General features: G+C 37.0%; 5 protein-coding genes across 11 annotated transcripts; 3 read left to right on the forward strand and 2 right to left on the reverse strand.

Moving 5' to 3' along the window:
- The first annotated feature begins 4,579 nt into the window (after nt 1-4,579).
- On the forward strand, nt 4,580-18,231 carry LOC109090187 (chondroitin sulfate proteoglycan 4-like). Its single transcript, XM_042756583.1, has 9 exons — nt 4,580-4,845; nt 6,104-8,539; nt 9,041-9,128; nt 9,495-9,671; nt 11,322-11,520; nt 12,109-12,240; nt 13,528-13,700; nt 14,061-14,244; nt 14,729-18,231. Exons 6-9 carry the CDS (start codon nt 12,114-12,116, stop codon nt 16,756-16,758), a joined length of 2,514 nt encoding a protein of 837 aa, XP_042612517.1. The 5' UTR covers nt 4,580-4,845; nt 6,104-8,539; nt 9,041-9,128; nt 9,495-9,671; nt 11,322-11,520; nt 12,109-12,113; the 3' UTR covers nt 16,759-18,231.
- A 12,645-nt stretch (nt 18,232-30,876) lies between these two features.
- Nucleotides 30,877-48,089, reverse strand: LOC109050102 (sorting nexin-18-like). The gene is made up of 2 exons (XM_042756584.1): nt 46,284-48,089; nt 30,877-32,495 (listed from the first exon to the last, which is right to left on the reverse strand). Exons 1-2 carry the CDS (start codon nt 47,743-47,745, stop codon nt 32,242-32,244), a joined length of 1,716 nt encoding a protein of 571 aa, XP_042612518.1. The 5' UTR covers nt 47,746-48,089; the 3' UTR covers nt 30,877-32,241.
- Nucleotides 48,090-48,820: 731 nt separating this feature from the next.
- On the forward strand, nt 48,821-170,669 carry LOC109104519 (ADP-ribosylation factor-like protein 15). Of its 6 annotated transcripts, XR_006160075.1 has the most exons (9): nt 48,821-48,897; nt 51,282-51,387; nt 88,398-88,542; nt 89,999-90,058; nt 101,410-101,475; nt 101,881-102,089; nt 104,927-105,049; nt 105,235-105,283; nt 106,099-107,522. XR_006160075.1 is itself a non-coding variant. In XM_042756586.1 (8 exons), the coding sequence occupies exons 1-8, from the start codon at nt 48,857-48,859 to the stop codon at nt 106,146-106,148; spliced, it is 726 nt and encodes a 241-aa protein (XP_042612520.1). In that variant the 5' UTR covers nt 48,821-48,856; the 3' UTR covers nt 106,149-107,522. The 6 variants fall into 6 exon arrangements, 5 of the variants coding, with proteins under 5 accessions (XP_042612520.1, XP_042612519.1, XP_042612521.1 ...); XM_042756586.1 differs by lacking the exon at nt 104,927-105,049; XM_042756585.1 differs by lacking the exons at nt 104,927-105,049; nt 105,235-105,283; nt 106,099-107,522 and adding an exon at nt 169,596-170,669.
- An 8,269-nt stretch (nt 170,670-178,938) lies between these two features.
- On the forward strand, nt 178,939-199,260 carry LOC109087118 (NADH dehydrogenase [ubiquinone] iron-sulfur protein 4, mitochondrial-like). Its single transcript, XM_042756593.1, has 5 exons — nt 178,939-179,095; nt 180,902-180,980; nt 198,454-198,626; nt 198,715-198,788; nt 199,068-199,260. The coding sequence occupies exons 1-5, from the start codon at nt 179,013-179,015 to the stop codon at nt 199,169-199,171; spliced, it is 513 nt and encodes a 170-aa protein (XP_042612527.1). The 5' UTR covers nt 178,939-179,012; the 3' UTR covers nt 199,172-199,260.
- Nucleotides 199,261-199,859: 599 nt separating this feature from the next.
- Nucleotides 199,860-206,132, reverse strand: LOC109087101 (follistatin-A-like). 2 transcript variants are annotated; one of them, XM_042756592.1, is made up of 6 exons: nt 205,935-206,132; nt 204,508-204,699; nt 204,039-204,257; nt 203,694-203,918; nt 203,123-203,353; nt 199,860-201,607 (listed from the first exon to the last, which is right to left on the reverse strand). In XM_042756592.1, the coding sequence occupies exons 1-6, from the start codon at nt 206,026-206,028 to the stop codon at nt 201,585-201,587; spliced, it is 984 nt and encodes a 327-aa protein (XP_042612526.1). In that variant the 5' UTR covers nt 206,029-206,132; the 3' UTR covers nt 199,860-201,584. The 2 variants fall into 2 exon arrangements, with proteins under 2 accessions (XP_042612526.1, XP_042612524.1); XM_042756590.1 differs by having other exon boundaries at nt 199,862-201,584.
- Nucleotides 206,133-288,358: the final 82,226 nt, after the last annotated feature.

Here is a 288,358-nt window from a genome sequence, read left to right on the forward strand (position 1 = left end):
CTGATATATTCTGCGTTGTATTTTATGCATATGATTATATCCTAAAGTTAATAATTGCTCCAAGTACAACATACGGTCTACTTTTATACGTGAACATGTCTGAGCTGTTTCTTTTACTGTCTATGGCTGTTCGTCGGGGTGAGGGCTAAAAATCTGAAGCAGGAGAAAGCTTGAGGAGGTGGAGTTTCTCCTCCACTGCGCTCTCTCTCTCTCTCTCTCTCTCTCTCTCTCTCTCTCTCTCTCTCTCTCTCTCTCTCTCTCCTACAAGTTTGTGGACAGATTTTAAAGTGAGGAAATTTGGAGCCATTAATTTGGTGACACAATGAATTAAAAACACACAGTTTCTTTATTTCAACCGGAATGAACACACTGCTTTGATGTTAAAATGAGGGCGACCCTTTTAAACGGACTACTCTTGCTCTTTGTCGCACTCGCACAAGGGGGTAAGTTGTTCAAATTGCTCAAATATGGCTGTCTGATGTAAATAATATAAAGAAGGACATTTCAGCTTTTACCTTGTGTCTACCTTTGATGGATTCAGCAAGGGCAAGCGAAGGATTTATGCTTTTCACCAAATATAACCAGACAGTATGGCAATGACTTCTTAACTAGCCCGTTTCTTATGGCTGCTGTCTGTGTAACGAAAATATAAATTATTGTCGTTTTAGCTGTTTGTGGAATAACTGACGTATATACAAACAAAGCTATTAAAATGTACGTTTACAGTTGGCTGTTCAATATCCAAATCATATTCATTGCCATTGTTGCATGTGTCTCTCAAATCATGAACCAAAACTGATGTGACAGCAGTCTGCACAGAATATAACATTCATGATTGCACAGATTTGTGGCTCTCAGAGATTATTCCCAGCTTGCCAAATGTCAGTGCTAGGCACAGAAAACAGACTTTTAGTTATTAATAACAATGAAATGCAGTGATTCACCAACATGCATTATGAAATTGTATTAGCCAGCATGTTTATTCAAGAGGTCAAGTTTATTAAAAAAGCTTTTGCTCTCCAGCATTATTCAAAGTTTAACGTCTAAGCAAATTCCTGTAATTACATGAACATTTGAATATTAATGTAATTTGCAATTGTGCTAAATTGTGTTTTATTGTTGCATCAGTTGCAGTTGTTCTGTGTTGAGCTTCACAATAGAAATTCCACTGAATTATCAAGATGTTTGACGTGGTGTTATTTTGGAGCACAGTGTCCAGACTTTAAAAAAATCTCGGGGATGTCAGATGTAGGACCTCTTTGTGTGATAAAAGAGACTAAATATAGCATGGCATTCTTGTTTTCTACTCTCTTACTGTCATTTCAGCTTTGGCCACAAAATTTGACCTAAATTTTTGGGATTTTTTATTTTATTGTATTCTTTTTTTTTTATATTTGTATGGAGAAGAAGGATACATAATTACTCATTGTTGCACAGTCAATGTTCAGTTGTCAGCCATGCAAAGTTCAGTGAATCACATTGCTTCACTGAACTGTACATGGTGCCTTGAGCATTGTAAACCAAACATTTAATATTCATTAAAACAGGAATTTTTTTTATTGCAACTTATAGCGTCACAAATGAATAATGGCACCACGGTGAACTTGCATAGTTTGACAGAATTACACTAAACATCAGTGTGTCATTTCAGTCCTAAAGTAGAAGTGTTCTGTGCCATACAAATTGAGGGTTTTGAACACGTTAGTGTAGATTAAAGGGTGATGTGGAGTGGCTGGGTTAGAAAACAGCTGCGTCCAGGCCTCCATCAATGGACAGCAGGGCTAAGACAATGTGGCCATGTCAGAGTCTTTTATGTTGAGAACAGGGTGCTGTCAGGGCAGAGCATGCCAGCACATGCACATGGGTATCACAGTGCTTCCCTGGCGCCATCCGGCTTGTCCTATAAAGTGTTGCTGCTTTTATTCATTCAGTCACTTTTATTTAATGTCTGTGTGAAAATCAAAATGAAATTTTATAGGGAAAGTTAACCCAGAAATGAAAAAACCGACTTCAGTTGCTCACCCTCGTGTTATTCCAAACCTGTACTTTCTTTCTTCTGTGTTACACAAAATAAGAAAAATATTTCAATGGACGAAAAAAAAAAAATCTTTGTGTTTCACATAAAAAAGAAAACCATACAGGTTTGGAATGAGTGAATAAATGAAAACTTATCCCTTTGAATAATAAAAATATTGTCCAAAAGTCATTATGAGTTGAATTGTGTAATTAAAAAGTGATGTAATTAACAAAAAGTTAAATTTGCAAAAACTCATTAATAGGGCTGGGCGATATGGCCTAAAAAAAAATCCCTGATTTTTTAACAAAAAATCCGATTTACGATTTAAACCGATTTTTTTTCCCCCTACTTAAAATCAATATTCAGATGACAAAGAAATTGTTCAAAACAAGTTTTAACTTTATTTTGTTTTGATTTTACCTTCTGGGATTTGATCTGGATTCCCCCTTCAGGTTAAATTGCAATCAGAAACAACAAGCCAAAAAGACAAGATGGCAGGTCCTGCCATTGTAAACCGTGAAAACGTTACATAAAATAAAATGTAACATAACATTCTTATCATACTGGATACAGTCTGTAAGACTGTCAAAGGTCTTTACTATTTATTTTTTTTTTTTCATGGGAGCTGCACTGATAGGGCAGAGTCAATCAGAGAGCCACTTTTACCGCAAAGTATCAAAAGCTAAATCTAGTCAGAAAAAGCATGTCTTTTTATCAATCTGTCATCCCTGATATGCAATGCAATGCGATACAAAAGGGGCTATCATTCTTTATCATTTACCAGTCAAATTTGTAACTGAGACAAGATGATTAAAAAAAAAAAAAAAAAAAAAAAGAAAAAAAAAACACCTTAATGCTGGAAAGATTATACTAGCCCATCATGCATCTAACCATCCATGTGCACACTCGGTGTTAAGAGCTGTTAAGATTAAAACTGCCAACTCCGCAGTGAGTCAGTGTGATGGACGTAGGACAGAGCAAGTGTAAATATATATTTCTAGTCTATATCTCCATCTTGTTGTAAATAGAGCAGACAGTGTCTAACTGTGTCTACACCGTTAGATAACAAGAATAACAACGGCAGCTAATTTCATGAAAATCAAATACACTTCTTCAGTTTTTGAATTTTAGGTAGGCTATGTTTTATGTTGTATCAAATGCTTAAGCCCATTCTGAACTACGGGAGCCTTGAGTGGAGCGCCGGCGGATGTTAAAAAGAAAACCGATTTTCATTCAAACAAATCGATGTAAACTACACATTCGAGTTAATCGATAAAATCGATTTATCGCCCAGCCCTACTCATTAACAATATGCACAGAAATTAAAGCGATGCTTTCACTGCTACACTGTAAAATTGCCAGGAATTTACAGGATTAAAGAGTATTTGTTTACAATAATTTACTGTAATCAGAAATTTTCTGTGAAATCAATACATGCTGGGTCATTATCTTACAAATTACTGTGAATGAACAGCAGAATGATGTTAAATCACAGTAATTTACTGCTCTTGTTTAAATGTGAATTTGCATTATAAAGTGGTCTTTAACTGTGCCACCTAGAGAAATTTAGTTGTTTACTGCTGTAATTGTTTTGAAGTCAACATAATAGTGGTTAGTGATTAGCATTTGTTTGGGATCTCAGACCTTGTATATTCATATTCAAATTTCTGACATGTAGAAGTGTGATAAATGAAAACATTTGTTAAAATTATGACAAGCTAGAAAATGAAATAAGCTAATTGCCTGACTTTAAGATAGTCAAACCATTCTTAGCATGAACATGAAGATTTTATTATAGCATTAAGCATGACAATTAATCAATAACTTATTTCATATTCAGAACTGTTTGTGGATGGATCTTTACAATAGTGAAGCAACTGCTGAGATACATCTTTGAAAGATGTGAAATCCATACTCAACATACAAAACCCAACAATGGTAACACTCAACAAATAAAAACAACACTTACTTATATAAAGCAACACAAACTGCTAAAGGTGAACCAAATACAAAATCAGTAGCACAAATAAAAACAATAATAAAAAAAAAAACTACATTCATGCTGCATTGCATGCTGAGTGCCTTCATAGTACATATGCACTGTAGAAACAGAGTATGATGCTGTTTGTTTACAAGAAATTTCCGAGAGCGCAGTTAGAAGTCCCGCTGTGAAATTACTGTGAAAGCAATGCTATTATTAACCTGGAATATATTGTAATTTCACACTAAAATTTTGGTAACACTTTACAATAAGGTTCCATTAGTTATTGTTAGTTCTTGTATTAGCAAACATGAACAAACAATGAATGAACAATACATTTATTACAGTATTTATTAATCTTTGTTAATGTTAGCTAATGAAAGTACAGTCATTGTTAGTTCATGTTAATTTAAAGTTCATTAACTAATGTTAACAAGCAGAACTTTTGATTTTAATAAATGCATTAGAAAATGTTGAAATTAACATTAACTACGATTATTAAATGCTGTAGAAGTATTGTTCATGCTTAGTTCATGTTAACTAATGTTAACTAATGAACCTTATTGTAAAGTGTTACCAAAATCTTTCACATTGTACAATTGACTTATGGAGCATTCCTTAATTAAAAAATAAATAAAAATAAAAATAAAAAAGCGTCATGGGTGATGTTTTCTTATGTGCAACTTCATTCTATGGTGATGGATTTGTGCAGTTAAAAGGGACAGAGATTTCTAGCCGTAACACACTGCACATTCGCTTCCGCACCTCCAGACTGAGCGGCCTGCTTTTCCTGGCTGCAGGGCAGAATGATTTCCTGCTGCTGGAGATGAATGCTGGCAGACTGCAGGTGAGTCATGTGTGGCTACTTCACCTCCGGCAATGTTTAGATCTACCACAATAAACCAATATGTGAAAACATGTCAATTCCATTTAGGCTCGAAAAGAATCAGATTGAAAGAAAAAAAGTGATAATGAAATTGTATTTCTAAAAGCTTTTTATCAAGTATGACAAGCATTTTGTGTTGAGACATAAACTCAACACATAGAATATCACCATCCTCTTCAGGTAAGGTATACATTTTGCATTAACTTTGGCTGACGAATGTGAGCTTAGTTGACATTGTGAGAAAAATGGATACTCCCAATATCCAGTTTGAAAACTTTGCATGAATTTCTGAAATGGATTTTGGTTTTTACATTTCACTCGGTGGCATTCACATAAGATTCCTTTTTTAGAGGATATCTTTGGGCTACAATAGAACAGACTGTGCTGAACATTGAGGACTGATTAGCTTGTAATTGAAAATATCTTTGAACTTTCACATTTATCTGAGGTCATTAAATTGTGCATTTTCTATCCTTTGGCTGTGACCCTCTCTGAATACATCACAGAATAAAATTGCTTTCAGTTGAGAAAAAGCTAGAAATATTCAGCAAGTTTTTCTTAGCTGTCTGATGTAAGGACAGTGACATTTTATGTTAAGAGTAAAATGTATTTGCTGTAGACAAATGCTACTGATTACACTTGTCTATTTTCAACATGGAATAGAATTTCATGAACATAGTGCTAGTTTTCATTTGTTAGTATAACTCAGGGGTTTTCAAACTTTATGATAATCTACTACTAAATATTGTAGAAACTTAATTTTCTGTAAAGTTGCTTTGCAACGATTTGTATCATGAAAAGCACTATATAAATAAACTTGATTTGAATTTAATTGAATTAAATAACCCACAAATATATCTTAGCTGCCTATTATATTTTTCTCCATTTACACTGTGAGAGAAAAAAAAAAATATTAATAGCATTATAACAACAACATTTTGTTTCCAAAATTAAATGATGTGCCATTATACGGTCACTGTATAAAAGCCAAAGCAAATTATAAAGATTATTTGGAAAAAAATTATTTTATTTTATTTACTGTTTACTTTAATGTTGGACTGTATGTATTAATCTAGCATAAACTGAATTTTTAAAAAGTATTTGGACCCCAGTTATGTCTAGAGAATTTATAAAAAAATATAAATCTGTGTGTTCTTTTGTATAGGATTGTGTAAGTAAAGTTGTTTTTGTTTTTTTCTATTGTTCCTGTCATTGACAGTTAAGGTTGGATCTGGGATCTGGAGAGCAGATCCTTCTCACAGACAGTGGAACCCAGCTGAATGATCTGGCCTGGCACACTGCAGAGCTTTTCCATGACATTTACAATGTCACACTGACTGTGGACAACCACTCCAAAACCAGCCTGTGAATGCCAGGCCCAGAGCAAGAGCTGCACATCAATAATGGTCTGTATGTTGGTGGTACGGGAGGTTTGGATCAGGCCTATCTGTCCAGAGATCTCAATGGCTTTCGTGGTTGCCTTGATGAAGTAATATTTAATCAGCACAACCTTCTTTCATCACTGAGGCCCTACTCAGGGTTCAAGAATGTCTATGAAGTTTCCCTAGGATGCAGCCCTCAGTTTTTTGCCAATGAGGATGACCTAATCAGTTTTTTCAGCTCACAGGCTTACATATCCCTTCCTCCTTGGACGGCACAACGTGAATGGACTTTTGAATGCTCAATCCACACATCAGCTGAAGAAGGGATCATCATGTTCAACTCAGCTCGACAGGGAGATTTTGTCGCACTGGAGATCCAGAAAGGTCTCCTTGCTGCAGTAATCGGTAAAGATGGAAGTAAGACAGAGCTACGTTCCCTCACCCTAATCAATGACAACAAATGGCACAACCTTAAGTTCCTTTTCACACCGAAAAACCTCCAACTTACGTTAGATGAAGAGACTGTAAAGTCCGTCACTTCCTCTAGATCAAAAACATTTCATCTGAAAGGTTCCTTTTTCCTTGGGGGAATAGATGACAGCACACGTTCTGAAGTCAGAAAGGTTGGCCTTTCCTCGGTATCAGGGAAACGTGTTAAAGGTGGCTCCTTTAAAGGATGCTTCAGAGATATTAAAATAAATAATGTCAAAATGGGTCTCCCCAGTGCTGTGGTAACCAAAGACATCTCTGTTGGCTGTGAACCTGAAAAGGAGCTGGATATAAGCAGCACAGTGAGCCCAACAACCCTTCCCATGACCTTTATTGACTCTGTCACTCAGCTGCCACCTACTGATGTTTCCACCCTAGCCAAAGGTCTTGTCAAGAAGTACAGACACAATTTTCTACAGCTTAGGAACCTTATTGTCCCAGAAGGTGGTCGGGCATCCTTGGATTCAAAGCATATTAAAGTAAACCTTGATTTCAAGAAGCTTCACATCTGTCAGTCTCAGATCATCTTTAGGATTGAAGAACAGCCGGTGTATGGTCACCTTAGGCTTGATGTAGACCAGGAGCAGGCTGAGCATACATTCAGCATGCTGGATTTGTGGCACAGCAGAGTGATGTACATCCATGGGGGATCTGAAGACCCACAGGACCTCTTCATGTTCTCTGTGTTCTCCAGTAGCAGAAAGGATATGCCAGGCTATCTAAAGGGACACAAGTTGTACCGGTTTAATATCACCGTTACACCAACCAATGACGCCCCTGAGTTGATTCTACCTGAGGGAAATCTGTTCACTCTTTTGAGCAACTACACAGTCCTCGTTTACTCTGTGTTAGGGAACCTTTATGCCGATGCAGGGTATTTGGAGAACGAAAACAATCCAGGTACGCCAGTAGCTTCTTTTTCCCATTCAGCTCTTGCAGATGATAAGATATATTATGTCCACACGGGTGTGAGGAACTCTAGGATTGTGGTGAGAGTCAGTGATGGAGAGAAGGTGAGCAACACTGTGGTTCTTAGAATCATGGCTGTGGGACTTGAGTATAAAATCAAAGTTTTTCATGTTGTTAGAAATGGAGAAAGATTACTTACACTTGATGACCTGTGCTACCATGATGCAGATTCAGACTTCAGTGATGGGCAGCTTGTCTACACACGGCGTGGTATCCCAATAGGGGATTTGGTTCTTGCAAATGACACTTCACAAATGCTGTACCAGTTTCACCAAGAAGACTTGGAACAGAAACAAGTGCTGTTCATTCACCGCGGGATGAATTCTGGGCGTTTTGTTCTCTTTGTGTCAGATGGCAAACACTATGTGTCCTCTCTGTTGGATATTAGCGCACAGGATGCTTATTTAAAAATTGGCAACAACACAGGCCTGTTGGTTCAGAAAGGGCAAGCCAAAACTCTTACTAATGCTAACTTTAGTGTAGAGACAAACCTTGACATCCGGAAAGACAATGAAATATTATTCACAATCCAAGATGCTCCAAAACATGGTAGGCTGTATTTAAAAGACAACAAGATTGAGTCATGCACCCAGCATGACCTGAGAAATGGCTACTTGTGTTATCATCATGACAACAGTAAGAATCCGGCTGATGTTTTTACACTCCTGGTGGAAGCAAAGGATCTTCGACTTGATGTTAAAATCCATGTGAAGGTGTACCTGGAAAGCCATCAAAGGCCACCCAATGTCATTCATAACAAAACCTTGCTGGTGGAGGAGGGAAAACCAGTCAAGATTGAGAGCAATAAACTCAAGGTAAATGTCTGTTATTGAGCTATTTTAGCATTATTTTGCTCCATCAAGGGATTTTGTTTTTTTGTTATACTGTAGATTCATGTCTTTTACAATTTACAGATTTTTTTGTCTTTGTTTTTAGCTCTTACAGGTATGTTGGTATAAACAGTGTTGGGGAAATTATTTTAAGACTGTAATTTACCAAACCACAAGCTATCATAATTTGAAGCAGTTAAACATAATAACCATCCGAACAAACTGATTCACTAGATAGAAGCACATTTTCCAGTGCTACATTATTGGACCATTTAGGATGAACTGATTGACTTGAATGAATCTGACTTTCTGAAGCTACGAGAGAAGCTACATTCAGAGTAGCATTCTAGAATACAATGCTAATGTGCTATTCCCAATAAAGCCAGAGAAGCTATTTTACCGCTGCTTGATGGGAAAACGTAGCTTGTGCTCCCCAGCACTGAATGTAAGATACAAAAATAAAATATTATGTCTGTTTCTTTTCAGGTGACTCACGAGGCTAGTTTACCCTCAGAAATAACCTTCACTGTCCAAGTTGCTCAATCTCATGGATATTTATGCTGTTTTATTGCGGGTAAAGATCAGTACCAAGGAACACAAGAGGACCCATTAGGGACCTTTTCCCAGCGGGATGTTAATGCTGGCATATATTTTGTGTATTGTTCGGGTATTTATGCAGATATATATATATATATCATATCATATATATATATATAAATATATATATATATATATCAGGCCTATATTGTGTATTGTTGTTTTATGCATATAATATATATTCTTTATTTTAAAAGAATATATACTTTGTTTTGTGTGTATATATATATATATATATATATATATATATATATATATATATATATATATATATATATATATATATACTATATACTATATATTGTGTATATTTTTTTTTTTATTTTTTTTTTTTACTTGGCAGGTAGAGAAAGAGTTTATTTATTATGTCCATGACAACACAGAGACCTTAGAGGACCACTTTACTGTCACAGCAAATGACACAGACCTGCGAAAACACAGTGCACCATGGACTGTTTATGTCCAGATCACATCCGTCAATGACGAGCCTCCAGCCATGACAGCCAACAGGGTTCTCAGGGTGAGATTACTATATATAAACTTGAGGTTCCAGTTTGAGAATGTTTTATGGAGTATGAGAACTCTGCGGAGATCTGGAAAAAAGATTTGTGTACAGTTTTAATATTTCATTTTCTGGGTTCTGACATTCCCTTTGGTGTCTATCAGTCACAGAAGAATAGAGACGAGTATACAGTTGTTTCTGAGACCCATAAAGCCAAGCTACTAGTCATAGACATGTAAATTATTGGCTTCAACTTTAAGAGAAGTCTAAGTCACAGATCACAGACCACCAGGGTAAGGTCAGAAGGGCTGCTCTGCATGCCTCAGAGATGTTTAATTATTGAAATGACACAATCTAAATGGTTTTACTTGTTGATCCCAATTACAAAGATTTCATAAATATTTCCAAGGCCCACAAGGTGGCTCACTACAACTTTTAAAATGCATGTTTGCTATTTTTTATTACAAATGTATATGTTTTTATAAAGTGTGATTTATTTATTTCAGTGCATTGTATTCAGTTGCTTGACAGTGGTTTAGAGAAATTAGATGTTAAGATATCAACAAGAAATTGCAAGCTGCATGTGTCTTTTCTCTAAACTTTTAACTGTGCAACGTTTGGCCCTCTAATGGTTAAAAATAGAACTGCGTGCATCTTGTGAAAGAACATTGTTTTGGTTGTGTTTCAGTGCTGCTGCTCTGCACAGATGAATGTGGTTCGAGGTACCGGTCAACACATTGATACAGAATATCTTATCAGAGCAGATGGGCAACTAAAAAAATTCTTGTTTGTCTTTACAATCAGAGTTTGTCAGAGCTTTTCACAATTCTCCCAGACAGAGGTATATTTTTCTGTGTGCAGATATGACTTAACACCCACAGACAAATGCTGTATGTATACAATTCCCCATGAAATATGTCCCGACATTTCTAAAATATAAATTATTATTATAGACTTATCAAAGTATATTTGGGTTAAGTAAAGGCATGATTTAGAAGAATATTTGCACCCTCTCATTAATAACAATATTGTTTTTTTTCTGCTGAAAGACTCTCTTGATTCCTCCTGATTCTTGATTAGTATTATTATTATTCCTCTTTATACAGTACAGTACACGTGTACATATACTGTATACAAACGTTGCATATATTTTTGGACCCAAAATATGTTGTAATCAGCTAGAGTCAGGATGTCTCCTTATCTTCTCTGTGTGTTTTGTACTATTCTTCGGTATCTGATTAGGAGATCAGCATTCAAATTAGTTGAATTAAGCTTGTTTTCCCCAGCTGTCACTTGATTTGAATAAAGGTGTGAAACTCAGAGCACAGAAGAGTTTCTCAGCAGAAATGTGTCATTCATGGGTTTTAGAATTGATGGCCTGGATTCACAAACTGGGTTTAGATTAAGCCAGGATTAGGCATTAGTTCAATTAGGACACTGCCTAAACGTGCCTTAGAAAAAACATTACTGGTGTGCATCTTGAGACAAATCAATAGTACTAACATGTTTTAAGATTTGTCAGTGCAAGTTTCTTTAGTCTGGGACTAGGCTTAAGCCTTGTCTGTGAAACCTTAATCAATTTTACCATTCAGGCTAAGCTGTCTGAATAAACTACAAACATTTCCAGCACTAATCTGTGCCTCTTTATTTGTGTGATTGTTTACTCAGGTGTGGGTGGACTCCATCACAGAGATCAGCCCAGAAGATCTGAAGGCAGAAGATGAGGACACACTTCCTGAGCAGCTGGAGTACATCATAACCCAACCCAGCAACGGTCACCTGGCTCTAAAGACTGCCCCCAACAGGCCTATCATGAACTTTACTCAAGCTTACATTGACCAGTAGCAACTGCTTTTCGTACATAGTGGTGAGATATCCCACACAACCTTCTTAATTTAAAAAAACAATCATCACATTATCAGACCATTTTCAGAGAAGCTGTGCAATAGTGTGTCCTGTTTAACCACTAGATGTCAGTGTTGTGCATTAAATCATAGCACACCACTGTTCCTCCTGTGCTTGTCTTTTTTAGCTGAAAATAGGCTTGCGTGTGATGTGGCACGGAATGATTCTTTTGTCATGCATTTTGGACGTGGTATACATCATCCAATGGATTCAGTTCTGAAAAATAAATCAAATTATTTAAGAAAGGAGTAAAGATTGAGTTTTAGCCTTTAATACTGTCATTATACCAATATATATATATATATATATATATATATATATATATATATATATATATAATATATATATAATAAATATATAAAACTTTGAAAACTGTGTCTTCATTATTTTTCTTTTATTTAATTGTTTTAGTACTTGCATTTATTTTTTGTGACATTTTTTATGTGAAGTAAGCTGTGTGTAACGTGAGATCACATTATAATGTTTCTCTGAGGTTGCGGTGCATTGTAAGCTAAATTCCTGGAAATGTTTGTTCTCTTTTACTTCTCAGGCCCCATGGCAGGAGGTTTCAACTTCCAAGTAAATGATGGTGTGAACTTTGCTCCCAGGCAGATATTCAGTATTACAGCTCGTGCCCTGGTTCTTAATCTAGAGAAGGCTGGACCTCTTAAGGTGTTTCCAGGTAACGCTGATTAACATGGGGTAAACTTCAGCAGTGATCTGGTATATTCTGTCACACACAGATTATCTATAAGGAAATGGTTGCTGTAATATCAAATATTAGATGATATAAAGTATTTAAAAAAAAAAATATCAGAGACAGCGCTTTAGATCTTAGAAAGTGTAAATTTTGTATGGAATCTTAGTTTGCTTAAGTTCCAATAAATATTGGGCTCTCCATCTCTTTTTATGGAGTTAAGAGAGAGTAACGTCATGTTACGGCAGTGAGGTCAGGATCTGGCTGGCTCGCATGCCAAGTCAGAGCACTAGATTGACACATCCTTTCCACTCTGTATAAAGTCAACAACTCTGTCTCCACCCACTCATAGCCAGTTAAGACCTCTTAAGTCTCTGAGCATCAACACAGTGTTTCATGGTTTCTTAATCTTAGAGCAACCGATCCATGGAATATCAAAATGACTTTAACTGTCGGGCTATAAATAGCCTTGGAAAACTGAACGAGTCACTACAGTCATTTGCTTAATTTTAGAAACACTTCGTCACATGTCACATTTAAAACCAGAGCTAGAAAAAATGCCATTGTCTGAGAAAACAACATCTGCTTTCAGTTTTATAAATGGCTATAGAAACACTGAACTAAAAGGTAACATCTGAAATAGTTTTGTCTGTTACGTTTCACAGAAGTGTGCTTAACTCTTTATTTGTTCATGGAGTTTGTTAGTCTATATTTCTCCTTTCCGTTTAATGTTACTTTCTAGTTTAGTTTAATATAACATCACATCCTGTCAAGCTATTCTTGTGGCATTTGTGCTGAGTGAGTAGCCAGGGCCTCTTTCAAATGGTCCGACACAACAGAAAACTATGAATACCGAAACTGTGACCTTCAGTTAAGGTTTTGAAATGAATCAAAAAAGATTATTTTAGCAAAATCCTTCCTGGCATATATCTTGTAGTTCTTCGAGTACAGTCACTCCAATGTGCTTGAACCTAAAAGTGATCTGAAACTGGATCCTGAAATGCTTGCCTTGCCTCAATCTTTCACTGTGTTTACATGTTTGAAGCAAATATAGCTTGCAAATTTCTTTTTGGTTGTAATTTCTGGTTCAGATGCACTTCTATTAAACCTCACCACAAAAAAGCTACACATTCACATTTCAAAGCACATGAGCTACAGTACTACTATACACCAGACAATGTGGTTTGGTTTATAGTCTGTACCAGACCAATGTGTTGTTTTGGCAGTTTTCAGAGCTATTCTTATGATATTGTCTTTTTTTTTTTCATCTAGGCTCATTGTCCTTGATTTCAAACAACATTCTTCAGGCTGTAACCAATGATGATACCGGCATCTCAAACAGAACCATATATTTTACTGTGATCAATCCCCCAAAAATTGGAAAATTGGTCAATTTGAAGGCAGACAAGACCACAACTGATATTTCATCCTTCACACAACAAATGGTGAGTGTTGCCAACCTCTTTTTCCCAAGTCAGTGCCATGCATATCAGAGTGCAGGGCAATGAATTATAAATTTACTTTAACTATGAGCATAATCTGAGAGCCTGTCATGTATGAAAGTTAAATGTAACATGTCCTAGTTAGCAGCCGCGAGAGGAATAGCTTCTAATACAATTTGGGCTGATAATTCAAACATGCAATGACACAATGATGATATGCAGAACGAGAGTAATAATAAGAATTAAATGTGTCATATCAAGAAATATATTTTTACAGTCATGTCCAAAACTTTTTTTTTTTTGCATGTTTTCTTTTTTTTATGTTTTATGTGTTAGTAACTCACGTAACTTGAATCATTACAGGTGGATGAGGGTGAAGTAGCGTATCAGCAAACTCATGGGACGTCTTTGGGATGGTCAGCACTAGACAAGTTCACATTTACTGTGTCCTCTCCATCTGCCACGCTTCAAACCCAGATGTTTGAAATTGACATTTCTTACGAAAATATCGGACCTGAACAAAGTTCTGTGCTCCTAAAAAATAAAGGTACAGTATGAAAATCTCACAAAACAATTAATATTACCTAGTACCTATTTAATAGTACCTATTAATATTATCCATTTACTGTCAATAATGTTGTATTATTTGATCAAAAATACAATAAAAACTAATATTGTGAAAAATTATTTAACAAATCTGATAACTGTTTCTAAGTAATTTTCAGCAGCCATTACTCCAGTCTTTAGTGTCACACGATCCCTAAAAAGTCATTGTTATATGCTGATTTGAATCTCAAGAAACATTTCTTATATTTTGTGGAAACCATGATACTTTTGTGTCAGGATTTTGAACAGTTGCATATGTAGCTGTAAATTATGTGTAATATAAGTAAAGGCTTTAAAATGTTAAGAATTTAAAAGGTTATATTGTAGAAGTATCCAAATGTACTCTAAATCTGCCATTCTGACTGAAATGTCATGGCTTTTGTCAAATAAAATTTATGGTGTTGTTTTTTTTTTTTTAAATGCAGGTGTGGCGGTAACTGAAGGAGATAAAGTGATAATTGACAAATCAATGCTGGATGCATCCAATCTCATGACGAAACAACCTGAATCCAAGTGCAGCTCTTATGAGGTTTGGTACCAGGTCACGTCTCTTCCAAAGCATGGTATCGTTGTTGGGGAACGAAATTTTACAAAAGAAAAGCCCAATTTCTCTCAGTTCATCCTTAACAAGTATGGAATCACATACCATCACGACAACTCTGAGACCACCCATGACCATTTTGATTTTGATGTGTATCTGAACCTAAAAAGCAAACCACCAACCCATCCCCTAGATACCTCAGAGGTTGTGTCAGAATCATTCAACATCACTATAATCCCCATAAATGATCAACCACCTGTTTTGAAGACCAAAGCTCCCAGCCTTAAAGTTGTTCAAGGAGACACCGTGGCTATCGGACCCAACATCTTAAGTGTGGTTGACCTGGACAGCCCAACAAGTGAAATCCGGTACACAGTGATTAGCAAACCTAGCAATGGTTTCCTAGCCATTTCAGAGTGCATGAACGAGTCAGTGGACTCCTTCTCCCAGACTCAAATCAATAATGGAGAGGTGTTCTTCATCCACGATGGCAGTCCTTCATCTGGAGCATTCTACTTCAGCTTCACCGATGGCCATCATCGTCCGTTATATAAACTCTTCAATCTGGAAGTGGTAGAGATCACTGTTTCACTGGCTAACAACACAGAGGTGCTACTGGACCAGGGGCACACTTTTGTAACTCTCACACGGTCACACCTGGCCGCAGTGACCAATGGTAAAAACACTACAGTGCACTATAAAATCACAGTACCGCCACAGTATGGTAAACTCTTACTAGACAATGAGGACGTCACTGTTTTCAGTCAAGATGATCTCCAGGAGGAAAAGGTAAGGTACCACATGGTCAACCTTGAGTCATCCCATGATAACTTTGAATTTGTGGCCTTCACAACAGAAGCAAACCTAACTAACCAAGTAGTTAACATCACTGTTAAACCCCTCATTAAGTACGCAGAAGGGGCAACATTTCCTAACCGAGTTCGAATGAAGCTGAAGTCACATTTGCTGAATGTGTCTGATCTTGCTTTGTTGAGTGATAGTGACCCGTCGTTTGAAATTACCTCACCTCCGGAGAATGGCAGGATTGTCTGGGCGACTGGGAGCAAGGGAAAGAAAGCAGAATCTGTGGGATCTTTCACTTTTAGTGAACTACAGCAGGAGATATTGGCCATTGAGGTGAAGGCCAACCTGACAGGCGTCCATGAAGTAAATGACTCTTTCAGATTTGTGCTTAAAGCCAATAACGTCCAACCTGCCAATGGGATTTTTGCTTTCAGCATTGTACCTCATGTTCCATCTTTGTCAACAGTGATCGCAATAACCACGATCAAACCTGTTTTTTATAACCAATCCGCTGCAGTGAGCTTGTTTCCATCTTCAACAGCTCCACCTGTGCAGCCAACACACCAGGTGACCAAATCTGGTTCAAGACTCAAAGGTCGCAACCATTGGGGTAATTCAAACAGCATTGATACGGATACTACTAGCCTAAAACCAACCCATGGGGTGGAGGAGATTTATCCCATAAATAATACCCCAGTAAAAGTAGGGTCAGTTTCCCAGATGGGCTCCTCCTCAAACTCAATGATCATCATTTTGCCTCTTCTTGCTCTTCTGCTTCTGGTCATCGTTGTGGTTGTGTTGGTGCTGCTCTTGAGACGGAACTGGAGGAAGAAACCGAAGCCTTTAAAGTGTACATCAGGTACTTCTGCTCATCCGGACAACCCATCCCATAAGGACCAGCCACAGTGGCCTGCAACCATCCCTGTCCTAACGGTCACTCCTCTGACCCCAAGAAACGTGGGAAGTTCAACCATAACCAGACTGCAAACCAGAAGTGAGAACACAACGTATGGCACATCTGTGTGCTCTTTTGGAGACCTGGAGCCTAAAGTTTCACAGCTTTGCAGGACCACCAACCCCACCTTGCGAAACAACCAGTACTGGGTATGACCTTTGATCTTCAGATTTGTCACTGTACTCTCTGATAATCAGACTGAAATGTGATCGAAACACTATGTTCAAGTTCTGTTGCCCCACATGTCTCAATTAACTGTGTTTGTCTGATGTTTCGCAAAAATTGTAATACTTTCCCATGAACCCAAATACTAGGGAAGAAAACATACATCTGAAGATTTGGGCATTACTTGCTAATTATGAAATGCTAGGAAGTTCATTATGTATTATAAAAAAACAGCATGTTTAGTCACAACGTAACTGAAGTACAGTAGTGACAGATCTTTTCTTTTGTTATTTTGATGTAGATTCAAATGAAATGGATTATCAAATGTAGGGCAGGGACTTGGTTCTATGCATTGGTTGCTGATTGGATGGAGGCAGATCTGAATGCATGCTTGCAGTTAAATATAAGAAGGGGGCGGTGTTTAAGTTGTTTAAATGATTGAAAAAGCCCAGCATATGTCACCAGAGAGAAGTCTGTCACCAGAAGATTGAGTTATGATATTTGGATTACAAATTACAAGCTCAAAGAAATGGTATGAATAGAATCATTCACAATGAAATCAATAACATGCATTAAGAAAACAGATGAATTTCCATTTCATGACGATTTTTTTTTTTTTTTTTTTTTGATCCTCTTTGGCAAGCTAAGTATTTGAGAATGTTCTGTTGTATTTTTTGGAGGAAGTTATTTTGTATTTTTGTGCATTTGCTAGATGCACAAAGTCATTTGTGAAGACACAAGTGATGCTGGGCATTTAAATTTTTGTGTCTACCTCAGACCAGACGGCCTCATAATAAGAAAATGACAATGTCAAAACAAAAAACAAGGTATTACACTGAAATAATTTCAATGGGATAACATTATGTGGTACTATGTTTTGTATACTGAAACTATTTAAAGCCGTAAAGATATTTATTTATGATTTTAGAGTTTCTAAAAATATTATAATTACATTTATTCCGGCACTGAGATGATCTATGTGTGGTGTGCACATTCAAACGGCACAAATATGTATATTTTGGGTACGTTTTACTTTCATGTATTACATATATGTGTGTGCTATAATTGAATGTTTATAAAAATGTTTTTGTACTCTCAAGAGCTTCCTCTTAGAAGTAATATAATACAGCTTTAAATGATGCAATGTGATGAAACTACTGGATTCTTGCCACTGATCTCTTTGTTGTAAATGAAACACTGTTGCCTGATTTGAATAGTATCCAAAATATGAACTAATTTCAGTATATTCAATTAATTGTAGCAGCTGTGGGCATATCGCTACATTTAGGAATAAGTATAGTTTTTCAATACGCTGTATGTAACATAGCATTTCTATAACATCCGTATTGTACAAAAATGTCAGTGTGGATTTTAAACAAGCTGAAACGAAATACATTGTATTTACAGTAGGTTCAGTTCTTCAGAAATATGTTTCTGTCATTGTATATTTTTATAGCCATTTGTCTGATAATAGTTCTGTTTGTCAATAAATGGAGCATGTTCTACAATCCAGCCTTCTTGACTTCTGACAGCTCTACTTGAGTAAGCAAAATGTGATCAAATTAAATAAATCTATATAGAGCTTATTTCACATGCAATTTCTTTGTTTAGATTGATGTTGTGGCTTTTTATCTAAGTATTTTTACTTTACCCAATCTAGAGCTTATCTCCTTTTAGATGGTAGTAAAAAATCACACAAAGATTAAAAACAGCAAGGTGCCTCTGAGGATGGAATTACTTCATTCCTCGTATTTAATTACTGTGATTTCAGTTAATAGGTGCTAAAACGGGCTTTTTTTAACTGTTTTCAACGTGAACACTGAAACCGCTTCAGTTAAGAACATCAGTCTCAGAACGAGTCACACTGATATGCATCAGAAAATGGCTGATAAGTCACCTTGGCAGTGGCTAATCTGCTCATTCTGTGATTTAATTACATCCATACAGTATAATGTCTGTGCATGAAAGGAAACAACACCTAAATCAACTTGAGAACTACTTTTCATTGTGTCGCTGAAAAGGTTTGACAGTACAATAGCTTTATAATTATGTAAAATTATGTCTTTATATATTGCATTTCAGTGATTGGGCAAAAAGAACAAAAGGCTATCCCTATTAATGAATCCCATTGTGTAGAAACACGTTATCTATTATCTGTAATGATTTTCCCTCCTTTTTCTATAGTAGTAGAGCTAATTGTTGTAAATGAGTCCAGATTACTGTAAGGAAAATGAGCTGGGCATGTTCGCACTTGGCTCTGGTGACTACATGACTCATCCTGAGGTATGATTTGTAAAGGAGAATCCCAAGAGATGGAAACATAATTAGTTTAAGCCCTTCAGATCACGAAGAGCTGCCTAGCAACAGAGGAATCGCTCTCCTGGATCCCTGAAGTCTAAATTAGATTTTATGTCATGCACGATGAATCATGCCAATGAGAGTGTTTAAGGGAAGTTGAGCCCAGCATCTAATTTGATCTATGCTAATGTATTTCCAAATGTTTCGATGTTAACGCACCTCTAGCAGAAATGCAGATTTAAAATGTACAGTCTAGGAAAATTTGGGGAACTCATTGATGACTCATCCTGCATTACGCAGATCGTTGTCAAATCTAATGTTCTCGAATGAGAGCTACTTGGCACTAAAACTAGTATGGTCTGGATTAGATTAGATTAGATTAGTCTTTGTTTTATTGTGATATTTTTTCTCTCTTCTCATGAATGCAATGTTATTTAGGGTTATTTTTATACTATTATACACTCTCAGAAAAAAAGGTACAAAAGCTGTCACTGGGGCGGTACCTTTTCAAAAGGCACACCTTTGTACCTAAACAGTCCTTGTTAGTACCTAAAAGGTACAAAAGTGTGCTTTTTGAAAATATTTAGAAGATCCTCTGAAAGTATTTACTTGACATCTCAGTGTCAGTCTGTCCATCAATTCTAAGAACATTAATTTCCTGGTTAACTGTGCAATATTACTCAGAGCATGTAGCAAAAATCTCCATGATTAGGGACTCCAGTTATGAGCAAACACTGAAAAACCTCAAATGTGATACAAGTAAGACTTTATTAACTACCAAAACACTTAAACTAGTCTAACATACACACACACACGCATACAGTGGGCATAGGAAAAAGGGTTAAAGCTTAAAGCAGTAAAGAGTAGAGAAATAAAAACATGAAGCTATGGTATCATTTGATATTCAGCAGATCTACAGCCTGGAGGAAACATCAGTTTCTTAGTTCAAACACACCTTTGTAAAGGGTGCAAATTATACTTAATGTATCAATTATAAAGATTAAGTTTGATACTTCTCACGTCACGCCTGTTTATAAGAGAGTCCTGATGCAATTTGGGGCTCTTGTAGTTTGTGTGTAATTTGTTGATGTTAAGTTTGAATTTTAAGTCAGAGGATCTTGATAAATGGAAAGTCAAGGCTGAAGGCCTTGCGCAGATTTAGGAGTTGCAGCAGAGCTTCTAGCTCACATCCTCATTTTCTTTCCATCCTTATCCACCGGATCTAACCGCAGACTGCCTGAGCTATGTGTTGGGGCCCACCGGGCACGCCTGCACCAGCTCAGGCTCTCCACACGGACACAGAAGACTTAGCAGAAGAAGAAGAACCTGGGTGGAACTGTGCGTGAGCCTTTTAAGGTCTGAGAAGATTCACGCTTCTCAGGATGGGCTTGTCCAATGAAAAAGGCTGAAATTCCAAGCAGGAGGTTGGAAATACTGGAAAGTTTTACGACCCTTTGTGTGAAAGCATGGTAATTTGCATATGTAACTGGATCAGAAGTTGATATACAAACTAGTAAAGATTCTTAGAACACCAATATGTTGCATAAGTATCAACATATAATATACACTCTCATTTAGATCATCAGAAGACAAATTCATAGATACTAAACATGGTAAGATTACATATACAGTAGGTAAGATTACATGGACAAGTGGTTCTATCATAAGCATGCAGGTTATGTGTGTTCATTCAAAGAGAGGTTTTTATGGGCATTATGATTTTAACAGTTTCTATAGAGCCAGCACTGTGTCCTCTGTAGGCCATATGGGTTGAGTTCTGCAGATGTCAGGTGGTCATTGTGCGGGTAAAGGCCATGACGCTTGGGTGGTGACTCACAATGTGATGCGGATTCCGGGAGGAGGGAAGGTTCTGGAATTGAAGCCTTCCTCCCTCGTGGCCTGTTCTGTCGTCTACCATAGACTCAGAGTTGGCTGCAGCAGACTTGTTGTAGTTTTTGAAATGCGCTTTGACAGTTTCAGACTTCTGGTACAGGATGTTTTGTGTCTCAAGGCTGGAGGTGATCCTGAGCAGATAGTCTGTCTTGTGTGGTCACATTGGGCAGAGTTCAAGCATAAAAATCCATGTTTTGCACGTGGGCAAGTATTGTGGTCCTCTGCAGTATTTAGGTTGCCAGTTTTATTGTCTCTGGACAGCTTGTTGGGGTCTGTGGGGCCACACGGTGTGTGTGTGTCTGCAGAGATCCTCTGAAAGGGTCCCTGCCACATCCCCCTGTGGTTGCTGGCTGGTGAAGTGTAAACAGTGGGTTCGGACTCTTGGCTGAGGGGGCCTGGGCCTGCTTGTCAGGGGAAATTCTGTGTTGTGTTTTCCCTGTCTGTTCAACTTGTGGTCTGCAAGCATATTTCAGTTAATTTGTGACACTGAATTCACCTTGGCTTCGTTTGGCTTTACCCGACTGGTGTTTGGACTTGTCTCGTTGCTGAGCAAGGACTTGGATTTCAGCTCGGGCTGCTTGCAGGTGGCATTCGCAGGCGTTGTTTTGGCTTGCCTGAATTAAACTTTTTCTTTCGGCAGCAGCAGAGGTTTTCAGGGAGCTGACTTGTGAAATGTCAAGCAGAAGGCTTTGGTTCCCCCCTTCGCAGCTGTGTACAGAGGTGAGGGGGCTTGCACTGCTGGCGATGTAATGTTCAGCAGGCTGTCTTTTACGTGAGTCCATGAGCAGTTGGCAGGACTGTTTCAGTTCTCTCTGAACCATGTCAAGCTCCTCTTTAATGTTGCAGAATGGCTGAGTCAGGGTTTGGACTCTGAGTTTGGGTTTGGCTCTGGCTGCATGCAGAGCTCTGGTGTCTCTCTCATTAAGTTCCACATACACTGTTTTTAACAGTGACTTTGTGTGAAACAGTTCTCTTTCCAAGTCCTGTCTGGTGGCTTTTTCCAGCTCTGCTTGGTGTCCAGCAGCTGTAAGAGCCTCCTGAAGACTGGCAATTTCCTTCTGTTGCACCATTTCTATAAGGTTCTTTGCATCTGTTCTGTGCCTTCTCTCACTGAGCGGGTGTCAGTTCCCTGTAGAACTCTGTGACTTGCAGTTTCAGCTCATTTACCTCCTGTCTGAGGCCCTTGAGGGTGCGGGCCATGGAGATGATGATGCTGGTCAGCTCCTGGTTGTTCAGGTTGGGTGTCAGGTGTCCACTTGTGTCACAGTCTCGCTGTTCCTTTCTCTGCCGTTGCAGGCCGCTGGCTGCTTTGGGCTGAAAGATGTCTATCACAGTGCTCTGCTGGGTTTCCAGGTGGTCCTGGCGAGCTGGCAGGGCTGGATATCTCTGAAATGCCTGCGACATACTGGCACACTTGTGGGAGCACCAGAGACAGAGGCAGAAGGCAAATGCAAGTACGTACAGAGGTGTAAAGCTATCTGTATGGGGAACGGCTGCGTAGGTCGTGTAAGGTGTGAATAGCTGGTGAGGGGCAGCTAGTGAGGTAGGGTGCTATGTTTCTGTGTTCGTGAACACAAAGAGAGAGTTTGAGTAACTTTGTTGATGGGTCTGTAAGCAGGAGTCAGCTGATGACCGGGCTATACGTGTGGTCAAACTATTACTCAAAGCTCTGATGGTTCACAGGTTTGGTCACTATGAATGTATCAAATAAAACAAAGCTGAAATAAAATCAGAAAAAGACAGAGGGAGAAGGAAGGGCTTTCCTTGTTTAGTTTAAGCTAGGAGATTTGACTAAGCAGTTGTCACCTGTTCAAAGGGATGCTGCAGCAGGGTCATAGACCTAGGGAGACTGTTAGCTAAGCAGGCACACATCGAACACCTCAAGGTATATACACATAAACAATAGGACGTGTTTCTAGTCTTCTCAGGGCCTGTAGCATAATGAATGGTAACTGTACCTTATGTGATAGCCTTGTGCTGAGAAGTAAAGAGGGGTAGAGCAGAGACAGGAATTAGGCTACTAATAACCTGTACGGCTCATTAAGGAAACGACAGTTGCTAGGACTGCTATAATTCTATATGAAGAGGGAAGATGGTGATGGTCAAACAAACTAAAATAAGGTAAAAATAAAACAAAAAGGTCCTAATAGTAAAAGTAAATAAACTAATTGATTTAATTAAATCTCAGATTTAATAAAAATACTAAACAAAGGTAAATTAATGAAAATAAAATCAAAGAGAGGCAGAATGAAGTCGAAATAGAAATAATACAAGTAAAACCACAGAATGTGGGGAGGGACCGACCTAACTGAATCCAAAGAGAAGGGAGAAGGGTCTGGCTGCAGACTTGCACTTGCACTCCCAGACTTGCACTCTCAGACACTTGTGCTTCCGCTAGTGACGTCACTTGCAGTCTTTATTTTTTTATTTTGTTCTATTTATTGATAACTTTTTGTTTGAATCTCTCAACATTTTACAACAGTAGCCAGGTGGTGAAGACAAGAAAAAAGAAACTAAATTACAATGTCATTTGCAATCGCAACTTGCAATCTCCGCTACCTGTGACGTCACTCGCAATCGACACAAATCGTACGTGTTGCCAATGGAGACAAGACGCTGTGGTGGTGATTAAACGATTAAAACTAAATTAGTAGGCCTACTACTATAACGTACAGCGTCCTGCAAGAAAAAGACAAGACCGGCAAATCCATGGCCACAGAACAGCAGAATATGAACACAATGCACAAAGTCTTTCGTTAAGCGTTTTCCTCCCGTAGAAAAAAACAAACATGTAATATGGCATAACGTATTAAGATACATTAAGTTCAATTAAAAGACCGAATTCGATATATAGTTATTATTTAATGCAAGCAGATGGCTATGAACACAATGCACAAACTTTGTCCTCCCATACAGCAAAACGCTTAATGTGGCCTAATAACAGACTCAGATGATAAAGACAATTCAGTAGGCCTAGCCTATATGTGTTGTTGTTGACTCAACGTATATACAGACCAGCAAATATGAACATGCATTATGTACATGCATTAAATGATTTTAAAAGGATCAACTCCGTACAGGCAAGCAGACGAGTACAGAACGCAGTGCGTTAAATTGTACATTAAACGTTTTCCTCCTATAGAAAATCATTATAAATAAAACACATAATGTAGCTTAATGGACAAAGACAGTGATTTAAACGAGTTGTAGACTGTTTATTCTATATGGAAAAATGCTTAACGCGAAACTTTGCGTGTTGCGTTTATTCTGGGCTCACCTGCTTGCCTGTACATATTAGTTATGTATTTTAATAATGTAGAGAAGCATATTGAGTTTGGCCTTTATCATCTTAGTCCATTATGTCACATTTTGCGGTATGTGAGGAAAATAATATATACATATTCATTATATTAATTAACTGTATATTTAATTTTATATTTTAATAGCATCTTAATACATTAAGCCATGTTAAGTGTTTATGTTTTTTCTACAGGAGAAAAACGCTTAGCGAGAGATTTTGCGCAAGCGTTCATATTCTGGTGTTCTGTGGCCACAGATTTGCTGGTCTTGTCTTTTTCTTGCAGGACCCTGTACGTTATCACCACCACAGCATCTTGTCTCCATTGGCAACATGCACAATTTGTGTCGATTGCAGGTGACGTCATAGGTAGTGGAGAGTGCAAGTAGCGATTGCAAGTGACATTGTAATTTTGTTTCTTTTTTCTTGTCTTCGCCACCTGGCTACTGTTATAAAATGTTGGGAAATTCAAACAAAAAGTAATAAAAAATTCAACAAAATAAAAAAATAAAGACTGCAAGTGATGTCACTAGCGGAAGTGCAAGTGTCTGAGAGTGCAAGTCTGAGAGTGCAAGTGCAAGTCTGCAGCCAGACCCTCTTGGGAGAAGGTGATAGCATAAACAGGAAGTGATACCAGGAGTGAGGAGGAGGAGAGAGAGAAAGAGAGGAGTGATTTGAAAGTAACACTTTACACTCACACCTATCTAAGTGTCAAGTCAGATGCTAACAGCTTGCAGTTGAGGTAAAGGGCTTAGCTTAGCTTGTATGGCTGCTAAAGAGTTAGCGTTGGCTACACGCAGTTCTTTGTTTACACAAAGGTCTGTGAAGTGGGTGCTGTTACCAGATTAATCCGGAAGAGTCTGCTCACACTTCCAGGATCATGTGTTGCTAGGAGAGCAATGAATGCTCACATCACAGGCCAAGCGGAGCAGCGATTGATCTATGCTGTGAGCATGAGCAGGAAACTCACATGTGGTCAGATGAGGTGTGCTCAGTCATTGACATAACATACAACTATTTTACAAACCAAAAAAGCACGTTCACGTCACAGGCAATTGTGAATTCATAGTTAGCTACCCTAGAATAACGCCATTAATTTGACATAAATATTTCAAATCAGTGGGTCAATATGAATACAATGATATGTAACACATAAAAAGGCCTTAAATCGGTGAAATCAGCAACAACAGTGCTGAAAGTGGGGATTTCTTCACCCAAGATCAGACTGATTTATTCTGGTACCATTTATATGGGCTGCTAATCTGAGATTTCTTTGTCAGAAAAGGCATACCCTCTACTAACAACAGAAATTAGGAAGAGAGGTTTTCTTATGAACTTATTAGAGAAGAGTCCCTTTTTATGGGCATTGTGTGTCTGTTTAAGAGAGACTTGAGTTAAGAGTTGCTTTGCCCGCATTCCTTTGAGCCATAAAAATAGTGTTATCAGATAGTTTGTCTTTGGTTGCTGTGGAACCAGAGGCCTGTTCTGCCTTTTTGAGGTGTTAGTTGCATTTTGGGGGAAGGGTCCATAGACCCTGAGGGGGCGTTAGATATTATTTGTTAAATATAACAAATAGTTGTGTGTCTGATTGGTCCAAATGCTACATGCTGTTTGGTTTCCAGTGTTCGGTCAATCAGTTAACACATGCACATGAAATTAACACCAATTCATAAAGTACAAAGGGGAAGCCAGATCTCCTGAATCATCTTAGTCTGAGTGGAGCATGTTCTAAACTCAGTTCTTGACAATCTAAACTAATTCTCAAACACACCCGAACAGGGCATTAGTAAACTGAGTCCATATGGATGTGAGATCTTACATTTGGAGATAGAATTTCACAGTTGTGGGTGAGGATATCAGGGTGTGTGTGTGTGTGTGTGTAATCAGGGTTCTTGGCCAGCAGCCAGAGAGGGGAGGAAGCAGTCAGCATTTTTCAGACATGAATGAAGCCCGGCTCGAGAGGGCTTCCTGTGTGGGGCTATAAAAACAACAAAGCAGTGAAGAATTCCCACTGCTCCTACATTCCAGACCTTTCTGCCAGGTCCAATCATCTTGTGAGGGACCTCTTCCTGTAATATAGGCAGAAACATATATTGATGCCTGAAGACTTTGTTATACTGTGAAGAAATATTATAAATATTATTTGGAAAATATGTATTTTTTAACACTGTTTTTCTACTATAAGAGTTTTTTTTTTTCAGCCACTATTAGAATAATGTTAGATGTGCAAACCTGAAGAGAAACAAAATTAGAAATGTCAAAAACATTTTTTTAATAGAAAATAAATAAATATTATTTCAGAGATCTGAGGAAAAAATAGTCTAAAAAATGTATTATGTATTTGAATTTTTTAGACCATTTTTTTTATTAGAACATTTGTGTAAACAACAACACAAATAAATAAATAAAAATAAATAAAAATTAAATTAAATTAAATTAAATTAAATAAACAAACCCTGGTAATGCAGTATGTTTCTAATTCACTTGAGAGTGGGCAGGTCTAGTTAATGGTCCATTGTGCACTGCCAGCATTACCTCATGAGATATCACTGCTTTTTATGCTTAAGGGCTGGTCACTGAAAAGTCAACACTGACTCAATTTTTGCTGCAAAGATACATTAACAAAGAGCTTGCTTGAATCATCTGTATTTTTAATAGATATTTTTGGTCTGAAATGGGAACTGATACTTATTCTTGGGTCTATATTAATGTACGGTGGAAGAGATAGCTCAATGCGCTGCAAATGAAAAAACATGCAAATTAAGAAAACATCAAAATCAATTCGACAACACACTCACTGCAAATGCTCACAACATAAGCAAATAAAGAAAGGCACTGCAAATAGGTAGGCTGACAGCATCAGAAATGTTTCAGGGAAATGCAAAGTGACGAACATGGCAGGGACATATATATCAATTGTTGCTATGAAAGGTGAGATATTTGTTTATTTTAACATGCTGATCATACGATTCCTTTTCTTCTTCTTTTTCTTTTTGAAATTATTAGCCTAAATAAGCTGACGAAATACACAATTACTGTAACTGAAAACAAGCTGGCTAACTTACTTTACAACTTCCCTTACAAAAATTAACCATATGGTTTTACTATTAAAATAAATTAATTAATAAATACATTATGTAGAAAGTAAATAAAAACCAAAAAATGGTTATTACAGTTAAACCATAACTACAAATTAACCATGGATTTACTACACTAACCATAGTTGGACCATGGTATTTGCATGGTAATCAATACAAACAAACAAATAACAACAAAAAACATGATTAATGTTTTGTTGGGGTAATTTTGGTATTGTTGGGGTCCTCCTGTTGTGGTCTGTATTTGCGTTTCTTTATTGTTTGTGTTGTGAGCATTTGCAGTGTGTTTTTGTATTTGACTGTGTTGCGAGATCAAACTGATGAAGAGGTTTTCTTAATTTGCTGGTGCTTTTTCTATTTGCATGTGTTTTCTGAAGTTGCAGCGCGTTGAGCTCTCTCTGCCACTGTATTTAATGGCATAAAGCTGTCAAAACAGAAGAATCATATGACCATACTGACAGAATTTATTTAAAACACACAGGAAGTAAACTAAACGCATTTAATAGATGTGTGATTCACAACACTGAGACAATATGATGAAAGTTCACATGCTACAACTCTGTCAGAGCCTTGTGACTCGCTTCAGCATTTTTCTTCATTTTTTGAGTGATAATGTTATTTTCTAATGAATCACAGGCAAAAATGCAGTTTTTAACAGCAGAAGTAACAAATTCCTCTTTGTCAGTGGTGAGAAATAAACAAGCAACACCTGCTCTTAAAGGGATATTTCACCCAAAAATAAAAATACTGCAATCACGTACTCACTTTCTTTCTTCAGTGGAATACACAATATGACCTGTGTGGGCTGAAATGAGTATGTTCCTGTGAATACTAGTTCCTCCTTGGAGGCAAAACAGCTCATTTTCTAATGACACAAAAATCTAATCAGACCATGAAATAGCTTGCTGGGAATTTCTATGGTCAAAACCAAGGATATGAACTCCAAACACTGGCATCTTCAGTCACACATGCAGCTGTCTGGTGTGGAGTGGTTTTCTGGGGTTTTCCAGTAATGTCCATCCTGTAGACCGTAAGAATGGTGTAGAGTCAACATGCCCTCAGAAGGTCAAGTGCACATCAAAGCCCTGTGATTGGAAACAGAAGCTCAGGCAGCAAGTTCCTGGCACTGCGCAGGTATGCTGGGAAATTGTAGCACTGCATGCAATTGACCAATAAATATTGCAGCATGTCAGTGAACTCATAAAGATCATCAGCACTTCTCAGAAAAGTCTATAGTGGAAAGGGCATGTTATTTTTCATTCATTTAATGACATGCAATACATTTGGAATTATTGTTGTTTTGTTTTTTTGACCAAGTCTAATCCAAAATGTATGAATAAAATGTAAAAGAATTTGAATTTTAAAGTATTTAGTTTAGTTTTATTTTGTTTTTCTGATTTCTGAAGGATCATGTGATACTGAAGACTGGAGTAATGGCTGCTGAAAATTCAGCTTTAGACAGGAATAAACTACATTGTAAATTATATTCTAATAGAAAATGCTTATTGTGAATAGTAATAATATTTCACATTATTACTGTTTTTACAGTATTGGTGGGAATAAGAGATGTCTTTCAAAAACATTAATATCAAACCCAAAGTATCTGAATGGTACAGTCTTTTTAATCTCACCTGAGTATATTGCTTTACATTATATTTTATATTTCTTTTCTTTAATTTTGTGCTCTGGCTGTATTTTCCTTTTAAGCCTGTATAAAAGCAATAAGTACTTTAAAAAAAAAAAAAAAACCTATGCAGTTGTTTTTCTGCAGTTCGGTCAACCTCTGAGCCATTATAAACACACTCATGTCCTCAAGGTAATATGATAAACATGTCAACCATGTAACAAGGAACAACAGTCACTGCATGTGTTTCTTAAATAGGGTCCAGGATCAGCAATATAAAAAGCCATTTGCAAGTTAGACATACTGAGTGAGCTGCTATGAGATATAAAGGCAAGCAGCACTGACTGTAATGTTTTTCAGTTATAAGGGAGGTTTTCAGATATGTTTTCATTCTGGCTTTTGGCATTCCTCAAGAGGGTGGAACTAAAATTGAGTTTGATACGTGAAAGAATCTCAGGACTTCATTTAATGGTTACAAACTGGCTGAAAACTGAAAACTCACTCATCACGAGCATTACGAATGACCCTATCACAGAGGTCCTAGAAAAAAAACAAAAAACAAACATTAGATTGAATTTAAAGTAAATGTAGAATTTTTGAAATCTACTCATACCATATATTGCTATACCAACCCTCCATCAGCGAACTTGTGTTGGTGCAGCTGCAAACATCTCTAATGCATTTCCCATGGAACCAGATAAAGCCAGCGTTTAGCATTCTGGCACCCACGGGGCTGCATGCCTTGTGGTGTAGCAAGTGTTCAATGTGTGCATATATTGTGACACTAGACGTGTGACCTGACTGGTGTGCACAACTTTAACAGCATAGTCACATTCGAGTGCAATTACACCGCAGACACGCTTACACCGAGCAAAGATGAGTGACAAAGCCTAAACAAGAAAAGAGTGAGACATTATTTGAAACTGTTTCTGAGTTTGGACCAGTAAGAAAATAATTAAAACCCATGGTAGAAAAAGGTAAAATCACATTAAATGACCTCACTGGAGATATTAGCAACTTCATCAACAGGTACTACCCTCCTAAGCGTCACACCATTGTGTTTGATAAGCTCAAAACACAGTATTATAAAATAAAGCAAAGCAGCACGTTTCATTTGTCTGGACTAGCTAAGTACTGATGTTTTGGAACAATGTGCTCATTTTATCAAAGAAATCTCAAAAACCTCCTGTAAAGTGAGGACTTTGAGACAGCATAAACCATAGCTGGCATTAGGAGGCTTCCTTGGCACACCTCCCAGAAACCCGTCCCGCTGAAATCGGAGTGCGCTTCAGTGTTTACTGCCAGTGCTGAGGAAAACGGCTGTGCCAGGGCCAACTAGAAAAGCAGGCAGGTCTGGCAAACAGACTGCGTTCCCACGGCTTGGCCTTGAAAAAGGCATTTGTCACTATTCACAGTTAATACTTCTCTCATTACCACACCACCAACAGAGGAATCCCTCTTAACTGACAGCAATCACCATATCTATTGTTACTGCAAGTAACAAATAGGTAGATGGTAAATAATGTCCATTATTTTATTTTTTTATTAAATTCTACATTACATTCTATTTTTAATAGACTTCCTATGTACCCAAAGTGTTAATGTTTTTTATATACATTTTATAAATTCAGCCTGTATAATCATAATATAAATACTAATATAAAAATATTAGAACATAAGAATTAAAAGAATAAGAACAAATATTAAAAAAAATATAGATATATTTTAATTATATACTTCAATGAATTACATTTTTAATTAATATTTTAACTATTTTTAAAAGTAGTCACTGCTTGAAAGTCCATGAAATGCCTTTATTCGATGAGTTTTGTAAAAAAAATAATAATGTAGAAATATTGTAACAGGTGTTTGATGTGGTAAACAGGATTAAAGGTGATCAGTGTTGAGAATGTCTTTTATTGCTGATGCAAATTAACAAATCACAAGTGTCTCTTATTATTATTATTATCATCATGTACTACGTGAAAACATCTTTTCAGTCAAACCTCACGATAGTGTTGACATAAACATCTGCATTCATTTTCATATTTTTCATGCATCAACACCAGTAAGATGATTCCTCCTTCCTTCGGCTCAACACCCATGTTTGCACTGAAACTGCGTCAATATTGGTAACATACACTGAATAAACCAGCAAAAGAACCAGAGAAAAAACTAAGGTAAAGAATGAAAAAGAAAACTGTTCTGTTATATATGTGTGGCTTGCTATGCCTACTTCGAAACACATACAATACAAAAATATATTCAACTAGCAGTTATGTAAACAATTTATTTGGAATTTTTAACATTTCAGGACATCTACAGTAGGTGTGGTTCGTCCTGCACAACGAGAAGTAAAAATCTGCAGTAGAAAATAAACTGGAGCACTTTGGGACCATTAGTTTTCAGTAATATGTCATTATTTGAAAAAATGGTAGGCTGAAGTGTCCAAAATGAACTCGTCTTGTTATCCTGAGAGTTGTGCTTCCTGTTTACATCATGTTTAAAAAATCTTTAGGTTCCTGCTCTATTGTCTCCAAGTGACGGCAGGTGATCTGACGGCGACTACTGTTTTCCCTCAAATGCACATTCTGTTTTGCACTGGAATCGAAATATCATAGCGAGGGAAGGGGAAATAAATCAGACGGGGTACCAAATTATAGGGCATCATGTCCAGCTACTCCCACGCTTCTCCAAACATGAGCCAGCTACTCCTTCACCTGCCATTTTAAGCAGGAGTGACATTTGTATGCTAATAAAATCCAATCCTATAAAACAAATCTCAGAATAAGAATAACATATAGTTCTTTTTAAGAAATTCTAAAAATACCAACGAGATGAGATTGAAAGGCACAACAGTGATGGCAGCGGCTCTAATAGATCTGTAAAGACCTAAGAACTGCTAAAAGGGTTCAAAGTGTTTAAAAGGTGGCAGTGAGGAGCCACACGAGCTCCTCGAGCCATATCAATATCTCATTTATCTGTGTGAAGAACACGTTTAAATTATATGACATTAGTAGCAGGATCGAAGACATTCCATGCTCTCTGTCTTCATCATCAGTTTCACAGAGGAAAACAGTCCAAACTAGACTACTACCTTTGTCACCTCACCATATACTTGCCCCAAAATCTTCAGTTCCTTATAACAGACATTCATTGTATGGGGATAGATTTCATAAATATTAGACTCTTGGTTTTGTTGTATATTGCTAAGGGCTGGCTAATTCTGGCCTGCTGTCGGTCCAATCTGAACAGTGTTCATTTAGGCATTGTCATACTTCTGCAGCGCCTCCTCCAGCTTGCCTGTGACCTTCTGGAAGAAGCCGATCTGCTGCTGTAGGTAATGTTGCATCTGGGACTTGAAGTCCTGCACTCGGGTCTGATGGAAGTGCTGGATCTCAGCCAGTGTGGCGAAAGAGATGATGTTGCAGCGTTCTCTGATCCCATCTGCCTGCTGGCTCTCCATCTTCCCTTCCTCTACGTGCTTCTGGCTCTCCTTCACCTTCGTCAGAGCTCCTGTGAAGAAAGCGGAACCAGGATGAGACTAAATATTGACTCCGATTCAGTCAAGAGGGAAGTTATGACAAATGGCTCAACAGGTTATACAGGTCTGTACTTCTGCCATGAATGTGGCTGATGCAAATCATGTTTTGTTAAGTGCAATATGGCATGACCAGGATGTCAACTTTAAGATATATATCAATTTTGTTGTAAAAACTGTTGGCATATTTGCTACACTTTAGCCCAAGGGATTTCAAAGTGTGGGGAAGTAAACGAGCTCATTAAGTTATGTGAAGAGAGCTACCTGAAAAAACGCAAAGCACTGTCTATTTCATTTCATATCTTTGTTCTATTATTTTTATTTTTCTTATTACTTGTTACTAGTTTCTTCTTTTTTTTTTTTTACTGATTGTTCACTTTAATAATTGCTTGGGAAATTAAGACACATTTTGATTTCACTTCAGCTGATGCTTCTGAATGTATGTTTGAAATGAATGCTGGTCTAATATCTTTTGTTCTAGATCTTTTGTCTACAAGAGGAAGTAAAGTGAATGAGTAATGTGAAATGTGTCAGCTGCAGCCAGCCCTGCCATCATTGCAAAAGAGCAGACTATGGAAGTTATCTAAAATGCAGTAAAATCACGTTTTCCAGTTCAGAATACAGCTTGACTGTACCAGATTGGTAACATTTGTGCATTATCAGCTGCCCTTGTCTAGTGGAAATGACTTAGAAGGGAAAGAAAAAACCACTTGTGAAAGTGCAGTCTAAATAAACAGAAGAAAACAGAGAAGTGTTTATCACTAGCGTATATAATAATGTACTATAAGCCAGTCATTATCGCAAATTAAACCCAGCTGGGGTGAGAAGGTCACTCTAAGGGTGTTTATTTTGCTATAATGACCATCTGATGGTACATTACCCCACTTAAATGGCTACTCTGTAATTAAAAAAATAAATTATATGAAAGGAAAGAGCTTGCAGAGTGATACAAGAGATGTGAAACTAGTTTGGCAATGGAGGTTGCAAATTTCATTTTACAAAAATGTTTTGTTACTATTAACTAATCACAATCTAGTATTACAGATAATATGCTAATGTACACATATAATAACTATATATGGCAAAATGCTCAAAACAACTGTTACAAAGACTATGGTACTGACCGTAATAAAACTTCTGATACTATAAGTGAATGTCAAAGACATCACTTGTCCCAGCCTAGTTCACATTACAATGACAGGAAATGAGAATGAACTATCAAGTGTCACACTTGACATAATAAAGAGTCATAGTCATCACACACAATCTCTCACCTTATAAGGAAAGAGAAGAATGCCTAACTGGAAGGAAGAAGCGATACTGGTTCTTTGAGTGTTGAAATGCTGGTGGGAATAACTGAGTATTGGTGAAATTCAATTGAGTAGACTGTCAGTGTACACTACTGTTCAGAAGTCTGGGGTCAGTAGGATAGTATAAAAAAAAAAAAAAAAAAAACACTTTCTGCAAGGATGATTTAAATTGATCAAAAGTGACAGGAAAGGCTTTTAAATTGAAACAAAAAATTCCTATTTGAAATAAATGCTAGGTTGCGCACACAGAATAACATAAGTAGACTATGAACAATTAATTTCTGCTTTGAACGATTACGTAATTGTGGCATCCGTAATTGTAATCGTGATTAGAAATTTGATTAATTGTGCAGCCCTAGTTAAGACCTTTATCATTTAGACAGGACAGTGGAGAAATGACAGGAAAGTACTGGGCAGAGAGAGGAGAGCGGGACCGGCATAGGACCTCGAAACGGGAATCGAACTCGGGTCGCCGTGAGTGCAGTTGCGCTGTATATGGTGCACTAACCTAGAGGCTATCGGCGCTGACCTCAAATTATATTCTTTTATGTTTCATAGTTTATGTTAGGCCACTATAGCCTAAATGTGTAATAAATTTTATGTTGAATCAAATAAAAAATGTCTTTCTAAAACTACCTTTGAAATGACAGCTTGTCTCATTTAACAAAATAATGGCTTTAAATGATCTTTTGGGGTATTTTCACAGACATTTAAGTTGCGATTAATTAGATTAATTAATCACCACATCATATTCTTAATTATGTTAAAAATGTTTATCGACTGATAGCTCTAATTTTAAAATATAGCCTATTCAAATAGATAACAGTTATTTTAAACTGTACAAATATTTCACAATATTACTAATTTCACTGTCTTTTTGATCCCAACATTTTGGTAAAGGTTAGATACTTCTTTCAAAACATAAAAACGATAGTGTGTATTGTGTTTGTCTTTGGGAATGGAGACATCCTGCCCCCCTCCCCCCCCACCCCACACTCAGGCAGGCAGTCAGTGTTCCTGGTTTACTCATGTCAGACATACTCTGTTTTTACTTGAGAAAGTGGCTCTGTGGTATAGATCAGGAGACTGACACATTTCATGTAGCAGTTTATTAATAAAAAAAAAATCTAAAAAAAAAGCAAAAACTAGAAGTGAAAATAACAAAAACAAAAATGTGAGTTTACAAATTAATGGAAAGTGAAACGAAACTATAAAAAGTGCATTATATTAGGAACAGTGCTTTCTTAGAAAGAGATGTCTAATCCAGTCAATGCAGCTGAATCATGAATGCTCAAAGTGACAGTCCTTACAATTTACTGCTAAATGTAGTAGCAATTGTTGTACATTTGACAAATAAAACTTGGAATGAGAACTTTGAAGGTAACTTGGTATTATGTTAAAGATGATTCAGTTTTGTGATGAAATTTCATGATATAATCATTCTCTTTGAAAGCGGTATATGTATCAGTGAAGTATTGAGCACAGATGGCCTGAGTTCCCCCCTCAGTGAGTAGAAACATGCAAGACATTCCCAAATGTCCCATCCCCCCAAACTCCACACATTCTGCCTTCTGGCAAAGAAGCCTTCACTTCAGTGTAACCTAGATCCCTGAAATTCCTTAAACACACACACACACACACACACACACACACACACACAAGCCCTATTCGGACGGGACTAGTTTTCCAGGGGGACGTTAGAGAAATTAGTTTTTCACAGACTTACTTTGCGATTTTAATCCTGTCCGAATCTGCCAAGTCTGTGTTTCTCTCACACAACTTCTGTAAGAATTCCAGAGCAAATTACCTACTGTTTTTCGGCAAACTCAGCAGTCCTCCAAGAAATCTAATCCAGTCCGAATGCTAATGTTTGTGAATGCCAATATTGTGTTATACAAACGCTTCACCTCATGTGCTTTTTGACCTACATGAACTACGGTATGCACACCAATCTGCATACTTTCATTTCATTTCAATATGGATAGTATCTGGTGAAACAATAAAAGATAAAATTAACAAATAGAGCCAAATCACAAAAATTGCAAAGAATGCACATTTTAACTTAAGTGTCACGTGTAAGATACCTACTAGATTTCGCTGTTCAAAAGAATGCACATTTTAACTTAAGTGTCACGTGTAAGATACCTACTAGATTTCGCGGGTTTTTAATAATAAATGAAAATTATATAAATAATAATACATCTTGCTGATATATATTCCTACATGATGCAGGTGCACAGCACATGAGCTTCTGTAATGCCCACATGTAGGGGACACAACTCCCACTTCTGTGATAAACACGGAGAGTTAATCCCATCCAGACACAACCAAAAAAACCGACCATGACGTCGAGTGATTACTGTAACTCACATGACTTGCGTACTCTGTACAACGTAACCTCCGGTTCCCTTAGAACCGGACAAATGCGTCGTAAGCCATTTAGACTAGACCCTATGGGCGGCCACGGCTCAGATTTCTGCAATAGACACTTTTTCAATCAGCAGTGTAACTGCACGACCCCTATCAAAACCAATTGGAGCGCGGAGTAGAGTGAGGCGAACTGTAACTCGTCATATCCATCTGGCGAGGGCACTAGAGCCTCGAGACCGAATGACCTTTGGTGCGGCCTCCGCCAAAAGGCACACTATAAAGTGCTGTTCACCCGACTGTCAAAATGAGGCGGAATGAGGGTCAATGTATAGGCGGCAAAGTACGCCCTGTTCCATATACACTCGGGCTGCGACGTAAGTTTAGAACTACGGGGACAATACAATCACACCGTGAGGAGGAGGACCGGGTAGCCCAGAGCACAGACAAGGGCTGGTCTGAATACGTACAGAGTGAAGACCAACCGGGGATTAGGGACATACCATCGTGCCATGGCAGTTCAGGTGCCAGGGGGCCTGAGAGTCGCCTAAACTAACAACCAAGGACCCAGAACAAGCAAAAACCGACATGACGGTGGGACTTACGACAGGAGTGCGTTTTGTACAGGTCTCAGTTGTACTGACAAATGTGGACGACGAGGCCCAGCGCCACTAGCAGAGTGGTTTTTTGCAATAGACAGAGAACACCAAGCCCGAGGAGGCAGTGTGGAAGCTAACCCCTATCGACATTGGGCGGTACGATAGACTTTAAGGGTGTACGGCCACTATCCATTAACCGTGGATAGGTCCCATGTGAGGTCATAGTGAAGGGGCGACGAGGGTCCAGCCTTCTGGACCCCTTCAGGCTAAAAGGGAACTTGTCGATGGTGCTCTAGCCTGTAATAGTTGACTCTTGCCTCTGGGACTGCCTGGCTGTCAGAGGCCATACATGAGAGCCCATGGCGATAGACCGGTGCCATATCATTTCGTTCGCTTGGTAGGAGGTTCTGTCTCAAGGGGACGGCCACTATGCATTACAGCTGCTTGGAGGTCCGAGGACATGGTATCTCCACAGATATGTCACAAGTGAATGGGGCATCCTCCCTGATTCATCTGATGACCTGGGGGACTGTGCACCAGGTGGTAAAAAAACCGACCATTTAAGGCAGTATGGGAGAGCATCCTTGTCGATGATTGGGCTCTGAGCCTGTAATATGGTCAAAGACGTCAAAATCCCGTTCTCTGGGAGGTCTGCTGGAGGTTGCTCCTGTACAACATGTCTGCCCCTGTGTTCAGAATGCCCTGCACATTTGCTGCCCTCAACGAGAGCAGGTGGTGTTGAGCCCACTCTAGGATGCTTTTCACTAGAGTGAATAGGGGTTTTGAGGAGAGCCCGCCTTGGCGATTTATGAAGGACACCACTGTCATGTTGTCCGATTGGACTAGGACGTGGTACCCTGCCAGGAGTGGTAAGAAAGCGTAGAGAGCTCGACATACAGCCAGCATTTCCAGGCAGTTGATATGGAGCTTGCTTTCTGCACTTGTCCAGATGCCAAAGGTCAGATGGCCTTCGCACAGGGCTCCCCAGCCCATCTTGGAAGCATCTGTGAAGATGATTTTCCACCTGCCAATTATCCCCACCGCTGCCCCCTGCTTGTACCAGCCGGGGTACGTCCAAGGGGCCAGGGTTGCACTGCACGCCTGGCTTACATTGATCATGTGGTGACCTTGCCGCCAGGGGATGGCCCGCCATACCTCGGCCCGCGTGGCGAGGGGTTGTATTGGTTCAGGCACTGAGTTGCTGTAAGGAACTGTGGTGCTCGTAAATAGTGGAAATTTGCTTTCTTTTCGAGTATGTTTGTGTTTTATTGAATCCGCTTTAACAGCAGCACGCTGCCAGGGCGCTATGCTGGGCTCTGTGCAGGCAACAAATACATCACTTCGAGCACCCGAAACAGAACGGGGGGACAAGAAGGCGAGACGAGGCAATTTGGAGGGTGTTCCCTCCGGAGCAGGACTTAGACTCCCCCTCTTCCTGACTGGTGCATCATGCTGACTTCTGAGGCGCAGAGTCCAGCACTATCTTGGGCCGGGGTCCGTGCCGCTTCGGAAGGGGGTAGCGCTTAGCAGATCGCGAGCGCTGTTGGGTTTCAGGCCGCGGCATGAGCTGGTTTTCTCGCAGCTTAGTTTTTCCAGGCTGCTGAGTCAGTGCTGGCTTGGGAGTGACTTTGTGAGCTCCTCATGGACCTCAGGGAAGAAGGGTGCAGCCCTCTGGGAGGGGCCTGGCGGCATCCTGGCAGGAACCACTCATCTAGTCAGCTGTGTGAGGGCTCCTCTGGTGCAGATGTGGGCCTATAGCCGACATGAGCTCGATCTCATCCTCTGGGATCCTCTGCCCCGCTGTTTCTTCCTCACAGACTCCTGGGAGGAGAGAAACGGGAGGGCGCGAGGGGCTGAGTCACTTTCTGAAAAGAAAGTTATCAGCAAACGCAGAGAGGCCAGGTTACAGCAGGATGAATTCTGATTGGCTGTCAGTGTTTTATTGTTCATCAGCTGGATAAAAATCATTTTGAAAGCAATCACAACGATATCGTTCCTGTGTATCGTTATTGTAATGGTGTGAACTATGCTATTTTTTAATATTGAGAGATTTTTTGAACTATATCTGTATCATTATCTTTATAGTTATCATGCTTGGTGTAAACGGGCCTTATGACGATCTCTTTCCTTCAGAATGGAAACGCTACAGTCTCTTTCAGCCATTAATTACATTGTAATGTGTTGTTTTTGCTGTGGACAAAGTTTGTCCCTTTTGACATTTTCTGACATGAAAGTTTTTTTAAATGCATTTATTTATTTATTTTTACTTTTAAATGCGACAATTGTGAGAAACTGGACACTTAAAATGTTACATTATTGACAATTAACATTGCTTAAAGTTGCAATGAAACAGAAGTAGAGACAGATTTTTCTTCTGTGTTGTGATTTACATCTGAGTAAAACACGTTATCGAAAAAGGAACAAAAAGGTAGGGAGGGGACTTCCTTCTATTCATCAGTTGTTTTGGGGATTTTAAGATGTGGGTGCTGCACTCAAAAATTAATGCAAGCTTGCAGTCGTTTGTATAGGAGAAGGGTTTAAGTGGACTAAATCAATGGAAAAGTCTGGCATTTGTTACCAGAGAAAAGTTTCACTAGAAGGTTGAGTTTAGGACATTTTCATTAAACATTACGAGCTCAAAATTGTTTTTGAAAATGAAAATAAAGTCAGTAAATAAACTGAAAAATGTCACTTTTTTTTTTAAATGTAATAATATAACAGTGTAAATAGGCTATAACAGAAACCATGTCACATTACACATGAGAAGGTATTCAGACTACACAAAGCCATGGAACTCTTAAAATCACAAACAACATAGCATCTCAAGACCATTTCCATAGCAGGAGTGGAGACCACTTAATCTGATATCTTACAGATTACACAACAAGCACACCTCAGTTAATATTAGTACTAAAAATAGGATACAGGTCTAAATCAAATACATTTTACATCATTCAAGCCACCAAAACATGTTCTTTGCCCTCAATTAAGGCTTCAGTTAAGCTACATTTATTGCCATCATGTATGAAAATGGCTTTTAGCAGGTGGAATATCAAACATAAGTGCTAACACAGGCCTGCAGCACAAACCAGATATTTGAAAATGGTCTGAGAGACACGTGGGAAGCTGTGCTTGACTGAGTTACCATAAAGCCTGCTGCTGCAGAACCACTTCAGGCATTACATAATATGTGCTATTACACAACACAGTCCTGCCGTTGAACTGGAACCAGAGAACAAGTCCTGTACTGATTCCCTGACCATATTACCCATATCTGAATCATGACATTCGACATGGGACTTTGGCCGGATGATAACACAGGTGGCGGATTATATATTCCAGCCTGACAAACCAAGATATTATTTGGCTTTTCAAACAAATGAGAAGGCAAAAGCAGCTCTCTGGCAAATGTGAGTAAGTGAAAGTCCAATTTGCTTCGGAATTGCACCATTAGATTCATGGGCATTAAGTCATCAGCTGTGAGTTACAAGACATTTGCCAGAATAGAGACCAATGAATTTTAGCTTTCAGTCCATTTCAGAAGCTGCTCTCTCTTCTGGTGGCTGAAACTTATAATAAATATTTCTTGAGCACCAAACCAGTATATTTGCGGCTGCTGAAAATTAAGTTTTGCCATTACAGTATTAAACTAGATAAAAAAGTTCGTCAAGACAAACTTTAAGTTGGCTTGAGAAAGCCTGAACAAAAAGTTTGAAAAATTTGGAAAGTTTAAAAAGTTTGAAAACTTTGAAAACTTTGAAAAGTTTGAAAAGTTTAAGAAGTTTAATAAAGCAAGTGACTAGCATGTCATTAACATGATTAGCAAAGTTAATAGCATGTTTCTAGCATGATAAGCTAGTTACTAGCATGTTGCTAGCATAATTAGCAAGTTACTAGCATGTCGCTAGCATGTTTCTAGCATGATTTAGCAAGTGACTAGCATGTCACTAGCATGTTTTTTAGCATGATTAGTGAGTGACTAGCATGTCGCTAGCATGTTTTCTAGCATGATTAGCAAATGACTAGCATGTCGCTAGCATGTTTTTAGCATGATTATCAAGTGACTAGCATGTCACTAGCATGTTTTTAGCATGATTATCAAGTGACTAGCATGTCAATAGCATGTTTTTAGCATGATTAGTGAGTGACTAGCATGTCGCTAGCATGTTTCTAGCATGATTAGCAAATGACTAGCATGTCGCTAGCATGTTTCTAGCATGATTAGAAAGTGACTAGCATGTCAATAGCATGATAAGCAAGTTACTAGCATGTCGCTAGCATATTTCTAGCATGATTAGCAAGTGACTAGCATGTTGGTAGCATGATAAGCAAGTTACTAGCATTTCGCTAGCATATTTCTAGCATGATTAGCAAGTGACTAGCATGTTACTAGCATGTCGTTAGCAGGTTTCTAGCTTGATTAGCGAGTGACTAGCAAGTCGCTAGCATGTGTTTAGTATGATTAGCATGTCGCTAGCATTGTTTTTAGCATTATTAGTGAGTGACTAGCATGTCGCTAGCATGATTAGCAAAGTTACTAGCATGTCGCTAGCATGTTTCTAGCACGATTAGCATGTCGCTAGCATGTTTTTTTAGCATGATTAGCGAGTGACTAGCATGTCGCTAGCATGTTTCTAGCATGATTAGCGAGTGACTAGCATGTTGCTAGCATGTTTTTAGCATTATTAGCTAGTGACTAGCATGTCGCTAGCATGTTTCTAGCACGATTAGCATGTCGCTAGCATGTTTCTAGCATGATTGCGAGGTGACTAGCATGTCACTAGCATGTTTCTAGCATGATTAGCAAGTGACTAGCATGTCGCTAGCATGTTTTTAGCATGATTTGCAAGTGACTAGCATGTCACTAGCACGATTAGCGAGTTACTAGCATGTCGCTAGCATGTTTCTAGCATGATTAGCGAGCATGGACTAGCATGCCACTAGCATGTTTTTTAGCATGATTAGTGAGTGACAAGCATGTCGTTAGCATGTTTCTAGCATGATTAGGAAGTTACTAGCATGATTAGCGAGTGACTAGCATGTCGCTAGCATGTTTCTAGCATGATTAGCAAGTGACTAGCATGTCGCTAGCATGTTTTTAGCATGATTAGCAAGTGACTAGCATGTCACTAGCATGTTCTTAGCATGATTAGCAAGTGACTAGCATGTCGCTAGCATGTTTCTAGCATGATTAGCAAAGTGACTAGCATGTCACTAGCACGATTAGCGAGTTACTAGCATGTCGCTAGCATGTTTCTAGCATGATTAGCGAGTGACTAGCATGTTACTAGCATGATTAGCAAGGTGACTAGCATGTCACTAGCATGTTTTTAGCATGCATGATTAGCATGTCGCTAGCATGTTTTTAGCATGATTAGTGAGTGACTAGCATGTCGCTAGCATGATTAGCAAATTACTAGCATGTCACTAGCATGTTTCTAGCATGTGACTAGCATGTTTTTAACATTATTAGCATGTTGCTAGGATAGATAGATAGATAGATAGATAGATAGATAGATAGATAGATAGATAGATTAGAAATATTACATAGATGAGTTTGAATGAGTTTAAATGGATTAGAAATAGTACATAGAAGCGAAGCTTGATTGAGTCTAATGGGCCTTCAGTTTGTTTAGATTTGAATTTTGACAGTTGGAGCTTGGCTTATCTGAACATTCCGTCAATGAAAGTCTATGGGATTTTTATGTTTTTTAATCTTCATTTTTTATGAAAACCGTAAGTCCAATCAGTTAGAAAAGATATAGCACACTAAGTCAGATCAGTCTGAAGAGCTGGGCTGAGTTTGGAGTCTGTAGAGTTAAAGCTCTAGGAGGAGTTAGAGTCAGAAATTTTAGTCTCAGAAAAAGAAGAAGAATAATATTAAGTTTAAATACAATTTCAGTAAGTTGGCTTTCTCAAGCCAACTTAATTACATTTTAAAATATATATATATAAAAAAAAAAAAAACAGTAAATTGTAAGAATTTCTCACTAAATTACTGTTTTATTGTGTCTTTGATTAAATAAATGCAGCCTTGGTGAGCATAAAAGACTTGTTTAAAAAACATTTTAGTTATGACAACTCTTAGGATAAATTGAAATATAGATTTATATTAATGTAAATAGAATGTGCATAGGTTTGGTCTTGGTGGACCTGCTGCTGCTGCTTCTAAATGCTCAGATAATAAAATTAAAAGTAATAAACATGCTGCTGCAAGAGAGAGAGGAAGATCCGCATAGCAGATCTAGGCAGGTGGTGCTGGGGAGGTGGTGGACTAATATGAAGACATGCATAGCACAAAGACACAGCATTGATTGAATACGTACTGATTACATAGGTAAACAGTAATGAGAGTATGTGAATCCAATTGGCTGGGAACATCGAATTAAACAAACCAATTAGAACTTGAACAGAGATTAATGGCTGAACTATTCATTTTTTGAATCATGCTCATTATGAATTTATGTAGTGTAAAAAAAGGTGTCCTTTGGTGTTCCACAAACAAAAAAGGGTGGGTAGATAATAACATCATTTTCAGTTTACAGAAAGTTATCTGAGAAATGTGTGACTCGATTGGACTGGTCAAATTAAACTTGTGAATAGGTGTTTCTTTCACATTGCTTCAGACAAACACCTACAATAATCATGCAACTTAATTATTAAAGATACAAATACTTTTGGAAGATACATTCAAAACTCACTTGTTTCTGAGTGGGAAAATGACCCTCAGATTGTGCATGAGCATGAGGCTTCTGTCTTACACTAAAACTATCTTTTAGCTTCAGTAGACACAGAAATACCGCACACTATAGCAAATATTGTGTTTCATGAAAGAGAGAAAACATAAGTTGAATTACACACACAAAAAAGAGTCTTTTCAGACATATACCCTCAAATGACTAGACATACTGCCAAAACACTGAACACTGGATATGTGTCAAACAGATAACAGGGTGTGGCTAGCCTTGCAGTGGGTGGTTGAGGGTCTATGCAATGCATAATGCTAACTTCCCACATCACATCTGAGTCATTATTTCCTTTCATTGTTAAAAGAACCACATATTTCACTGCACATCACTGAGAAGCAATGTAAAAAAGGATTTCATTTAATATCAATGTCAGTATGTTCCCTAATGGCTCTCTACCTTCAATTACCACAAATTAATACATGCTGTGCTCATGTTCATTTTATATATACACACACACACACACACACACACACACACACACACACACACACACACACACACACACATATATATATATATATATATATATATATATATATATATATATATATATATATATATATATATATATATATATATATAGACTGCCTTGTAATTTGATAATCTTACAAAAAAAAAAAAAAAAAACCAAAAGGATTATATTGGGTTACACAGATCAGAAGCCTTTATCTGTTGTATACTGAGGTATGATATAGTATAGTTGTTAGTAGTATTTTAAGCATTATTTTTGAGGGGCCATGAGATTTATTAAAAGGGTGACAGCATGTGAGTGGCTAAACAGATGGCAAATGACAATAAGATGAAAAACTGCAACAAATGCAGCTATAGAATTCAGAGCTAAAATGATCATTATTAATTCTGAAAGATAACTGAATGCCTATGGGGAGATAAGGCATGAAGTTATTATATGCCCCCACCCCCCTCACCCCCCACACACACTCCTGGAAGGGTTTGAATGACACAGAGGAGATGGAAAGTGGACAGGTTTGCTCGTAGTTTTCTACTTACTAACTCATGGTCTGGGAGATTGTTTCTTAAAGACCTGTAGATGTTTGCTCAAGCTAACTGTGAAATAGTGGGTAAAACCACAGATGCAATGGAGAAAAGGTGTAATTTCTCACAGCATACATCTATAATAAGGCTGTTTCTTCCATTCTAACATTATATGGTGACAATGACAATAAGAATTTGCTAAAAAGGTGTAAATGTAAATATTAATTTTATGAATTTGCTAAAAATACAATACACCTTTTGGCAAATGCCCATGTATAACTAGTGTCACAGACTGAGGCCTCTCTGCTGGAAGTACGACACAGCATTTCTATTTTTCCAAAGCATTGTGCAGTCACAGTAGGGTGACAGTGGGGTCTACAGCACCTGTCTGTACCGCATTAAACATCTGGTTTGCACATTTAACACTCATAAAAATAAATCTAGCTAAATTTAGACCACTTTTTAAAATTTAGTGAAAAACAAGATCAAAACATTCACTACATTCCCACAATGAGACAGACAAATCAGTGCATACCTTTACCCTGTAGCTCATAGACATCTCTGTGGGCTTTGACAAAGGCACACTATTTGTTCATTTTGTGGTTATGACAAGTTGCCACATAAACGTGGGCTGTTCAAACAGCTTGTAAAATTCAAGGTTTCCTATAATTTATTATTATTATAATTTTATAAGGTCTTATGGACCCCAAAACTTTTGAATGGTATATAGATTTTTTCCCCTTTATATATTCTTTTTTAGTAAGTTCATAATGAAGTCTTTCCTCTGGGCTCATAAGCTTGCGACATTAAATCTTTCTTATAATAGATATGGATTTTTGCTTGGCCGTTTCATTTAGTTTCACATCAAGTTGACTACTGCAGGATGTAACTGCAGAGAAACTGAAAGAAGACAATAAAAAACACTTTACAATCAATGCTGTTTAACATGAACATGGTCGTGATTAAAAAATGTATGTGATGTCATGCGTTTTGTGAAACCAACATTACAAGCTAGTGGCTCCATCTTAAAAATTACTGAGCCAAAAAAGAAAGTCTATCTAAAGAAAGTCTATCTAAATAATGATCTCAGACTGCATGTATGAACTCTAGCTCTGAGATGGTGAAGTCTCACATTTATCTGCAAATGTTAATGTAAGTGTCATAAATATTCAAGCAGTTAATCAAACACCCGAAGGTATGATTTTTACACATCCTGCACCCTCAGAGGGCCTCATTTGCATTCAGGAGCCTCATGATTTCAGATAAAAACGAAGCATTCCTCCATGTTTTGGTTTGAAATAAAATGCTCTTGGTTTTTAATACGATTAATACGATCAAGGACATTATAAATGGTTGGAAATGTGTCAAAATAACATCCATGCTCTAATCAATGCCATTCACTGAATGATTGCATGTGTACTGAAACTCCCCTGTCAACCTTCCATGAACAATGCAGTACATCAGTAGTTTCAGTCTTTGTCATTGTATGTGGCTAATTTACCAGCCACAGAAAAAACACAAAGCACGTCAGCAACAGCTCAGCCCATGTGACTCAGCAGGCAGTCGAAACCAGGCTGGCCAGTGAACTCATAAGAGGCACTTCAATGCAAACAAATCAGTCAAGCAAAGCAAACAATTCTGAAAGCAGGCTACCCTGTTCTCTTTCATACCCACTGATCTCAGGCTAAACACAGTTTCATGCATATTTCTATAATGATTATACAAATAAACAAGCAAATACGTACCTTTCTGTACATGGATGATATCAGGGTAGTTGGTAAGGTGTCCTTGGTACAGGGCTAACAAATCCATCAATAGGTCCACATCTTGTTTAGGCTGCTCCACAAAATAGTCTCCAATAGCTTCATAGGCTTCGGCCGTGTATGAAATCGCTTGATTCAAACCGACCGAGTACGACTGCTGGTCTATCTCGAACGCTTGACTTAGATACTTAAAAGACTGTCCCACTTTCTGATACTCTTTCTTAAACCCGGCTATCTGCTTCCTCGCGAACTCGTTGAGTGTGGCATTGACTTGGATTACGCTGTCGTCCATTTTCTTGGTGAAGGCCTTGAATCCGTCAATCCTGCTTTCAACGTCTTGCAGGTCAAGAGGGGCTGCTGGAGTACTGATGGTGAGGAAGAAGTTGGCACCGACCATCTCGTCCTTCTCGGCTTTCCTCTTCCCTTGCTTCCAAGACTTTTCATCTGTGCTGGAGCAGGTGAGGAAGTGCTGGAAAACATCACACCGGGCTAGTACAGGGTGGCTGGTCATATGATTCATCCACCATATCAGCCCTCTTCTCCTTTTTGAAATGAAGTCTTCTTCGAAGCGACCAGTGGCTTGTTTTTCAGGGATGTGTGGCACTGAAATGACAGGAAATTTCTCCACCAATCTGGCGTAGAGCCAATCGAAATGCTTATACCGTCTGTTGACCTGGTTCTGCGTGTGGGTCGGCGTTAGCTTGTAGGAAATGTAACTTTTCATGCCTTTGAATTTCGTCAGCTTGGTGGGGTCATCAATAGTGCAAGAGAACAGGTACGGGTTCTCCTGCCACTCCGGACCGTACTGACCCATCACCACGCAGATTTTATCCCCATCCTTCACAAAGCCGGACGCTTCCCCCAGCACGAACGCCTCACCTCCTGACTTCACAAAAGTGGAGAACCTGTTCAGATTTCTGCTGACTGTGGCTGAACTTTTGGCTTGCTGTGCACCTCTAGGCATGGAGGAGGTGGAGATGCTGTAGATAGAGGGTCCGTTTCCTTCATAATTCCGATACCCTCCACCAACGACCCCTGGTTCATCAGCTACAGACGAGTGATCGTCCCAGTCATCATCCCAGTCATCATCACTGGCTGGAGTCCCTGGATGTGGTTGTTGCTGCTGAGGTAGTGCAGGGTAGGCTGTGGAGCCAGATGCTGGTGCAGTGTTGTAACTCTCTTGAGTCTGATTTTTTAAGTCAAAACCACCAGTGGGAATGTTGGCATATCGAGAGTTGTGGTTAACAGACGAGACGGTATCATTTCCCAAAAACTCGACGTAGGACGCAGGCAAGAGCCCTCTCTCCCCTTTGCTGTTCGTCCCCTCCAGCCAGCCCTCAATGTTCTGCTCGCTGTACAGAGTTACAATCTCGTGCTCTTTCAACGATATCTCTCCTGGGTTTTCTGAATTAAAGTCATACAGAGCTCGCGCTCGCAAAGCCATTTCTCTAAGCTGCTATGAATTTAAAAGCATTAAAGTTTAGCGTATCAGCTAGCTAACTCCAAGCCAAACTCACTCACTCGCTCGCTGACCTGTAATACTGTCAACAACTTGCGCTTCTGCTGAGGGAACCTTGAACCTGCTATCTCCAGCGTCCTCTTCACAATGGTCATACGATAACCTGACAATCAATCAGCTGTCGTGCTTAAAAACCTCAGAATTGTGGTCATTTCTTCATCTGTGGAGTTTACCTTCCAGAGCACCGTTGTGCGTCCGTCCCACGCCGACAACAGCGTACACTCGCTCTCCTCCCCGAACAACAGCGGCAGCGCCGAGCTCAAGCAGCCGGTAGTCGAGGGCGGAGCTAGTTACCAAGCAGCAGGAATCAAATCTAACACCGGGAGGAGTGACTGATTTTCGAGAATCGGTTCTTTTGAACAGTTCTTTACAATGAACTGTTTTAGTGATTCATTTGCTACAAAACACGACATTACGGCACAATATTAAATTATACACATTAAATGTACTAAGCCACGTGTAGTCATATTGCTGTTCATTACACTTTCCCTCTATGCGTCCCAGTTCTCCTGCAATGATTCAGCTCAAAAAACATTATGTCACTTAAACATTTGTGATTTGCATTACTTTAAATAATACAAAACTTCATTTCTTGGATTAAATCGTTTTGCAAGTTATTAAAACCAGCTCTGTTTTGTATGTGAATTGACAAAATTGTCATACAATGAAGTTGTAAATGATGTTTCAAGTACATGTTTTAAATTCATAACATGTTTCTCAGATATTAATTTAACATCTTAATCCATTAGTCAAAACCTCCATTCACTCCAAATCAGACATTCCGACAAACAAAGTAAAAACATATTTTGTTTCATTTAATTTTTTCTGACTGAAAATGTTTATTATTTTTATTATTATTATTATTATTATTATAAATATTGTTATTTTTATTTTTTTATGTTTTTTTATTATTATTATCGATATTATTTTGTTCCAATTTATTTTTTAATGAAACCGAACACATTTCCCAGTAAACATTGCCATTTCCTGTTTAATTTACGCGCGCGCGCTTCTGTGAATGGAATTCATCTTCTGAATGTGGCGACCGTTGAGATTCTGCACGAGGGCGATGTTGTGGTAAGTTTTGTGGTCCATCAAACATTAGTAATCCTTCCCTAGTCTTTAATTTTATCTAAAGTACAAACATTAATGTGGTAAGTTAAAATGAAATGGCCAGGTAACGTAACACCTGCAGCTGTATTTGAAAAAGCGCGACTCAGTCATTTCATATCATTGAACATTTATTTTCATTAGCACAGCGCTCTGTATATTTTAAACAAAACATTTTAACAGTTTTATTAAAACTAACAGAAATGGAAATGCATTTTGTTTCTAATCTCTGCTTCAGATACTCGATATAGCCTAACGAATTGGTCTTTGCCAAAATAGATTCATTGAAAGATCCGATTCAAAAGTAGAATTAGTTCACGATTCGCATATCGGCTTTATAGATAAATCTCTTTCATATGCGACTTTTACGATTTTTGTCATCTACATTCATTTATATCTGTGCGATTAAAATGCAGTGTGACACAGACATGAAGCATCAAATCTTCTTTAATTAAAGAATAAATGTCCGCTGGTGAATGCTTTGTGTACTGAACAGGTTTAAAAAAATGCTTAATACATTATCGCTGCGTTATGGTAATGGCATGCTGACAAACTTGCTTGCACAATGACATAATGAGATGTCGTCATGAAGCTTAATCACATTCTGCAAGGGAACTGATATATACGTGATTTTAAATTCATTTAGGGTATATATGTACTGTAATGGAATGTATATATATATATATTATGACAGTAATGGAATTAATAATGTTACTGAAGATTTCCAATAAATGCAGTTCTTTTGAACTTCCTATTCATCAAAGAATCAGTTTTGACAAAAATAATAAGCAACACAGTGGTTTTCAGCATAATAATAACAACAACAATAATAATAATAAATGTTCTCAGAATGATCTCTGAAGGATTGTGTGACGCTGAAGACTGGAGTGATGACTTCTGAAAATTCAGCTTTGCCATCACAAGAGTGCACTGCGTTTTTTAATATATAATAAAATACTAGACATGTACTTTTAAAGGATAAAATGATATTGGTATTATTTTTAAGGCTAAAAGGATATTTAAAGGTTAAAGATATTAACATATGATTTTGGCATGTTGACAGAGCATACCTTAAAGTTTTTGTTCTGTGAAGTATGATGGTTAGCAAACAGATGTGAATGATAAATCAATGCTGCCACCTTGTGGATGTTTATTATGAGTACATATATGTGCTGTGTAATATATTGGTTATATAATAGATATGTGTTATTAGATGGTCCGGAATTTAGTTTTGAGGTTGGGTGGATAATTGGGTTGGATGGGATGCAGTTTGTTTATGTCTTTGTTTTTGTATGCTTGTTTTGGAGTGTACAAAACTTTGGTGTTGGTAAGATGTTTCAGCCTTTACTCCAGCCTTCAGTGTCAAATGATCCAAGTTTACACATTACGTTTGATCATTTAGCTTTTATCCAAAGCTTTAGAAATCATTCTAATATACTGATTTGATAATAAGAAATATTTTGTGCTATGGTTTTGAAATTTTTTTTTGTTTTTTATTTTTTTTGAGGAAATGATACGTTTTTCAGGGTTGTTTGAATGCAAAGTTCATATGAACAGCATTTATTTGAAATATATAAATTTGTATAATGTATAACACGCTTTTAAGTGCCCTTTTTGAAAAAAAGAACTAATTTCTTTAAAAGAATTCTTGCTGACGTGTTCTCAAATTGTTTGGAAGGTTGATCAATTAGATTCTGGTATAGGTAATTGAATTTTCATGTTAATGAAAAGACTAAAATCAATTTTGTGTTGAACATTTGAGACCTTAATAAACTGCATATTATTTCGACACACCAGCAGCATGCTGTGATAATGTTACCTTTCAACTTGTACTTTTCTAACTCTCTTTCTGAGTTTCTCACTGAGGAAGACACAATTATCACTATTATCATCATTGTGATCATTAGCACTTCCTTTGTTAGTAGAGGGAAGAGAGAACTGTTCACAGATCTTTACATTATTATATAGCGCATCAGAATATATAATGTGATTATTTCAGTCAAACCTCGGTACATTTCAGACAGTGGCTTTTTGATTTTTTGCAGTTATTCTATATAATTCATTGTGTGTAGGTTTGTAAAAGTAACTAATCCAATTAGCAGTTTTATTTTGCAATACGAGTCACTGAGCTGATAATCTCTTGAGACTGCGCTCTACTAATCTCCTTTCGTTGTTGTCTCTCTCTCTCTCCCCCTGAGTATTCACCCACCTCTAGCTCTTGTTTATTTATGAATGGGAATGAACTCCTCTTTTCACCATCCTTTCATTTGAAGAAGAACCATTGATTCTCTGTCTTCGTATAGTGTCTTTCTCTGTTCCCTCTTCAAAGCCATCCTCTTGTCCTCATCCAGTTACTCTAGCTCGGCTTGTTTGTTGTCTGGGGTAACGCTGTTGCTGGGGACGATGTCAGAACACATTCAGCTCTCAATAGCCCTGTGTAGGATTGGCTTTTACACGGTAAGCTGAGCAAACATTTCCATATTTTGTCGTATATTTTATGCATGCACTGGTTGGTGCCTTTTCTTTGATTTTAGTTATTTGGATGTTTGTCCAAACTTATTTTGGTGGAATTATGTTGTGTAATAATGCAACAGGCTACCTGAAGCTACAGGTGACCATACTCAACAAATTAAACAATGCAAACACAACAATAATTCTCGCATAGATTTGCATGTATGATAGCTGGAGTTATAATCTATGCCCAACAGTTTTCTTGAGCTGGTAGCGAAAATGATTAATCTGTGGTGAATATTAGTGTGTGTTTATCCCCAGGGAGCAGTGTGGCAGGTGTTTTCGGCAGTTAACCCTCAGGTTAACTTCTGTGCTTTATATAAGAAATCACAGTGGAACCTTATATGGTAGAAAAAAAACTAAATTCTAATCCTATTGTTACATGTTCTTTGTTATGGCTTGAAGTCTTTCAGCATTTATCTAGTCTTCCAGCTTGAGTTACGTCCTACTGAGATGTGCTCTTTTGTTCTGTTCTGTTTCACTATTAGAATAAAAGTAACTTCTGTTGGATTAAGTCTATTAAGCTTCCTGTCATTAACATGAAAGAATGTGGGAACAGGAATATTTATGTGATACCTGGCAGCAGCGATGGTACGTGGTGAATCTGCTTTGGTGAAGATGGTCACACCCTCACATAAATTCTGTATGTTATTGATATTATTCAATATCCTATCAGTTCGTTTGTTTCAATACACTACTGTTCAAAAGTTTAGATTCAGGAATTTGTTTTTGAAAATGCTTTACGTTTTAAAGGTGTTGTGAAATGGAGAATCAAAATGATATGATGATATTTAAGTTCGGGTTATTCTACAATTTAAATATATTGCAAGTTTCAGAACTCAAAACTAACTCCCCAGGTCAAATATGAATTATTCTTGTCTACCCTTCTGAAATGCCTGAATTTGAAATCGGGAGAACTGGGATGATTTCCCTTTGACACACCATTGTTGTGCATTTTCGTCATTTGAAATCAAGGAAGTGTGTTCTTAACAACTAAAGTAAAAGCAGATATTTTGAACAGAGTGGGTAATTAAACAGTTGCTGGTCACCCTTGACTTCCATAGTTTGGAAGAAAAAAAAAGTTTAGTTACCCACATTCTTCAAAATATCTTTTGTGTTCAGCAGAAGAAAGAAATTCATTGTAGATCTTAAATTCTCAATGCAGCCAGCACAATAAGAAGCTGAAAGCAACAGGTGTGTGGCCCAGTGTGGATGTGTTGTGTGCCTGTGAGGGTGCAGGTTTTATTGCATCTCATTAGTTTACTGTAGGGTCTTCAGTGATGCTGCAATGGAGGGGAAAGTCAAATACCTTCTATTTTGGTCCTGGTCTGAAATTGTGCCACGTGGCAAACGATTGTCAGGCCTCTCGCTCTAAACAGCCCACCCTTCCTCATTCCCAGTTTTGCATGTGTATATGTGTGTTTGGATGCTACTGCATGTGTGTTTACTCAGTTCTGATATGAGTCTGACATGCATTTATTCACACAAAACTGTTACTGACAGAACTTAACTGTTTTTTTCTTTTTCCTATTGTTCATGAGATGTTTGTTTTGTTTTTGTGTTAACTGTCTGTTTGTTCCATTTCATGTTGTCTTTGTGTTAATAGATTGACTGACAGTAACAATGTTTGCTTTCATTAGGTTTGCTGAGAAGGCTCTGAGAAGGTTGTTTGTAATGATTTCAGATTTTGAACTATCTCTTTGTAATTATTTTAGAGTTCAGTTCTTTGGATGATATGCTTGTAAAATCTCTAAAAACAGACTTTTATCAGAGGGAGCGTCCTGTAATTATATGTTAAAATTTACAGCATCTCTAAACATTGAATCTGAACTTAATCACAGTACAAACCAATTAGAATAATATAGGCATAATATCTAATGCCAGTCCCAGTGTTGTACAGTGATTGATTCAAAATGTGTATAAATGAACCTCAGATACTTTCTGTATGGGAACCACTTGGTGGTGCCATTTTATTAATGATGACTCAAAAAACATTGGACTTTTAAAACAGATGATTTGCAATCCTGATTCTAACTTAAGATTTTCACTAATCCTAACTTTTACTTTTCTGTTATGAAATAAAGCTCTGAAACTAAAGACTTGTTAAAGATAATTTTAATTTTATTTAGTCAAACATTTTGGTACCTTTCAGGGCTCCAGACTAACATTTGAGAGCACTGGCACCAGCGCTACTACGTTCTACAGATGGTGGCGCAAGGAGCAGATTTGGTAGCGCTGGGGGTGGTGTGTGGGGGTATTCAAAATAAAGATAATTTAATCATAAAATAACTATTGTTTTCCATTAATAAGTGCAGTTACTAATAATATTTCATGTTCATTTTTGTAGTGTTTAGAAACGAGTTTCTTAAAGTTGCTTTGTGTGTGAGAAATGAATCCCAGACATGTGGTTAAACTTTAAGAGCCAAACAAGATATTTCTGGAGTATTAAAGGGGTCATGAATTGAGAAATCAACTTTTACTTGAGCTTTTGATATATAAGAAGTCATCGTACTAAAACAATATAAGTTTCAGAACTGAAAAAGTTCTAGTTACTGAAATAAAAGCTTTTATTGACACCAGGCCAAGTTAACGCCAGATCCTGGAACGTGTCTATCTAGATAGGTTAAACACTGCCTCCACCGAATATTAACGCCTAAATCTGCAGCCCCGCCCACTGTTTTTCACATGACATTGTAGGGAAATAACACAAGTGGTGCTAAACCAGATCGAGCAACCAAGCAATTAACATTCTGCTGAGGATCGCAAAATACTGTGCAGTGCCTGGTTGTGGAAGAACTAGGTCTGGGCGATAAAACGCAGGGTTTTACAAGGTGCTTAAAGTACTTGAATTTGACTTTTTGAAATTTAAGTCCTGGAAAACTATTGACAACAGCCATATTTATGAAAAGGTACTTGAAAAGGCAGTATGTTTATGTTTTTAAAGGCAGTATATAAAAAAATTAGTGTTAATTTTTGTTTTCGATAAAAACAATTTCTCGCAAAATTAATAATGCAGCGCATCTTATATACAGGTCCTTCTCAATAAATTAGCATATTGTGAAAAAGTTCATTATTTTCCATAATGTAATGATAAAAAATTTAACTTTCATATATTTTAGATTCATTGCACACCAACTGAAATATTTCAGGTCTTTATTGTTTTAATACTGATGATTTTGGCATGCAGCTCATGAAAAACCAAAATTCCTATCTCAAAAAATTAGCATATCATGAAAAGGTTCTCTAAACGAGCTATTAACCTAATCATCTGAATCAACTAATTAACTCTAAACTAGAGCCCGACCGATATGGATTTTTGGGGGCCGATGCCGATGCCGATATTAACTCGAAAAGAGCCGATTTATAAGCCGATATTTTGATTTTGAAAATAAACTGGATATTAGACCCATTTCCTATAAACTACACTTACACAACATTCAATAGCAAAATATCTGCCTGTTCTATGTATGTGGGATTATGTTAAAAAAGCCTTAGATTACAGTCTCAATGACTAAACAATTGCACATCAAAAGTATATATTTTTTAATGATCAAAAGAACACTGCATTAGAGGAATCTTTGCAGAAGTAGTCCCACACTTTGCTGCTACAGCGTTCACCTTTTTCAGCCATCTGTAGGGCAGAAAGAGAGACAGAGAAAGAATTAGCATGTGTATTAATAATATCACCATGTATCATTACTCATGTCATCATTAGAATTATAATAATAATAAACAGGGATCTCCTACATAGGCAAAAATGAGAAATATAGTGAAATATATATATATATTTTTTTTATTTGTCAAGCAATAGGTATTACCTATTGCCTACTTATATTTAACTATATTATTACAACATTTTCCTGTTATGTCTGTAAAGCTGCTTTGAAACAATCTGTAAAAAAGAAGAAGAAAAAAAAGCGCTTGTTCAGCTCACATTTATTTACATGTCCCCTCTGGTTTAATCATTTCTGACGCACCTACCGTAGTTACTGTAACTACACTATATTTGCTCTCACAGACACATTCACAACGGACCCGTATATCTTCTCCTCTTCTCTTTGTGCAGTCTGAATCAAAACATCGTCATGTGCTGGCGAACGTAAAGTTAGCGTACTGTTACCGGAAGATTACGGAATCAATTCGAAGTTGAATGGTTAACGTTAGTGTCATGAACACACCGCTGTCAATTCTGAGAAGAACCACCTTCAAACAAGTTAATAGCAAGCATTTAAGGGTCCTGCTAAAAAGGAAGCTATGTTAGCGTTAGAATAACGTAACAGTTGTTGTTTTTTTCGAGGCACGCTGTACATAACTTCTAGTCATTGACTACACGCGCCCCCCTGCCACAGTTACGCGGTCATTATGTGGGAAACACTGCAGATATATTTAGAATAAGTTAAACGCTAACGTTATAGTTTGACCTCTTATTAACGTTCGCGCTCTTCCACTGATAAACATGGTATTAGCTTTGTGGCTAATCTAATACAGCAATGCATTAGCGGCTGTAAGTGATGGTACAGAATATTTAGAAGTGATAATGATAGGACCGTTAGCTAGAACTACTGTTTTTATATACAGTGTATGAACTAAATCTACAATCATTTCACATGACTAACGACAGACTCACCGTCAAAAGAGTACATCTCCGTGGCTTGGCTGATAGCTTTCTTCTGTAGTGGATTTCTGGCGCTGTTGTCAACTGGGGGAGTTGCAGAGCTCCCTCTGGTGGGCAAACTATGCAACACTCATAACATGAGTGAAGCATGAGACTGTTTCTCATGTTTCATCGGCCGTTATAAATGCCGATGCCGATTTAAATGCAATTAGCTCATATCGGCCGATAATATCGGCCGGCCGATATATCGGTCGGGCTCTACTCTAAACACCTGCAAAAGATTCCTGAGGCTTTTAAAAACTCCCAGCCTGGTTCATTACTCAAAACCGCAATCATGGGTAAGACTGCCGACCTGACTGCTGTCCAGAAGGCCATCATTGACACCCTCAAGCGAGAGGGTAAGACACAGAAAGAAATTTCTGAACGAATAGGCTGTTCCCAGAGTGCTGTATCAAGGCACCTCAGTGGGAAGTCTGTGGGAAGGAAAAAAGTGTGGCAAAAAACGCTGCACAACGAGAAGAGGTGACCGGACCCTGAGGAAGATTGTGGAGAAGGACCGATTCCAGACCTTGGGGGGACCTGCGGAAGCAGTGGACTGAGTCTGGAGTAGAAACATCCAGAGCCACCGTGCACAGGCGTGTGCTTTTGAACCAGAAACAGCGGCAGAAGCGCCTGACCTGGGCTACAGAGAAGCAGCACTGGACTGTTGCTCAGTGGTCCAAAGTACTGTTTTTCGGATGAAAGCAAATTTTGCATGTCATTCGGAAATCAAGGTGCCAGAGTCTGGAGGAAGACTGGGGAGAAGGAAATGCCAAAATGCCTGAAGTCCAGTGTCAAGTACCCACAGTCAGTGATGGTCTGGGGGTGCCATGTCAGCTGCTGGTGTTGGTCCACTGTGTTTTATCAAGGGCAGGGTCAACTGCAGCTAGCTATCAGGAGATTTTGGAGCACTTCATGCTTCCATCTGCTGAAAAGCTTTATGGAGATGAAGATTTCGTTTTTCAGCACGACCTGGCACCTGCTCACAGTCCAAAAACCACTGGTAAATGGTTTACTGACCATGGTATTACTGTGCTCAATTGGCCTGCCAACTCTCCTGACCTGAACCCCATAGAGAATCTGTGGGATATTGTGAAGAGAAAGTTGAGAGACGCAAGACCCAACACTCTGGATGAGCTTAAGGCCGCTATCGAAGCATCCTGGGCCTCCATAACACCTCAGCAGTGCCACAGGCTGATTGCCTCCATGCCACGCCGCATTGAAGCAGTCATTTCTGCAAAAGGATTCCCGACCAAGTATTGAGTGCATAACTGAACATAATTTGAAGGTTGACTTTTTTTGTATTAAAAACACTTTTCTTTTATTGGTCGGATGAAATATGCTTATTTTTGAGATAGGAATTTTGGGTTTTCATGAGCTGTATGCCAAAATCATCAGTATTAAAACAATAAAAGACCTGAAATATTTCAGTTGGTGTGCAATGAATCTAAAATATATGAAAGTTTAATTTTTATCATTACATTATGGAAAATAATGAACTTTTTCACAATATGCTAATTTTTTGAGAAGGACCTGTAATACAGAGCCGTTTCTCCTGGCTTTAAGCAGCGCACAAGATCGAGATCTCATGATATTGCTTCTTGAGGTGAAAATGGTCTCGTGATATCAGTAAAAAGTTTATTTTGTGGTGAAACCTTTGATAGTGTTTACATTATATTGTTCGGTCTTTTATTGCATGTGCTGTTTGTTTGGGTTCTTTGTGTTGCACTGTTATTATTTACAAGCTTGGAGTGCATCTCCATCTCAGCCGCTCGGGACACAATATACACTCTTCCTCTGCATATATGCTGTGAGTTTGGGTTGCTTACCGTTTATCTGGGAAAACAGTGTGTATTATCTCTCTAAATTTATAACGTAAATCATTTATAAAACTATGCAAACACAGGAGAGTACATCAGCATATTTCTATTAAGCCTTTGTGATTTGTTGTACATCGCGATTCCAAAATAAAAGTTCAAACCCTAACAGGCCTCGCTCTAAGTTTGCATGTGTATTTTTGAGACACACAACTATGACTGCTGCACTCGCGTCTCACAAGAGATGAACAGAAAGCCATGTAAAGTTAAAAGAGGTTTAACTTTTAGAAAACATGTCTTGAGAATTTGTGGGGGTTTTATTCCACTCTACTGCATCTCATATGTTTTTAAATGCAATCTTGTGATCGGCGCTTTGGCTATGCATAAATACATGATGCTGTTTTGTTCAAATTGTTTATGCAATTTACGAAATTATATTTGATTTATAAATATTAGTTTAGATCAGGGGTGTCAAACTCAATTCCTGGAGGGCTGGAGCCCTGTAGAGTTTAGATTCAACCCTAAGTAAACACACCTGATACAATTAATCAAGTCCTTCAGGCTCATTTGAAAACTACGTAGTATGTGTTTGAGCAGGGTTGGAACGAAACTCTGCAGGGCTCCGACCCTCCAGGAATTGAGTTTGACACCCCTGGTTTAGATGTTATGCACTTTTTTTGTAGACAGCGGTTATTTCATTGCATTGAATAAACAGTTTAATGAGGTGTATAATTTTGCTCATTGCGCCCCCCTGTGGCCTCAGGAGACAGGTCATATGTTTCTTTAACACTTATTTAATCTGCATATAAAATACAAAAAAGGAGATATTTGTTTCAAATTTTTTTTTGTTATTTTGTTTCACACTAAAATAAGTTGTTTGTCTTAATAAATTGGGTAAATTAAATATCCAGGGGTAAATAAAATTTTTTTTTCTACTACTGTTTAAGAAAGGTTATACTTTTTTTTTTTTTTATAATTATCGATACCGAACGATATGAAACATTACATTGTGATACATTTTTAAGCTATATCACCCAGCCCTAGGAAGAACACAGTCACAGCATAACCTTCTTTCGGATTCAAATTTTAGGAATGCGTAGTTGAACTTTATTTTTAATGAAATTCCAGCTTACGTGAGTAAAACATTGAGTGTTTGTTTGCTTCATTTCACTGCCGATTCCTTTGTAAACAAGACACAGGTCAACGCTGGATTTGCAGAGAGACTGAGATTAAAAAGCAATGCTGTCTATATTGGATCAGACAGGAATGGCGCAGTACACATATGTGAATAAAAAATATTTGTACTATGTGTCAATTGCTTTGTTCAAGGACTTGATATGTCCTGATCATGTGTACGTGTCTAACCGAAGTCACAGAAGGCTCCTCCAGCTATGAAAGATGTATCTTGTCAAACAGGCACACAGAAAGTTAGTTTACTATGCAAAACAGTTATCCAATCATAGCAGTGGGTGTTTAATTCCAAGTCTTCAATGCGGCACGCCCATAAAAACTGAGCGTTTCTCGAGCCGGCCTCATATTTTATATTTTTCATTTTTCATTTTCCCACTATTTATTTGATATGTGACAACACTGGTAATACCGATATCACCGGGGGTGTGGGGTTTGTTGGGGTTTTACCTCTTTTCCTTGCTTTCCTTCGCTTTAAATAGCTTGTAAATGCCCGTGCACATTTTCCTTTCACTTTTGAATTAGCAGTAATTTAGCGTCAATTGCTTGAATGGACAACAACAAGACAGTACAACGACAAACTCATGTATATTAAACATAGAACTTTTGTTAAATTAAACAGTTTAAATAAAGTAAAATATTGCCAAAAAGGCGCTTTTACATTTAGTTTCAAAACTAAATCTTCCGCCATGGTCTTGTTTGTCTCACCTCACTCTTCTTGTTGGTCAGCTCGACTCACTCTCCTCACGTGATAAATGAAATCTGACTCCTGCTGCTGATCTGTGATGTGACTGTTGTTCGGCATTGAGTAGCCTTGTTCAGTTTTTAATTGTAGTGTCTGTATTCCAGCTGAACTAAATGATTTTTATTACTATAAAAAAATCAAAAAGAAGAAAAAGTGGTGGTCGGATATAAGAGTGAATGATGAGAGAATTGTCACTATCCCTTTAACATTTCTTTTGTTTGTTAGATCAAAGATTAGGTTAAATTGGCTTTTTATGAGGTCTGGGAATATTCTTTCCAGCCACTTTTGATAAAACAGTCCAAATTGGCAGCACTGAATGCCGAACAATTACGAGTTCAATTAAGAGTCAAGATTGGAAAATTGTAGTTTTGACCCATTTAGATCTCCCCAGTAAATGCTCTGTATTATTTCGTACATCAGTGAAGTTTCACTTATTGAAATGCAGGCACTGCAATGCAGATGTGCCAAGCTGTGAGGGGGGAAAAGTCTTATAAAAGCTTGAAACTGATGATTGCAACATGATTGTTTTGTACCAGATACTAAAATGTAAAGTCTTTCAATATGCCGTTTCAGTGAGTCCAGTTGTTTCTTCAATCTGGCAGATTTTGTATGGCTTATGGTTGGTATTTTCCATTTCACTAAGAATAATTCCGTTTTTATTGAAGATGAATATTGTTTTGAAGGGAAGATGAGTTTCTCTGGAAATCGCGTTTTTGTCTAAAAATCAAGGGAAGTGTTATGGGAAGAAATCAGTTAGCATAAACACCTAATATTATTGTTGGATATTATTGTGCGTAATGGCTAGCCTGACTTGCATTATTTCCTGATCCCATTCCACAGGCTTCTCCCATCACTTCCTGTCCTCTCTCAACTAGCAGTGCCATTAAAAAATCAAACTGAACATCATCTTCAACAACAAAATCAGTGTTATTTTAGTATTATTTATATACTCTTAGTATTTATTAATATATTGAATTAGCTTTTATTTTAATAGATTCATTTTAGTTTGTTTTAGTAAATTTTATATGTATTTCAGTGCTTCAACTTCAACTTTTATTTTTATTTAGTTGCCAAGCCAACATTTCTATTTTTTTTGTAAGATTTACTCTTGGTTTATTTCAGCTTTAGTTTACTGAACGAAAAAAGTTTGTAGTTAAAGGAGCCGTATGTAGGATTGTGGCCTAAACTGGTACTGCAATCACTATAAAAATACTGTAGAGCAGTGTATCCCCTCCCCCTACCCCCGACTCGAGGTTGCCAGATGAGCTGCAGGATTCAGCAGAAACATAGGCTGCTTCAATGAGCTTCCAATGGCAAGTGACGAACAGACGTACACAGTAAGTTTTTTTTTTTTCTGTTAATTATGTTTATGCTTCATGAGAGATATTTTGATAAGTAATTATGTATTTAAAAAAATGTACTAATTGTCATTAGTTAAATATAATAGTAAAGATTTATGCTCGTATGTGACAGTATAATCGTAAAGATGTATGCTCGTATGTGACAGTATTATGTTTTTGATTTATTCGCGTATGTGACAGTATAATCGTAAAGATGTATGCTCGTATGTGACAGTATAATGGTAAAGATATATGCTCGTATGTGACAGTATAATCGTAAAGATGTATGCTCGTATGTGACAGTATAATCGTAAAGATTTATGCTCGTATGTGACAGTATAATCGTAAAGATTTTGTCATAAGTAGGCTAACAAATAACCAAAACATTTGCCACAGCAATTATAACGCGGGACAAATTCAATATCACCAATGGCTATCACAGGGTTGTGTTCAGTTCCATCAGAAAATATTGTTAGAGTAACTAAATTACATTAGCAATGGTCATACAGGTCAACTTGCAGCATGTGTAACTTAGTCCACGATATACGTGAAGAACAAATGATGAATGATTTTTACTGAGGTAACATTAGGCTACTGTCTCAATTACGTTTCAAATTGCCATAATGGGCGTGCTAATGTTGTTTTCCTCAGCGTCTCAGCATAATGACAGAGAAACGGGCTCCTGTAATGCATTGCTAATGTTAGCATACGTCCATGTGAGCTAACGTTATGTTACTTTGCACAAACATGCATAACTTTGTTCGATTGTCATGAATATATGAAATGTCCATTGACATCAAGTACAAGTTAGCCAAGCATAGATGAATCTTACCTGTCCAGGAGAAAATTAGCAACGTTGGCGTCTGTGTTCAAATTCTTCTCCGGTTTTCAGCCGTCTCCATCTTTCAAAAGCATCTCCAATACAAATTCTTGTTTTATTTCGGACTTTGTCACGACTAATTTCTGAATTATAACGAGGTCTTTTTGATTTAGTAACATTAGACATTTTTATCCGACTGGAGTTAGGGTAGGTTACAGCAAAGCTGGCAACACGGATCCCGAAACACTACTGACTTCGTGATCGGTAGATAGGTGGAGGGAGGCGCGTCAGGCCAAAACACAAAATGACAACATCAACATCAACATCAACAAGGGCTGCAAGTCCATTTTAAATGACAATATCCTGGCCGGACTACTGTTGTCAGTGATATAAGTATTTGAAATTAACATGATTTCTTAATGTCTAGTGACACATCAGGGCCATTTTATGATTAATTGAAATAGATTTCTTACATACAGCTCCTTTAACAATGGAACAACATGGAACACTATTAATTAACATGGAACAACGTTTATGTCTTAATCTACTTTAAGACACAAATCATATTTAGATTTAATAATTTATTCAACATTTTATCCTAAGCAACGTATGAATTAGGAACTACAAATGTCAAAATGGCTAAACCACTAGTTGCCTCCAACAGGATAGTAAAGCTGTTTCCCTCATCCCTCCAGCATGCATATAAACTAATTTATGAACCCCTTTTGAGTTTTATTATCGGTTGTATGTGTTAAGTGGCAGAATGACACTGCTGACCACTGAGTGGCAGAATGACCCTGCTGTAACATGGCCAATCTTTCTTTTTCAGGTCAGTACAGTTCAAAAAGTTATTAAATCAGGCCTAATATCTCCTGAGCACTGGTGTCAAAAGTATTCACATTCATTACTCAAGTAGAAGTATAGATATTAGGGTTTAAATATTAGGGTTACTTTTGTAGAAGTTGAAGTATCAACTCAAGCTTTTTACTCAAGTAAAAGTGTAAAAGTACTGGTTTCAAAACTACTTAAAGTATAAAGTTAATTGTAGTGTTAGTTAAAAAATTGTTATTAAGAACAAAAGCTTAGGTCGCGCCACAGGGGCCTATGGTGCACTACCCCACCTCTTCAAAAAAAAATTTTTCTAAAGGCCATAGGCCATAATGACTAAAATTTGGGATGCAGGCTACCTGTTTCAGCCGGATATATGCCCATTGAAAATGAACGCACTTTAGTACAATGCAAATACATTAAAGAACTAGAGCTATGATGACTAGTTGTCTATAAGTATTGTAATGGTGCAAAAAGTCAAACTTCAGAGGCATGTCATCAATAACCTTTAATGGAATGTAAATGTACATCCAAGCTTAGCTGCAGGAATCTGCGAGGGCAGTGGACAAGAAAATTGGTGTACCCAGGGCAGGCTTAGTCACAATTACCCTTGTATGGTTGTCTATATACAATAAACATTAGTGCTGTCAAAATGAATGATTAATCCAAGTGATTAATCAAACAATAAAAATGAAAAATAACTCATAATCCTAATACCTTCTTGATAGATAGCTTCCTGTATTCGCTACATACGTCTGTTATGTCCAGTGTTGTGGGGGGGGTGGGGTGGAAACGAGTTACAAAGTTGGTATAGCCTACTTATCACAACATTGTCAATCGCAAATTTATTCAAACGTCTCGCTACCGAACTACCTACAGTAGCTTAATTTTCAGAGGAAGAAGAGAAAGCACCCGTTTGATAAATGAGCCAGTAGTGAGAAATAATAACTTTTAAGAAATATATTTTTTGATAAACGAACCCAACACTGGCTATGTCCTTGCTGGAGTGTGATGTGATTTGTGTCATGTGCAGGTGCGATGGATCGCGTACAAACCAATAGGGTGTCGGAATGGTATATGTTTATACTTCCCCTCCAACCACAATCAAATTCACTTCATCCGGATGGCACGATTTATCTGGATAGGTTTTTTTTTTTTTTTTTTTTGAATGATGACCAGCAGGAATGAAAACCAGGCGAAATGAAATAGCAGTAATGAACCTATTTTTAAAATGTAAGGAGTAGAAAATAGAGATATTTGCCTGAAAATGTAAGGAGTAGAAGTAAAAAGTCGGCTGAAAAATAATTACTCCAGTAAAGTATAGATACCAAAAATTTCTACTTAAGTAAGGTACATCATACATAAGCAGATTTGAAATCTTCTGTTTGTGCCATGCACTGAAAACCTGTTCTTCATTCAAACTGGAGTGTTTGATTCCAGCTTGAATCCAGCTTGATTTCAAAATTTGTAGAGATGCACCAGTTGACCAGAGCCATTGAAAAACAGAGTTTTGACATGCTTTGATCTCGCCGTCACATGGTCACGTGGTTCATGGAGCTCTCAAAAGTTCCAAACAACTCTGTGCTGTCAGTCTGTTTGAATGGGTTTAAGCAGATAGACAGCAGTTTCACTATATTTGCAGCAATTTTTGGTAAATATTGACTAGGGATTTAACAATTCACTCAACTCACGATTCGATTCGATTTCTCGATTTTGGTTTCATGATTTGATTCGATTCATGATTTTTCTTTTTTTTTCTTTTTCTTTCTTTTTTTTTTTTTTACAAAATGAGATTTAAGACAAATTATAAATTAAATGTATCCTTTTATTACTGCATGGACAAAATGCTGCACGTTTCTTTGTGAAATTGAAATATAACACTATAATAATATACTTATATAGCACTTGCATAGTATTGCTCTTTTGTTAGTTTTGATTGCTTCTATTGTCCTTATTTGCTTTGGATAAAAGTGTCTGCTAAATAACAATTTAAATATGTAAATGTAAATAATAAAACTAAATTGAAATTTTAAAACAAGCCCCACAGCAAATAAATAAGCAACAAATAAAATAAATATTTTCATATAAACAAAATAAGGCTTTGACTGTGCTCTTTCCAAATAAAAATAGAGGCAAGCATTGCATTTTAAGCATGATCCAAAGAAAGTTGATGCACATGCAACATGAGCAGTTTGTTTGTAATCTAAATTAGATTGTATAATTTTGAAATTTGAAGCACAAACAGAATGGTTTGACTTCAGTTTTGTGAAACTATACATAAAAAAATCTGCATAAAACAGAAACAGTTGATGAGCTGAATGAGATGCAGATTCACTCTCTGTCAGCAGGTTGGTGCTTAAAGAGTTTCCTTGGTTTCCGCTGTAAACGAAGCAGCACTGTATGTAAAATGTAATCAACAGTCAGGGTGTGCTCACGCGCACACATTCAGTCTCTTAAAGGGTTAGTTCACCCAAAAATGAAAATTAGGCTGTGTTTTACTCACCCCCGTGGGATAGCTGTATATGACTTTCTTCTTTCAGACAAATCCAGTCTGAGTTATATTAAACATTTTCTTTGATCTTTCAAGGTGTTTAATGCCACTCAGCGGGTGTTGCATGCATCAGTCCAAAATAAGTTAAATAAAAAGTGCACATCCATAAAAAAAAAAAAGTCTCTCACACGGCTCCGGGGGGTGAACAAAGGCCTCCTGTGGTCAATCGATGCATTTTTGTAAGAAAAATATCCATATTTATATCCATATGTTGTAAACAGAAGCAGTTCGGGCGGATGATGTATGAGATCAGCTTTGCGTCTACGTTCTTTAATTTGCGCATTGTCAGTAAATCACCCGCAGAAATTTCCTCTCCCATTAGCACTTTTTTGGAATTGTGCTGTCACACTAATTTGCCCTGTGTAGTAAACCTGGCCCCCAGGAAGTGGAAATGGCAAAAGGGTGTAAAAAGGATGTAACATATTATAAGTGTTTAAAAAATGTGTTTAACTGTGAGTGGTGGGGGTGTACGTGTCTTTGCCACCTTTTTCACCCATGATGAGTTTGCATCCCTGCAAATGAAATAAACAGTGCTTAAGTTTTTCAGGTAGGCTTAGGCGGGACAGTACTATTTAGGAACAGAAATACTACAGAAATTGAATAAAGTAAACAAATGTACAGTAACACTAGATATTCTTCACTGTATAAAGAAATACAGCTTAATCATTACATTTAATTTTACAATCGTGATTCAGTCAAGAGCAGTGATTTACGTTTTTTCATTTGTTGTTTGATTAGCATTAGGCTAAGGACACAGCCCGTAGCAGGTAGGCTGCTGTGACTGTCACTTTAAGAGCTAATGCACTGTATTTATGTGACATGTTGACATAATTATGTGTATCTGGCCATTTAAGTGTCGTAAATTAAGTGATTTGAATTTTTGCATTAATATTGAGAGAGAGACACTAGCGCTTTGAAATGAACAAATATTAGATGTCTGCTGTTAAGGCTTGTCGTTACCATCACTGAAACAATGACAAAATTGGTTGTCATGCATTTTTGCCTAATTTGATTGTTTTGGTCCCTCAGATGAGTTCAGACCATCCGTGAGGAGGTTGGGGGGACTTGTGGGCATTCACCTTAGTGTTATCCAAGCCAGGGCTCCAAACAAAAAAATCGAGTAAGGAGCCATTGGCTCCTATAAGAAAAAAACTTAGGAGCCAAATAATTTTTTTAGGTGCCACAGAATAAACGTGTTTTATTTATTTTACGATTATTATTATTTATTTATTTACATTTTAATATTTCAATCATATGGTCATGTGTTTATGCCTCATCTTTTCTTGACTTTATCAGCATTTTAATCCATCTTGTAGATGACCTGGGAACTAAGGTTCACTTAAAGTGAACACATGAGACATTTCAGTAAGTTGTACTGTAGGCTCTCTTATAAAAATGTTCTTTTGATGTTAATTCATGTTCACTATGTACTATAGTAGTAAAGAGAAAGATTAAATGGGTTCACTTGCCCTTGAACTGAGGCGCTAAAGCGACCGCGCCTGCCCCATTAAGGAGCGCCAAAAACTGTAGCCTATTGTTTGAATTTCGTTATGAATTCAGAATAATTGGTACTTTTAAAGCTGGTACTTTTTATTAAAAAGTTACAAAGCACAGAGCTTTTTGCGATTACTGGACGGCAGTTGCACTTCAAAAAATGAAGTTCACGCACTAAAAGAACACAGACCAAGATCTTGTTTAGAAGAAGCCATATTAGTAATTATTATAAATGAGAATTGTTAACGATATTGTCAATATCCACACAGCTGACAGCTTTACCTGTTCTAGTTTGTTCAAGTTGTGCGCGAAATAAACGCTGTATTTTCTGCACTTTCCCTTCTTCCGTCTCCGTCATTTCTCTCTCGCTGCACAGCGGAGCTGCGTTTATCAGACTGTGTGCGTCAGCACTGATGTGCGGCAGAGAAGAGGACTGTCTGAAACTCTCTCTTTTTCCACTAAAACTTTGATGCGCATCGTCTCAGTTTAATACATGAACTTAACAAAAGATGTGATAGCAAAACAACTATGAAAAAAAGGCATTACATGCAATTTTTTTTAAGTTATAACATGTAAATATATACCCAGATAGCAATAACACTTGGTCTGATTCTGGCTGAAATGCATCTCTGTCGGTTCAGTCTCGGCATCGGTGAGAAGATAATGGGCCAGAGCCGCGCCGACTCTACAAAACACTTCTGGCTGACAGACGGCTTTTTCTCTATGGGCCGATCTCGGCTGAAAGCTGTTGTACACGCGGCAGGTCCACACTCGGTGTAGTTGTGTGTATTAACCTTCGGCCCGAGTTCGTTTTATCACAGACGGGGCGCTGCTAGAATGAAGCAAATCATCCGCCGAAGAAAACTTTTTTAGCGGTTAAATCCTGAGGAGCTTTTGCCAGTCACCAGTGGTGACCTCAGCAAAAACATCACTCGCAAATGAATATTTATGGTCGCAAATGCGACTGTTTTAGTCGCAGTTTGGAGCCCTGCAAGCACAGTGGTCTGAATGTTCAGATTGAAGCTCATCAGAATATGTGACCCTGGAGCACAAAACCAGTCTTAATTCGCTGGGGAATATTTTTAGCAATAGCCAAATATCATTGTATGGGTCAAAATGATTGATTTTTCTTTTATGCCAAAAATCATTAGGATATTAAGTAAAGAGGGTCGTCTTCTCATCTGGAGGGTCTTTGATGGAAAAAGGCTGTTTGGGCTTAGAGGCCACAATGGCTGCCCCCCAAGAGTCGATTTGGCATGAAAGATGGAAATGAGCACACTGAGTAGGAGTTGTATGGGAGATGTATGTTAAATATTTCAGAAATACAGTGTTTGGGGCCATTTTTTTTGGGGGGGGGGGGGTGGCAATGAATGGTGAAGGGATCTAGTCGGAACCAGCCAGCACATGAAGGGGTTATGGCCATTTGCATAATTAACTGTTGATGCAAACTTCTCATAATGAAGGCACATTCAAGTCGCTGACACCTGCACAAAGAAGTCCATGGAAATGAGCATGCTCTTGTGTCGCAGAGGTTAAAATATTAGGCCTGAAACTGTCAGGGGCTTTTGATTGGCTTTCAAAAGTATGGAAATGTTGTAAAGAAGTGGATGTGTCAATGGAGTTTGCAGTGTTACGAGAACGCTGCAGACCAACCTTTGGCCAGATGTGACTTTGGCACTCTGCACTGCAATAACAACCTTTATTTACACTAGATTTACACTGAAATCAAATCCCATTTCCTTTTGAAGCTACAGTAATTTGAAGATGGATATGAGTATTGCGTTTTAATATTAGATTAAGATTCAAGATGGTATCAGCTTCACTGAATGCATTTTCAAGATAATGTGTTCCTAGAGGCTCAAATATTTTCTTTCTTATTTTTCATTCAAATTGTAGGTCATCTGAGGAGAGACTGGGAAGGATTTGGCTTGCTGAACAATAGCAGTACTTCAAATAGGCAGTCCCTGAACAACACTGAACATTACGCAATACAGATTTTTTTTTTCTCAGAGTACACAAGAGTTTACTTAACACGGTTGATCTTTTATGGAGCACCATTTAATGCTTTGTTGGTGAAATGAATAATAGAAAATTATTGTTTTTAGTAGTGAATGCCATTAGTTGGTTTTAATGTATTTTTTAGTTCATATGTACAATGACAATAACACAATACAATAACAATACTAAATACCACTGCTAATCCATTAATTTTGTTGTCATTTTGGAAATTATATGACCTGGTAATTACACAGTCAGAAAAAAATTTGCACAACTTTACCTCTGGGGTACCGTAGCTTGTCTCTGTGGCAGTATCCGCAAAGGTATGCTTGCTGTAGTCGTGCTGGTTTTTGGGTTTTGTTTCTTGTTTAGGTTTTCTTGTCTTTTATTTTGTATTTTCTTGTCTTGGTTTCTGCCCTGTCATGTGTTTCCCTGACCCTGTCATGTGATCCTGCAGTTTGGTCCTATTGTTCATGCGTCTTGTTCTCATTAGGTGTGTTCGACTTCATGCAGTTCTGCGCAGACCGATCGGCGAGAGTAGCCTCTTGCAGTTGAGGGTGGAATTGAAAACGGAGACGTCAAGTCGGACACGTTCTGCTCCCGGTAGTGATGCTCTCACAGTGTTTGCATACTCCATCACAGATGAAGTGAATAAAATGCAATATTTGTCAAATACACAGACGTTTCAGTAACGTTCTCATGAGCAACAGAAACACTTTTTATATACTGCTTAATACAGCGCCATCTGTTCAAGAATAAAGTTCAACATAAACATATAATTTTTTAAATACCTATAAAGTCGGGGTATACATCTGTGTTTAAAAATGTGTTTTATATATATATCAGTGTTTTTTTAATAAACGTGACTCTATAACATTGGAACTACAGTAAAATAGCTTTTACTGTTCTTAAAACACAGATTTGTGAGCAGTATTGGAATTGAAGATATTAGAATAAACCCGAAACACACGTCATCGTTGTCAAGTGGTGATTTTGGCCAATCGTGAAACAGCTGTCGTCATCAGTGCTCCTGCAGTCACTCTGAAAAAGCTGCACCAGCAAGTCAGCCAGCTGTTCTCGAAATGCTCTCGCGGTTCTTTGATACCACATGTGACAGTGACATGGCATCGGTACTGAAGGGCTGGGTGATATGGGCAAAAATTCATATCTCAGTATTTATTGTCCGATTTGCCATATATTGTATATATCTCGGTATTTTCGTTTTTGTATTTGGAATTTAAAAAAATCTGTATTTAATATAATGAAAAAATGGAAATGTTTCCATGACTTTCTAACATTTACAGATGGAGAATATATCTGTGAAATCTAAGTTATGCATTCAGGAGGACAGCACATCTCAAACACATTAAACAGCGCAAGTAGCCTAGCTTCTCTGTCTGCGGTACATGCAGCCTTTCTGTAAGAGCAAATGACGGGCAGGGTATGTTGTGTTAATATGTGAAGCTTAAATTTATATTATGTATTAGAGATTATGTAAGGCCTTAATATGAAGCTTGTCATATGTTTAGAACATGTTGGATTATGCACTTTCTCCGCAGCAGCTCAGTCTGTGTCCTCAGCTATATCCGTCACCACTGATAAGCTACTACTAAATATTGTAGAAACTTAATTTTCTGTAAAGTTGCTTTGCAACAATATATGTATCGTAAAAAGCGCTATACAAATAAAAATAAACTTAAATTTTCAGATGTGCTCGTATCAAACTATTGTATCGATATAAAAGGTATTTCCTCATATCGAATCGCTTATAAAGAAAATATCGATATATCGTACAAACTCGATATCGCCCAGCCCTACGGTACCATCTCAAGTCAAACAAAATTTCTAAACATGATCCACTGCTTCAAGTTAGATTTTGAACGATCTGTGCAGCGGCATGTTAAGTCGAACACACCTAATGGTTCCTTTGTTGCATGTCACGTTCTTATTGGTTGGAGTGTGTCATATGACTCCATTGTTTGGTATAAATATAGCCCTCATGTTGCAATTGTCTCTTGTCTAGCTTTGTTCCCTGTATCTGCTGTTGGTGATTTTGTCCATGTTCTTGTTTTGCTTAGCCAAGTCAAGCCTTGTTTATTGTTTATCTGCTCACTTATGGATATCATAAAACTGCACTTGGGTTCCTTCAGCTTGCCATCAGTGGACATTCATTATAGAAAGCTTCACCAGCAATGAATCCAGCAACTTGTTTATTGCATCTTTGAGAAAGGCAACAGGGCCATTGAGGACTATGTGGCAGATATCTATGAACTATGTTATCAAGTACACTTCAATGACACTGCTTTCAAGGACATTTTATGTTTTGGCGTCTCAAAAGAAATTTCTCAGATAATACCACATCACACTCCTCACTGGACTCTGGCTAAATATATTGATTTTGCACTCCGGTTGAGTGGTTCCTCATTTACTGTAGGAATTGCGGATGAGGAACCCTGCAGTCCTTCAGTACCCACCACACCAGAGCATTTCCACGTCCGGACCATCACGTCACGCCTGCCAAGCCAGAGCGTAATCAATCACATAATGCCTTTGAGTTTATGAATGCAAAGGCCAGTCAGAGGCTGAAACACCAGTTTTGTTGTTCAGTCCGCGTGCTCGCTGACCGAATTCTGCTCTCAAACAAATTCCCAAGTGGTTTTTTTGTTTGGTGTATGTGCAATGTTAGTATAAGAGATAGCTTGACTGATTATAAGGGGAGTGTTTTTTTTTTAAGTGCATTAACTCACTCTAGACTGAAGTCAATGATGATGTTCTTTGAGGTGAATGTTCTTTGCTTGTTTTCTGTAGCTGCTATTTGAATAACTGAGGAAATTTAAGCATTGTAATTAGTAACTTACAATGTTTTTATTAAATTGTGATTGTTAAATACAAATTCAGTCATATTAAAAATAATTTATGACATGACATCCATAGCCCTATGAAATCAAAATTCTGTTTTTTCCATTTAAATTTTTCTGGATTCTCAAAAAGCATGTCTAATTAATTAAAATCATGAAACTTATACATTTTCACATCAGTTTATTAAAAGTTTAACAAAATATCATGTTTAGGGCTCTATGGAATGTTTTATTTTTTCTCACCATATTTTTTATTGGTACCAAATTCTGTGTTTTAGCATGTCTAATTATTTAAATGCATAAAACAACTTAAATTATTCTTTTTTTTCTTAAAGTAGCCTTATGAATGATTTTTTCCCTCAGAAATTCTGTTGTGTATTTACTTTTTTTCTGGTTATCAAATGATGGCATAAAAAATTAAGCAAACTTTATTTTTTTGGCAAACAAAGGGGATTTACTATTAAAATTAAAACATGGAAGAAATGTGTGATTATTCGTTTAAAAAATAATGTTTGTTTCATTTTAGTAGTAGTAGTAGGCCATGTACATTCTACTGGAAAATGTCTTCAAATCAAACCGGACTTTTATTTTGACGGGTTGCCTTGGATACCTTTACAGCCCTGTATATGTGATATGACGCTAGTTTTACTCAAATCAAACAGTCAAATGATCATGAAGTGATTCTCAGAGCATTTTTGGAGATGTTCATGTGTTTACCTCCTCATTTAGTGAGACGGCAGACGCTGAAATCACCGTGAGCGTCAGGTGTGCGCATTATGTGTAGTAGGCTACATGAAACCGCGTGTCTGTGCCATTCATTAACAGACACGCAGAACATGCAGGATTCATATTTAAAGAGGCTTTTGCGGCTTAATATTTACAGATACTAGTCCATATCGCGATGTGATTTAAGTTTAATGACTCATTCAAAATTTGACTTTTGATTCTGCGTTAAACTGTGAATTCCGTTTTTATCAAAAATTTCCGTCTGCATATCGCGGAAATCATAGGGCCCTAATCATCCATAGGCTATTTGACTAAAACGATATAATGTGTAGTTGATAGATTACATTAATATTAGGCTGCTTTTAGCCTTTACTCTTGAGTTGGTTCACTCTCTGGCTATGAAACTAAGTAAATAATTAAATAAATTAGCATGATGATATTGTGTAGTGGGTAACTCACAGGCTGACAATAGGACGATATGACCATGGAGCATATCGCCCAACACAAACACATAAATTGCATTTATGATGGATTTTTCCCACACTCACCAGAGTCCATAGATTTGTTTCCAATGAAAAATGAGCACATCTCAGATAAATAGGTGCTTTTTGAAAATGTCTGATTACTGATGTTAAAACAGGCAAGTACCCTCCCCCACAGCCCTGTTTTTGGGGTACCCCAACCCCCTTGGCCCTCAGACATTAGTTGCAGCGCATTCAAAAGGGGGCCCTCTGGCTTTGATCTTCTAGATCAGCGTTGAAAATGTCTTTTTGCTTACATTGTGTGGTGGAAACCAAAGTTTTCACTGCCTTTTGCTAATATGGCTGAGCTAATCACCCTTCCCAATTACAAAATTTATATTCTTCCCAAATGCCCAGCACCCTCTGTTCTACTCCCATTGCTCTCATCTCTCTCCTTGTCCCAACTGTGCATGAGTGTGGCCTTGAGTTGTGAAGAACATAAAAAAACATTCATCTGAACCACCTACTTCCCTTCTCTTTAATGTACATTTTTACCATACTTATGAAAGTGTTTACTTCTCCTTTGGTCAGGACAAAATGTTGATATATTTATTGGTTGTGATTACAACAGGGATTTTAAGAAAAATTAGGAGAAACGAGGAGACGTGGAGTACATTAACAAGGAGATTTTAATTAACTTAATGAAGGGGAGACACATCTTGTAGCACATCGACGTATAATACCTGACACTGGAGACAAGAAAACACAAGGCTTAAGAACAGGGGAACTAATGGGACACACCTGGGAACAAATGATCATAATGTGGAACACCTGGAACTAGCGTTGTCATGGTACCAAAATTTCAGTATTACTAAGCAGGGTTGAGCCTGGATGGGAGACCTCCTGGGAAAACTAGGTTGCTGCTGGAAGAGGTGTTAGTGAGGCCAACAGGGCGTGCTCACCCTGTGGTCTATGTGGGTCCTAACGGCCCAGTGTAGTGATGGGGACAATATACTGACAAAAAGCACTGTCTTGCGAATCAGACGTTAAACTGAGGTCCTGACTCTCTGTGGTCATTAAAAATCTCAGGATGTCCTTCGAAAAAGAGTAGGGGTGTAACCCCAGCATCCTGGCCAAATTTGCCCATTGGCCTCTGACCATCATGGCCTCCTAACATCCCCATATCTGCTGATTGGCTTCATCACTCTGTCTCCTCTCCACCAATAAGCTGGTGTGTGGTGGGCATTCTGGCGCAATATGGCTGCCGTCGCATCATCCAGGTTGATGCTGCACACTGGTGGTGGTTGAGGAGATTACCTCCTATGTAAAGCGCTTTGAGTGCCCAGAAAAGCACTATATAAATGTAAAGAATTATTATTGTTATTATTAAAAACATATTGTTCACTCACTGTAAAATGTTACTAGATCTAATTCATGTTAGTAAACATTAAGTCATTGTACAGTAAAGTCTATACAAGAGATAAAATTTGATTGTACTTTTATTTAATCCAAACTGTGTTCATATGTAATTTTAAAAGGCTTTAGATATTCAGCCAAGGATTACAACTAACTAACTAAAAAAAAAAAAACTTTTTCTGATGGACTGATATAACATAAACACTGTTAACCATACATTTGTACATTCTCTAACACGCATATTTTGGATACACAGTTCAGTTAAAAGCCTCTGGTGTGTAAAAATAGTATATACCCTTATGTCCTCCTATTTTTTTACAGAAATAAAAGTTATAGGAGCATTAAATAATTAACAAACAAACTTAATTTTAATGCTCATTATATTAGCGTTAGCCGCGCTTCAACATTCAAATTAAAATATGGAATAATATTCATAACAAAAGCTCTATATATTAGAAATGTAATTGAAACTCACCGGCTTGAACTTGATCTGGGTGTTTCGTTAGTTTAATGCGTTTCCTCTTAAGGTCGCAGCTACTTTTATGAACAGGTTGCGAGGCTTTCACAACAAAGCCCGCCAAATCCGGGGATAAAATACATGTGTTTTGGTGGGTTCCCCTGGTACAATTTGCATTCCAGGGGCTAAATATCATGTTATTGTGGTCGTTTTTCAAAAAAAAAAAAAACCCGCAGAAACAGTATTAAAGTAGCCCAATTCCGTGGGAAAACCATGGACTTGGCAACACTGGAAGAGTATAGCTTTTGGATAGCGCATCCAGGTTGACCGGGTACTTGGTACCACCGGTACTTAAGAAAATCTGGTACCGTAATGTTTTCATTTTTTTTGTACCGAATTGGTACCGAAATTTGGTTATAGCTTTTGTTTAGTACATGTTGTTTTGTTGATAGAACTAAATGGGGACAGGAACAGGAAAAATCTAATAAGGACATAATTATTGACATGGAGCACGTAGGGGAGGAAATCACAACACGAGACATGGAACAGAGTCTGACAATATGCACTCTATAAAGATATTGGTAGATGTTGACATGTTTCAGTGGGAGACTGTTAACAAACTGTGGGTTCACAATTATGAATATGGGACAACTGAAATAAACTTGTATTTTATATGTACAGTAAGCAGAATACTTGCAACATAAAGGGGGAAAAGTGGTGATAAGGTTAGAAAGCATAAAGCTCACGGTGTCAGAATGCCTGTCTGTTGGTCAAATCTGAAACGAGACCCAACCCATGACAACACCATTCAGATAGTCTGACGGCAGATAAAAGTAAACAGTAAATGATTTTCCAGTGATTTGTTACAAAGTGTGCATCAAGTATGCTAAACACAAAAGCTTTAATGTGTTTGTGATGTGCTAGAACAGATCAAAGTCCCTTTAAGGCAAGTCATTTCACTCAGCAGCCATCTTTGAAATGCTTCTCGGGCAGCTATTTCAGTCATGCAAGTACAGCTCCTAACTCTCAAATTCTCCAAAACTGTTCACCAAAATTATGATTAAATTTCTCCCATTCCTAAGTAATAGGACTTCACCGTCTTTGTATATCTAAAGTCTTTAAACAGACCTCACTGGTTCTCGCGCGTCACACATAAACATGTGAGCATCTTCTTTTCCTTTCAATAGCGGTTGATAATCCCACTTAAAGGCACGCACCACCACCTACTTCATTTCACTGGCATGACAGCTGATGTAAAATAAGGATTGGGATTAGGAGAGTCAATACCGATCAGTTCCCAGATAGCACAGGTACATCTGCAAGATGTCTATTAAAGATGGCTTCATCTGGAAAGCATCTGCTGTCTACAAACTTCTGATAGACGTCTTTAAGATGTCAGTTTTACATACATTCTAAATCATAAACATCTTAAAGACATCTTCTAAACGTCTAGTTGACATTTGATAGGAAACGTCCTGTAGACGTATTGCAGATGAGCAAATGCTCTAGACGTCATATAGAAGTCTCTGAGATGTATGCGTGCTATCAAGGTTAAAAAATTATCCTTGAGATCGGCTCGGAACATCTCTGATGAACAAATGACTCACATTTGTTTTGTAAACAGAAACTTAGATTTATTGAAAAGAGACACTCCAAAAAACATAATTCACTAATTGTTAAATTGGACATTTTTCATTTTCTCAGTGCACCAAGGAGAGCTAGAGTGGATGTCAGTGAATCTTGACTTAAATTGTGTTCTGTTGCTCTTAATACTGCACAAGTAATATGGACCACTTTTTCATACATTTATGATGCTTTCAGCTCATCCAGACATCACTTTCAAACCAAGCAGCTTTCTGTTGGTTAAAGGCACAATATGAAACTTTTCACCGCTTGAGGTCGCATTTTAAAAACAATAACAAAGGCGAAGCTTGATGATGCTATGAAGGACAGTGGAACGATGAGAGATGTAGTTTTATTCATATCTATGGTTTTCACCATCCAGAGACGTGTGGAATTCACAAATCATGTTCACTGATGTAATTATTTTTTTTATTACCGCTACCTTCCAAAGTTATTCAAACAGCAAAAAAAAAAAAAAAAAAAAAAAAAAAAAAATATATATATATATATATATATATATATATATATACACACACAGAGAAAGCAAGCAAAGAAAATTTACATTGTCAAGGAACAGTGCGAGTTTAAGATTAAGATGAATCTCTTACATCGCACGTACATCTGCACTTTGTTGTTTATGAGAGAATTTGTGAGAGAGTAGAATTCAGTCAGCGAGCGTGCGCACACATGAAAATGACTGTCATTGAAATGTATCACACTGCAAGTGGTTTGCAAGTGGTTTTTGGATATTTTGTTACGAAAAACATATTGTGCCTTTAACATGGCAAATCTGTTCAAACAGCTTGAACCTGCTGTGAAATTTGCTTGGGGAAATCTTTTGCCCTTGTAGAAATTCCTAGTCACATGGATCCTTGTTAAAATGAATGCAGACATACACTGAAAACTAGTAAATGTGACCACACCTTTACACAGAGGCAAGAAAATCATACAGGTTTGGAAACACATGAATGTAAATCATTTTTTTTTTTGGTTACACTTTCTATGAAGCCCATTTTTATAACACATTATAAGGGTATTCTTAAGGCATTATAATGAATGCATAATGCATTATAAAAAAATATAATGTTGTTTCATCAATAATCATAACAATTATAATACATTATACAACTTATTGTGGTTATAACTTTTATTAGTATGAATATTTATAACTCACAATAAACGCCATGTTAAATCCACTCAATTTATAATGAATTTTAACCCAAGTCTCATATCTTGACATTATTTATTTAAGTTCTGTACAGTATCTTACTATCTTACTGATATTACAATAAATATAGTTAAAATCAAATGTGCCTTATTACGCATTCATCTGATCAGTTATCTGATTTTATGGCTGTTTAAGGAAAAACATTTTTTTATAATTGTTGTTGTTATTTATAATTATTTTGTGTATTTGGTGTAATGAAATGTTTTTATGCGGTTTAAGGTTCAAAAAACACATTATTTTCCACATACTGTATATTATTGTTTCTCCTTTATGCCCCGCCTTATGAAACACGTCGATTTTTACAAAGCTCTTCGGTTTGATAAGCGAGGTGTGCTTTGATTGGCCAGCTATCCAGTGCATTGTGATTGGCCGAATACCTCAAGCGTGTGATGGAAATGTTACGCCCCTTAACTTATTGTGATGCCCTGTCCGGCCGGAGTGATGAGACATAAACATTAAAACCCATTATAAACATGATATAAACATGATTTCTAGTGTAAGTAGTTTTGCTTTCTCAACGAAACAGCGTCACTCACTGCGGCCTTGAGTGAGCGGAGGCCGGCTTGAGTGAGCAGAGGTGGGCGGCTTGAGAACAGCGCGGCCGGCGGATTCTACAAAGGAGTGTCAGGCGGGCTTGCGGTAACCACATGTGACGACCCCGGGCTGTATTTCCACAGCGACCAGCACGGATCAGCTTCAGGCATGACAAAGCAGATAATGTCCTTTTTTGGAAGGCCAAACAAAGTAGTTTCACTTTCACAACGATACACACAGCATCTATATGACATGGCGGCGGCAACAACAACAATATTACAATGAGAATAAAAGGTACGCCTTCGTTCTTTGCGTGAAAATCTGGGCAGCGTTATGCAAATCTTCCCACACAGTGACGTAGATATGTGGGGGCGTTAGAACGAGCCGTTTTAGGAGGGTGTGGTTGACTCTTAACTTTTATAAAGAATATCTCTTTGGATTTGAGACTTTAGTCTTTGCAACTTTACAGATCTTCTTTATTCACCAAGAGCTTGAGCAATTCTGTGCATGGTGATTATGATTCTAGCATAATTCTTACTAAATGATCTTGTCATGACAAACAACCTCTTTTAAATGAACTGTACATGTGCATTGGAAGGTGAGCAGGGGAATGTACTCATCACAAGTGCAAGGGCCCACTTTGATCACTGTGTGAACTGTGCCAATTGCCGCATTTTGCTATATCCAGATGGTCCTGGTGGGGGAACAAAACATTCCCCTTGCCATAGGATCTCTCAATAGGCTGTCTAGACCAGCCTGAGCCCAGACAGATACAGCCTCCCATCAAATTAGCGTTTGTCAGATTTATGGTAATGGTCCGCAACAGCCTTCCCGTTGGTGACATCAAGATTTACAGCTGTGTGCACCCCCCCACCCCCCTTTCCTTTCTGGGGGTTTGTCACCTCCCCACACATTGGCCTTATGCAGACATAGGGGGCTACAACCCAAATAAATGGCCCAGTAAAAGACAGCTTTCTGGTGAAGCCGAGCCACCCAAGGTTGGTCAGAACAATGGCTGCACAGGGTTTGATAATCCCCTGTGATGAGGCTGAAGTGTTTGTGGTGCATGTGAAGCGCAGCTGGGGGGCCTGTCGTGGGCCATGACAGTAGAGACTACCGCTCTATTGTCTGAGGGTTTCTCCTGTTTTGGATAAAGGGCCACAGGGGCTAAGTTGAAGGCTCGAAGGGGAACTGAAGACACCCATGTATGTAGGTTACTGGGGTTCATTCATGTGGCCAGCCACAAGTAACCTGATATCGGCAAGAGGATCACCTACTGGGAAATATTTTGCCCATCCTCAGTCCAAATTTTTTCCACGGCTGTTTTTAACCTCTGTCGGAAGGCTTGTGTTAGGCAAGGGCTTGACATTACTTATGGGATGTTTATTAGAGAAATAATTCTCGATCATCTCAATAATTACTTATCATGCAGCTCTAATAAAACCAGCTTTGTTTTTGTTTTTTTGTGATTGGTTGGGGTGATTATCTAACACATATACTTATTATATTCTTTCTTTTCAAATATGTGATTGTTTAGGAACATTAGGTTTTTTGTACAAAAAATGTGACGGTATAAGAAATGCACTTTGAGCAGAAAAAGTTCAGATTTTTTTTTTGTTTAGGAGAGAAAATTGATCTGGACACTGTGGACTCACAGTTATGCAGTTTCACGAAGCATGGTTTCAATGTGTGATAAGCCAAAGTGTATATATGTAGTTTACTAATTACGACAATATTGAGAAAGCGTCATACAAATCAATAATGAAAAATATATGTTCAGTTTGTGATGGATAGCAGTGGGGCTTGCCAGCCACAAGTAAATACAGTACATACAGTGGTAGCTAGGGGGAGCTGTAGCCCTATATACTAGACATCAGTGAAGTAGCTCTTGAAGTGTGAAGGATCTTTACTGGTTCAGATTGCAGGTATGAAAATACACATTGTCAGGCTAACATGTTTGTTGGAAGTGTATTATATGATGTTATTTTAATTTATGTTTTGTTTTTTTATTGGAAAGTGTGATGTGCAAAAAATGTACTTTTATGGGTGCAACAGCTTGTCACTGAGCAAGTACCCTTAAAGGGACAACTTTGTTCTGTCTCTACCCCTAAAAGTTGCATATTGGCATAAGGTACAAGTTCTCCTATTGACAAGCTTTTGTACCAATTTTTGCACATTCTTTTCTGAGACTTGGGGGAATATGTGTGTGCAAAGATTCCTGAGAAAAAAAGTGTTAAACTTTTGCCTATAAATGCTTCATTAAGGTTTTTTCAATGTAACACAGCTTTCAGGAAGAATGAAAGCTAACTGTTTTCATATTTTGGATACACTAAATACTTTAATGTTGGAAACATATTGTCAGGTTTTATTTTAAGTAGCACAGCGAACTTGAAACTCATTGAGTTTCAAATGTAGTTTCTTTCCAGATTTACGCAACGCTGTACTGTAGTAACCAGTCTGTGGTTGGTATGGCGACAGCATGTATTTAGCATGTATGGCATGCATTTTTTTTTTTTACCGCTCTCCATATGTGGCGCGCCACTTTACTGGCACAAACACCCACTCCATCACAATCTGTATAACCGCTCCCCCCAGCCCTACGCTTGCCAACCCTCCGTAAGCCACAAACATCAACGTGAAGAGAAAAAAGATGAATGAAGGTAGCCCCCCCCCCACCCACCACCACGACCACCATTACCCCAGAGTGCCATGGACTCTCACTATGAGCTGGAGTGTAGTCAGAACCGTGTTATGACTGGTGTGTGTTACACTGTTGCTCCATCTGGGCATCCATATAAAGCACTGTCAAATCAAAGGTCACCTCTGAGCCCTGCAGACAAGTGTTGCTAGCGGGTGTCTGGGCAGGGAAGGGTCGCCGGCTGGGATGATAGTGAGGTCTGTTTGGGAATGCCAGGCTCAAGATGGCGACGGCCCGCTCTGGTCTGCCTGGGATACTACCCTTGTGTCTGGTGTCGCTCTCGACTGCCCCTCCCCCGCTCGCAAGCTCATTGGCCCTTACTGTAGTCTGTTTTGGACACAGTAAAAACAAACCTTACTGACCCCAAAACACCCTGGAAAGGCATCAGCATTGTAATTACTGCAGGGAAAGCTACTGGTGTTGGCATAACTGCAGATTATGTGTACGTTTTAAAAATATTTGTGTACTATTTGATATCTGGGAGACCCCAAGACCCTTGTAATGACCGATTTACATTCTTTACATTTTTCGCTTTACATACATTTGATCTTATGAGAATTGATTATAAACCAATTTTTAACCTTGTAATTCAAAACTTTGTAATTTCATTCATTGTGGTCCAAATAAATGCAATAGGCTAAATGTTACTTGCTAAGATTTTCTGATTGGTTAACATATTGTGACAATACATTCATGCCAGTTGTTTAGTCAAAAAAACATGTAAAAATGTGAAGGGAAAATAATAACTTGTATGGAATCCCATTAAAAAGGATAATATAAAAGTTGTAATTGTGATGGTTGAAACATATAAAGTTGCAATTATTGGAAATAGTTACAGTTATGAGAAAGTCAGCTTTGAGATGCAAATTCACCATTACAAGAAAAGGTTATTTTTGAGAGATAAAGTCACAATTACAAGAATTAGTCACAATTACACGATATAGCAGCAGTAATGAGAAATAGTCAGCTTTGAGATATAAAGTTACAATTACAAGATATAGCAGTAATAATGAGAAATAAAGTCAGTAAACAAGTCAGTATCCAGACATTATGAGGGTTGTGCAGTTGATACTGCTTTGTAGTTGCCTTGTTATTCAACTTCATGCTATATTGCATTTAGCACATTTTGCTTAATAAGGCTGGTTTTGGATGGTGAAATATGATGTCCTGTAGTGAATGTGGACCTGTGCTAATTTTACTGCAATAATTTCCACTCCGCAGTGCTATTTTTATCAGATGTTGTTCATTATGGACTTGTTTTGGCATGACCTGAAGCTGTTTGGCTCTTTGCTATGATTGATTACAGCTACAGATTACAGATTACATTTTTATGTTTGTTGATCATTGCTGGCACAATTTTTGGCTAATAATTTTCCAATGTGCCATGAAATCTAGTGCAGTTAACTTCCACACCCTGGATTAATAGCAAGATGGAATACGCTGATTTGGAAAAGGGGGGCTTACTTGACTGTGCCATCTGAATGCAGAAGATGATCTATGTTTTTACTTCCAGAGACACACCCTCCTGATCAGTGAAAGATGAACCTGATGCATGTGGCTTTGGAAAGGGATTCATTTTGGCTCAGGTTTGTGCTGAATTCAGTACCTCAGCCCAAATGGCATTCTCCATTCACATATCACCGCAAAAGATGTGACCGTACTGCTGGTCAGCACTCCAAACAAAAAAATAGAGTAAGGAGGCATTGGCTCCTATAAGAAAAAAACGTAGGTGCCAAATTATTTTTTTTAGGTGCCACAGATAAACGTGTTTGATTTATTTATGTATGTATTTTTTTTTTTACATTTCAATCATACTGTCATGTGTTTATGTTTCATCTTTTCTTGACTTAATCAGCATTTTAATCCATCTTGTAGATGACCTGGGAACTAAGGTTCACTGAAAGTGGGACTTAAAGGTTCACTTAAGGTTCACTTAAAATGTCTTTTCCAACTTGAAATATACCATCTCAAAGAATTGTTCATTATCTGTACCAATATCATGGACCATAAGCATCACTTGGCCACTGAGTGTAGTTTGGGCTTCTCCTCAATGCATCCTGTAAATGTTGTCATACACTCTGAAAAATAAAGGTGCATCACGATGCCATAGAAGAACCTTTTTTTTGTCTAAATGGTTTCCTAAAGAACCTTTAACATCTGAAGAACCTTTACGTTTCACAAAAGGTTATTTGTGGCAAAAGAAGGTTCCTGTGAAGAACCTTTTAAGCACCTTTATTTTTAAGTGTATTTCTTTCACACTTTCAGTTTGTTTTTCTTAATTAGTAAAATGCAATTTTATGAGGAGTTGAGTCATGTAGACAACAGGTTAAGTAAAAATATTAAAATGCAATAGCGCATAAACATACAGTAGCACAATGCTCCTCTTTATAGTTATTTTTCTAGCTGATAAGCTTATGGACACCGAATGGTTATTCTGATGTAAATGTATATTAATGTTGTAAAGTTTACAAACTTTACACGTTTTCCACAGTTTAAAACACTGAATGAGCTTTTACATGATACATTTCAGTAAGTTGTACTGTAGACTCTCTTATAAAATAGCCTACCTATTGATGTTAATTCATGTTTATTATGTATACTATGTACTATAGTAGTAAATAGAAAGATTAAATGGGTAACTTGCAGCTTGAACTGGGACGCTAAAGCGATCGCGCCTTCCGCATTAAAGAGTGCCAAAAAAACTGTATTTATTGTTTGTATTTCATTATAAATTTTGAATAATTTTAAAGCTGATACTTTGTTTATTAAAAAGTAACAAAGCACAAAGCTTTACTGGACGGCAAGTGCACTTCAAATAATGACACATTAACAGAACACAGCATAGACCTAAGATCTTGTTAAGAAGAAGCAATATTATTAATGATTATAAACGAGAATTGTTAATGATATTGCCAATATCCACACAGCTGACAGCTTTACCTGTTGTAGTTTGTTCAAGTTGTGCATGAAATAGACGCTGCTTTTCTGCACTTTCAATTCTTACGTCTCCGTCATTTCGATCTCTTTCGCTCTGCACAACTGAGCAGCGTTTATCAGACTCTGTGTGTCAGCCCTGCTGTGCTGCAGAGATGAGGGCTGTTTGAAACTCTTTTTTCCACTAAAACTTTGATGTGCATCGTCTCAGTTTAATACCTGAGCATAGCAAATGATGCTATCGCAAAACAATCAGGAAAAAAAGGCATTACATGCAAATTTTTAAGTTATAACATGTAAATACATAGGCCCAGTCACCAGTGGCGACATCAGCAAAACCTTATTCGCAATTTAATATTTTTGGTCGCAAATGTGACTGTTTTAGTTGCAGTTTGGACCGCTGCTGGTAGTACACCCTCACCATTAACAAACAAGTCAGATGAATTTCATTCAGTCCAGAACTCACAGTGTTAGGAAATGTGAACCTTGTGTGGTCTACAGTTGTGCTATCGGCCAAGTCACTAGCTTTATGTAAAGAAGATTCATGTGAAAGTTCTTTCTGATACCAATAAGCAGATAATTATTTTCATGTATACTAATACTGCTAAAAGCCATACTGAAGTCCTATATATATACATTCTATTTTCTCTAAATAAAAATGTTATTTGCTATAAGTGAATTATAACATTATAATATACAGTATTAAAAATGTATATTTATTTAGATTTGATAGATTACAATGATTATTTATGCCTTAAACACACACACACACACACACATACACTGTATATAAATAAATAAATATAAATATACATAATATATAAAACATATAATATTTAAAATAAACTTTAAGTTACCATTGGATGATGGCAAGAGTAATTTAAATGTAAAAATAGGGGAAATGGAAAATCCACGATTCAGTATCCTCTGATGTATATCCAATAAATTTAATTAAATAAAAAAACTCTAATATCTGCCAATAACTGATGTAATAATGATATATTGTGTATCTTTGGAAAAGACCCAAATTTTAGCCCCCTCGTGCAGGTCATGAATCGCCATTAGTTATTTTATTAATTTATTATTGTTATTATTATTATTATTATAAGTTATTAATTAACAATGGAATTTTTTGTATTAATGGTATTTTTAGGTTTTTAACATTTATTGTGTTGTGGTATAAGAAAAATGTATATGAAGATTCTTTAAAAATTATTGTTATTTTGTATTCCATGTTCAAAATAACAATGTACATATTTGTAACGACATGAGGATGAGTAAATAAGAGAATTATAATTTTTTGAGGTGCAAGAATGCAGAAATCCTTTGAGTTGCCAAACAGTGTCACCGTCAAAGCCATGGCAATGGGCGTTGCATAGAGCTGCAGGTGGGGCAAACAGGATGGCATCACTGCCTGATGCTTCAATGGCAGACGTCTGTTCTGTCTTCACACTCTCAGAGGGCAAATGAGTGAAATGTGAGCCCTGTCTGTCTGCGTGGTGCTTCCCTTGGTTTCACCCCCTCATTTATTGGCTCTAAAAATACAAAGCTGTCATTTAAAATAGAGCAGACAAGTTAGCAACGGCTGGCCATTGCATGTCCAGGGGACAGACGGACCCTTTAGATCCCCCTCCCCCCAACCAACAGTATCTCTATACAGTATGTGTCTGTAAGGATTAAGCCTTTGGCCAATAACCCCACAGAGCGTTTGCTGTGGTCGCTGCTGTTCACTATGCTCCAGAGCGGTAGAATGCAGAGCATGTTACTTTTCTCATGATGGAAGTCAGACAACTGTTTTTCTCTATTGCATGGAGCAGACAGGGTCCCCTTCACTCAGCCGAGGGGTCCATTCAGTAGAATTTGGCAGGCGGGAGTTGTTTTTGCAGTGGCGCATTGTTCAGTGTTGCTTCCATAGGGCTGAAGATTCAATATTGTGGCAATGCTGAGTGGATTTGGCCCAGCTGTGTTCTCCTGTCTGCCATTCTGGATTCTAGTGCTGTCGTATCTTTGTTTTGGTGCCAGAGCTTGGAACTCAGCCAGGCCTTTTAATTACATCAGCCATTTGATGTCTTGACATCTTTTTTTAAATAGAAAGCTGCGTGGGATATGGGGACCTGAGAGGTTGTTTTTTTTTTGCATATACCTTTTAGCAAGACATTTCATCTAAAAATGCATCAGTGCCGTGTCACAGCTGTTGTCAGTCTGGAATATTTATACCTTCAAACATCTTCATTTACATAAAAAACAGTTCATCAGCTTTTACAACTGGCCCAACATCGGTGAGGTAATGTCTCGAGGCTCATGAACAATTAAAATGCGTCCAATATGACGAGAGCCAAAAGAATCAATCAAGAGTTAGCATTTCTCGACATATAGAAACCCTTTTTGGCAGGAGTGTCTGTTTCAACCTGCCTCACTGGCACAAGAAAAATCCTGACCAGTTGTTTTAAATGTGACTTCTCTTCTTGGACACCTGGGAAATCCTTCATTTTGCTCTCTTGCAACAACATGGGGCGCTGAAGTGTGTGACCCTGTGCTCCTGTGGGAGCCCTGATGGGCCGTGGGGTCAAAGCCCCAGGACATGCCTTTAGCAACTGATGTAAATTTATCATCCCATCTGAGCACTGTAAGTGAAGGTGGGGTGAATAGGGTAAATTCATCAGCCTCTTACAGAACCAGATGTCCAGGTTGCTGTGTGACAAAACAGAAGCATATGCAGCCGACCGACCATGTAGGGCGGCTTCTCTGTGGCTGTTCCTGTGAAGGGCCTGTGAAAGCCATTTAGGCTTTTAGTGATGGAAGAGCACCAGAGAAAATGACACATTTGTTTGCCTACAAGCCGATGTCCCTATTAGGATTCAGGAAGAATTACATAATATATGAGTGAGCTGTAACATTAGAAGATGGGGGTCTGTGGCAGAATTGCAAAAATGTTCAAAAAATACTGCTGTTATGGATTTTAAAATAAATTTACATGAATCTATTTTTTGATTATTCTGGATGTAACTTCTATTTCCTTCTATTTTTAATACTGTATCTCTCCAATTCAATACAATTTAAATGTATTTTAGAATTGGAAATGCATTTTATTGTCCATATGAAATGCAATACTTTGCCATTTGGATGTTTAAAAGAAATATGTGAACAAATTTAATAAATATGTTTACAACATAAATTTTAGCTTATATGTAAAATATGTTTTGGCCAGATATATTTTTACCCTTTGGGAATATAATTTTGCTTTATGAGAATGCATAACATTTACATTCAAATTCCAAATTCCATTTTTCTGAACTAGTTTTTGTCTATTTAGAAAGAAACTGCTCTTTATATAGAGACTACGACAAGTATGTTTCCATGTGGAATTAAAAAATCTAAAGGTGAAGGGCAGAATCAAGCTCTGCCTGGCCCAGACTAGTTCTGTCCTGCTAATAAAAGATATCTCTTTTTAGTTCTGTATACTGATCTCTCCACACCGGCTTTAACCGTCCCATTCACGGTTCACACTGCATTTGCCTCCTAATGTCTCCCAGCAGGCCTCCAGTCAAAGACAGTGATTCATAAAGTGACAGGTCTGTCTGCTGCCATGAGGACACAAGCTTTCAGAATCCTGCCTCTCTCTCTCTTTTCCACACTCTCCCCCTTAAACAGACACAGACTGCGTTAGACTGTCTGGTAACAGTCTATTTTACATGTTAGGGCAAGCAAATTCTACAATAAAGCCTGCCCTAATATTAAGCAATATGAAAGGAAGTCTCAGCCACATTAGTGCAGGAGAGGCAGTTAATCATCTAGTTTGTTTAGATGCACAATCTTGCACCAGTTATGCTTAATAACTCTCATACAACCTGTAAGGTCTAGTAAACTCTGTAAACATTATTCTTTTATCAGGCAAAGGTCATAAATGGTTTAAGCGAAACCCAATGTAAACACCACATGTAAACACCTTTTCCGTCATTCTGTTGGCTTTTTTAGTATGATCACCAGATGATTTCAAAAAGAAGTCTTTTTTTTTTTTTTTTCAATGTAATTCTCATATTTCATCTCAAGCATGTTATTCATCTATACTGTTATCTCCTTGTTTTTTTCTATTGGTAAAACAATAAAATCTGCAAAAAAAAAATAAAAAAAATCTTTTAGTAAAAAGTTTCCAATAAGGTTTTTAATGTGATCTTCATATGACAAAAAGTTACAAATCAGTTTTAATAAAAATGCACCCTTGGACATTAAATGGCCAAAGTTGAAGGAACACTCGTACGTAAACGTGGTCACTGAGAAAGCAACAGCTGTGTGGTGAGTTTCATGTCTCATTTTGTCAGTGAAGTCATTTCATTGTGAGTTCAGGAGTTCTCCTCCAGATGTGTTGCTTTCAAATCACTGCATTAGTTCATTGGCATCAGCAGACGTCTTTCTTTGGAACTTCATTAGCGTTTGTCAGCTCATGCTCCTCAGTTTATTTTCAGACTGTCTTCTTTGGCAAACATATGCTTAAATTGTTTGTTTTAGCCTTATCAGCATGCTTATCAGCACACCACTCACTGTCACTAACCATGTTTGTCTTCTCTGTTTTATTTTTTTATTATTAGTGTCTCCAGAAGTTGTGCTGTATGACCCCCCCTCCTCCTAGACCGGAGTATGATGTTGTGTGCATTGGACTGAGTGGAGCCGGCAAGACCAGTCTGTTATCTCGCTTGTGCAATGAGATCAGTGATGGCACAGTACCAACCTCAGGTAATATAACATTTCTCTGCAGCTTTGTACTGCAGCATTTTTAAGCCAACAAAACATGCTTTTCAAAAAAACTAAGTATGACAGACAAATCACATATTTAGCCCCTAAAAGACTTAGAATTTACAAGTAATACAAGCTCCAGCTCCTGTTTCTCAAACAAATGTGAAAAATCATTCCAAAAACTATTTTTGCAGTGAGTTTGCCTAAGCCTTCACATTTGTACTCAGTACATATATCATATCTCCAGCACTACACTTTTCCAGCGCTCTGGAACATCTCTCTTTATTGTCACCATGTGCTTTTCAACCTCTCTGAGTACTGAAAGCTGTGTAACGTTATTGCTGCAGGTTTCCTCAGAGCCTCCTTTTGAGCACCACACTACTTTACCAAAGAAAGACCATGCTTGCAGATGAGCTCCTTGTGTGTATATGTGTCTTTTTTTTTGAGAACATCTGGGTTTTGTCACATAGACTTTCTTCTTGTGACAAGAGTGTTGATTTCATTATAGCCATTGGCGACAGGCTGGTGTATCCATGAATATCTTCACCTCTCAAGATGGACGACATAACTTCCGTTTTTACCAACAGCACAAATGGTTCTTTTCACAAAAGAAGACACAATTGTGTCAGGCTTTCTTCGGCACATTTCAACAATCGGAGTGTGATGTATACAGCATACTAGACGATACACAAACCCAGAATGTACATCCAATGATGATCGCCCTTTGTCTTTGGAGTGAACACCTGTCTTAGGCTGTCTAGTGAAGCAGTAATTGCAAAAGCGAAGTGTTATTTGGCAGACTGTCATGGAAATATGGTTAGATTAAGTCGCTAGTCTGCAAAAACAGACCTAGATGGAGCTTCTCTCATGTTCATGACATTTTTTTTACTCACCTGTTGAGCATTTGATGAAACTTGCCTCATGAACATTAGCTTTAAATGAATGTGGGCTTTGGAGGATCAGTCTCACATGTTTTTTTTTTAGTTGCATTAATTAGTACCAAATGTCTGCCCTGTTTGCCTCTGTATGCACTGGTTAGAAACTAACACAATGGATGTAATGTCAAAGTAATTGTCTTCTGTGTTTAATGTCAGTCAGAAGCCTCATGCCCATTGCACAAGTGTAAAAAAGTGGATGTATCTTTTGATAATTAAACTGCATTATTATTGTAGGTTAAAAACTTGCTAAAAGCGCTGTAGCAAAAACCACCCATATACATGTCTAGATTTGGTCAGTCCCATCGCATGTTCCACAGATGTCATTATCAACGCAACCTCATGTCATTCAAAACTTAGATTCTTAGATTTTTTTATATATATATATATATATATATATATATATATATATATATATATATATATATAGTAATATAATTCATAATTTAATATATACTTCAAACATTGTCCTTTACCACAAAGTTTGTGAAATTTTAACATGAGCATGTTTTCTTTCACAGGTTTCAGCATCAAGGCAGTGCCATTCGAAAATGCAATACTGAATGTGAAGGAACTAGGAGGTAATAAGAACAGACTAAAAATCATCATCTCTTCTCCAAGCAGTAGAAAGAAGCCTGTTGCTGTGCTAATCCAGCGGTCTCTGGGACAGATCTCTTAGTTTAGCCACCTGAACTCTAAGAAGGGGTGCTTACCTCAGTGTCTCCTACTTCCCAGTAAAATTACAGCTGCACAGAGGGTTTAAAGAGTAAGACATTACAAGTCAGTCAAGTTTAGTAGGTGTTTGCTAAGCAAATAAATATTGTGTCTCTTTCAGCAGAAGGGCTTGCAAACAGGGGAAGATGGGAAATAATTTGATGCCTGTGATGCCACATATGTGCCTTCAATTTTCTGTTTGTGGCATTCATAGAATAAACAAATATGATTTGACCATCTAACATATTTTGTGATGACACAGCAAAATAATAATTTTCTTGATCAGTGTCTTGTCTAGTTTTACTAAAATGGCAAAAAATTAAGTTTTGAAATAAGTTTAGTTGCTTATTTTTACTTCAGCTTTAGCACCCTGACTTCTTTTTAGCATAAACGCCAACAAAATATATATTTATACTTTTAAAAAAAACTAGACAATTTTATTTGAAAAACAAGGTTCATTCAAACAAAACAACAACAAAAAAACACTTTCTTACCATATTTTTTATTTAAGTCAAACATCTAGTGTCTACCAAAGTGCTGTACATAAACAAATCATTTAGATACTATAAAGAAGTAAGAAAATAAAATAAAGACAAAAACAACAACAAATAACCAATAAAAAATATGGATCCTATACTGCAATCCTATACTAAAATATATACTAAAATGGATCCTAAACTGCACCAGTAACCAGTGAAGAGATGCGAGGATTGGTTAAGACCCATATAAAGTGCGTTGCAATAATCTAGTCTAGATGAGATTAATGCATGGATAAAAGTAATACAAAGAAAGTTTCTTGCATTTGCAATGCTTGCATTTCGAAGCATTAGATATCTTCGAGACATTTGAAAGGGTCAGAATAAGTGTTATCATAGCTAAGAGGGATGTAAATCTGGGTATCGTCAGCATAACAGTGATACAAAATAATATATTTCCTCATGATAGAACCCAAGGGGAGCATATACAAACCAAAAAAAATAGGTCCCAAAAGGGACCCCTGAGGTACCCCACATGATTGGTGCAGAGGAGGAGGACGAATTTCCAATCGTCACCTTTACTGATCTATCCAAATGGTATGAAAAGAACCAATCCAATGCTGTGCCCCTGATATCAACTTCATCCCTAAGATGTAGTAACATTGGCAGGTTTACCAGAGCAATGGGTCATTTGACACATTAAAATAAGTATTGGAATTTTATTAAATGCACAATACAAAATATTGTTCTGTCAGAATTACATAGCTGTCTCATCTGCATCTGTTACATATGATTGTGACAGAAAGTGGCTTAATTTAGGGTATTTCACCCCTTTTCACCTCGGTAGAAGACTGTAAACACATTATCATGCATATCAGACATTGTATTGGAGTTGATTTTTACCTTGTTGGTAATATGAATCGAATATTTAAATTATCAATCAAAATCTCAGCCTCTTTCAACCCCTCCATTTTACATATATATCTAATTATCCCTTTTAACCAAAAAAGTGCTGATTCTCATGCTGGTGTGTCGCCTAAATCTGAGCTGCTGTTTGTCGGGGGAACTGCAAACCCTAGACCACCACCTCATGTTTCACTTGTAACTGAAAGATGCTGTGACTGACTTCATAACCTGCCCATAAACAAACAGTACTGAGAATAGAGAACATATTTTAGCATCAAAATAAATGAAATTTAGTATTGTAACGAATAAAATCAGTTTATGTAACCACATTCTCAGTTGATTCGTCGGAGGGAGGGGGAGGGGTGTATAGTTTTAGCGGTCAGTGAAAATGACCCAACCACTAACCCAATGGCTGGGTAACACAAAAACTACTGAGCACTGGAAAAAACAATCCAACATATGGACCATCAGGCTCAACCTAGCAGTTGGGAAGAAAAAATAACCCAGCATTTTTTAGAGTGCAGGTACAATGTTGGAAGATGTTTGTTGTTGTAGGACTGCTAAATAGAAAGAAGTCTGTGGAGAGAGAAATAAATCAGAGCCTGACTCTTTTTATGAGAATGTTAGGGGAGCCGCTCTTTGAAGTGATTTATGTGTTTTGTGGGTCGCAGGGGACATTACAGGTGCACTCTGTATCATGACAAGTGGCCCTACCAGCGCAACAGAATCAAGAGCCCACTTAAAGCAAAACAACAGGGATAGAGAACACAGTAAACCAAAGGGAGGCCTGACTAAATCTGAAATGCATATGGAGGGACGTGAAATGAAGCCTCTCCAGTAGGTGAGGTCAGAGCCCCCAGGGATGTTTTAATGGATTGCGGCCTCCAGTGTTCTTTAAGATGAGGCTGATGTATCACCTGGAGCAGGACACATCTGCTCTGACTGAAAGTTTGCAGAGTACCTGAAAGGGAATGCAGCTGTAAAAGATGTGTTGTTCATGTGTTTTTATGCTGCCCCATTAACTGCCTTACTTTGGTCTTTGATGCATATAACCTACTGAGATGTATCCACTCTTGGTGAAACTATATTATTCTTCTGCTGTGCATCTAGATGAGTGGTTCTCAACCTTTTTGACTCGAAGACCCGAGATATTTCTGTTGTTTATTTTGAGACTTTTTTGGGAATACTGATGTATTTATCTAACCACAATCTATTTTATGATTCCAGGAGTCCTAATAATTGTTCTTCAATAAAAATAATATTTGCTGAAAGGAGAAATGAAATATAGTTTAAGTTTCTATCTTGATTTAATGTGTTTAAAAAATATATATATTTAGAGATAGATGTGTACCAATTAAATGTGCACATTTGGTTCAATGATAAATATGAATTTCCTTTTTTATTTTGAAATATAGACAATCATCTCTGCCCTTCTTGATGCACTTTCAGCACTTTAGCAACTCTAGTGACTAAGTGGCTACTTCAGCAACTTAAGGGCCCTGATAAAAGGTTATCTGCTGGTTACACTGGAAAATATGATGTAATATAAAATCTTTTTATAGATGTCTGGGTGATATTAAGAACATTTTAATTTGTGCTCATTTTCCTTATTTTTACATTTAGATGACCTTTGTTGTCAACTAACACTCATTTTAAGTTATCACTAATTTAATAATCTCACAGTGAATATCCATTTTCACACTGCACAATATAATGTTGTGACTCCTAAATTCACTTGTAGCTGATTTTGGATATCAGTTTGTGACTGTGTGTGTGCTCCACACAGAGATCTGATTTCACCATCATCTGTCTGGAATGACATGAAGAAACAGAAAAATCTGAGATAGACTAAATTTAGAAGAACTGTGGCAACATCTCCAAGATGCTTGAAAAAACCTTCTTGCACCTAAAAAACTATGCGCAAGTCTACCTAGGACAAAAGCTGGTCACCATACCACCAACCATATGTTGATTTAAATTAGTTATTAAAAGTTAATTGATAAATGCAAACTATTTATTACATTATTTTTGAAAGCATCCTCATTCCTCACTTTACAGCACTTTTACACAAGTGCCTAAAACATTTACAGTACCGTCACGGATTCTCCAGGCTCCAACGGCACTTCTTCACAGCCATTGTGCACTGTTGTCACAATAAAACCATCACTGTTGTCTCACTGAACTATCAGAGTCTGTGTTCCTTGACACACATTCCTTGAATATATATATATATATTCAAATAACTAAGCATTCATAAATATGCATTATGTTAGAGGAATTTTTAGGCTCAGGGAATTTCAGAATCATTTGTAGGCTACTCACATGTTCATTCTGTAGATTTCATTGTGTGTATATACTTTTTCAAAGTAAGCTAGGTGCAGTTGGTGGCTACTCCACTGTCCCTCCTTTCAACCAGTGCTTAAGAAAAGAGAAACATCCCATTGGGCCTGGCACAGACATTTACTCAACCTAAACTACATCTGCGAGGCTCACTTAGTAGTTACAGAGCGGAAAAGGCAGAGGAGGCTGACTCACTACTATGACTGCGTGTTTCCGCTGCTAAATTGAGTAATGCATTTTTAAACACCCTCTCCCATGTGTTCTCAAAGTTTACAGTTGTCAGTCGCTTCCCTTCTCTTTCCAGATCCGGGAAAACCATATTATAACTCTGTATCTGATGTGCAGGCTCTTGAAACTCCCTTAGTAAATGTTTCACTTCTTTCTCTTTTTTAAAATCTTTTATTTATAAAATTGTATAGTATTTCTCAAGCATCTGTGTTGTCATAAATCTACACTACTTTTCAAAAGTTTTGAGTTGGTTAGGGGTCTTTTTAATATTTTTGAAAGAAATCTGTTATGCTCACAAAAAGGCTCCATTTATTTGATCAAAAATGTAGTAAAACAGTAATATTGTGAAATATCATTACAGTCTAAAATAACTGTTTTTAGTATATTTTAATATATTTTATAATCTAATTATTCCTGTAATGACAAAGCTTAATTTTCTGCAGTCATTACTTCAGACTTCAGTGTCACATGATTCTTCAAAATTCATTCTAACATGCAGATTTGTTGCTCAAATAATGTTTCTTATTATCAATGTTAAAAATTATGCTCTACTTTTTTCTTGATTGCTTTTTGTTAGATGCATCAGTTTGCAAAAAAAACTTCTTTTTTTTCCCGGGCAAGGCCATTAGTATAAGTCTCAATTCAAATATGTAATTGTTTATTTACAGCTATTCATAGTTTTCACGTGACATCACACACTTACAGAAACGCCCACATGCAGGGCAAAACAAGGCTTTCCTCCGCTGACCGCCAGTTATTTTTACTAGGTTTTCATTAAAGGTATAGTTCACCCCAAAATGAAAATTTGATGTTTATCTTCTTACCCCCAGGGCATCCAAGATGTAGGTGACTTTGCTTCTACAGTAGAACACAAATCATGATTTTTAAATCCAACCGTTGCAGTCTATCAATCTAATAATGCATGACAATGGTAACAAAATCTATGAGAGTAAAAAAAAAAACATGCACAAACAAATCCAAATTAAACCCTGCGGCTTGTGACGATACACTGATGTGTTAAGACACAAAACGATCGGTCTGTGCAAGACACTGAACAGTATTTATATTGTTTTTTACCTCTGATTCATGCAATGTACGAACTGTTAGAACTCTTGTAAATGTGCGTTCACAAGAGTTCTAACAGTCTGGACATTGCGTGAATCATTTTCACTATATAAAAATGAAAAAGCCTCAAGCTTGCTGTGGTGTAAATGAAGATCCTTCCTAAACTATTACAAATGTATACTCAGCATTCACAGTTACAACTTAACTATGACCAATACCAATTTACTTCCTCCATAATTCTTTTTTCCCACTGGTTGAGTTTGTGTCCATCCCTTAAATACAATCACTTTGATACGACTTAAACGGCAGCATGAGAATGAACAAATCTCTAAAGATTGGTGCTGTATAAACTGTGGAATGACAGGATGGATGAATGTGAATGTGAGAAAGTTCTGAATGTGAACTGTGAGCATTTGCCATCGTGACATATCGGCAATTTGTCATACAGCTCGTGGCGTGAAGGCTGCCGTCCTGCTGCGGTTAACAAACTGCTTCCCTCATCCGTGAAATAATCCGCCCTGATGGGAAGAGGCAATCCGTGTCTGTTACCCTTTTGACACAAAGGCCCTGTGTGTGTTAGCAGTATGTCCGTTAGGTGTGAGGCATGACTGGCACAGTGAAGAGGCATCTGTTAATGAAGTCTGTGAATGTGCCCTCTCCAGTGACAATGACGTCAAAGGAGATTAGACGTGACTTTATGTGTGATGATAGCCCTTGCTGTGAATGTCAGACAATGTTATTCATTTCCTTACAACTTCATTTTTAGGCACAGACCAAACAGTGTCCTGATTGTTTTTGTTTTTTCTAAACTCTTAATGTCAAATGACTGAATCAGCATGCATATTTCTCTGTGTGAGTAGTTATAACAGCCATCTGTAATATCACCCTGGTTGTATCTTACAGTCAGGTGACCACTTAGATTCGGAAAACATGAATTTCCATACCATCTGGATTTAAAAACAAACAAACACAAAAAAAGTGTATTCATGTTTACTGTATTTATAAAAGAATGTTTCAAATAGTTTAAAATTTCTTTTCTAATTTGTTTATTGTATTTAAATAAAAAAAGTTTCAAATTCTTTCTAATTTTATTTATTTAACAAAAGTTGTCTTTGTTCTGCACATTTGGGAAAACAAATCACATGTACAATGGGATCCAAAAGTAATTTATTTAATTAGTTAATTAAAAAAGTTTGCTTTGAAACTTTCAGTTTAAGCTTTTAGTATTAATTCTGCTTTTATCTAATTCCTTCATCGAAACACAGATTTGATATTGACCGAAATTAACAGCTTATTCCTAATGCTTAATTTATGGTTTCCTCAAGAACATACTGTACCCAGATGTCAAAGTAATGATCTAGAACATTGTTGGGTGGAAGTGTCTGTAGTTTGAGTCAATATTTTTGTACTTTACAATGTTCTCTTGGATTTTACTCCTTCAGCTAATGTACTGTATGTGTGCTAATCTTATAAGCCATGAGCTACAATGTGATGCTGTATCATATACTATCTTGCCATTCTGCCAACTCTTATGTTAGTTTAAGGAGTTCATTCAGTTAATGGAAAACAAATGTCCTGCTCATCGGTGCTCTGTAACAGTCATCATTCATTTTATTTGTATACGCTTGAGAGGCTTCCCTAGTGTCTAAGTGTTGTGCACTAGCTCATAGTTGAAGTATTGAGAAGTATGATTCAAATGCAGAAATTTGATTTAGGGCTGTAATAAAGTACGTTGAGTCTTGTCTTTGTTCTGAACTTATGACTTTAAAAAAAGATCTATAAATATTTGCAGAAATATATATATATATATATAATGTCCTGCCAGAGTTGAGTTGCTCCTGCCAAACCAAACCAAATTAGTCCGTGTAGTCAGGGATTTTGCCCATTGTTCTTTAGTATTGAAGGTTATAACTTATGATTATAGTTAGCAATGACAAATGCTGTTATGTTTCCCCATGACTGCACTAATGCAACGCTAATGACTAAATGTGATATGTGCCGACTGTTTCTATTGTAATCCTGTTTCCGCAAAATTGCCTTTAATTTACGACACAAGCGATTTTGAGATTATAATGGTGATGACATCAGGGATGCTGATGTGTCTTGCATTTGCAGAGGGAACGTCAAACTCTGCAGGCTCTTGAACCAGCTGGACAGCAGATGATAAGTAGAGTTTATAAGGATCATAACTAAATAACTTTATATTAAAGATTCATATCTCAAAGTTGATCAATCTCTATAATAAGTACTCTGTGTGAAGTAGGCTTGGCTGTCTTATTCTTTCCTCCTGCAGAATCCTACCCTCCTTACATCAAAGCCATTTCATTGGCATTGAGGTTCTATTCGGTGCTTGATAAGTAATTGTATTTTATAAAAGTATGTATTTCTTTATCTTTGTAACAAAAAATATGTTAAATTAACTTATAGTGCTAACTGGTCAAAGCTCTCCTGATTAGCTAGAAAAATATTTCACAATAACACATTACATTTGTGATCAGGCATTGAGGAAAGGGGATAGGGTTCTCAAATGTGATTGGTCAAGCAGCTTTCTTTTTTTTGCTGGTATTTAGTCAGGGGAAGTTGTACTGTATTACTTTGCTTGTTCATGTTTTCTGTCTTTTCGGTGTTCCCGACCAGACCAGAAAATTCCTATCACTTTGCTACAGTCATAAATACGGTTCCAGTCTGAAACGTTTGCTGCTTTTATTTTTAAAACAATACAGTAAAAACAGTTATATTGTGAAGTATTATTACAATTTACAATAACTTTTTTCTTTTTTTAAAAAACCTTAATTTTCAGTAGTCATTATTTCAGTCCTCAATGTCACATGATCCTTCAGAAATCATTTGAATATGCTCCTTAGGTGCTTATTAACATTTATTATCAATGTTGAAAACAGAAACTGTGATAAAAAAAAATTTCAGGATTCTTTGAATTAAAGTAAAAAAAAAGGCAGCATTTATTTAAAATATAAATTTTTGTAACTTTGTTAGTAAGTCAATTTTGATCAACGTGCCCCTTTCTTAAAAAACTAAACAAAACAAAAATCTTACTGACCACAAACTTTTGAATGGCAATGTTAATGGCACACACATAATGCAGGAATGAAGTGTGGATTACATTAAACAGCGCCAAAGTATTTTACTCATTTATATTTAAAGAGAAAAGAAACCCAAGACCTGGTTATGCTTGGTTGTTTGTACTTTCTGCTGCCTGTGGTTAGATGGTTACCATGACCTGGATCTGAGCTGTGGAAAGGCATTTCAAGACCCACGCTGTCTGATGTGATCCAGGATGATGGACATTTAATGAGTTAAGATGAAACACTATGCCCTGGAGATGTGGCCAGACGAGCAGCCAAGACTCTCTTGGCAGGTCAAGATAACAGGTCCAAGGAAGAGTAGAATGTTTTTGCAAAATTTCATTTTTAGTCTCACATATGTCTTACATAACGGTGCCCTGCAACATCATGAGAATGTGCAGTACTCCATTATTCTGTCTGAACAAAACCAGAATGTGTTTTGAATGATGTCTTGGGATGGCGTACAGAAACATCAGTGACTTTCTGCCTATGTTTTTCCAGCAATTTAACATTTGACTTCCTGACAGGGCCACTGACCAACAGATGGCAGAAGATGTCAGTATGATGATAGATGGGTATGAGATGTGCTCCACTGATCACTGATGTAACCATACAGAATTTCCACAAGTTTTACATACCCCCTGATCCTTGTATGTTTATTATGCTTTTCGGCTAATTTGATTTTGCTTTAATCTAGCAGTAATAGTATAGTACAGCTTTGTTTAATGTTTTTCCATGTTTAAATCTATTCAGAAGAATTCAACTGATTTGCCCCAAAATTAGTGCAGAAATAAATAAAAAAATATCCTCTGATGCTGTCTGAGCCTGTAGACAACTGGCATTAAATTTCGCAGCTGCCACATTGGAGTCAGTTTGAGTTTACCTCCTAGCTGTTATTCTGAGTGTGTTAAGGGAAACAGTAAATGGTGTGGCTGGACTGTGGTGAAACATCTGGATGGTGAAAGTCTGAAATGAGGTTACAGGCTCTTCTGTACTTGACATACACTACTGTACCGATGTTTGAGGTCAGTGAGACTTTTTAATGTTTTTCTACGAAGTCTTTTTGTCTCACAAAGGCTGCATTCAGGGTTGCCACGTTTTCAAAAGAAAACCCACCCAGTCACAACTCAAAACTAGCCCAATCACATTTCGAGGGGGTCCCCAGTTAAAAATCGCTTTTCGAGGGGTAATATACACATTTCTTGGTAAATTTAGCTAAAATTCGCATTCCAGGGGATTAATACCACGTTATTGGATTGGCAACAAAGTTAAAGTAGCCAAATTCAACCGGAAAACCATGGACTTGGCAACAATGGCTGCACTGAATAGATCAAAAATACAGTATTACTGTAATATTGTAAAATGTAACAGTATTCTGTTTTAATATATTTTAAAATGCAGTGTATTACTGTGATGGCAAAGCTGAATTTCCTGCAGCCATTAAGTGTCACAAGATCCTTCAGAAATCATTCTAATATGCTGATTTAGAGCTCTAGAACATATATACATTATTATTATTATTGATATTGAAAACAGTTATGCTTAATTTTTTTTAAAGTGTGAAACATTTTTTCAAGATTCTGAACAAGATTAATTTTATGCATCCCTGCTGAATAAAAGTATTCATTTCTTAAAAAAGAAAAAAAAAACTTGCTCACCCCAAATGTTTAACAGTAGTGTAAATGAAGATGGGAGATTAGAGGATGACTCACTTTGTGATAACTTACACCTAAAGCGTGACCTACAGTCAGACGTCATTATCGCAAAATGAACCCTGATGGGATGATCAGATCATCCTGTACAGGTTTACATTTTGCAATGTTGATTGTCTGATTGCACAGTATCCCATTTATTACACTATTTGCCAAATAAATAAATGGACATTTAAATTGAATATATTTTATTATGTGAAAGTGAGAGGCTGTGGAGTGCTGCTTTGAACAGCTATGGAAATCGGTTGACTGGCAACAGTCAAAAACTGTTTAGCAGTTATTATACGTACATAAGCATTTGACCACAGAATGTCAAAATCTGAATGAATTGTTCCAGAGTGCCATGTAATAAAAACAACTACTGTGGCATGGTGAAGATATGCACATTATTTTATAGCATTAAAAAATAACCATATGTAGACTATAAACCATTAAAACATTTGCTAATCATTTGAACCAGCAACCAAGAGACTTGGTAGAAGCCCAAATACATTCTGAAAAGGCCTATACATTTACTCTTTGGAGAAACTAGCTGCTCAACCTGGTCTTTCTGTCTGTTGGTCTATTTCTAACTCCATTATGTCTCTTTGAAATAGATGTGGTTAAATTAAGCAGACATTTTTGTGATGTTGAGCATAACATGCCTCCAGAAACAAACAGGTTTGAACATGTTTGTCATGCTTGTGATGACAAAGATATGTCTTGAGAATTAATCATTAAGTGCCATTTTCTTTCATTATATAAATAAAAAAAAAAACACATTTCATTTCATTTAGTACATCTCTACTGTATTCATTTGCACATTTTATAAATTGTTTGCTGAATTACTATAATCTCTTTGCACAGACATGTGTGATGGCTGAACCAAATCCTTGCGATATTTGAACTAAACTGGCATCTCCGAACAGGCTGTTAGAAAACACTGAGCAAATGACCATACTGCCGTTTCACATCTCCCCAGGAGTCTTGTGTGCTGTTATTTTACACTAGTTTAGCCTGGCAAGTCAAACCAAATGCTTCTTTTCTGGCAAGTGTGATTTATTTCTTGCAGTTTCCGCAAAACAATTTTGTTTTGAGACTTGAAGACCATTTTTTCGACAAACTTGCGTCATCGTGATCTCACCGGATTTGTCAACAGTTACATGACTTGACTTGTGGTCTTATGATTATTGTGACAGAATAGTGCTTGATGATTTATTTCCTTTTTTCTTTCATAAACTAAGTAAGCACTCTAAAACCTAAGGGATTAATTTGAAAGATTTTAAAACTTATTTGAAATCAAGAGGAGCACTGTAACAGCATAATATGATATACATCATGGACTGAAGCTACAAGGAAAGATACTGTAAGGAAATGGGGACCATTTTATTACATGATCTGATCTATGACATCTCCTTGGAAATTTCAGATTTGTACAAGACTGAATCCATGAATGTGAACCTAACACCAGGATTGTGTGCCATTCAGAATTTAAGTAAGAATGCCTTTTAAACTCCAGTTCAATTCCTCAGTTTGAATTAAATTTAACCTCAGGTAGCAAACGGGAAAAAGCAAACTTTAGGTTTAAAAGCCACGAAGAGATAGGTAGGTAGGTAGGTAGGTACTGTAGATAGATAGATAGACCACCTATGGAAAAACTTATTTTTTCCCAGAATGCCTTACCTGTGTTGAATTTCATTGATTTACAGTTTCTTTGTTTCCTCTTCCTGCCAATTTGAATTTAAAAATTCAGTTCATCTTCCTGTTGGGTTTAGCTAATTCAATTAAAATTCACACTCATAAATGGAAAGGGGGCAAATATTTCACTTTTGATTTTTGCTTGCTTATGATCGTACATGAACGGTCACATAGTACATCATTACTGCTTCCCTCTCTGTAGGAGCTGAAACCATCAAGAAATACTGGAGCCGATATTATCAAGGTTCCCAAGGTGTGGTGTTTGTCCTCAACAGTGCTGCTTCAGATGAAGAGATGGAGGCGTCCCGGTCTGAGCTCCATTTGGCCATGCAGCATCCTCAGCTTTGCACCCTTCCTTTCCTCATTCTCGCCAACCACCAGGATTCACCAACTGCCCGCTCTGTATCAGAGGTATGGTAACTTTCCACACCAAATATAGCTCTATGTTAAGGGCCGACCGTCTTCTCTGTGATCTGCCGCTGTTGAGGGTTGCTGGCCTCTGTTTGTACACACTCTCTGAAGTGTTTGGACTGAGAGCTGGGTAGCGTGCTTTTTGGAGAGCGTCCTGTTGCCATGCAATAAGAGCTGTTGTTTATAGTCGGCCTTGGAAGATGAGCGACCAGGACTGGGATAGGATGTTGTGGGGAGCTCCCCCTCCCTACTGCATCCCAGAACCAAAGCTGACGATGTAAACATGCTGTGACGTGGGCTGGCTGACTAATAGTCTCTTTCCACACACTGAGAAAACCTGGTAGAGGTTGTTCTCCTCAGGAGGAAGTATGACTGAGCTGCAGGAGCCACTTGAAGTTTTCCAAGTATGTATTAAATCCAGACAAGGACAAAAGTATGACAGTCTGGTGCTGTAGTTATGCATCTGAGACAGGAAAATATCAATCTACGTACATACAGTACCATGTGTACAGAAGGTTACATATTTTGCAACATTAAATGTGACATCAGTTTCAGGTGGTCTAGGCTAGTAGGCTGAATTGTTGGAACAATAATTAATATTAATAGATAATAAATGATTACATATTTAAAATAAACAATAAAGACATTTTTGAATTGTGTCAGAAGTGGTTATCCACTAAAGTCCACAACAGTGGAAAAATTTATGGATTAGTTTTATTAATTTTGGTGATTTTTTTGATTATTTAAATAATTTTGTGGATGATTGTTGATGTTATGATATTTTATTCTACCAAATAAGTGCTTAAATCATGTGGAACAGAAAGAAAGAATGAAATGTATGGTTTGTCAAACGTTCCCGTTTTAAATGCTAAGGAAAGGCAAGGGATCGTCTTCTGCGCAGGACTCGCTGTTATCCAGCCCATTGTAAACAAGTGGGTGAAGATGGTATCTGGTTAGGAGTTCAAGCCTCTGATCAGATGTAGACCACAGATTGAAGCAAGTTAATCCCTCTGCTGCTGACTCCTCTTAGCCGGTCAGACTGAAGGGATGACCTTCATCCCAGCAGATTCCCATCATTTTTGTAAACCGAGTGCATTTTGTATGTTCTTGAAGGTGCAGACATTTTACATGAATCCTGCTTTTACCTTTTGGCTCCTCCAACAGGAGCTGTTGTGATGCAAATCACCAAATCGAATGGATGTCTGCTTCTGAATCTACAGATATATGATAAATGTGACTCACAATTGGAAAATTCAAGGCTGGAAAACAGATATTTATTTAGTCATTCACACTGCATATACAAGTGTAGCACAGGGGGCCGCAAGGGGGGGCTATTGTGTCTGCGGTAAAGTTACATAAAAAATCTAAATTGTCACCAAATCTGGCATTAATACAGTTTCAATATGCTTTCCAAAAACTGAAGTCATGAGACTAATCAAAAGTACTTTATTAAATTGATCAATTCCTTTCATGCTGGGTACATTTAATAGAAAGGTAATATTTTCCAGATAATGTTATACACATATTTATAATATTTCTATTTTTACAGTATAAATGGGTGTTTATGTGTATAAAATATAGCCACTCACAAAGACATCAAATTCGGGGTTCTGTGGCATCAAAATGCTAGCTTAACAGAAGCATAAATGCAAGAAGATTGTCGCTGACATTGAAATACATTGAAAGTACAGTGTAAACCTATTTATCATCACAATATAAGCCTTTATGAATGTAAAACGTCAAATGAAGTGATCTGTTGATCCATTAATTGTAAAAGACCCCCATGTCAGTCTTGATACAAATTCCACATGCAGAAACAGATCTAATCAGCACTGATTATACTGTAGCTACCTTGGGTTTGGGGTGTAGATTACTGTGTGGTAACTCACTCCTGATAACCGTTTATAATTTCTGGCTTTTGTCAGTGTCAAAGCAGGTCTGCTGTTGAAGTTGCGCTGCAGTTTTGCTTACAGTATATGCTGTTTATTCATGCTCTGTGAAACTGGCCTAAGTAAAGGGAAAAGCATTTAGTCATTTGGTTCCATGTGAAAGTGACACCTGCCTTCCTCCAGTGCGGTTGTGTTCGGTGTGGGATGTTTTGGCTAGCCACCTCCGCTCTCTACTTGTGTTTCACTGCTTTCTCGACTGAAGAGACATGCATTGTGGTTGTAGTGAGAACTCAATTGGCAATGAGAGAAGGAGCCTGCAAAGTATTTCAGACAAGTCTGTTGCCAACTCTTGACATGAGGAAATATGCTGGAGAGGTTTTCGAAAGTAGGTGCTGATGATGGAAACGAGTATCACATTATACTCAAGTGTGTGCATTGTTATGTGATGGACATTACAAGCATATCTGTGGGAATGCTTAGCATGCATTCGATTTTACAGACAACTACAAATGAAAAAACACAACTGACTTTCCCTATCAATTTGTATAGTCTATTAGACTATAGGTTTGTGTGCCAACCGGTCAGCAGATATCTGATATTGACCAACAGCCCGTGTGACGTACTGTGTGACTGCATGCTGCATGAAGAAAATCTTGTCCTATGTGGTGTTAACTTCACTCAGTTGGCGGTCAACCGAGAGACCACACAGACCCCTCTTTTGTTTAAGCTCATAAATGTGGTCAGTTCCATCTGATCAGCGTAAACCACATTACTGGGGAGTTTGCCATGTGTTGGTCTATTTTTAGAAGATGAAGTCACAGAGAGCGATTGACCTCTTTTAGTTGTTTGCAAACACTTCCAGAGCCACGTGAGTTTGGCTTAGAGAGGCAGTGAGCTCTGCCACAGGCCTTTTATTTAATCACAGTGTCATGTCTATTCTTGCTGTAGGCATACTGTGTGTCCTGTCACAGTGAGGGATCAAGTACCACACGTCGATCCTCACTTAACTCTGACATACTTGCCAATCGCATTGAATGGGATATGGCCTGACTTAGTTTTCATCTGTCCCAGGTTTGAATTGTCCACTCTTTTTTTTTTTACTTGTTTAGTTTTTTTTTTTTGTGTGTGTGTGTGTTATTGCAAATTAAGGAAAACAAAAGCTTGAAACACTGTAAATAAATAAATATATTTTAATTATTAATTTTAAAATTCAGAACTTTTTTTTATTTTAATTTATTTTTTCTCTCTTCCTTCAGAGAGTCCAGGACCTCACCAGCACCCCTCAGTTTGAACACTATATAGATGGTAAAGTCACCATACAAGTCAAAAATACAAAACTAAAACATGCTGTGTGCATGAGAGAGAGAGAGAGAGAGAGAGAAAGAGAGAGAGAGAGTATGGTTGACCCATCAAAGCAGAGAGGCGGAATAGTAGAGCAGGATATCCGAGACAGATTTGATCCCTGAGAGGGCCACTGGCATTTGTAGTCTCATTTCATACTTCCTTTTTCCTCACCTCTTTTTGCCCCGCACACTCCTTACATTTAGATGATTGTGCATTTAAATGTTTTATTTTGTATCTTGTTCCACACATTTCTGAGGCAGAAGCTCTTCATATTCTCTTGGAGTTTTTGAAATGCTTACCGGTACACTTAAACTTCATAATAAAAAGCTGCAGACAGTTGAATCTTCGTTCAAACAAACCTTTCAAACATTACATGCCATCATGAATAATCCAGATGTCTTGTAGAGGAGCTTTTGTGCAGAGCTTGCATGCTTAATATTAAATGAACGATACTAAATGTCTCAATTCGTTTACAAACAAATTGTTTGCTTAAAGGGATAGTTCACCCAAAAATAAAAATTACCCCATGATTTACTCCCCCTCAAGTCATCCTAGGTGTATATGAGTTAATTTTCCTTTTGAACTATCCCTTAAACTCTTAATGTGAGAACATGGTTAGATGAAGGTGGGCAAGCTAAGAACATTCCTCTCTGCGGATGAATTAAACTTTATAATTACTTTGTTATGCACCATGCCATATGATTGCATTTATAATCAAACCAAATTCTTCTCTCAGACCTATTCTGGGTTTTAAGATGTTCTCTGTTTTTGTGTAGCAGGTGGTGTTGTGAAACTGTGGTTAAAAGAACATGATCCAGACTCATGAGGTTTACTGCAAGGGCTCAGTCACCTTGCCCAGAGAGCTACAGAGACTAAACACCCTTCAAACTCTGAGTCATGATGTATAATCAGCAGGTCATCACTGCCCACTGAGCAGCTACACAACTGACTCTAATTCTTCTCTCAGAAGTGCCACTGCCATCTGTCATAACTAACCGGATTTGAGCTTTCATCACAAAGTCTAAAGCTAAAATTACCTTTGAACGTAGCTAACTGTGACGTTAACAACTCATTGCCATAGAAAAACTTTTTTGGACCGTGGTGAGTTGATTCACGTCACACTAAATGCTGTTTACAGACACACAGGACCTGTTTAATATTTGGAGCAGCAGTTAAGATGTTTTGTACATGGGACATATCAGTTTATAACACCTGAAATAATTTTTACTCTGAAATGTGACCGATATTATTTGTTTCTGATCAATAGTTTTAAAGATAAGTTGTGTATAGGATTTCCCAAGCAAGGCAGCAACAGCGGGAACATTCTTTGTTGTTGCAAGCTAGTTATTAGCACCGCCCGGTATCATTTTATGGCATAATGTTGGCGACGTCTTGTTTTTAGATTGCCACAGTGAACTTTAAAAGACTCATTGGACCTGTAAAGGCCTCACTAGGGCCCTGTATGTGACTTGTTTTCAGGAGGGAAATATTCATGGGATGGAATTCCTTGTTGACACCAACCTCCTGCTGTTGGGGCCCAAGGAGGAAGTGAGCAGAGAGAGGGGCGTCATATGTTGATATAACACCTCAACAAAGCAGGCTGTGTAGATGTTTTGCCCTGTTTCTTGTTTTATGAATGTTTCCTGCATGAATGCTCAAATGTTGGGCTGAAGAACCGATCTTAGGATAAAGAAGACATCATATTATCAACTGCGAGGAAATCAGTCATAGTTTCACATGCAGAAGTATTTTAGAGGTGCATTGCAGTTCTGATGGCATCATCCTGCAAGTTTCTAGATCTGTTTCAGATGATCTGATCTAGTGGTCGACCAGTATATTGGATGATATTTGGCTTTTTTATAATCTTCATTGCCCGAAATTGGTGGAAAATGGACTTTTATAATGAGAGTGCTGAAAATGTGCGCAGATGCACAGTTAATGATTAAACAAATAATTTAAACAGTATGTGAATCTGATCACAAGAAGTAAGGTGAGATAGACTGTTGTGTGCACCAGGTAAAAAAAACTGATGGTCGAAACCATATTTCCATATTTCTTATGGAGCAGTTATATCAGTGTGCAGACAATACGTTTGTTATTTGTTAGGTTATTTTTATAAGGCACATGAATATATAAATGCATTTTTAGTATACTTAGCACATAATAAATGTGTTTCAAGTACATTTTTGTATTTTTTTCAATAGGGTAGTAACATTCTTAATCAGATTTTGGTGGAAGATCTCTGGTTTTGTAAACATGATGTTTTGATTTTTCATGATTTTTTGGTTTAGTAAACATGATTGTTTTCAAAGCTTCCATCAGCTAGTTATTGTCTTTTAAAGAACTGCCAAAGTTTAAAACTTTTCCTACTGTACATCCAAATATATATTTGATACTATATGCTACTATATAGCATGCAAAATATAACCTGAGTAGTATGTTTGTATTTTCCATACGTCAAAATCTGCTAATAGGTAAAAACAGAGCAACAGTTTTAAGCAGTGATTTTTCATTATTATTTAAAACAGGATTTTTATTTTCATGGGTTTAAATGAAAGATTTTTATGTTATAAGAGACAATAAGAACACTCCTTTCCTGGAAGAAAATCAACATGATCAAAAGTTTGCTACAGCTGAATGTAACATTTTTGACAAGCCAAACATGCCAGTCTCTGAGTAGCATGTAATTTATTTAAGCCACAAAATAAACTCCAAAGTGTTTTATAATTACCCAAAAACTGAACATAGCTCCCCCTTATGCATGTTATTACATCCATCAAAAACTTTGCTGTCAGTTGGAATATTAGAACTAAAAACATCGACATAACACACTCATGGGCATCAATCATGGCAATCACTTGCCAGTTAAGAAATAAATAATTATTACCTAACAATCCATCTATTTTAAAATCCACATCATTTGAATATCCTGACATTGATGTCTGTCAAAAACTAACCTTCACAATTCACTACAAAAAAAGTATTTACAAGACGCAGAAGTCCAGGGAGTACACGCATTACCTGGAAAACTCACACTACCGGATGTTTTGACTACATAATTGCTTTCAGAGAAGAAGGAGAAAATAGCAGCCTGAGTGACTTCAACTTGCAATCTGTCATTGACCGTAACATACATAATACATAACGCAGGTGACTATAAATTTGTTCTTCACTCGCTGGAACTGAATCTGTATGATCAGAGAACACAGTGTGCTAAAGAAAATAAACACCAATCCAATTGAAAAACTTTACAGTGTTAAAGAACATCGTTAATCATGTGTTGGTTCCATGACGGAAACAGGAAGTTCTACATTATATTTTTATGGAATTTGAAGTATTGAGATACTGGCATTCCTGATTATGATATATATATATATATATATATATATATATATATATATATATATATATATATATATATATATATATATATATATATATATATATATATATATATATCAATCATCCTCTTCACATGAACAAATGCTTGGCCCGAGCTCAAGCTGAACGGCATGGACTGTACTGCGGACTATTTTTATTAACTGGTTTATCTAATCTAGTGTATTTATATGTTTGGTTGACTGTATTTTATTCTGATAATGAACAGGCTGCAACGTTTGCAATATCGTTTTGTTAATCTTTTAATTATTTAAAAGGTTAGTTCACCCAAAAATGGAAATTAGCCCATAAATTACTCACCCTCAAGTCATCCTAGGTGTATATGACTTTCTTCTTTCAGGCGAATCCATTCGGAGTTATATTAAAAATTGTCTTTGATCTTTCAAGATGTTTCATGCTGTCGTACTCGAAAGCAGCCCCGGGTGGATGATATATGAGGTCAGGTTTGCACATGCGCCGCTCAGAAGTGACGAACGTGGAAGCGCAGTGGAGAGAACGAAACAAAACAACGGTCATGAATTAGAAGTACAAAACGAGGATTTGTAAAGAATAATGTCGGAGGATTTTGATATAAGCCAAGAAGAGACTGGTTTTCCTTTGCTAAAGTAAGGAAACTTTGCTTCCATTACTCCTGTTAACAGAAATTAGTTTTCACGAGACTCACCGGCGCATGCGCAACGCTGACCCCAAATACGTCATCAGCCCGGAGCTGCTTCTGTGTACAACTGTTGGCGCAAGCTACATTAAAGTGATTATTACGTTTTGAATATGGATATTTTTCTTACAAAAACGCATCGATTCGCTACAAGAGGCCTTTGTTCACCCACCGGAGCCACTTTTTTAATGGATGGGCGCTATTTATTTCACTTCTTTTGGACTGATGCACTGCAACACCCGCTGACTGCCATTAAACAGCTTGAAAGATCAAATACAATTTTTTATATAACTCCAACTGGATTTGTCTGAAAGAAGAAAGTCATATACTGTACACCTAGGATGACTTGAGGGTGAGTAATTTAATTTTCATTTTTGGATGAACTAACCCTTTAAATCAAATATATTTTGCGTATTCATTACTTTTATATATAGACTATGATTTAATAAAAACAGATTTTGTTATTTTTAGTTAAACTTTATGCTTCTTGTCTGTGCTCGTCTGCTGCATTCTTTCTCTTTTTCAATCCTGCAGCTCTCTCGGTTAGTGTTTGTGGCACCAGTCCAGGTGTTTCTTCAGTTACTTGTGCTATTTCTCGATGTTGAGAGTTTGTTCGGTGTCGCACATAGATTGCACTTGACTATACCTTCTTGTCCTTTTCTCTGATGGACTGAAAAGTATATAGAATATATACACAAATATAGAATCCGTCTCTGCAGTCATCTCAACCATGGAAATCCAGCAACAGGAAACAGATAAACTATTTTACCCACGGAATTATTTCTCTGGTGCTATTTTGCAGTGTTGGTACATTTACCACTTAATTTTGAGTTAAAATATGTTGTTGTAATGTGCATTACCGAGACTGTAATGAGTATCCACCTTTTTCTTCCTGTAAAAATGGGTGTGGCCATTTGTAAATTCTATGGGTCTGGCTTCTGGTCTCATCTGTGTCCAGCTATTTTTAGCTGTGAAGAACCGCTCGTTTTGCTGCTTGATATTGAAAATTGGTGCGTCTAACCATATTATTTGAATGTGTTGTCTTAATTACGAACACACTGGTTTATAATGCAAACGGTTTTGCCATTTACTGCACATTGTTGTTCTTCTCGTTATTTTCCTATAGCGGCTAATGAACCGGAAGTCTTGCCCATAGGCTTACTTCTGCGTTGAAGAAAAGGTGGATAATATTACCCAATTTTTTTTAGTAATGTGTTATATTACTGTGTTATAGCAAAAGTAATATACTACAGTAATGTCGTTACTTTTGTGATGCGTTACTCCCAACACAATGTATATATATGAACACTGAACTTGAAAGGTTATGAAAATGAAGTTTGATCACTATCTTCTAAGTTAAAAGATGATACATTTTACATGATTTTTCATATTTAATTACCCCTTAGATGATTTTTACTTATATATCAAATCCAAGAAAGTTGTTCCTAATGGTTTAGTACTTAATTTCTTCACTGAATACAGCACATACTCTAAGGCAGCGGTTCTCAATTCCAGTTCTCGCGCCCCCCTACTCTGCACATTTTGTATGTTTCTTTTATAGACGTTTGTTCTATTTGAATTTAAGTGCCCTGCGAAGTGGACATCACAAGATATTCCGCCATGATTCCAGTTCAAAGCGAACGTATATGTTCCATTCAAAGTGCATTGTAGTGTGCGAGACGTGAATTTGTATTTATTTACAGAGGTATATGATGTCACACTTTTCCGTGTGTGAAGACATTGCACAGCGCAAATCCATAAATGAATGTTCCGAAGTGAAGTAAACGTCAACAGATGTCCCCTGCTCAGGGACCAGGGAGCAATGAACACTGTGTAGGGACCATGTCAATCGGAACACAGTTCATGTACGAACTCACTTCTAACGAGCTGATTATCTGAATTAGGTTTGTTAACAAAGAGAGAAATGCAAAATATACAGAGCTGGGGGGGCGCGAGGACTGGAATTGAGAACTGCTGCTCTAAGGGGATGTGATTTTGGACACAGCATTTGTTTTAACAGTGATTGATTGACAGGTGAGCTGGTGGACTGTTGATGTTGTCACACAATACATTTTATTTTTAAGAAATATAGAACATTTTGGAAAAGTAAGCATGTCAGGCTAAATAATTAAAATAAATAATTAAATTATTCTTAATTAAATTAAGTGCAGTCTCTTAAGTGAGCCTAAACCTGCAGCTCAACAATAATCAGAACATAAAGAAATTATTTTCTGTAAAAAAATAAAATAAAAAATCCTTCTAAATGGAAAAAAAATGCAGTCACTTAAGTGAGCCTAAACCTGCAGCTCAATAATCAAAAACATAAATCAAAACATAATTTCTGTAAAAAAAATAAAAATAATAATAATAATAATAATAATTCAATTAAATAAATATTAAAAATGCAGTCATTAAACCTGCAGCTCAAAAGGGTTTTTGAGATATGCTCACTTTCTATACATTCCTCTTTTAGTCCAAGTTATGATGCAGGAATGTTCACCTTTCCTGGATTAAGTTTGGAGCGGTGAGGTACAAGGATGTGTGCACATACACATAAGGAAAGAGAGAGCGCGAGTGTGTCACACACACACACACACACACACACACACACAAGGCTTTCTCAAGCCAACCTAATTAGCCATGTTATCTGCCTCGGTAGCAAGCCAAATAGTATATATTTCAACACTGAAACAAACGGAGGGTGGGTCTGTCTTGATCGGGGGTAAAAGAGGAAGAAATGAAGATGACACATGTATATAGTTTATGTACGACCTCGAAGTATTCATTTAGCGATCGGTGCTAAAACGTCATCTGTGTACGGAACATCATTGTGTACGGAAAATGGTTTAGTCTACATTACCCAAAGAATTCCCATAGGGCAGACTTCAACTTTTTCGACGGGGGAAAAAGTTCCAGGGATTCACCTCCTTTGGCCATACCACAGACAGGTGACTCTCACTGACTGCTCACACCAACCCGGGGGGATCGTGCGACTCTTTACGCTCTTCGCTGCACACAACTGAGGGAGTCCTGCACTTTCCGTCTTTGACGGCACGTAAAAAAACTATGCGTACCGCTGGAACGGTATAATTTTTGTGGTTTTGAAACCGTGACTTTTCAAAACCGAGGTATAGCTTGAAACCGGTTATCGTCCCATGCCTATTTTCAACTCTCTGTGAATGTGGTTAATCAAATCACTAAGCATTTTGGACCCTGTTTACACCTGTATTCATTCCTGACCATTTGTGAACGGATCACCCAAGATGAATATTAATACCAAGTGTAAACAAAGTCCAGATGACTGTACGAAATGCTCCTCTAACAGGAGTGAATTAGCTCACATCTGGTTTCCGTGAACCAAATTTATAACTGATGTTTTTTACCAACTGAATTTGTGACAAAGCAATACTACACAAGCAACTGTGCTGTCAAACTGCATTAAAGCTCTGACTTTTGGGACTTTTGTGTCCTAACTTTTTGTCAAAATATGTGTTTGTTTACAGTATGTGTTGTCTACTTTTCATACTAGAATAAAAAAAAAAAACTCATAACAACTATTCAACAGTTCAGTTTACAGACCCTGATTCTCTCCCACCCCGTGCACCCACTGCCTCAAACACGTAATTAATCATAAGGATCTGCTGTGTTTGACATTCATATTCCCTGAGAAACCAAGGCTAGTTTGTGTCATTTGTTTCCAAAAGAGTTGGATGTGGAAATTCATGAATTTGACTCTTTCCTTGTGCGTTAGATTTATAATTTGGAAACTTCAGGTCAGAAATGTCTTTGTTTCTCTCTGCATCTTGACTGGTGTGGACAGGATTTCATTCCAAGTCTGAAACATCCCTTTATTTTTTCAATCAGATGTGGATAAACGTGATTCCACTGGCACATGCAGAAGAATATTTTCTGTTCTATCAGACAGTCTTCAAGGGAGGGTGCGGTGCTGGGTGGTTGTGTTGAAGTGCTGAAGTGAAGCCATATTTTACTCACGCTACAGTACAACCCTCTCTAGAAAGTCGATATTCATTGTTTATAATTTTTTTGTGTGTATTTATATCTGTACATGTTTATTATGTATGTGTGTGTATATTATAGGGTGACCAAACGTGCCATTTTCCCAGGACACGTCCTGGCCAGGATTTCTATATTGCCTAAAATATCCATGTTTTGGCTTTGTTTGCGCTGCGCAGACCAATTGTTGCATGACAAAGTACTGTCATACTTTGATGTCATACACCGATCAGTATGCTCAGTCCTGCTTTAAGTCTAACACTAATATGTACACATATTTGCATCGCTTTGACCATTCTCTGTAGATCCCAGCTTCTCATGCACAACAATTGGTTGATTACGTACAATGTCTGCATGTTATTGGTCAAACGATCATTACCATCATTAAGTATGAAAACAGGAAACCAAAGCCAAAACCTGGATATTTTAGGCAATATAGAAATCCTGGCCAGGACGTGTCCTGGGAAAATGGCATGTTTGGTCACCCTAGTATATTAGGAGTGTGACAGTTTACATTTCCTATGATTTGGTTTGTATCTCAGTTATGTGCTTTGAGTTTAGTTGAGTTCAGTTAAGCTGTATTGTATTTTTTTTAATTAATAGTAATATAAGAATTATTCATTAACTCTTAAATGCAAAAATAAAAATAATAGTAGTTAATTTTTTCTTCACCTTACTTATGGAAGCTTAAAAATCCCCAAAGCCATCAGTGTCTCTAACAAATTGTGCATCATAATGACTAAGTTCCACCAGTTCATTTTTTATGTGCTCTAGGAAATGTTTGCAGGGGGAAAAATAAATTAAATAAAACATTTTCAGAGATTTGTTGCTATTATATGCTTTTTTTATGATGATTTTGATGGTCCACCAATTCCCCATGTGGAGAAGATTTGAGTCATCTTGAACAACAAATTTTTCTGCTGTTTTTTGTGTATTGTTGGGTCCTGTTAAATCAATGGGTTGATATCATCTATCATCTCTCTCCTCTTTTGATCACTGATCTTTCTGACCCTGTCCGTAGAAAAGGACATTTTGTTTTAATCTGTCAGTTGACCTGAACAGGCAGTGGGATCCGCTAGACGGAACTGTCTGGTTTTCCACTTTAATGGAGAAAGGTTTAAAAGCTTTAATGGTGGTCTGGTTGACTACATTTCGGTTAGATGACCCATCTAATGAGGTAGTCTAGACAAGAGCAAAATCCCCCCCTGATATAGTAGTTGTTCTTTGCAGAATTAGAAACAGGTTTACCTTTTCTGATGTGAAGTAATTAAATAAATACAAAACTGTTGTAAAAGTTTTATTAAAGTTAATTTAATCCCCTTCACGGCTGATTCTGAGACGGTGTGCATTTAATTAATTTATTAATAAAGATCAACATTGAGTTATTCTGCTCATAGTCTTACAGAATGTCTTACTAGGTGATGATGAAATGAAGGTCAGGTCATTTCAAGTAAAATAAAAATACAAAAGTGGTGGTTTTGCAAAACCAATACATAGAGGTAATCACTAAATTTAAAAATGATCACCCAACCTCCATCGGATCACTTGGGATGAATTGATCTGTGAGTCTCTAAGTAATGCATAACAGTCAGGTTCACATTTTCACCTTATAAGCTAACAAGTGACTACAGATGATGAAATCCAGGATTCTTACATTCAGACACAGGATAAGCCACAGGCTCAGGAATATGATGCCTGGTTATGATCATATGTCAGTTGGCTTTTATAACTAATAAAAAATGGTCTTACATAATACTGTCACGATCACCAGCTGGAGTGCCCTTGATGGCCACCAGAGGGCACTCCATCCCAGACTTCTGCCACTCTATCAAGGACTTCTTTCCCCATAATCCTCTGCCCAGTCTCATCAGCACTCATTGTTTGCACCTGTGTCTCATTAGCATTGTTAGCTCACCCTATATAAGCTCTCTGTCATTCATTGATGGTCTAGTATGTGTCTATATTGCACTTCTAATCCTTGTTTCCTGGTTCTCCTGTGTCTTGGTTCTTGGTTTTGTTTCCCTGCCTGTCTATCGATCACCTCTTGCCAGTTTTTGCCCTGTTGCTATTGTTAGGACTGATTGACTGTGTTTTGACCTTTGCCTGTTTTTGGACTTTGATTTAGGATTACCCCTTTTATAAATACTGCTAGTGATGGGAAACTGAGGCTTTCTGTACTGTTTGTGGCTTTCATCAAATTGTGCTGAAAAACAGTTCATTACTCGAAGCTTTTAACACAGTGCACATTTGCGATATCTGGTGGTCAGACTTGGTTTCTCCACCATATCTAATGAAACATCACAGAGCAGAGGATGGTTTGAAAAAGTTTTTAATCTGTGCCAACTAGTGTCATGCTCAACAGATTCACATATTGATCAATAATATAAAATATACAAGTGTGTGATTATAATTAGTAATGGACGTGAGTAGGCTTATATTTGTAAAAATATTTTGGGTGAGCTGTTTGGGGTCTCTGAGACCCCAGCTATAGAACATGATTAAATGCAATAGAGGTGTGACGTGCATTCAGTTTGGAGAACACTGCAAGTTCCAACAGAGAAAGATACATTTATTAATTTCAACCCCAACCAGTACACCAAAATTTATTTTTTTATGTATCAAAAAGTGGAAAAAGGGATATGTTTTAAATTTGTAGTAAAATAAAAGGTATATGTACTTAGAGATTTACAAACTCACCAAATGAAGTAATGAAGAGAGCACGAGTGTTGCCAAATCAAAGAAACAAATTAAAACCAAATTCTTCTAACTAATGAAGAATAAATCGAACCTAGAATAATCAAAATAAAAAAAATCAAAACAACATCTTCAGCGTGCTACTTGCATGCCCTAACTTAACTACTCAAACCAAAACTTACAGCGGGTGGCAACACTCCTAAACTAATGAACTAATACATCAAAGTTAACTACGTGAAGCACGATGTATGTCACGTGACATCTTATCCTGCTCTCTTCTCAACAGGTGAGTAAAGAGCAGGGACACACTCCACGCTCAAATCAAATAACAAAACTAAATACAAGGGGTAAAACAAATAATCAAACAAATAAACAACATAGAAGGTAACAAAGCAAGCATACTTCTGGCTACAAACATCTCAAAGAGGCGCACAAACACAACCCAGCCCAGCCCAGCTCTCTTGAAAACAGATGCGAAGTCGCCTTTTATATTTCCGGTGGGGAGGCGTCAACGGAGACAGTGGAACCCATAATGAGTGACAGAAAGGGAGACCAATCAAGATCTAGTGGAAAACACAAACAAATAAATATACAAACATAACAGATCATAACACTCTTCCCCCCATAATTTTTACTTTTTTTTTAAACATACTGTAGAACAACATTAATATAAAAATAAAAAAAATACATAAATACACATAGGACCTTATGGAAAAAAAAACCGAAACAGATGAAACAAGTTATATTTAGATTCTTGAAAGACTGTCAATTACCACATTATCTGACCCTTTTTTATGTCTAATTTCTAAGTTGTAACTCTGCACAATCAACGCCCAGTGCATGAGTCGTTGGTTGTGATAGTACATTTGAGACAGAAACACCAAAGGATTGTGGTCAATAAAAACAGTCACAGACGAAGAAGAAGAACCCAAGTATACTTCAAAAAATTGCAAAGCAAAAACAAGTGCTAGAGTTTCCTTTTCTATTGTGGAATAGTTCAGTTGATGTTTATTGAACTTCCTAGAAAAGTAACAGACCGGATGATTTAACCCTCTATCGTCCTCCTGTAAAAGTACAGCCCCCGAACCTGTAGCACTAGCATCAATCTCCAATTTAAATGACTGGGAGAAATCTGGGGAGACCAGAACTGGAGCATTAGTAAGCGGTGTCTTAATGTCATCAAAAGCATGCCGACAATTTTCCATCCATTTCCATGTTTTCTTAGGACTCAGCAAGTTCGTAGGGAGCTGCACAATAACAGAAAAATTACGACAAAAACTGCGGTAATATCCAGCCAACCCTAAAAATCTGCGCAATTCACGGCACGTAATGTGAACCGAATAGTCTGCTACAGCTGTCACTTTGGCACTGACAGGTCGAATTTGGCCTTGACCCGCCTTTCCGAGGTAGGTGATTGTCGCTTTACCATACTCACATGTCGCCAAGTTCACCGTTAGATAAGCCCCAACTAGACGTTCAAACACAGTCTTGAGTAACATCAGATGCTCTGACCATTCAGATGAATACAATAACAAATCATCCAAATATGCATTACAGTTAGGTTTTCCAGACAAAACCATTTAAAGAGATAAACCCTTTCATTACAAATGGGGTAAAATTCACATCGCTCTCTTCACAAAACGATGCATTACTTAAACGTTCACTCACATTTTTCACAAAACCAACTGGCTTTGGTTGACTTGGCGTTTGTTTGTTTTTTAGGGTAATGCAATCACATGCCCTCATTTATGACAATAAAAACACTCTCTAATTTCTTTTGGTGGAGAGGAACTAAGTTTAACACAGGAACTTTTACTCTGACCAGAAAATGAGCTCCAATTTTTTTCTGATCGAGCCGGACTAAACACACTCTTGTGTGTCAACACAATCTCATCAGCAAGAACTGCAGCTTGTGACAAGGACGTAAATTTCTGTTCATTCAAATATGTCACCACTCGATCAGGTACACAATGGTGAAATTCTTCCAACATTATCAGATCTTTCAATTAATTAAAATCGAGTACCTTGCTTGCTGTTAACCATTTATCAAATAAAATTCCCTTTTCACGGGCAAATTCCACATAAGTTTGCTGGGCTGTTTTTTTGTGGTTCCTAAATCTCTGCCTGGTGTTGAGGTTATTCTAATCTATTCTACTGAATCCCAAATAAGTGTACACACACAACTAAGTCAATGTAAAGTCAAACACAAAAGTCATGTGAAGCACAGAATATTTCAAACCAGATGTCTAGACCTTCCGATACTGTATGTTGTTCGAAGCTTCAAACATCATCAATCACGTGGTGTTGTCATTTTGATAAAAGCATCAGCACAATGTGTGATACAATATTACTTTGAAAACTGTGTCAGAGCATAGGAGCCTTGGTATCAATCATCCCATCACTAAATACTGCATCTGGATCCTAAACCTTCATGTACCTGTGCAGTTTCATGACAAATACACACAAGCATTTTGAATTTAGTATGGATCAACTCCTCTGAAGCATATATGGGCTCTTATATGAACCTCACCAATAATTTCAAGAAAACGTAAAGCTTTAGAACACGTTGCCCATTAAATAAGATATTGCGAAGCAGCAGGCTTGTAATTGTCAAGACTTTTTAGCAGGTTGCTTGTTATTTTAGATATTGAGAATAATTTGGTTTGTATTTTTATTGTATTATTGTTAGTGGTAATAATAATTGTTATCCTCACTTATTACATTTCTGTATATATATTACACCAGATTCTGTTTTATTTTTTTTTGAGCTATTTTTTTGGCCTTGGTATAAGTAGTAATTAACTCAGTTAGAGCAGGTTAAAAACATCTCTGTAACAGTCAGTATCATCCTCCTGCAGATCTTGCCAAACACAGGTTAAAACATCTCTGTAACAGTAAGAGGATAAGAATCTTCTTGTTTTTATGTTTTTATAGGTTTGTTGGAAATTTTTACTCATTATTATATAATTAATTTGTATTATATAAATTATTAAATATATATATATATATATATATATATATATATATATAAAATATAAAAATAACATGTTCAAACTTGATCATGCTCTTTTTTTAAAGCAACATTTTAGTTACTTTGCATGTACTTGTCATGCAGTGTTAAGGACTTCATTCATTTTCCTCTGACTCAATTTAACCAAATGCCACAGATTTGCTAGCTATCTTGATTAAATCACTGATACTGTGCATCAGCCAGTTATGTATTTTGGAATTTAGTCTTATTTGGTGGCACTGATTGAACTAGCTGTGATCCTAAGTATTATCAGGTGTGGTCCTCAAGTGGTCATTTGTGACGACTGACACACATTAGTGCTCTTTATACCTAGCCCTTTTTCAGGTTTCATTCATCTGTTGCAATGAAAGGTGCTTACAATGGTTTGTTCCCCATTGAGAACCCCAACAATACCACAAATCGATCCTGATTACTTTATGAGAAGTAAAAAGTTAAATGACATATCTTGTCGGGAATTGTTGTTCAGGTAATTGTTTCTCTAGCATTTAATTCGAGAGCTGTTATTGTGATTAACTAGGAAGTTCAGTCTGATTGGATTAATTATTGTTAGATTTAGTTTTACATGACCCCATCAGGGGACTGAAAGGTTTCTAACTCTGGAACAGTGAGTCAGTGCTTTTAAGTGTACCACAATTTTTGCATCATTGTTCAGGCGCTTAGGAATAATACGTCAATAGTTGTGGGTGTACTGCAACAGTTTGAGTCACGCTTCAAGTTCAAGGCTGCTCAATGACAACTTGTCATAGAAAGTGATTGCCTTACAAGACTTATAAGTTGTAGTAATTTTATTCAATTTCAGTTTGATCTGGTGGTTCAGATGTTAGTGCAAAAATACAGACAAACATCAATGAGAAAATTAAGACTACAAACTGAAACTAGAGGCTAAAGTTTGTGATCAAACTTTGATGCTGGCTTGAGAAAGCCTGAATGAACAACTTAAGTCAAAAGAGCCAAATCAGCTAAATTTCATAATTCTGGATCAAATCAGCAACAAGGACAAATAAACAAAGTATAAGCAGTAGCACAATAGTTTGTAGGAGTTTAGGTACGGAAATTGCATAAATGTAAAATAAAATTGCATATTCTTCATTAAATATAGAGTAATCCTTGTTAAAGTAACCAAATTTTTTTCAGTGATTTTCTCTCTCTCTCTCTTTTTTCTTTTGTTGGATTAATATCAAAGACAGACAGCAACTTGTAAATAAGGCTGCAGACACTTTAAGACAAAATGCACAAATCTAATTTATTGATACACATCCGATTTCTTTCTCAACTCTTTCTTTTCACTTGAGACATAACCGACTGTTTTTAAGGATACTCGTCAAGACACAATCTTTAATGTGTACAATTTTGAATGTATTTGTCCGGGCAAGCACAAGAAGATGCAAAAAAAAAAAAAAAAAAAAAAAAAAAAAAAAACACAATTTGGGGTTTAAAATCATTTAAACAAATTAATTTGGAGTTAAAAAGAAGTTCAAAAAGTCAATGCTTCATAAGGTCTGTGCCGAGCTCGGTGCTTGTTACATTAAAGCTTTAGGAGGAGTTACAGTCAAAAAAATACAGTCTCAGAATAATAATAATACGTTTAAATATTGTAACAATATATTGGCTTTCTCAAGCCAGCATAATCATTTAACACCAGCAGCAGGAAATACACTAGAATTTAGTTTGCTTGTTTATTTGCTTATTTAACTTGTTTATTGTTTTATTATGAAATGAATGTGGTTTATATTTAATTGATATTTAGATAACATTCTTTTTATGATTCCTGCATAATTATGTAATACAGTATTGCGTAAATAACTCTTCTTCTTAATGTGTTTTGTATATCTCAACCTCACTACAATGTAGATCAAGTCAATAATATTTGTTTTGATGCTATTTTGTGCAGTAATTTACAATGTTTTGATGGGATGCATCACCTGGATCACTCATTTTAATTCTTTCATGTTCAGGATGTGGCATCCCCCTTTAACTGCCTGTATACTGCTGCTACCACAGGAACAGGAAAGATTTGAGCGCTTCCTCAAAGTGCTTTCTCATTTTGCATTCATAATTACATTCTTGACTTGTCTCCACTTTCCACAAGTCATCCAGATGCAAAAGACTTTTTCAGAAGAGGTGTGCCGCCAGAACATGCCTGGCTTGCGACTTCTGCGTCTAGACTGTGTGCTTTGCATCAACAAACTATGATTTTTCTGAACACTGAAGGATTGGCAGAAAGTTTATTCTCATATTCTGTAGTTATTCACATAACTGTGAATAAAGGTTTGCAAGAAGCTGTAATTAGGAAGGCTGCAGGATGTTACATGGGGTTACATGTGGTTCTTTTGAGTTCTGCTATCTTGCAGCTCTGTTTCATTCGATTATTGAAAAAAGGGCCTTATGAGCATTATCTTGATTATTGGAGATGCTTTTACGAATATTTGTTTACATACTATTTCAAATATCATTAATGTAAAACCATAATTAATGTAATGTAAAACCTAAACCAAGCTGCTTTTCTAACCTCACTTTCATCGTGCCACAGCCTCATGACAACCACATTTGGGATGTTGAAACAGGGAACGCCACATGCTAAGCTGGTTTGGGAACTTCTTCAGCTGTTCTGGAGTCCAGCTAGTTAAAGATGAGCTTGATCAGGCAGGTAGATCATCCTAATCCAGCTAAACCCATTTTAGGCTGCTTTAAGTGTGTTTTTAAGGTGGCAGTGACAAAGATTATATGGATAAATCATTATAGTTCAAATTGTGCTTAAAGTGCCCCTATTATGCCTTTTCGACTATTACCTTTCATGCAGTGTGTCATGTAGCTGTATGTGAACATAAACTATCTGCAATGTTGAGACGCCAACAGTGCACAATAAACAAAGTTATTATCTGTCAAACTAAAGAGTAGACTCGCAATTGCCGAAACGAGTCGTCAGGAATTTGAATCTTAATTTGTTACGGCTCTACGTCATGAAGTAACACATTTGCATAATGTCCGCCCACATTTTAGGTCACCAACTTGCCTGACCACAAACACAGTAAAGTTTCTATGTGGTTAACATCATTTCAAGAAGACGCTGTATCCTACGCTGTGAGAGTAAATTTGTTTGATCACATCTCATAATTACCACAAACTTGTCAACACCTGACACTTACCACTGAGAAATGTCCTGCTCCAGTCGTGCTTGTGAATCAGTCCCTTGTCAATCAACCACTTCAACTGTTCATCATCAGAATTCGGCTCGAGTTGGTAAGCTACAATCCATACATTCTTTTCTATGTATTGACAAGTCTCCAGGGTTGTCATTCTGTTAAGGCAATTGGCGTTTTGTTTCTGACACCTGCTGTACACGGTAGACCAGGGTTATTCAAATCTTGCCCTGGAGGGCCAATGCGGTGCAGAGTTTGGCTCCAACCCTGATCAAAGTCACCTGCCTGTAATTTTTTTAATGATTCCAAAAACATTAATTAGCATGCTCAGGTGTGTTTGTCTAGGGTTGAAGCCAAACTCTGCACCGCATTGGCCCTCCAGGGCAAGATTTGAATAAACCTGCGGTAGACCAATCCAGAGCTGTAGAGGGCTCTGGACCAATCACAAAGGACTGCGCCATCTGACCAATCACAGCAGTGGGAAAGGAGGGGTTTAGAGAGACTGATTCTTTGAACTGCTTCACATGAGTCGTTTATGAATCATTTAGATATGAGGTAAAATGAAATCTATTTTCTGAGAAAACTAACATGTTTTTTGACCTTGCATGCATGTAAACCTGTTTTAGGAGACTCATAAAACAATATTAGCAACCTTAAAAATGGCATAATAGGGGCACTTTAATCTATATTCAAGATGATAACGTATTAATATTATGACTGCAAAATAGTTCCAAAATATGTGTGAGAAAATCAAGCCAGTGAGGAAAAAATTAAACATGGTAGCCTGGATCCAACTTTTAATGTTTATTTAATAGCTTGATTTTTTCTAAAGGTTTAAATGAAAAGACCAGGTTAAATTGCATTTATAGGATCACATTTAATTTTTTAGGTTTGCAAGCATTATTGAAACTAGTAGCTTATGGTGCTTTGCAGTAGATAGTACAAGTATAAATGTACTTGTATGCACTAAAATACACTTGTATGCATGCTCATATAGTGTAACTTTTACTGTTTTAGAATCCTTCCGTTGCATGTTTTCCATGGTCAGTTTAAGGTTTGTTTCTGGCAGACCTCCTGCAAGTTCATCATTGATCTGCGACGCTGTCAGGTACCATCAAGGCAAAGCAGGTGCCATGTGACATCAGGGCAGCTGGCCAAAAGCTAATTGACTCTGATCTGCACTAATTACAAACGTGAATCCTATAACAGAGCTTTGGGGAAGAGCCACCAGCACAGATGAAAGCACCCAGCTTTGCTATGTCAAGGGCTGGCCAGTAATCGGTGCGTCCGGTGACCCGGGATGAGCAAGGGCAGGGCTATAGTGTCTTTCCTGCCAGACCTGGTCCACTGATGTTCTCCCACACAGATCTTCACGACACCGCTGCATCCTTTACACTGACCTAATAAGGCAGCCAACTGAGTGGTTTTTTACTGTGTCCTTTGAGCTGACAAAGGTCAAAGGAATCGTGATAAACTAATTTTTCAGAACTGAACTCTGAACTGTACTTTATTGATTAAGAAAGCTAAAACATAAGACTAGTACTGTAAATGAATAGTTGACACATGTACACAAGCTTTTTAAGTTACTTTTAGGAATTAAAGAAAAGTGTATTGTGATATTAAACTGTCTTGCAGTGTAACAAATACATTTTTAAAAGTTACTTAAAAAATCCATGTACTCTCTCTTCCGATATTATTACTGTAAAAATTATATGCAATTTTGCGCAACTCTTCAGCAGTTTCAAAATTTGTCTTAAATTATAGATATCAAAGTGCAAATGCTTTAACTGCCCAGATATTATCTGAACTTGTCTGTCAGACTATCACATTTGCTGTGTGTAGACAACCACTTACACAAGCCATAGGCCTTAGCCAAGACATCATATTTTTAGGTGAATGAAAATGAGTGTTTTACTGTCTTAAAGTTTTATATAATGTCTGAGGGTTTTTTGTCTACTAGAGCACAGCCATTCAATTCATTTCATTGGCTTGATAATCAATACCAAGGCATTTTTCAAACAATACCATGTTCATTCTCACCAACTAAACTATATATGCCGCCTACCCTGATGACAGTTCATAGCGTTGATAAACCTGGAGAGGGTAAAAGTGTTGAGTTAAAATCATTACAACATACAAACATTTCTGCAAAACATTTTTGTCTTTTAGGGCTTAATTAATGAAACGTCAATGAATTCTACAAATCGTCTTTACCTGTCTCATAGGTAAATCTCTCCTGTGCTCCACCACGTCAGATGGGAGTTAATTCAGGCTAGTGTTCATGGCAAACAGATGCCAGTTCACCTACATTCAGCACATATGACCAGACACTCACAAAAGGATTAGTCCTCACTCTTCTAACAACATGACCTAGATTTTTATGTAAAGTCGAAGCAAGGTACTTTCACATACATGATTATGTACAAGACCTCAAGTCGACTTACTTTAGGACTTAGCACCTGTATGGGTTTGAGTGTAGCTTGGCCCCTAAATCTAGATCATCAGTCTCTGGTGTTACTCAGCCAAGAGTGTCAACAGTATTATCAGCTTGAGGTAACTGCCATGGCATACTATATAAGGCTAGGTAAATAATATTGATTTCTCAATTTTAATTGCTTCTCATTTTCTCTGAAACGATATTGATTCTTAAATCCCAAGGATCGATTAGTCTGGCCTGTTTTCAGTTAATGTATGTAATATTGTAGTGTACTTCCCATCCAATAAATTGCAATAAAAAATTAATTAATTGCTAAAAATACAATTTTGCTAGATGAACATGTAAATTGACAGCCATACTTTAAACTGTTCGCACAAGTTCTAGTGACATGGGTTGTTCACTACAGTAGTGCTGGGATAGACTAGGGAAACATTAAAAGGGTTAACTGTGAAGGTGTAATGAATGCACAAATTCTTGGCAAAGCCCTTTTTTGTAGGTGTAGCTACATGAACATGTAAACTGTCTGAGTTTTGTAGACATGGCCGCAGGGCAGGAGGAATTACACTGTCATGCAGAGGATATAGAGGTGCTGTGATATTCAGTCTGTCACATATTTGAAAAGCTTCCAGGTGAAAATAGGTATGCTATGTGTGGGATGGAGAAGGTAATCACCTTACAAAACACACACCTGTAATATAAACAATCTGATTTCTGGAAAATGACTTCAACAGACTACATGGATCTTTTATGCTTTCACGAGTAGTTGCTTAACTAATTGACTGCTGAAGGACAGACTGTGAATCTGCCCAGCAATCTAGATTCAACAGTGCTCATTCATCAAAAGTCTTGGTAACTTCTCAGACACACACACACACACACACAAACAGTCAAATGAAATAAAGCAGGCTCTGCATCATGCTAGCTTAATAGAACAAACACGAAGCAAATCAGTGGATGCAAAGCAACAATACATTTCATTAAACTGGATATTTATAGCCCTTAATTTCTGCTTCACATGAAAAAAATCCACCAACTATTAGATTTTTCTGAGTGAAATTACACTTGACTGTGTGCTTTTGCAAGAGACTTGGGTTTGGGTTTATCTCTCAACTTCTTCTAACTTTTTCTTTTCTATGACTTTAGATATATGGCTTATTTACTATTACTATTAGAAAATTACTATTTGAAATTAAATGCATATATATTCACAGCTATGTGATTACTGAGCAACCCAATAATAACACAGACTTACCAAATGATTCCTAGCAATAACTGAGTGATTTAATCTTTGTGAGCAATAACATCTACCAGCAGGGGCAAACAGGTTCCATTCTAACCTGTTGTTGTGTATAAGTCAGTCAAACCAATTTATATTTATAGTCTTATAGAAGTGGAGGAATGCAGATTATGCCGCTGTGAGAAGATACTACTTCAGTGCCAATGAAAATGAATGGGGCACGTGGGACACATTCACTGCAAAGTTAACTAGATAAGATAAGAGAGGACTCAGCAGTTTCTCTTCTTAGTCTCTGTTTGTTTGTTTTTCTTTGCCTGTCTTTTGTCACCGTACACTTTTTAGCCTTTCTCTCTGCTGCCTTTTAGGACTGTTATCACTGCTTTGATGAAAACCTGCTATTTGATGCTCATGTCTCTCGTGCAGGAGACAGGAGACATGGAGAGGGCCCTGACCGCTGTTCAGAGGGAATTAGAAACCTCTGAACTGATCTCAACTTAACGCTCATTTTCATGAGTGGCAAAAGGGTAATGTGTGTGTTGTGTGAGATTTTGGTGGATCATTGAAGTTAAACAGTCTGTGTTTTTGCTGTCAACGCCTCTTTGCATAGCACCCATCTCTTTTCTTTGGTAAATTGGAAGACAGAAGATGTGTAGAAAACATCCTATTACATTCTCCAATTGCCTTTATATTAGTTATAGAAGTCCTTCAATCATCTAGAAAGTGAACTATAGGAAGTAAAGGGGGAATTTACAGCTGGCAAGATGGTATTTTAATAAAACTAGGCTGTCTGAGTAGAACTGCAAAAAATATTTTTTTTCCTTTGGTGCAACATGACTAGAGAAAACTGAGAAAAAGGGCTGTGGCATTCCCTTTTGCCAAAAATTTCAACATCGTCCATGGTCAGGAATACAAAAAAGCCAGTGTTCAATTTGTAGTTAACAAAAATAACAAAAATCCTGGAGCTGGCAAAAATTCTTAAAATGGTGCAAAATTATGTGTTTGGGATAATCAGTCAGACTTCTCCTGACAAATAAACAACTGGGTGAAGGTAACATAGAAAAAGAGTGCACATTGTTCGTTTACATATTCCAACATTGTAACAATTCAAAACTGGCTGAAAATCTTTAAGCCTATGATTTATATGTAAAACATACAATGCTAATTTTAAGGAAAACATGCACTTAATAATATTGCCATTATTAACATACTTTGATTAGGCTCTCTTCCAACCACTTTGGTGGCATTTTCCTTGATCTCAGCCGCACCCTTTCACCCCCCCTCCATTTTTTTGGACTGAGACACTATTATGTTTAAGAATCTATGACCCTTAGCTGTGAAAACCGGCGGAGAGGTTTGGAATGCTTCAGGCGAGTAGAGAGCATTAAAAGTATGTCATCTTTGTTGTCTGGTACATTACCTCTGAATGAGTCCCATGGGAGTCTGGGGGCACACAGAGGATGCACTCTGCCCTCAGGGACACAAAAGGCCGACATGGTCCTCCACTTCTGTACTTGCACAATCAATGTCTTCACCTCTGTTTTCGGTTGCTCTCTTTCTCACCAAAGCACAGAGCAAACATTAGTTATGTAGGCATCTTGAACTTCCTGACTCCTGTCTTATATGTTGCGGGTGATGAAGTAATTACATCCTTATGAGGGGGTCTGCTTCTCTTAAATGTGTTGTGGGGTTGTGGAGTTTATTCAGTGTCAAAACTGAATTCATTGCCTTTGTACTAATTTGTTTGGTTGCAATTTCATCACTACATCTGTGAATGGTTTTATAACACTATAAACAATTAATAAAAATGCTATAATTATTTACTAAAATATCATGAATATCTGTCTATCTATACACATTCCTGTAATGACAAATCTGAAATTTCTGCAGTCATTACTCCAGTCTGCAGTCACGCGATCCTTCAGAACCTCATCCTTCACATGATTTGGTGCTCAAGAAACCTTTCTCATTATTGTCAATGCAACTGGTAACTGCTGTTCATATGTCACTCATTATGTGTTCATAACCCGCCCTGCCTCTTCCACTAACTTCCACTAGGTGGGTAAATGTAAACTGGGAACAAATAATGATAAAAGAATAATGAGGATTACGTCTCATACCTGGAGGAGGTCGCAATGCAAGGAGAAGAAAATACTGTAGCAAGTAGAGCAAGCTCACCATTGACGATGCACAAATTATTGGATGAAAATCTTATACTTAATTGGGGTATTTTCTTCAATCTTACCTCCAGATAATGCATACTGTATTAAAGTAGTGTTTATAACACTGATCTATATCTCTATTATAGATCAGTGCTTTATAAGTGTGGCGCTGCTTTGTTTACAGCAGTAAGCAAGGAAACGCTGTATCGATGCTGTTCCATATTTGCCACCTGCTGTCAGAGAGTGAATTTACATTCTCATTCAGCCTGTCTGCTGTTTCTGTTTTGTGCAGACATGTTTTATGTAGTATAGTTTCACAAAGCTCAGATCATTCTGTTTTTGCTTTAAATTGTGAATTTTTTTAGTAAAAAAAAACCTCATGCAACATCTTTGTTTGATTAGTGATTAAAACTGCAACTGTTTCATGCATTCTGATTCATATAAAGGCCCAGTCAGGGATAAATCGTTGCTACCTGGTCTCATGACAAAAATGTACCTGGGGGCACTTTTTCGCAAGACCCGAAATACGTACCAATAAGTACATATCACTGCAGTTTCCAAAAGAAATGAACACTAGAGGCAGTAAAACTCAGAGAACTTTTATTCCTTTTCACACAAATTTACAGAGCTTCGATTATTTTTTTTTCACACAATTACTTGAAGAATATCATGTTATGACTTCAAAACAATTTTAATGTGCTGGGAGATTTGAAAAACTGATGCTTTTGAATGTTAGCATCACACATATCCAGCTTCATATCTATGACTTTTCAGAGACGGTAGGTTTGTTCGGTAGCTCACGGAGTACGGAGACGTACTTGAGAGATGAGGAGCTCCGTTTTGAATCCTGTGTAACTACGGTTTGACAAAACAGTTCAAATCTGAATATAAGGAAGTTCAAATGGCACGGTTGCATCAACAAATGCGTTTTTATATCAGTCTTGCATTTGTTAACACTATCGGGTAGGTTTAGGGTTGGGTTTGGTGTAGGGCATATTTCCAATATGATAGAGCATTAACGTTTTACGACTGTCCCTGGATATTTGAATTATGAACCGCCGCAATACGTCCCTGAGGCAACGTAATAAAAAGACAGTAATACATACCCATATCAACGTGATAAAAACATGCCAGGGTTCACGTATTGAACCCGTGTTTTAGCGCCACTCAGTTGACATTTCTCTTTGAAACTGCGGCGAAACCGTCACATTCCTAAAAAAATAAGCGTGATACAGATTTTTGGTCAAACTAGTGCAGCACTAATTGCAGGGCTTAAAGTTCTCCGGCACCATGCCGGAATTCCGGCATGCAGAGTTTGGCTGCTGGAAAAAAAGTTGTCCTATATTTAAAAACACTTGTTGATATCACGTTCGAGTTCATGAGTTCACCTACCAATCTATGAGAGGAACACAGCTTTCACTCTCAACCAAAATAAAATTACTAGCCAATCAGATGTTTTTGCTATTATGAACACGAGACGCGCATTAGCTGATGAATGGAAAAGAAGCCTTGGGTCTCAAGTGCGACATTGAAAAAGCTGCGAGGCACAATGGTCAAAGATTTCCATCTAGAGTCATATTTACATAGAAAAACTATTAAAAAAGCTCAGAGTAATCACGTCATCTCCATAAGAACGATATGATTGCCAGAACGAATTTACCGGGATTTTTGAAAGGGTCCTGTTCACTCATGATCTCTTAACGGTAATTTACCAGTAAAGACTGTATGTGTGAAAGGGGCTAAACTCTTCCTCTGCTATGCAGTGAGTTTGAGTTGCTTAATTAACATTCATCTGGGAAAACTCACCTGATTTGTAACTTAAATCATTAAACCTATGCCAACACAGGAGAATACATCAACATATTTTTAAATATGCGAATTATTGTACATCATGATTTCAAAATAAAAGTTTCTGACTTTACATGTGGCCAAATATTAAAATAAAGTGGATTTAAACATCATTGAATCACATGAAACATCAACAGGCCGTTGGCGCCCCCTGAAGGTATTTTCATATTACATTGTGTATTTAACAGTGTTGTTCAATAAAACTATGTATTTGGTTTTGATACTTTATTCGAGTCCAATTATAATTGCCTCATTGTTACTTTATATATATATTATATCTATTTATTATTTTATAAATATAGTCATATTAAAGCCTGTTTTCCACTTAGTTCTATTTAAATAAATATCAGATTACTAACTTGTCAAAATAATCATTAGTTAAGCACTAGATTAGTTCAAATATTTCAAAATACAACTGTATTGTTTTACGTTTTGTGATTAAAAGACAAATATTTTGTCATTTGAAAATTTCATAAAATATTCAAACATTGTCTCGTTCTAGTGAACCAAGTATCTGCATTTTGTCTAATCCTTGTGAGCTAAGAGTATTGTCACACCCCTAGTGTCTATGAGTGTGATAAAGCTCATAATTTTCTAAGTGTATGACATAGTGTCACGGAGACGAACCCCGTGATTCCCTCTGCTGGCCAGCAGAAGACTTTGCCAACACGAGATCCAGCGGCTTATGAAGGTCTTCATACCACCATGGCGGCCCAAGCCAGTCAGATCGCTGCTAACCAGTTTCAGCTGAATCGACTGACGTCTATCACCGAGGAAACTCGTCAAAGCCGTTCAGAGTCTCCATACAGCTCCGCGCCCACACCAACGCCGGAAGCGTCCGCCATTGCCCACGTTGCAGGGACGCCGTCCCAGGTTAATATCGTCTCGCTTTCCCGGAGAGTTAGAACGGTGACGCCAGCAAGTGTAAGGGATTTCTATTACAATGCTCCCTGTTTGTTGAACAGCAACCCACGCTGTATACAACTGATACGGGGAGGATCGCCTTTGTTTGTTCACTGCTGACTGAGAAAGCACTGGAATGGATTACTGCGGTATGGGGCTCCGATGGATCTGCATTCACCTCCTTTCAGGATTTCCTACAACAGTTCAGGGCAGTATTCGATCATCCTAAGGAGGGAAAGGGAGCTGGAGATCGCTTATTGGAGTTATCGCAAGGCAGAATGACGGCGGCTGATTATGCCCTACGATTTCACACTCTGGCGGCACAAACTAACTGGGTGAGTGACACGTTAAAAGTACTCTTCCGCAAGGGTCTGAATTATGATCTTCAAGTTGAGCTAGCATGCAGAGACAAGGGCAGAGATCTTAATAGCTTCATCGAACTGACCATCTCCATTGACAATCTGCAACGTGCCCGACGATCCAGTTCTCGTCGCACTGATCACCCAGTCTTCTTGCCTTCTCATGAACCTACTGAGCCCCATGCAGATCAACACGTACCACCTGTCTATGGAGGAGAGAGATCGACGTATCTCTAACAGGCTATGCATGTATTGTGGATTTACCTGGCCATCAACGTAACAACTGCCCCACTCGTGCATCTACCCTCCTCACAACGCTTGGTGAGTACTCCTCTCACTTCCATGTGTGATACCCAGTGTGTAAGCATTCCCGTTGAATTATGGATAAACGACAGACAAGTTATTACCTCCGCTTTACTCAATTCTGGGGCTGGTGGCAATTTCATTTCTGAGGAGTTCGCTAAGGAGGTATAACATGCAACTGATTCCATGCTCTACCTCTCTCTCAGTGGAGACAATAGATGGTCGACCACTGGGTTCTGGATCCATTACTCACCTCACTCGCAAAATCTTGATGGCGGCTGGTTTACTTCACAAGGAGAGGATTCAATTCTACATTCTCCCCACATCTCACACACCTGTGATTCTTGGATTACCCTGGCTACGTCTGCATAACCCTCAGATTTCCTGGAGAGAGGGTCAAGTTGTGAAGTGGAGCAATTATTGTCAACAGAACTGTCTTTCTCTGGTCAAACCCATTCCTGTCTGTTTCGTGTCACTCGCTCCAGCACAAGAGTCCATTCCCGATCTGCCAGAGGAATATGCTGATCTTATGGAGGCCTTCAGTAAGGAACAAGCCAACATCTTACCTCCACACCGTAAATATGACTGTGCCATCGATCTTCTGCCAGGGCATTCTCCCCCAAAGGATCGCATCTTTCCATTGTCTCAACCTGAGTCCGAAGCCATGAAGGATTATATCAAGGAAGAACTCCAGAAGGGTTTCATCAGACCATCCACATCCCCTGCTTCGTCTGGGTTCTTCTTTGTGAAAAAGAAGGATGGTGGTCTTCGTCCTTGCATCGATTATCGTGGACTAAACGAGATGACGGTGAAATTCAGATACCCACTTCCGTTGGTTCCTTCAGCCCTCGAACAGCTTCGCACTGCCCAGTACTACACCAAACTGGATCTGAGGTGCGCATACAGGGAGGGAGATGAATGGAAGACCGCCTTCTCCACCACCACTGGACACTATGAATATCTTGTGATGCCATTCGGACTGGTCAATAGTCCATCTGTGTTTCAGTCGTTTATTAACGAGGTCTTCAGATAGACATGCTGAACATATCTGTGATCGTGTACATTGATGATATACTGATCTACTCAAAACACACTTCCCGAACATGTACAACACGTCCGAGCAGTTCTTCAACGCCTCATTAAGTACCAGTTATACGCCAAGGCGGAGAAATGCGAATTTCACACGACCTCCACCACATTCCTAGGGTACATAATAAGTCCCGGAGGGGTGGCCATGGACGAGAAGAAGGTCAACGCCGTTCTTAACTGGCCGGAAACCCACAACCCTCAAGGAATTACACAGCGATTTCTAGGATTCACTAACTTCTACAGGAGATTCATTAGGAACTTCAGTACGGTTGTCGCCCCACTTACCTCAATGGTCAAGAAAGGAGCTCACCGACTACAATGGTCAGAATCCACTCACCAAGCATTTCAGACCCTGAAGCAACGATTCAGCAACGCGCCCATCCTCTGCCACCCTGACCCTTCATTACCCTTTATTGTCGAGGTTGACGCATCTAACACAGTTATCGGCGCTATCCTGTCCCAACGTCCAGATCCCGCCGCGAAACTTCATCCATGTGCCTTTTATTCTAGGAAGCTCAACTCAGCGGAACGCAACTACAGTGTCGGGGACCGGGAACTCCTTGCCATGAAGGCAGCATTCGAGGAGTGGAGGCACTGGCTAGAGGGAGCCACACACCCGTTTACAGTACTAACAGATCACAAGAACCTGGAATACTTACGCAGCGCCAAACGCCTTAATCCTCGTCAAGCTAGATGGTCCCTGTTCTTCACTCGATTCGACTTCTCAGTAACTTATCGACCCGGCTCCAAGAACACCAAGGCGGATGCTCTTTCACGTCAATTTGAGGAGGAGGATATTCCAGTAGATCCAGAACCCATTCTGCCGTTTCAGGTAGTAATTGCCCCCATTCAATGGGACATCATGACTTTGCTCCAAACATATAGGGAGCAGAACGAGACCCCAGTGGCCTGCCCAGTCTACAGAATCTTCGTCCCTGAACATCTTCGTGTTCAGGTCATCAGTCAAGTTCACTGCCATCCATCTTCCGGTCACCCAGGTATCACACCCACCATTAATCAGCTGGAGAACCGCTTCTGGTGGGAATCACTGCACAAGGACACAACCAACTACATACAGCAATGCAATAACTGTATCACTAACAAATCGTCCAAACAATCTCCTGCCGGTCTTCAACCACTCCCCATTCCACAACGACCATGGTCTCACATTGCAATAGACTTTATTACGGATCTTCCCAATTCCAAGGGCCACACTACCATACTTACCATCATAGATCGATTCTCCAAGGCTTGTAGACTCATTCCACTACCCAAACTACCCACAGCTCTTCAGACTGCAGAACAATTGGGTCTTTCGATTGTATGGCTTACCCGAAGACATTGTGTCAGACCGAGGACCTCAATTCACCTCTCAATTATGGTCAGCCTTCTTCAAAGCTCTGAATGTCAATGTCAGCCTCACCTCTGGTTATCATCCCCAGGCAAACGGACAAGTAGGGAGGCTCAATCAAGAACTTAACCGCTTCCTCAGGACCTACTGCAACCAGAATCAGGACGATTGGGCTCGATACTTACTATGGGCAGAATATGCGCAAAATTCCCTTCTCAAACCCTCAACTGGTCTGACTCCCTTTAAGTGTGTACTGGGGTTCCAACCACCGATGTTCTCATGGTCAGGGGATCCAACGGACGTACCGGCTGTGAACGATTGGATGGCACGCAGTGAAGAGGTTTGGAATCGGGCTCATGTTCACCTTCAACATGCTGTTCGAAGGCAAAAGGAGCAAGCGGACCGCCGAAGGCGCCCCAGTCCCAACTACCAGCCGGGTCAAGGGTGTGGCTATCAACACGGGATCTCCGTCTCCGGCTTCCTTGCCGCAAACTGAGTCCAAGGTACGTGGGTCCTTTCCAAATCACTAGACAAATAACCCCAGTTTCTTTCCGTTTGGCACTTCCTAACACATACCGTATTTCTCCCACCTTTCATGTATCCCTGCTCAAGCCCGCTGCTGGTTCCAGAGACGAGGGAGAGGGGAGGTCCCGTGCACAGGCCCCTCAACCCATCACCATAGAGGGCGAGGAGGCTTACCAAGTCCAGGAGTTACTCGATTCCAGACGTCGGGGAAGAATCCTACAGTATCTAGTCGACTGGGAGGGGTACGGTCCAGAGGAGCGCTCTTGGGTAAATTCTGAGGATATTCTAGACCCCAATCTCATCGATGAATTTCATCGCTTACATCCTGAAAGACCGGCCCCTCGACCCCGTGGTAGACCCCGACGTCGTTTGCCTCCTCGCGCCAGGAGTCGCGCGCAGGGGGGGGGGCTCTGTCACGGAGACGAACCCCGTGATTCCCTCTGCTGGCCAGCAGAGGGCACCCTCACCTGAATACTTACACACACTCATCCATCCATTCATTTACACTGACTACACTACATTTCCCACAAGCCCCGTCCTTGGACTCTAATCACCGTCACAGGTGCTCTTCATCAGGACTTGTGTATAAAAGCTGGACTATCACAGGAGATCAACGCGAAGTCTTGATTTGCTGTGTCTGTCATTTCTGAGCGTTATTACCCGTGTTTGATTTCCTGTTGCCGATCCTGTTTGATATCCTTTCTGTACCTTTGCTGCCTACCTACCGACCCTTGCTTGTTACTGGATTTTGATTCTCTGTTCTTCCTACGTTGTTGATATTGCTGGTATTGACCATTGCCTGTACGACTACGAGTCTCTGCAATAAAGCCTGCATAGGGATCCCATGTCGAGTTCTGGGTCATTACACATAGCTTTCATACTTTAGGTCAATCATATATTTATGAAAATAAAATCAGTTTGAATAAGGAAAATTATAACTTTGCCATAGTATCCTTTCATATGTTAAAGTTGCCACAGTCATTGCAATATTTGGGTGTGCTGCACTTTATTTGTACCGTTTTGTTTTATTAGTTTATTTATTAGAATTTGAAAGATATTAACAATATTGATTAATAAGTGAGATCTGATTTTTGTCCTTGAAAACCAAAAAAGAAGTCCTTGAAAGGCCTGGGAAATTTTTTTTTTTTTCTGTACAAACCCTGTTTAAGTTGCCAGTTCTTGGACCGTTTTAATGTTTGTTGTTGTTATTTGAACTGAACTGTAGTTTTCTGTAATAAACTGTCTTTATATATTTCCTATTTTATATTCATTTCCTAGTATTTAATTTATCATTATTTCTTTTGAACAAAACAATTTCAGAAATTTCATGTTTAAGATTGTCGGTCATCTTGTACTCTGCAAAGGACAAAGCTAACCAGCAAAACTTCATATCAAAAGCATCATAAATATTACATGTGTTTGCACCACATTGCAGTGAGTAACCTTTCTTGGTATTGCTGTTTCAAATATCCCACCATAATCTGTTGTTTGGTAATGTTTATTGTTATTGGTAATGGCAGATACTTACTAATTAGTTTAAAGGAAAATCATTTTCTTTTTTTGTTTGCCAAATAACCCTGTGTTTGCCCCCGCAACCCTCAAGCCCCAGAAAAAAGTTCAGGCTCAGGATTTCTTTTTTTTTTTTTTTTTTTGCTTTAACCCCTGTAATTGTCAGTGTTAAAAACAGTGCTGTTTAACATTTTTTCAAGATTTTGATAAAGAACAGCCTTCATTTGAAAAAAAAAAAATCTTTGGGAACATTATAAATATGTATTACTGTCACTTTTGATCAAATGTATCTTTATCCTTGCTGAGTAAAAGTATACATTTCTTTTAAAAAAATGTACTGGCCCCAAATATGTGCATAGTCACAAAGTTATGCATGTGTAAGTTTATATTATTTTGTATACATACATTCTGAAGTGACCCACCCTAAACATTATACCTTAATGGTTACACTTCATTTCGATAGTCCACTTTAGATATTCTGCTAACTCTAAGTAACTTTGCAACTGCATATCAAATAACTCTCATTAGAGCATTTATCGACTTCAGCCCTATTTGCACGGGATTAGTATTACCTGGTGACCTCCAGTCATTTGTAATAATTGTGGAGGTTGTCTGTGATCTAAATCCCGTGCGATTCGGCCATGTCAGTAATTTGTAAAGTAAAAATTCCCTCGCGAATGACCTACCATATTTCGCCGAACACCGAGGTCCTGTGATAATACTAGTCCCATGCGAATCGACATCTCTGTGATTTGGCCAGCATTCATCTTTCACGAAGAATGGAGCTGCGACGGAGTGTTTGATAGTATTTTGGGTGCTGTCATCATATCGCTACACCATACAATTTGCAGAAAGAGACAGATAAAAAGTTTTCGAGGTTAATGTGTTACAAATAAATCAAGCATAAAGCCTGATATATTATTTTAACCTGGTGAAATGTAAATGACACATTATTTAAGGATTACACAAAATTGTGCCTCAGACTCATGATGATTTGATAGAAACACTGACATCAAGCTTAATGAATAATTTCAGTGTATAAACACTAATCTCTATTTTGCTTAGGTGGTTTGAAAATCTTATTTGCTCTTTTTTCTGACATGTTTGTTATGAAAAATAAGAGCCATCGTTTTGGATTTGGGCAATACTGTGGTTTCTGTAGAGCTACTGTCCCTTTACTGTTATTTTCTTGTATTTTTGTATAATAGCATTTTATATAATTATCATAGGCTTGTTTGATCCAGTAAAACTAAACAGGGAGACAAACCCCTCCCATTCAACACCCCGACCTCTTGAGGTTGTCATCAGTACAAGAGCAATGTAATACACCCTAGTAATGGCTTGACCTGGTTCTCAAGTGTTGTCGAAGCAAGGCAATCTGTCACCCTCTTAATAACCCTTTAAGTTCCTCCTCATGTCAGTGAGTAAACACTGAGATGCACTGGCAATGTGATCTGAGCACTTCACTTCCAGAATTAAGCCACAGTGTTCTAGAGTGGCATTGCCCAGGAGATGTGTCTGGGCTTGTCCTGATGACTAGACTTTTCCATGTTGGAAACATCTTCTAGAAAGTCAGACATTGTTTTATAAATGGGCCAGAAACAAGTCTGTTTTAGCTGTAGACTAACACTTCTTTTATCTTTGGGAGGAATATACATGTTTTCCCCATAAGCATGGTAGCCCTATAACAGTACCATGTTATGCAAACATACATTTTAATCATAATGACAGGCAGCATCTAAAACGTGAACATTTTGAACATCTTTAGAGATATAATTCTATTAATACGATGATATTGTGCATTTCAGAGTATGTGTCCAAAAGCTTGGCTCTTTCTGCAAAACTAGTGGACGGCTTTGCAGTGAAGTTTGGTGTGGTTGCTTTTGAGTGGGGCCAGATAGCATGAAAACATTTGTCCAAAATGTTCTTTATGAGGGATTTTCAGAGATGGTTATTGTCTCTGAAACTGAACCCCTCCTGACATTTACACAGGATCATGCATGTGTCAGCTACCTATGGAGAGTCAAGAGGCTCTTGAGGAGAGGGTTCCATGACATATCACAAGATTTACTATGGATATGTCTGTCCATGGCTGGAGAGCATTCACATGCAGTGTCAGGGGAATGGATCTTCAATCTGATGGCATTCCAGGTGACTGAACAACTGTGTTGGCTGTTTCCCATAGTGATATATATACCACAAGAAACTTAAATCTCACAGAACATTTTCTGCATTTTAAGTAAAAAAAAAACAACAACAACATAATTTAGGATGATTTACAAGCTGTTTTCTTGATGGTGACCAAAACAAATAAACCTGCATTTATTTGATCAAAATAACAGTAAAAACAGTAAAATTGTGAAATATTTAACATTTCTTTATAAACAATTATGTAATATATAAAATTGAAATATATAAAATTTTTATTTGAATATATTTTCAAATATTGATCCAAATCCAAATATGTTATGTTTATGTTAATATTTAAGAGGTACCATGTAGGATTTAAATCAAACTTTGCTTATCAATACATACATAAAACACATGCATATACACCTACAAATTACTAACATATACATGTATACTATTTCATGTTCAAAAAATATAAATGAAATACACATCCATATGAAATCCATACCAATACATCTTATGTTAGTAATGAATGCATATACACTTGTGAATGACTTGCATATAGATATATACTGTATATATCTACTTGATGCATGCATATACCTATAGACACTCGCTTATATAAACTCAATCCATGCATATACACCTACAACAATATATGCACACACATATAAACCTGCTGCATGCAGACACACCTACAGTATACATACTTGCATATAAACTTGATCCATGCATATACACTCGAGCATACATACAAAATAAAATTCACAAACGAATACAATTTTGATAAGAAAGACGCATGCTTTAGTTGTGTATATACATATAGGCAAGTCATTTCATATGTGGATGTGCGTGAACTTTTCAGTGCAAACGGAAGGCATTTCAGTGTAAAAGGAAGTCTTTAAGGAATGTCTTCTTCATGCTGATAGACATGAATTTCAGAGTGACCTTAATAGCTGTGATGTTTGTTAGTGCTTTATTTGCTTGGGCAAGCTGCAATGAAGACGATATAGCCTAGTTGATTTCTTTAATAGCATTACTTTAACACGTAGCCTATACAGCAAGAGCCGAGAGAGACAATTTATCGAGATTTAGAAACAATGCCACAACAATTAGGTTTTTGTCCATGGTTTGTTATGATCAAAATGCCGAAACCAGAGAATGCATCGTTATTCTTGAGACGCTGTACCGCACACTGCGCCAAATCACACGTTGATGATATTTTAATGAAGGTGTCAAATAACTGCTGGATATACCACAGTTGGTTAGGAGATTGCACAGAATAAATTCTTCTGACAGCACTTCGGCGCCTGAGTGACCTTCCAATAGGATCTATCTCATGTAAACTTTGTCTCACCTTCCAACACTGCCCAGAATGTAGGTCTCGCCTGCATTTGGGGTTCTTTGCAAAACCTGTCTGACAAGTGTGTTCAACTCATAGTTAGACAGTTCTGTAAACTCCAACGGTCTGATTCCAAGACGCTGCCTGTGCTGGAACAAAGTGTGGTGGTCTGTTCCTAAGGATGTGATTTCCTGCCAGTTAAACCCAAGCCGCAGACAATGTCAAAGTAGCTCATACCAAATTTCATAGCGCAGATGACCTCTGTGGCCTGTGCTATATGTAGGTGGTGGGACTGCTCTTAGGCTGATGATAAACGGGGCAACTTTTTGAGCATTGTTTACCAGGCAACTTTGGGCAGTGTTGCCATCGACAGTCAACCAGGTGAGACACAGGGCCCACAACCGATCTAACGTATCCTGATAGAAATTTGTTACCCATTCTCAATGGGAAAGTACCCAGGCAACATTGCTCAAAAAAGTTCCCTGGCAAAATTGCACAAAAATTTGCCCTGAGTATCATCAGCCTTAATCCAGCTCCCAGCAGCTCCAATATCAAGCGGATGTGTGTTTTGGCGCAGAATGCGGTACAGCGTCTTGAGAATAATGATGCATTCTCTGGTTTCTGCACTTTGTTCATAACGAACAAATATTTAAAAAAATATGTATTTTTTGAACATCCAATAGTATACATGTATATGTGAGTAATTTATAGCTGTATATGCATGTGTTTTATGTATGTATTGATAAGCAATGTTTGATTTAAATCCTACATGGTGGCTCTGTTTACACCTATTTTATATTGTTAACTTGTCAGGCTTAAATATAAAACTAAAGCCATCACAGAACTGCTGTTGTTTTAGTGAAGTTGCAAGGATTAGCAATAACGTCTGTAATAGCATCAGATAAAGCTGTTCAAAAGACAGCGGATGATAACATACAGATGTCTCTTTAGATGTGGTCCTTTTATTACCCGGATCCAGTTAGGTCATCTTTGAAGAATCATCACCTGCAAATCAAGACAAATTTGTGTTTAACTGAAGGATCCATCTTTTATCTCTACTACACAATGTGTAGCTTAAAACATTGTTAGCATCCTTAAGGCATGTGTTGAGTGGTAGAAACACATTGTCTTTTGCTTCAGTCTGACAGCTCTTTCAATGATGTAGCCAAATCCTTTTCAAAGTAATGGTATCCTGCGCTTTGAAACCTTTCTACTGTAAATGCCTCTAATCCATCAAGACAAAGGTTGTCTTGATCACATTTCTGTCTCTGAAAGACTGTTGGTTGAAAAGCTGCTACATCAACCCATCTCTGCTGTACCCTGTGTGGTTACGTCAATGCCAAATATCCAAAGCAGATGCCAGTAAACAAGCACTATCAGTAAGCCTGGCTCTGGGCGCATTCTTGATTACATGGTTGAATCTGACGACTCCTTTAGTAAGATAAATAGATGCCTGAGGGCCCACACCTGAATCCCTGTACAACGGTTTATACAAACACACATACCTGAGAAGAGATATTATGTAGAACAAACATTTTGAAATCCCACTACAACTATTGCAACGTTTATTCTTCAGATCATTCATGGACATCTGAAACTCTTGTGCTGAAGATGCTTCTTGCACTCACCTATAATGGGAAAAAGTGCATGCATTTGGACCAATTCCTTTGCTAACTTAGATGCTTTTGATGGTGGTAAGTCCTGGTTCCTCGCCCCCGGATCGCTCGGAGCAGGGTTTCTCTCGCCAGTGAGTGCAAAATGAGTAGGTTGCAGGGAATGGAAAACCCAAAGTGGAGCTGGAACTAAGTTATTATAAATGAGGGGAAATCTGTGTTGCTCTGCTTCACTCTCGTATGGTGTTTCAGTTTGTTTGTTGCTTGGCGGTACTCAAAACTTGATGCTTTGGTTTCTTTTGACATCATTTGGCGGAGAACTAACAGGCCTATTTTGTCTGAAACGTAAGTTATTCAATATTATAAATGTCAATATAAAACAATATTAGACTCATAGTCATGCTGGACACTTTTCAGTACGTATGTGAGTTTACTTTTTGAAATAGATATATAGGGAAGAACCTGATTTATATTCAATAGGCCGTTTTGTGAACTGTCTTTTTTGTCTTACTGCTATCCAATTAAAACTGAATGGTAGATAGTTTAAGATGCTTCACAAACTGTCACAAATGGCACAATTTACAAGTCAAACATTACTTCTTGTTATTCATATACAGTAAGTTATAGTGTGAGGTTGAATGACAGCACAGATGTTACTGTAGTTGTGTGCAAAGTGTGGGTATGTGTATGGACAAGTTAGTTTAGCATTCATTCAGGTTTGTCAGAGATTTCTTATTCTTTTCTGTTATTTTATTCATCCAATTTCCAGTTGTGTCTGTTTGGGTTTGTTCAGCATGGCATTTGCCACTTACATGCCACCTACGTTAAGTAGCCAGAAATAATAAAATCATACAATCATTTTCCATCAATCATGATTTTATAATGACACACAATTTACTCATTGAAGGAAGGAAGAAAAAATTAATTATTTGAGCTGAATACAGGGTTATTAGATTATAAGCTCTCTTTAGGGTCTTAAATATCTTGTAGACGTAGACAAATATTAATGATCGCCAGACCCAATGAGTGTTGTTTATTTTTGTTTTAATTAGTGACTATAACTTAGTTTGTCCTTTAGTATGGGCTTTATTTTTTTCTTTTGAAGGTGGTTGTTCTAGCTGGAACAGAGCCTCATCTCGGCCTGAACAGAAGTGCTTCTTCTTGTCAATCAAGACTTGCTCAAGAAGAGTTCCTTTTCTTACCAGTCATCTCACTTACGCAGAATGAAAACTTTAGGATCACTCTGGACTTCTCATTCTTGCATGCAGTAACTCCTCTTTCCTCATTAATCTCACAATCCTTTCATTTTATTTCATTATATATTATATTATCACAGATTGTTCATAAATAACATCAGGAACGTAGTAAGTAAACACAATTCAGGTTGACTTCAAAGCTTAAATAAAACTCCCGAAATTGAATCGTTACTTCCTGTTGTGGTACTGTAATTGCCACTTATGCAGTGTGACTGTTCTTGGAAGTCACTTTGTTCAAAGAACATGTACTAACAGCGTAAGTTTACTTTAAGTCATAGTTTTCTAATGGAAATGCTTCAGAAATCATATTGTATGAGTCATTTAATATTATTGTTAGTTTTACTCTGGATTTAGATTACAAAAATTAAAGCAGATATGCATTTAACATTCTTAATCTTCCACAAAAGAAAGAAACATTTTCCTTTTAATCACTGCTGGTAGATGCCATATCTGTACCATCTGTTTCATACTAGAATAAATTTTAAAGTTTTTGATGACCCCCTGATACATATTCTTTCTTTGATTTGGTTATAGTCTGAAAAGAAAAGAAAAGTGTGAAAAATGCGGACCATTTTGATCTGAATACCATATTTGACCACATGTTGCAAGTTTCTGGTGCTTAGCTGAGTTTGGATTGTAGCAAGTAACATTAGCTGAAGCTAATGCCTGTACCCAGACAGGCCACCCAGACACCCAGAGCTGTGTGTGTTTCAGATGATGTGGCCAGATTAGATTAGAATGGATTTAATCAGCAGCCATTATTACCCACAGCATGGTGTTCTTATGTTTCTACGAGCCAAAGACTGTTGAAATACAGTACAATGTGTTCAGTTTTAACCATTTAGCATTGCAAAATTTGTTCTTAGTTCAGTGTGAGCTTTGTGTTTTGTTCAGGCTGCCCATGACACATGCTTTCTGGGACAGAGCATATATATTCCAGGTGCTCTCACTCGAAGGATAGTTGAGTTTCGTTTCCACAATAGTTCTCGTAATATTATACATCCTGGTAATTGTCTGTTTTTCAGTAAATTTAAGATGTTGTGACCGCTTGTAATTCAGGCACAGTGCAAGCAATACAAGGGGATTGAAGGCTGCTATTGTGCAATAAAGAATGTTCTGACATTGTACCCTGCAGGTCAATTATTTGATAAAACTAACCAACATATCACTCAGCTACACCTTTGGAGGCAGCGTTTCAGAGAAGTCATGCTATTGATGCCAGTATCGTTGTGTCACCATCCTCTTTTCTCTCTTTCTAATTACTGTAACTAGGCCACAGAACACTTCCTGCAATTAAAATTGTCTAGACATGTCCAACAAAAGCCAAAAGTCATGTAATTTTTTTTTTTTTTTTTGATAAAATTAAAAGTCTTTGCAAAGGTAAAAGCAGACACTTAACAGTACTTTTTTAGCAAGCTGTCTAGAGTCATCTTGCTTTCTGACCATTTAGATCTTATAAACTACTTGTGTACTTCTCATTGGAGTAATTGAGATGATTGTCCTTCAACTAAGCGTTTTCTCTTTTATCCTGTAAGAGACATGTTTTCTGTTATCTGCCATACACTTTAGTGTAGGGTTACCTGTAATTGGAATCGCTTTTTCTCTAGGGCATATATAATGTTCATTTTTTAGTCTGTAAGAAAAAAGCCACTTTAAGAACCACAGATGATATTACCACCAGGATGTTGTCCCCATATGCTGAGCACAGTATTATCTAGCAGTGGTGTGATTTTCATTTGTAACTTGGAGGGAGACATGTCTACTAATACCACAATTCTCATTTTTAGTTTCATTTCTATTAGATGTCTGGTTGTTTATGTTACGAGTAAACATTTTCTTTTACTTTACACTATTGCTTGTAAGATTTTAGTTCTGGATTTTGTAATGTACTAACTTAAAATTTCAATTGCAATAATGTTAATTTGCTTGTCATGTTGGTAATGTATGTTGTGATTCGTGAAGGAATTTTTCACCCAAAAATGAAAATGAATTTACTCACTTTGTCATTCCAAACGTGTGTGACTTACTTTCCTCTGAGCAACATAATGAGACATTTTGAAATGTCTCTGTGTGTCTGTATTGTTTAAGACCCCAATGACTTTCATTTTGTGGACAAACAGCTGTAACACTCTTTTGTTTTCCATTGTAGAAAGAAAGTCATTCAGGTTTAGAGCAGCATGAGGGTGAGCAAATGATAACAATTTTCATTTTTCATAATTTAAAATGGATGATATGATACATTTTGTCTGAGCTGCAGATATTTGACTGGCTCAGTTACTGATTTCTTGTATAAACCATTTAAAAGTATGGGGTTAGTAAGAGTTCCTTAATACTACTTTAATTATTCAGCAAAGATGCTTTAATCCATAAAAAGTGAGAGTAAATCAGAATATTAGAATGATTTCTGAAGGATCATGTGACACTGAAGACTGGAGTAATGACTGCTGAATATTCAGCTTTGCCATCACAGTAATAAATTAGATTTTATTACTAAAATAAATTAAAATAGAAAAAAGTTATTTTAAATTGTAATCATATTTTAGAATACAACTGTCTTGTTTTAAGTAAAACAAAAATGTAGCCCTGATTCCAGAGTGAAGCTGACACAAATAGATATGCCTGCTAATTTAGATATTTGCTTTTAAATATTGCTCTAAATAAACTGGCTAAGCATCTGAAGAGACTGTTATTCTGAAAATCTCCTGGCATTCATATGGTTTTGTGCAACAGAGTGGGTAAATCCTTTTTTCCTAGCTTTTAACATATTCATACACACTCAGTGGGGAGCATTCAGTGTGATGCTCAGGGATTTTCCTCTCTTTCCCAGCAACCAAAATGTTCCTTTTTAAGTCTCAATGATTAGAGCCTCCAGCTCTCATAGGTTATCCTTTTCTCATCCCAGGCCTGCGTAAACAGGCCCTTTTGTCGGAGTCATTTTGAGTGGGATTGGGTGGCAGGCAGCTTTAGTGTTCGCAGCGTGAATCAGATCCTCACAAGTTTTTTTGCACTAATAGGCTTCCCTTTCTCTCTGCATAGTTCCTCTTCATATGCTGAAGATGGGGATGACCACAATAGCTACATAAGGTGTGCTTCCTAAACTTCATTTTGGTGTTTTGTCCTTCCTCTAATGGTGACTGATAAATGAATTGAGCCTCATGTTGGTTATATGTAGTCACTTACACCAGGGGTTTTTGGGTTTACAGACCTAGGGACCCCTCAGCCAGACTCTCAGTCAACCTAGAGGCCACCAGTATTTTAAAAGCTAGATTTGCTTGGTGACACTTCTTAACTTAAACTATAAGAACATTAACTAAGAGTAACACATAATATAATCTATATTACATTATAAATGTAAATGCTAAGTATTAGATAGAAATGCCAGTCTTCTATTTTTTATTTATTATCTCAAACTCCAAAGAGTACCATCAGGTGCCTCGAGTTTATATCATATGAAGGTGAATTTTCATTTTTGGGTGAATTATGTCTTTAAGGGGATAGGTCACCCAAAAATGAAAACTACACCATGATTTACACATCCTCAAGCCAGGAATATATGACTCTCTTCTTACAGATGGATACAATCTGAGTTATATTAAAAAAAGATCCCTAGTAGCAACACCCTGTTTAGATAGGTATCCGAGGATACATAGGTGGAGTGGCGCCTAAGATGAACGGGGCTTTTACCAACTCAAGAAAGGGCACGAAGCAACAGCGCAAAACCCTTACCATATAGGATTTTAGAAAGAACGCAGAGCACTAGAGTGCAAACTTACCACAGTGTGGATTTCAGAAAGTGCGCAAAGACTTCACTTCACTACTACTGTTTTAAGGAGGGGGCTCTCATGGCACTCTGATAGAGCAGCTCATAGGTGAAATGGTGCATCCCAACACAATATGTTTGAGAGTCATCAACTCGATCTGTGGAAATAATGCTGGAGCGCTCTGAGGAAAAAAAAAGAGAACTCAATCTCACATGAGAGTAGAACTCCGAATTCAGAAAAAGAGTAGCGCACTCATAGGCCACTCTTTTTGGTAAAGGGGAGCGCTGCTTAACTACCATGAGAACTGCCCAAATAGCCCCTCATGTTGAGGGAAGCGATGCTTGAAGTGTATAAATAAATACATACTGGCTGAGTGGAGCCCAAGGAGCCAAGGTCTAACCATCTCAAGAAAGGTAACGAAGCTGAGCGCGTAACCCTTACCGTATAGGATTTCAGAAAGTGGCGAGGCGACCTCGCGGCGTCACCTCGCTAGTGCGCTTCCATGGCAAGTCCAACTTTGCCGTGGTGCGATCCATAACCTCCAACAGCTCTACATACGCAGGGCAGGAGGACCGAGGAAGGCTCAGCCTCAGCTTCTTCGCCATCCTCGGACATCTCCTGCTCTGCCTGGGTAGAACCCAGCAGAGCACTAACCTCAGTATCAGAAAGTGTTAAAGATATAACATCATCCTCCCGAGGCTCTCTCTCGTCCGCTGCCGACAAGCGCGAAAGGGAAAGTCCCTCTCTAAACTCCTCAGCCAGATCCACCTGTGATCCCCACAAGCTCATTCTCCTCCGTGCCTCAGCAGCGGCAGGTCCTGAACCGCGGGAAGCAGATGGATTCCCTTCTTTCCTCGAAAAGAGAGACGAACGAGAGCGGAGCTTTTTCATTGAAAAGCGCCCACAATGCACGCAGATTGCCCCCTCAAAGACATCGCGTGTGTGCTCTTCACCTAAACAAATGACGCAAAGACTGTGTGTGTCATCGGGTGTCAAATAACGCCGACACGGATGCACACACTGTCTAAACGCTTGCTAGTAGTCGCCATGATAGATAGAGAAAGATCGCTCTTACCAGTTTTTTTCAGATGCACGCTTCAAACATAAACAGTCAGTGAAGACAAAGAAGAGTATGACGTGTTCTCCCGGCACCTATTTATCCATAGTCGCACCGGTAGTGACGTCAGGGGCTGTTGCCGGCCAACTCGTTGGTGTTTTTTCAATGTACGCTTCAGATACGGGTCACGACGAGGTGTTCCCCATAGCGACCCCTAGAGGACGCAGTTCGAAGTTCCCTTGAAAGGGAACTAAGCTTAAATGTAGTCATTTTTAAAGCTTTATCTATTAATTCTATTGAAGACTTATTTATATTGCATATAATCTGTATATATTTATATTAATAAAAGCTTAATAGTAATTATTAAACTAAATAATAATTTTTGTACTTTTTTATACTTTCTACTTTTGTAATGGATTAGGGGCATAATAATAAAAAAAAAAAATAATAATAATAATCATCACTAATAGCCCGACGATTTTATCTTTAAAAATGTTTTACTATGTACATGTAGTGCCACTTAATTTGGAGCAAGCGAAACTTTATTGTGACTTTAGTGACTTTATTGTGTCAGAGATGTGTCACTTTGCTCAAAGTTGATTGGTCAAATTTCGGTTTGAGATCTCTAAACCAGAACATAACTTGCCCTGGAGCAGGTTAGCTGTGGAGCATTATGGCGTTGAACACAGCTACAGTTAAAGACAAACCACTTTCATCGTGCCTAAAACCTATAATTGGTACAAACTAAACTAAAACTTACCTGGCTAGCCAGTTAAACTGGCTTCATGATATAGGCCCCTGAAGACCGATCGCTAGATTCTGACCTAATTGATTAAGTTAAATATGTGTCATATGTTTATGTTGTGAACAAAAGCAAACAGTACCAAAATATTGAAAAATATATATTTTATATAAAAATGTGATTTGGAAGCTTATATAACGATCATATAAGACATAGAAGTCATTACCTTAATGGGTTTATTTATTTACAACAAGTTTCCATCATTTGCCTTCATTTTGGTTATTATACTTTATGCTTTTTATGATATTGACTTTCGAGACTTCGGAAATACGGAGATCACGCAAAAGTAATGCATGACACACAGCAACAAAACATTTCAAATAAAATTTTCTGCTATTGCCACAATCAGTGAATTTGTATCATTGTATCATAAAAGTATTATTGCGTGGTTCTTGAAATTGTTGTTTGTCTCACTTTGGAGACATAAGAGAAGAGAAAACAAGAGAATAAACAAATCGCTTCTCAAAGGACTGTTCGGTTTGAAAGTGTTTCAAGGTTGGTCCAGAGCATGGTGGGCTACAGCTGTTATCCTCTCCAGACTGTTTTGTTTGTACAGACTGTTTTTCAGGGAAGGAAAGTGTTGTGATTTTGTTGGTGTCCTGGGAAGAGATGCTGGCCAGCTTTGATTTTCTATAAACAGTCAGATCGTGCAAATCACCACTGCTGTTTAACACCAGCGACAACTTAGTGAGTTCCCTCATCTGGCTCCTGTTCTACAAATACGCACATGATGGTTCGTGAGGAGTACATTGTGATTTTTATGTATTGATATAATTTAGTCTGTGCTGTCGTGGTTTCAAAGAGCCAGAGTGTGCTGCCAGATTTTAAGTTATTCAGAGTAATTCAGCAGATGTCAGTATGCAGAGAGCCCTTTTGCTGCTAGACTGCATCGAGCTATGCGCTAAGATGAGCGCACAGCCAAGTCAGTCTCTCTCTATAATTAAGATATTTTCCAAAAAGGTATTTTGGCAGCCATATTCGAATGAGGTCATTGTTCGATAATAAAAAAAAACTCTCAAATAGGTCTGGCCTCAGCCAATGGAAATACGGGAAATAGTGCATTACGTAATCCAGTCAATCATGTCTATCATACCATTACCAAGAGCACCACACCCACATTAAAAGAAACATTCAGTGCTGTTTGCTACCACTGCCAAATGCCTATAACACTGCTAATCAAGTGTTCTTGTGCTATTTTTCTGTGTAGCTTTGTCACATTTGTTAGATGATGTCTGATGACTCTTGTTAAAAAGCTGCAAAGTACTGTAGGAACATCATCTACTAAAGGAAGAAAGAAGAAAAAAATCAAAAGGTGATGTTGACTTCTCGTAATTGCAATTATCTCTCACAATTGCAACTTTTTAAACATAATTGTGATTATATATATCTGTGACTTCATATCTCACAATGTGACATTAAAGGGTTGGTTCACCCAAAAATGAAAATTAGCTTGTGTTTTACTCACCCTCAAGGCATCCTAGGTGTTTATGACTTTCTTCTTTCAGACGAATCCAGTCAGAGTTATATAAAAAATTGTCATGGCTATTCCAAGCTCTATCATTGCAGTCTGCGGGTGTTGCAGTCCACAAATCAAATAAAGCGCGCGCGTCCATAATAAAACGTGCCTCACATGGCTCCGGGGGGTGAATAAAGGCCTTCTGTAGTGAATCCATGCGTTTTTGTAAGAAAAATATCCATATTTCAAATGTATTAAACTTTTTTCTCTTACTTCCGTTATCTGTCATACATGGAAGCCGTTCCAGCGGATGACGTAAGACATCAGCATTGCGTGATTAGTGACAAATGCAGAGAGAGAACAAAACAAAACAACAGTCATGAATTACAAGTACAAACCAAGGATTTGCAAAGAAAAATGTCAGAGGATTTTGATATAAACCAAGAGGAGACTGGTTTTCCTTTGCTAAAGTAAAGAAACTTTGCTTCCTTTGTTCCTATAAACAAACTTGCAAGACTAGCATGTGTCAGAGGTGTGCGCGCTTCGCATATGTGCTACGTCAACTGCCGGAAAAGCTTCCGCGTAAAACAGATAATGGAATTGAGAGAAAAGTATTTATTACATTTGAAATATAGAAATTTTCTTACAAAAAAGCATGGATTCACTACAGGAGGGCTTTATTCATCCCCGGAGCCATGTGAGGCACGTTTTATTATGGATGCGCGCACTTTATTTGACGACTTGTGGACTGTTCAACTGCAACACCTGCTGACTGCAATGATAGAGCTTGGAATAGCCAGGACATCTCACAATGTGATTTCTTTCTTTTTCTTTCTTGTATTGAACTTTATTTCACTATTGCCGTTTTCACGATTGGATTTAAACAGTTGAACATGCTTTCAAAATATCTTTATTTGTGTTCCATAGATAAGAGAAAGTCATACAGGTTTAGAATCACGCGAGGGTTAACATTTTTGGCTAAACTACGCCTTTTGTCACAAGAGGAGCAAGGAACGTAGGAGACAAGGCGTAAACTCACACAATAGTCCTTTAATCCAAAATCCAAGGGATAACACTGGGTAGACAGGAACACAGGTAGCACAAGGGTTGACGTACAATCTCAGAAAAAGACAGACAGCACAGACTCGAATTTAAATGCAAGTGATTATTAACAAACACAGGTACACTGAATAACTTATTAAACTAAACAAGGACAGGAACATGGAAAACAGGAACAGAAATGGGCAAAGAGACGACAAAACAAGTCCATGTTCCAAACACCTTTACAGTTGTCACAATACATGCTTAGCAAAATATGTTGTTTTAATCACTCCACAGAATGAAACCTATTGGTACAGTTCATTTTGTTTAAGGTTAATCAGCTTCCTGGTTCCTGTACCCCTTTATTAGATGCATTTATGAATATATTGAAAACACATTTTCATACACATGCAAGAGCAAATTTCCTGTTTTAGGCACTTCAGATGTTTGTATGTTTTAATAAGGTGTTAAACTCTTAAATGGTAAGGTCTATTACTAACATGAGTGGATGTAGTTTACGCTACCGCAGAGATGTTTGATGTCTTTTATGGGAACATTTGTGGCAGTTCAACTTAATGATTTTGCCATATTCACTCAGCTGTTCAGTGCATGAATTTGAGATATTTCTCAATTAATTCCAGTTTTTGTCAGACTAAACAAAGATGCTGCTTATCCCTGAGAGATTGTCCATGTTTTTGGCAGCAGTGATGAGATTAAAGAGGCATATGGGGTCTAAAGTGCCGCTAAGTCCATGCTTGTTGTTCATTAAATGTGAAATGTGTTTGATGGCACCTAAAACATTAACTGTTTGAGGGGAAGTAGTGGGTTTAAGAGATGTGTTTACACATTCATTTAAAGGTACATAAATGTTGTGCTCATAAGAACAGAAAGGTGTCAACAGGCAGGTTCGGGCAAGTGTGCATACCCCCTAGTCTTACACATGGGAAATACTTCCTCTAAATACAGTATAACAGCTCTACTGTACATACAAATATAGTGTGTGATGACATACATATAATATGGCCACGCACACCCTCAATTCATGCTCAGTCAAGTGCCTTTTAAACACCATTTGCTTCCCCAGAATACAATAAGATCTTATGAAATAACCACAACAGTCCCTCTTGGATAAGAGAACTGGCATTTTGCGTGTAGACTGATGGGTCTGTCCTTCCTGTTTGAACGTGGGACACCCAGAAAACCATTGCTTCCTGTGTGTCTCAGTCAACAGCATGAGGAGACACTGATGCAAGCCTTTGAAATTAGGCCTTTCACAGGCTAAACAGTTAAGGATAGCCAAGACACGTTAGTTCTACATTGTTTTCTTGTGATAGTAATGTCTCTTATTAGGGCTGGGTTGAAAAATATTGATTTCTTGATTTTAATCTCCTCATTTTGATGAACCGATATTAGCCGATTTTCTACCTTTGGGCTGAACAGTTCTAAGAATGGTAAGGAACGGTTCCAGTTATGTTTCCACTTGAGCTTGACTTGGCATGATTAGGAACCATTCTCAGCCCTAAATTATCAATGCTATTTTCAATAAAGATGAAAGAGTAATTCACAAAACAGGCAAGGGTCAGGGCAGGCAGCAAACAATCAGAAACAAGGAAACAGTCCAGGGTCAAAAAACTAGGGATGGCTGAGGCGAAACTGATGTTTCGACACTGTGTCGAGATCCCAGATGTTTTGAAACACCCATGTCACGGGACTAAGGCGAATCAAAGCATTGGGGCATTTCACAAGTGTTTTGAGACCCGAATCTGCTTTTGATCAACAGGTTCGGGAACAAACCCCACAATCGCACATCTGTCTTTACCTAACTCCCACAAAGTATAAAAGTAATGCAGTAGAACAATTAATATATTTAAATAAAGATCTTTATATGTAAAAAATGCCAGGCATTGTGGCTTGATGTCTTTTATTAATGTTAATTTTTTCATGACCAAAATAACATATTCACAAAGAGTTCATTCAGTTGTCAAGAGAGATGTTACAACACATTACAAGAACAGAACAATAAAAACACAACTTTTAAATATTTATTATAGTTATATACTTTTCACCCAGGATTCGAACCTAATGTGACAGGTTCTAACAACATGCCAATCATGCACACTAACCACTCCCCCAACCCACAATGAAAATTACCACTATGTGTCAACGTAGAGATGGATGTTGCATTGTTTCGAAGCCTCGGCACATTTGCTTAGACTGTTTCAGTGTTTCATGAAGCCTCGCTCTGCCCACCACTACAAAAAACATGAAGGCAAGGCAAGGCAAGAAAAAGGAAGACAGGGAAAAGGGTACAGGCTAACACAATAATCAGCAATGTATGTGTGGATGAGTGCAACCTTTATAGTGTGACTGATGGGAAACATGTGTGAATATGTGATTGGTTCCTAGGTGAGGGATCATGGGAAATGGGAGTCTGGAGAAAACAAAGACAAGACACATATTTGTGACACATACATAGCTAACAATATAATGAAAAATAAATTCTAATATATTAATAAGTAGACAATATTTTTGAAGCAGGTGTAAACTGCTGACAGTGTGTTTTATATTGGGGTTGTGGTTTAGCAAACATATCAAGAAAAAGGCTCAACAGTAAGGATGTCCCTCTGGCCAGGGCCAGTTGATGGAACTTGCTCTTTCGGTCTAGTGTTGCATGGTCACAGAAAATTTTACACAATAGATTTTGTACATTCTTTTTAATACCTTGCAGATTTAAACCTTTGGTTTTCTGTTTTTTTTATATAGATGAGATTTTGTATAAGCATTTACAGGTAGAAATCTCTACATTCCAGATGATACACGAGTTACCGAGTTGTGATGTTGGACATAGTTTGTCGATTTGTCTGATAATAATAATATTAGGGCTGGACCAGAATAATTGATTATTCGAATATTCGTTGGGTGGGTTGGCATTCGATTTTCAATGTTGAAATTGTAATAATTTTAATACCCCCCCCCCCCTTTCGTGCTTGAATATAGCAACTTTCTTTTTTTACTATCGGGCTGAACGCTTCTAAGGACTGTCAGCTACAGTTACTGTTGTATTTCCACGTGAGCCTGGTACTGCGCATCACGATTACAAAGCGTTCTCGGCTCTTTGTTGCCTTGCTACCAGTTTCTCCATGCAGCCAAGTAAACAGCTACTCTACGTTCAATATAAAAAAGAAAAAAAATGTCTTGAAACAGTTTGGTCTGTGGAGGAAACATATACACTTATTGATATTATAACTGTCGTCACGTTCTGTTTATTTTATTTTTCACGTCAAGAGTTGTCTTTTTTTCTGTTATTGAAGTAAATATCAGATAAAAATGAGTCCTAAAACGACTGACGCATTTGTATTGCATTCCAAAGAGCTCCGTTATAACAAAGACTATAGAGTACCCAAGACATGTCACTCGTATAGTTTTGAATAGGGAAAAATGCAACGCTCAATATGGCTGCTCAATCGTAGGACACCCTGCTTTCTGAACGAAGGAGCCAATCACTAATTGAAAAAGTCAGTGCGTCACTGCAGCTGCCGTTAGAAGCGTCCCGGTTGCTATTGAAACTGTCACCATTCTGAGACGTGCGCTCAGGACTGTGCATGCACACTACATGATCTAGCCTAAATAATAAGCTTTTAATAACGCTATTTGAGCAAAATAAACAACATTTATGCCACAGTTGTTATTAGATTTCTTTGGTGATTTCAAATATTAAATTTAATTGCAAGTCCAGTGAACAGTTTTGGAGAATTTGATGTTTCCCCATTCTAAGAGATAGGAGTTGCACTTGGATGCCCGAGAGGCGTTTCAAAGATGGCCGTCGAGTGACATGACTTGTCTTAAAGGGACTTTGGTTATAATCACCACAGTGTCCGTTCTTGGATATAAGCCCTGCGTGCTTGAGGCGCACCGCTTCCGGCTCGCGCTGTTCTGCAGTTTATTAAAAGTTGATTAATTCTGAATGTGTCGCGAGTCCATATTGCACCAAAATGCGACACTGCACTCCATTGGGTCCGCAGCAACACACCCACCACGCGTGAAGTTGACTGGATAAACGGTTCTCGACATAATATAAATGCAAATAGACAAGACACACAGAGATTCCTGCCTTTATTAGAGAGAAGAATAAGTTCAGCCCCCTCCCTCCGAAGCTTCGAATGTTTGGTGTTGATTACTATCGAAGCTTCGAAGCTCAAAAAATGGTATTCGGACAAGCCCTAAATAATATATATATATGGCCGTCAATATATATATATGATTGATAATAATATATAGCTTGCAGCATTTCCAATTCCCAATCTTTTTCTTCTTCTCTTTCTTTTTATTTTCCTGCTCTTGCCCCTAAGTCTCAGATCTCTGTCCACACTAAAACATTTCTGTGGTTTGATGCATTAAACCTGTATAGGAGATGTCCTTCGGGATGTATAGCATTGCTTTCTATATTTGAACGCCTGGTATGAAAATTTACTCTGAAGTCTTTGCTATTTTTTGCCAGTCATTCTCTCACTTACACTGCCTCAACCTTTTGTCACATTTAGTTGCTGGTTAGCCCACCTCTGGGTTAGGTCTTAATACAGAGGGCAGCACGCACGCTGTGTGGCCATCTTGCCTTGCTGTTCCCACACGTCTATGCCGGACATGGATGAACTTTGACCCCTCAAGGTCCTTGCCACAGCGGGAAGAGACATTCAGGCAACGATTTCTATTCATTGTCGTGCCTGTTTCGGACTCACATTGTGGCCAACGCCTCTCCATTGTCTAGCCGGCAGGCGAGGTCAGAAGACTGGCTGCTACAGGCTAGGGCAAGACTTCCGAAAGCTCATTCACATCTGACCTGAACCCCTATTCAGTGCCAAGTCATAGGGATCAAACGCTGGGAATCTGGCTTCTTTCTTCTTTCTTTCTTTTCTCTTTTGATGAGCAACCAAAGTGACAAATTATATTCTTAAGAGAAGCATTTGTTTCTACTTGGGCATGGAGATGTTTAAGATGCAAATGCAATTTTTTGTAAGTGTGAATAGTTTGCCATTTCAAAAGGCATCACCGTGACTGTTTTGTGTAACGCTAAATGCCTGAATTAGACTTAAGGCTAAAGAGGATATTAGTGATACATTTAATGGCAACACGCAAATGTAAACTAAATTAAATTAACTCTTTTAAGTGCACGCTTATGACTTGAGGGCTAACCTAACCTTGTAGTAGCATGTTGTAGCTTTGATCAGGAATTATAGGTCTTATGCAGAAAAGTGGTGGATTTAATCAATCTATCTATCTATCTGTCTGTCTGTCTGTCTGTTGGTCTATCATCCTATCTATCCATCCATCCATCATTCTATCTTTCATTCTACTGTAATATATTGTTCATTTATTGTTCTATTGTTCTGTCTATCTTGCCCTCCTTTCTGTCTGTTATGTTTGTTGTTATATCTATCTATCTGTCTTTCTCTCTGTCTTTCTGTCATTATGTCTGTCTATCTGTTTGTCGGCCTGTCTGTCTGTTGTTATGTTCATCTATCTCTGTATTTATTTAACTATTAACTTTCAATCGCTCGTTCTCTCTATTTTTCTGTTGCTTCGCTCTGTTGTTCTGTCATTATCTCTGTCCATACAGCTTATAATTCTTCAAATTTAAAAACATTAAAACTTCAAAGGTTTTAAACAATGCTTTGTCAAGTAAACCTCATATTTTTTATACCTGTGTGTGTATATATATATATATTAGGGCTGTCAAATGATTAATCATGATTAATCACATCCAAAATAAAAGTTTTGTTTACATAATATATGTGTGTATACTGTGTATATTTATTATGTATATATAAATACACACACATGCATGTATATATTTAAGAATAATATGTTATGTTTATATATTAAATATATTTATATATAATATAAAATTATAAGAATATAAAATATAAAAGTATATACATGTAAATGTAAATATTTTTCTAAATATATATTTATTGTGTGTGTATTATATATACATAATAAATATACCCTGTACACATACATATATTATGTAAACAAAACTTTTATTTTGGATGTGATTAATCGTGATTAATCATTTGACAGCCCTAATATATATATTTGAATTTTAATTCATTTTAGTTTTACTTTCTTACATTCAAATCTGAATTGCAGTTCTGCATCCTGATTACAGTATCAGTTCAAATTCATTTCTGAATGGTGCACAACCCTGGTGTAATGTTGTCATGTGGTATGTACAGGAGCTGATTACCTTCTAGTGACTCCCCCTCTAAATTTGGCTTCAATGTCTAGTGTAGATGAAATAACTAATATATTTTGGAAAACAATATGAACAGGTTGTGATTCTGTATTGTCTGGGTATATCCTATCCTAATTCCTACATGATAATATATGAACTTGAATCAGATCTGATTTTAGCCAGTGAGAAAAGTAATATTTTTTTATTACTTTCTTTTGTTCTTAAAGGCGTCATATGATGCGATTTCACTTTTTCCTTTCTCTTTGGAGTGTTACAAAGCTCTTGGTATATAAAGAAGATCTGTTAAGTTGTCAAGCCCACCGGCCGCCGCTTACTCAGCCCACCGGCCATTCCTCACTCTAGGGCGCAGTCCGTTCCTCACTCTAAGCCGCCGACCGTTCCTCAATTCCAACTTTGCAAGGACAGTCAGGCGCTACTGACTCACAGTCTGTAAGTAAGTTTTTTATATTTAAAGAATTTGCCACTGATGATTCAAACGCGAGTTTTGAGCAGTGTAGAGTAGCTCTTGTTGTTTGTCGTTTCTCCAGACATGGTGTTATGTTTACTCAGCACGATACGCAATGCAACACGTAAAAGACAGTATAAGTCATTATAATCAGTAATTATGTCCACACTGGATGCAACAAATGCTTTGTTTATAAGGGGTTTTATTGTTTTTGTCTTGTAGCGCCTGGGACACTGGGCATGTGAGTATGTTAAAGGGTGTAATATTTCCATCACACGCTTGAGGTATTCAGCCAATCACAATGCACTGGATAGCTGGCCAATCAACGTATATCTCACTTTTCAGAACGATTAGCTTCGTAAAAAAAAAATAGACACGTTACAGAAAGGCGGGGCATAGAGGAGCAACAATAATGTACATTATGCAGAAAATAATGTTTTTAAACCTTAAACTGCATAAACACATTGCATTACACCAAATACACAACATAATGTTCTTTTTAGTAACGTCATATGACCCCTTTAAACTCTTACTCCCTGCTCCATCACAACCCTCTACGTTGTGAGTAAATCATTTGCATATGCGACTAAATCTTACTCTGGGCGACTAAATAATGTCTATCATTAGCCATTGGCTAATAAATTCTTAGATTTTAATCGCCAGTATGTGTGTGAAAGGCTTATTATAAGTTTAGCATAGATGTTTTCACTCGCTGAACACTGACTGAGCGCTTCAGAATTTTGCTCTCCATCAACAAATCTGTACTATTTCAGTTAATCTCGGATGCTCAGCATACCTGTATTTGATGCACCGTAAACTCTAGTGTAAAGGTGCACGATTCGCCGTTGCTTTGCTGACAGCACTGTGTTTCTCACACATGCAAAGATAGAGCACGACAGTCTTACATACCATGCTGAATCGACGCGCTACATGTAAACCATATTCTTTGTTGTATTTTCCTGTCAAAATAACATAGTTTATTTAGAATTATTCCGCTTTTAAAAACAAGCAGAAGATATGCCAGGATCTCCGGTAGTGGGAAGAACTAATGCGCAAACGGCATTTTCATTGGCTGGTGCTTTTGATTTCAGCAAATCAGTTTGAGTCAATACTGTTAACGTGATTAATATTCATGAACCCAGCAGCTCATCAATCCTTAGTGAGTTGTTTATTGTTAGTAGTAGTAGTATCTTTAAATAATAATTACTATCTATTACTAATATCTTTCTTTTTACAGAAACCCAATGGCTAACAATATTTTAAGCATCACCACCAGTCCTAAGTTCAGTTAAAATGACAAATATACATTCGTACATGGTTACCAAGACTAATCAATAAAGTTCTATTGTAATGAATAATAATTAAATAGTGCTTAATTATCAAAATATAATAATAACATGATTAACTGATTAAGAAGTTAAGATTTAAGAAGCTGTGCCATTTTACAAAGATAAGCTGATTTGGTGAAATCATATACGTATATATACAGTACAGGTCAAAAGTTTGGAAACATTACTATTTTTAATGTTTTTGAAAGAAGTTTCTTCTGCTCATCAAGCCTGCATTTATTTGATCAAAAATACAGAAAAAAATTTAATATTGTGGTTTATTATTACAATTTAAAATAATTGTTTTTAAATTTATTATACTTTAAATTATCATTTATTTCTGTGATGCAAAGCTGAATTTTTAGGATCATTATCACATGATCCTTTAGAAATCATTCTAATATGATGATTCATTATCAAAGTTGGAAACAGTTCTGCTGCTTAATATTTTTTCAGAACATGTGATACTTTTTTAGGATACTTTGATGAATAAAAAGTAAAAAAAAAAAGAAGAAGAAGAAGCTATGTTTTTAAAATATAAATATTTTGTAATAACAATATACACTACTGGTCAGTAATTTGGGTTCAGTGATTTTTTTTTTCTTTCTTTTTTTTTTAAATAAAATCAATACTTTTATTCAGCAAGGATGTGTTAAATTGATAAAAAGTGATAGTAAAGAAAATATATTATTAGAATATATATTATTAGAATTTTTTTTTTTTTTTTTTTTTTATAAATGCAGTTCTTTTTAACCTTTTATTCATCAAATATATATAGACAGCAGAACTGTTTCCAACACTCATAATAAATCAGAATATTAGAATGATTTCTAAATGATCATGTGATAGACTGGATGTTACATGTGACACTGAAGGCTGGAGTAATGATGCTGAAAATTCAGCTTTGCATCATAGGAATAAATTATTTTTTTAAAAGTATATTCAAATAGAAAACTATTATTTTAAGTTGTAATAATATTTCACAATATTACTGTTTTTTTGGATCAAATAATTGCAGGCTTGATGAGCAGAAGAGACTTCTTTCAAAAACGTAAAAAATAGTAATGTTTCCAAACTTTTGACCTGTACTGTATATATATATATATATATATATATATATATATATATATATTATATATATATATATATATATAAAATAGTATATCAGTCTGGCGACTAAACTAAAAAAATTACTAGCCAATTGCGATTATATCGGTAAGGTGTGCATAGAGGGTTGATCAATATCCTTGAGCTCACCCACTATGTTTTCAATTTACTGAAAACAATCACCCTATATCCCCCTCCCAACATCCCCATTCTTGACTTTGTCATGCTTAAGCTGTTGTCAAGACTACAGTGAGGTGAGGGCACGCAAGATAAGAGAGAAAAAAAAACTCCATGTAAGCACAGATTTCAGATTGAGGTCCCAGGACACTAGGTACAGGAAAGGGGTGGGGGCTCCATCTCAGAGTGCATTTTAAATCATCTTGAGAGGATCTCATTGATTCTCTACATGCTGTGTGTGTTGAGAGTTTCTCTGTTGTACTTCTCTCCTGTGGTTCACCTGTCAGAACTGGGAAAGTAAAAAGTGGTGGGCCAGCGAAGGGAATAGGGAAGGGTGGGAGGTGTTTTACCTTCTTTCACAGGCCCCCTGAGCCCCATTGTGTGGTCTGCTTTGCCACCACCCAGACCTCCTCCAACCGACAACCGAGAAGTTGCACAAAGATGGATTCTGCATATGATGCTCACCCATTTAAAACCACACAGCCCAGATATTAGTTATTGGGGCACTTTTCCCAGCTCATAATGAATTGAGTTACTGTAAATCTGAACTGTAAGTCCAGACAAGCAGTGTCACAGCCTCTGCTTCCCCATAAATGGTGCTGGGGTAGCTGTCAGCACAGGCCCATTCATTGAATCTGCCAATTATTTACTAATCCACACACATCATGTTTGCACTGCATTATTTCACTTTTATAACAGTTCAGCTGCGGTGACAACAGATCATACCCTGAGTGGACACCCTAGTGGATCTCCATCTAGTGGATCTCCATCATTTGAAAGGAATATGCGGCCCGTATTAGTTGCATGGATGTAGTGGAAGTGCCATTTGCAAGGGAATCATGTCCTTTCAAAGTGCCCCTCAGACATTTGAGTAGACGTTGAAGTCAAGTGCATATTTAATGTACGTATGCTTGTGTGTGTGTGTGTGTGTGTGTGTGTGTGTGTGTGTGTGTGTGTGTGTGTGTATGTGTGTGTGTGTGTGTGTATGCTTAACAATATGTACACTACTGTGATGTAAGATTTTGTTACTGTTTTGAATGAAGCCTTTAAAAGAAGCCTGCATGTATTTGATCAAAAAAATACAGTAAAACAGTAATATTGTGAAATAGCAATACAATTTAAAATAACTATTTGTTTTTTATATTAATATTTTAAAATGTAAGTAATATAGTAATAGTAGTAAATGTAATAGTTATTGTAATGTTTTAGTAAATCTAAGTATGTTATTCCCGTGATTCAGCAGTCATTACTCCAGTCTTCAGTGCCACTCGATCCTTCTGAAATCATTGTAATATCATTATTTGTTGCTCAAGGAGCATTTCTTATTATTATCCAAGTTAAAAAATATTTGTGTTTCTTAATATTTTTGTGGATATTTTTTTCGCAGTTTGCCATGGCCATGAATGAAGTTGATGGTTTCAATCCATTTGTTATTGTATAACAATGGCAGAATATGTGGAACTCAGTATCAATGCAGGAGTTTAAAATGTTGTAAAATAGTGACAGCACAGGCATTATGGATGATTTGGCTGTAGACAAGTATCACTGGTGCTTCCTTAAAAAGTTGGGTGCATGACACAACAGTAATATTCTATGTATTTCACTCATAAATTTCACATACTTCATTATGGTAGTCTTCCCTATATTTTTGGAACAAGTGAAATCTGGTAGTTCACTAAAACAGTGACTTGGTAATCATTCAATCCCAGTGAGAAAAAAAAAGGTCCATACAAATATTAGGGGTTGTAAAAATAAATAAAGAAAGGAATATATTTGAGACATCTTTTATATGCATTTGTAGTCACTGCTTATATGGAAAGTACATTATCACAGTCCCTGGGCCTTAAGTGCAATAGCATTGTTCTGAAGCCTTGGAAAGAACCACGATAAGTGTCCCTGTGCCGTCTGGATTTATGATCCTCCAGAGCACACCTCTGATCTGGCACTGGTCAGTTGGCTTTTAGAAGAGAGTGAGGGGAGAATCAGTCTGCTTTGAACTTTTTCACTGGACTGCAGATTTTGGGGAGCTACTCTCCCTTCTGAGCGGTACAAGACAGTAAATCTCTGGCCAGCACGGCACAGCACTGCTCAAAGTCTTCATTTGTTGCCAGGCAAGACCTTGGCATTGTTCCAGTGAAGCTTTGGGGTTACTGATCTTTCTGGGTCTTTTTTGGGACCTACCTAAGCATCCAAGCAAACTTTCTCACTTCACCCGCAAACAATTAATTCCCTATGTCAGAATATGGCAAACATGAAAGTGAAAGTGAAAGTTACGTGACATACAGCCAAGTATGGTGACCCATACTCGGAATTCGTGCTCTGCATTTAACCCATCCAAAGTGCACACACACAGCAGTGAACACACACACACACCGTGAACACACACCCGGAGCAGTGGGGCAGCCATTTATGCTGCGGCGCCCGGGGAGCAGTTGGGGGTTCGGTACCTTGCTCAAGGGCACCTCAGTCGTGGTATTGAGGGTGGAGAGAGCGCTGTACATTCACTCCCCCCACGTACAGTCCCTGCTGGCCCGAGACTCGAGCTCGCAACCTTTTGGATTGCGAGTCTGACTCTCTAACCATTAGGCCACGACCTCCCCCTAAACATGTCTTCTTACCTCAAATAGTCAAATGAATAGTATGCCTAAATATGCAGCATTAATGAAACAGTTGCTAACAAGTATCAAGATGACCTACTACATCATCCAGAATTCTGACGTTTGCATCTGATGGACACTTTACTATGCCATGAGGCCACACAATATGTTTTATTAGTTCTGTTTGTATTATTATTTTATTTGTTTTTCAGTTTTAGCTTTAGGTTAGTTTTATTTAACTTATTTAGTACATAAGGTTAAACTTAATAAAAATTAGAAATGTAACTAGCTGAAAGAAAATAACTCTATTAGAGCAGACTGTTTGAATTGCAACTCTCAGTTTGGCTCATTGGGAGCCACAGTGAGTAGGATGATGAAAAGATGCAAAAATTCCAAATTCCAAAAATACCAAATTCTAGCTTACTTCTGTCTTAACATTAATCTTCTGACAAAACATGTATCTGTAGATTTAACTGTTTCAGGAAAGCAGGATGTTTGTAGAGAGTATATTACTTACACCCACAGACAATGTAGAGTGTAGAAAAGGGAGCTGTTTGTATAAACTTCTAGCTAAAGTGTTGTTTTTCCATGTTAACCTTACCATGCTTCACATGCTGCTAATAACAGAAGAAACCTCTTTGAACCTTTACATTTATATAAATCCATTAAACAAGTTGATCTGCTTGTTTCAAAATTGCTCTTTAAAGATTATACTTTCTCAGTCTGTGACCCAACTCCAAGTTTGAGGGGTATGTTCCTTTTTAAATGTGTCCAAAGCAGTAGATATTGTCTGTAAGTGATATTTTATGAGGCCTCTTTGAAAGCTTTGTGCCTTGCCAAGCACATAACTGCAGGCTCTTTAGACATTGAAAAAACAAGTGAGACCAGCTCAATTTCATGGTAAGTGCATCTGGTGATATCTAGACATTTCTTTCAAGTGTGTTCTCCACAGCTGACTGATATCTTCAGGGGAAAACTTGTCACCCAGAGTAATTGGCTTTTTTCTGATATCTGAGCACACCCTTAAATGCCCAAGGTGAGCCCTGGTGATGTTCTTCAGTTGGGAATTTTTGTCTAATGTAACAGTTGTAGAGTGCTATCTAACCACAGCGACGCAGCATGAATACTTATGCTCAGGATTCATTTTAACATCCTGAGCACTCTAGAAATTGACCAGGGGCCAGATTCACAAAACATTCTTGAGAAAAAAAAAAAATATTCATTGCTTGCAATTTTCTTCTTATTTTCTAACTTAAGAAAAAAGTTGTATTCCCAATAATTATTCTTAACAGTTTCCTTATCTTTATCTTTAAGACTCTTATCTTTATTCTTAAGATTGTTCTTAAGAAGAATTCAAATTCTTGGAAAGAATCATTGTAAATAACTTCTTAAAGTTAGAATAGCCTCAAACTTGTCTTAAATTCCCAAAGGTAAGAATGATTTAATGAATTCATTGGGTTATTTCAAACTAATTGTTGTAATTAAGCATTACAACATAACATTAGCTACGTATAATACATAGTAGAACTGTGTGCAAGTTTTCTGAAGTTACACCAACAATAATGTAAACAGCAATTGGCCATGATATTGTCACGTGTATGTTCTGTTTTCTCCCTGCCTTGACCTAGTTTTCCTTTGTTGCTTGATTAGTTCATTAGTTTCCAGCTGTGTTCATTAATTATCTTATTAGTCCATCATTTAGTTTAGTATTTATAGCCCTGCCTTTCCTCAGTTTGTTTGACTTGTCTCTGTTGTGTAAAGAGGTTGTTTTCTCCATTTCTGTCTTGTGGATTTAGTATAGACTTGGTTTGTTTGATATCTGCCTCCTTTGAGCTCCTTTCTCCTGGCAACCCGTGACTGAAGACAGGACCCACAAGAAAGATGAACTGGGCTGAGGACATTCTTCTGAACATCCAGCAGGATGGAAGGCCTTTGGAGCAATATGTGGAGGAGTTCCTGAGTGTCTTCCATCTGGTGTGCTGGAGTGATCATATGCTTAATGTGTGCTTCCAGATGGGACTGGACAATAAGTTATTCCGATTCTTGTCTCCAGACTATTGTTATAGACCCGTAGCAAACTACTAACTTCATTCTCGATTTAAAGTGTTTTGTTTTTTTTTAAGTTTATGTTGCTCTGATTTCTTTGAAGTAAATAACCATTCATTCCCTATCCAGAGACATGTTGGCACCCTCCACATACTGCTCCAATGAACCCGCTCCCTCCTTTCCTCCCACACTTCCCTGAGTCTTCCAAAGCTCCTCCTTAGTCCTCAGCCCAGGATTGCTGGCCTATCTGCTGTCAAGCCCCCCAACCTCCACTCACTCTAGCCCACTGGCTGCCGCTGACTCCGCGCTCTTGGACCTCCGGAGTTCTCGGCTCCTATCCTCACCCCAGAATCCAGAATCCACTCCAGAAAGTTCTCAATCTCTGCTGGTCCCATCCAGCCCTTCGTCTTCTCAGTCCTGAGTTGGCTAGCACTGCTCCTCCAGAGTGCCCTCAAGTGCCCGCTCCTCCAGAGCACCCCCCAGAATTCCTGATCTTCCCCAATAAATTTTGGGAGGGGGTGCTTATGTACATGTCCGAGCCAGCTAAGGTCATGGAGGATCCGCCATGGCCTCCTGAGTCCCCTGCTCTGCCATGGCAACCTGAACTGCCTGCTCCCGGAGCTCCCTGATCCCCGCACCCCCCCACCACGGTGTAACTGTTAGTAATGTCACATGAATGTTCTGTTTCTGTTCTCCCTGCCTTGACCTAGTTTTCCTTTATTGCTTGATTAGTTCATTAATTTCCACCTGTGTTCATTAATTATCTTAGTCTATCATTTGGTTTAGTATTTGTAGCCCTGCCTTTCCTTTGTTTGTCCTGTCTGTCATGCAAAGAAGTTTTCTTCATTTCTCCCTTGTGGATTTATTAAAGGCTCTGTTTGTTCAATATCTGCCTCCTTTGAGCTCTTTTATCCTGGCAACCCATGACAGATGTGGAACAGTACTTTTTACACTTTAATTTTTTTTTTAAACCTTTCAGCTATTATAATTTTACTATAACGTGTTTGGCAGATGTTTTTTTTTTTTTTTTTATCCAAAACAACTTGATCAGTTAATTCATTCCGTTCACTAATGACCTTAGTTATTACTGCCCTGCTTGTTTCTGGCAAAATGTCCATAGTTACAGTATAAGAAAATAAAAAAGACTTCCATATTGTATGGCAGCTTTCAAAAACAGCTTTATCAATTTATTTTTTTTTTAAAAGTCATGTACACCATTGCTGAGCTGAGCTTAATGAATACTGAAATTGAACATGAGAAGCCGGACATTTTTTTTTAGATATGCTGACACTGATTATGCACTTAAATTTTTCAAATGAATAAGGCATGAGTTTTAACAGATATTTATTTCCCTCTGGTAGTTATGTGGCTCCAGCCGTCTTATTCAGATCTACAGTACTGTGTGGCGCTATCCAAACACAGTTCAACATATGAACCCATTTATGTTCATTTAACTCTGACTGGTGCTATGAAATGGTCTAGTGGCTGTTTGCTTGGGCAAGTAACCAGAGAGTTTTGTGGTTTCCAAACCCACATGGAATTTGTCTATTACACCCAAGAGAATGACTTGTAACCTGAATTGTCTTGGTAAAGCCCCAACCTCAAGAATGGAAATGAAAAGACATTCATATCTGCAGCTAACTGTGAAACACATAAATAATGGTGAGAACTCCAGAGCAGGACTGGATCCAGTGCAGCTCGGGCTAGCTAGAGAGCAACAAGGGGAATTACAGTTCAGCTTCTGGCCACTTGCCTATTTGTGTATGCTAGACACACAATTCAGTTCATGCCATGTCCTCTGTAGACAGCCAGAATGTCTCATCTAATCCTATAGACCAGGGGTCTGCAAGTAAGTTTGGCATCGGGCCAAAAAAATATTTCGCCACTAGATGGCGGGCCAGAGCATAGTCAAAGGATAATTTAAGAAATTAATTGATGAAAAATGACTAGAACTAGAATTGCCTGTGATAGACTGTTACAGTGTCTTTTGAAACTGGTAGTGAGCTGTTACTCTGCGTTCAATCCTGTAGTAAGACAGTCATTAACAAAAAGCCACATTTGTGTGGCAGTGTCCGGAAGAGTATGTGAGTGGAGTGGAGCGTCAACAATTTCCCCTCCGCTCTCTGAGCATTCAATAAACACTCCGCTCCAGCTTCGCTCCGGGATCACCATTTCCCACTTCCGCTCCACTCCGTGCTCACTGATATCAAAAACACCGTTCAGCGTCTGAAGTATTTCAGTATGTTTGAAATACCACAGTTCTGTTCATAACGTATAGACCTATTAAAAATAAAATAACAGAAGAGTGGCTTATTGGAACACTAGACCAGCTAATAACATGCTTGTCAGCATTAAAAGGTATTATTGCTGCTTTTTGCGGGGCAAATTTTGTTTGTGATGAAAATAACAGTATGTTTTCATCAGTTATTTTACCTACGGATCAATGCATTTTTTACAGATTTTACGCTCATTCAAAATCGGATACAGATGATGTAGCACTGTAAGATTACATTTGTAATGCATTATTGAGAGAGCGATTGCATGTGAATAAGTGTTATAGGCTAATACTTGTTTAAATAATGCTTTCAGTTGAAAATATTCAGTAGCCTATCTAGAAGGAACAAACAAATTCTTTGAGAACTATAGCTTCCCTCTCATGTCCATCGCTGTCATCATAACTTTCACATTCTTTCTGATTTGAGTGATCATTTTCTGCCAAGCTAGCTAAATATGTTTAACGTGAATTCTTGCTAAATATACAGTTATATGACAGCCTGTTGGCATGAATTGTACTCGTGATGGAGCGGTGGTGCAGCGCTCTTGGAGCGAGTGAAAACCACAACGCTCCGAGTTTTAGAAAATCTGCTCCTCGCCCCAGTCAAAATCACACCGCATAACAAATTAGCATTTTGTTGTATCAGCATTTTGTTGTATCACCATTCTATGTTCATTTCCCACAAGCCACTGCCTGACTAAACGCCTGTTCCTAATTATCTTGTTACCTCTGCTTATATAAGCCTGTTTGTTTCTGCTATTGATTGTAAAGTCTTAAAGTGTCACTTGGGTCTTGTTTCATGTTTTTTTTTTCTTTTTTTATATATATAAAGCATGATAGCCACGATTGCTCTGTTTTCCTGAGCTTCTTACCATGCCAGTGCTTGGACTGATTTTGTGTATGACCTCATGCCTGTCTGACTATGATTGTGGATTACTCCTTTTACACCATTAATCTTCTGCATTTGGGTCCTAATCTCTGCCTGCCTTGCAGTCTTGTGACAGCCATATTCTTGTTTAGTTTTTTGAAAAAACTAAAAACCAATAAATGCAAAAAAAATTATTTCATTATTACATTAGAAATACCCAATGAATGCAACATACACTTTCCCAGATGCAGAACTCAAAGAAATCAACTGAAATTTAAAGAAATTTATATGAATGTATTTAACTAGAAAAGTTGAAATGCCTTAAACCCAACATTTATAGTCCAGCTGATTCTGATTGTCATAAAATTTATGTTACATAAGGTCAAAAGACCCTATTATTTTATTTGCTCAACATGCCTTCACTACATTTAAATGGGATGAGCCATGATTGAAGAACAGTGGTGTTTTCATTCTCCCACACTGTCCATAGTGACTTTAAGAGACATTTCTGGCATTAGACAGGACAGTAACCTTTCAAAGCTGTAAGCTGCTCTCTGTGTTCAGCTATGCCTCTCATTGGTCCCAGTGACCTGAAGGCTTGACCGTATGACACAGTGGTCAGCACAACAGCCATCTGCCACCGTGGTGCAAGGCTTGCTTAAGTTGTCATGCAACTTCAAACCAATGTGAATGAAGCCAAAAAATGTCCAAATGTACACTTAATTTTATTCATTTATGAGAAAGAAAGATGTTCTTGTACTTTTGTTTCCCTCATTTATGTGAACTAAAAGATTCAGTGCAAGCCATGTGTTCTCCAGAAGGGGGCCTGCTGCAGACAGACAGACGGACAGACAGACTGGTAAGCCAGGTCCGGGGCAGCTCCTTTTACCAAGATGGATTTGTTAACACTGTTTGGGTCGGTCAGGCCCCAGGTTGAAGTGACCTAATCTGTCATTAAACTCCTGTTACACTATGAGCGAGGCACAGCTCAGTGCCCCTAAAAAGGAAAGACGAGACACAATCTTCTGACTCAGTGAAGTAGGTCGTCATGAAAACAGCAGATACTAATAAATCCCAACATGGCACAGTTATAAGCCTGCGCTGCAAAAAAGTGCTTCATTTGTGATTCTTTTTGAGGAGGATTCAGTTACAGTACTTTGGACAAAAGACTCATCACACTGAACAGTTTGATTTGGTTTTTCAGGTCTTTCTGCCTGTTATCATCAGTTTGGCAGCAAGTGTTCATCATACATCATACATTGCGAAATGAAAGATATAGTTGCATCTGTTTGTTGTAGCAACATATCCTCTGGTCTGACATTATCTGCCCCATGAACTGTATTTCCTTGTGATTTTATCTACCAACACTTTGCAGGTTATCTCATTTGGTTAGGGACATCTGATGCTGCATCTGTTTTGTATTGAGGAAGGTAAATGGTGGATTATAGATTGCTATCTTACTGTATCTACAGTAAATGTCTGATGCTGCATCTGTTTTGTTTTGAGGAAGGTAAATGGTGGATTATAGATGGCTATCTTACTGTATCTACAGTAAATGTCTGTGAATATCATGGTTTCGCCATGTCTCATGTCATGTCTCATATCTCATTAACTCATATCAATTAGGGTCATTCAGGAAAAAAAGAAAAACAACACTGAAAGATTTTTTCATGTCTTTTTGAAAGAAGTCTCTTATGCTCACCAAGGCTGCATTTATTTGCACAAAAATACAGGACAAACAGTAATATTATGAAATATTATTACAATTTAAAGAACTGTTGTATATTTTATTATTTTTATTTCTAAGTAAGTTTATTCCTGTCAGGGGCGGCCTTAGCGATTTAGGGACCCTAAGCAAATTTGTCAAAGCAAATTTCAGGTATGGGGCCCCAACACAATAATATGCTAAATAAGAATTTTTCCCATGGCCTCTTGTATTCTCACAAAATTAAACCTGATGTGCAAAATAATTAATAAAAGTCTTTTTTGAAAGACAAACCAAAATGGTCTTGTTGCTATTTTTATAGAGCAGTCATAATGGAATAAATGTTTCCTCTTTTTTCCAGATACAGAAGTACTTTGAATTGCAGCCACTGGCCCGAGGGAAGCGATGGATTCTTGCAGGCAGCACAATAAACAACATGGAGGCTGTGAAGGAGAGTTTAAGTCAACTCATCAGCCTTTTGGAAGAGAAGGAGGTGCTACCTAGCAGGATATGATTCAATCAAACTTCAAAGTGAAGTGTGGGTTTGAAGTGTTGTTTGCTAAAAGGAATTTTTTTGGACTTCTTCGTCATTGTATAATAACCCACTGGAGACATAGATGCAAATAGCCACATGTTTTGACGAGCTGACCGACGTTATTGTTACCCTCAGCTCAAGGGTCACACATATGCTGATTTAGTAGCAGGTGAGCCAAAGTCCTTTAAAGAGATCAGATAATGTTCCATTATTTGTAAACGTAATAAGCTATTTGCTTAGCTAGTTTCCACTGCACTCATTATTCATTCTTCCATTTAGAGAATGTTAGAATGTTGTCCTATAGAATAAATGTGGATGATTTTTTTTGTGTTTGAAAAGACGACACCCATTTTCTTGGCACTGCTGGCCAAGCTGTTTTCAAACTCTATCAATCAGTGTCCGCAACAGCTGCATTTGACTGTCTGCGGAGACTCCTCCCTGTCTGCCACCTCACTCCTCGCCCAGCCACGCTCTGCGGCCTCACCTGCTGCTTCCTGCTGGTATTATCCAAATTCCTCTCCACAAATTTAGATTCCTGACTGCGCACCTCTCTGATGTGTTATTGTTTAGGAATCACACATGCTGTGTTTCTGTATATTTATAGTGTTAACTAAGTTGTGTTTGTTTTGCCCGCATATTGCCACTTGATGTCTTATTTTTTGAAACTAAAAACAACATATTTGTACTGCCTTTAATTTGATGTGTGGCCCTGTACCAGTTAGATGTGTCAAGGATCATGTGATCCTTTGTATACTCTCGTCCTCCAAACCTCAGGGTAACAATTTAGTGCATTTACTATGAAGTTTAATTCATTAACATTAGTTAATGCATTAGGTATCATGAACTACATACTGGACCGTTTTTTACAGCATTTATTAATTTAGGTGAATGTTAATTTATACAGATGCCACTGTTAATTTATGTTTGCTTATAATAAATGAATCTTAATTTATACAACTTGAAATGGTAAAAATGTGTTGTCTTTGTATATTAACATTCTTTATATTATATTGAATTATTATGAACTAATATTATTTAAATAATACATTAATATTTATTAATAAATGCATTAAAAGTATTGTTCATAGCTATGACATTTATTTTAACCTTATTTTGAAGTACCAACACTTCACAATTCAATCTGAGTGTCATTATTACTGTAAATATAATGATTTTAAGTGATTATTTAAAAAATTGCCATGTAAAATAAATCTGATAAGCTGCTTTAAACCAGTAGTTTTTCAATAGTTCCACCATCACCCAGCAAAATCAAAGCAACCCAGAAAAATAATCAAAGAGTCCATCATATCATTGCTTCCCCATCTAATCTCTGCCTCGAACACAAATTTCAGTCTGATGTAGACTAAAAAAAAGGGAAGTTAACGTTTCCCAGACAGGGTTTCTGATCCAGCCAGGTTTATTTTTTCTTCCCTTCTTTTTAAACTAGCCAAGTTGCTTTAATACAATGTCTGTCACGCAGGTTGCCCCTGCGATTCTTTGATCTGCTCTTCCTCTGTCTACGGCTGACGCTCCTCTCTAGTCTGCTGCTCTTGTCTAGCCGCTCTCAGAGAAAGCCCTTTGCCCCTTCTTTCTCGGGTGCTCTGCTTCCCTTTGGTCACGCTAATGGAGCCCACCCTCGAAGCAGAAACGCTGCAGAAAACCAGTTTGGCCTGTTAGAATTGGCCTGTCTCTCCTCCAAAGAGGCCCATAGACTGATTGCACTGGCCCTAAGGCCAGGAACTTATTGAATGGCCCATTGCTTCGCTTCGTGCGACATTATCTGAATGTCAATAATGTAATTAGATACACACCAGGACACCTTGCAGGTACTGAGACAAACATATCACATACCAGCTTTTTTGTTTTGTTTTGTTTTGTTTTTGGCTTTAGTGTTGCTTTTAATGCCACCGAGCGATTTTAACCCTCCCACATGGGATGTCTTTTATAAAACCAGTCTTAACTCCTTTTGCATATCATTTTTCTCGCTTGACTCAGTTTCACACTTGCTGTGTCTAGACAGAGATTATTTTTGGTTCCTTAGCAGGAATTCACCAGCAACTGACAAAGACTTGGAACCGAGCGTGGTGATCTTTGTTAGGATGACTTTTAAGAAGGAGGGGAAACACTTTTGCTCAGTATCCTCTTAAAAGTTTTTTCCCAGTTGTGTTTGCTCAAAGGCGAGCTCGCCTCATCATTTAAGTCCTCTCAGTTTGAAATGGTAATGCATGACTCATTGGGGAATCTTTTTGTTTACTAGGAAAACAAAGCACGTTCGTTGGTGTTTTCTCAAACAGCGAATGTTTTGCTCTCCCTCCGTCCAAACAGTCGAGTAATCTCAAGCTTTCACAACCTGTTGAAGGGGTTTGCCCCTGTGGAAATGCAACAGATGTTCCCTTGACATCCATCTGGTCCTCGTGATCCAGTACCGTGCCACACTGTGAAAGGTTTTCTTTTTTAACAGTTTCAGCTTGTGCCCGGTCAGGGGGGCGATGTTTTATGCATGACTGGGATACTTTGCCACTGGTGAGTTTATTAAACCCCGGGAATAAAAATAAACACAGTAGTCTCTCCCAACCTGACAACGGGACTTGGAACAAAAGCCAGTCAGTGAGATCTTGTTTGTGTTCCTGTGTTTGTGTTTTGGAGAGAGAAGGAAATTGACATACGACCCAGGTTAATTTAAAGGTGTTTTCCTATGCATGTCAGGGTTCTCAGCATGGCACCACACACCTTCTCACTAAAGCAAACAACAAGTGTGAGCTATCAGTGATATCAGCTGCAGTGGGAAACTCAGATAAGAGCAAAATATTAAAGGATTAGTTTACACGAAAATATAAATCCTATCACCCATCCTTCAAGCTGTTCCAAAACCAGAATTTTATTTTATTTTGCCAAACACAAAATTTTTAAATGGCTAAAACATTCCTATTTAACTAATCAAAAAATGTTAAAATGCAATTCATACAGGGAATGACTTGAATACCTGCCTACCGTATTATGTAGTACAACTCCCCAAACCTAATATATTAATTAATAATTCATGATATTTGTTGAAATATTAATAATTTTAAACTTTATTTAGTGATTTTGGAAACCAAAGCTTAAGATCTATACATGCTGTTAAAATTGTAAAACAACAATAATAATAATGTTACAGCGATTTTCTTTTTTAATTTTAGAAAATAAAGATTTGTACACTGGAAAATGTTGTTACCTTACCTTACCTGACCTTAATGAAATTTTTAAAATCATTCAATTCAAACTTTTCATGAAGATTATTTAAAAGTTTTTAGTAATCATATAAAGCATTAATGCAAAGAGAAACATATGAGTTTGGCACACGTGTTACATATGTTAGTGACACAAACCGGTCTAATAATACAGACAAGGGATTTGGCCACTTGGCTGAACAGTCTCCATTAAGCTTGTCATTCAAGCTTCTGGTTGTGCTTCTTTGGAGGATTTTTTTCTCTTCCATCCTACTCTCATCTCTTCTCTTCCCGTCTTTTTTCTCTCTCATCTTTTGACGCGATGATGGAGATGTGTGTTCCAGGTGGCCCACTCATCAGAACACAAGGGATCGGGCTCCTTATTTCAGACAAAAACATCACACTCTTTGTTGTCTAAAGGAAGAGATGTGGATGAGGATTTACCCAGGAGAATCTGCCCTCCCCATTGCCCACCAAAAGCCGTCTCCGCCCCCTGCCGTCAAAGAGAAATGTCAATCAAACGAGGGCATGAGGTCTGTTGAAAAGGTCATCCAGTGGTGGTCATTTCAGCCATTGTGTTACTCTCATGAAAGGAAAAGGCAATCCAATGCGTCCAACTGACCTCACTTTGGACTAACCCCCCCTTCAGATATACTGAGAGGAAGATTTAGACATCTAGACATAGCGTTGCAATTGTACCAGTAACACAGGTCCTGGAGTCCTAGAGAAGATGAATGTGTAGCCATACTTTTATAAAGATTTTTGAGCAACTCTTAGAGGTTTTTAGATGTCTGGCATATTCCATGAATACACTTTAGTGTCCCCTCTCACCTTTTTTTAAGTTGTGAGTCCTTTTAGAGCTAAGGTATACATTATATAACATGACCCTCTTGGTTGTATCTAACAATTAAAATTATACAGGAATAGCATAATTGTGATATTTAGCAATGCCACACATTTTGTGTACAATGATATTACCAGAAGTTCTGCTGTAAAAAAAAAAAAAAAATAAAAATAGAAATAAAAAAAAAAAAAAAAAAAAAATAGAAAGGTTATGCTGTTTTTTTCTTTTGTTTTGTTTTGTTTTATATATATATATATATATATATATATATATATATATATATATATATATATATTATATATATATATAATTGTATGAATTTTGTTGACTTTATTGATTTAATGTTGATTAAAGACAAATTTCCAAATCCTTTTTTTTTCTTTTTCACATTTAATAAAAAAAAGAATATCAAATGTAGTTCATTCATTATGATTCATTGTTCAAAAGTGAAAGTCGATACAATTATCATTATTTTCTTGAGCACCAAATCAGAATTTTAGAATAATTTCTGAAGAATAATGTGATACTGAAGACTGGAGTAATGACTGCTAAAATTCCAGCTTTGCCATCACAGAAAAATATAAAATAATTAAAATAATTAATTAAGTAATATTATTCCACAATATTAATTTTTTACTGTATATATATATAAGCATAAAATACTTTTAATAACATTAAAAAAAATCTTACCAACCTCAAACTTTTGAATGATTGCATATTTTTTTCTAAGAAAATTTATCTTTTACAAAATTCATTGAACGCTTTCCTCTGTATACACTTACTACAGGGAAATGCAGAGCAGTTTATTTATCTTCTTATAATGTGTGTTTAAGTAATTATTTATCACTAATTACTTAATTGTTAAAGCCAAATGTCATCCATATGGAACCATTTAACATGGCATGAGACCTCCAGTGACATGGATTCCTTTGAAGAGACAGCAAATAATCCTCATTCAGTGGAGCACCGAATGTGAATCATACCATGGGACACTCTATTAATCATTATCTTCTTGTAAATATTTGATTACTCCATTTAATACGATCTATTTGATTTTCTCTAGAGCTCTACGCCTTGTAGGTGGATTATTTCATTTTATCCAAACAGTTTACTCCCGGCCGCAGCTTCACTTACGACACTATGTGGGCAGCTTACAACTCAGAAATACACATGAAACAAAAATACACATGAAACATGAAGCAACTTCATCATCACAAACTAGTAAACACTGTTTCCCAGGATGTGAGACACCTGGGCATTACAAATGAAACTGATGACGATGATGTTCAGAGTTTCTTAGGTATATAACAAGACAAATTTTGCAATGACGTCTCAGTGGACTTTCTCAAAACATGCTTTCAAATGCAGGATGAAGGACCCACAGCAGAAAATTAAAAGTAGGTAAAGAGATGAAAACACAGTGAACCTACTGTTGCTTTGAAGGCGAACAAGGAGATAGATAATGAGAAAACACTCAGGGTGACAGAAAGTGGGTTTTAAGGGGGGAGAGGATTAAGGTTAAAAGTCAAAAAGGTCACACAAGAAACCAGTTCACATCCACTCTGCTAATGCCTAAAATAATAATTGAAGGCACAGGAAAAGACATCTAATAGATTAACAGCAGACACATTTATTCCCACGTGATTCATTATCTTTTGCTGAAATAGAAAGTTGGCTAATAATGTTCAACTTTTAGACCAATTAAATGCTCAACTAATTCACTAATGGAAGAAAAAGATCTGTATGGACAACTTGTATGGGCTAAAAAGTATGAACTATTTGTTTGCATATTTGAATAAAATTGTATTCAAATAGGCTACATCCTGCAATGACTGATTACAGCTTCAAAAACATCAGACTATCTTAAAGGTGGGGTAAGTGCTTTCTGGTAGCCAATGTTGATATTTCAAATCACCAAAATAAACACGCCCCTACCCCAAAAGGGTCTCGCCTCTATTTTGATAGCTCCGCCCCACACATACATACGCAACACAGACAGCGATTATGGCAGAATCTGCTGTATTAGTAACTGCTGTATTAAATATATTATCTTACTTTTCGGACACACTTTGGGAGCTGATGCTTGAAACAGACAGTGGAGGAGGTTTAGACGCTCTAGGCTTATAGGGTGTGGAAATGAATGTGTCTTTATCATAGCTAAAGGGGACAATAATACGATTGCAGATAAACATGACACACAAGCATATTCAAGTAAAAGCCAGGATATATTAGTTCTGTGAAACAAAGCAAAATGTCTCCGGTTACTATCGTAACCTCGGTTCCCTGAGATTGGGAACGAGACTTCAGAAATGTTGGGAAAGGAAGGAGTTCCCATAATTGAGAAATGTCTCGTAAAAGCTTGATAGGGAACCAATGTTACTCAACTATCGAGAAGAAACAAAGCAACCTCGGCGCCCGATCGCAGGCCTTCCACTCTTTGAGTTCTCTCCAGTGCTTGAAAGCTGATCCAAAATTTACATGGGTCCTACTTCTTGCCTTACTGCCTTAAGCCTTCTTTTGTTCTGCAGACGTTTACTTTTGTTTTTTATCCACCATCTCTATCTTTCTGTTGTCGCTTGGCTTGGCTAATGTCCGTCCTGTGCACTGAGCGCTCTCTCTCCTCCACATCATGAGTAGACACGCCCCTTACTGCTGACTGGCTACAAGTTTGTTTTGGTACTCGGCTCGACTAGGTTTTCTAAAGCGTTTTTGAAAACATACCCCACCTTTAAGTTCAGATCTTCAAAACAAGGTTACTGTTTTATAGCAATCCTAGTTAATTGTTTTTTAGGATTTACCCTGCAGCCACAGGATGTCTGGCGGGCAGACTATTCTCCAGAGAATTGAGCTTCAGATCAGTAATCTGTCTGGGAATCCCTTCTCACCATAACCAATCCCAAGTGGTTAACAATCTGTGCTTTAGTTGTGCATGAAATACCATTCAAAAGTGTGGGGTCAGTATCAATTATTATTATTATATATTTTTTAAGAAATTAATACTTTTATTCAGAAAGGATGCATTAAATTGATCAAAAGTGGCATTAAAGACTCATTTGAAATAAATGCTGTTCTTTTGAATTTTCTGTTAATCAAAGAATCCTGAAAAAGCATCATGTTTTACACAGAAATATATATAAGAGAGCTGATTTTATAGTTAAGTCATGGCCATAAACTACAGTATATGTTCCTGAGAGAGGAATATATTATTTTATGGCTTGATCCTTGTCTTTTATTCCTGCCGTAATTAAATATATATATAAAAAAAATGTCCTGGAAAAGTCCTTGAAGTCCTGGAAAATGATCGCTGAAAAAGTGTGGGAACCCTGAAATTAGAATGATTTCTGAAGGATCATGTGACACTGAAGACTGGAGTTATGACTGCTGAAAATTCATCTTTGCCATCACAGGAATAATTTACATTTAAAAAGATATTCAAATATAAAATAGTTCTTTGAATTGTAATAATATTTCCCAATATTACTGTTTTTACTGTATTTTTGATCAAATAAATGATGTCTTGAATTTTATCAACAAAGTTCTAATAACTTTTTTGGTTCTTAGAGCTGTGGCAAAGGGACATCCTATTAAAGATACCTTGTAGTAACTGTCTCACAGGTTGATGTCTATACAGACGTGGACAGACTGAGTTCTTCAGGCATGTCAGGCTGTTTCACATACACAAGATTAAGTAGCAAAAGTGACATCCAAGACCAATCGGGCCACCCAAGAGAACTGCAACCAGCGGAAAGGCTGTCAGAGCCCCCCTTTACACCATTAATCTTCAAGCTTCTCCTGTGCTGCCAGCTCGCATCTCCTTCAAATGGGACAGGAGAGAGAAAGAGGGAGGGAAATGGTGAAAAGTAAAGCCACTCTGTTTTTCTCCTTTTGCTTTCCCATAGATTGACTCTTTGAGAGACAATATGTTACTTAATTGTGTTTATTGTTGTTTTGGCACAAGTTGGGTTTTCTCATATTGTCTTTTAACGATACATATTACAATGTTTATATAATATAAAGCATGCACAGCTTTGATATTTTGACATCCATATTGTTTTTTTTTTTGTTTTGTTTTTTTAAGATTGTTTGAAAGAAAATCTGCCATTTGTGCCAAAATATTTGTTCAGATAAGGTGAACATCATCATCCACATCATTTTACAACTTTACTGTAAGTTGGGAGAAACAAAAATATTCCTTGCTGATTTGGACATAAACATGTTTATGTCCCAGACGGGACCACCTCACTCACACTGACTCTGTTGCAAAGTGTAGATGAATGGGCCTCATTAAAGCAAAATGGAGATTCCGGCACTGAAGTGTGGGGATGGTCCTTGGACCTCTCATTTCTTTCACTGATCAATAGAAACTTTGAACTCGTGCTTAGAGAAGATTCCCGGTCCCTTTACAGGCAATGCATATATAACCTAATGGCAATGAATGGTGAAATGCAGAAGTAAAAAAGGATCCAGGAACTGATAAATAGCGGGAAATGAGTGTGTTATGCTGTGGCATGCCTGAAGTCCCAAGAGAGGGCTGTCTTGCTTCAGTTCAGTCCTGTGATCTGAGGAGGAAATCGACCCATCTAAAGAAAGCCTTTGAAGAGACCTGAACTCAAATTAAGGGACATGCCATGGATGTTTTTTTTCTTCTTCTTCTATAGAGTTTTTTTCCCCTTATTGTTGGGATGTGGTGGCTAGATATTTGGTTAAAATAAAGTTAAATGTGAAAGAGAAAATGTGAAGGCAGTTTCATGCATATTTTGCTTATGCATGTATTATATATGACATGCTTCACATTTATTATACTCTGTTCAAATGAAAGCTGCATGTTCTTAGGATCCTTTTAATGTGAGGCCTACTAATTAGGCTACAGTCATTTGCTGCAAAACATAGTAGACATAGTAAGTATGCTTCATTCGATGCTTTGGGTGAGCCAAAATTAATTAACTAGGACAAATGATGCAACCACATAAAACTGCGCGAAATCAAATTCAGGTGTTATAAAGAGTTAGCTCTGTATCAGTAATAGACACCTCCAGAGATGCAGTAATTTTCACTTGAACATCACACAAAAATCCAGACACTTTTTTCACTCAAAGTTTCTACTCTCTCTTCTAGAAGAAGGGAAACAGCTTACGCACTGCTTGAGTTTGGACGCTGCGTGTTGCCGTACGCCGCACAGTCCATGTCAACATGGCGTCTTCAATGTCATTCTTTGGATTAAGCCGAATTCTCTCTCTTAACTCGGTCACAAAAACATTTGTGAATCCTGCCAGGTAACTTATTAACTAGACATTCAAATGATCGCTTTGTGTTTGTATATTTACGTGTAAAGAAACAATGCTCGGTCTGTTTGTTTATTTGTTTAGAGTTACACTGTTAGCCGGTTAGCTAACTAACATAGCCAGATTGTCATCTATTGGTTCTCTCTTAAAAGATATCTGTGTGACGCACACTAACAGAGAATATTGTCCCGCTAGAGGATGTGAGAGGTTGTTACGCGAGTACCGTGTTATGTTAGTCATTTATAAATAAAACTGACAAACATTAGTGATAAATACAGTCCTGATTCCTCTGAGTAACGTAGTGTCATATGTTAGTGTGATTCTAACTGAATATGTAAGTTAGCGGTTTGTGTGAAGGTGACCTTCTTTATGAAAGAAGGCTGAAAATACAGACTATTCATTAGGTTGAAAGGTGAATCTCGGATAGGTTCACCTTTGGATTATTACAATACATATTTTTTTCCTTATCTGTTATAGAAGTTCTGAATTTTGCAAGCTAATGCTTACATGACATCGCCGGATACTTAGACGGACAAACTAACGTTACTGTGTTTAGTTTGCGCGTGTTGGAACTAATTTACTGTAACGTTTTACTCTATTCCCCATTCACTCAGTTCCAGCTTTAGACTTGAGCTTTTCTACTGTAATGATGTAATGATCAGACCCATCAGGCACAGGCCCTAACTGATGTTATGTAACACAAAACAATTGAAATGTGCAGAATCTGCATCCTATGATTATAAGACATTGCTTATTAGTTTTTAAAGCTTCAATGAAAGGCACACTGGAAATAAATATATGACCAAAATAATATTCAGCTTTCAAGAGTAATGTAATTCTGTGGTGGTGTTTTGGCCTGTGCGTGTCCTCAAGCAAGTTGAGCTGTCATGCTTATGGGATATGTGGGTTTGACTCTGGCCCTCATCTCTCTGCTCTTGATTTTCAGTCAAATGTGGCAAAAGTTCAAATATGTTTTGTATGCACAATGCTGATATAAATTTGTCAGATGATCAATTTAAAATACACACAGGGTCTGCTCTCATATAGCATGTTCCACTTTCTGTATAATTTGGCAAAGTCATTTTTTTTTCCAGAGGTTTTCGTTTTTTTCCATAAACTCATTTGCTAAAGTTAAATTTAGGTTATAAACATAGGTCTTTTGTTTGGATAACACATCGTGCCTTATTCATGAAACAAAAGCAGAGCTCATTTCTGTTTAAATTGTTTGTAAAACTCTTTATGTAAATGTTTATGTTGCATCCGATCCAACACACCAGTTTACATAGGAACACAATTCTGAACAATTTACGTAGAAATTCACTCTGCTTGTGTTTATTGAATATTCAATTTGACAGGAGGGATTGTGGTCTCCTGTCAGAGAATCAGTAATTTGAATCTAAATTTAAAAACAGTTTTATATTTCCTCACCTGCCGGCTGTGTGCCATTCACTTAAAATCAAAATGAGAGATCAGTGAACGCTTCTATCGCTAGCCATTCAGAATTATTGTTTGTTTATGACAGACCAGTTACTATTTAATTTCAATGGCTGCGACTGTAGACTGGCAGGACGACACCAGTGGATGTTTGTTTCTAACTGGCATATAGAAGCTCAGTAGGCAGAATTAATGGGGACCGAAGAGAGAGATGTGTGCCTTCCTCTCTCCTGTCTCTTGACACACATCCTCCTCCATCAAAACACTTTACTATGCCGTTGTTTGTACCTAACTACAAATTCTTTTGTGTGTGTCTGCTTGTTATCTCTATTTTTTTTTTTTATTCATCTTCCTGTTTTGCAGGTCAATAAGCACGTCAGGATGGAGGCTGGCAGAACAACAGGGACAGGGATCCCAGCTCATCACTGTGAATGAGAAACTGGTATGAACATTGGCTGTGCTTGTGCTGTTTTTGAACTGTGTTTGTACCGGGTCACGATTCTCTTATGCTTTTGTAATTATGTAAAATTGAAAGTTAAAAGTTAAAAATAATAAAAAAACTGACTGAATAATCAAAAAGGCATAGATCTTTTGGTATGTAAATATTTTTAGTGTTTTAATGCATATATTTTTAATGTATATTTTAATATTAAATTGTTTTTAATATTAATATATATATTACAAATATATTTTTTTATGAATGATAGCATGCTTTGTACAGTTCAAAATATTCTCAAAAAATGACCTTCATAAAATCCATCTATACTGAAATGAAATCTAATCTTTTTTTTTTTTCTTTTCTTTTTTTTCCCATGTCCTTGTGAGACAATAATGACCTTGTTTACCTATGAGACTTCAGACACTCAGCTGGCTTGAATGTGTGGGCCGGGTTTGGCAGAGTGGGGTGTTTGGGTGGACTCAGACTATCTCTGATTGTGTCTGAGCGGGCAAGTACACCCCGTCTGGTTGAGGGCTCTCATTTAATAGTTGGAGCCACTCTAAAGTAAAGCTGCAAAAGGGCCCCCCAAAATGAGGGGATTGAAAGAAAAATGGGGGGAAAACAGTCTGACAGTAGCAGGCTCACAGGAACACGGCCGCTGTCCTTTTATAATTGGCCACAGAGCTTTCATTGTTGTTCTCAGGCAAGCTGTGCCCATTGAGCGAGATATTTGGTTGTAGCAAGGACTACCTGTCTTTTTCTTATTCATTTTCATTTTAGAGAGCCTTTTTATAGGAGATATTCATATATGTTTTAAATGTAATTTGTGATAATGTAACTCTTACACAAGATTTACAATTTAACTTGTGAATAGTGTTGTCATGGTACCAAAATTTCTGTATTCGATACCAATACCAGTGAAAATCCACGGTTCTCGGTACCAAAGGAAAACACAAAAACATGCAAATTAAAAAATTTGACTATACTTTCATTTAATCCAAACTGTGTACATATTTCATTTTAAAGCCAAGAATAACAACAAAGTTAGCTAAAAAAATAAAATAAAAAAAGCCCAGAACTGCTTTTCTGACTGATATGACACAAACAATGTTAACCATTTGTACATTTTCTGACACGTATATTTTAGATTCACAATTTATTAAAAAGCCTCTGGTGTGTAAAAATAGTAAATATCATCATGTCATCCAGTTTTTTTACCCTAATAAAAGTTATAGGAGCATTAAATGGTTAATAAAGAAACTTAATACTGATGCTCATTATATTAGCTTTAGCCGCGCTTATGCTAACGATTAACTACTCCAATAAAAGCGTTCATTTCAATCCGACATTCAAATTAAAATATTTCATAGTATTCATAACAGAAGCGGTGTTTCCCACAGCAGCATATGCAAATTCATTCTCTGCCAGCAGGAGGTGCTTGTAGAGCGCAAGAGAGAGAGGTTTCCCCGATAACAGCTGTAATCAAATAAGCGCTGAGCCTGCGCTCACAAATGCTTCTCGGGTATTACAGGCAAGATTAAATGAAAAAGACATCCATAATTTTCTGAAAACAGTCGGTTTTCTTCAGAAATACAGTGATATAAAAACACCCGCACTGGGTTTAGACTTTGACACGTGCAGTGCTCATGTTTATTCAACAGTCAAATCTTTTTGGAAAATCTGTTTGTTGTCAATATTGATAGGCTATTTCCCAATGTATGGGAAACTGTGTAACTTACCTGCTTGAACTCGTTAATTTGATATGGGTGTCTGTCTTTAAAGTGTTTTATTAGTTTGCCGGGTTCCCTCCTTTTGAGGTTGCCATGTCTCAGTGCTTTTATAAAGAGAGCGCATCTGCGCACCTTTTGGATAGCGCACCAAGAACCGGGTTGACCGGGTACTCAGTACCACTGGTACTTAACATTTTGGTTTTTTTAGTACCGACTTGGTACCGAAGTACCGGGTCTTTTGACAACACTACTTGTGAATATTTTGTATTTATTTATATATATTTATATTTTTAAGACAGCACATAAACACTGAATTGACTCCTCTTTCGCATCTCTTATATTTATATTTTTAAGACAGCCAAAATTACACGCAAAAATTACATTCAGAGAGTAACATTTGCGTCTCATTCAGCCTGTCGGCTGTTTTTGTTTCATTCAGATGTTTTATGTAGTATAGTTCCACAAAGCTAAAGTCAGACTAGGGGTGGGAATCTATGGGTATCTCACGATTCGATTCGATTCGATTCGATTACGATTCAGAGGCCCAGGATTCAATTCGTTTACGATTAAGGATGCATCGATGCATCACAATGTTGTAATACATCCTGTACATCTATTAGGGGTTGGAATCTTCAGGCACTTCACGATCCGATCCAAGACTTCACGATCCGATTCCGATTCTGGGAGTCACGATTCGATTCCAAAACGATTCTTGATCTACCCAATTGTGCAAATACATCTTTACAACTTTACATCTTAAACAAAATTCCAGTTACATGCTTTTGTTTATAGTTGGAATCTCTGTATGTCAGTACTGCCATCTTAAAAATAGGGGTGTGAATCTTCACTGATTTTACAATTCAATTCAGTTACGATTATCATTATCAACTCAACACCACGATGTGTCACATTCTTATACATTTTATATCAAATTTTTTTTTTTGCAAAATTATTATTTTTTTTTTTTTTTTTTTTTAGGCACAGCAGGGTATTTTTTAAAACAATTACTTATTTAAAATAAGTGTTATTTAAGTGTCTGAAAGTTTACAGACAATAGTGAAATTTTTTTTTTTTCCTCAGCATTATTGCCGTTTGATTATTACTGATGAGATCCTAGTCAGTGCTTTAACAGGCTGCATTTCACACTAATGGACAGATCTATTTCGATATCAGATGTTTTGTATTCGAAAATGCAAGTGCATTTAACCGCAGCCGCAATTGAGCTTCAGGACAACAAACATACAGTAGCGCACGTGAAAGTCTGTCAGTGCGCGACTTTCGTGCATCTAATAGTACTGCATTCCAAACGGCATATATGAAAGCATATCTAAAGTCAAAAAGGGCGGGTGGAAGCACAGACTGTCAAGAAATGTGCACGTGCCTTAGTTTTGTTTAAATGAAAAGTTTTCTTTTATTTATATTATTTATTTATTTATTTAATTTGGGATTTTTTTTTATTTAAACAGTTTTATTATTTGACATTTATTTAACAAATAAATGTGCAGCATTTTGTCTGAGAGATAATAAAAGGACTCCTTTTAATTTATAATTTATCTTTAATCTCATTTTGTTTTTTTGTGAGAAAATCGTATTGAGAAATCAGTTTTGTGAATGGTATGGCATCATGAGTTGAGTGAATCATTACATCCCTATATGCTACTGCTAGCCTGTATGCTTTTCGATCAAGCTTATTTGTCCACAGTGAAGGTCAGCTGATGTGTGTTTTTTTTTTTTTTTTTTTTTCTTCCCCGGGGCTAGTTAAATTCATTTTGTGCTACCGGGATTTAGAAAATTTTGCCAGCCCTGGTCTGAACTGATAGCATCTTTTCCAGGGTTACAAGTTAGGGATTTTTTTCTGCAGAACTGTACAGTGAAGTTGATGTGCAGGTCCTCAGTGATCTGAGGTGAATGTCTTGACATCTCAGAATGGCTTGTAGAATTTATATTGGGTCACCTGGATGTGTTTTTCTATTTGACCCTGAATAAATTCTACAAGACATTTCTTTGGAACTCTAATTTCATGGGTTTCCCTGTAATTTATCACTGAAATGTGGAGACAGGTTGACCAGGAAGAATGTGGAAGAGAGAAAGCATCACAAAAAGCACTGAATTCAGCACTGACAGCTTTAGTAAGTGTTTGGTAAAAAAAAAAAGCTTTTAGATTTTTGGTTATCTCAAATATAAATTTATGGTGCATCATATGGCCACAAAATGGGTTTTTAAAAAAGCTTTTGAGTAACACACATTTATTATACTAAAATCAGCAATAAAATACATAAAACTATTATTGTAAATATTGCTTGTTGATTGATAAACAGAAAATTGTATAGACCAACACTCTACAGACACCTTGGCGATTGACTCGCCATTGGCTAGTAAATTTTTTATTTGCTTGGCAGACTGCTATATATATATATATATATATATATATATATATATATATATATATATATATATATATATATAATATATATATATATATATACATACACACACACACACACACACACATATATATATATACATATATATATATATATAATATATATATATATATATATATATATATATATACACACACATACACACACACATATAAAGTCAAGTCAAGTCTGCTTTATTGTCAATTCTTCCACATGTACAGTACATACATACAGAGAATCGAAATTGCGTTACTCTCAGACCCCCAGTGCATACAGATAACACTAACAGTAGAGCCTAAAATCTAGATCAAATATAAAATATAAGATAAAACTATACAATAAGGGAATGTAAAAAAAAAGACAGAAAAAAAATAAAAATAAAAAATATGGTTAAATAAAAGCAGTGCAAGGCACATGGCAGATAGAGTGCAAACCAGTGAACAAACAGTGCAGATAAAAAGATTTTTTAGTGCATAAAAAAAGCTTATTCAGTCTGATTAAAGTGACAAAGGGCTCAAGAGCAGTTATTTTATTTAAACTGACTGATGAGGAGGTAGAATGACGTCAGTTCCATGGTGAATGAGGTAGTGAGCAGACCAATGCTGCACAAAGTGACTGGTGCATGACATTGTATGTTAGTGGATTATGTGTATATATATATATATATATGTTTGTAAAATGGCACAGCTTTTTAAATATGAAAGTACACTCTTAACATCGGTCAGTCAATTATGATAATCAAGTATCATTTACTGATAGAACTTTAGTTATTTGAATTAAAACTTGATAACCATATATGAATGCATATTAGTTATTTTAACTAAACTTAGGACTGGTGGTGGTGCTTTTTTGGTCATTCAGTGTTTATGTAAAAAATAAAAAAATAAGTTACCTACACAATCTGTATATGATATCAATAAAAACATGTCATCAGATTATATTTGTAAGGATCATTATTTCCGTTTCCATAGACATCAGCGTGTATTTTACAAACTGTAAATGTATGGTTTTTGTTAGTACTTATGTCTATTAAAATGTTTTAAACTTAAAATAAGCATTATATGGTTGAAAACACTGAATATGTGATATGACAAGCGCTCAGCGCGTCCGATCTGGCTCTGCGGCGGCGAAAGCGGATTTAAATTCAACAGTTGATGACGTGACGCACTGAAAGTTCTAATCACACGGGTGTGATCCTGTCTATGGTGTGATCGTACGCGTTAAAGAAAGCTGAAGAATTCCAAAGGAAAGCTGTTATTTTGACAGGAAAACACAAGGAATATTGTTTAAATGTAGTGCATCAATTCACTCTCTCTCTCTCTCTCTCTGCGTGTGTGTGTGTGAGAGAAAGTGATGGTGATTTATGCGCCTTCACATTAGAGTTTACGGTACATTAAATCCATTCATATGAACTGATTAATATCACAGATCACTTGACAGATGAAACTCTGCAGGTCTTAGGCAGAGTGTTCGGCGAGTAAAAATATATATGTTCTAAGCTTTCACTTAGCCTACAACTCACACACTGGTGAGTAAAATCTGAGAATTTATTACCTATTGGCTAGTGTTAGACATCTTTTAGTCGCCCAGGTGAAGCTTTAGTCGCATATGCGAGTGATTTACTCGCAATGTAGAGGGTTGTAGACTGATGATGTGTTTTTGCGCATCTCATCAGTAAAGACACTCCTGTAATTAGTAGTATATCTCCAGCACGTACGTAAAGATCAGGGTTGCCAGGTTTTCACAACAAATCCTGCCCAGTTGCTTCTCAAAACTAGCCCAATCGCGTCTTCCAGGAGGTTCCCCGTTAAAAATTTCATCCCGGGGTTAAAATATATGTTTTTTGGCAGGGTTCCCTCGCTAAAATTCGCATTTTAGGGGCTAAATATCACGTTATTGGTATTGGGGTCGCTTCAACCGCGGACATTAAAAACAACCGCAGACTTGGCAACACTGGTTCAGGTGGAGCTGCATTTACTACACAGAACCGTGTAGTCCACCGACAAGCTACACAAAATCGCTTTCAAAATCGACAAAGAATCTCCTGCGGTTTTAAAATTGATTTTGTGTAGATTGTCAGTGAATTACGGCTCTGTGTAGTAAATGCCAACCAGTGTTGCCAAGTCTGTGGTTGTTTTTCATGTCCGCGGGTTGAAGCGACCCCAATACCTATAACGTGGTATTTAGCCCCTAAAATGCGAATTTTACCAAGTGAACCCTGCCAAAAAACTTATATTTTAATCCCGGGATGCAATTTTTATCGGGGAACCTCCTGGAAACGCGATTGGGCTAGTTTTGGACTAGTTTCGCATTCGCATTCGATTTTTTGCACAGCCCTAGTTTCAAATTTGATACTTTGTTTTCTAAGGTTCAACATTGGGTTGTTTACCCATAAACAAAAGGTTATTTATTTTTTATTTTTTATTTTTTGCCTATACCACTTTATTGAATTAAATAGAATTATTTATTTATTTATTTATTTATTTTTTTGTTTTTTCATAAACAAAAGGTTATTTATTTATTATGATTTCAGTTATGCCAATTACAACTTTGATTATTTTTTATTATGGAGGTGCAAAAGTTGTTTTGCAACTAATTATTCTATGATTTCAAGTACCTTTGAAAATGAATTTATAATAGCATTCTTAAATTATTTTTAAACATCTAATTTTGAAAAGGAGAAAAATAAAGAAAATCTTGAGCTCTAGTGAAAGTGCTTGCAAATGTGCCACTTTGCAGTGCAGTCAAATGTGTGGCATTGCAAATGACGGTAATTAAGGTCCTGCGTGATTGTGGCAGAGTCTGGGCGCTTTCTCCCTCTGGTGCCAGCACTGACTTTTGTTAGTAATTACATTTTGAATAGTAATGCATGCTGGGCCATGAGAAAGCCTGCATGGCTGGCCAGTGACACAGAGCTTCACACGGAATGTCTGAGCCGTGGACGAGCTCATATGAGCTTTCTGAATGAACTGCAAGAGGACCTTAGCTGCTTGTGAAACCCCTTTATAAAGCACTTTTTTGTGCACTTTTTTTATTATTGTAAAAAATAATGTATCCTATTATAATTTAATATGAAGAGACATTTATAAGTAAGCCATTCGTATTTCTCTTAAAAGCATAATCAGTGTGGCTCTGTGGTGCAATGAAACATTACATTGTTTGTTTGAGCATCTTGATCAGCCCAAAGCCACAACAGTGGTACAACCAATGGTGTGAGTTTAGGATGGAGTCTGCTTGGTGTCAGACAGGGGATAGTGTTCGGAAAGCCTGTTTCCTTATGTCATTATTTTGCCATTTTGTTTGCTGCTGTGCTGGTAGTAATGTAGAAATTACATAGAGTAATTTATTGAAAGTCCATATATTTGCATGTATATTGAAATGTTTTGCAAACCATCCTGCATATGAAAATAAATGCAAACAGCAGTGAAATTATACCTAATTGCAAGCATGAGGCATTCTGTCTAGCCAGAGCTGTGAATTGAATGAACATGTTGAAGTAGTTGTCAAACATGCATCATTGTGCCAGTGAGCTCCAAGCTAGACTGAATTCATGATCCAGCCGTGATTCTGTCCTCCTCCTCCTTCCCCCTCTTTCCCTTCAGTGTTCATCTCAAGTGTCTGTTTTGTCTAGTTGTCCCCTCATACCAGGTGCTTGTCCGAAGAAAAAAAAAAACAAGGCCAGCAAGTAGGTCAAAGGACATGGCTCTTTGAAGAGGATCTGACAAGAGGCTTTGTGCATTAGTCACTAAATGGTATTTCATTTGCTTAACACTTTAGAAAGTAACCTTCAAAGTGCCCGACAGCACCTTTGTGTGGCAGAGGAAGGAGACTTGAACTGGCTGTATATTGCACACTGTGTTCCTCACTTCAAATTGGCTCAATGCATTTTCCCTACTGCTCATTGTCTAATAATATGAATACTAATGTAGCTGATTGGTCTCTAGTAATAATTATATATGAGCTGTGACTCATTTATTATTTTTCATTAGTTGTAATTGGTGTTACATTTAGAAAGTTGCTCATTCATGACTTTCCATGGTTCATGACATAAAGAGATTTGTCTAAAGAGGTTTCCTGTAGAGTTGTTACTTAATTTAAAGTCTGCATGAACCGGAAGTTGCTGTCGACTTTATTTCAGAGTAGTGACGTATTTCCAGCTGAAACGGAATATTGAATAGAGGGCATGGTTTTATGTTTGCGCTCCTCCTCTCTGTCTCTCACTCATAGCAACCTAACAGTTGGAGGGGTGTGTTTATAAAGATATTCTGCCCAAGCCGTCAAACTGACGTCATCAGAGAAGGAATGCCATTTCAGAGCGGAAGCAAATGTTCAAATTTTGATTAAAGATTAGCAAGACAACCAATTATTTATATATATTTTGATATACCTATATATATATATATATATATATATATATCCTATATATATATATATATATATATATATATATATATATATAAAATGGTGTGTGTTTTTGTATTTATATGTTTATGTGTGCACTGATTTAAATGAATCTGTGTATTTTGATTCAGACTTTAAAGTGATTGAAAAGCAGTTTTATATATATATATAATATATTTGGAATAAATAAATAAATATTTGGAAAAAATATATCACGGTTTCTTTTATAAATATCACGATTCACTAGATTCTGTGTACTGTTATTTTGTCCAATAAGTAATCTCTCTTATCCGAATTTAATAGGAGAAAATTACATTTTTAACACTCTCTGTTAGCTTGGATAATTTAGAAGTTTCCTCTGGTCTTGTTGAAATATATAGTTGAGTATCATCAGCATAACAATGGAAACTAATTCCGTATTTTCTAATAATATTACCAAGGGGCATCATGTATAATGAAAACAGCAGAGGGCCTAAGACAGATCTTTGCGGCACTCCATACTTAACTGGATTTAATTGACATGATTTCCCATTTAAATAGACAAAGTGATAACGATCGGAAAAGTAGGATCTAAACCATCTTAAAGCCTGCCCTTAAATACCTGTATAGTTTTGTCTAGTCAAGTCACCTTTATTTATGTAGCGCTTTTAACAATACAGATGGTGTCAAAGCAACTTTACAATATTAAATAGTGTGTCAATAATGCAAAATGACAATAGTAAACACTCAATTTTCAGTTAAAGGCAGTTGATCATTGAATTCAGTGATGTCATCATCCAGCTCAGTTCAGTTTAAATCGTATCATCAAGTTGATGATATCGCTGGATATTAAGTATCCCCAACTAAGCAAACCAGAGGCGACAGCGGCAAGGAACCAAAACTTCATTGGTGACAGAATGGAGAAAAAAACCTTGGGAGAAACCAGGCTCAGTCAGAAAAAAATATTTATTTGATCCCCTGCTGATTTTGTTAGTTTGCCCACTTACAAAGAAATGAAGGGTCTGTAATTGTAATGGTAGGTTTATTTTAACGGATAGATACAGAATATCAACCAAAAAATCCAGAAAAAACACATTATATAAAGGCTAGAAATTTATTTGCACTTCAGTGAGTGAAATAAGTATTTGATCCCCTACCAACCAGCAAGAATTCTGGCTCCCAAAGATTGTTTATGTGCCCATGTGGAACACAAATTAGTCCTGTCACTTTAAGTTGTTACTCCTGATGTCTGCTCATTAGGGGTATAAGACACCTGTCCACACAATCTGTATCTTCCATTCCAACCTCTCCCACCACCGTGGGCAAGACCAAAGAGCTGTCCAAGGATTTTAGAGACAGGATTGTAGATCTGCACAAGGCTGGAATGGGCTACAAGACCATCAGCAAGAAGCCTGGTGAGAAGGAGACAACTGTTGGTGCGATTATTCGGAAATGGAAGTAAACAACCATCAATCTGCCTTGGTCTGGAGCTCCATGAAAGATCTCGCCTCTTGGGGTAAGGATGATAATAAAAAGTGAGGTATCAGCCCTGAACTACACTGGCTGAGCTTGTTAATGATCTTAAGGCATTTTGGACCACAGTTACCAAGCAAACCATTGGTAACACACTAAGCTGCAATGGGCTGAAATCCTGCAGCACCCGCAAGGTCCCCCTGCTCAAGAGGGCACATGTACAGGTCCATTTAAAGTTTGCCAATGAAAATCTAAATGATTCAGAGAAGGCTTGGGAGAAAGTGCTGTGGTCAGATGAGACCAAAATTGAACTCTTTGGCATTAACTTGACTCATTGTGTTTGGAGGGAGAGAAATGCCTCCCCAAGAACACCATCCTTATAGTCAAGCATGGTGGTGGAAACATTATGCATTGGGGCTGTTTTTCTGCTAATGATACAGAACGACTTCACTGCATTGAGGGGCAAATGGACGGGGCCCTGTACTGTAAAATCTTAAACGAGAACCTCCTTCCCTCAGCCAGAACACTGAAGATGGGTTATGGATGGGTCTTCCAGCATGACAATGACCCAAAATATACCACCAAGGCAACAAAGGGGTGGCTTAAGAAGAAGCACATTAAGGTCATGGAGTGGCCTAGCCAGTCTCCAGACCTCAATCCTATAGAAAATCTGTGGAGGGAGCTGAAACTTTGAGTTGCCAAATGAAAGCCAAGAAACCTTAAGGATTTAGAGAGGTTCTGTAAAGAGGAGTGGATCAAAATCCCTCCTGAGATGTGTGCAAACCTGGTGACCAACTACAAGAAAAGTCTTACCTCTGTGCTTACCAACAAGGGTTTCTGCACCAAGTACTAAGTCATGTTTTGCTTGGGGATCAAATACTTATTTCATTCACTGAAATGCAAATCAATTTCTAACCTTTATATAATCTGTTTTTTTCTGGATTTTATGGTTATGGTTTGTAAGTGGGCAAACTTACAAAATCAGCAGGGGATCAAATAAATATTTTCCCCACTGTACTTTTATCATTTAAGTGGGTAAAACATAAGCCATCATCGCATTTATTTGAGCTTTGACTTACTAGTCATATGGAGCGTAGCATCCTGGAGATGTTGTCCGACAGGAGTTCTGCTCAGTCTCTGCTGCGGTGCAGACCATCAGCATGAAAAAGGCTAAGTCGCTCCCAGAAAAGATTCCAATTGTTAACAAAGAGCAGTTTCTGTTCTTTACACCATGACAAAAACCATTCGTTTAAAGCAAACAGTCTACTGAACCTTTTGTGTCCTCGTCAATGCATGGGAAGTGGTCCTGACACGATGATCCTCTTCGCAGGCGATGTGCTGCGTAGTCTCAATCAGGCTCCTGAAGGCCCTCTTCAGAGTTTCTGTCTGCCGCAGCTTGGTGTCATTCACGCCCACGTGCAGCACAACAGCACCAATGCTCTCGTCACCCTATAGGATAGCGGGTATCTGCACAGAAACATCGAAAACACGAGCACCCAAGAAAATAGTGAGTGTGCACTTTAGCTAGGGCAGCACGGACATGCCGGACTATGGAGTCTCTGACGATCACGACATCGCATTCCGTCTCGCGTAGGGGAGCGAAGCGGATTGCGGTCGTGGATCTGCTTCTTCACGGCCTCCAGTTCGAAAGTGTCCTCACCTGCACTCAAAGGTAGACACAAATCTGCCATTTAAAGCAAATAACAGTAAATAAAAGAATGGAGTGTAAGCAATGTGAGCAAGATAAGCGGCAACCGCGCTAGTGATGCTAATGGGCTGTAATCTAATAGTGATGCAACCAAAATGATGGTGTATAAAATTTATTTTAAGATTGAAAAATAGTAAAGAATTGACGGAGCTTGAACTCAAAACATGCGGCAGAAACAAACTCAAAACACACGGCAACAACAAACTGATGAGGCATTGGCCGATAACGTTCCAATTAGGGCTGTGTTCAAAATATCATTACGACGATGTATCGTCACAGAGATTTGACAATACGAGTATCGATACAGCTGGCCCTGTATCGATATTGTGGCACTTGCACAGCAGTGGACAGTGGTTAATTTGAATACAAGAACACCGTTTAAAATTGAGTAGAAAAGTGCAAGGTTTCTAAAAAATAATGAATGGCGCTTAATATATAGGCTACAACAAGGTTTAATCCCCGGAACATTGAGCAATACGGAAATATCTGTTAAGCGTGTTACTTATCTTTGTCAACCTGGCAACCCTATGCACGTGCTCTCTGTCCACTATAAACGCGTTTGCTTTCTGAAAACACCTGTTAGCTTGCAGTTTAGCGATCTCCACTTCAATATTCTATTCATAGAACATTGTAATTCATCAAGTGTTTATTTACACGAAAGAGAGAGAGAGAGGCTGTGCACATAAGAATTACCTCCGTTTTGTCGCATTTCTCTATTAACAGTGAAGCTGTGGATTTAATTCCTTTAGAAACAATGATGTTACCAGCTCCTTGTTGAGAAAGCTAATGTAGCTCTTGAGGGATTAATGTATTTATAGTTTATAAAAATATGCGGGGCAGTGCTAAAAAGTTTGTTCCTGAATGTCTGATTGCACGCAAAGCGTGATCTGTGTGAGTGACTGAGCGTGTCTGTTGTTTGATTGCATTAGTTTTGTGATTTTTGTTTTTTATTTATTTTTTTTAAAAAGTAGAGAGTGCATTAATTTGTGCAATGATAACCTACCATCAATGTTAAGATGATTTATTTTTTATATATATTAATATGAGTACATTAATGTGTAAATTTTTATTTATGGGCTTAAAAACAAAATGCAAACAATCAGAATGTTGTACCTGGTGGGGAGTGCCCAATGTAAACATTAAACATATGCCATTACCTATATTTTACTGTGGTACAGTTATGGAGTCCCTTCATATTGCAGAGGTCAACTGCTTATAGTTAGCACTGGCCCTAAAGTATGCAGTGTTTCATAAACAGCTGTTCTACTAAATTCTACTGAGGTAAAATTCAGTGCAGTCATGTATCGTGATACGCATCATATCGTGGCCTCTGTATCGTGATATGTATCGTATCGTGACTTTGCTGGTGATACACAGCCCTAGTTCCAATCATATTGTGCATCCCTATTGCTTATTCAGTAATAAGATGGGACTAATATTTGGACTTTATGAGTTGAAGTGTGTTGTTTCTGTACCACTAGTGGCACCAAAGAAAATGTAAAAATTAACTGTTTCCAGACTTCTTTCTCTTCACCCACCCCTTCAACCCAAGTCTGCAACTGAAAGAATTTTTTTTTTTTTTTTGCCTAAAAAAAAAGCAGCTGGGCTATTAGGAATACAGTTTTATCTAAAGCACTGTGATTTCCTCTGATCCAAAAATATGTGCAGATGTTTATTGTGAGGATCATCTCTTATTGGTCACAAGTAGTTTTTTACTCAGAAGGTACATTTGCATGTATGTGGAAGTATTTGATTTTTTTTATTGTTAGGATAATGTTTTTTTGGTCACAAGTTTTTTTTTTATTTCCAGGTCATCTTTACTGTTTTTTATTTTTTTATTTTTTCCCTATTTTTCCCGTTATTAATCCCCATGCAAATTTAACCAAAGTGATTCTGAAGGGATTGTGCTGGAACAGTGATGGAGGAGTATTATTAAATCTGAACTCCATATGCTGAAATGAAAGCTGGATTTATATACAAATGGACACTACAGCCTTTAGAAGTCCTTGAGAGGTTCCACCTTCCAATAACTTTTCCATCCACAATTTTATGTATTGTCTGTCTGAGATTAAAACATTTAGGTCACACATGTACATTACATTACGAGTCATTGGTGTATTTCTTTTTATAGTCAGAAACAGCAGAAAGATGCCATCAGTGTATGAATCTGCTATTGAATGTGTGGCAACACAGATCTGTATTCCACATCTGAATATCAACGTGTTCAACCAAAACCATCAAGAAACCTCTTCTGAAAAGACAGTTCAAAATGAAAAATGCCCATTTTATTAATTTAATGTTTGCACAAGCGTACTTTAAGATTCATAGCATTTAATTACAAATCACTTCCGAGCTCACAAAGTGGAAAAAAATATATATAATTGTAGTTCTTCTCGCACTGCAAATTCTTTCTTGTTTACACTTCGGTATTATTCTTGTCGGCCGCACTTGGCTCTACCAAGCTGCACGCAGGGCTCATTCAAGCAGTCGGCCCCACAGTCTGCCACTCTGAAAGGGCTCCCATGCGCTTTATTCACAGAGGAGCCAGAGGTGTCAGAAATATAGACACGCTTTCACGTGATGGAGATTTTGCCAGTCTTTTCTCCATCGCTCTTAAGCCTGGCATTCTGTCTGCACATACAGGTATTGAAGAGCTTTGTGAATAGTGTCAAACTTCATAGTTCTCATTTTGTTTCCTGTACATACAAGCAGAAAAGTGCAGTGTTTTCCTTTGTGGTCCCTCTCTCTGGCCAATTTTTTATTTTTTTCTTGAAGCACCGTATTTAAGGCACAGTTGCTCGCTTTGTCCGTGGGCCATTGTGCATTCGTCTGTTGCTTAGATCACCCTCGTAGTTTTTGTTGTCCTTATGTATGCAGGCAAGGCTAAGTCTAGACTACTTTTCCCCCCTCTTTTTGCATTTTTCCCTCTTATTTTGCAGGACAATGGCAAGATTTTTTTCAGTATTTACCAAAAAATATTTTAAGATCTTATTCGGGCTGAAGGTAGGGTAGATAAGGAACAACTAATAATATAATATTATTATTTAATAATAGGAAGGACAACAATATTTTTCTTCAGCAGTTCTCAACCAGAAATGTATATTGTGGTTTGTTAATTTCACACACTGAAATTATGTCTCGCCTGTCTGTTTAGACTAATTGTCATTCTGCTCAGCAGTGTCTTTGAATGAGACCCCTTTCTCTCTGTCCTTTGCACTGAACATTTTCAACAAAAAGATTAATTTTCATGATGAGATATTTGCCATTTAAATGTTCGAGCCAGCTGAATGTGATACTAAGGTTAGATACACGTCATGGAAAGTTCTGACATTTTGCTAAATCTTTGTTGTCACTAAGTTACTGGTGTGGATCAGGGCTAGCAATTTAAGTCATCTTTGATAAAGTTTAAAGTCTTGTTCATTATGAAGTCTAAGATCATTTTCCCCCTTCACTAAATTTGTCCCCTTAAAATAAAACTTATGGTACTGTATGTTCTTCCCAGCCTGCTCAATTGTCATGTGAAGACTGAGCGTTTGGCAGCCTTTTGTGCACAGTTCATGCTAAAGAACCTCTTTTAAATGAATCAAGTGGCAGATGACAGACAATGATGAAAATTTGATTCTTTGAAGTTGTAATGGCCATTGAAATGTGTGAAGTTCCTGCATTGAAAGGGGATCTGCTTGTAGGATTCACAACCTTGGGTGGCTGCTTACTGGGAGGTTTGGCTGTGTGTTGTTGCTGACTTCCCATTGCTGGTCGGTAATTCCCAAAGGAATTGGACTCTCTATCGCTTTCAGCAGTCTTCTTCAGCTCAGCAACACCACACTGGAGTCTAGGAACATGCTGCATGTTACACGCACCTCTTTCAGATAACTTTCTTAAAACAGTCCTCTCTTGTTCGTTTTATGCAACAAAAAAAAAACATGATCACTGTTAAAGCATTATTTGTACTCTATATATAACCCTGGGTATTTGTTTGGGCTGGAATCAGTACAGATTTCCTGATTGAATTTTAAATCACAAGATCTCGATTCAGTTCATACAGTGGTTATATTGTTGTTTCTTCTTTTCTTTTTTGTGGGGGGCACGGCATTGCAGATTCATTGAACCACAGTTTAGAAACACTGACACACAGAACTAACTTTATACATAAACAAAATATTTCATTTGAAACTGTGCAGTTGAGTGAATTCAGTTCTGCAGCATCTACAGGAGGAAAGCACAGTATAAATATATTTTCATGAAATCCGAAAAAAAAGACTTGAAGAAGATTCGATCTTGGGGAAACATTTAGGAAAAAAAAGCTTTGTTTGCCAGGATATTTTTGTCAAAAAATCTGGTGACAATTAGGGCTGGGCAAATTTAATGTTTTGCCATGATTTTATTTTTAGAAATCGAAGAATCATGATTTTGAATAGAAATATTACCAAATGTTAGAATTAGACACTTTGACAATATGCCGGTGATAACAGTAAAGAGAAAAAAATGATCCAACTGCATGTCGACATACGTGATTAACCGCTCACGTCTGACGCGCTCTGTGAAGGACCATAAATACTCTTTTGTGTTGACAAAGATGTGACGCGAGCAGTGGAATTTTTTTGCCAAATCACCCAGCCCCAGTGACAATGTTTCAGGTATTATGAAGTGGCATATTTTACACCTTATAACCATATATAAATTATATAATATTAATATACCAATCTTCTGGAACTATTAAAATCTACTTTTTAACTTAAACTGTACTGATAATCACGATAATAATTCAGGTAGTGCATTAAATAGCCACATAAAACATGGCTAGTACTTTTATGTAGATGGTGCACAGGGTCATACACAAAGACAAAACACCATCAGGGTAACACGTGACACTATAATAATGCACTAAGCAACAAAATAAAAAAAAACATCCTAATGTACATTAATATTAACTAAATTACAAAGAAATTAAACTATTTATATAAAATATAATTAAATGTCATGTGGTCACATTGCCAAAACAAATTTCACTGTATTTTACAGTAAAATTACACACAATGCAATATAATTACATTGCATGCATTAAACCATTTACAGTTTTTTGTTTATTGTGTATGAAAAATTAATTTACCAATTAAAGTATATTTAGTATTTTTTTAACAGTGTTTTTCTCTAAAAAATAAATAAATAAATAAATAAATAATTAGAGAATTGGAATTTTTTTTTTTTTTTTTTTTTTTTTTTTTACAATTTTTTCCCTTTACACTTTCCCTAGTATTGTTGGGTTCTAACAATTCAATTTAAATACATTGGGTACAACTCTGGAATCATATCATTGCCAGTGGAAAAATTCAGCCCAACAATAAAGACAGACTGATGCCCTGAATGATTCACCTGCTCCGAGCGGACACTTTAAGTTTAATGTACTGTTTACTTCAAGTTTGCAGAGTTCTTTTCACCTTCACACCTGAAAGCCCGGGTTTCTGACCTGCAGTGAGGATCACAATAGACTGTCTCGATGCATTTTGAGAGTGTGAGAAATTAGCTTGTCTAGACAAGTGCGCGTCTGCATTCAAAAAAGAAGAATTTGGGCTTTTATGCCCTTCGGGGAATAGTGCAAATATGTGAGAACAGCAAAGCTTCTTTTATGCTTTTTTATGAGAGCACAAATGAGAATCTTTTTTTTTTTTGGCAAACCACACATTAATGCTTAGGTTTTGATGAAAAGATTTGCCTTATGTACTCAAAATTTACCAGTTCTTTTGTCTCCCTCATTTTGCCAGGACATCACAACTTTGACTGGCGTACCTGAGGAGCATATAAAGACCCGTAAGGTCCGTATCTTTGTGTCTGCCCGCAATGCCATGCAGTCTGGTGTCAAAAATACTCAAAAGTGGAAGATGGATTTTGACACCAGGGAGCGCTGGGAAAACCCACTGATGGGCTGGTCCTCCACGTGAGTGCACATCATGCGCATCAAATCATGCTTTATTTAATTGGCAAATAAAATCCAGTGTCTGAAGTGGTTTTTATTCCCAATCCAGGGGAGACCCCCTGTCCAACATGGTGCTGGCATTCAGCACCAAGGAAGATGCCATCGCTTTCGCTGAGAAGAATGGTAATCCATTTAAACATATTTCCACCATCGTGACCATAGTTTTTAAACAGTACAATCATCCAGTCAGAATCATATCCAAAAATGTCTCTTGGGGGAGATGACGCTCCGCTTTGAAAAGGAGTTGTGTTTGTGTTTGTGGCATAAAGATTCACATTTATCCTCACCCTGTCTTATCCGCCCTGGTGTTTACACTGCACATCAGCAATAGTGGACATCTCCCAAATCCAGCCTGTAAGATATACTTGGCTGACTGTGCTCTATGCCTGTTTATTTTTACAGGTTGGAGTTATGATGTAACAGAAAAGAGGGTCCCAAAGCCGAGAGTGAAGTCATATGGAGCAAACTTTTCTTGGGACAAAAGGACTAGAAGGTCGGCCAAGTAAACATCCAGTTTCTGCCTGTCTGTGTTATCTTTAACAGACCTGTAAAAATAATATACTCTATGTATCTAATAAACTATATCTTTACAACGCCTGAGTTTTACTGTGCTTCCTTTTACCGAATCTGGACGTTACATCAGTCAGATTCATTGGAATGACATAATATCTGTAGTAGTGTGAGTATTTAGCACTTATTATTACTGAAGTAACTGCTGCTGTTTGTGCTAGCCGTGTGCTTTGAAATGCTCAGAAAATAATTCTTCTTGTCAGGTGGTTCATTTTTCCCCCCCTTCAAACCCTCTTGAAGACAGTTTAGTGTTAATGTTTCTGAGATGAGAGTATGAGGTAAATGTTGAGCTTCAAAGACTGAACGCAGCTAGATATGTTTACTCTCATGCTCCTCCAGGAATGAGCCCAGATGAGTAAAACACGTGCCTGCTTCAAATGACGTTCAATTGAAAAAGCAGTGAACGTTTTTCTGTCATCTCTGCTAGCACAGTCTCTGGTACTACACTTACCATGTTCATTTTACGTCACATTACAAATCTACATTACCTGGAATCGTTAAAATGTGGTTCATGTTTTAAGTCTTAAAGTCAGAATGAGTCACTGATGTGACAAAGATAACCTAATTGGTCTGGGCATGACATTGTTCCCTTATAAATGGCCTATATGTAAAAAAAAAAAGTCATTGCTTTGAAAATGATCATTTTGAAGGAGGTACAGAGCTGAAAAAAAGAGCAAAGGTGCACCAGACAACTTTATGAGGAGCTTTGCATAATAGGAAAGAACAATGTTTGGAGTCAGAAAGCATTACAGGGGCTCATTGATATGATGTGAATTTCGTAATCATGTGAGGTCAAACTAGAGCCTTTCAGCCAAAATGCAGTGCAATATCAGCTTTATCAGTAGGATGGCATGTGATTGGTTTTTGTCACCAGAAACTGAGTGAAGACAAGAGGAACCATTTGTCTTTAAAAACTTTGTAGGGAGTTGAACTGAACTGAAAGTTAAGTCCATAAGTAAATATTTTGGCTTGATTTAGTTGAAATTTAGTTCAATTCAGAGCCCCACTAGTTGAATTGTGGGGAAAAAAGCTCTGCAGGTTTTCCAGCAGTAGATTCATGATGTCAGTTAAAATGAGTTGAATAACTTTTTATATAATGGCCTTAAAGCTTAAGCAATGAAGCCAGGACACTCTAATTACATACAAAATGAGAATTAGAATCCAATTATTTTGCTTTTCTAAAAAATGGATGGGTACATGGTATGAACTAATGGCAAAATTCAATTCTTAAAAAAATCCACACCACTGAGCAATTTATAAGTATTTTTTTTTAATGATTTCACTCTTAATATCTGTACAAATACATCAAACTTTGTATATACATATGACATTTACATAAAAAATACAAAACTATATATTTATAATTGAATTTTTTGTCTTGAGATGTCTGAAAATAAAAATGCATTTTGACAACAAAGTGAAAAAGTGAATGCTTTGATACTGAGTCCTCTTTATGACCTTTTCTTTAGCTCTGCAAGAGCAATATAGAGCAGAATATTGGCAAAAACGAGACAAAGTTTGCATGGCACAGTTTTCTCAAACAAGTATCACCCACTGCTAATTTCTGCCCTATCGTCGAAAAGTCAAATTGTTGCTGCTGATGATGGACGGCATTTTGCACAAGTGAATTGTCAGGGGTTTCCTATCTGAGAAACGGCTCATTTTCAATGTTTTCCTGCTGCACCATATCGCAAAAACATTGAAGAACGTTCAAGAAAATCCCTTTGGTCAGTGACACTGAACTGTAAACAAAACCAGAAATATACATGTACATTAAAGAGTGACATTTTTTCCTATGCGTTTCCATTTTTTTTCCAATAAATAAGCTCACAAGCTGACATGCATGTATGTGTGAAATAAACATCTGTGATACAGAATTGACACTGATAAGCATTTATACAGCTCAGGGAATGCAATTTACAGCTTGCAGAAGACACACTTTACATGACAGCATTTTACCTCACAATAAATAACACTGCTTCTCTTTGGACAAATATAATTCTCGGTCATAATAAAAAAATAAAAAGAAAGAAAGAAAAGGGAAAGACAACATAAGGGAAAACAAAATAACATGATAGACAAGTATGCCAGACACTGTAAATGTATAAATTATAAAACAGAACACTGTATAAATAAACATCAAGCAGACTGAACTACATGTATACTTCTTTCTTTTTTCTCTGAAAAATAAATTAGCATACACATGTACAGTGTGGACATGATTCCTTGCCCTAGGACTGTTCCACTGGTTGATGGTGCTTTATCCATCCAGTACAGGTGATAATTGGATATAAGCCATGTAGTCCTGGTCTTCCTCATCGTCATCATCCTCCTGGTCTTCAGTAATGGCTATATGGGAGAATACACGGTAGCTGTTGCATGAATATAGACCACAACAGCGCAGAATGTACGTGAGTATTTGTCTTTATCCCAAAGTCTCTAACAATCTAGTGGGTTTTAGGCTACTTGACAGCTTAACCAGGTGAACTGGCTCCCAAAATTATGCAACTAGACGTACATAATGAAGGAAGTCAGCGGTGTGATGGGACGGGGCTGATCAGAAGCTTTAATGGCTCAGGTCTGTTTGGCAGATTTCTGAATCAAGACCAAAAAAGTGCTCTTGCATTCCACAAATGGCTGCTTTTTTCTGGTTTTGTGTCTTAAATCCATTACTTTGGATGCACAGGTTGTGCAACGGCTGACCGTAGCTACGTGGTTGTTGGTTTATTTATTGTTGTTATGTATGTTTTTTATGTATATATTTTTTTTATATATATATATATATTTCCGGAAATTACATTGAAAAAAATGACAGGCAAAGCAATGAAACAAATATGCAGTCCCTCACAAACAAATAGGACAACACGACCACAGCAGAACTGCACACACAAATTCACCTAAAGTTAGATGTCTAACAGCAGAGACTGAGAAAGCATTGCTCTACTAATAACATATTCTTGTCCTGCAAACTGTAAAATGCTGTAGTCATTCAAACCATGAGGTGATCATAAAGTTGGTCCCTTGAAATGACGTACATACCTTAAGGCACAAGAACAATAAGGTAAGCCATTCGTTCACATTGATCATTCGATTCGTTCGTTAGTACAAATCGGAATGTAAGTATTCCCTCATTGATGGCAGGTCTAGCTTCATCAATCCATTCTCAAAGCTAGTGACCCATCTGTCAAAATAGGTAGTCTAGGTAACTTTTAAACAACAGCACCAATGTTACAATCACCTTATATGAGCGTAAGGAAAAGAATTCATGTCTTTTCAAACCCTCAGAGCTATTTACGTCATAGTGCATTTAAAAATAACTGATTACAGCCAAAGTCAAATTAAACAAAAAACATAATTCATAAAACACTTACATGATAACCATGAATATGGAATTGACAAGCTGATATGTTTATATAAGTCTCTACATTTTACACTATAACAAATGGGAAATATGAACTCAGCTTGCTGGTCAATAACAGGTCAGTCTAAACTAGAATTCAAATGTCATTAACTGCAAAAGTTAGTCCGCTCGTGTTTTCTTGTTAGTTAACTGAAGAAAATTAATGTCAAAGGACTCCTTGAAAGAGCTCTTTGTAACATTTGTATATATATATGTATCTTTTTACATTGTATTCATTGATTTCCATTGGTTTTGTGGGTTCTTTTTTAAATAAACATTTTTTTTTTTTTTACTTCTCAAGAAAATGCTAAATTAATGAAGCCAGCCAAAGAGGACATGCAAAGAACTTCCATTCATAAGTCCTTTCTGTAGCTTAACTCTTAGCAGCAGGAAGGGAATAAAGAGGCGCTATTTGGAGGGGTGGGAGGTTTTGGGGAGGTGGTTGCTGGGGGCAGCATTGGATTGTCTTTTAAGATGTATTACTTACAGTTGCAAGATCCTGAATGCTTAACCTCCAGGAGAACCCCCAAAGAGCAAGCGGCCTGCTTCATGGCACACTCGCTGGGATATGTGGTGTTGTCGCTGGCGCACACGGCCTCCTCCGAGCGACTTTCTGGGCACGACTCCACGCAAACTGCACAGCGCCCACGACCCATCTTGGAATCCCATAGACACTTCTTCCCCAAGCTGCATTGGATATCATTGCATGACTTGGCCTCTAAAAAACCACAGGGGACAAGAAACATCAATTTCTACTGATAACACTGGTGTTTTCGTACATACAAATTCATAAACGTGTATGTTGTTGTTGTGGAGAGGCTGTTGGCAAGTCACGCTCAGTTTGTCAGTTTGTTAACACACAAGACGAGCCAACATCAGGAAACAATTAGACAAAAATTACTTTCCTTTGCAAGTAATAATCACAACTGGGATTGTCACGAAAGTAATGGAACTGAATTAATTTGGGATTTCGCCATTGTTGCACTCTGAACAGAAAACAAATTCCACCATTTTCAACTTTTCTCATTTAAATGAAACAGGCAAATGTTGACACTCACTGATGCATTTCCCTTCATATGCCACACCAATGGATCTACCAAGCAAGCACGTGGCTCTCCTTAAATGGCACGCACTGGCGTAAACAATCCCATCGTTGCCACAAAGATACTGATCCGGAGACGTGACCTCTGGGCATATGCGGTTGCACGTCACACAGTATGCATTGTTTGTCTGGTCCACCACACAAGTTGAACTTCCCGGACACATGACATCATGGCACGTCTCTGTGAGGATGAGAAGGGAATACTGAATGATACTGTTTTACCTGGTTTTCTCATTTTCACAACCAATGACCTAGTTTCCCAAAATCTTTCACTTTTGTGTGGAAGCAGTGTGTTACCTACTTTTGCATTTGCCTTGATACTGCACCTCCAGATCCGGGTGGCCTTTGCATTTGGATTTCAAGAGGGCACATTCATCTCGGTATGTTTTCCCATCTGAGCCACACACCGGCCCCTTCCAGGTGATGTTGGAGCAGTCTGGGGCGCAGACGCAGCGAGGCTTACTCCTCCTGTTCATTTTACATTTCTTCCCAGGGCCACAGTCCACATTATCACATGTCTCTAAAATTCAGCCACACAGGAACATGATATGTAAAGCCGCTGAATTTTTATTCTACATTAATATTACTAATCGATGTTTGTTTGACTTTATATTAAAGTAAGGATGGGGGCATGACCAATGAAGCACAGTAACTTTGTATTATTATTATTTATACTTTTGAAATATGCATGTAATATGTTTTTATGACGTATATAATAGCAACATATGCTATTAGAGGTTTCCACCTGAACAAACGAACATGGATTCTACCTTTACAAGGTATGCAGTTTGGAGCCCCGCCATTGAAGATCATCCACCTGAATAATGTGCTGTTTGGCACATCTTCCTCAGTCCAAGATGTTCCGAGCCTCCCACTCCGGCAGCATTCCTCTCGACTCATCCCAGGCATGTAGAGGACCTGACATCTCCCGTTCTTGCCTTGCTGTAGCCAGCAGTTACCAGCTGTAGAAAAAAAAAGAGCCAGTCGTATTAAAGTCTGAAGCCAATGACCCAGACACAACACGTGCAGCCTGTATTAGCTGGAGCTCTCCTGCTCCCCCTCCCCCGCTGTATTTTGTCTGATTTTTCCCAACGTGATGCGACTATTTTACACTTGCATGCCTTCGGCCAGACAACTCAAGGGCTCCGGGTCTGCTCGGGAATATGCTTTTCCTGTCGTCGAATATGTTAAGACCGTAGAGAGATTTATTGTCTTGAAGTAAGTGCCAGATTGACAGCCTCGTACCTATTTAAACAATGTGCATGGCAGTCTAGACTCCAGTTCCTCGAGCGCTCTGTGCCAACTGTCTGCGCTCATCACGTTTCAGCACACTTACAGCAGCATTCCAAACGCTGCTTTTGCCAACACAAACGCGTTTATCCGTTGCTAAGAATAAGAATTAGACATTTTTTGAACTGTCGGGTCAACCCTGAGGGGAATTAGTCGTGTTTATGTATTAAATTAGGCATTCGTGCCGGGGATACCACGCGCCAGACGATCCAATTAAATCATACAGTCACGCGAGCTTCATCAAACTTTGTTCTCAAAAATGATCGTGCCGTTTTGATGACAGATACGCAAAGCGATTCTAATAATTAAATGCATAAAAATGTTACACATTATTTTTTTAAAAATTCATTATGTCCACTGATTTTTGGAAAACCAGACGAGGTAGACAGTGTCTAATTTCACTACCTACTATTTGAGAAAAATACAATCGAATGTCTAATCATAAAGGCTGATTTGAGAGTGTGCTAAATATGCATTTATACAAAACACTCATTTTTCACATTATTGCTAGACAATAATACAATCAGCTATTCATTTTTTATTATTTTTTCAAGATGCATCTCGGTGTCCTCTAATTTTGACAATATTGTGCATTTATTTTAGATAACGATAAAATGCTCTGTTGCAATTTTCATCTGTTAATTTAGCATAGTAAATTCTGGATGTTTTTTCCCCCTTTTAAAAAATGGTGCATGTAAGGACGCACCTGTCTCGAGGACACCAATGCAGGCGCGAGCCAAGAACAAAACTTTACAGTTGTCTTGTATTTAAGCAGGTCCCTTCATTCTAAAGGAATACTTTAATTCTAAATGAATTCCAGCCCAGACTCATATCTAAAGCATGTCAAAAAAATAATAATTTAGAAGAAACAAATACAGCAAAAAAAGAATGAAAAAAGTGCACTCACCTTGCACTTTTTGATCTTCAATCAAATAACAGAGCCATAAGAGCAATAAAATCATTCTCGGGTGGAGCGGCTGACGCTTTAGCATCCTTTGCATGTTTAAAGAGAGAAAGAGTATAGACGAGCAGTGCAAAAGTAATCTTCTTACTCAGGCAGTGCTGAATGAACGCTGCTCTCAGAGTGCCACCTCTTTTTAAGTGTATAAGGGGTCTCGGGCCGACTGTCTGTGGTGTGGGCGGTCTTCCTCTCTGTGGGGGTGGGGAGAAAGAACCCCCCCCCCCCCCCAAGTTCTTTCAATCCAAATCAGGTGACATAGTTGTTAGAAACTTTCTCTTGCCCCTAAATCACTTCTGAGTTTTGCTGAATACCAAGTCGCAGGAGGCATAAATAAAAAATGGCCCAGTTTGTAGGCTATTTTGTAACCTTATGGATATCCAGAACTGACCAGGCGTGATGTGACTAGTCCAGTTGCCCAGGAAAACATTATTTTGACATAAGCAAACAATATATTAAATCCCACCCTAAAAAAAAAAACCAGATTCCAATGAATATTGGGATTTAGTATAAAGAAAAGGGAACGCGTTTGTAGGTGTATGATTAGATGTAAAGACTCTGTAACCGGATATGAATTACAAATTCAGCCGCGCATTGATAGCCTGCCAGTGTCACCACAAACCCTTGCCGAGATGGAAAATGTCACAACTTTCTAGGCCATGAAAGGTCTGATTAACAGTAGAGGGTGTTAATTTAATACAAGGTTACTGTTGAAAGGTGATCTGCGCAAGGAGACAATGGATTACAGAATAAAGGAAAGAAAGACTATTATTAGACAAAACAGGTGTTGCGATTTCCCTCCGGGATCACAATCTATATCCCATTCAATTTCCGAACGGCGGTGGCGCGAGGCAGACTACACGGAATTCATTTCCATAGAAGTGAGACACGCGAGACTGACTGGAGGATTTTCTCTCTGTGGCGGAGGTGCACGTGCGACCTCTTCTGCAAGAGACTTGAACCACACAAAACACACACATGTATGTGCACATCCGCCGAGATCAATTATTGCATACTGTTTAGAGAGAGGGAGTATCGTATAAAGGAGCCTGTAGCGAACACTCGATCTTTCGAAGTAGCTTTTTTCTATTTTAATTGGTTTCGACTTTAATAATTCGTTCCATTTTATTTAGTTTTATTTGCATTTGGCAAAACCAATCATTATTATAGAACAAATTTGTGTATAGCCTAATCATTGCGACGAATCGCAAATGAATCTACACTTTCTGTATAGATGTTGTTTAGCCTTTTATTATCCGTCAAATCATGGATGGCTTTAATTAAGCTGCGCATAACCCAATAATTATAGAACGTATGAAGATCCGATTATGAAGATAATTCACATGGTGCAAAACAGCCAGTATGAGGAAACTGGAGGAAGCCCACAAGATCACCAGATTAAAGTTTATTAGTAGCCTATCAGATCGGTGTAATTTTCATTATTTCATAATTTTCAAATCGGTGCAATTGCCATTGCGTTTCTATTCTCCATAATTTTCTAATGTAACTCTAGAAGAGAATATTGTAGCCTTATGGTTAACTTTTGGCATTGGCCATACTAACTTTATACAAAACGTTTCCCAGGACTTTGGCAGTGACCTAATTTAAATATTAGTATTATCTGCATTTGATTAGTGTGACACATAAAATCTCAAGGTCTGATCAAAGCATGTTATAGCTTTAGTTTAAGCCAGGAAATGTTAAATCTACATGTCTTAGTTTCACCTGTCAGTTACAATATGAGCCAGCCGGATGACAAACATAATAACTGTGAGTGTTTTATTACAAGTTCCTTGGCTGCAGAGCTTGTCCGTGTCATGTGGTGCACTTTGAGGCAACTGTAAGCATTGCTTGGTTTCAAAAACACGTATCCAAAACAAAATCCGCATTTGTGTGTGTGTGTGTGTGTGTGTGTGTTCTTTTTTTCCACAGTATAATTAACTGTCTGTGTATTTCATCCCTCTTGGTTTTGAATAAATAATATTTGGTCGATAGAATATTTTGTTGATGTTCTAACTGCCAAGATGATGTCCTGTGTTCCCAGATCCTACGCTTAATGATAAATAAATATAGCATGTCGTTATTATAATGCCTAAGCGTTATTAAAATATTGTGGAAACCAAAGTAAATAAAAAAAATACTCATGATATTAGCTAGAAACCTTATAGCTGGAGTTTGTTGGTTTAGTGAAAAGATGAGGTAAGTTGTGGAAGACAGGATTTTTTTTTTAATTAGGCCTATTATTGTTATTTTAAAGTAATACACTTCCTGAAAATACTTAATTTAATTCAATTCATTGTTTTTCATAATAGGTATATGTATTAGGGGTAAAAAGCCACAACCTTCAAAAGGTATCTTGTTCTTGTCTCTTGTTACCATGTTGTAATTAAATTGTAAATGATCTGGTGACATCTAGTGGTACTGCAGTGCTTGTACAGTTGCTGACATATGCTGAAGAACCTGGGCTGTTTCTCAAAAGCATCGTGAGGTAAATTGATCGTAGAGGCCATTGGTGGCATTGGATCTACGATCTACATAGGCTTACGATGCTTTGGGAAACGCAGCCATGGACATAATAAAATGGCTTTGGAGTTATTTGACAGTAACTCGCAAAATTAGATGATAAACGATAAACGAAATTACATTATCCAAAGCACCTACTGAGATCAGATCTGGAACAGAATGTATTAGTCATGCCTCCAGCATCCACTAGATTGCTTCCTAAATACTGAAAACTGGCTTTAATACAAGCTTTAGGAACAAGAATAAATAACTTTTACATAGCATGTGGCTTTTGTAAAAGTTATTTATTTACTATTATTTAACAAATTGTTCTGTAAATAAATAATAGCTAAAGGCACATTAAAAGGTAAAAAGGTTAAGATGAGAGTTATGGTTCCCGTAAGCTGTTCAATATCATTCAGGCTATTTTCTGAACATTTAATAGAATTTTGTTTCCATCACAGACGTGCATACACTTAAGGAACATTTGTTTAGGAAACATTGTTATTTTAAATCTAAAACTTTGAGAAAATACAGATAATTAAAATACTGAGGAAAAGAGTTTAAACAGTTTAAACAGTTGAACAATACCAATGTGTGTGTGTTTTTTTTTAAATAAGGATGTGCTAATAGGTTTCATTAAAATAAAAGGTTCTGGATGTTCTTGTGCTCTCTGCACACATTTTTTTCAATCATTCCTCAACCTCTTGTCATGACACAGCCCATAATTTATGCAGTTCAGGATCATTATATATATATATATATATATATATATATATATATATATATATATATATATATATATATATATATATATATATATATATATATATATATACACCTAGTAAATGAACTAACTAAATGATCCTGAACTGCATAAATTATTACAATTTAAAATAATTGTTTTTAAATTTATTATACTTTAAATTATCATTTATTTCTGTGATGCAAAGCTGAATTTTTAGGATCATTATCACATGATCCTTTAGAAATCATTCTAATATGATGATTCATTATCTTTTTTGGAAACAGTTCTGCTGCTTAATATTTTTTCAGAACATGTGATACTTTTTTAGGATACTTTGATGAATAAAAGTAAAAAAAAAAAAAAAAAAAAGGAAGCTATGTTTTTAAAATAAAAATATTTTGTAATAACAATATACACTACTGGTCAGTAATTTGGGGTCAGTTTTTTTTTCATCAAATATATTAGACAGCAGAACTGTTTCCAACACTCATAATAAATCAGAATATTAGAATGATTTCTAAATGATCATGTGATAGACTGGATGTTACATGTGACACTGAAGGCTGGAGTAATGATGCTGAAAATTCAGCTTTGCATCACAGGAATAAATTATATATATATATTTTTTAAGTATATTCAAATAGAAAACTATTATTTTAAGTTGTAATAATATTTCACAATATTACTGTTTTTTCTGTATTTTTGATCAAATAAATGCAGGCTTGATGAGCAGAAGAGACTTCTTTCAAAAACATTAAAAATAGTAATGTTTCCAAATTTTGGCCTGTACTGTATATATAAAACTAGGAATATTTGATATCTGATTGTCTTTGGCTGAGTAATTCTGTTGTTTTGCCTTGAGAAAAAGTATGCAGTATAAGCAGTGTAAAAGAAATAACAACCTTTGGAATGTGACAGTTCAGGAGAGAAATGAGTAACAAGCTGTTATTTGCAACTGTACACTGAGCTTAAAAGCATTTATTAAGCAGATAGTTAATGAGCTGCTTTCAAAGCCCTTTTAAAATCTGTGGCACCTCATTCCTTATTGACGGAAGAATTGTTCTGATTATTAATAATAGTAAATGTAAGTATTTATTGAACATTTATGGAAATCATGTTGTCATCACACATCACACAGCCTAAATGTCACTTAAAAGCACTTGGAAAAATGAGTATGTAGCACATTTGCTAAATTCCTCTTAAGCCATACCAGAGCAGATAGCAGCCAGTGAGTATACTGTGCATCACAAAGAGGCAATGCCTCATAGATAATGTCCAATTATTTTTTCACAGTAATAAATAGTGTTGGTTAGTTTATTAATGGACTCTGCACTCAACTCTTTTCACAGCTTTGGAAAACAGTACTTGGAAAACCATAGGTCAAAATCAGTGAGAGACCAACTGAAAACCCAAAATAGGCCTATCGTAAACAGGGAAACATACCAAGTCCACTTCCAGACAGGTGCTCTTGGACACAAAAAACAAAACCAGTTCCAAGAGCACCATCTAGTGGATGATAGAAGGAAACACAGAGGTCTTCCCTCCACAGACGTCATTTAAGTTTTTTTATTACCTCTGAATAGCTACTTAAAAAATATTGTATCCGTAACTATTTTTATATGTAAAATTATTTTAATATAAAACATTTTATTGTAACAAATTATTAGTATATCAGGGTACAAAAACATCTGTCAGTCGGGTCTTAGATTTGGTCAGCTTAAATGGAAGATTTGGTCAAAATCACTCGTTCATTTTGTAACATAAACATGTCCACAGGTGCTACATCAGCTATATTCATTTTTAATGTGATTAAGATTTTTAAGCCACCATATGAAGCAAATTTCTCAAGTCTTCAAAAACTACTGAATGTGTCTCACACATGCTATCTCACACAACCTCACTCTCTCCTTGTGTGTGCGTGTGCGTGTGTTTTACGAGCTGGCACTAAAAGGTAATGACAACTCTAGACTGGTTACCTAACAAGTAACTGTTACTTGTTAAGTGTTTATGTAACAAAATGCAAATATCAAAAACCGGACGCACATTTTCCCAATTAGTAATTACTCAGTGTGGCAGTATCATAGCCTACTAAAATAATTACAGATTACTTGTGATTTCACGCTGCAACGCAGCAGAGGTGCAGCAAAGCTAAACAATCATGATTTCCCATTGTAAGTTAAAAAGTGTTGGCCTTAAAGGTGCAGTAAGCGATTGAAATCAACACTCAAACTATTTTGTTAATATTTGCCAGCTGTCTATTCTGTGTGTATGCTGGAAAAATAGTTTTTTTTTCTACATAGCCCTGGTTGTGTAAACAGGGGGAAAAGCGATCCAAAGAAGCATCCACTCTTGTAGCTAATCAGCAATTATAATGCTCACGATGCGGAGGAGAGAGAGAGTGAGAAAGCCGGAGATATGTAAAATGAATGAATGAATGAATGAATGAATGAAATATCATTGGAAAAAGAAGGATTTACGATCAGACAAGAACTAAAACCGTTTCCAGGGATAGAGAGACATTATGGAGTTTTCCACTGCATGGTACGGCTCGGTACGTTTCACTTTTTTGGAGTTGGTTCCACTGGGTACAGTACCTGGTACTTTTCTTTTTAGTACCACCTCGGTTGAGGTTCCAAGTGAACCGTACCCTTGCCAAAACGTGACGTGTTTCTGCTGAGCTGATTACGGATTAGCCGGAGAGAATCGTCACTACCTGCATCACTGAACTTGTGACACAAACACAACAGAACCGCTAGATTTAAATCAGCACAGCCAGGAAATGATCGAACCCAACTGTTTTGAACGAGCGCACTTTTTTAACAACCAAAACGTTTCATTGTCTGTTGTGGAAGTACAGACGTTCCTCTCGTTGATAGCAGAGGAGCGGATTTTTTTTGTAGAAGTTGTGGCAGTAGAGGCGGCGCAACTATAACGACATGTAAATAATCCCGCCCACTCTAAAGCTATGCTAAACTGCAGTGGAAACGCAAACTAGCCGAGCCGTACCGCAGTGGAAAAGCGCCATTAGAGAGCGGGAAGACCTGAAAAGGACGCCAAGGTTTCTTTGTTTCAGATCGACAAGTGAGTAACATTGGCATCTCACAGAATCAAGATATGCTGTTGTTGTAATACTAGCTACTATTCTAACAGTACTGATTTGTGCTTATGTGAGCAAGCTGTCTGATGCGCCAGCTGTGCATAGCTGTGGCTAGAGCCTTGCACTTGCCCAAGACGCTCAGACCCTAGCCCGCCCGTGTCTGACAGCTTATCAGAATTACCGACCTTGAATTCCTTAAATTCCCTTGATCTTTTGACATATAAGAGGTCATTGTACTATAAAAACATCCTGTAAGTTTCAGAACTCAAAACTTTCTTGTAAATCTAAAAACAAAGTTTATATTGAAGCCAATCTGCCAAAATGACAGGTTGTGGAATGTGCCACTTTGTGACATAATAGTGTGGCTAAACACCGCCTCTGCAGATGAAGATCAGCACCTGCTTCTGCATCACTGCCTGTTTAGTCCCGCCCACTGATTTGAGCATATAGTGTAAATAACGAGAGAGGCAAATGCATGGGCCCATTCTTCTTACCTCGCTTAATACATCTGAGATTATTTGAAAGATGCCAGATCTTCTAATAGTGATAACTAGGGCTGCACAATTAATCAAATGTGATTGTCATGCTTATCTTGTAAGTAAAGCTGGTTCTGTGATTAGTAGTAAATCTCCAGCACGTGCTTTCAGATGGAGCAGCATTTAGTACACAGAGCTGTGGTTCACTGACAAGCTACGATAATTAAAAAGTGCAGAAATTGTTCTGTGATTATAAAAGCTGTTTGCTTAGCTTGTCAGTGAACTACGGCTCTGTGTAGTAAATGCTGCTCCATCTGAAAGCATGTGAAAATACCACATTTAATAACATGTTTTTACTCCAAACTCACTTCATAACGTCAGTCGAGTGTTTGAAATAAATCCTTCTGTGAGATGTTGTGGCATCTTACACAGAATAAGCCATGCAACATATTTCATAGTATTCTAAGCAGTGATAAAGGCTATGTTGATTAGTATTGCATTATTATATACTTTATAATAAACATTATAATAAGACGAACTCAGAAAAACCATCTACTGTCGTAGTCATGTGTTTATTAGTCATGTTGAATCAATGAAAGCAGTTAGATATTCTGTTTATTCAGCTGCAGTGTTTCCTGGGTTTCTTCTGCGAGGCGTATTTGGAGTTTCAGTGCGAGAGCGCTCTCTGGCCTTCGGATGGACATTTACTGCTGATCACAGAACCGTGCTTCACTGAAAGAAGCTTCTGCCTAATCGCAATTTATCGCCTTTGAGATTTAATTTTGATTAATCCTGCATCCCTAGTGGTAACTAATCTCTGGCTAATTTGGTTCTTTAAACTAATTTGTGGATTTGATTAAAATATCTGGATTAAGTTGTCTAAGATTAACTACTGTGCATTCTCGTGTTCCCTGTAAAGGGCAGATGTATCGATACTCGAAACCGCTACCCGATCAGCAATACAGCGATTGGCTGGTTGCAAGACAGCAACGTAATGACATCATATAATTAAAAAAGACACCTGACTTGTTTATATTCACGATTTCTAGTATTTGTACAGGCTTTACATATTTATTTCAATGTTGTAATTAGCAATTCATATAATTTTATCTTTGAAGCAGATTTGATATGTGACAGGATTAATTAAAGTTTCTTAAGGGTCAAGATCAAGTTATCTGCATCTCCTGCCCTCCATCAAGCCACTCCCATAATAGCTGTCACAACTCAAATTAATGCACGACTCAGAATAACTGTATAGCATGTGACTCTAATACAATTATAGACTCTAATACAATTATAAAGTAATTATTTTATCAATAATACATTTTTCAATGAGTAAAAATGGCTGTGTCTATAGTATTATAGATTACACAACATTATAATATTATTTTCAAATAAATTTTTAGATAATTATTATTTTTAATTATTGTCCCCGGATTAGTAGGGTACTCTTGTAATAAAGTAGCAGTGGCTGGGATAGATTTAAAATATAAATTCCTCTTAAAAAGATGCAATCTAATCCTCTTTACATGAAATAAGCCTGCTCCTGAGCAAGTTTAAGTTTACGGACCTGTTGCTATGACAGCAAGTGCAGGATGAGCTTCGAAGAAACAAATAATCCAAGATCATGCCAAATCGTCAAAAATTAAATCCAGATAACTGAGTTAGCGACGTACGAAGAACGGGCCCCAGGTCTGTGCAGAAGCCAAATGATAAAGATGGCTCCGAAGACAAGACAATCAGTCTCTGCACCGCCTTCCTTCTGATCCCAACATTAGGAAAGATTGGATGAACTTCATTTTTAAGTTCCATAAGTGTCAGTAAGAACTTGCTCCTTTATTCACTTAATTTTACTGTGTATTCGTTTACAAACAAGGCATGATTCAACGAAGGATTTTCAAAAAGTCTGAAACTAAAAGATGAATCTGTGCGACTATATTGGATCTGACAGTAATGTTGCAACACACACGTGTGAGTAACTGTTTTTATTATGTGGTCACTAGTGCTTTGTCTATTATTACAGTATTTATGCATTTTTAACCTAAATCACATCAGTGTCCATCTTGAGATTCTTGAAGGATTTGACTGTCAAACATACACAACTGTTAGCCAATCATAGCAGTGAGCGTTTACTTTGGAGTCTACAGTCTGCCACACCTATTCAAACAGAGCGTTCAGATGAGGGGGTCAAAACAGGACAGAAAATAGCCTATTACTTCTAAATTATAATTTTTTTTTCTAGGTAGAAATCTTGATCACATTATAAGTGGACCTCAGAGAATAGTACAAAATAATTAATTTAAAAAAAGGCAGTTTATGACCCCTTTAAGGATTCTTTGGCCATTTAACACATCATTACCCTGAATTCCCACATGTGCTGGTTCTCAAATAAAACAAGTTATTATTCCTAGCTGTTTTATACTGTATAATGTAATCATGATTTCCGATAAAATGTCACTTCTATTTGTTTGCAATAATTGGACAAATGAATAATGCATTCTTTTTATATATTCTTTTACATAAGCTTTTAAATCAATCCCACATTCTTAAAAATAAAGGTGCTTCAAAAGGTTCTTCAAGCGATGCCATAGAAGAATTTATTCTTTATTCTTATTTTTTAAATAAAGAAATTGGTCAATAAAAAAAAAAATCAATTACAGACGTAATCAAACAGATGATGAATACTATTAACAGCAATTGTTATATGATGCAATCAAACTTATAGCAAAATTTGCTAGTTCTTTATGTTGTTTCAGGGTTAGCATCATCTGAGGTCCTCTGAGGGGTTGGCATCATTTCTTCTCAGCTGTTCTGGATCCAGACTGAAGCTGGTGTAAATCCTAGTTACATCTCAAGGCAAAACAGAGAAACAAATAGAGACATAATTTGCGTAGCTGCTGTTCCAACCAAGTAAAATTAATTAGTTTATCCCAAGCTAAAGAATAATAATGCACATTTGATCAGATATAACTACAGTCCAAAATTATGAGATGCATTATTTGAATGCTTGGCCAAAGAGGTGTGTTTTTAATCTAGATTTAAACAGAGAAAGTGTGTTTGAACCCCGAACATTATCAGGAAGGCTATTCCAGAGTTTGGGAGCCAAATGCGAAAAAGCTCTACCTCCTTTAGTGGACTTTGCTATCCTAGGTACTACCTAAAGTCCAGCGTTTTGTGACCTTAGGGAGCGTGATGGATTGTAGCATGGTAGAAGTCTAGTTAGGTACATAGGAGCTAAACCATTAAGGGTCTTATAGGTGAGTAATAATATTTTTTAACTGATATGAAACTTAATAGGTAGCCAGACAACCGCCTAGCAGTGCATTACAATAGTCCAGTCTAAAGGTCATGAATGCATGAAGTAGCTTTTCTGCATCAGAAACAGGTAACATGTTCCATATCTTAGCAATGTTTCTGAGGTGGAAGAATGATGTTTTTGTAACATGAAATATGATTTTCAAAAGATAAGTTGCCGTCTAATATAACACCCAGGTCTTTAACTGCAGATGATGACATAACAGTACATCCTTCAAGTTGCAAATTGCATTCTATGAGACTCTATGTGCAGGTTTTTGGTCCAATAAGTAATACCTCAGTTTTGTCTGAATTTAATAGAAGAAAATTACCGGTAATCCATTGTTTTATATCTTTAACACATTCTGTCAGATTGGATAGTTTAGAAATTTCATTTGGTCTTGATGAAATATATAACTGAGTATCATCGGCATAGCAGTGGAAACTAATTCCATGTTTTCTAATGTTGCCAAGTGGCAGTATGTACTCTATATTGAAAAATAACAGAGGGCCTAACACGGATCCTAGTGGCACCCCATAATTTACTGATGTTCACCATTTAAGTAGACAAAATAGTAACAGTCTGCTAAGTATGATCTAAACCACCGTAATGCCTGTCCCTGAATACCAGTGAAATTTTTTGTGTAGTGAGTATGGTGTAAGTCTGCTTAGTGTGTTTTAATGAATAGTAGTGAAATTTGTAGTCGGCCTAAGAGTTCCTTGGTCAGAAGTCATTTGTAATTTTAACAAGCGCAATTTCTGTGCTATGATGAGGCCTGCATCTTCACTGAAATTTTTCATAGATGTCATTTTTTTGCAGGAAGGAGTACAATTGAGTGGACACAATTTTTCTAATATTTTATACATAAACAGAAGATTTGAAATGGGTCTGTAATTTGCCCATTTATTTGGATCTAGTTGCGGTTTCTTAATGAGAGGCTTAATAACTGCCATCTTAAGCAATCTGGAACATGACCTACAGATAGAGATGAATTATTAATATTGAGAAGAGGCTCTTCTGCTACAGGTAACATCTCTTTCAATAGTTTAGTGGGGATGGGATCTAGTAGGCATGTTGTTGGTTTAGATGTAATGCTTAGTTTATCTAGTTCTTCCTGTCCTATAGTTCTAAAGCACTGTAATCGTTCTTAAGGGGCAGTAACAGAGGATGGATCATAAAACTCAGTCAAAGGTTGTACATTTACAATTGTATTTCTAATAGTTTCGATTTTCTCAGTGAAGAAATTTATAAATTACTACTAAACTGTGATGAAATATTCAGTTCAGGTGATGTCTGTTTATTTGTTAGTCTAGCGACTGTATTAAATAGATACCTTGGATTGTTTTGATTATTTTCTATGAGTTTGCAGAAATGCTCGGCCCTGGCTGCTTTTAGAGCCTTTTTATAGCAGGATATGTTTTCTTTCCATGCGATTTTTGAAGACCTCTATAATTGTTTTTTTTTCCATTTGTGCTCTAGGTTACGTGTATCTCTCTTGAGAGCCTGAGTATTAATGTTGTACCATGGTGCAGTACTTTTATCTCTAACCCTTTTTAATCTGATGGGTGCGACAGTGTCTAATGTATTAGAGAAGATTGTGCCCATACTGCTAGTGATTTCATCTAGTTCATTTGTGTTTATGGGAAAAAGTGGAAAAAAAAGTGAAAGTGACGTGACATGTGGCCAAGTATGGTGACCCATACTCAGAATTAGTGCTCTGCATTTATCCCATCCAAAGTGCACACACACAGCAGTGAACACACACACACACACCATGAACGCACACCCGGAGCAGTGGGCAGCCATTTTTGCTGCGGCGCCCGGGGAGCAGTTGGGGGTTCGGTGCCCTGCTCAAGGGCACCTCGGTCGTGGTATTGAAGGTGGGAGAGAGTGCTGTACAATCACCCCCCCCCCCGACAATCCCTGCAATCCCTGCCGGTACGAGCCTCGAACCGACACTCTAACCATTAGGCCACGACTTCCACAATTTCTCACTAAGCAGCTGAGACAGATCAGACAGTATTTTTTGTGAATCTATCTTTAGTGGTTGGGATAATTGTTCTACCTAGTTGATAACGTGGAGTGATATGACAAATATCAGCGGTATTAAGTACACAAAAACAAAACAATAAATGAAAGACAACATTCATAAGCTGAAATGTGTACTCTCACACTCACTCTCTCTCATACTCACACTCTCACTCACTCACACACTCACTCACTCACTCACACACACACACACACACACACACACACACACACACACACACATACACACATAGACAGTTTGACATACATGCTCAGGGCAAATTCTGCAATCCTGCTATGTGTACAGTATGTGGTCCTACATATAACCTAAACTACATATTATAAAGGGATTTTATAACACTTTGGTTCAGTTCAGGAAAAATTTGTCTTATCAGATTTTTTTCTTAGTGCTTTAGCTCGCTTAATATCTAACTTCTTTAACAAAGTTGCAGATGCAGATTCATACACAGTACATCCATAATCTGTGACTGATCGCATGAGACCGATATGCCCTTTAATGATTGTTTGTCTCTACCCCAATCTTGTCTTGTCCTCTCATTAAATGTAATGCTTTACTACACTTCTTTCAATATAGTCTATATGGTCTTTCCATGTTAACTTATCATAAACCACATTCCAAATATTAAAATTTAGATACCTTTTCTAATGTGGACCCATATAATTTAAGATGCTTATTCTCTTTAATTTTTCTCCTAGTAAATATCTGATAAGTTTTGGATATAGAAAATCTAGATAAAGATCATCTTTCCAATATCTCAATTGCTTCTTGAATTCTATCCATACTAAAATATATATTTCTTCCTCTTTTCTTTTTGACCACATTTAAAATCTTTGTACACTTTTTTATTTTATTTTTTTAATTAGTGCAGAAAATATACAAAAACGGCCACATATTTTACATATACACTTTGCATATACAGGTGCATCTCAATAAATTAGAATGTCATGGAAAAGTTCATTTATTTCGGTAATTGAACTCAGATTGTGAAACTCGTGTATTAAATAAATTCAGTGCACACAGACTGAAGTAGTTTAAGTCTTTGGTTCTTTTAATTGTGGTGATTTTGGTTCACATTTAACAAAAACCCACCAATTCAACAAATCATCATCTCAACAAATTAGAATACTTAATAAGACCAATTAAAAAAAAAAAAAACATTTTTAGTGAATTGTTGGCCTTCTGGAAAGTATGTTCATTTACTGTACATGTACTCAATACTTGGTAGGGGCTCATTTTGCTTTAATTACTGCGTCAATTCGGTGTAGCATGGAGGTGATCAGTTTGTGTCACTGCTGAGGTGGTATGGAAGCCCAGGTTTCTTTGACAGTGGCCTTCAGCTCATCTGCATTTTTTGGTCTCTTGTTTCTCATTTTCCTCTTGACAATACCCCATAGATTCTCTATGGCAGGGCTCTAGACTAACTTTTTGCACTGGCTGCACTGGTGCGCCTAAATTTTTCTTAGGTGCACCATTTTTTGGTCACATTTAACACCGCAGTTTTACAAGTTCACTTTTTTTAAAATCGCTGTCCATATAGGCAATATTGACTTGAAAATGATTAACTAACAATCTGGTCAACATAAAGTTCTTTATTTGAAGCACAATTCTACAAGAATGGTAACTTACTGAAAAAGTGTTGGTGATTAAAGTGCTTCACTGAAATTTAAATTTAAATCATCTCAAAATAAATGAAATGAAAAGAAAATCTAAATTAAGTGTTTTAAGGGCTTCAAACTGAACATCTCATGGCTCAGTGTCTTATGGACTATCCTCCATTGCAGTCACATGCCCCTCGGATGGCCAACTCCTGTAGTTTGGCCTTCTTGATCTTTGGCCTTGGCTAAACCAGCTGGCCACACTCTCTCTAGCATCAAAATCTTCCAGACCTGGCCCCTCTACACTGATTCTTATCCGATCTTCCACTGAGTCTGAATGAAGGGATGATCTAGTGTCTGATTTGAACCGCTAAACAGCTTATACTACTGTCTCAGCTATTAAAATAGTTCAGTTTTGTATGTAATAGCAAAGTGATTATATTTCATTTTGGTTTTTTTATCCAATAGTTTGTGCGGAGACGCTTCAGGATATGGAGATGCCAGCATGCTCACTTGCAATTTTTTCAGTGGATACGCTGTCATTTTTGCACATAAAGGGAAGAGTAATACATCATACGTAACTACAAAGGGTCTTTTATTTGTGTGAACTCACAATGTCAACAAAACATTGTGCTTTTATAAAATAAAGAAAACAAACACGATGCGCTTTCTGCGTCTCGTCTTTAACAGGAGTACAAAAATGAAAACATGCCTCACAGACATGATAAATATATCTACAGAAGGCTTTAAATTATTACTTAACGAAATAAAACAAAAACTCTTTCATTGTAATCATAATCCGTAAAGATGCACTTCTCTCTAAAGGCTCGTCTAATGAGGAGATGGCGAGTCAGAATCAGCAACTTCATCCTTGCGACACAGACTCAGAAAAAACTAGTTTATTAGTAAATAATTCAAATAACCCCTTACTATTTCCCCCTGTCACATTTATGATAATTACTTTTGCCAGTGCTTTGCGGCAAGCTTGAGCCTATTGCATGTATTTGAATGGAGAACTGTTCAGCTGCGCTGCTGCTGTGGGACACTAAACACCGTTGAGCCACTATTGACAGTCGTGGTAGCACGGTCTCGTGTTGTTTCCACCAGCGTGGAAAATTTTTTTTCATCTCTAATTGATGGATGTCTAAAATATAAAAGTAAGGAGAAGTTTAAAACAGGCGGGAGGCCCAGCCCGCGTCTGAATTATGACGTGAAAATTATCCCGAAGCCCGGCTCAAGGGGCGTAAAAAAGTTGCAGTCCATCGGGCTTGGGCTGAAATGCAAAAAGCACAGGGAGACTTTCAGAGTCGCGGAGACTTTTTTTTTTTTCCTTGAACGGCTGGTTGCACCGGTGCGACCTCTGATTTTTTTTAGTTGCACCATTGAGAAATTAGGTCGCATGTGCGACTAAATCGGTCGCACTCTAGAGCCCTGTATGGGGTTCAGGTCTGGTGAGTTTGCTGGCAACACCATGGTCATTTAACCAACTTTTGGTGCTTTTGGCAGTGTGGGCAGGTGCCAAATCTTGCTGCAAAATGAAATCAGCATCTTCAGAAAGCTGGTCAGCAGAAGGAAGCATGAAGTGCTCCAAAATGTCTTGGTAAACGGGTACAGTGACTTTGGTTTTCAAAAAACACAATGGACCAACACCAGCAGATGACATTGCACCCCAAATCATCACAGACTGTGGAAACTTAACACTGGACTTCAAGCTACTTGGGCTATGAGCTTCTCCACCCTTCCTCCAGACTCTAAGACCTTGGTTTCCAAATGAAATACAAAACTTGCTCTCACCTGAAAAGAGGACTTTGGACCACTGGGCAACAGTCCAGTTCTTCTTCTCCTTAGCCCAGGTAAGATGCCTCTGATGTTGTCTGTGGTTCAGCAAATTCCTTGACACGTCTGTGTGTGGTGGCTCTTGATGCCTTGACCCCAGCCTCAGTCCATTCCTTGTGAAGTTCACTCAAATTCTTGAATCAATTTTGCTTGACAATCCTCATAAGGCTGCAGTTCTCTCTGTTGGTTGTGCATCTTTTTCTTCCACACTTTTTCCTTCCACTCAACTTTCTGTTAACATGCTTGGATACAGCACTCTGTGAACAGCCAGCTTCTTTGGCAATGAATGTTTGTGGCTTACCCTCCTTGTGAAGGGTGTCAATGATTGTCTTCTGGACAACTGTCAGATCAGCAGTCTTCCCCATGATTGTGTAGACTAGTGAACCAAACTGAGAGACCATTTTGAAGGTGCAGGAAACCTTTGCAGGTGTTTTGAGTTGATTAGCAGATTGGCATGTCACCATATTCTAATTTGTTGAAATAGTGAATTGGTGTTTTTTTTGTTAAATGTGAGCCAAAATCATCACAATTAAAAGAACCAAAGACTTAAACTTCTTCAGTCTGTGTGCATTGAATTTATTTAATACACGAGTTTCACAATTCGATTTGAATTACTGTAATAAATGAAATTTTCCACAACAGTCTAATTTATTGAGAAGCACCTGTATATAATGCCTAGGAAAAAAAAAATCCTCATCTCACTTACTCATTCAACATGACTAAGACCAATGCAGTGCTTTCCCCATAGATGGCAGCATTTATCAACATTTAAGATATCAAACAAAAAGGTCTCTGTCTGGAAACGGGTATATTTTAGGAATCATAACTTTTTTTTTCTTTCTTTCTTTTCTTTTTTTTTTTTTTTTTTAAGTTGATTATTAAAGCAGACAAATCTACTGATAATTCTATTGATGAGGTGAATCATTATGCAACAGCAATGCCTTCCATCTAATTGTGACTGTTGTAATGAGGTAAGGAGCACCAGACACCCCACAGACTAAATAATACACAATGTCACCCTGATGCTCTTTGACACGGGAACCCACGGCATTGATCAGGGAGCTGAACGATTCCCATGGTGTTCCACAAGGATCATATTTCCAAGGAAAAACAAGCTGAAATCAATCTCTGTCAGCTGTTGGCCCTGACAAGGTCAATAAAAGATAAATCCACCATATGAGATAACCTGGTCTAGACATTATCACTTCCATGAGTTTCAGATCAAAAGGTACATGCAGCCGCAACAAGTTATTAGTCTTCATCAAAATAAGTATTTTAGATCACTTGTGAGGTGTTGTTCTGACTTCCTCCGAATTTCCTTGGACCACAAAACCAGCCTTAAATTGCTGGGGTATATTTGAAGCAATAGCCAAAAATACATTGTATGGGTCAAAATTATAGATTTTTATTTTATGCCAAAAATCATTAGGATGTTAAGTAAAGATCATGTTCCATGAAGATATTTAGTAAAATTTCTACTGTAAATATATTAAAACTTAATTTTTGATTAGTAATATGAATTGCTAAGGACTTGCGATTTTCTCAATATTTTTTTTTTTTTTTTTTGCACCCTAAGATTCCAGATTTTAAAATAGTTGTATCTCGGTCAAATATTGTCATATCCTAACAAACCATACGTCAATGGAAAGCATATTTATTCAATTTGAAAAATTGACCCTTATTGCTGGTTTTGTGGTCCAGGGTCACATATCTGGTATCCAGAGCACACGGTTAATATTGCTTTATGTTAATCTTGTTCATCCAGCAGTTGTGTAACAGTGATTGAGAATATTGATGCATCTATTTAAATAAATACATTCATGAACAAGGATGTGCTCGATCTTAGATCAGCAACACTTTGTCTGTGAGAAGTGTCAATCAAAACCTGTAAATGTCTGATTAGCAAATAAATATATAAAATGCGAGACATGCAGCGCTCCTAAATTGACACTGCAGAAAAACAAAAAAACATTTGCGTGTACATGGGAAAATTACAAATTACAAACATGAAACGGTAAAGGTGCACTCACATTTACCGTTGCTCTGCAAAATTCGTGATTCATAAAAAATGCAATCTGCGCAATCGGGAGTTCCTTTTTTTGCATGACGGGAGAAAGTTCTACTTGGTCTCTTTATTTGCTGCAGTGACCAGCAAAAATTAGTTACTGTTTAGTATTTGTTCCTAAAATAGAACTACAAAACATATCTCTTACTGTATATCAGTCAGGACGGTAGCTGTGCATTACAGTTGCTCAAAGACTTTTCTCTGTGAGCTCTGGATGGGTTGATTTCTACTATAGCCTGTAGCCAACACTGAACTAGCATGGACAATGGAGTCTGATCAACATAGGGAGGTGAAGGCACTATTGTGCCAGCTCCCCCTCGGGGTGCATTATTAGGTCAAGCCAGGCCGCAAGCATTATTTTGCACTATTTTGCACTATGGAAAATATTGACAGGAAGCTGTGGCTTGTGCAATTGATTTAAATTTAGGGAGGGAGGGAGTGACTATCAGGGTGATTAATTAAAAAGAAAACGTTTTCTAGCACGGCTGGCTGATTCGCACTGCAGGGTGGAATAGCGTGGATTAGAAAAAGGGAAAGAGAGAGGGAGGGGTGCATTAGATTTGGGATAGTGAACAGGCTTCGCGCTGGACATGCGCTTTTAGCTGCAAGGGAAAAGGATGAAAAACATTAGCTGTTCATGCGCTGCCTAGTTTTGACAGCTTCTGCTCCAGGCTCCAGGATTTCTGACCCATTACTGCAGCCCTGTGTGGCATCTAGTTGGTGCATTATGTTCCATGTCATTTCCCATTTGTCTCAATGTGGCTGATGTCTATTGAGAAAGCCAGTTCTGCTCCAGACATTTCATACCTCAGTCCACTCAGCCAACGATGAAAATGTATGGATCATTCACAATGTTGTTCCTTTTATCATGTGCATTCAGCTGATTTGACAAAATGACCAGATGGGACAGTCTACAGTGTAGTGATGGGTTGAATATACAAGGCCAGTGTTATTTTTTTAAAGTTACTTATGGGCTTAGAATTTAACAGGAAGCCCTTGTGCCTGCAGACTACTTTATAAGCACAAAACAGGTTGTGTTTCAGAATATTTCTATTGCTTTAAACAGTCTAACATCTACAGTTTTGTTGAGATTGCACAGTAGGCTGGTCCTGTTAGCTTGGAACTGATGATCAATGATAATTTGCTAACATTTTCTTTGAAAAACAGATTTTGTTTTAAATTACAGCAACTGAAGTAAACAGCATCTAAGTACATTAGAATATCACTAGCTGATCTTTAGAAAGGTCAATGTATTGAGGGCCTATTGATCTCTGACGAGTGACAAAACCCTGTGTGATAAGCATCATTTTGAGGTTCCATTAAATAATCAATGTAGTAAAGACTTTTTTCTCTTTTTTGGCAAATGTCCTGTGGACTTCAAAAGGTCGGTATTTGTTAGTTCATTGGCAGTGTGGTTAATCAATCAATACAACTCTTGGATGGGAATGTTTGCAACTACACACAAAAAAGATTTTGATGTTTCATTAGCTGGCTAAATCTGCCATGTAATGACGAAAGGAGCACAAATTGTTAAATCTTATTTCTGATGAAGAAATCATCAATTGGAGCCTGGCGTGGTTCCTAGTGAGATTACTCCTTTCTTTAGTCTCGCACTTACTCTCACTTAGAGAAGAGGAAGAAAAACATCCTGGGAAAAGGTTACGTGGTTTGTGCAGTAATATATTTGATTCATTATGTACAGTATATGGTTTAATAGCAGTGAGAGACTGCTGAAGGGCTATAAAGGCCATTAACAGAGGGCAAACCATTGCTAATTGGCTTTTTCAGTGGTGTGACTGTGATATGTCATGCACAAGAGAGAGAGTACAGTACTACCAGAACCAATTTCATTATGGAAGAGAGCTGGCCTTCATCTTACAGGATTGGCAGCAAACATATGTAGATCTTCACAGTATAGACTATACAGTTCAAGGTACTGTTAAGAAATATCATAGTAAGGAAAAATGAAAGAACATACTGTACTGCTAGGCCTGATGTCTTCTGTGAAATTGGTATTACAGATGTGAGAGTTTTCAAAGTATATGCTAGAACTCTCTCTCTCTCTCTCTCTCTCTCTCTCTCTCTCTCTATATATATATATATATATATAAAAGAAATACAAATGGATCATTACATACATTAAAAAAAAAAAACTAACAAAAACAACATCATGTAGTTCACAGATTCAATCAAGTGAGGAAAAAACATAGATTAAATAGTACTTAATCTGAAGACCAAAGGTAAAACACTCAAGAATAACAAAATCATTCTTTTAAAATTCATGTATTGTCCTTATATAATAATCAGTCCTGAGAAATTTATTTATGAAAATTACGTAAATGGCTTAATGGTGGTGGGAGGGGGTTAAAAAAACAACAACAGGTTTATCAAATAAAATAATAATGCCTGCTTAATGGCCTAATTAGCACTATACTATATAATATACTATTCTGTTTACTAAGTATACTATATAATTTACACTAAAGTACCATTTACAATAGTAAAGTTGTGACTAATTCTAATCCATTTAATATACTTTCCTGGAGCAGCTTACACATTGTTATAGTTAGCCCTGTTGTTAAAATTCAAAGTGTGTAATAGTCACTATAGTAGAAATAGTAGAAAGTACACTGGATGTCACATCTGAATAATATCTGAATGTAGCAGTGACATTCTGTAATGACAAAGAGACAGGACAGGAGAAAACAAACAAACAAACAATTATCAGTGTGGAGTGTGATTCTTATTTTGATTTTCTAAACTAAATAAAATAAAATAAAACAAACAAATAAATAAATCTTCCAGTAAATGAGCAATCGATTTTTTTTCTATTATTCTGCACCTTGGAATGAGGAAGAAATAGAAATACACTCTTTCCTCTAATACATTGTGTAACACACGGTTAATGTGTTCGGAAACTATCAAATGAACATGCTGTCATAATTTATACCTAACACGATTCAATAAAACGTACAATGAATATACAAAAAACACTTCTGCACAGTATAAATAACTCATTGGAAAAAAGAATGGGGGAAAATGACTACAATTGTTTGTGTACATGTTGCAGTTCATGGCTTTGTTGACACATTTCCAATAATGCTCAAGTCTATAATTAAGGCTCTTCCCACTGTGATGTAGGAGAAGAGGTCTAATGCATAATTAGCTCACCAAGTAAAGCAAATGCATTCTCATACAATTAAAGTAAGAGAGAGAGAGAGAAAACAGGAAAGCAAACACACAACATTCATACAGTAGTGCCCCCCTGTGTGAGCTTTCTCATTAAGAACTCAAACTGCTTCACTGGCTGCTATTTAATGGAATAGAATTTTCTTTGATTGGAGTTTGCCACTCTTGACACTCAGAAAGAACAACACACAAAGTATGTGTTGGGGCGTGCTGAACCGAGAAAACTAATAAACTGTATAATTAAAGAAATTAAGTGTTGCATGGAGAGAACTGAATAGCGACTTCTCAGGGCGTCTGTTCCTTAGCAAATTGTGCTGTGGCTTCTGAGTGAGTCGCTAACCAAAGCAGCCAAAGGGTGGCACTAGAGACCCATTACCTCCGAGTCTCAGCCATATTCTTCTTCAAGGTGAGGAATAAGATGCTTTTCTGCTGGAGGTCAAGAGGAGTGGAGAGGTGGCCTGCGTATACTTGTATCCCCTTGTGTTTCGTGCCATCTCAGGACGACAAAAATACTCAGCAGTTTTTATCTTTTTTTTTTTTTTTTTTTTAACAATATAAATGTATCAGAAATACATTTGTTTTTGTTTTTGTCTATTTTTTTCTGGGTGTAATAGATATTGGAAATGTTATCAGAGACAGATTCTACATTTCATTTATTTTTTTTAACAGCCAACGTTGTCGAAATGAAGTCACATAGGAGGTGAATCTATACATAAATGTGTGCATTTATTACACGTCTCTCTGGAATTCTTGATTTTGATTGGTCAGTAGTGGCATATTACTAATATTCATCCATGGGAACATTGAAATGGCTGCTACCTTCTCTCTTTTTTCTAACACAGCAGCCGCCTTCTTGCAGCTTTACTTAGAGGACGCTTTAAGAAAATATCTGTCTGTCTGTCTTACGTTCTACCAGTCTCTCTGTCTGGAATGACATTAACTGACTGTTTTCTGTAAGAAGAGTGAATTGTTGGCATATGGAAGAACAATGAAAGCTTTACCCGCCTGATATCATTCTTTGTCACTAATCTTTGGTGTGCTGTTTCCTTCTTGTTCACCTTTGAAGAGATCAGCAAAACGTTCTGTTTAGTATAGTTTTTGTAATCTAAACTCACACAGAGTGTATCGTCCATTATCCCCATATACAGCAACTGTAATAAATCAAAGGTGAAAGACCGTCACAATAAAGGCACCATGAACAGTGCTGTGGTATCACACCATGTTAATGTTCTTTGTCCAGGGTAATCTCTGTGCAATATTAGCTTCAAAGATGTGGCAGGCGTCCTACAACCTGTTGCCTGAGGTAGGGATTTGCGTATTTTCACACCCATAATTTTGTGCTAGGTGCAGGGTACAGTGCACAATTCATATGACTGACTGTCCTGACTGACTATACCACCTTGATGCTACAAATGTAGCACAGAAGCGGCATCTAAAGTATGGTTGAGAATGAAAATTTCATGATCACTAATGACTTGCTTTGATTATTGCATACACTGATCAATCTGTTTAACATTCAGCTGATGTCTCTTTTTAGCTGTAAGGGTTTAATAGGTTGGGACTAGGATGGAATTGTGATCAAGAATGCTTATGGGAAACATTTACGAGTAATATGAATGGAGGGTTCAGATCCACCCCCATCATGGAAAGGAAAATAAACCTTCAATACCAGCAGACAACTGATCTAAATTACAGTAGCCAAGAATTTCTCACCATGCTCAGGGAATCTTTCATCAGACACAACCTATCCAACACTAATGTACCTGTGCAGTAGAAAGACTGAAAGCCAGAGGGGTTTGGGTGAATAAAATTAAAATAACCTGTTAGGTTAAAGTACCAGGACTGCAAGACAGAGAAAGAGAAAGTTAATAGGACAGAATGCTCTCAGACAAACTTTTACCCATTTACACTAAGATTCCACTCCTGACACTGAGATGGAACTACTATTCATCTGCCAAACTCTTTCTTTGGCTTAAACCAAAGTGAAATGTAAGTATGAAGGCATTTAACACCAGTTTCAGTTTTTTTTATAGTAGCTATTTTTACTTTACCAAATGCTTAAAAATGACTTTTGTTGGTGTAACCTAATTTAGTTAGATTGAATTAGACACACTAATATTTTAATTATCTTTGCACATAGTTTTTTACAGGTTCAATAAATATCTTTATATTGTTTTATAATAAAGCTATATTTTCATGAAAAAAGGTGCTGAAGGCTTGTACATGGGTGTATTTTTTTTATCTACTGGCCCTTTTGGCCAAAAATAATTTCTCCTAAAACATACTTGTCACACTCTTGATAGGTCATTTAATTTATCTACTAAAAATGTCCAAAAATGTATCAGAAAAATTCTCAAAAGTCAAAAAGTAAAAAAACAAAAACAAACAAACAAACAAAAACTTTCCACTCTGTCAAATAGTGTATTACATTCCATGGGTGCAAATTTTGGAATAAAATACTCTTATCTCTTCTGCAGACTCTTATATCTAGGTTATTTTTTCGTAATTTGACAAAATTACAACACTACTGGAAAAGACAAACAATAACATATTCTCTTCACTTATGATATTTACCTTGATCTTTTATATCTATTATCGAGCTTCTACCTGAAAAATGAATGTTTCAATAAATATAGAAATTGTAATAAAAAATATAATTTTTCAAAGTGTCGTAAAACAATTAAGTCTATACCTAATCAGCATTTAGAAAGTATCAACAACAACAAAAAAAGTTTCCAAGTTTATGTGGCCTTCATAATGAATAACAAAAAGAAGGAAGTTGAAATCTGTTAGTTTTTATAAACAATAATCCCTAGGTCAAATGGCCAAACATAGTATCCACTCCTTTCTTTGAATGGTCATGTTGATAGTCTGCAAACTACAAACTCTATAGATTTTCCTGACATCAAACAGATAAAGGTCAGATTGTGCCAGAGGCTCTTCTGGCCCACAGGCTCCTGCTCCCCTCCCCTCGTGTGCTCTTAATCCAGAGAAACACTGAGGCTTCCAGCACAGATTAGTGGTGTTAGCCTGCAGGGCTTTTGACTGGGCTGCTGCCTGAAAACAGATCCCTCACTGTGCCCATGACCCCAGTGCTGAGATGTGGATAAGTGCCATATGGTTGAAGGAGGGTCCTATGGGGTCCAGTTCTATGCAGACAGCTGGCCCCGCTGGCCCTTCTAGGCGGCGGAGCCCTCATGTCAGAGTGCAAAAACATGTGCGGCAGCAAGTTAGCTAAATACTGCAGATATAGATTAGTGATCCCTGGCAGGGGACGGTGCTCTTACACAGGGCTGGAGTTGAACAGAAGGAGAGGAAAAGCCTTTGAAATGGATCAAAATCCCTCTCTTTGTCATTTTAAGTACATGTAGTCATGAGAGGATCAACAATTAAGCATGGCTCAAAAATGAAAAACAGCAAATTGAACAGCACAGCTAGTATTTATTTCTGTTGGGTATTGGACATGTGGTGAATGTCTGTTATTTATTGAATATTCTGGGTTCAGTACAAGTTTAATAAATAGCACTTGTTGTGCTATGTTGATTACCACAGAAATTTTAATTAAAAATGATGAAGGAATTTTCAATGGAAGTGAATGAGGCCAATCTGTAAACATTTAATTCTCACTGTTTTAAATGTGTATAGTCGCATGTTAGCCTCATTCACTTTCATTGTGAGTGCCTCGCTGTAATCTCCATTTTTGTGTGCGTTAATCAAAATTATGCAGCAAATGCTGTTTATTGAGCTTAACTTGTATTTTACCCAGAATATTCCATTAATTAGATCTAGATTACATAATTGGATGGTCCTTTTTTTGTCTTTTTGTGTTGATGAACAATGCTTTATAGAAATGTAAGAGTTGGCCTGAAATATAATAAAAACATCATGCTTCAAATGTCTGTCACTATGGTGGCAGCATGCAAGATGTTCGAGCAGTCGCTGAGTGTCATGAACATATCAGTCTAATTCCAGGGTTGCAGATGTTGTTTAGATTGGATGTGAGGGATTAAGATGTAACCCAAGAGCTCTTGTGAGTCTGGCGTGGCTGAATATGCTTCTAAAGACTTGGTAGCAGGCAATACCGGGCAATCTGCCAGGATAGTATTACCAGCAGGGCACTTTAACAGGGTTTTACAGCTGGAGGGAATTTATAATGAATTTCGGAAAAGAGCTCTCTTAAAATGCTGTACATCAGTCCTTGGAGAGAAAACAAGTTGGTCATCAGGATTGTTGCAAAAAGTATATTTATATTTAAAAGTATATTTTTGATTGGTTAAATGCTTGTAGAGTAAAATAAATAAATAATTAAATTAATAAATTCCAGTCTCTTGATATGATTGCTTCCTGGATTGCATTGTATTAGGAAAGGCGCTTCATACTGCGGATTAGATCCCAGGGAGAGGTAATTTCCTAAAAGCACTCTGAATTATTTGGTTATACAGGTGATGTAACAGTCATGGACATGAATCCGTTTTCTAGTTGTGAAGAAACAGGGAATCAGTGTTAAAGCTGGCAGACCTGAAACATAGAACTATTAAGATTTAAACAAAGCTTCTGTTGAGATTGATCCATCTGAAGATGAAGCGAGGGGAAGGAAAGAAACATACTTACAATGAAAACAAAAATTTTGAAGAATAGAAAATAATTGCAATAATCAATACAATTTAATTACAGAGAGGTGGAACCAGCAAAAGACAAATATCTGACTGGCATCTGTTGGGTGGCATGATGCTCCCACGTATAGTGAAAGGAGATTATGTTCCAGCATAAATGGAGCTTTTACTTTTTCTATATTTTAAATTCAGCAGGCCTAATCTAATCTTATCCCTCCCCAATCCAATTTTTAATGCTGGCTACACATAGGATTAGAGTGTTGGAGTTTGCTTTGTAGGCCATTTGACTGAAATGCAGCATCTGTGCTGGTTATTAAGAGAGATACACACTCAAGAATGAGACTGAAGACACAAAAGGTGAAGGTTTCACGACATATAACCTTCATGTATTAGTATCCTACATTTTAAAGGTATTTCAACAAATCACCATGCGGACTATTCCTGTTACTAACTTTTGCAATGAAACAATGGTAAGATTGGTAAGATTTATTTATTTATTTATTTTTATTTTTATTTTTTTTTATTTTTTATTCTTCTATTCAGCAAGTGCACATTAAATTGATCAAAAGAGATAATAAAGACAATGTTACAAATTATTTTTTTTTTTAATGCTGTGCTTTACTTTTTATTCATCAAAGAATCCTATATCATGGTTTCCATGTTAATTATTATTAAATGTTTTCAATTTTTTAAATAATAACAGTAATAAATGTATCTTAGCACCTAATCAGTATGTTTGAATGATTTCTGAAGGATCATGTGACACTGAAGACTGAAGTAATGGCTGCTGAAAATTTTGCCATCACATTTTAAAATATATTCAAATAGTAAACAATTATTGCACTATTATATTTCACTATATTATTGTTTTTACTGTAGTTTTGATCAAATAAAGGCAGCCTTGGTAAGCATAAGAGAACTATTTAAAAATATACAGACCCCAAACATTTGAATGATAATGTATACGAACAATTTATTAATAATATTTTCAATGCAAGTTCATAAATCAGTGTTAAGTTCATAGAATAATGTTGATATACCTACATTAGTGTAAATAAGATTTTTATTCATTTGTATGAAGTGCAATGATGTGACCTCCATGTAACCTATTCGAGTTAGATTCAACAAGAACAAAAAAGGTGGGGTTTCACTTAAATGGCTACTACACGGTTTTGCCGATAGAGTTTCACGATGATGAACAGAATGGAAATGTGCTTCACTGCATTTCTTCGTACAACTAAACCTTCACAATAAAGCCATCCTCTGGCTATTTACACAAGCTGTTTATGTAGTGATAAGCCCAGGTGATGTCAGGTTTGCATACTGAATAAATATTTGCCAGCAGACTGGCAGCTGTTTGTCAGGATGCCATTAAGCAGCCGTGTCGCAAAGCAGCTTTCAACTAGAAGCTCAGCATTCCCTCGTCTCATAGCATCAGCTCCATCATTACATATTTAAATACAGCACCAGTCCAGGTGGTCTCGTACAAGATTGAATTCACCAGAGATCAATGCTTTAGGAACACATTGACACCTGTTCTTCTAAATCTAAGGAATCAGTTTAAGTTCTAATTGATTTGTGTTCAGATAGGTAATGTCACAGATTCTGCACTTTAATTAAATTCATTGTAACAGCACTTAAACTGAAAACTGTAATTAAAATCTATGGTTAGGAGGGTTGCCAATTGATTAAACAATTATTTAATAAGCCAATTAATTTATCAAATGAATCACAATTAATTGCATATCATTATTTGCTAAGAAAAGTCCACAAAAATGAAGTTAATTCAGAGACATTGTTGCAAATGAAATGATTAAACAAACAAAAAGCTGTTTGCCAGTGTTTTCGAAACATTTCGCTCTTTGTCAGTGTTTTGCACCACAGGTTTACATTCAGACAAAATAAAAAGCTAATGTAAGAATGACGGTAGTCCATACTTAAATTGCTCTGGGAGTAGAAAAATGTCCTTTTCCACAAAAATGTTGTTTTCTTCACACTGTTTTATAAATATTTTTTTATTTTTATAATACTTATGCATCATATGAAAGATGTTATTCAAGCTACATGCAGTCATTTGAAGCAAGTCTAATTACTTTAAACAATCAGTGACACAGAACTTCACATCCCAATTAATTTAAGATTTACATTTTAAATGCAGGTTGACCAGAACATTAAATAGCTTCCTTTCCTGTAGTAATTCATCATCAACAGCATCTCTGAAAATCTAGCACGTTCCAGCCGGGGCTATTTAGCCATTCTGTAAATGGAACATAATTCTATTGAAGCCCTGTATGCAATGGGCCATGAAGCTGCCTCCAGCCTTGGTGAGGGACGTATGCCTGCTACACTGGGTATATCACTAAGTAGAGACATCAGAGCCCAAGTGTAAACATCATTTGGACACTGCAGTTTTTCCACTCAAATGGGTTTGATGTTGATGAAGAGAGACCTCCTTTGAAAGCGCAACGATCTGCACTGTGGATGATCGATGTTGCCGGGAACGGACGGTAATTATTTGTGTGGCTGAGTGGGGGTGGCTATGCCTAAAGAGATGGCGCAAAGTTCTCTGTTTTTTATCGTTTCCATCTCACCACCAGATTTTGATGCAGAAGATAGCCGTATTGTAAAAGCAAGCTGAGGGAAGTGGCAAATTTGGCCTGTGTGGGGTTGTTTTTACAAGGCACATTAAGTTACGTGATGCAGGTTTTTATTGTGATGGTGTAGAGTTTCTGACTTCACATGCGGTTGAATGCTTAAAGTGTAGCATCCAAATTGTGTACTTTAATTCAAGAAAATGAATTTGTAAAAATGACAAAAACAGAAAGCAAACTAATGAAATCTACTCAAGAAGCGCTAACAGAACAGAGGCGAACTGAAAGAAACCAAGCCAGTCTGATAAACATGCCAACATCATTACTAATTTAGCTTGAAAACCCCATCTCCACATGAATGGAGAGAATGCCCCATTGCTCAATAACGTGATGGGAAATTGAAAGGAAACTTTTGGTGGTGGGAAATTGAAAGGAAACTTTTGCGCTCCTGTTCAGAGGCTTTGCATTTCCGTACAGAGGTGCACATGGTTGGCAGGTACTGTCATCAACTGGTGACAGAGTGTGTTTTTCTGCTTCAGAAGACATCTCACTCGTGGATCTGCAAGGGACAAAATATAGATTCTGTCTTGAGAGAGAGAGAAAGCTGTGCTTTCTCTGCTGGGTCATTTCAAGCATGCAAGGGTCACTTTATCATAAAATTCAAAAATCCAGTCAATTTTATTTAATCAGCTGAAATGGCAAAGTGTTTTCCAGATCATTAATCAAGTGCTCTCTCACAGAGGGGGCTTGTCTGCTATGCAGACCTGCTCCGCTTTCGGAATCATTAAGGAAAAAAGAGAAAAATATATAAGAAGCCATCGCAACACAGTCAGTGCACAATAGAACCACCACTGCTAATGAGTGAGGCCACACTGCATAAATGAAGGACAATATAAGAGGCAAGGACGTGCTTTATATGGAACCTGTGTTGTATTTGTACTGCTTTAGAAGGCTTATTTGTGGTTCGTTCTGTAGACCTTGAAAATGTGGGTCATGTGCTTTACAGCGATCTTTTTTTTCCCCTTTTGTTTATTAAAAAAAAAAAAAAAAAACACACAAACACATTTATGTCACTGCATTTATTTGATAAAAAAAAATTAAGACAGTAATAAATGTGAAAAATTACTACAGTTTAAAATATATATAGAAAACAGTTATTTTAAAATGTAATGTATTCCTGCGATTTATTCTAAAGTATTTATTCTAGTATGCTGACTTTCAAGAATCTTGGTTTAAAAAAAAAAATTATTTGAAATGAATGAAATAAGAACTATTTCAAGGTTAAAAAAAAAAAACTCAATACAATGCGCCATTCAACATTTTTTGATGAGTAATACACATACTGAAGATGGGTACACTGTAGTCATAAAGGGATGGACATGGTCAGCACCAATCCTCAGGTAGGCTGAGGCATTTAAATGATGCTCAATTGGTAATAAGGTGTCCAAAGTGTGCCAAGAAAATATCACCACACCATTACACCACCACCAGCCTGAACCGTTGCGACAAGGCAGGATGGATCCATGCTTTCATGTTCTTATATATATATTTATTACTCTTGTCAAAAAAAATAAAAAAACTACTGAATGACACATTGTATTGACCCTTTTTTTAACCTCACCTTTATTTTTAAATCCTTTCTTTCAGTACATCTATAAGCCCTACTGGAACAGCCTAAAAGCACCGACTTCAAAATCACACAGCCACATCACTATGGGGACCCTTAAGTGAATATAATTGCACCCGATGCACGGCAACAGCTTGGATCAGTAATAATAGTGTTTTTGCACAAGTGCTGTGCCAAGGCTGGGGCTATTCCCATCCTAGTAGTCTCTGTCTCGGCTTCAATTTGATCAAAGTTATTAAAGGTAAGATAACAGAAAATCAGCAAGACCCGAAAGGAGAGAGAAGAGTGCAGTGGAGGATTGTCCTGTGACTGTGAGATGGTTGTAGCTGTATACAGTCCAGCATTTCTTTGCTGCCTTCTCCGCTTTTGATGTCACTATTTGGGAACAGGTGCACATGAGTTATTCAAAAAGGACTGAAGATTCTTTGATGCCACACACTGTATAATTTATTATATTTCCAGAGGATATGCACATCACAGAGTCTTGCTACTAATGAAATATCCACAAAGTATCAAAATCATTTTAATAAGTCATGGTTTTCTAGCAAAAGCTAGATTATACAATAGGTATTTCCAGTCATCAATTTTGTTTTGGCTGAAAGTGGTGTACTAAGAGCACTGATATACAATCCAACAGCACAAGCAATTCTTTATTTTTCTTTCTTTATTTCTTTATTTATTTTTATTTTTACATGTTTATACAGTATTACCAAGATCAGTGTACAATGTGCTTTCCTGAAGGAAACAGAAATTCAAACATTTAACAGCACATCTTTAAAATATAGTGTGATATGAGTTTTGCTTCAAATTAACTACAAAACAACTCCAAAGATGATAAATATAAACAAACCCAAAATAAATAAAAAAGTAAATAATAAATAATAATAATAATAATAAAAATGAAAACAAACAATACCATTTATAAATATTAATATAGATAGTCACAAAGTTTAAGTCACAACCTATATGAAAATAATACCATTTATAAATATTAATATAGATAGTCAAAACTTAGAAGCAAGTGACAATACCATTTCATCCAAATTATTAATGTTTATTTTTGTATGAGTGAGTTGATTGTTTTTTTTTGTTAGTTCTACTGCATTTTTTTGTTAATATTTTCTTTTTTGTTCATGATATGGTTAAAGTTATTTAGTGATTTTTTTTTTTAATATTTTTATTGGTGGTGTTTAAAAAACAAACGATATTCACAATACCTTTTCTTTTTGGTATCCTGTTTCATACTGCACAGGCACATATTTAATATATTCTCAAGTGGAATATACTCTGTTTGACCCACTTAATGGCTGTATTGCTATTTTTAAACTGGTCAAAGGTTGTTGAAGTGCAGGTGCATAATAGCTCACCTCCAAACTTCAAAAATGCTGAAAAGAGGGGGTAAAACTTCATAATAATACATCATAACATCATAATATGGCACACATTCATCAGACTCATCTGAAAGCCTAAGTGGCCCACTCTGAGAAGCTTTGCCAGCACTTTTCCAAAATGCCCCCAGGGAATTCTAAATACTACCCACTCATATTCCATAAAAAAAGAAAAGTATGAGTAACATTATCCATCTAAAGCAGGAAGGTAGAGATGTTTAGATCCCATTTTGTTAATAGCATAGGGATGATATGGTTATGTTATTATCTCTTTGTTGTGCTGAGCCGGGGACCACTGCCGCCATGGAAACCTCAAAAAGCATTAGCATACCTGGCTAATATTTCTGTTATTGAGGAAGGTTAAGAGCCCAAGTGCCTAATGCATCGCAGTTATCTGAGAGCTACTGTTGCGGGTTCTTCTCACAGTGGTTTTGGTACATAGTGCACAGGCTGCTGGACTGCCACGGTGTATTGTGAAACCTAGCTTATAAGATTCATTATCCCACACAAGAATTAGCACAAATTCACATTCTGGATACGATTACAGACCTCAGCCAAACAAAGAAGGCTAAAGTAACCCTATGTATTGGTCTTGTAGGTGAAGGAGGAGGAGGTTCAGGTCTGGCGTACTACATGGGACTAAAGTCTGGAAATCTGGAAATCAGGAAACACCTCACCACTTCATCTCCAGCCTCTGAGGAAGGTCAGACTCACTGAGTGTGTAATAAATAGGAGCTAGTCCAAGAGCCATTATCTTGCCTCCATTGCACGAGGAGTGCGGTGACCTGGCATTCTAACAAATGGAGGGGAAAACTCGGTCTGGAGATGTAAATCCCTCCTCCGGTTCCCCCATGAATAGTATTGCTCAGAGGCGCTGACCCGAATGGGAGTGTACCACCCAGATCAGAAATGACAGGGGAGGGGAAGACAGGGCTCCCGTTAGGAGAGGAAAGGGTGTGTAAAAAGAAATGATGATTAGGAAGAATAAATGAGATGTCACGCTGAGCAAAATATTACCATCAAACGGACTTCCTCGGTCAGGGTTTGAGTGACAGCCATCATGAAGAAAGTGGGATGCGGGGTAGCAGTTGGCTTATGCTCTTTATTTGTCCCTGTGTGGATGAGGAGAGAGAGAGAAATGAGAGAGAGAGATACTTTTATCTTAGTAGAATAACAGGGACATCAAACAACTATGGTTTCTTGTGTAAACTATTGATTTCAAGATATGTTTTGATTGACAGTAATAGTTGAATGTACACCTTTTGGTTCAATACAAATACTGCTATGAATCTCTAACAATAAATAAAACCTTATAAAATGAAAGTCGATGCTCAGTCATCCAAATGATCCTCTTACAGTAACACTCAATATCGTATATTTATTGACCTTTTAACACTGCTGTATAGTCATGGGTCTGGGGAATTACTAAAGGTGCTGAAGCTTGGCTGGCGCAAAAACAATATGCTTGGAATATCCCTGAGGCTTTCTTCAGAGAGGCAGCAAAAATCTGGTATCTTGTCATATTATTTGGCAAATATGGTTTATGTATTTATTTATAGCAGTTTGAGCGACAAAAAAAGTGTGTATACACATAAATTTATATGTGTATATATATATGTATATATATATATATATATATATATATATATATATATATATAAATATATATATATAAATTTTCAATCACTCTTACCAGTTATTTCTGTATGTTTATGCAGTTACTATGGAAAGTGATATAGATGTAGTTTATGCACTGTATCTGAACACATAGATCCAATATTAATACTTGCTAAATGACCGTACCGTGTGAACAGAATCTATCTACATTCTTCCACAACTCAACGGACCTATCTGTCCTTGCACGGCCTATTGCATCTCTGACCTTCTTTCAACTTGCCTTCGCTTGACAACCACAGTAATGTTTTAACATGACATCTGTCAAAACATATTTGGAAAATACATTTTTTTGTTTTGTTTTGTTTTTTTTTTTAGTACTTTTTTAAATTTTGAGATTTTTTTTGAGATATTTTTTATATTAATCCTAGTTTTTCATTTGGCTGAAACATCTGCAATATTTAAAATCTCTACATTTCATCACGTCATCCTTTCTCGTTGAGATTGCAGTGCATGTGCAATAATTTGACTTTCTAATCCCTGAGGTGAAAAAAAATCATTATGAATTTGACCAAATGTATGTTATAGAGATGCTTTTTCATATTTGTAAAAACTCACACACTGTGGATTACAACATCATAACTTGATGGCCTTCGGGGGAGTCTTAGGTATATTTAAATTAATCCCCATTTCATACATTAAAAGCCATTTAGTTATTAGATGCTTGGAAGAATGTGATTGCAACAGATAGGAGCTAAGAATTAAAAAAAAAAAAAGAAGTCTAAAATCTCAGGATTTTGTGCAGCTGTAGAGGAGCAATATGCAGATGGGTTTCATCCCAGGAATTAGCAGAGCTGCTCAGTTGCCCTCTCTCTATGTTGTTATTAAATCTCCCCAAGAGCTGCAGGGAGAAGTGCATTAGGAGTGCATTAAACCACTTCATGACACATTTATGGCATTTTCCTCACTTTTGATTTGTATTCCCCCACGAATGGAACTTCCCACCATGCGACCGCAGCTGGAACTGTGCCAATGACAGCACGGAGTGGACCTATGGACACTGAGCATTGTGGTCCAGTAAATGGAATGAAGCTGATCTTTCATAGCCTCCAAAATTCAAGACGCTTCTTAAAAACAGGTGTCCATAGCCAAAGCGTTTTTTTTTTTGCATTTAACTTTGTTACGAACCACAGGGTTTAATTTGGTTTTGTTTGTGTACTCTTAAAGCCGTGATTCCCATTCACTTCCATTATATGACTGACAGACTGCAAATGTTTGAGTTAAAAATCTCTGTTTGTGTTCTACTGAAGAAACAAAGTCATCTACATCTTGGGTGCCCTCAAATTCTATTTTTTGGGTGAACTATCCCTTTAACTACAACTACAATATGTATATTTACAACATTTTGAAATAAAGGTAAAATAAAATGGAATGGAAATGGAAAACTTACAAATATTATTAGTATAATAGTATATGAAAATATTACTAAATAACACTGTTCTAAATTAATGGATTTAGTATATGCTTTTCTTCAAGAAAATAGATCAATATGTTATAGTAACCATCACATTAAAGAATTGCTCAGCTGGTGCTAAACTGCTTCCTGTCATTTAGGTTGATGGATGACTAAAAGCAAAAGATAGCCATGTTGTCTGGCCTTTCTTGATGCTATCATGCAAAAAGCCTCTGTAGAGCTGTTCTGAGAGAGTATCACGTTACACCAACAGTGCCTGACAATAGATTGTGGCTGGACTGACAAGACCTTAGGGAAGGTTTGATGCCCTTTGTCACCATTTGGCTTCAGCCCGGACCTAAACCATTGCATATTTACAAAATGGATTTGAACAAATTATATTAAAATAAGGGCATGTGGACTTTAAATGGTTTTCAGTGATTTTCGTTTTGTTTGATTATCAGTATAATGTAGTTTGAACCAGTCAGACATAGATTTTTTTGTCCATTTGTTTTTTTTCAAACTCACTGTTTTTTGCACATTAATACTAGACAAGCATTTTGACCAAGAAATGGGTTTGACTGTTTACACGCAGAGGCATCGCCAACTTGGTAAGTACTTTTGCCATCCCTGCTCACAGCCAAACCTAGACATGCACACCATTCCCCCAAATGTTATGTTGATCTACCATGTAGATTTTTAAGTCAGCCTAGTTTGCCTGGCCAAACATCAAGATTTTGCAGATGGCACTGGCTTTGTCAGTAGACATTCATTTAGATATGTACACCTGGAAACACACTGGTCAGGATATTCATTATTCAGCTTCATTTTCAGGTCAAGGGTAATATGAAAATAAATTCAAAAAACACAAGGAGCTTGAAGTGGAGCATTTTTTGATCTCTCCCCAATGCAGGGTCTCTTATCATGGAAGGAATAGCCACAAGCCTTTGGTTCTTCCTCTTCCTATTATTCTGCAGTTGTTCAGAGGCTTCTTAAGGCTTTTGGAGGTAATGAATACCTCTTGAGCGAGTCGAGAATCTCCTCCATTTACTGTTGATTGTGTCTGCGGAGGTACATATGAAGTGCCGTCAAATGACATGCTGTGTTATACATATTGAGCTGCATGCAGAATCTCTGTATGCCCCTTCAAATGCAGAGGGAGCTGATTTAAGACAAGGTCTGCTCTCGAGTTTATTCAGCCCAAAATCCTTTGACTGGATTACTGTTATTAGAGTCGTGGCCACGCATGCTGTGATTGAGAGCTAATCTACAGAATCACAGTGGGAGGAAACACAAAGAACAAAAGGAGTGATGTCTAATCAAGCCGTTGTACCTGCAGGTTACGACCACATACACTAGGATTTAAAATAGCTCTTCAGTTACATAGAATATAAAGTATTGCTTGATCACTGCTATTTGAGCATATGGATGTCTTTGTACTTAAAGTGCCATTCTAGTTTTGCTTTTATGTTGTGTGTCTATGTTGAGCTTTTCCTCTTTAAAAATAAGAAAGTCAACAGCATCGCTGTGTACAAAGTAATATCCCACAGTCCACCAATGAGTGATGCTGCACAATCACAAAACAAACACTGATTCTACACTTCAAAACATGTTTGATGTTCAGTATAACATACTGTACTAAATATAAATGCATGCACACAAGACATTATTTCTTCACGCAAAGAAGCTAAGTGTGGCGAGCTTTTTTCTTATATGTATGATGGTTAATATACATTAAGAGCGGTAGTTCAGGCCAATGAGATTTGAGTGTGGGAGGGGCTACCAGGCACAGTGACACAAATATAAACCAAGAGATGTAGAAAATCTAGTGACAATTGATTTTTATTTCTGTGATGCTTCCCCACCGACACACATATGTAGTTAGGTCAAAAACTCAGATAATACCTTATTATTTATTACTTTATCAAGTCAAATCTGCTTAGGATACAATGTTAAACAAGCTGAAACACAATGAGATACAGTAGCTTAATATGAAACTACACAGAATAATAGATAAATAAAATTAATATAGAAAACAGGAATGCATGAAACATTTTGTCCACAGGAAAGTGCACCTTTTGTAAATCAGAAATATAAGCATTTTCTATGTATGAAAGCTATACATTTCCAGTCTAGTCTAAATTCCAGACCTTTCTTTCTCTTTGCTGTTTGATATCTTATCAAAATTGGGAACTTCCCTGCAAACAAATAATGTAACGAGACTGCATTGGATGCTACATTGTGTATCCTTTCCAAAAAGCTTTTTGTCCACTGATCTTCAAATCGCATATCCTGCAAAGTGCATAAGGGCATGCTGGGGTCAAACACTGATCTTTTGTGAATGACATTCTAGCTTGAGCACTGACCCAAATCTCACCACCAACATCTCACTCGGCATGTCTAGAGAAGACTGTTTAATGATATCTTTAAAATATATATAAATTATATCCAGGCTGTTTCTTAGAGAACAAGTAATGTTTTCCCAATTGTTTTAGTGGGAATTGTTAATGGGGTTTTTTTTCTTTTTTTTTTTGCTCATACAATCACATAGCACAGCAAGAGATTTGTAATTTGAATTATTTTTATCATAATTTGAAGACAGAGCTTAATGGAGACATTGTCATATTTTGTCTCACATATGTTTTAAGTTGATTGTGTGAAAGGGTTTCGCACTGGCACTTGAGGGTTTCATTATTTATCTGGACAAAGCCTTTGATACTTTAATCTGCTTTAAACTGCCATTGTCTGGAACGTATTAGATTTATCACTGCATGTGCAGATGTTCCATTGTATTTATAGTCATACCACTTTGATTCTTTGCAAAGCAAACATGCAGCTGTTTAAACTGATGGTAACATGGAAAAGTACATAGTTACATGTCCAAATGCTCTCTTTTTATTCAGATAAAAACTATTTGGAGAGTTAGCACTGTCAAAATTTCAAAACATATTCTTAATAAAAGTGTTACAATTATCCCTGCTTTCTCTTATTGCAGTGCATAGATATGCATACCGAGACCCAAAGGCCAAAAATGTAAAGGTTCAGTCTGAACTGCTACCACATAACTGCATTAAAGCATTGACAAACAGATATGGTCTGATATGACTGCTATACAACCTTTCAGCTCTCAGAGAAAAAGCCTGCTTTGTCCTATAAATATGATGAAATAGGTCCATTGTGATTGCAAGTACGGGAAGTCTAAAGTTGGCAAGCCATTCTTTTCCATTATTTTACCTCTTTAATAAACTGCTATGAGAGGAGCAAGCAAGGCTAAAGATGTTCTCTGTATCTCTGTCACTCTCTCAAACATCTGCGTGAGTCCTGGTGTCCAGACGTCTGCAGATACAGCAGATGGCAGTATTATTCTTGTGCTCTACATATTTTAAATATAAATTTCCTTCAGATTCTCTTTCCCACAAAAATTATTACCTCACAGAAACATGATGAATAACCAAATGATGAAAAGTGCATCAAGTCATTATCAGACACTAAAAATGAAAACTTTCAAATTGCATTCTATATATTTTCCTTCACACCATAAGAAAGTGAAGTACATCTGCAGCAGGATGCATTTTCATTTGGAACGTCCTGCAGAATTAATTTAAGGAACAAAATTACCTTATAATTGTATAAAATTCCCAGATTTTCTTTAGTTCTGTCCACAGTATCATGTGGTATGAAAAAACTAGAGCTCTTTACATTATCTTAACAACGAACCTATTTAATCGAATTTTAATTCCTTAACATTATTAACAGTGGAAACCACAGTTATGCTGATTGAGAATTTTATATATATTGATGCTATAAATTCTAAATGATGCTCATTTGGTGTCCTATACATCAAAGGATCTAAGTTTAAAAACTGCCTGCAATGACTTTGTACTACTGATACATTTCAAGAAAGCATTTTAGTTGGAGTCCAGTTTTGGTGCATAAACTAAAAGAAAGCGTTTTAGTGTTTTAGCATTGAGATTTTACAATTATCCTCAGCATCTACAGTACATCTTGTTCTACACTACATGGCACATTATATGAAAACATCAACAACCTAAAAAAAAAAAAAATTCTCTTCTTGCTCAAAATACATCTCAATATCTCTTTACCAAAAGTACATTATGCAGGATAATTTCACCAAGTGGCTCTGTGAATCTTATCTGGCACTTTCCGCTCTTTAAAAGAGCATAGAAAGCTTTGTGCCAGTCAGTCACTTCAAACCTGTGTCAGAAATACGCATATACAGTTCATTATCATCTGTAGCAGATACAGTTATCAGTGAGCTGAGCTTTCTAAATATATTTATTTTTACCAGCCTCATTTTTACATGGCATGCGTCTCATCGAAATGTATTCATGTACAGTTTTTTTTTTTTATTTAAATCCAGTTTAATTATTTCCTTTGGTGGATTGCTTGCAGCCTTTTTCTCACATGGTTCAATAGAGAAGGACCCTCCTACAATGCTGTGCATTTGCGATGCACTCTGTCTCAAGTGTTTGTGGCTGTTTTATTGAAATAGTCCAACCATATGAGGGGCCAAGGTACAAATAGATAAAATACTGGAATATATCTGTGATTTTTGAGTGTGTGTGTTTGTGTTCAGCCACAACTGGGCATGATCCACATGTATGTATCACTAAGGACAGATGTCATGCTCTTAATCTAATTCTATCTAAATTGTTCCAAAAAATGAAAGAAAAGTGCAGTAATTTGCTCATACTTCTGTATACATGAATCACAACAAAATACCATCAAATGAAGATTGGTGCCTTATAATAAAGCCATTTTTCCACATTGAAGTAATTTTCAGATAGAGGTTTTAAGACCAAAATCAGGACAATTTTCTTTGAGGTAGAAAACACAAGACAATATATTGCTTCATGCACATTTCTTGTTGACTATTCAGGGCTGTGGGGAAAATAGTGGAGGTAATAATTTTGTCCATGTGGGGTCATCTGCAGTACACTCAAAATAATTATGGGGACAGCGCAGAGGGTGGATGCCTGAGAGCTGTCCAGACTTTGATCGTATGCGATCGCAAGAATCACGACTTGGAGCCATTTTTCTGAAACAGAAACACAGATACAGGAATAAGTCTTTTTATGTGCACTGTACTAAACCATTTGTGCTCATAAATCATAAAGAAAATATTTGTCCACTTAAGCAATACAAATTTCTCAACACAATCCTCAAATATATTTAAAAACATTGTAATTTTTTTTAAAACATATATATACTGTATATTATCATTTAGAATGTTATTGATAAATTCAGACATATCCTGTTTTAAAGGTTTCATTCCTGAATATAATGTAAAATATGTAAAATTGCAATAACAAAAATGTATTAGTAAAGCGACAGTATCAAAAAGATTTATTTCAGTTGCATTTAAAGGGGTCATGAACTGAGAAATCAAAATTTCATTGATCTTTTGCCATATAAGAGGTCAATGTACTATAAAAACATCCTGTAAGTTTCAGAACAAAAACAGCTTATATTGAAACCAATCTGCCAAAATGACAGGTTGTGGAATGGGCCACTTAATGACGTAATAGTGTGGCTAAATACTGCCTCCACAGAAGAAGATCAGCGCCTGGTTCTAGATTATTGATTGTTTAGTGTTTGGCCACGAATTCAGGTTTGTGGTTTTAGTGTTGATAGTTGGAGATGCAGGTGTAGGTATAAGCAGAATGAAAATGATAAAGATGCTCCGAAGACAACAAGACGCTGTGTGGTGCCGCTTCAGTAAGAACTTGGTCCTTTGTTCAATTCATTTTACAGACGATTTGTTTACAAACAATGCACAATTCGACATGGGATTTTCAGAAAGACTGAAAAAGATGATGTTGTGCAACTTACTTTTAACCTAAATCACAGCAGCGTCCATCTTTGATGGATGTAGGTGGTCAAACATACAACTGTTCAATCATAGCAGTGGGTGTTTACTTCAGAGTCTACAATCTGCCACACCTGACAGGACAGAAAATAGCCTATTCTAAATTATGAAGTTTTTTTATGTAAAAATCTTGATAACATTATATGTGGATCATATAGAACAGTACAGTGTAAAAAAAACAAAGGCAGTTCATGACCCCTTTAAAGGAGATGATAGATAGATAGATAGATAGATAGATAGATAGATAGATAGATAGATAGATAGATAGATAGATAATACAACCATTTCAATAAATAATTAGTAGTTTTTAGTAGTTAGTAGTTTTCATTACAAACAATGCATTAAACATTTGTGTGTAAAAAAAATCAATCAAACAAACAAACAAACAAAAAAACCCCAACAGGATTAATGGGTAAAATGAGATCAAACCTACAGAGCTCTGAAAACCTTTAAATCTTACCCCTCAGTACCTTCACCCTGTTTGTTAGGGCATCACAGATCCATCATTAGCTCAGGGTGTAATTCACTCAACACAGGAGGGCTCTATATTGCATCTCATCTACAAAATGGGTGTATTTTTCAATTAGACTCCTTAGTGGCTACTAATTAGGCTTCTATTAATCAATACTAGTATCAATAGAATGATGAGGTCTCTTATTCAGGTTCAGGATTTATTTGAGGGGTGAATTTAAAGACCTGCTGGTATGTTTGACCTGGGCTTCAGGGGTCATCGGATGTGTCAGGGGTGTACAAAAACATTAAATCTCAGTGGATTTTGACATCTACCTTTGCTTTGATTGAAAGGCTTTTTTTTGGCCAAAACTCTCTCCTAGATATAGGTAAACATGTAAAGTCTGAGCCATGTCTTTCCACATATGGTTAAAAGAGCTTACTATTAATGCATATTCAGCTGTGTATTTCCGTCTCATCCCTGTCTGTCTATTGCTTGTTGCTTAAAACCTCCATGCAATTTAACAGTCTGGCTCTAAGACCTTTCCCATTAACAATCCTTGATATCTTTGGGTTGGTGATGCCCACTATTCCCACAGGCTGATAGGATCCAGACACAGTTTGCGTGGCCCTGTCAGCTGAGTTTTAGCTTCCTCCATCTCAGACAGTCTCTATTGTGGATCACAGCCTCAGCCGCTGGTAGATATAACAGCCGCAGCGAGACAGATAGTGCCGTCTTTCTGAGCTGGAGTCAGTAAACCTGCCCCTTCCTCTCTGGGGAGGCTGCTTGCATGGCTCTAATGTGCCGGCTAAGGACTCACATTCATGATGCTGTAACCAGATCACTGCACAGCCAGAGCTAAAAAGCTAACAGTCTGGACTGTGAAGGCGTCTGTGGTCAGACTCCTCCTCTCTTATCTTGGTTTCCTCCACAGACTGAGTGGAGGAAATCTGCCTTTATTTGAGTGAGACAAATAAATGGTGCACTGATCGACCAGATTGTTTTCTCAGATATATATATTTATTTATTTTTGACCCTTAGCACACTGTTAATGTGACATAAGTTATCTAAATTCTTGAAATGTGTCTAAAAATATGATGGAAAGGAGGACTAAATCACATTAGCAAGTTAAAGGTGCTAGTGAGCTGCTGTAGATTGGTTTGACTGAGGCAAAAATGTCCTACATTTCTCACAGCATTCATTCAAGCATAATTTCTATACAACAGATTCTAAGTTATATGTTATGTTATGTTATGTTATGTTATGTTATGTTATGTTATGTTTATTTTTATATAGGTAAATGCTATAAACCCAAATAAGTTGGCAAAACTCACAAAAGTTGAGGTAATAAGTAACATCAAAATTTGGCAGCATTTTGTACACATACATGTTAAATGCTCTTAACTTGAAATATTTGAGTAGGCTAACTTCAGCTTCAGAGCTGTGTAGGTTTCTCATTTTCTCATTTTACCCATACATTCATCTCATTTTACCCATACATAAACATGCTTAAATGATCATGCAATCTCAATGTAAATATTTTTAATAGTGAAAAACTTAACTGGCTATAAGCTAATTCAGTAAATGCTAACTTGTTAATTTTTAACAAAATGCTTAACATATTTAAAAGATATTTAACATGTATCTGTGCTCAAACCAGGTTGCTTTACTAAGATGGTAAATATTGAGAAAATCGCCTTTAAAGTTGTCAAAATAAAGATCTTAACAATGCATATTACTAATCAAAAATAAAGTTTTAATATATTTAGGCCTACATTAGAAAATTTAGAAAATTTAAAAAAATTAAGAAAATATCTTCGTGGAAAAGATCTTTAATTATAATCCTAATGATTTTTGGCATAAAAAAAAAATCTATAATTTTGTCCCATACAATGTATTTTTGGCTATTGCTACAAATATACCCCAGCGACTTGAGACTGGTTTTGTGGTCCAGGGTCACATTTATTCCTGTGATGGTAAAGCTAATTTTCAGCAGCCATTACTTTAGTGTTCAGTTTCACATGATCCTTTCAAAATCATTTTAATATGCGTTTCTTAATATTATAATCAATGTTGAAAACATTGTGCTGCTTAATACATGTGTGGAAACAGTGATCACTTTTTTCAGAATTCTTTAATAAATAGAAAGTTCCAAAGAACAGCATGTATTTGAAATAAAAAAAAATCTCCAACATCATAAATGTCTTTACTGTCACTTTTGATCAATTTAATGTAAGTTAATTTCTTTAAAAAAAAATCTTACCAGCCTTACTAAGCCACTTCTGTTAGGGACATTTAAAGGCTGGCGATTTAGGAAGATAAACTTAAAAATATACTGTTTAAAAGTCTGTCTGTATGTAAGATACATGGCTCTTTGAAGAAGGTTTATGTGTCATTTCAAGGTTATTGGAATAAAGCAGTGTATATGCACATGTCCATTAACAGCAAGGCTCAGTAGGACAAACAAAGTCTGTATGACTTTCATCATATCAAAGTGTATATTTTCATGACGAATATAATCTACTCTCTCCGTGGACTGTGCCTGCCGCCTTCAAGGAAAGAGGAAGACACTCTTTGTGCAAATCTGAGCCCAGATTCACAACAATGTATTGATATTCACCTCCTCCATTCTCCTAGTGCATATAGAGTATCAGTCGCCTCCAAGGTTGGCGCCAAGCTCTGTCTTCTGTGAACCACAAACCAGAATTAATTGCAAATCAATCGAACAAAGTACAACTGATCAGTAAACCAATTAGTAATTTTAGCTGGTCATCCTGGTTTGGTTTACCTCACACTCCTTACTGTGTTTTTCACAGCTTATCCTATGATTTATCCTATGATTTTCCTTGAAAAGCAAAATATGCATCATACAGTGTGAAAAAGTGGAGTACCATTTTAAAAGAGAGAAACAAATAAAGATTTCTGATTCAGGCACCCCCCCCCCTCTCCGCAGTGTGTACAGAGTGGCTTTTTGTACAGACTGTTGGTACTTGGACTATTTTTAGTTGTCACTTCTGCCTTGTCTTTGCTTTCATTAATGTATCTGGGTACAGATAGAAATTTTCAACGTAATATTTATCAACTTTAGCACACACAGCAGTGGTGAATTCCTCAAAGTGGGTACTTGGACAAAAATAACTTCAAGCAGAAAATCACATCACAGCTCCAAAAATGTAGAAATGTATGGACAGACTCTCACAAAGGTGACATTTCGAGCACACAGGCTCTTCACCATAAATGAAAATATATGAATTATTTTCATAGTAAATTCATTCAAATCCTCAAAAGTTTTTAATCGAATTTAAAAACAAAAAATCCTATAAAGAGGTGCAATATCCTGCAAAATGAATCTATAAAAACGCATAAACAAATATGTTAAAGGCATTTTATTTTGTTAACGTAGTACCATGGCTAATATAACTGAATGTTATTAATATGAAATTCTCATTAATTATTTGGGACAGAAAATGCAAGCAGGCTGGGAGGAAAATGTCTGGCCGAGCTAATACCATGATGCACCATCTTGAGGCATAAGATCTTTTAATGTATTCTCTGGCTGTGCCTGAAAGGAGGAAAGAGCGAGCTGAATGGATCCATTAATTTAATTGAAGCAGGCCCTGACAAGAGATAAAACATCTCCCACATCTCTCCAGGCCGCTGCTGGCTTTATAGTAAACAACCAATGATCCATAAACAAAACCAGGAGAGCAGGAGACCCACTCTATAGAGACTTCAAGGCCACAAAAATATGACACGAGAAGAGGAGAATGGAAACTGAAGAGCCCCCTTTCTCATCTCTCCTGAGCCCTACCTGTGTATTCAACCTGGATAGGGCTCATTGTACTGTCTCTTTGGGATTTTTGATGTTAATAATTCAGTTTCTGGTCCCAATGCTGGTAGTTGTCAAAAAGAAACCTGCAAGTGCAGAAAATAGCAGGTGCTCTTTCCACAGGGAGAACAATGCATGCATTTCACCTTCAGGCATGCGGGCCATTTAAATAGGCTTCAGATGTAGCGCTAATACATTGTTATCTTATCTATATGTTTAGGAAACATAATATTAAATGAAGGTTATAGAGACGCTATAGAGAAATAGAAGTGGAAAATGCACCTACTTCCAGATTCATATAGATGATTCAAAGAAAATTCTCGTTCTCTTGCTGTTTAATGATGGACGCATGTCTCTTAATACATGCTTTCATCAGAAACAAAACGAGAACACAAAACCAACTAGAGGCCATTGAGTCGGCAGGCACCTGTTCCTAAAGCACATTACAAACACTACAAAAGAAAAGGAGAGCCACCGGCAGAGGTCTGAAATGTTTCCCGAATGTGAAGGTCACTGGTTTTAGTCCAACATGTTCTGTCTTGCTCTTAAGAGAGGGAGAGAGAGAAAAAAAATCTCTGCGCTAAAACGTATGTGGAAAAAAACAGGACATAGAGCTTCAAGCACTTCAGATCTGGTAGCATTAAATTGTTCACACATCTGCTTGAGATAGAGTTTCTGTGTAAGTGCTGGACTAAGGGGAAACCGGATTTGTGCACGGCTAACCTTGTGACAGGAGAGAAAAAGTGGAGAAATCTGAGCTACTCATCGTTTGCTATGGCCATGCAGAGCTTCTCGTTTCTCTTAATTGAGAGTTTGTGTTTTGGGGTGAAAAGATGGCTGATGAAAATGAATAATGTAAGAAGCTACAACTTTGTTGGTCGAATTGCATAAGGATATTCCATAGCACTGCACTGAGCTCAGTGAAACTGAATCGGACATAAAAGCACACAGGAGCGTTCCACTATTTCATTGCACTGCAAATGTGTAAAAGTGCAGTACACTAGATTTTGAGCATGCAGAATGACAGCAACGCATACAATTTAAAATGTTAAAATTATCATTAAATATATTATCACCAACATGATATGTCAAACACACAACAAATAATACATTTCAAAAATTAAAATTATTATATTCATTATTGCCATCAAGGAAGTTATGTCAAACAAATTTTAAAATTAGTATTACATACATTTGACTGCAGGATGTGATGTCACTGAAATAAATAAAGATGTGCGTGGGGAGTGAAGGCTGGCCCGTGTGGTCCGATCCAATAGATGAGCTCAAATTGCTCATGAAGTTAATGCTGGTTCTGATGGAAAGGTGTCAGAACACTCAGTGCATCGCAGTTCGTTGCGTATGGGGCTGCATAGCTGCAGACCAGTCAGGGTGCCCAATGCTGACCCCTGTCCACTGCTGAAAGCGCCAACACGTGAGCATCACAACTGGACCACGGAGCAATGGAAGAAGGTGGCCTGGTCTGACGAATCATGTTTTCTTTTATATCACGTAGATTGCCGGGTGCGTGTGCTTCGCTTACCTGGGGAACACATGGCAACAGGATGCACTATGGGTAGAAGACAAGCCGGTGGATGCAGTGTGATGCTTTGGGCAATGTTCTGCAGGGAAACCTTTGGTCCTCCAATCCATGTGGATGTTTCTTTGACATGTAGCACCTAAGCATTGTTGCAGACCATGTAATCCTTTTCTACACCCTTTCATGGAAGCAGTGCTATGGCCACTTTCAACAGGAACAAAGCAAAAAATGGTTCAGGAATGGCTTGAGGAGCACAACAACGAGTTTGATTTGTTGACTTGGCCTCCAGCTTCCCCAGATTTCAATCCAATTGAGCATCTGTGGGATGTGCTGAACAAACAGGTCTGATCCATGGATGCCCCACCTTGCAACATACAGGACTTTAAGGATCTGATGCTAACATCTTGGTGACTCTAGTGGAGTCCATGTTTTGATGGGTCAGGGCTGTTTTGGCAGCAAAACGGGGACCATCACAATATTAGGAAGGTGGTCATAATGTTATGCCTGATCGGTGTATATACTGTATGTCAATACACTTCAATAAAATAACACTTAAAAAAAATCATACAAAATGGTAACTGGCTAAAAATAACTTTATCAGGATTTTACATGGTTTTTAGTTGTTTTGCATGCATGTGAGTGTGTTTTCATTATGGTATTAGACAATACAAGAAAATGTAAAATAGATGTATATTTTACAAGCAGGAACATTTCTGTGCACAGATTACAAACTTTAAGTACAAGGCTGCGAGTAAACCGTCCACCAATTAATTCTATATGTTCAATGCACTGCTTTCAATCCCTTTTGAAGTGTCTGCCAGATAACGTGAATGTACTTTAATACTTTATTCACATTGTAAATCCTTTCAGAGAAATCTAAAGCTATATTTTGTCAATAGATTTGAGATTACAAATGCCTCATTGTCATTTAGCTGATGCAGACTTCTCAGAAATGATACACAGAGCTCAAAAAGGACCTTTTAAGTGCATAATGATATCACCTCAAGATCATTTACTCACTTGGACTTAGTTACCTAAAAGAAACTTTAGAATATGGTGGTGAATCAATAATGAAAGTATTTAGCTTCGCTATTCTTATCTTACATATGGAATGTCCTGCTCTAGGTGTAATTTGCAGAATGAATGGTTGTTCATATGTAGAGATGGAACAGCGGGGAATAAAACACAGTTTTAGTGGCCGTGGCTGAGTAGTTCATATATCCCAGTTAAGTGCCCTAAAAAAAGAAACAAAGGAAATAAACAGTGTCTCTCATGGTGCAGAGTATATTATCTCAGGATCACACTCTTACACACACATCTGTCCTTCTCTCGCACATTGCCTAATAATAATTTTTTGGGATCTCGGCCTGTCATGGTAATTTTTTGGTTCAACAAAAAGCAGTTATGGAACAAGAACAAGTACAAGCACATCTTGGTTGACAATAAGGATGATTTATTCTCCAGTCATATTTTAGTCAACTCACAAAAAAAATAAAAAAATTATAATTAACCAGGAACTCTAAATAAAACTGTGACTAGACAATCTGACAGGTTTAAATAGGGCTGAACAATTTTGGAGAAAATGCACCATTAAAAATGTAAATTTATAAAAATAGATAGGTAAAAAGAGCAAGGACACAATATGTGGAAATAGTTTGTTGATGTTGTTTTATGTTGTGCAGCAGGTATGTTATTATTGATCAACAATGGATTAGCTTAAACTGATTTGAATTAACCTAATGAATACAATGAAAAATGTGAATTCTCTTAAATCACAACATTTCTGTTTTATCAAGAGTCTAAACACTGTTTTGAATGCTGGTAATAAATTAGATGTAATACTGTATGTGAGGACTTGTCCCTCTTTTCACAAGCATCTGGTTGTTTTTTCAATGAAGGGGAACAATGGGTTTGTTTTTCCAAACTGATGCCATTCCTATTCTCTATACAATAGGAAGAGACTCAATGGTGTGAAAGGATTTCCATGTTTAATCATTGTGTAGCCTATGTGTAGATATTCCCTCATGGCTAGCTTCCCTTACAAGACAAGAGAACACAAGATTTCCCTTGTGTTTACACTTATTTTAAGGATAGTCGTCACCAATTACCCATATCATTTAAAATATACATTTGGTACAAATGTTTATTTCCCCTACAATCAATCCCATCAACCACATGTTTGTTTTATACAACAAAAGAATCTACAGTATTGCGGTACATTCAGAGTGCCATTCATCATGAGTTGAGAAATACGGCTTGTATAACTTTCAAAAGGCAATGATGATGCGGTTATGTTGTGTGAAAACCCCCATTCTCTACCTGTTTGGCTGCTAATCTGATTGTTCTGTGTGACACCTTGAAGCCCTATCAAAAATCTGATTATCAGATAAACTACCACCATCCCCTATGACTGGATGAAAAGGTGAAACAGAGATGTAACACTGCATTTATTCCTCTCGTCACATCTGTGCATGACAAAGACGAGCGAGAGACACAACTGCTGCTTGGTCTGATTGTGGTGAGGTTACAGTTTCATTGATAAAGCGAGATACTATCAGCTAGTGATCTGTAAGTTGTTATGAGAGGGTCAGATGCTGTGTCTGTGTGTGTGTGTGTGTTTGTCTTTAAACAGATATTTTGAAACCTCTCAGGAAGCTTCCTGTTCAGCAGCTATTTTAAAGCTGTCAATCAGAACCAACACAACAGACATGAAACAAGTCTAATTGATCAGATTTGAAAAACATCGCGTCTATCTTTGCAATCTTTCATCCTTCAGAGAGAACTGTTTACATTCCTTACAAGCATGTGTGCTGATCATGTCTGTTGGTTTGTTGCTTTCGCTATAACAAGTTTACTGTCCAGGGAATTGAAAATGTTCACATTTTGCAGTTTGTAAAAACTATTTGGAGAGCAGCTGTATGTGTGTGTTCATTAAAAGGATCAAAGGATTTTTTGGACCGTTCTTAACTTGTTTTGCCCTGTGAACAAAAGCATTCAAAGATGCTGAGAGCAGCAGCCATGATTGAAAAGCAATGAAAGGGTCAAAGACTTTTTGTCTGACTTATTTAATCACAAAGAGTGGTGGGGAAGACAGACTTTGATTAAGCCCAGCTCACAGATCGATAAAGTCCTTGAACTTGCATAAGTCATTGCTGCCTACTCACAATATTAGTGATAGCCTATGTTTTATTCACAGGGGTCTGAGATCGTGTAACCCCATGGCATGCGCAGCTGAGTGAATTTGCCATTGATAAATAGAACTGTTTTTTTTATGCCACAGATACATCCCAAAATTGAAAGGCTGACTTAGCGGCAAACACCTCAAGCCATGTCAAAGGCAGATGGACCACTTGTGAATGTGTCTTTTTGGTATAAACATCTCAAACTAAAGGAGGATTTCAACGCGTGACTCAGAGCGTGCTCACCATCCGCGGAGAGGTCACGGGCGGGCCTCTACAAAGCAAGGCATCCTGTTGTCAGGCTGCTCGGATTCAAAAACCTGCTAGGTCTGGCTTCTTGATCTGTACTTGCAAAATTTCCTCTTATTGATTAAATGTAGATTGAATGAACAGAGGAAAAAAAATGACACAACCTGCCGGGGTTCAGCTCTCTTTATCATTGTTTAGCACGGCCTGACAGATTCAATCTGCCGAGCTCGGAGGAAGGCCGTACGAGTCAGTCGTGGGCCACAGACGCAAGGCCAAATCCCCCTATGCGGTGATATCGAAAAAAGTTGTGGGTCACAGAGGACATAGCCTGCAGCCTTACCTTCTAATCATAGACGCAGTGCTAAAAGAGTGAGTTTTCACAGCTGGCTCTGGGTCTGACCTGGAATAATCATTGAGGAATACCCCTCTGCAGACTAGGCCATTGTTGCTTCTGAGGAACACGACGCTATCCGTCTTTTCAACATGACCCGGCAGATGGAGGCTTTCTCCTTTCATGTTGGGAGGAGGTAGAAAGCCACCTGAGTGAATTGCAGAAAGCATCTTGATTTGGTGGATACACTGGCAAAAATACATCTGAGAGGGTATCTGTACAAAAAAGCCCAAGCCGAGTCTTTCTCCATCTCAGGACCTCGTTTGTGGCCTGATTCGTGTTCACATTTTACTAAAGTTTTAAAAAAGAACATTTGTATAAACATGTTGTTTTTAGGTCATGAGCTGTGGGTTCAGACTAAGGAAGGGTCCACGGCATCATTAGGTGAACTAACAATGACACTTCTAAAGGAGGAAGCAAGGGTTTCATGAGCATAAAGCACAGCACACGATGGGCTGCCGTGAATCATAGTGGATAAAGCAGAGGCTTATACATGCATTTATATCAGTTGTATATCAGGGTCGCAGATCTGTCCTGAAAGAAAAAATCCAATTACGAATGCAAATAATAAAATGCTTCTAACCATATAATCATGCATCGTGAGTCAGCTTTTAAAAGGAACTAGAAAATGTGTAACTTTTGACATTAATGATTCAAATTCATATGCCACTTGATAATATGGCTAATACTAATACAATATTTAGCTCACAGTACAATGCACACAAGCACTGTAATGCAGAGCAGTGAGTAACTATTAAGGAATAAGTATATAGAAAAATCAGTGTGAAATGATTTTGTGGTATAAATATCTTTAATTTTATTATTGCATTAGCTTGCTGGAAAAAAAAATTGGAACCAAGTTGGTCTTTTTTGGTGTATTTAGGAATGTTTTGGACAATTTTCATCTGCTCAGGCTTGCAGACCACCTGGATAACCAGCTAAATATCATCTTGACCATGCTGGGAGACCAGTTTAAACCTAAGACCAGCAAGCTTGTCTTGATTTAATGATACGAATGATTGATAAAAATGTCAGAGCAGCCACTGTAGTTTCACAAGAATTTACTGGCAGATTTCAGAGTATGTATCATTAGTTGCAGCTGCCATACAGGCACTGTCTCACGTAAAGAGTGATGTTGAGCATTGTTCAACAATCTAGCATTACTTTGTGATAGGGTTATTCAGTCCCTATTATTGAACAGCACACCTCCTTCACAACATAATTAGAAAAACAACATAATTAGAAAAATCCATGAATGTGTGTGCAGGTCTGTGTAACAGTAAAAAAGAAACAGAGCGAAGGCACTAAACTAAATAAATAAGCACTCAGCAGGCTTCCAACCCACTTGTAAAACAGAGTAAACGACAAGAGAAAAGTACAATCTCTGCCGTTAAAGAAAGGAACCATTTTTTAGCAAAAGATTACCAGTATAATGCTTGTTTGAGTAATAAATTATCCAGATTAAAAATGGCTTTTTGGAGATATAAATACAATGGCCATTTGACGACAAAACCACACAAATGTTACAAATGAAATGTGTATGGGTGTTTTGTGTTCTTTAACCCTCTGAGGTCTAGGGGGTTTTGCCGGCCTGGAAAAGTTTTGATGCCCTGACTTTTGTGTTTTTTTCAGTTGCTTCTAAACATATTCATGGCTAAAATCTAATAACACTGCAATCAGTACAAACTGGGCTACAATTATTGATACCAATGTATCATTCTCTTTAAGATTGTAAAAACAATGACTTTGATACTGATACAGTTGTGCTACTGCATACACAAAGAGGTCTATAACACCTGGAGAAAGCTATTTGTTAGGTTAGCACTCCTTTTCATCTCAATGCCAGTCACTGGACTAGCTCACAAACCTCTAAGAATACACAGAGGCTGCAATCTTTGCTCATGGCCACTCGGTTCAGGGAACAATTGCCATGTAACTAATGAAGCAGACAGGAAAAAAAAAACCTATCACTTATAAAACATATACAATAATAAAATGTTGCTTGAAAAAAAGAAATCTGAATAAATGGTTAATTAAAATGGTCATCAATGAAGAAAGATACTTGCAGCCATGCTAATGGTGAAGTCACAGCATCTGCAAGCAGAGGCAAAGGGAATGACACTAATGAGCTATTTCTTGACTCCATAATATTAAATTTAACATTATTGTGCTGGCCAACAACAGTTGTCTTGTAGATAGTAGACTTTTTTGACAGTCACTGTGAAAAAGGTTTTCAGTTTCAGGTTTACTAATGCCATTGTTTAAATCCATTATTAGGCATGATTAGAGTAAGTATCCAATGACAAAACTGATGGCAAACAATTTTAGGCTGGCCATGTGGTCTCAACATGTCAGTCCCCATGATGGAGCCCTCCATAATAAAACCATTTTTATTAGGCTACTGATGTAAATTAAGGTTCACACAGGAGTGTACATGATTTTAACAGTATTTCCTAATTTTATAATGAGAATAAATATGACTGCACACTGTTCTTTTTGTGAATGAAAAGAAAACGCATTGGAGCTTTAGACAAGTAAGCATTCTTATAAGATAATATTGCTAAAAAGGTACAAATTTGGCAAAAATATTTTTAGATGGGTGAAAAAATGCTAAAAACCAACCGAACAACAAGGAGGAAATGCACTGGTAGTTGGGCTGTGATGACAGAGTCATTTGCAGTGTCCTCTCTATTGTTTTACTGAAGAATTTCGTGGAGCCACAGTAAGAATGGCCTGTACCTATAGATAGCACTGTAAACTCTTTATCTCTCCTTCCTCTGCTTCTGAAAGGATGTATCCGTCATCTTGTGGTCACTGTTTAACTGCCCACCTGATAAAGGCAACAATCGGGGGGCAGGAGAGACCTACAAGACTGTGAATCCTCACACAGGACATGCCAGTAGGCTGTGAGAACACCTCCCACCATCCCCCTTGATGACTGAGAAGGATGGCGTCTCTTTAAAGGGGAAACCAGTGGAGACTTTGGGCTATGATAGACAGCCTCTACAAACAAGCCCTTTGAGAGAGTCTCCGTTACCCCTCAGGTCAGCTTGACAAAGGGGGAAATTGGACACTCATTTGTTTGGACACATCTCAACACCTCGAATGACCAGGCTGATAAGAAGCTGGCCCTCTCCCCAGTTATGACCTGCATGATTCAAGATGATATCTACAGCGAGCACGACACTACAGATCCTTCCGAGAAGCACTTGTAGTGAGAGTATACGTTCTGAAAGATTAGTTTTCATCTGCCAGTTATCATGCCTTTTGAGAATTTTTAAATGCTGGAGAGGAAGATTAAAAGGAAAATATTACTGAACTACTGCTATGTCGAACATTTCAAAGGCTCCGGGTCTGATTAAAACCTGTTTTAACTGTTATCTTTACTATGTAAAGGGCAGTGCGGTCAGTGTTGGATCTGCTAGAAAGCACAAATATAAAGTAGTCTTGAATGCAAGGTCAAATGCAGAAGAATGGCCACCTGCCTTGTGTGCCTGCCAGCTTTTAATTGAAATATTTTGATAGATTTCCTCAGCAGGTCAAATGTAACACAGTCCCTAAGCAAAGGTCAAATTGGGGCTCCTAGCAGGAGCACTCCAATACTTTATGGTGTTCACTAATTTGCTTTGCAGAGTTGATTTGACCATGGACTCCACCGATCTTCCCTGGACTCCGTAGCAGCAGGGTTAATGGCCACTGGGTCACTTCGCCAAATAGTAGTCTTTCATTAAAGCGCTTCTTCATTTTATTAGACTCGTTTAGGATCAGTGCCAAAAATAATTCATCTTTTTTTTTTCATGGGAGCTCATGGATCAGAGGTGAGAAAATATAAAAGCGGCCAGAATGGGAGCAAAAGTTCAATAAATAAAACTCCATATTCATTTTTCAGATGTCACAAGGGTTGTCAGTTTATTGACTGAGATGCATTTAGGATATGAAGAGGTTTTGTTTGAAATTCTTTTGGATCTTAAACTCCATTAGGGGTGAAATAAGATCCAAAGGCCCCTATTTCTATTACATCCTATTTCTATTACAATCTGATGTTGTTGTTTTTGACAGAAAAAAAATTGTAAAAATAATCCACTGTATTATTGGTTTTATTCAAAAGTCAATATTTTTTAGATATTTAAAAAATTAGCTGAATAGTAAATGTTATTTTTTTATACGAGATGACCGATGATACAGTAAAAATAAAAAATAATGCATTCATAGGAAAAAAAAAAGTATTTCATACCATTTTCATTTTAAACTCAATGAAGTTTTACTGATCAAACATTGAATTTTTTGACATAGTTCCAGGCACATTTCTTACCTCCATCCACTTCTTTTATTGGCACTGTAGCTCTTGTACAGATGCAGTGCAGCCCTGAGGGTGACTGCCATTCATGATATCAGCTGTGTAATTGAACCCCATCTCCCCTCTGTTGTCTTTAAAATGAATCAGCTGCTGCGAGTCATAAAGATGTAGTGTGGGCTTGTTTGAATTGTCATTCTTGTTTTCAGCCCTTCTGGGTGGGTGTGAAGAGGGACACACACATGTGGAGCTACAAGCCTGGTGGCCCTCTCATAAGATGGGATTGCTTGTAATTTGCCTTTTAAAGGCATCTCGTCCACATAATCAGATGGCAATTGCACCATTGTCATGTACAGTGGGTGAATGTGAGCAATCTCTATTGTGATTCCCAATTTGGCAGAGTGGATGGAATGACACACTTTGCCCATAGTTTGGAGGAGAGAAAGTCTCTGAACATAAGGTAACGCTCAGAGATTGGCTCTGTTGAAATGGGCTGATATTCTGATATCTTTGCCATTAGAATGAAGTGCCATGTTGATTGTTGTTGCAAGTTTCCCCATTGCAGGAGTAAATTCTATTTTAAAATATATTAAAATAGAAAACAGTTATTTTAAATTGCTATAATATTTCACAATTTTACTGTTTTTACTGTATTTTTTGAGCAAATAAATATAGCCTTTGTGAGCATAAGATACTTCTTTCAAAAACATTAAGCATACATACATATATATATATATATATATATATATATATATATATATATATATATATATATATATATATATATATATATATATACTATATATATACACACACAAAGTACAGGTCAAAAGTTTAGAAGCATTACTATTTTTAATGTTTTTGAAAGACGTCTCTTCTGCTCATCAAGCCTGCATTTATTTGATCAAAAATACAGAAAAAAAACGTAATATTGTGAAATATTATTACAACTTAAAATAATAGTTTTCTATTTGAATATACTTTAAAAAATAATTTATTCCTGTGATGCAAAGCTGAATTTTCAGCATCATTACTCCAGCCTTCAGTGTCACATGTAACATCCAGTCTATATCATGATTTTTTAGAAATCATTCTAATATTCTGATTTATTATGAGTGTTGGAAACAGTTCTGCTGTCTAATATATTTGATGAATAAAAGGTTAAAAAGAACTGCATTTATTCAAAATAAAACAAAATTTCTAATAATATATATTCTAATAATATATTTTCTTTACTATCACTTTTTTATCAATTTAACACATCCTTGCTGAATAAAAGTATTGATTTTATTTAAAAAAAAATTACTGACCCCAAATTACTGACCAGTAGTGTATATTGTTATTACAAAATATTTTTATTTTAAAAACATAGCTTCTTTTTTTTTTTTTTTTTTTTTTAACTTTTTATTCATCAAAGTATCCTAAAAAAGTATCACATGTTCTGAAAAAAATATTAAGCAGCAGAACTGTTTCCAACTTTTGATAATGAATCATCATATTAGAATGATTTCTAAAGGATCATGTGATAATGATCCTAAAAATTCAGCTTTGCATCACAGAAATAAATGATAATTTAAAGTGTAATAAATTTAAAAAACAATTATTTTAAATTGTAATAATATATCACAATATTACATTTTTTTTTCTGTTTTTTATTTTAGATCAGGCTTGATGAGGCAAAGAAACTTCTTGATGAATAGTAATGTTTCCAAACTTTTCTGTATTGTATATATATATATAAACATATATATATATATAGTATAGTAATGTTTCCAAACTTTTGACCTGTAATGCAATAACGATTCAGTCCTAAAATTGCCTGTTTAAATCCATGTATGGCATTTGCATGCACTAGGCTTATACTGCAAAAAAGACATACATCCCTTACATGATGTTGATAAACGAAAACACAACTACACTAATCCTATTGAGCTCTTGAGATTAACAACTAAAGAACACATACTTGAATAAAAGTGCATCTGCCACTGGGGAATTAGGGCTGGGGGAAAAGGGCAAACCATCGGAACAAAGTTTATATGATGAGGACGTATGCGACTGTGCAGTGGAACAATGGTATTAACAAGCCCCTTCTGGCCCATATTCAGACTCCAGCCATGTGGCACATAAAAGGAGAGAGTCCTCTTTCCTCCCCACAGCCACCCATGCAACAGTGCATTGTTAGCACACAGCAAGGCCAAGGCTTTCTGTGAATTTGTGTCCCTGGACCTGATGATTTCAGGTCCCAGGGAGGTGGCTCATGACCGTCTGAGTACACCAGATGGGCACACTTTATTTAGATTGGATCTAGGGGTTGAAGAAGTTGCAACTGTAGGACTGCTCAGTCATAATTTGACATGTAGTTTTCCCCTCCCTCAGCTCAAAAAAACAGTGCTCTGGGCAATTGTAGATGGACTAGTGTTCCTTCAGTCTCCATTAAAAACATATGTTGTGATGTATTGCTAAGGATCTTTATACACTTGATTGCATGTCCTGAAGAAAATATGTCATACACAGAAAACAGAAGGACAAAGAACTGTGGTACTGTTGTGTGTAGAATGTTGATATCAAATGTGACAAAATAAATCAATTAAAATAAAAAAATTAATAATTCATAATGGTTTGTTTATATATATATATATATATATATATATATATATATATACATATATATATACATATATATACATATATATATATATATATATATATATATATATATATATATATATATATATATATATATATATATATATTAGGGCTGTCAAATGATTAATCACGATTAATCACATCCAAAATAAAAGTTTTGTTTACATAATATATGTATGTGTACAGGGTATATTTATTATGTATATATAAAATACACACACATAAATTATATATTTAGAAAATATTTACATGTATATATATTTATATTTATATTCTTATATTTTATATTATATATAAATATATTTAATATATAAACATAACATATTCTTCTTAAATATATACATGCATGTGTGTGTATTTATATATACATAATAAATATACAGAGTATACACAGATATATTATGTAAACAAAACTTTTATTTTGGATGTGATTAATCGTGATTAATCATTTGACAGCCCTAATATATATATATATATATGTTGTGTATGTATGTTTTTTTTTGTATGTGTTTAATCGTGATTAATCATTTGACAGCATATATATATGTATATATATGTATATGTATGTATATATGTATAATATATATAGTAGTATATATATATATATATATATATATATATATATCTATATATATATATATATATATATATATATATATATATATATATATATATATACTGCTATAAGTCTACACTACTTCTGTTTATTATTACTTTTAATAATAATAATAATAATAATAATAATACAATCAATTTATTCATATTATTTATTAATAATAACTTATATTGATTTATGTACTAATATTTATTTACTCTGTTCAAATCCAAATCACAATTAAACAAAACAGAACAAAAAAAAAAACATTTTAAACATTTTCATTTTTATATTGATATTACATAAATGGATTTGCAAGCCTCAACCTGCAAAGAAAGTGCCTTGAATTCATTTGCAAGACACTGCTATCTACTGCTGATTCAATCCAAATCACTAGCTGTAATCTATCACACATCATTTCCTTGCACTGTATTTCTTACCAGGTCTAATTAAATCCTCCAACTTTATTTGCAATGACCCGTGGGTCAGTTGTCTTTTCATCAGATGCTGCAGACTTTCCGAAAAAGCACTTATGGGATTCTCACAAAAAAGACTTCAAGGAACCTGTCACAACACCTTGAGCTAGCCGTGCAGTTTAATGGTGAGGCAAAAGTGAATGTGACGGTCCTGTCTTAGGAGAATATTCCTCTGAGAGCCACCAGTGACCAAATACTCTATTGTTGTGGTGTTAACTGAACATTGATAAACGACTGCCGTTGACTGAGATGAGTGAATTGGGCCAAACCTCATTTGATGAACCAGAAAATGAAATGATTACTATTGGGTCTTATTGACTGGACTGGGTGGTACACTTGCTGATGTATTCCTCCAAAAGGTTAATTGGACTTGAACCCAGAAGATCAAGAGGTTAAGCAGGGTCAAAATGACAGCAGGCTCATTCATCACACTCCTCAAATTGCTGCTAATCAGATATGTCAAGGGGTTCTTGATGATCATGCTCCACTATGCATAAATGTTGTACATATTCAGGCTGTTTTATGTCTTCTGTGGTTGATTTTGAAACGAGAATATAATTCCTGCTCACAACAAAGCAGCAACAGCATTTATACAAAGATGGGTCAAAGAAGAATAGCACTCCAATAGAGCAGCAGATTAGGATGAAAAATGCTACATGATCATTGTTATATTATTCACACCATACTCAATTCACAACCTAACCTTGTAGCTCCATGTTCAGGTACTTTTGTCTAATCATGTAATATCAGAATGTCTAAGAATACAGTAAAATATAGATTGAATGGCTTTGAATGTGTACTGAAAAGCAGACTGCTTATCATTTCAAGGAAGACTGGACAGATGCTGAACTGAAATCTACATGATCATTAAACATTCATCATTAAATGAACATTCATTGTCATTTGAGCAACACTGAATTCAGCAAAAAATTGTCATTAATGTCATATTATTAAGCAGATAGTTCCAGATAGTTATATTTATTTATTTATTTATTCTTTGCATTCTTTTTTTCATCCGTTTTGGGTATTAAATAAAACACACAAAGTGCTGTCTCATGGCCCGTAAATGTTCTTGATTGACCTGACACTGTCAGGATATGCTTTCTTACATACCGGCATAATGAGAAAAAAAATGAAAGGTATGTATCATGATCTGCCCTCATGACAGAGAGATTTTGTTTCAACATGAATCTGTAACAGCTGGCGGTACCCTGGAAAACCGATCCCTCTAATCCGGCTGCTACTTCCCATAAAAACTTAGAGGATGCTCACATGCGTTGATTCACATCTGCAAAAACAAGTCAAATTCTCTTCAGCAATATTATAAAAATTTGGAATTTGTAAGCTCCATGTGCACTGACAGTCCAAGTCTACCTGGAAGTATAATTTTAAGGAAGACTGCACACAGTGCATGTTGCTGCTGATCCCTGCTGAGTGAGACATTCTGATTTCACGCCTCCCCCCATAAACCCACTGGAAGCCCACTGGAACAATGGCAGACAAAGCTCTCCTAATTAGCATGTCACATCCAGAGCACAACCCCCCCCCCATCCCTAGTGCTATGGCACCATGTCACACGGAATGGGCTGACAGACTATCATATAATAACAGCATTCATTGGTATGACTGAAAACACAAAGCTGCCTTTTTACATACAGGATATGGATGATTGTACTGCTCCGCCACATTTCGTTTTGACAGATGTTTTTCTACAAAAACATGCTCAAATGTCTTTAGATTTGAATATGGAACTGTTTCTCGTCCATTCTGCCCTTTCTGTCTCACAGAGGGGACAGCAGGGTCAGTCGAGACCTTCCCTCCCCATCAGCCTTTTCTCCTCGCTGCCATCTGCAATCAGATTGTTAGCATGTCAACTCAATCTGTCGGCCTCCCTTGAGTGCTGCTCTCTCAAGCATGAGCAGCCTTCTCCACTAGCAGCGGATGTCCCTTAACAACACCTAGTCACTCAGCCAGGATCGTCTAAATAGGGGGTGGATGGTGGCCTCACACCCCAGCAGTCTTCCAAACTCCTCTGTGACACGCACTGACCCGGGAACTGTCACTGTCAGAGGGACAGGTTGAAGGGCAAAGAGGGGTTCTTGCTGTTGCTGACCTGACTCTCAAATCAGCTGAGAGGGAGGAAAAAGGAAGGAAAACAAATAGACTTAAAATAAACAAGTCCCAGAAAGGGCAAAGGGGGGGCCACAAAGAGCCCTGATCAATGCAGTTTTAGATACTCGCCACTAGATGACACCACGATTGCATGAAATTTATTGATTTATTAAAGCGATCAACCATTAAACAGGGATTGCTAATTATTACACTGAAAATACAATCGATTGCATTGAGATCAGTATTATTTAGGACTTTTATTAATGGGAAAGCATGCATATGAATCTGCACGCTGGGCAAAAACCCTAAATGAACAATGTCGATCCATATGGCTGCTACAAATGATTTACACTACTGCAAAGACTTCCAAGTCAGATCTCTAAGACTAATGGTAGGATTAAAAAAAAAAAATGAATTTTCAGTTCACATCTTCATTCACTCAGCAGGTAAGAGATTACAGAAAATATGCACTCACTTTATTGTTGGGTGCACTTAAGTGGAGTGTTCCAAAGCATATAATTACCTTGTAGGCTTCTGGCCCTGAAGTATATGTGGAGAGAGAGGCTATGTATTCATGAGACACGGGGACCACTACGGCAGCAGATTTAGTCAGCCCGCTTCTGCCATCTTTGCACCCTCTTTTGTGTTTTACCCCTGTTGCCATGGGAATTAATTGAATAGAATTTCAGACATCATTGTCCAGGTGGGAATTTCATAGCACTGGCCGACATTTTTCACCGCTTCACATGAAAACAAGACCTTTCCAAGCTGGGTAGGACATACTACGCTGGATGATTTCATGTCAAAATATATCTTGATTGTTGTAATTCTTGGAAAAACTGCCGGTATGGGTAGGTTAGTGAATTTTTTAAAGTTTTAGAATGATTTAATCTCATACACAGAACCGAATTAAATACTGAATCATCATTAGAAAAACAGTTAAATGCTACTCTCTATTTTAAAGCCAAGTCATGTAATAACATTTATTATGAAGGTTTCCAAATGAATTCATTAATGAAATTTATACTGTACTATGGTCATTACTAATTCCAATATGCTAGTTATACATGTATACTACAAACTTATACACACTAATTGTTTTATATAATGCAATACGTAAAATTACAATTCAGAAATTTTGTTCTTTTTTAAAGAATAAAACACACACACACATATATACACATGTAGATCTATGTAATAGAATAATAGCTCTCCCCCACCCTCACTGACAAAACCAAAAAAGAAAAAGCAGTTTGAACGAAAAGTAAGTTCTTCTCATGAAATTGCACAATAAACATTCACATGTTCACCCGCGGGAGTGAACTGTAGTTAAAAAGATAGATTTTACAGAACAACACTGAGTGATCTTTAGTCATGTAATATGTCTGGCTTCTCCTATATGATGAGGAGGTTAATTTCCATCGCCCTGAGACAGAGAGTCAGTAAAAGGTTAAATCTGGCAAATGCACGAGTTGTAGAAATTAAACTCCTTTTATGCAGAAAGCCAGCACATGCAGGGTGCTTCAACACTTAAGCTCTTCCAATCCTGTTTCATTCTCTGGATGCTGCATATAAAGCAATCCATTAGTGTCAGCTTTGCCTGTGATTTTAAGTGGACACCTGTCCATTAAGATTGGCATTTCAGCACAGCTCATGCCTTGCGTTATTTGCTCACATTGAATCTTAAATATAATGGAATTTATATATCTAGGTTTAAAGAAATGGAATGAAATTAAATGTTTTCTTACAATGGAACTACACAAATAAATGAAATATATGAATTTATACTATAAATAGATTCGATATGTATATTTACTCTTCTTGGCATTCCAATCAATGAAAAAAGCTATTCTGTTTGCTGCATCAAAATATTGGAATCAAAATCACTTAAAAAGCACTGCTTATCAGTTTGACTGTATGATGGATTGCTGTAGAAAAATAGCTAGAGAAAGGCAAGATGCTTTTCTGTGCAGTTGTAGTTTCATATGTATCTGCTTAACACACATGAAAATAAATCTACAATGTCTTTTTGTTTAAGAAATTATAATATAATGGGTTTTAAAATGCTCAAAATAAGCTCAAAATAAGTCATAAAACATACATGTATATTTACTTACAGGCTTGATAAATCATGCAAAATTTCAAACACTGAAAAGCAACACAATTCTCAATAGAAACCTGTCTAGACTATAGAACATTAAATTACCATACACTTAAAAAACTAAATTGGTACAGAAACAATTTTCACTCAGAAATTGTTAGTAAATTTCACAAAAAATGGTCAAACTAACATATTCAGTTCAATTTTGAGGTAGAGAAACTGTTATAGTACTTTCTTGTAAAACATACTCCAGTAATAATTTTTACAGTGTATTAATGCTGAGAGATATACAGTAATCAAACAACTCTTTTCACCACTGTTTGTGAGATTTTGGACAGAGTCCTGTTACAATTATTATTGTGATATTGTATTATGTCTCTGGCTGTGGCACAGCCATTGTCCATATAAGTCTAAATACTGAATTGCACAATTAAATTTTATCTTCATTAAGTTAATTCAGGAAAGTACTATTTTTAGATGCTTCCAGTGCCGTTTTTTTTTTTTTTTTTGACTTTTAAAAACATTTGCGCACTACTGTATAAACACTAGTTAAATTTCACGGATATAAAGTGTGGTTAGACAAAGTTTTTGTTAAATTGTTGGCCTTCTGGAAAGTATGTTCATTTACTGTACATGTGCTCAATACTTGGTAAGGGCTTCTTTTGCTTTAATTACTGCCTCAATTCGGCGTGGCATGGAGGTGATCAGTTTGTGGCACTGCTGAGGTGGTATGGAAGCCCAGGTTTCTTTGACAGTGGCCTTCAGCTCATCTGCATTTTTTGGTCTCTTGTTTCTCATTTTCCTCTTGATAATACTCCATATAGATTCTCTATGGGGTTCAGGTCTGGTGAGTTTGCTGGCCAGTCAAGCACACTAACACCATGGTCATTTAACCAACTTTTGGTGCTTTTGGCAGTGTGGGCAGGTGCCAAATCCTGCTGGAAAATGAATCAGCATCTTCACAAAGCTGGTCAGCAGAAGGAAGCATGAAGTGCTCCAAAATTTCTTGGTAAACGTGTGCAGTGACTTTGGTTTTCAAAAAACAATGGACTAACACCAGCAGATGACATTGCACCCCAAATCATCACAGACTGTGGAAAATTAACACTGGACTTCAAGCAACTTGGGCTATGAGCTTCTCCACAGTTCCTCCAGACTCTAGGATCTTGGTTTCCAAATGAAATACAAAACTTGTTGTAACTTGTCATCTGAAAACTTGTCATCTGAAAAGAGGACTTTGGACCACTGGGCAACAGTCCAGTTCTTCTCCTTAGCCCAGGTAAGACGCCTCTGACGTTGTCTGTGGTTTAGGAGTGGCTTAACAAGAGGAATGAGAAATGTGTAGAAATTTCTTGTTGAGTCTTTTTTTTGTTGTGTCTTTTTGTGTTTTGACCAGTCTCAGTCCATTGCTTGTAAAGTTCACTCAAATTCTTGAATCGATTTTGCTTGACAATCCTCATAAGGTTGCGGTTCTCTCGGTTGGTTGTGCATCTTTTTCTTCCACACTTTTCCCTTCCACTCAACTTTCTGTTAACTTGCTTGGATACAGCACTCTGTGAACAGCCAGCTTCTTTGGCAATGAATGTTTGTGGCTTACCCTTCTTGTGAAGGGTGTCAATGATTGTCTTCTGGACAACTGTCAGATCATCAGTCTTCCCCATGATTGTGTAGACTAGTGAACCAAACTGAGAGAACATTTTGAAGGCTCAGGAAACCTTTGCAGGTGTTTTGAGTTGATTAGTTGATTGGCATGTCACCATATTCTAATTTTTTGAGATAGTGAATTGGTGGGTTTTTGTTAAATGTGAGCCAAAATCATCACAATTAAAAGTAACAAAGACTTAAACTACTTTAGTCTGTGTGCACTGAATTTATTTAATACACGAGTTTCACAATTTGAGTTGAATTACTGAAATAAATGAACTTTTCCACAACATTCTAATTTATTGAGATGCACCTGTAATGTCTTAGCTGACAGACTGGGGTGTTCAGTTGAGCTTAAATATGACCTGTGTATACATTAGACATATGCACGTAAAAACAGGGTCCCTCCCTCTCGGAGTTCTAAGTAATGATACTGAATGGGATTTAGGGGTTCAGTAACTTCTCCATATTAATCAGAGGCAATAAATGAGGTTCTGTGAAGCACCTTGCATCCACCTCCTCATTTCCATGCCATAGGTTTTTGGTTACAAGGGTTTAAAAAAGAAAGAAAAGGGAAAAAAAGAGCCAAGACAGAAGTGTAAGCGATAAGATCAAACGAGGGGGAGTCTACTGATCCCTCATTACCAGGCTAGGCACTGCTCTCTCTTCAGGCACATTATAGCAATGAGATTTAGGCCTGAGTGTCCTCCCTGACAAAAACCCACAAAGGGAATCAACTCCACAAGCAGACCCAGTCAGCTCATCTCCACTCAAATTAATTAGACCCTTCTATAGTGAAGCCCTAAATTCAGGAGAGCAGGATGTTTGTCTGATGGCTGTACCTGACATAAGCACTGTGATGGCTGGACAGAGCCTCTATACAGACACTAAAAAGATTACATTAGGAATTCTGTGTGTGAAGATACTTACATGGCATTGGACACTTTGAAATTCTTTTCATTCTCTTTATTTATTGTTTATATCTAAATCATGATCTTGTTTATGAGCATTATTTTTCAGTGTTAAGGGTCTCATATGCTTAGCACTGAACACTGTCTTTGTTGTTTCATACATGTTATTATTACCAAAATGATGGGTCTTTAATTAATATATATATATATGTATATATATATATATATATATATATATATATATATATATATATATATATATATATATATATATATATATATATATATATATACTGGACTTTTTACAATGCGCAAAATTTAACTATATTATCGCCTTTATACATAGCTTGATATATAAATCCAGCTTCATTCGCATACATGCAGTATACTCGCATTGGGTGATATAGTATCATTGCAAATCATTGCAAAATGTAAAAAGCTAATATAGCCAGCTATAAGGCATGAAGATATTAAGATATTATCAACATTAACATTATGATTTTCTAAGAAGCTGCTTTTAAACAATGTGTATTATGAAAAACGCTATAAAAATAAATTTGACTCAACTTGAAACATTTTAAGATGATTATTATTATTATTATTATTATTAAAAATCAGCTAATTAAATTACATCATCTGCAGAGTTTATAGAGTTCAAATAAATGCTTAGATGCTAATAATCACAATTCAAAACACAATCATTCACACATGCAACAGAGATTGTGGAATTGTGGAAATGAAGGCTGAAATTTGGATTAGTCTGACTTCAGCAAAATAAGACATAAGAATTTATGAAAATGAACTAGATTGAATAATTCATTTTCTTTGTGAAGAAGAAATGTTTGCAACAAAAGGCTAATTTAGCCAACTGCAAGGATACCTTTCAGGAAAATGCATAAATTACACAAACTAAAAAACAAGGCAGTAAGCTGTAACATTTTTTTTAAATGAATGCTGTGATCTGTATGTGAAGAAACAGACCCACCTGAAAAAATCACCCCAACTATGTAAGCTAATTTGTTCAGTAAAACACACAGCATGCACAACAACAAATGGCATTTCAGTTAGACTAATTATGGATTAATTCATTAAACTAATGAAGTCCTCTTCACTGGATCAGCTGATAGTGTTGAATTAGATGTAGCTCCTCAATGTTTATTCATAGACGAGGGTTAGAATTAGGAATTGGGTTAAGGTAAGAATGTAAGAACGCATTGGATCCAGGTCTGCTACCACTTGCTGTAGTGTAATTACAAGCCCTGAGACAGTGAGAACCACCAGTCTGCTCAAACCTGGATATGTGGGTTTTAAGATCATGAATATAGATGGAATAACTTTTAGCAGAAAATGATGTCTACTTTTGACAATAATTAGGCTCGGGATCTTCAATGGCTTACAATTACCTTAAGGGCATAGCTCACCCAAAAATAAACATTCTGTCATAATTTCTTCACCCTCAGACCTGTATGAGTTTCTTTTCTTCCACTGAACATAAAAGAAGACATGTTGAAAAATGTGGGTAACCTAACAGTTGTTGGTCCCCATTGACTTGAAAAAATACTATGGAAATCAATGGAGGAATGCAATCTTGTGTTCAGCAGAAGAAAGAAATCTACACAGATCTGGAACAACTTGAGGGGGAATAAATGATAACAGAATTTTGAATCATTTCAAGATAACCAATCAGCACAATGAAAAGTAATGTCTCAATGTGACACAGTTATGAACGCTGTACATTTAAATAAGAAATTATTTAAAACATTTTATTTAGTCATTTATTTTATAGTTTTAGGGATTCAATTAAGAATGTGATTCATGAACATAGATTACAAATGACTACAAACTAGTCCACTTTTTATTAGGTCGTATTCCCTTACATAGATGACTAGTGGAGCAGGATCACTAAGCAAGTAGAATTTGCACTTAGGAATGGCCAGTACAATCAGGTGCTGTGAAAACACTAAAAGGAGAATTCAATTGAGTTTGTTGTCACAGCATTCCTCTTGAGTTCATTTTGATAAGTGAATGTTTTCAAAGCAGTGCCTTGACTTTCAATGCAAGGATTTTCAAGAAGAAAACACTGCCTCATTTGTAAAAGGGGGCGCTGGCTTGAATTTCACGGTTAGAAAACAGTTACTCTTAGAGCTATTTAGATCTGCGATTACTGCCTACAAAGTAGTTGTAATGAAAATGCAACAAATCACCATGGACTATCCCCCTCCTTTTGTCTGCATTTTTATCGTAGAAGACCTCCTGTGACATTCAGCATCCAAGCGCAGAATAAAGGCAGTTTGTAATGTGTGCAGAATTGCCTTTTCTCTTTCCTTGTAGTAGTACTTAAGTGTCATGTTAAGCCCAAGGCGAGGGAGACTCTCAATGACCTGCACTGGCTGGATTGTTGTGTTTACTGTATTCTCCTCAATACGCGTTGCCGAATCCCATCTCTTATCAGTGCATAAAGTCTAACAGATTGCTGACTCAAATTTCCCCTGCCAGCCATGCTGGTTTTTGTCTATTGTTTAGCCTGACAATAGATTCCACATACCCTACAGCTTGAGTTTCTGTCTTCTTTATTTGTGGGGTATCACCCTCTATGCAAGTAACAGCTATTTGCACAACGCAGGCTCAGCCCAGAAGAGGCTCTTTATAGAGGAGAGGGTGCAGAGATGCCAAAATTTGCTGATGCTTTTAGCCGTTTGCCATGAGAGTTGTCATAATAGTGTTGTTCGGGTAATCTTTTTAGGTTAAGAGATGTAGGAGACACAAGTAGATGTGTCTAAAGGGAGGCACAGCCCCTGCCTTGACAAAAAAGGGAGGAAAAGGTGTACCCTGTCTTTTGTGCAAAGACGGCTCTTTAGAGCAATAAGTATAATTTGGTACATAGCGTTTTTCTGTTTTGCACTCTTAAGGATACAAGCAACAAACCTTACTAATTTTTTTTTTATTTTTTAATTTTTTTAAAGAACAAACCATTCCAAATGCAGATACTTGTAATTTACTGTAGATAATAAATAATATATTCAGACAATATCAAGCTTTTTTTCCATTTTTAGCTTACAGTTTCTGCTGCAAGATCCTATCTAAACCCTTTTGTGTGTGTGTACGTGTTCAGTTTAAACAAAAGCAAAGGCTTCTCAGTTGAGATCTCTAAGAAGCGAGGCGAGTGAACATAAATCTCACAGAGTCATCCGTAATGCTGCCAGCGAGCAGTGTGAGGCGCTGCAATGTTGCAATGATGATAAAATGCGCATCAGGTGATATTTGAGAGAGCCAGAGACCTTAAGGACAGTCATCACTCGTCAGATATCCAAATTCTAAATGGATTTTACAGTCTGGGTGTGCATACAAATGTGCTGACATCACAGAATGACAGGACACACATCTTCATTCGCAGAAGTTACATTATGTATCTTCCTGTTATAAAAGGAATAATAAAAAGAATTCCCATTTTAAAGCTGTCTTGAAATTATAGCAGATTGTTTAGTATGTTAATGTCATTCTGAGTCGCTGAAGAACCAGAACTTGAGCTTCATTATTGTTGTTAGTAGTAGAAATTTGTTTGGTGGGTATTGTTATTTTTTTTTTATTGAAGAGCAAAGCTTGAATCCGTAACCTAAACAAAAGCAGTTGTAAAATGTTGCAATTTTCACCTAAAAGCACCAGCATGTTCAGCACAGAGAACAAATGCCAAATCATATTGGGGGTATAAAGCTTTGTGTTAAATGCAGTGTAATGCATCCTTTTATTTGAATAGCTGGATATTTTTATAGTGCTGTATGAATGGTTTCTCTAAAGCTTTGTTTTCAAGAGATCACCAGAGATTCTGACAGAATTATTATGTTTCATTTAACTCTCAGGGTGAGATACTCATTCTTTCTGGGATAAGGAAATTGGGTCTTGGGAAACTTTCATAGAAGCATATTCTTTCTCAAAGGTGCCAACATGAAGTTCAAGATGACCTCGGGCTAGTTCTGATCTCTTGTCTGAGGTCAAAGAGTCAAAGTGAGCTATTCTATGAGTTAAAAGACCACAGAAAAAGACACAGCTCTTGAGAGAGCAGAAGATGCTTTCTGGTGCATGTCTTTAACCACAACCATAACAGAAAAAAAAAAAAAAAGAACCACTAGTAGAATCTTTTTGAAAGATTCATGTAAGAATGCACTAACACTAAAATTCTGTCTGATACAGTTATGCAGATAATTATTTGGCCAATAAGAGATAAATGTCCAATATTAAAATTTCCAAATAAATTAAAAGTAAAAACATGAAAACTAAAATTGATTTAAACATCACAGCATTGTAATGTGCATAATTAAAAAGGGATATTCATTCTGACATTTGATATTTATTGTCATTAAATTTGTGTTTTTAAAGATCAATTTTAAGTGAGTGTTAGACGGCGAGGGTAACATATATCTTGATAATTAAAATTAATATTACTGAGTAGTGGCACAGCTGTCTGGTGCTGTCATGTCTTCAATGAAACTGCTGTTTTCTCCTGCTCTGGTCACCTATGGTTTAGAAAATGCAGAGCAAAACAGATGAATTCTCAGACTATGATGAATTCTCAAGTGCGGGATCAGGAAGGAACATAGAAGTTGATAATTGGTCATATGTGAGCAGCTTGGCATGGGAATTTTGAGAAGTAGGCAGGAGGAAATCTCATACAATATAGTACATGTCTAATGACCATATCTGAGAAATGTTGTTCTAAATGCAGTGCAACCTATGCAGAATTCATCATGTCAAATATCGGACACAATTTAAACAGTTACCTTCTTATCACAGTTAAAACATTACCTGATAAAGGTAATTACCTGGAAGTATCCGTCATCTAGATCATTACAAACTGAGGAAGTCAAGTCTCGCCATTGAAAATATGAAGCTGAGCCTTTCCACTGTTGGAGAGGAAAACATGGTGGTCATGTGTTCAAAGCAGTGCATGCCATCCACTTTAAGCAAAAATATCTCTGTAAAATAACAAGCAATTCCACTTGATTAAATCAGTCCAGTTTGCTGACGGTAAACAGAATCCAACATAAGCCTCATGTTTTTATTGGTTTAATTTACCATTTTCTGGATTGAAAGGATCCACAGTTTAGCTGAATTTAACTCATGACAAAGTTAGTGCAAGCTAATATTTAACACATACAGAAGTGGGACAAACAGATTGAGCTCCATGTGAATGAGCAAACTTCGGCCCCTAGAGTTAATTGCATTGGCCCAGGTAGCTCTTGTTCACAAGTCTTTAAGCTCAGCTGCACACCAACAATTGAGCATAAAGGAGCTGCAATCAAAACAAAGACATCCATCATGTTGTTCAAACCTTCTGTGCAATTCATCCCAACATCTAACTGAGATAATGAGGACCCTGTATCTTCCTTTACACACTACTTAATACTATGGTCCTTCTGAACATACATACTGTATATATATATATATATATATATATATATATATATATATATATATATATATATATATATATATATATACATATGTATGTATGTATGTATTTATATATATATCTAAATATGATAATTAATTAAGATAATATATAATCTTAATTAAGAAAATTACATTTGTACATATTGCTGTGATGGCTATTCCTGTGTTTTTGGTCATTATTCTTCATTTGAAGTTGGTGTAATACAATTTAATCTCTATCTGGGATATTTGGCTCTTCATTGCTGTCTCTGGGGCATTTTAAATATCTGTTTGCATCCCTGGCCTCCAAACCTGAGATATTATTTGCTTAGAATGAGAGCAAATCAATGAAAAGTCAAATACGAAGAGGAGAGGAAAGCCTCTTTTGAGACTAGAGATGCTTGTCTAACTTAAAAAAAAAAAAACAATGTTTTGAAAATCCAAGGGTAGTAGTGGTTGTTATTCTTCAACATTTACAAGATTTTTACATTTCATGCAAAAACATATTCTTGGTTATAAATTGAAAATTAAATGAATAATAATGATTTGTCAATTATCCATTGAAATTATCACGCAGACACACAGCATCCCAGTGGTTTCTGTAACCTGTAGGGTCAACCGTTCCCTTTCTTTTTTTACTGTAATCATTCTACATATAACATATAAAACATAATAATCTAATTTTTAAAAAAACAACATCAGTAAGTAACTATATTCCTCCAGACAACCACACATATTTATGTTTGACCATCTAAAGTCCTTTTTTTTCCCTTTGGCCACATACAGTACATACTACTAATGCAGAGTGTTAACATTTTGTACAAATATTTTGATGCAACATTTTTATACTGTATTATCAACTTGGCACACTTTGATATGTGCCAGTGAGCTTTCATTGGATAATTTGTTTCCTGTGTTTTGTCTTATTCTGAAAAATAATAAAGAGGGAAATGAGCAGTTGTGATCCATGTCATTGTGAAAGACAATGTGAATTTAGCCTTTAATCACCTTAGTGTTAAAACAACTAATTAGCTTCTGTGGCTCACTAACGATGTGTTGACAAACACATAGGATAAGGAACTTGAGTAAATAGAATGCGGGAGTTAAACATTTCTCCTCCTTTATCTTGTATCAAAGGACAAAGGGTAATTAGAGACTGTTACACTGTGTGTGTTAAACAATATCTTGTAAAAAGGAAACATGCCATGACAGAAGGATTTGTCGCAGCAAATATTCCTGTTCAGCCGTGTGTGATTCACTTTTGGGTTTCTTGACATTTTTCAGAAAACTGATGAACTAGTTGAGGTTTTCATTCTCTCTACTAACCTGCATTATTATGTCAACAGTAAAATACAAATTAAAATGTAAAAGCAATAGATGCATATAGTGGAATAGGCCTATTTGTTCATACTGCAGTGTCCTGTAAACAAATTTTGGCATCAATAGTTACAGTATGTGGTACATTTCACTGTTAGTTCACGTCATCCAAAAATTTCAGAATCTTTAAAAACAAATATGAACAATCAAATTGCATCAACTGTACATAACTGTACATAATGTCTACTTAATGTGTATTATATTATTACACGGCTCTGTGGAATACTTGATTCTGATTGGTCAGTCGCGACATTATTATTATTATTATTATTATTATTATTATTATTATTATTATTATTATTATTATTATTATTATTATTATTATTATTATTTAACAATATCACAGTCACCACCTCTGAAAAAAAAAATGAAATGAAAACAGCATTTGACTACACATTTACTAAGCAGGTAGGTTGTGAAATAAAACAACAAATTGTAAAAATGATATGAAATAGAAAATTGTAAACTTTATTGGACCCTGCTCCCATTAAAATGAATTCAAATGCACTTTGTCATTTTGGCCAAACGCATCACAGAGGAACTACATGTGCAGAATTTGCACCTGGAGTCAAATCATAAAAAAATCAGTTATTCTTTAAGGAAACAGCAAACTGACAAAGGAAGTTCTTAAAACCAAATAATCATGTACTAGGCGTGTTTCCATCACAGATTTGCACAAAACTTTGGTGATATTTTATAAATGTTAATAACAAAGTAAAGCCCCTTATACTCAAGAGTGGCCATGTATGAAGTTTTTCTTGGAGGTTATAGTACATTGAAGAATGATCATATGTCTTTTTACATACGCCATGTGACCTGTAAATGCGAAAAAAAGAGTTTCCATTGCAGTTTTTCGAAATATTCCTTTTTCGAATTGTCTGAAAAACCACCTTATGCGAGCATAAAAACTTTTTTGCAATATATGGGAGTTTTTGCAAAATTGACGCATTTCCTTTAGGCTTATTTTCAATTTGCAGTTTTAATTTGTGCAATTTGAAGGGTAATGGAAATGCAGCTACTGATATCCCCTTGATAAAATGGGAAGCGGAACCATTTTCAGGAAAATCAGCATGAAAATGCAAGCTTCTTGTAGCATCAATATAGGTCATAGGTCACCTTTGTGCATTGTCTGCGATTTTTATCCACCAAGCTGCATTGCAAAAATGACTTGTAGTGAATGGCAAAGATATGGCAAAATGGGAAATGACTGTAATTTGCTCAGGAGACCTACAGGCTGAGAAATGAAGTGAAAGAGGCATGGAAAGCTGCTTGCACTAGAAGATTTATATGTCCTGGTGATTATAGTTCAATTATGATTTTTTTTGAAAGTGTTTGCACAGTGGATGGATCAGCAGAGAGAAATGCATAAGAACTCGAAGGTTGGCCTGTAAACCTCTAGTCTACCTTTGACTCACAGTGACGTGTACTATTCTTGGTAATCCGTCTTAGTCACACCAACCAGAACTCACCCTCAAAGCTATGGGAAGTGCGAAGCCTCCGTTATCACTGATGGCACTCCAGAGTCTGTCTCAAAACTCCCTGGTAAAAGTATGGTACAGCGTCATCAACTTATTGGGTCTAAAAGGAGTCCTGAGCAAAATCAAGTACAGAACACATGCTATAGGAAATGATTAGATGAAGGAAACACTAGTCATATGTAGTGGAAGCTCTAGGTTGGAGTTAAAAGGATACTTCATCTGAAAATGAAAATTCTGTCATAATTTAGTCACCCTCACGTCATTCCAAATCTGTATGTCTGACTTTATTTGTGTAAATAAAGAAGAGAAGAAGATATTTTTTATATTTAAAAAATAAAATGACACACTGAAACACCTGGTTTGAGAAAGGCTTGCAAAATGAAACATTACTACAACTATGCCAGGCCATGGCAGAAGGAAACAAGAAAACTGACTTCTGCCTTTCCGAATTGTCAGTTGGCTACTGGTGTTGATTTATACAATCAATAATTCAAAAAGTTGCTTATTCATTCTTGCGTTGGCCAGCAGCCTCATCAGCTCCTGCCAGAGAATGTCAGCTGCAGACTGGGTCTGACATGTTGCACATGCAGAAATGTGACATAAATATTTCAGAAATGTTTAACGCTAGCCAATGGCACCTTGGCAAAACGGGCCACCGCTGGACAAACCATGGCTTTTATTGGCCATCTTCTTGCCTATTATGGAGAGGAAGGCATATATCCCGAGCTCCCTGATTGTTATCTGCTAATAAGCATGGCCGACTGAAATCTTTTCAGAGCAAATTGTTGAGGACATCTGCCAATGCTTTCTCTGTGATGCACAGACGGCTGAATGTCCCTCTCGAAAAGGTTGGCATGGCAACATCTGACTGCTATTCAACAGCAGTACAGTTTGAAAGGTTTAGGGCCTAGTTGAAAATCCATTTGGGCCACTACCTGAGTATTTTCCCCCAGCATTCTCATGTTGAAAGTGCAGTAAATCTTACCTTTCCAAAACCCCTTGATATTAATTCATGACAGCTTTGTTCATTCAAACTCAATAATTATTTTTCCCTCTACTGAGACTTGTTTGTGAAACCAAATTGCATGACCTTTGGGCTTTCCAAGGACTATTTTAAGCCCCACTTTACTGACCTGTCTGTACGAAATGTTTTGAAACACGATTTCAAATCAGCACCATGAAAAGATGAGCCGTGAATCAATAAACGTCAAAAAAATGTGGCAGATGGTGGATAGACATAACACAATAGTGCCCAAAGCAAAGCCAAGGACAGAGCTGCTGTAAGGCCTGAATCTATATAATAGGGTATAATAAAAAATAATAACAATGAAAAAAAGAAACTTTTTTGTAAATCTTACTTTTATAATATTTCAATTTCAAATCACCAGTTTAGGTCAATGAGTCAAAATCACTCAAAAAGTTAAAAGCAGTAGTCTATGTATTCTACAAATATTTGACAAATATATGGTATTAAACAAATATTTTTATTTCAATACTTATATTAACACACAGCCCAGTAAATTAGGTTGCATGAGTTGGAAAAAAAACAGTTTTTATTGTTAATTTGGAATTAATTGATGCTATAATGTTTCAATATTTAAACAATTTTTCCCACTAATTTGAGGCCATTGTATCAATTCAATAAGGTGAAAAGGGCTGATTTTTGGAGCGACAGCTCCGCCTTAGTGCTCAGGTTAGCACTACACATGTAAATGACCCCTGACACTTCAAATGGGAAATGAGACACTCCACTTACAGAATTATCTGAAGTGCGATGCATTTCAAGATACCATTTCATCTACACTAGCCGGAAGGCACCTAGAGCTCACACCCTTCACAAAGCTTTGATCACACATATCAAAGCATCGCCTATATATACAGTATATATAACACTGCACAAAGACAAGGCAGAACTGATTGCTGGCTTTTTACACCACGTTATTTTACTCTGGAGAGACTGACCCTCTGGATCACTAATTACTCTGATGTTGCCACTTCAGAACCATAGTGATCTTATAATGCCCAGATCAATATGAGAAAAGCATTACCTTTTCATCCGGTCTAAAATAGAATGTGTAAAACAGCCTCGATTCTTCTTTTGGCTCAACATTTCTCCCCACATCTCCTCTCAGGCGTTACTCACATATTTCAGAGGCATGGTCTTTTTAGTTTGTTAGCAGGAATGACAGAAAACTTGCTGTTAATTTGTTAAAATGATTACTTTTTAAATCAGCTTCAAAATAAAAACTAGACAAATATTGGAAACCTACTTCTCTTAAGTATCTCTTATAATGTTATAATCTTTGTGTCTACACATGGCATTCTTCAACTCTGTATCCTATCAGGATCCATTAGTCCATTCAAAATTACCACAATTAATACTTCTCCATTAAGCCCTGACAGGAATTATTCTCCTCTGAGTTACCAATGTGCAAAAATGTCTCACCGGATTATTTGACTAGCAATTATATTTTCAAGACCTCAGTTGCCTAAAATTAAGACTTTTTCTGACAAACAATGTTCAGTCTAGCACAGCAGGAATCTTAATGCACACACTTTAAAATATTTTTAAGAAGTCAAAAAGGAGCAACGTGTACAGTATGAACATGCACATACAAGATTTTAAACACTGATACATGCTGATGTCACGTTTTGTCTGATTTATGTAAATAAATGTTACTATCAATGTTACCAAAATGTGTTTCAATCCCCCCAAGCTCAGTCAGTCCAGTTGCCATGGCAACTTCCATTCAGCCTGTTTATTAAGGAGGAGTCATGTTTAATTGATCCACTAATGCACTGCCGCACAGTAACGGGCTTGCAGTCTTTTGTTTCCAGGTCATATTCTAGGTCCAGACATTTACATAAAAGCATTACATTTGCTGAAACCAGTCATTATTAGTAATTTTCCTCCTTATCCGCTGGTGATGACTGCAGTATAAACACAGATTTATGAACGGTAAATATTATGTTGTTGAGGAAATATTATATTGTTTTGAGATTTTTTTTTTTCCTCAATATGTTTAGTCACAGTGGAAACTGAAAACACAACACTGACTGGGAAGTTTGTATGACAGCCCGATCTCGGTTAATGAGTTCTGCTGGAAGGTGCCTTTGTGTATCAAACAAATACTCTCACTACATAAATTACCAGATACATTTCAGTTTCAACAAATCCCCAGGCACGAGTAGACTAAACAATATCAAAGCATTATTGTGCTAATTATGCAGTTCTCAACATGTGAAATGTTCTTTGAGGGTTGTTTGATAAATTAAATGCTGTTTACACACAGCATTGACATCATTCTAAAAATGATGCATCAATTATTATAGAGATTCTAAGATTAATTTCACTTCTACCTGATTCTCTATTCTTGCAGTGATAATTCAGAGATTTATCAGAAACAAGTTCATTCTTTCTTCTTTATTAGCTTGCATTTTACAATTAATTGGTATTTTTCAGTTAAAACAAGAAAGAAAAAAAATTGTTTTCATGTGCTTAAGTAAACAAATAATACGAATTAGTCTTGATTTCAATGGTGTCATGCTCGGGCTTACCAAATACTGTAAGTGTTTGCAATATTTAAATTCTTGGTAGGAATTCTTTCCCCAGCTAGCCAAAGAATCTGGCTTCATGAGATAAATATAGAAAAAAAAATTTAATAAGTAAGAATTTTACAAAATTACATTTGGTAAATGTGAAGTAGTCTTCAAGGCTAAATCAACCCAGCACGACTCATTGAGGGATCAAACTAAATCATTCTTGCTGCTGACAGTTGGTGGTGCATTTAATTCAAGAAGTACCAATCACTCAGTTAGATTGTGTATGAATTAAACACCAAACTCAAACTTCAAATATCAGAACTGCATAAATCCAGTAATGTCATTTCACATATCAGAGACTCAAATGATGGCAGGTAAAAAGTCAGTGTTTATCAGTTTCACTTGAGCCCTCCAGCACAGGACAGTTGTTTATGGCCACACTGGACCAAAACAACAGATGTGCTTTACACACTGCCAGTCCACATAAGACTCCACTGCTTGAGTCCAGGTGTACAAATACACAGCAGCTGAGGACAATCCATATCCAAAGATAGTAGGCACTGGTTAAGTAAACTTGTTTCTTGATAAAGACTACTTCAGATTGCTTTCACTGATATATCTTCTTTGGAAGTGTAATAGTGCTTCCAAAGACAGTTCTGACGTATCTGGACATTTTTTTTCCCCTAAGAACAGAATGAATTAGGAACTTAAAATAAGTTCAGCTGTGTGCTTTAGCTTCAACCCCTTGAGAACAATACAAAATGCAAACATGTCAACATCCTAAATTTCAAACTTTCCAATTGGTTTCCTCTTGTAGATTGACATAATCATGTGATTTCGTAGCCTAATTTGCTTAAAAAGAAGACTAGTGACACTGACATTAACTTTCATGCTTGCCTGCATCAGCCTATATTCATGAAAAGCATTATAGACAATCATGAAATTGTGTCTTGAAGAGCATGAATGCAGGTTGAATTATTAATTACACAAGTCAGGGGTACATGAGTGGCTTATTATAGTTGACAGACTAAAATAAATGTCTTGTAAGTAAATGTTAGGTTTAATGTCTTCATTTCCAGAAACCAAAATTACATATGTTTAATTTACATCTGTGCATAATAACCATGCAAAAGGTGAAACAATATTAACATTGTTAGCGTTTCATTATATATTTACACAATGTAAAATCATGAATAATTTCCAATATTAATGAAGGAAAAAAGCTTCCTTAATTTATCTATCTGTCTATCAGGCGATACATGCAGGATTAATGTTCTATTCTTAGTTTCTTTCTTCACTGCAGCTGCTGCAAGTGTTTAAAGAGATAGTTCATCAAAAAATAAAAATTGTGTCATTTACTCAGGTCATTCCAAACCTATATGACTTCTGTGAAACACAAAGATATTTTGTAGAATGTTTCAACTGTTTTGTCCATACAATAATAGTCAGTGGGTCTAAAGCAATATGTTTCAAAATATCTTTTTGTTTTTCACAGAAGAAAGTCAGTCATACAGATTTGGGGGAAAGAATGTCATTTCGAGTGGACTTGTCCCCAAGTGTCCTTCAAAATTTAAAACCACATAGAAAATTTCATTGAAAAATATTTCTATATTTTATTTGAATATTTTTTGAAACTTTTTGCTCAATAAAGTAAAAACTATACGTTTAAAGTCTGAAATATTTGTAATAAATACTGTGAGTGAAATAATCTGCACTTCTGATCACACATTTTGTAATAAAGTTTTTGTTTTTATTTTTTTATATTTGTAATAATTGTTGTTATTGATTTTATATTAGATTCTTTTTTACTTTTTCTATTGAATTTTATGGATTTCTTTCTTTTATCTATTATTTTTTGTATAATTAAAATCTAGTGTCAATAGTTGGTTCTTTCTCTCTGAAAATTATGTTCTTGATAAAGCTTAAAGGGATAGTTCACCCAAAAAATGAGAATTTGATGTTTATCTGCTTACCCCCAGGGCATCCAAGATGTAGGTGACTTTGTTTCTTCAGTAGAACACAAACAGAGATTTTAAACTCAAACCGTTGCAGTCTGTCAGTCATATAATGGAAGTGAATGGGAATCATGGCTAAAACATACAACAAAACTAAAAAAATATATATACACAAACAAAACCGAATTAAACCCTGCGGCTCGTGACAATACATTGATGTGTAAAGACACAAAACAATCAGTCTGTGCAAGAAACTGAGTATTTATATCGTTTTTTTTTTTTTACCTCTGATTCATTCAATGTCTGAACTGTTAGACCTCTCCTGAGCACGTCCTCTTGTGTTGTGCGCATTCTCAGTAGCAGGCGGCCAGGCGTGTGATGCGTCTACTTCTTCTTCTTGCTTTATGGTGGATCGCAGACTTATAAGTGCATTACCGCCATCTATCTCTCAAGTGGACCACTGACACTCCTAATTGAGATTGTAGAGAGTGTGTCAATGGTTTTAAATTTGTGTATGTTTTTTTTTTTTTTTTTTTTAGTTTTATTGTATGTTTTAGCCGTGATTCCCATCCACTCACATTATATGACTGATAGACTGCAATGGTTTGAGCTAAAAATCTTGGTTTGTGTTCTGCCGAAGAAACAAAGTCACCTACTGTACATCTTGGATGCCCTGGGGGTATCCAGATAAACATCAAATTTTAATTTTTGGGTGAACTATCCCTTTAACAGTAATTTAATAAATAAATAAATAAATAAATAAATAAATAAATAAATAAATAAATAAGGAATTTTGTTACTGTTGTCAGAAGATGCTAGATGCTAGGTGAAGGAACAATGCTTTTCTTTGTCGATTTTGTCTTCTTTACACCCTTTCTTTCAAGCCCAGCACTGTTAGTGAATCTCTAGGTATACATGATTACTTTTGTGTCTGTGGAGGTTTGAGTGACAGAAAGATAAAAGCCATATAGATGTTGCTTTTGTAAATCTTTAAAAACAAACTATAGGACCCAGAGGCTGGACATCTCACAGCCCTTTAATAGGTGCAGTTATTGCTTAAGAGCCCATGGTTATACCCATCATATGTCCTCCTATGTTGAAATGTCAGCACTTTATGACAATCTATTGCCAAGCTAAACAATCGATAAAAAAATTGTACATTTAGCGAACAGGGGTATCAGATGTAAAATCGATACTTTTCAGAACTTTTCAGAAGCTAAACTTAACTTTTAGCAAAGTCCCACAAGTTTTTCAAAGACAATCGTCAGAACAAAGTTCTGATTAAAATGGAAAGATTGAACCATTTAACAAGGTTCAAATGGACCATTGATTGTACATTGGTGAAAAAGTAATAAATGAGAGTGAAAGATATGAACGGCACGTTTCTTATAACTGGACATGGCTGTTTCCTAAGGCCATTTGAACAATAGGTTAGTCTCAGAGACGCTGATTTACAGAGGATGGTGAATTGAAGAAGGACCCATGGGGACACTGGATGTCCCAAAAAAGAATCTTGTGCTGATTGCAAGAAAGACTGGCCTGATTGTACGAGATTTTTGGGGTCTATGCAGCACTTGTCCATGATGCTTCTACAATAGGCAGTAAATACATGGGATAAGTTGGAGATCCTTGACCTAATGTGATAACATTTTCTGCACTGTCCTCCAGGACACTGGCTAAAAGCAACAAGACATCTATACAGGTTGAGAGGAATCATTTTGCTACTCTAAGTTCTTTGTAATCATATTTTAATAAAAATAAACTGTATATCCTATGCTGCAAATTTGCAAAATAATCTGAAAGACAATTTTTCAATTTGCAATTTAGTATATGTATATTATTCTCTCATAATCAAAACTGGATCATGATGTACTTAATTAAATCTAAACAGAACACGTCCTTAAACCAAGGCTTTATTGCTTATTAGACAAATGTATCAGTGAATTCAGAGCAAAGTACTGACGAAAAAAAGGTGATTAACAAGAAATTTAGTTATAAAGATTAACTCAAAGTTGGACTCAGTGTAAAAATAAAAAATTAAATCTCCCAAAAGTAATGAATAGTACTAGGTTTTAAAGGTGCAATAAGTGATTGTCTTCGGAAACATTATATGTGAACCTCTCTGTGAAATCCAGGACAAAGTCTCAAAATCTAATTATGAGATTAGCAAAGTATCAACTTTGATTTCAACCATTAATTTCACTATGATTTCAATCTTTGTCATGGTCTTAATCAGTCAAAAAAGGTATCAAGGTTACATTTTCACAGAATGTTCTTTACCTTATGAAGGAGGATTTTACGTAGAAAACGTAAATCACCAAAAAATGACTTTAGCTGGGTTTTCACTGTTAGAGTCATATATGCTGATTAAAAGTCTCTTCACATCCCGATAGCAATCATTAAGTTAAGTGGTCTTAATGTATTTATTTGTATTTTCATATTCTGTGGAAGGTGCAGCACCAAGAAATGTTCGTCTAATCAAAATGTTCTGTCAGAACATTATGATAGGCTTTCCTACCTGCCTGTCAACATATGTATTTGCATACCTCTGCGCACCCTGTTCGTGCAGACAGGATACGTCATCAGCGCGTTCACGTACGCTGTGCAGACAGAGAGAGAATGGCAGGCAAACATCAACAACCTGCCCTTCCTTCCTTCCTTCCTTGGTATTATAGTACTGTTACTAACTGTACTATAAAGTTTCCTCACCGGTGAATGATACATGTATTGTAGTAATGTTGGCTCTGGTCGTCTGGTCTGTGCACGTTCATGCGATCTGCAGGTGTGGCTTTGGACGGCGTTTTGCAGGTTTCAGTGCAGGCTAAAGTTAGCTTTTTCCAAGACCTCCTACTGCACCTTTTAATCATATAAACTCACTCCAAGTTAAATATATATATATATATATATATATATATATATAGTACATGGAGCGCGCCAGCAGAATACTACATATTTAATCTCAGTGACCACAACTGGACACCCCCTTAAATGGAAAAAATTAATCATGGCTGACAACAACATTCCTTTCAAATTAATTATGGCTGACAACAGCATATTTCTACAATGGCAAGCACTTGCATGCACACCGCTATTGTGTCAGTCCAAGACGACTGAAGTGTCTGCCATTACAGCATAATGGGAAAACATCACTAAATGCACCTTTAAGGAGTTCACCCAAAAATTCTAAATTCTAAAATTCTGTCATTTTTCATTTTTCTCTACTTACTCAACCTCGTGTCATTTCAAACCTGAATGATCTTGTTTCTTTCTTTAAAGGGTGTGTTTGTGTGTGTATGTCTATTCAAGGCTCACTGATTATATTAGTCAGTTTTTGTTTGTTTTTTTGTGTGTGTGTGTGTGTGTGTGTGTGTGTGTGTGTGTGTGTGTGTGTGTGTGTGTGTGTGTGTGTTCTGCAGCATTAAATGTCATACAGGTTTGGAATGACATAGATCACATAATTTTCACATAATTACATGGCAAATAAACTCTGAAACTAACTAACCTAAACTAAATCTGAGACATGTTGCCATCTAAGCCAGTATGTAGAAGAACAACAAAATTACATGATTCCTGTTACTTTTCTTAGCTCTGAATAAAAATAATAATAATAATAAAAAAAAGGCTTTACACAGTTGATTGTGGTTACAGGATGACACCTTAAACTGATTTTAATTTGTGAAACAGTGTCCAGTATTTATACATTTAAACAATGATATAATTTAAAACATACATATAAATAAATATAGGAATAGGTACAAGCTAAATTAACTTCTGTTTTCAGTTTACTGATTCAGCTCAAAATAAATGCAAGCTGCATGTGACATTTTTTACATTCAGTCTATTTCTGAGCAAGCCACAATTTAGAGCTCTAGGCCAAATCACTGTTATTGAAATGGCCCAAGATGAATGATACCTGCCTCCCCACTTTCCAAAATACAAGTAAATTAATTTGTCCAGAAGACTCTGTGGCATCTGTACAATTGCTTAGGCCTGATTTCATCTAGTGCAGCCTCTTGGCTTTTAGAGCACTATTAAACATTCTCATATGGAGAGAAGGGAGGAGAATATAATTACAACCAATGTGTTAGTATCAAGTGGGACCTGAGGAATGTCATTTAGGTCAGACAGCCATTCCTTAATCAGATTTGC

Source organism: Cyprinus carpio, chromosome A5, assembly GCF_018340385.1.
Source record: "Cyprinus carpio isolate SPL01 chromosome A5, ASM1834038v1, whole genome shotgun sequence".
NCBI lineage: Eukaryota > Metazoa > Chordata > Actinopteri > Cypriniformes > Cyprinidae > Cyprinus > Cyprinus carpio.

Excerpts from the sequence above, each read along its gene's own strand:
- LOC109090187 (XM_042756583.1), top strand. The coding sequence starts at position 12,114 with ATGGCAGGAGGTTTCAACTTCCAAGTAAATGATGGTGTGAACTTTGCT. Across the intron at positions 12,241-13,527 it reads ACCTCTTAAGGTGTTTCCAG|GCTCATTGTCCTTGATTTCA; the intron begins GTAACGCTGATT and ends TTTTTCATCTAG. Across the intron at positions 14,245-14,728 it reads TGTGCTCCTAAAAAATAAAG|GTGTGGCGGTAACTGAAGGA; the intron begins GTACAGTATGAA and ends TTTTAAATGCAG.
- LOC109050102 (XM_042756584.1), bottom strand. The coding sequence starts at position 47,745 with ATGGCTTTGCGAGCGCGAGCTCTGTATGACTTTAATTCAGAAAACCCA. Across the intron at positions 32,496-46,283 it reads TATCATCCATGTACAGAAAG|GAGCTCTGACGAAGGTGAAG; the intron begins GTACGTATTTGC and ends CTTTCTTCACAG.
- LOC109104519 (XM_042756585.1), top strand. The coding sequence starts at position 48,857 with ATGTGGCGACCGTTGAGATTCTGCACGAGGGCGATGTTGTG. Across the intron at positions 51,388-88,397 it reads GTAGGATTGGCTTTTACACG|TGTCTCCAGAAGTTGTGCTG; the intron begins GTAAGCTGAGCA and ends TTTTATTATTAG. Across the intron at positions 90,059-101,409 it reads GAATGTGAAGGAACTAGGAG|ATTTGTACAAGACTGAATCC; the intron begins GTAATAAGAACA and ends TGGAAATTTCAG.
- LOC109087118 (XM_042756593.1), top strand. The coding sequence starts at position 179,013 with ATGGCGTCTTCAATGTCATTCTTTGGATTAAGCCGAATTCTCTCTCTT. Across the intron at positions 179,096-180,901 it reads ACATTTGTGAATCCTGCCAG|GTCAATAAGCACGTCAGGAT; the intron begins GTAACTTATTAA and ends CCTGTTTTGCAG. Across the intron at positions 198,627-198,714 it reads CTGATGGGCTGGTCCTCCAC|GGGAGACCCCCTGTCCAACA; the intron begins GTGAGTGCACAT and ends TTCCCAATCCAG.
- LOC109087101 (XM_042756590.1), bottom strand. The coding sequence starts at position 206,028 with ATGCAAAGGATGCTAAAGCGTCAGCCGCTCCACCCGAGAATGATTTTA. Across the intron at positions 203,919-204,038 it reads GTATCAAGGCAAATGCAAAA|AGACGTGCCATGATGTCATG; the intron begins GTAGGTAACACA and ends TCATCCTCACAG. Across the intron at positions 201,585-203,122 it reads GCATTCAGGATCTTGCAACT|CCATTACTGAAGACCAGGAG; the intron begins GTAAGTAATACA and ends TCTCCCATATAG.